The 286,894-nt window shown below is 39.0% G+C and overlaps 19 protein-coding genes, 3 non-coding genes and 1 pseudogene across 35 annotated transcripts in view; 10 read left to right on the top strand and 13 right to left on the bottom strand.

The window, feature by feature from the left end:
* The first annotated feature begins 393 nt into the window (after positions 1-393).
* LOC117429106 (methyltransferase-like protein 27) lies at positions 394-4,198 on the top strand. The gene is made up of 6 exons (XM_034048302.3): positions 394-496; positions 797-916; positions 1,507-1,635; positions 1,821-1,956; positions 2,565-2,657; positions 3,085-4,198. Exons 2-6 carry the CDS (start codon positions 797-799, stop codon positions 3,324-3,326), a joined length of 720 nt encoding a protein of 239 aa, XP_033904193.2. The 5' UTR covers positions 394-496; the 3' UTR covers positions 3,327-4,198.
* Positions 4,199-4,296: 98 nt separating this feature from the next.
* LOC117430467 (claudin-4-like) lies at positions 4,297-37,789 on the bottom strand. 3 transcript variants are annotated; one of them, XM_059001349.1, is made up of 2 exons: positions 37,631-37,789; positions 4,297-6,605 (listed from the first exon to the last, which is right to left on the bottom strand). In XM_059001349.1, the coding sequence occupies exons 1-2, from the start codon at positions 37,787-37,789 to the stop codon at positions 5,952-5,954; spliced, it is 813 nt and encodes a 270-aa protein (XP_058857332.1). In that variant the 3' UTR covers positions 4,297-5,951. The 3 variants fall into 3 exon arrangements, with proteins under 3 accessions (XP_058857332.1, XP_033906408.1, XP_058857333.1); XM_034050517.3 differs by having other exon boundaries at positions 4,297-6,609; positions 37,631-37,745; XM_059001350.1 differs by lacking the exon at positions 37,631-37,789 and adding an exon at positions 17,402-17,538 and having other exon boundaries at positions 4,297-6,609.
* Positions 9,741-16,882, bottom strand: LOC131701712 (claudin-4-like). Its single transcript, XM_059001351.1, has 2 exons — positions 14,584-16,882; positions 9,741-11,260 (listed from the first exon to the last, which is right to left on the bottom strand). The coding sequence occupies exons 1-2, from the start codon at positions 15,057-15,059 to the stop codon at positions 10,618-10,620; spliced, it is 1,119 nt and encodes a 372-aa protein (XP_058857334.1). The 5' UTR covers positions 15,060-16,882; the 3' UTR covers positions 9,741-10,617.
* Positions 17,641-24,063, bottom strand: LOC117429396 (claudin-4-like). Its single transcript, XM_034048822.3, has 2 exons — positions 23,515-24,063; positions 17,641-18,650 (listed from the first exon to the last, which is right to left on the bottom strand). The coding sequence occupies exons 1-2, from the start codon at positions 24,006-24,008 to the stop codon at positions 18,011-18,013; spliced, it is 1,134 nt and encodes a 377-aa protein (XP_033904713.3). The 5' UTR covers positions 24,009-24,063; the 3' UTR covers positions 17,641-18,010.
* On the bottom strand, positions 26,320-31,733 carry LOC117430470 (claudin-4-like). Its single transcript, XM_034050520.3, has 2 exons — positions 31,112-31,733; positions 26,320-27,536 (listed from the first exon to the last, which is right to left on the bottom strand). Exons 1-2 carry the CDS (start codon positions 31,600-31,602, stop codon positions 26,897-26,899), a joined length of 1,131 nt encoding a protein of 376 aa, XP_033906411.2. The 5' UTR covers positions 31,603-31,733; the 3' UTR covers positions 26,320-26,896.
* A 9-nt stretch (positions 37,790-37,798) lies between the features above and the next one.
* LOC117430362 (claudin-3-like) lies at positions 37,799-59,393 on the top strand (annotated as a pseudogene).
* Positions 59,394-63,066: 3,673 nt separating this feature from the next.
* Positions 63,067-75,734, top strand: LOC117430599 (claudin-4-like). The gene is made up of 2 exons (XM_034050826.3): positions 63,067-63,693; positions 73,340-75,734. The coding sequence occupies exons 1-2, from the start codon at positions 63,206-63,208 to the stop codon at positions 73,992-73,994; spliced, it is 1,143 nt and encodes a 380-aa protein (XP_033906717.2). The 5' UTR covers positions 63,067-63,205; the 3' UTR covers positions 73,995-75,734.
* Positions 75,735-93,416: 17,682 nt separating this feature from the next.
* Positions 93,417-97,514, top strand: LOC117430297 (protein ABHD11-like). 3 transcript variants are annotated; one of them, XR_009308945.1, is made up of 7 exons: positions 93,417-93,642; positions 94,500-94,635; positions 94,923-95,096; positions 95,271-95,441; positions 95,905-96,104; positions 96,185-96,281; positions 96,491-97,514. XR_009308945.1 is itself a non-coding variant. In XM_059001041.1 (5 exons), exons 1-5 carry the CDS (start codon positions 93,515-93,517, stop codon positions 96,088-96,090), a joined length of 795 nt encoding a protein of 264 aa, XP_058857024.1. In that variant the 5' UTR covers positions 93,417-93,514; the 3' UTR covers positions 96,091-97,514. The 3 variants fall into 3 exon arrangements, 1 of the variants encoding a protein (XP_058857024.1); XR_009308944.1 differs by having other exon boundaries at positions 95,905-96,281; XM_059001041.1 differs by having other exon boundaries at positions 95,905-97,514.
* A 357-nt stretch (positions 97,515-97,871) lies between these two features.
* On the bottom strand, positions 97,872-114,953 carry LOC117430296 (BICD family-like cargo adapter 1). Its single transcript, XM_059001040.1, has 11 exons — positions 114,722-114,953; positions 114,273-114,523; positions 111,615-111,830; positions 105,513-105,629; positions 104,767-104,913; positions 103,520-103,705; positions 101,947-102,111; positions 101,306-101,383; positions 100,828-100,937; positions 100,047-100,167; positions 97,872-99,038 (listed from the first exon to the last, which is right to left on the bottom strand). The coding sequence occupies exons 2-11, from the start codon at positions 114,519-114,521 to the stop codon at positions 98,877-98,879; spliced, it is 1,551 nt and encodes a 516-aa protein (XP_058857023.1). The 5' UTR covers positions 114,522-114,523; positions 114,722-114,953; the 3' UTR covers positions 97,872-98,876.
* Positions 114,954-116,517: 1,564 nt separating this feature from the next.
* Positions 116,518-119,068, top strand: LOC117963325 (coiled-coil-helix-coiled-coil-helix domain-containing protein 2-like). Its single transcript, XM_034902909.2, has 4 exons — positions 116,518-116,950; positions 117,696-117,951; positions 118,329-118,494; positions 118,918-119,068. Exons 1-4 carry the CDS (start codon positions 116,901-116,903, stop codon positions 118,923-118,925), a joined length of 480 nt encoding a protein of 159 aa, XP_034758800.1. The 5' UTR covers positions 116,518-116,900; the 3' UTR covers positions 118,926-119,068.
* An 800-nt stretch (positions 119,069-119,868) lies between these two features.
* On the top strand, positions 119,869-128,427 carry LOC117430719 (phosphorylase b kinase gamma catalytic chain, skeletal muscle/heart isoform-like). Its single transcript, XM_034051097.3, has 10 exons — positions 119,869-120,412; positions 122,077-122,210; positions 123,474-123,649; positions 124,406-124,460; positions 125,266-125,331; positions 125,743-125,906; positions 127,101-127,191; positions 127,510-127,663; positions 127,905-128,030; positions 128,135-128,427. Exons 2-10 carry the CDS (start codon positions 122,128-122,130, stop codon positions 128,387-128,389), a joined length of 1,170 nt encoding a protein of 389 aa, XP_033906988.3. The 5' UTR covers positions 119,869-120,412; positions 122,077-122,127; the 3' UTR covers positions 128,390-128,427.
* Positions 128,428-129,599: 1,172 nt separating this feature from the next.
* Positions 129,600-133,153, bottom strand: LOC117430720 (inactive C-alpha-formylglycine-generating enzyme 2-like). Its single transcript, XM_034051098.3, has 9 exons — positions 132,858-133,153; positions 132,499-132,646; positions 131,804-131,918; positions 131,617-131,661; positions 131,208-131,358; positions 130,879-130,934; positions 130,676-130,760; positions 130,321-130,489; positions 129,600-130,038 (listed from the first exon to the last, which is right to left on the bottom strand). The coding sequence occupies exons 1-9, from the start codon at positions 132,946-132,948 to the stop codon at positions 129,936-129,938; spliced, it is 963 nt and encodes a 320-aa protein (XP_033906989.1). The 5' UTR covers positions 132,949-133,153; the 3' UTR covers positions 129,600-129,935.
* Positions 133,154-134,504: 1,351 nt separating this feature from the next.
* On the bottom strand, positions 134,505-140,558 carry LOC117430718 (T-complex protein 1 subunit zeta). The gene is made up of 14 exons (XM_034051096.3): positions 140,301-140,558; positions 139,593-139,656; positions 138,762-138,896; positions 138,492-138,665; positions 138,088-138,191; positions 137,687-137,797; positions 136,780-136,936; positions 136,513-136,595; positions 136,291-136,387; positions 135,835-135,982; positions 135,616-135,749; positions 135,415-135,517; positions 135,108-135,180; positions 134,505-134,866 (listed from the first exon to the last, which is right to left on the bottom strand). The coding sequence occupies exons 1-14, from the start codon at positions 140,435-140,437 to the stop codon at positions 134,794-134,796; spliced, it is 1,593 nt and encodes a 530-aa protein (XP_033906987.1). The 5' UTR covers positions 140,438-140,558; the 3' UTR covers positions 134,505-134,793.
* On the bottom strand, positions 136,065-136,200 carry LOC117964358 (small nucleolar RNA SNORA15). Its single transcript, XR_009309016.1, has one exon. It is a non-coding gene; the product is annotated as a small nucleolar RNA SNORA15 (small nucleolar RNA).
* On the bottom strand, positions 137,389-137,524 carry LOC117964360 (small nucleolar RNA SNORA22). Its single transcript, XR_009309017.1, has one exon. It is a non-coding gene; the product is annotated as a small nucleolar RNA SNORA22 (small nucleolar RNA).
* LOC117964357 (small nucleolar RNA SNORA15) lies at positions 137,901-138,030 on the bottom strand. Its single transcript, XR_009309015.1, has one exon. It is a non-coding gene; the product is annotated as a small nucleolar RNA SNORA15 (small nucleolar RNA).
* An 88-nt stretch (positions 140,559-140,646) lies between the features above and the next one.
* On the top strand, positions 140,647-145,912 carry LOC117429096 (phosphoserine phosphatase-like). Of its 4 annotated transcripts, none has more exons than XM_034907226.2 (7): positions 140,647-140,773; positions 141,393-141,567; positions 142,991-143,146; positions 143,658-143,792; positions 144,282-144,427; positions 144,901-145,049; positions 145,137-145,912. In XM_034907226.2, exons 3-7 carry the CDS (start codon positions 143,007-143,009, stop codon positions 145,245-145,247), a joined length of 681 nt encoding a protein of 226 aa, XP_034763117.2. In that variant the 5' UTR covers positions 140,647-140,773; positions 141,393-141,567; positions 142,991-143,006; the 3' UTR covers positions 145,248-145,912. The 4 variants fall into 4 exon arrangements, with proteins under 4 accessions (XP_034763117.2, XP_058857027.1, XP_058857026.1 ...); XM_059001043.1 differs by having other exon boundaries at positions 140,670-140,773; positions 141,100-141,567; XM_059001044.1 differs by lacking the exon at positions 141,393-141,567 and having other exon boundaries at positions 140,667-140,773.
* A 965-nt stretch (positions 145,913-146,877) lies between these two features.
* LOC117430721 (protein NipSnap homolog 2-like) lies at positions 146,878-152,350 on the bottom strand. The gene is made up of 10 exons (XM_034051099.3): positions 152,196-152,350; positions 151,198-151,337; positions 151,045-151,090; positions 150,487-150,581; positions 149,914-149,984; positions 149,576-149,716; positions 149,375-149,406; positions 148,371-148,465; positions 148,112-148,195; positions 146,878-147,821 (listed from the first exon to the last, which is right to left on the bottom strand). The coding sequence occupies exons 1-10, from the start codon at positions 152,285-152,287 to the stop codon at positions 147,757-147,759; spliced, it is 861 nt and encodes a 286-aa protein (XP_033906990.2). The 5' UTR covers positions 152,288-152,350; the 3' UTR covers positions 146,878-147,756.
* A 1,069-nt stretch (positions 152,351-153,419) lies between these two features.
* LOC117430200 (small ribosomal subunit protein uS17m-like) lies at positions 153,420-154,823 on the bottom strand. Its single transcript, XM_034050013.3, has 3 exons — positions 154,483-154,823; positions 154,221-154,360; positions 153,420-153,807 (listed from the first exon to the last, which is right to left on the bottom strand). Exons 2-3 carry the CDS (start codon positions 154,341-154,343, stop codon positions 153,499-153,501), a joined length of 432 nt encoding a protein of 143 aa, XP_033905904.1. The 5' UTR covers positions 154,344-154,360; positions 154,483-154,823; the 3' UTR covers positions 153,420-153,498.
* A 1,052-nt stretch (positions 154,824-155,875) lies between these two features.
* LOC117430561 (merlin-like) lies at positions 155,876-171,713 on the top strand. 4 transcript variants are annotated; one of them, XM_034050711.3, is made up of 18 exons: positions 155,876-156,213; positions 157,416-157,528; positions 159,541-159,666; positions 159,768-159,890; positions 161,508-161,591; positions 161,897-161,965; positions 162,208-162,290; positions 162,673-162,748; positions 162,914-163,051; positions 163,265-163,339; positions 163,533-163,646; positions 164,899-165,021; positions 165,476-165,693; positions 166,129-166,231; positions 166,474-166,604; positions 167,068-167,212; positions 167,955-168,027; positions 169,474-171,713. In XM_034050711.3, the coding sequence occupies exons 2-17, from the start codon at positions 157,439-157,441 to the stop codon at positions 167,988-167,990; spliced, it is 1,734 nt and encodes a 577-aa protein (XP_033906602.1). In that variant the 5' UTR covers positions 155,876-156,213; positions 157,416-157,438; the 3' UTR covers positions 167,991-168,027; positions 169,474-171,713. The 4 variants fall into 4 exon arrangements, with proteins under 4 accessions (XP_033906602.1, XP_033906601.1, XP_033906600.1 ...); XM_034050710.3 differs by lacking the exon at positions 169,474-171,713 and having other exon boundaries at positions 167,955-168,393; XM_034050709.3 differs by lacking the exon at positions 167,955-168,027 and having other exon boundaries at positions 155,877-156,213.
* A 147-nt stretch (positions 171,714-171,860) lies between these two features.
* On the bottom strand, positions 171,861-175,289 carry LOC117430563 (ribosome maturation protein SBDS-like). The gene is made up of 5 exons (XM_034050712.3): positions 174,953-175,289; positions 174,473-174,602; positions 174,133-174,333; positions 173,527-173,691; positions 171,861-173,005 (listed from the first exon to the last, which is right to left on the bottom strand). Exons 1-5 carry the CDS (start codon positions 175,078-175,080, stop codon positions 172,877-172,879), a joined length of 753 nt encoding a protein of 250 aa, XP_033906603.1. The 5' UTR covers positions 175,081-175,289; the 3' UTR covers positions 171,861-172,876.
* Positions 175,290-175,401: 112 nt separating this feature from the next.
* LOC117963254 (S-adenosyl-L-methionine-dependent tRNA 4-demethylwyosine synthase TYW1-like) lies at positions 175,402-233,204 on the top strand. Of its 3 annotated transcripts, none has more exons than XM_059001437.1 (16): positions 175,402-175,641; positions 175,920-176,065; positions 176,286-176,426; positions 177,094-177,195; positions 178,231-178,425; positions 178,967-179,248; positions 180,481-180,597; positions 192,170-192,281; positions 202,381-202,433; positions 204,146-204,264; positions 205,488-205,597; positions 209,227-209,404; positions 211,753-211,888; positions 219,772-219,882; positions 226,023-226,190; positions 231,232-233,204. In XM_059001437.1, exons 1-16 carry the CDS (start codon positions 175,569-175,571, stop codon positions 231,451-231,453), a joined length of 2,265 nt encoding a protein of 754 aa, XP_058857420.1. In that variant the 5' UTR covers positions 175,402-175,568; the 3' UTR covers positions 231,454-233,204. The 3 variants fall into 3 exon arrangements, with proteins under 3 accessions (XP_058857420.1, XP_058857421.1, XP_058857422.1); XM_059001438.1 differs by having other exon boundaries at positions 176,289-176,426; XM_059001439.1 differs by lacking the exons at positions 175,402-175,641; positions 175,920-176,065; positions 176,286-176,426; ... (2 more) ...; positions 178,967-179,248; positions 180,481-180,597 and adding an exon at positions 180,643-180,651.
* Positions 233,205-249,796: 16,592 nt separating this feature from the next.
* LOC117430435 (calcium-binding protein 8) overlaps positions 249,797-286,894 on the top strand; it is a 44,467-nt gene continuing 7,369 nt past the window's right edge. Inside the window, exons 1-5 of one of the 2 annotated variants that reach the window (XM_034050453.3) lie at positions 249,797-250,472; positions 257,118-257,242; positions 261,952-262,095; positions 263,608-263,720; positions 286,183-286,339. In XM_034050453.3, coding sequence (XP_033906344.1) covers positions 257,125-257,242; positions 261,952-262,095; positions 263,608-263,720; positions 286,183-286,339 — 532 coding nt within the window. In that variant the 5' untranslated portion in view covers positions 249,797-250,472; positions 257,118-257,124. Of the gene's footprint in view, positions 250,473-251,608; positions 251,717-257,117; positions 257,243-261,951; positions 262,096-263,607; positions 263,721-286,182; positions 286,340-286,894 lie in introns of those variants that run through there. The other variant, XM_034050452.3, reaches the window with a different exon arrangement.

Here is a 286,894-nt window from a genome sequence, read left to right on the forward strand (position 1 = left end):
CATGTGGAATCAATCAGCCCCACCTGCTCAACATTTATAAGTCTCTGCCTAGAGACAGCACAGGAGACCACGACATTCACTAGTTTCGATAGAGCTCTTTGTGAGTGTCCCCACAAGTATATAAACAACAGGGAAGACCCTAGCTTAACTAGCTGATGTATTCATATCAATGAAGCAGACAGTCACAATTTGACAATCAATTTTATAAGACAGATATACGTTTGACATGAGAATCTTTATTTCTCTTCAGCCTTCCTCGCGCTTCTCTAAATTGATCCAAACGGAGCGCTCACCTTGCTTGTCGCATTATCCAATGAGGTCTTTCGTCTCTTTTTAGTTCTCTCTGATTGGAGGTTTTAGCAGTAGTGTACTGTGTTTAAAAAAAAGTGTTCATGCGCATTACGGTAGTTGTGACGTAGCTAGTGTAGTTCTTCTTTAGCTAGTTCTATTTATACGCTAGTTCTATTTATCGACATTCTTTATTCGTCTTCTACGTGTAAGTGTGCCAATTGTATTTGCATGTATCAATGCGTGACGCATACTACTTTACTTGCTCATGTCTATGGAAGCTTTAACTTGTAAATCTGCATCGTTGTTGTGTATAATTTACTAACCAGACGTCGTGGCTTAACGTAGTTAACTTTCTTATTTGGTGTTTAACTTTTCTGAATTCTACTAATGTGCCCCCGTGCACAATTTAAAAACACAAAGGTGTGCACCTGTGGTAGAACTATGCAAATTAAATGCATGCAGTCAGTACTATTAACGGCTGTGCTTTGTGCATTTTAAACCCTAGATGGCTGCCGCTGAAAGGACGTTTTCTGACGTTAAGGAAGTTATTCTTTCTGCGCATAAAGACACAGTTGCTGAAGATAAAGTCGGCTTCTATAACAAATGGGCAAATAATTATGAACAGGTAATATCTGTCATAGACTTGCAACGTTAAAAACAATACGAGGAAGTCCTACAGTATTTTGCAATGCTTAATACAGCCGCCAGATGGTGTCGTTGTGTTACTACGGTGTCATTTAGTATTACTGTAATTAGAAAAATCATGATTACTGTAATTGTTTAAGAACGGATCAGACTGGAAATGACGATTTTGAATGTGCCTAACCAAAAAAAAATTACTAAAAAGAAAATAAAAACGTTCAGTCGAAGTCTACTCTATGGAGTAGTGGTTATGGCTCTGGACTCTTGACCAGAGGGTTGTGGGTTCAATCCCAGGTGGGGGACACTGCTGTTGTACCCTTGAGCAAGGTACTTTACCTAGATTGTTCCAGTAAAAAAAAAAAAAATAACTATATAAATGGGTAATTGTATGTAAAAATAATGTAATATCTTGTAACAATTGTAAGCCGTCCTGGCTAAGGGTGTCTGCTAAGAAATAAATATTCTGAAATAGACTCCTTGAGCCATTTCCCACAGAAGCTTGTTCAATGCATCTAAAGTTATTTATCAAGCTCTTTAGCAAGGTGATTTTTTTTTTGTTTTTTTTTTTGGCAGGATGTAGATATACTGGATTACCGTGCCCCTTATCTGGCTGCAGAGTGCCTGTCTGCAGCTTTCCAAGGAGACAGGGCTCGAGCGGTGGTTCTTGACGTGGCATGCGGCACTGGACTGGTCGCCTCATTGGTAAATATGAAGAGCTGTGACACTGGGCTCAATGCACACAACTGTACTGCTTTAAAGATTACACTCCAGCGAAGAAGCCAAGGTGCAGCACGTAAATAGCAACACAAAAGAGGTCTTGTGCAGTTAGCTTTGAATCGTCAGCACCTGGTTTGCCCAGGCCAGCTTGTAACAGATCCTGTGTGCAGTTACAGAAAATGGGATTCCAGAATTTCCACGGTGTGGATGGCAGTGAGGGGATGCTGCGTCTGGCCCGTAGAAAAGGACTGTACCAGGACTTGAAGCAGTGTATTCTGGGAGCTCGGCCACTTCCAGCTCCAGCCGGTATGCTTTTGCTGGTTTAGATTGATTTATTTATGAGCTACAAACAGCTCTTTTACAAAGGCATCCCATTAGGAAAGGCAGGAGCTTGTTACTGTTGCACACAAGCCATCAGTAAGCACAGTCTTACAATCCATGTATTATTGCAATCACTTCACATTATTTGCAATTACGAGGCTGGTTTAAATAATCTCTTAAAATGAGAAAGTGCCACTGTGGATCTGAGTTCTGTGGGTAGTTTATTCCAGTCTCAAAAGCAAAAGCTGTATCTCCAATAGTCTCCCAGTTGGTATTTTGAATTATCACTGACATTTCTTAAGGAATTTCTAATCTAAATTTGCTTTCAGTGGCTCTAACAAGGCTGAATTAATCAATGCATTTCCCAACAAGATAAACCACAGATTATAATCTTTTGGATTATTTAATAGCACTGCAGAATCACCATGGATTGCATCAACCCACATATGCACAGTTATCAAGTATGGGCTTAAAATAAAACATGTGATGTTATTATTACTTCAGCCCTTTCTAATCTACATTCATTGTTAAATTGTTTTAGCCTACGTTTCTTTAGGCAGTAAAGATGACCTGTTATTTGCTGCCTGTTTCAGAGAGTTATGATGCTGTTCTTATAGTTGGGGCTCTCAGTGTTGGACAAGTTCCCTGCAGCGTCATTAGAGAGCTGTGGCAGGTCACAAAGCCAGGTGAGTTCTTGGGGATGAGATGCAGGGAGAAGAGCAGGCATGAAAGGATTGAGATCTAATAATTATTTAAGCAATGATTTACCGTGAGATAACAGCCTGCCGAGTGGATAAAATCCAAGATGAAGTCGGTGCTAGTTTTTATAAGGTTTTGGTCTTTCCTTTTTCTAAGGTCCTGGATTTTACTTGCAATAACAGTCATTCAGCTTGATGACAGGCTGGTGTCGATGTGCTGTCAATGGGGACTTTGTGATGTTTGTTAGCAGGCCAAAGTTTGGAATCCCAGTAAAAGGGAATGATAGAGAGGTTCCACTTGTCACGTACTAGAATGCACCGTGTTCTATTCTGTCAGTACATAACCAGATGCCCGAGCCTATTATGTACTGCAGGGGATTTGGTGCTAAGCTAATCGACCTACATGCTGTTCCAGGAGGATATGTGTGCATGACCACAAGGGCCAACGCCTCTAACAGGGAATATAAGGAGGAGCTGGAGTCTGTGCTGCGGCCGATGGAGCAGGCGGGCTTGTGGAGCAGAGTGACAGTGCTGGAAGAAGACCTGTGGGAGAAGGCTGTGTCAGACCAAGAATCAGGCTACATCCCCGGGGTAGTGTACCTGTACAGGAAGTCTGTGGGAGCGACACATGAACAGTTCAATGCAATGAATCAATAAGTATAACATTGTAAGAGGATAGCGCCCCCTATCGTTGTCACTCCAAATCATTGGAATTCATATCAATCTCAAGTTCTGTTATGGTTACGGTGAAAAAAAAATAGTTATTATCAAAGTGGACTCATTACTTAAATCATCTTCTCTTTCCCAAATGTGTCACTGCTGTAGAAGTATCCTGTTGCTGGCTTGTCATACAATAACAAACCAGAAATAAACAACTCAATTAAAAAAAAAAGTTTTATGTGTGGTCGTTAATGTACCTGTATTATTAATTGAAGCTCAGTGTTAATGTACCTGTATTATTAATTGAAGCTCAGTGTTAATGTACCTGTATCATTAATTGAAGCTCAGTGTTAATGTACCTGTAATTTGAAGTGTATCCAAGATTTTTATACAGGTTACAGATTACTAGCCACGTCTTTAAACAGATACGAAGGACTTTAATACATATCATGTATTTAAAACTGAAGAGATTTTGTTGTGTATTTTAGGAGGGTATGTGGGCATAACTGCGTTGGGCAGGTTACCAAGGCTTTCAGAAAGGGGACCGAGTCTTTGCTTCAGGGGATGGAGCAAAAAGGGGCTGTGGGAAACAGTGGTAACAAACGAGGGAGAGAAGTTTGAAAAGGCAGTTTTGGAAGATACTTCAGACTACATGCCTGGGTATGTGTACGTGTGCAAAAAGGCTTAAACATCCTCTTCTAAAGACAGGCAGCTGCAGCTGATAGTTGATTTTTTGTATTTCTTTTCGATGCTGTATATAATGTAACTCACGGCATGCTGCCAACAAAAATGAACCTGACAAGCTGTGTTTAAACCGTACTGTACAGCACTTTATTAAAAAATGCATTCATTCATTTTCTACAGTTCAATTTAGCCCTACATACTGTTGGTAGAAATCATTTGAGTGGGTGGGAAAGGCAAATTTCCACTTGCACATTCTCAGACAGATAGCACATTGAATTCAAGCACATTTGCATTTAGAACGCAATAATTTCAAACACAATAAAAAGGTATAAGGTATATTTTTCCCATCTCTGTTTATCCCATTCCAAGTGTTATATGTATAAGTCCAAAGGAACGCCATACACGTGCATCACATAAACTCTTAACGTAGAAATTGCAAAAGTGTATAACTATTGCAAAAGCAAAGCCACCACATACAATGGGTGAGACAGGCGTAGAAAGACAGACAGACAGACAGACATAGAAACACAAACAGACCTGAAATGCTATATCCGTTATAACTGATTATAAAAAAAAAAAAAAAACAATGGCAAAAGTGTATAATAATAGTCTTATTATTTCTAATTGTATTCTATAATTGTTAATAGCAAAATTAATAACATGTTTATAATCACATATAACTAAAGTGTTATGATCCCTAAAAATATTTTTCTACAAAACACAGTAAGAGTGGACTGTATTTTGATGACCCATTAGGTACCAGGAATCAACAGACATCTTCTTGTATCTCTTTAGCATTAAAACAATGTTGTTTATTATGTTCTCAGCCCATTTCTCCTGCTACAGCGCAATAATATATATATATATATATATATATATATATATATATATATATATATATTCCTTCTGAGTTTGAATAATACTAATATAATATAATAACATCCAATATAATAACTATAAAACACTGAATAGTGGTTCATTTAAAAATACTAAAAGAAACAAATTCAGTGAATTCAAAAACACTGAGAAAGACTTTTAGTCAAAATGTATGTCATTGACTTGATAAAGAATCTTTCAGTGACGTTAACAGATGTATGTTTATATGTACTGTACACAAAGCTGTCCTTTTGGATTCATCATAGTAAATAAACTATACTTTGTAATATATTCCCATATATTCTGTTTCTGACAGGGCTGTTTTACACGCTGCACAAACTGTCATATTACCTGTAACACAGAGTGAAGGGAAGGATTTCCATTAAACTTGTAGCACTGTAGCAGGAAAAGTAGGCTTCACCTGAGAGAAAAAGTCTGGAAAATAAAAATATTAAAATGCAAAAACTACAAGTACTTGTGAGAATGCGCCATTGTTATTAATATGTAAGAAAATGTTTCACTTAAGATGTGTGACAACAACCTGTCCAACTGCTCCAGTTTTGGCAATTCAGTTTTTCAAAGCAGATTTGAAATCCTCCAGGGACACTTTTAGAATACTTTTAGAAACTTGATTTTAGTATTTCTAAATGTGCCACTATTGAGTGCTTTCTAGTTATGGGTGATTTAATAAAATACTGTATAAAGCAGATCAGATGCGGGAAAAGTATTTAGGAAATAGATGAAATTGTAATTGTGAAGACATCAAATTAATGGGTAGTTTCACAGAACCCAATTAGCAATACAATTGAACCAATGTTACCTTAGGCAAGTAAGTCCAAGATTAGTGCTAATTAGAGTCTATGAAAGCTTCTATTGAGTTCCTTGGATCAAAATGCAAAGTGCTTCTCTTTTTGGTGAAGCTGACCTTTAACCCTCACTGATGTAGAAGATATTGTTACCCTAAAACAGGACCGGTATTAGTCATTACACCAACTGAAGACTAAACCTCCACTCTGATAAGGGAAATCCCAGCACCTCCTTACAATCAACATGCATGTGATTTCACACATAGTTCTTTATGGCATAGCTGCTGTGGGTGGTCGATTTGGCAGGGGTGTACCTCATGGGGTAGTTTTTCTCTCTGGGAGGGCAGGTGCAACAGAGGAACGCCCCACCGAATAAGAGGAAGCCGCCAGTTGCCCAGCCCACATAGAGTGCAGCCCCCAGCTCTCTCTTTAGAGCTTCTGGGACCAGAGGATTGTAGAAGTCATGGATGATAGTGTTGGCTGTCCAGCAGACGGGGACCAAGGTCAGGACGCCAGACAGGATGAAGGTGATCCCAGAAATGATCACGATTCTGGCTTTAACCCTTTTGTTTTCCAGGCAGTTGGTGCACTGAGCTCCCATTAGGAAGATCAGGAAACCAAGACAAGCCAACACTATGGTGATGACCAGCAAGCCTCGAGCAGCCTGGAGATCAGGGGACAGATCCAGCAGGGAGTCGTAGATCTTGCACTGCATTTTCCCCGTGCTCTCGTACACGCAGTTCATCCAAAGCCCTTCCCAGAAGACCTGGGCCACCACGATGTTGGTTCCAATGAAAGCCGTCACTCTCCACATAGGCAGTGCGCAGATCAAGATGGTGCCTGCCAATCCCGCCATGGACATGGAAAGGCCCACAATTTGGAACACCATAGCAGCTACTGTGACAGGATTCTAGCTAATAAGAGACAAAAACACAGGAAAGGGCTCAGTGTAAATGTCATTTCAATTTTAAATTAAAAAATGATGCTTTGCACAACAACTGACACCTGCATGACAGAGCTGAGGTACAGCTCAGGGTGGATACACTCTGTTTACGAACATAGCACCAGAAAAGTGTAAAAGATTCAGAACAAGATTAGGTTGTTCGGCCCATAATGGCTGATCTCGCATACCATTTGCCTTTACTAAGGGGGTCTAATTTAATAGGACAAAATTTGTGTTTAAGATGTTACTTCTTCACCTGGTAGGCTATTACAGTACATGCATCAATAAGTGTTCCCCTCTGCTGTTAGGTATGCCATGCTCTGTCATTCTGAACAGATTTGAGTTATTTAAATAACTCTTCAATAGCAATGTCTCCACATTGACTACATTGCAGTTCCTTGGAATCCCACTAGATGTCACTAGAACTCCATTTAATCATCTCCACTCAGTAAATAAGCTTGAATATGTTTAGTACTGGGATGTCCTTTAGTCTTCGTGGGTTTGCAGCACACAGTTCTGTCCACTAGCTGTATAACAAATCTGGTAAATACTTTGTGTGCTGTTCTCATTACAGTATGTATGTTGGATCACAACATATTGTCACAAACGTTGGAAAAAGACATACTTTCTATAATCTATGCAGGACTGATTTTAACGGTGGGACGTGTGGAGTAAGAATGACAATGTGTGTGGTAAGCACGAGAGATCACAAAAACACCAAAAAGCAAGCAACGCTCAGAAAACCAGCGCGTAAATAACACCTTTCAATGCCAAAGGAAAAACGGAGATGAAGAAAGTCACACATGCAGAGATGTTTACATGTTGTGGCTAGTTCAGCAAATCTGTATTGTGTCCAGATTCACACATTGCAAAATATTCTGCAGGAAAGTCTAAAAGTCACACAAATAGTGCATCAGCATTGCTTTAGAAATTCAGATTGACTGATAATGCGTTTACATACAGCAATAGTGTGCTCATTTAAAATAGAAGACAGCTGACAATGCAATGTTACTGACAGTGGTATTCTTGATCCGCCACATATGTGCAGTGGAATGAATAACATTGCAATACCACGCTGTTGTTTTTAACTTGTAAAGTAGGTGCCGTAGCTCCCCCTTTGATGACGAAGTCAATGTGCAGTACCAAACTCAGCCTATAGGTGTGCTGTGTGATGAAAGTAACAACGCCTACTGGACATGCTGCCAAATCAGCCACCTGCAACTACAGTACAATAAGAACCACGGGGGCCAGGAGAGAACTGGATTGTGAAGAATGTTATTTTTCTGTTTGATGTTTCCTTTTTAAAAGCAGTTAGAAGGAAGTAACGTGGATTAGTTGTATGCCTTTGTCTTATGTAGGTTTTCACTTCAATTCAGGCCACTAAGATTTCAGTTCACAAAAAAGCTCCCTTATTTTGAAAACTCAGTGTTGACAGATATGGTTAAATGACATTTAAAATAATATTTATATTTATTTCGATCACAAAGCAGTTTATTAATTCAGATGCAGTGACTTGGGTTAACTCTGGTGACTTGGGTAAACTCCGGGTTACAATTGTAACAGGGTTGCTCACGTCACGTTACAGTAGGCGTGTTTGATTAATTATTGTAGTAGATTCACTGTTTATTTAATGTTGTCTTTTTGATTGTATCGCCTTGTATAAATAAAGCACGTTTATTTTGGCACATTACTGTGTGTAGATTTGCACTGATTACACTAACACAGTAATGCTCCCGTGTTCGCAGCTTCCATAAGTGTAAACTGATTGATTTGGAGAAGCTGAGCACCTGATATAAATGTTCCTGATTTGATGCATTCGAGCGATTGATTTGTTCATTGTGAAGTGAACCCGGGTTTGTTTGGAGTGGAGGCTGAACGCGCAGGCAGCAGTGAGGGAATTGGAATTTGATTCGGCGGGTGGTAGGAAAGCAAAAATGAAAGAAAGAGCCACCGAATTTAAGGGCGTATTTCCCTGTCTGCGTTTTTGGTGTCCATTCTGTCGTGTATGTGTTTTTAAACTAGTATTTAAAAAAACAAACATTGGGGTTGTAGAAGAGTGCTGGAGATGGGGTGTATTGGTTTTATTGTGAGCCCCGTCTCCGTGCAGGTATTGAACCGCACTGCCCTTTAGTTTTAAATTCTGACTGTATTTTAGATCTGAGTATAGTTTACCACCTGTATTTAATAAAACGATGTTCATTGCCCGACATAACAGTGTGGTCTAGTTTAATTTCCTTCTGGCTGATCCCATCCCGATCAGAAAGAAGCGATGCCCTCCTTTTTTCATAATTAAACCTCAATCTCGTGCAATTTGAAAGACATCTTGTTTAATTGTTAGAAAACATAAATAAAACCCGACACTGTAAAGTACATAAGAATACTACTCTTGTGTATAAATACAGATGCATGAGATTCATGTTGATCTCTTGCACATAGGGTTTACAGTGCAAACATGCCCACAGACTGATCTTATCGGACCTGTCACCATGAAACAGTTTCTGTAGGTCATTCAGCACACGCCCCTGATTCTGCAGTACTATAGTAATGAAATGGGTTTCCATTTTGTAAAGGGCTGCCATTTAAAAAAAAATCCCAGTCTCCAAATTTTTTTTTATTTTATTTTTTTATTCCTGAACAGTTAGAAATTCTCGTTTTAATCTTGCTTTCCTGGTTTTAAGGCCACTGTCTATTGGAGTAAGTTACAGAAAATGTGTGGTTTTGTACTAGTTGTGATATGATCTGTTCAACTGATGACACAAAACAAAAATGATATGCTTTGCTTTAGAATAACTGCGTTCAAGTTTATAAATCATTTTTTCTTTTTTCTTTTTTGTATCTATTACAGTATAAAGGTATACAGGTGTATTTTGGCATATCATTCTAAATGATCACTGCCAGAATGTAAAATCTAATGACTTAATTCCTTTACTTTTTGTGTTTGTCAGGTTATTATACAGGTACTACATTAGGGGCTAAAGAACAGATTTTTTCTTTGTAAGAACTGTTACTATTTTTAATTTTGCAACATTTTAATACAGCCACACACACACACACACACAACGAAATACCGTTATTTAAATATACAAGGATTAATAGACAATATTAATCACTAGTTTATTTATTTATTTTTTTAAACAGATGTCATTCAAAAATAGGAGTATTCATATTCATATGTTCAGAAAAAAAAAAACATGTTGGAATTTACAGTTTAAACAATATAATGGACGGTTACAGCAAATCATAAAAGTTACTTTGGGCATTCACACAACAACTACTGTTTAAATTATAGCTTCATTTATTAGAATTGATTGATGTTTTTCAGTTTTCTTTACCTGTTGGATATGCTCACTGAATTTCTTTTACAAATACAAAAAAAAAATCTGTTATTTTGTTTAGCTGCTTAGCTTAGTCCAGATTGTTTTCTGTCATGAAAAGAGATATTTCCAAGTACAGTACTACACAGAAAAAAAACAAAACACAAAACAATAGACATGAAAAAGTGGGAGGTAGATAGATCACCGTCAGGAATTACCCGAAACTTGAATCCCACTACAATATTAGATGAGTTCAGCTGCCAGCCCACCTGGTTTTCCTTTATGTTGAGCAAAATAAGGTCTGTCTGTGACCTCGGTCAAGCTTTGAGCAATAAGAGGGCCTCATTAAATTAAAAGTAAGCATGGCTATAACCAGGTGCGTATATATCATGGGCTAAATTCTCTATCATGTTTTTTTTTCATATAGTAGAAAAGCACCCAATTAATTTACCAACCCAGAAATAAACAGCTGAGATATTTATTTTAGGCGCTTGCGATTAGTCTAAAGTGGTTTTATTATTCAGTTTAGAAATACAAATGATGTTTTTTTTTTCTTTCAGATAAAAAAAATGTGGTACTGATGATTTGGAGTAAACAGCTTTGAGAATTTAGCCTTGCGTGTTTCTCTGGCATCTAGATATACACAATCAACTATCTTCAGAGGTTTATACAAATGCCTTCTCTACAGCTCCAGATCTTGGTGCTGAATATTTGGCAGAGTAGGAATGGCCATATCGCGGCGGACAGGAGCAGCAGAGCAGACCTCCTCCCAGCAACAGAAGAGCAGCAGCACCCCATCCAATGTACAATGAAGCGCCAAGCTCCCTTCTTTGGGCATCATTAAGCAAAGGGTTGTAGAAGTCCCTGATGATGGTGTTGGCAGACCAGCAGACAGGGATCATGATGAGGACTCCAGCAATGATGAAGATGATGCCTGAGACAATGCAGATCTTGGCTTTGGTGGATTCGTCCTCCACGCAGTTGGTGCACTTTCCTCCAACGGCAGACAGCAGGAGAGCAAAAAGGGCCACCAAAATAGCAATCACAACCAAGGCTCGGGCTGCCTGGAGATCCTGTGGGAGAGCCAGCATGGAGTCGTAGACCTTGCACTGCATCTGCCCAGTGCTCTGCACCACACAGTTCATCCAGAGTCCCTCCCAGATGGTCTGAGATGTCACAATGTTGCTGCCGATGAAAGCCGTCACCTTCCACATGGGCAGTGTACAGATGATAATAGTTCCAATCCATCCGGTCATGGCTAGGGCAATGCCCAGAATCTCAATCCCAACAGATGCCATCGAGATGCTTCTTGGTTTTACTTTAATAAACCTGGTACAAAGACTTGTAAAGGTGTATTTCCCCCTGAGAAGTGACCTCAAAAGTGTTCTTGGAGGACATGCAAGCTGGTAGATATATGCCTTCCTGAAGGGTGGGGTTTTCTCTTTCCATGCCCATGACCCGCTGCTTGATAAATATACCAGCCCAACTGGTTTTCTTTTATGTTGAGCAAAATAAGGGGATAGGGGTAACCCTGGTCAGTCCTTGAGAAATCCGACTTATTTGCCAAAACATAAAGTCGCCTCATTAAACTGAAAGTTAGGATGGCTACAACCAGGTTAATATACATCACGCGTTTCTCTAAATATATGTGAATAACAGTGCCCCACAATCCTGTGTCATTTACACTCAAATATAATTTGCTGGTGTCTGGTTTTGGCTCCAGATCTTGTTTCAAGGGTGTTCCGGGCCCGATTCGAAAACTCAGATCCGCTAAGAAAAGGTTTCATTAACTGAAAACGTGAATTAATTCATCAAAATGCTCTTACCAAAAAAACAATCCTGAAGAAAACATTCCTTCAAACATCCCATCATTTTTTTAGAGCCTTCAGTGACACAACTCTAATACGTTCACGATAAGACACAGGATTACACCAGTGTGATAAATGCAATGAGTCTTATCTAATTAAAACATGCATGAACTATGACAAAAGAGGTCAGCTTTACTAAGTGCTTGAAGCCCCTGTCGGAGATAAAAAAAAAAAAGCAAACAATTTCAGATAAGCATTGAATGTTTGTTGTAGAAATGTTATCACAAGGGGTTCTTTTTGAAGATGCAGAATTGAGCTGATTGAGTTTGTGCATATTTGGAGTAATTTTCCATCAGTTTAAGGGGTGGTGTTTGTTTCTACCCAGTTTTAAGTTGTTTAATTGGTCCCATGAAACATCCCTCCAGAAACTAAAGTAGTTCTTGTTTTTTATACCTATTTACCCTGCAGTGGAACAGCCCCCCTTGGTTTACTGTTTTCAAAAGTAAGTAGTGGGTGCAGAATACTGTTATTATTATTATGTGTTTATTTAGCAGACGCCTTTATCCAAGGTGACTTACAGAGACTAGGGTGTGTGAACTATGCATCAGCTGCAGAGTCACTTACAACTACGTCTCACCCGAAAGACGGAGCACAAGGAGGTTAAGTGACTTGCTCAGGGTCACACAATGAGTCAGTGGCTGAGGCGGGATTTGAACCGGGGATCTCCTGGTTACAAGCCCTTTTCTTTAACTACTGTTCCTCGAAGTCCTGAATCCTCCTGCTCTTTGTTCCAACTGTTACCTATATTACTCAACTGAACTTTCTGCCAGGTCTCAATCAGTTCATGATTTAATGATATCTATAAAATCTGCGGATCCCTAAAGAAAGGCAGCACGTTGATTCTCTGTGCAAATGTCTGTTACTTTAGAAGTGGTTCATATGGTCTTTTTATTTTCAAGATATTTCCTCAGGTAAGTCATTTAAGTTTAAAAAATAAAAATAAAAAATTGACACCTCCTCATGCTGAAGTGTAAAATGGGCTATTATTATTATTTTTTTTTTTAAATTATTTTGTTCTTAGTAGAAATTAAATTATCTGCTACCACAGAATTCAAATTAGGTTCAGAAGAAAGTAGAGACATTTAGTAAGGCAGTTAACAAGATTTATACACATTTGCTATGCTAAACAAAAACATATACCTTGTTGTTTGATAATATTTTATTTGTAAATGCAACATTTGTTTTAACTGCACAACAACATAATGTGTGCTAAAAAATATTTTTTTTAAAAATACACACTTAAAATAAAATTTAAAAAACATGTTTACTGCAATGTTTTACTTGAAGAAAACAGACTTTTTTTTTTTTTTTCCCTGCTCTCATAATTAAGACCCTGTGAAAATCGCGGACATTTTCTTTAAAATTCACAGCTGTGTTACGGGTAAAGTATCATATTTCGCAGAATGTGCACAGAAATATGTTATAAATTACGTGTAGGGATTCTTATTTTTTTAAACAGCAAATATACAGATAAATGCACTGACATTAAAATTAACATCAAAGTTACTCAAGCACTTTGCAATAGCTTGTGAAACGGTGTTGTAATAATTAACAGCCTGTAGGTAAAATGTATCTGCAAGGACAGCTTTCAGTTCTAGTACGTCAGGTTCATGTTCACCATATAGGTCTTGCAAAACAAATCTTGTGCATCAGTCCACTCGTCAGTGTGACCACTGACAAGCAACCAGACTGTTTTACTAATTCCATAATCTCCTGCTTGTGATACTCGGCAACTTTAGGTAAGTATTGATGTCTCAGCTCGGCCGATGAAGGAACCGCTCCACCATTTGCTACACTCTGTATGAAGAATTTTCGTTACCTTTGCGTGTCCAATTTTTCAAAATGGATATTTGCTTAAACAAACGCCTCTGTCAGGTCAAAATTTAATAAGTGTACTTTTGGAATATGGAAGTCACCATTTTTTGTTTCTTTGGAAGTAAAGCAGTCGTAGTACTGCTCTGGATTTCCGCCTTTCTCTTTAGCTGAATACTTCCTGTCAACAGGCGAGTTTCGGTAGTGATCTACAGTAACGTTGCAGGATGTACAGAAGAGCTTACCTCCATCGCTGTGTAAAACACCTGCTGGATACTGCTTTACGTGGTCTGCTGCAGACACATTTTTAGCCCTTTTAGAGACATTCATTTTGTTGTTACAGTGTGTAGTATTTTAATTTCCCGCTTAGATTGCATATAGTCAAATGACATAAACATTGCACAGCACCGTGTGCATGGCGAATATTACACGCAGACACATAGCAGAGCTGTACAGTTTCGTTAATGTGATTTATTTTTTGTGTGAAATACAAATAATTATTAAATTATTTTTATTTCTTAAGAATATTGTAAAAGTCGCGGTATTGGGCTAATTTCACAATTTCCACTCAGCCCCTGAAATCGCAATTTTCACATAATAATATGATACATTTAACTGGATATTACAATTGGAATATTCACAAAAAAAAAACACAAATAAGTTTTGGCAAAGGACAAAACAAAATGGTACATGGTTAGATAGTTAAAACAAGGTGAAACTGATCACTCTCATCAATACCTGGAACTTCAGACTAACCATAACATGTCCTTTCCTTCCTCCACACATGGAGAGTTTTATATGTGTGTCTGGCTTCCATTTCCAGATCTTGCAGCAGAATATTTAGCAGAGTAGGGCTGGTTATCTCGAGGGGGGCAGCTGCAGCAGAGCAGACCTCCTCCAAGGATCAGAAGACCAGCAGCACCCCATCCAATGTACAATGAAGCGCCAAGCTCCCTTCTTTGGGCATCAGTGAGCAAAGGGTTGTAGAAGTCCCTGATGATGATGTTGGCAGACCAGCAGACAGGGATCATGGTGAGGACTCCAGCAATGATCAAGACAATGCCTGAGACAATGCAGATCTTGGCCTTGGTGGATTCGTCCTCCACACAGTTGGTGCACTTTCCTCCAACGATGGACATCATGAGGCCTATGACGGCCACCAAAATAGCAATCACAGCCAAGACTTGGCCTGCCTGGAGATCCTGAGGGAGAGCCAGCAAGGAGTCGTAGGTGTCGCACTGCATCTGCCCGGTGCTCTGCACCACACAGTTCATCCAGAGTCCCTCCCAGAAGATCTGAGATGTCACAATGTTGCTGCCGATGAAAGCTGTCACCTTCCACATGGGCAGAGCACACATTACAATTGTTCCAATACATCCAATGACAGCTAGGGCAATGCCCAGAACCTGAAGGCCAACAGATACCATTAGAAAATGTCTTGCTCTTTTTTATTTTTATAAATCCGGTGCGGACGTGCTTGTAGGAGTGAGTTCTCTGAGATGATCTGAGCAATGAGTTATGTGCTTTTGTTAAAGGCGATGATGTATGTTCTCACAAGATAATACCTGCTACAAATACCACCAGTCGAACAGGTTTCTGTGTTTTCAATAAGATCAACCCTTAACATCCCAAAATCATTTCCCAAGAGCACTGGGTGACAAATAAACCATGTATCCTCATTCCTTACTGCAAACATTCAGTTAAAAAATATAGAAGACTAATTAAAGTCAACAAACAATTTGTTCAATGCCTTATCAGTGTTATATGCACAAAAAGTGGTAACTTCGGGATTCGCCCAGAAGCTGCACAGACTAGCAAACCCAGAAGTAATTTAATCTTCTCTAATGCACGACACATCTAAAAGTATTAAGTACGGTGGCACGCTGAATATTGCATTATTTTGAGATGTGTTTTGATGTTTTAAAAGTACATCTCATTTATAATAACGAGAGTTGACATTTTAAAAATACATTAGTAATAGTGTAAGTACTCACATGGAAAAAATGCAATGAACCACTGGCATGTGCATATATCTCAAAATAATCCCAATAGTATATATATCCCAATAGTATATATATATATATATATATCAAATTATTTAAGACGATTTTGCTGTTTGTTATGTTTGTTTGTGTTAAGTTTGTTTTTAGGTGTGTATCCCTTTAAAAAAGACAAGTCTGTTATTTATTACCGGTAGTTGATGCGCGCAGCAGCACAAAGAAATATCCACTAGAAAGTGTCCTGAGGGCACCAGATGATTTTTGATGGTTAGGTTTAGGGTTAGGTATTGGGTTAGGGTTAGGTTTTAGGGCTGGGGTTGCTTAAGGTTAGGGTTGGGCTTGGGGTTGGGTTGATTTCGTAGAGTTGCCGAGCTCTGGAAGTGAAAGGTGAGAGTGCTTGGTAAATGCCCTAGATCAGTGGTTCCCAGTCCTGGTCCTGGGTCTGCTGGTTTCCAACTGAGCTCTCAATTACCCTTAATTGAACTGATCATTTGCTTAATTAGACCTTTTTAATTGATTTCAGCTCTTAAACAGTTGCAGAGTTCAAGTTACTTATAAAATAGTATAGCTAACTTGAAATACGCAGCTGTTAAGAGCTGAAAACAATTAAAGGAGACACAGCAGCTCCCCTAGATCATCTGATGCCCTCAGGACACTTTCTAGCGGACATTCCTTTACTCTACATGCATTTACTTTTTTAAAACAGGTTATAGTTTCCGTTAAGGGATTGGCTGATGAGAGGAAACAGGTGAAGAAACGGGAGTAGAGCACACGAGAGAGGGTACACAGGTTACAGATTTGTTGTTTTTCTTGATTTATAGCTACTGAATGTTTCAAATACATTTGTTAATTGGGTTCTTAGAAAAAGAAAAATGCCAATGAATGGAATAAAATGGTTAAATAATACTTCATGTGTGATGTTTGCCTACGAGGCTAACAATGATTGGTATGTATAGGGTTTGTTGTATCTTGATTATACTGCGTTTGTATTTTTTTTAGCAGTATTAGCAATAAAAAGTATGTCTCTGCGAGCGTACGTGAATTTTTTTTAATCCCGCGATACGGAAATTATTATCGATATCGAACAATACCGATATCATATCAAAATATCGATATTGGTGCCCACCCCTAAACATAGCCAATTTGCTGAGTAAGGCCACTCTTACAAGTACTCATTGCAAAATACCAAAAACCAAGAAGCATCTACCACATGCAATTCAGGTTCTTAATGTCATGATGTGTCAGATGTATACATTAAAGGTCATATATGGTACTGTGTGTTACAGTACCAGTAAAACAGTTGTTTTATTGTGGGGGGGGGGGGGGGGGGGGTTCTCCCTGCATGGTCTATATACTGTTGCAATCTGACTTTTGTTATGGTTTTTATAGGACATTTTTTCCCCCTGAAATGTCTGACTAGGTAGCAGAAGCACATTACACCCTGTGGCGGAGTGTCCCGCCCCTATTTATTACTATTTGTATTTTTGTTTGCGGCGCGGATAAAAGCGACGCGTCTTTTGTTATTGTTTTATATATTTATATATTTATTTAACTAGCTGACAGTCATGCATCCTTACCAAACGCGTGCAGACTGTGGCTGAGGGGTAATAAGATCATTAACAGCTAGTTAACCCCTCGGCCAGAGTATAAGAACCTGCAGCTGTCCGTGCTGCAGGGTTTGGTGTACAGAGAGGAGGTACGGGGAGATAGAGAGGAGACAGAAATTAACAATTGCTAAAACGTGCTGGATTAGCCAGCACGACACTTACTTGTTTGTCTGTCTGATTCGTTTGGCCCTCGTGACTTCTCAAACAAAAAGAGTCCATTCTCTTCAACACAACATGTACTGTATTGCAAAAATGTCCAGTCCAGACCCCTTCAGGTAAGATTCAGGCAGTGCCAACATTGTGTTATTAATTAGTCATGTATGCTTCCACTTTACTAGCTTCCAAAAATAAGTTAGGCTCTTGTAGAAACATTTCAAAAAATTCCAAACTTCTATTCCAAGTTGTTTCTCACAGTTTTTTATACATAAAATAAACATTTATTTTGAGCACAGGCAGTCAAAAATGTAATTATTTCTAAAGCTGTAAAATATTTCCCTGTTTTTTCTTATTTGCAGATATTTACCCATTAGCAGTTAAATGTACATGATATACATATTAGCCAGTAAATTCATGTGTTAGTGGCACTTTTTACCATAATGAAGTACCATATTTTAGCATTTTGTTTTGTCATTTACAAGAAATAGAGTACAAAGTAGCAAAGCAGATGAAAGCACACAATTACACACAAACAAAAAGGCAGGAGAAGGTAGAAAACTGACACATACGCACAGTCCAACTACAAAACGTCCCCTCTTTAACTCTTGTTAAGTTTCACACGTAAGCCTTGCTTGTAGCTGTAGATCTGGCAGCAGAATATTTAGCAGAGTAGGCCTGGTTATCCCGAGGGGGGCAGCTGCAACAGAGCAGACCTCCTCCAAGGATCAGAAGACCAGCAGCACCCCATCCAATGTACAATGAAGCGCCAAGCTCCCTTCTTTGGGCATCAATGAGCAAAGGGTTGTAGAAGTCCCTGATGATGGTGTTGGCAGACCAGCAGACAGGGATCATGGTGAGGACTCCAGCAATGATGAAGATGATGCCTGAGACAATGCAGATCTTGGCTTTGGTGGATTCGTCTTCCACGCAGTTGGTGCACTTTCCTCCAACAACAGACAACAGGAGAGCAAAAAGGGCCACCAAAAGAGCAATCACAACCAAGGCTCGGGCTGCCTGGAGATCCTGGGGGAGAGCCAGCATGGAGTCGTAGATCTTGCACTGCATCTGCCCGGTGCTCTGCACCACACAGTTCATCCAGAGTCCCTCCCAGATGGTCTGAGATGTCACAATGTTGCTGCCGATGAAAGCCGTCACCTTCCACATGGGCAGAGCACAGATGATAATAGTTCCAATCCATCCGATTATGGCTAGGGCAATGCCCAGAATCTGAATCCCAACAGATGCCATCAGAATGCTTTTCTGTTTTTTGTCTTTTTCAATAACTCTGCTACAGAGGCTCTGGTACAGTAGATGTGTTCTCAAAAATGTTCACTGCTGAGGTGTGAGCTGCTAGTTATATGCTCTCTGGGGGAGGGGGAAGTTTTCTTATCTTTCAATCAGAAACTTGTTGTGAGCAAAGAAAACCAAACCCACTGTAACAGAAATAAACTATATGCATACTTTCACTTTTAAAATGGCAGGTGAGGTCTTACTTCAAAGATTTTTGTGACAGAAGTATTTAACAAAATAGAACCCAATAAAACACTTAATAGTACACATACTTCCAAATAAACTTCCATTTCTAAAAACAAATCTTTTACTTTAATATAATAGCACTATTGTTTATCCTGTCCATCATTTCCTGTATGTGGAAAGATTTCAAAATGTGATGCAATGCTTTGACAAACTTATTTGGTAACTGGTTAGACTGGAAAACTGGAAACATAACAAAGCACTAAAACCACACGGAAACATGCTGTTCTACAAAAACATCACAATGCACAGGGTCCAGAAAAGCTTCCTGATTACACCACTATCTTGCAACACTCATTAAAAGATCCCCCAAAGCCTTATAAAGCCATGTTTTATTTATTTATGTTAACTCTTATCCTTTCTGTGACAGGTCACTGGTACATGTAAACTATAATGTATTTATTTTTGGAACTAATAAATTTATATACTTTATTATTTTTTCCTTCCTTGTTCACATTTATTTATATAATCACAGCACATTAATTATCACTATGATTTCCGTGTGTTTTATATATTGGAGTTTTTTTTCTTTTTCTTTCACTAATTTAAACACAATATTCACCTGTTAAGCTGCATTAGGTACTGCGGCCCACTACCACTCCTTGGGGAAAATGTCAAATTAAAAACATTGTATATGTTTAAACCTGTAACATTATAAATAAACCTAATCTAAACTGCCCTTTATTCATTTGAATAAATATTGTGAATTCACATAGACTATGCACTGAGTGAAAATACAATTTTTTCAAACACTTTAAATCAATTAAACTGCAAAAACTAAACATACGTTTTTATCAAACCTTTAAATTAGGTATTATTATTTATTTCTTAGCAGACGCCCTTATCCAGGGCGACTTACAATTGTTACAAGATATCACATTATTTTTTACATACAATTACCCATTTATACAGTTGGGTTTTTACTGGAGCAATTTAGGTAAAGTACCTTGTTCAAGGGTACAGCAGCAGTGTCCCCCCACCTGGGATTGAACCCACGACCCTCCGGTCAAGAGTCCAGAGCCCTAACCACTACTCCACACTGCTGCCCAGGTACCTTTGTATAATTGAACATTTTAGAAATGCAGTTATTTAAAGATGTGCATGTGTCTCATTATTCCCATTCATGCCTGAACAGGGATCACTTTTGAGAAAAACCAGTACAACTTGCACAACAAAAATAACTTAAACCCTAATTTATGAACACTGTGTAACTAAAACGTCCAGCCGGTTCCTCACACGCTGAACTGTCATGCACAAAAGCGACGAATGCGCACAACAGAGGAAAACGAGAGAAGTTAAGAGCCAGTAATTAATAAAAATAGCATTATATCCAAAAAATGTAATAAATCAATTAACGGTATGTAACAAGATTTATCAGTTTGATTAATAACTTGATTTAGTTAATATTTAAACATGTATCAAATAACTCAATATTTTAAATGTTAATAGCTAATTTGTCACAAAAACGTATTTCATAGGCATCAATTGGATTGTTTTAAATGAATGTTATCAAGCACAAAAGTTAGTATGAAAACATTTCAACACCTCAAAACTGAGCCCACGGTACAAATGCATTCAAACTCCTGTATCTGCCTTTTTTGTTCTTTATACTTTGCAAAATTGATTCTTTGGTAGCGGATTCGACATATTGTAATGTTAATAATACTGAACACACTTTTACATCTGCCAGCAGAGCGATCACATGACCTTAACACAGCCCTATTGTCAGAGCTCTCGCTCTACATCCCGCCTACAGGTAGGGCAAACTGTTAGCTCTGATTTGTGAATTTCTGCTTTGATTGACAGTCCGCCAATACTCCCTTGCTACACTATATTTCTATGGTTACAGCTATCTGACGAACTAAATTAACAAAACACCCCTACACACGGTAAGAATGCAGCAGCGGCTCTAACAGTAATTATGAATACGATAACACTATGTAACACAGTGTGTGTAGGGCTGTGTTATAACCATTGTGTTAAAGTTTAATTACACCGTGTAACAAGTTTTTTTTTTTTTGTTTTTTTTTTGTTCTCCTTACTCCGTACTCGGAGGAGCAAGGCGAGCGCTTCCACCAGGATATACTGGACTTTGAACGCCGCTACCAAGGACAGTATAACGAGAACATGATGGGAGACTACATTTGGGGGCTGATTCGTGAAAGTGATTTACAGTATAATCGTAAATCTTGAAAAACTACTCACTTCTGAATCTTTTGTAGTCATTTTTGTATTACTTTAGTATAAATACATGTTAATTTGGATTCATGTGTTGTTTTTTTCTGACTTTATGTGAACGAAAATTCGCCCGTTTCCTCATTGGAAATAGGTACATTTCAAAATATCACTGTCCTGGTCACAAAAGCAAAGTTTGTGGGGAATAATAGCCATTTTCTATACTTTTGAGGCATAAGCAATTAGGAAATAACACTTACTACCCAGGAACCAAAAAAAAAAAAAAAATTTAACTTTAACACAATGGTTATTAACACAGCCCTACACACACGTTAAAAGAAATGCAACAGCAGCTCTAGATTACTCTCGCGATGACAAGTCAGTTTGGAAAAGACTGAATAAACCATTTGAATTTGATTTTGATGATGATGAACTATCAGGTCACAAAACACATTCCTGTTTCTTTAGGTGGAGCATTTCCAATGGGAAACCACACGGCTGTTCCCTAAGCCGAAGTGTTCTCTTAGGAGGTGTTCCTAAACGCAGAAACTACTGTACAGTATTTACTAATATTGGTTCATCCATAACTTAAAACTCTCAATCACATGGATGGGAATATGACTCCCATTGCATAGCAGGTTGATCCAGTCCTGGTTTAACTGTGAGTTTAAAAAGACACACCTGAGCTTTTTTCCAATACACTGGGGCTGGATTTTTGTAAAGCTGGATTTTTGTAGAGCATTTGACAGCACTGGAGAATCGCCTGGATTGCATTAATCACCTATCTGTGGATATCCCGGAATTACTGATGAAATCCAAGCTGATTCCCTGGTGCTGTAAAAATCCAGCTGTGGCTGGATTTGATCACATGTACAGAATATGGGATGCATTCATTATGAATTTGTATCCTCTTACTCGCCCACCAGGGGACTGTGAGAAGTGTTATTCTGTGAATGAATGCATGCCTTAAACACGAGACAATCAACATCATTAAAAAAAAAAGTCTAAACCAAAAGCTGAAAGAAAAGACAAAATATGTTTTTGTTTGTTCAGCTGTTTTTTTTATTTGAAAATTCACCATTTCTGTAACATTGAAAACTTTCCATTAAGGGCTGTTTAAGAACCACGTTTTAAACACATTCCTGGGATAAATGCTTCATATACTTCCATTCCATGTATTCCATACATTTTTCAACCACAGTGATAGCAATAATTATCAATATCATGATATATACAGTATAATGCTCATTCCCTAGTACAGTACCACCTTGATATGATACTAAATTATATCAGTTTTGTTGTTAGTAAGGCAATACAACGAGATCCAGTGTTGAAGGTCCTTTTGGACTGTAACAGTTTGTCTTTTTTGTTCAGGATTTGTATTTGTATTAGGCAGTCAGAATCAGTTACAACTCAGCATTAATCAAACAATTAAAATTTCGTTCCAGTTTCAATTCACACTTATTAGTTTTGATGTGAGAATACTATGGTACAGCTATGGCCAAAAGTTTAACATCACCTAGAATTTTAGGATTCAGACATAATTTTAAAAACTACATGAACATAATCTAGATATTTCATTTAACATGCAATCAAAGAAACTACAAAATAACATTGCAAAAGTCTACCTGGAAGCCATAATCATAGTACAGTATTTCATGTTAGATTTAAAAATGTCAAATTTTTCAATTTTTTGTCAAGTTTTTGTTAAGTATACAGAGAACTACAAAGCGGTATGTAATTCAATATGTTAACGTAACGTTATTCAGCAGGTTTCATTCAAATTTATGAAGCAAAATTTGTTAATTCTACAGGGTGATGCAAACCTTTGGCCATAGCTGTATATTCTTTGGTATATATCTGTAATACACACTTGATTTCTTCTTTTCTTGAATTGCTATATACTGTATATAACATTTTAAAATACAATATTTCTTTATCAATTGTATTCCATCTTCTATGGAGCTACACAATCAAATGTCCAGAATTTTCAAAATATTGTTATAGAACAAGACAATCCCACAGACTGTAATGCAGTATTTTTGTTCAGCCTCCCTATGTTGGATTGATTGGGGTCAACTGAATAATTAGGCGCTTGCTGAAACAAAGCCCTATAATAGAAAGGAATGGAAGAGCCTAGGTTACCTACCCCAATGCCTTATCCAAGTAAAATATAGTTAGACATACAAAGTGAGAAGTAGACTGATAAAAATAACAGAAACTACAACTAAAAATAAAAGTCCCTTCCTTCTTCAGCTTAAGGTAAGTTGTATGCATATGCCTGACTTGCAGCTGTAGGTCTGGCAGCAGAATATTTAGCGGAGCAGGGCTGGTTATGCCGAGGGGGGCAGTTGCAGCAGAGCAGACCTCCTCCGATAATCAGAAGAGCAGCAGAACCCCATCCAATGTACAATGAAGCACCAAGCTCCATTCTTTGGGCATCATGAATCAAAGGGTTGTAGAAGTCCCTGATGACGGTGTTGGCAGTCCAGCAGATAGGGACCATGGTGAGGACTCCAGCAATGATGAAGATGATGCCTGAGACAATGCAGATCTTGGCTTTGGTGGATTCGTCCTCCATGCAGTTAGTAAACTTTCCTCCAGCAAAGGACATTGGGAGACCTATGATGGCCAAAAAAACAGCAATCACCACCAGGATCTGGCCTGCCTGGAGATCTTGAGGGATACCCAGTACGGTGTCGTAAGTATCGCACACCATCTGCCCGGTGCCCTGCACCAGACAGGTCATCCAGGGGCCCTCCCAGACGACCTCCGATGTTATAATGTTGCTGCCGATGAAAGCCGTCACCTTCCACATGGGCAGAGCACAGATGACAATGGTTCCAATCCATCCAATCACAGCTAGGACAATGCCCAAAACCTGAAGGCCAAGAGATGCCATCATAAAACGTCTTGCTCTTTTTTCTTTTTATAAATCCGGCTTGGACGTGCTTGTAAGAGTGAGTTCTCTGAGATGATGTGAGCGATAACTTCTGTGCTTATGTTTAAAGTGATGTATGTTTTCACAACAAGGTTATACCTAGCTACAAATACCACCAGCTGAACAGGTTTTTGTTATAATACAATATTATACAATCAGATCAACCCTTAACATCCAAAAATCTTTTACCAAATGTAATAGAAGCACTGGGTGACCAAAATACCATGTATCCTCATTCCTTACTGCAAACACTCAATTAAAAAATTGTAGAAGACTAATTAAAGTAAACAACTTGTTCAATGCCTTCTCGTCAGTGTTATGCACACTGATGAAGGAAGTAGCCAAAACATTTTTTTTTTTTTAACAATTATTTTTATTCATTTTCCAAATTTTCTCCCAATTTCGAATGTCCAATTATTATTCAACCTGGCTCACCACTGCAACCCCCAAACTCAAGTCAAGTCACTTAACCTCCTTATGCTTTGTCCATCGGATGAGACGTAAAACCAAGGTCCTATTGTAAGTGACTGTAGCAGTTGTGATGCATAGTTCACCCCCTAGTCTCTGTAAGTCGCTTTGGATAAAAGTCTCTGCTAAATGACTAATTAATAATCACAATGTTGGCACTGCCTGAATCTTACCTGAAGGGGTCTGTACTGGACATTTTGCAATACCGTACATGTAGTGTTGAAGAGAACGGATTCTTGTTTGATAAGTCATTGCATTTCCAATTACAATAGTATAGCTTTGGGGGTGTAATGTGCTTCTGCTACCAAGTCAGACATTTCAGGGGGAAAAAGTGTCCTGCAGCACCAAACTGGTGCTCATAAAATCACATTCTATCTTGCTCTGCCTGCCAGAAAAGTTATAATTTGCTAAACTTCCTTATAAAAACCATAACAAAAGCCATATTGCAACAGCTAAGTATAGATATAGACCATGCAGGGAGAAAAAAAAATCACAATAAAACAACTGTTATATGACCTTTAATGTTTGAGGTCATTCGAATTCACACAGGAGCATGGCAGCAGGGTGGACTCTTTGATAAACCCTACTGGAATGCATCATAGCAACATAGGTAGGTAAGGGCCTTATTTACAGTCAGCTCAGGGTGATTTTTATTATCAGGTTGTTAATTTGTACTTGAGATTAAGTTAAAGGTTTTGGGGTAAAATTGTGATCTAAGGTTAGGCAAGGTTTATGTGTAAAAGATCCTGGAAGTGTGAATGCTCTTGGAGCATCTTTGGTTCAAGACAAAATATGACTTGCAACTTATTTAGGCAGGTCACTGCCCCAGCTGTAGAATCCCAAACGTCTTCACTAACTGTGTTTATTTGAAGTTTTGAATCAGACCTAGTTAAACTCCTTTTAAAGTCTCGAATGCACTGTCCTAGATGTTGGTTTTCTTAACTTTCTATCCATAATTCTAAAACACTCAGCAGTGGTACGTTTAGAAATACTAAAAAAAAAACATAAGAAATTCAATAACAAACATCTAAAAGTACTTTTAAGTGTAGCTGCATTTATAGAATTTCTTTTAGTATTTTAAAAATGGTCTATATAATCGGTCTAAAACACTTTTTGAATTAAAGGCGGTATTCCTAGAAAATGTTATTAGAAATGAATACATTATACTAGTGTCATATATCAATGTTTGTTTCAGGCTAAAGTATTTTGATGCTTAACTTTGATATATAATTAGTGACTGACCAATAAAACAACTGATTGTTTACCGACTTTCCTATTCTTCACTAATTTATAAACCAATACAAAATGATTATTATTATTATTAATAATAATAATAATAATAATAATAATAATAATAATAATATAATCAATCCTGGTGTTATTTGCAAAACATTACTAATGCAACAAAAATGGAATTTATAATCCATAATGTAGTCTGATGCTTGATGAACAGTTTTAGCTATTATTTTTTATTAGTTTATAAACAGGTTACTGTTTTTAAAAACATATGATAGTAAGCAAGTTGTTAACAGTTAGTAAATTAACAAAAATGCCAGTTGATGTAAAAAAAAAACCAAAAAACAGAGGAGCGAAACCTGTCTTGGATGTGTTCTGCTAAAAGAGCAGTAAGAAGGGAATGGGAAGAAGCCTCTCGTGTTTTGATAGTTCTGTTTGTTTTGTGTTTTGTGAGAACATAATAAAAGAAGAACTGATACATCTGCTTTGTGTGTGTCCTGCTCCCCTGCTTGGTGAACTTCATCACAGATAGATAAAAATCCTTGTTTTCTGACAAACTCAGACACAAAAGTGCAAATATAATTTTTTTTTTTTTTATTGTCGATCCAATAATATGAATCTACTCAAAGACAAAAAGTTTCTTAATAAACTAAATATGCATGGTTATCTGAAAAATCACAAATTAAATGTTTGCATTGCTAAAATTCTGAAATGTATTTAAAAAATAATGCTTCCACTTTACTAGCTTCCAAAAATAAGTTAGGCTCTTGTAGAAAACTTTCTAAAAGTTCCAAACTTCTATTCCAAGTTGTTTCTCACAGTTTTTTATACATAAAATAAACACTTATTCTGAGCACGGCCATCAAAAATGTAATTATTTCTAAAGCTGTAAAATATTTCCCTGTTTTTTCTTACTTGCAAATGCTAGCAGTTAGATGTACCTGATATACAAATGAGCCAGCAAATTCATGTATTAGTGGCACTTTTTAACATAATGAAGTACCATATTTTAGCATTTTTATGTACAAAGTAGCAAAGCAGATGAAAGCACACAATTACACACAAACAAAAAGGCAGGAGAAGGTAGAAAACTGACACATACGCACAGTCCAACTACAACATGTCCTTTCTTTAACTCTTGTTAAGTTTCACACGTAAGCCTTGCTTGTAGCTGTAGATCTGGCAGCAGAATATTTAGTAGAGTAGGGCTGGTTTTCCCGAGGGGGACAGCTGCAGCAGAGCAGACCTCCTCCAAGGATCAGAAGAGCAGCAGCACCCCATCCAATGTACAATGAAGCGCCAAGCTCCCTTCTTTGGGCATCAGTGAGCAAAGGGTTGTAGAAGTCCCTGATGATGGTGTTGGCAGACCAGCAGACAGGGATCATGGTGAGGACTCCAGCAATGATGAAGATGATGCCTGAGACAATGCAGATCTTGGCTTTGGTGGATTCGTCTTCCACGCAGTTGGTGCACTTTCCTCCAACAACAGACAACAGGAGAGCAAAAAGGGCCACCAAAAGAGCAATCACAACCAAGGCTCGGGCTGCCTGGAGATCCTGAGGGAGAGCCAGCATGGAGTCGTAGATCTTGCACTGCATCTGCCCGGTGCTCTGCACCACACAGTTCATCCAGAGTCCCTCCCAGATGGTCTGAGATGTCACAATGTTGCTGCCGATGAAAGCCGTCACCTTCCACATGGGCAGAGCACAGATGATAATAGTTCCAATCCATCCGATTATGGCTAGGGCAATGCCCAGAATCTGAATCCCAACAGATGCCATCAGAATGCTTTTCTGTTTTTTTGTCTTCTTCAATAACTCTGCTACAGAGGCTCTGGTACAGTAGGTGTGTTCTCAAAAATGTTCACTGCTGAGGTGTGAGCTGCTAGTTATATGCCTCTCTCTGGGGGAGGGGGAAGTTTTCTTATCTTTCAATCAGAAACTTGCTGTGAGCAAAGAAAACCAAACCCAACTGGTTTTCTTTTATGTTACACACAATGGGAGGATGGTAAGGGGAGACCTGAGACACATTGTATGAATTTACATCAAAATGAGTCACAGCAGCAGGAACACAAGAAACTGAAACAACCAATGCTGAAGCTAGTATTTGAACTATCACAGAATGACTAATACAAAAACATTGACACTGAAATGTAGGGCTACTGTCGAAATACTTTCAGTGAAACTGTCTATCACTGTAACACAAATAAACTATATGCATACTTTTAATATAAAGATATTAAAATGCACTTCTGTCTGTATACCTAAAATGGCAGGTGAGGTCTATTTTAAAGAGCTTTGTGACAGAAGTATTTAACAAAACAGAACCCAATAAAACACTTAATAGTATACATACTTCCAAATAAACTTCCATTTCTAAAAACAAATCTTTTATTTTAATAACAGCACTATTGTTTATCCTGTTCAATATTCCCAGTATGTGAAAAGATTTCAAAATGTGATCCAATGCTTTGACAAACTTATTCGGTAACTGGTTAGACAGGAAAACATGGAAACATAACGAAGCACCGAAACCCCACGGTGTGTCTGCTGCGCAAACACGTCACAATTCACAGGGTCCAGAAAAGCTTCCTGATTACATCACTATCTTGCAACACTCATTAAAAGATCCCCCAAAGCCTTATAAACCCATGTTTTATTTATTTATGTTAACTCTTATCCTTTCTGTGACAGGTCATTGGTACAGGTGTAAACTATAATGTATTTATTTTTGGAATAATATATTTATACTTTAATATTTTTTCCTTCCTTGTTCACATTGATTTATATAATCACAGCACGCTAATTATCATTATGATTTACGTGTGTTTTATGTATTGGATTTGTTTGCGTTTTTTTTTTTTTTTTTTCTTTCACTAACTTAACCCCGATATTTACCTGAATTCCATTCCACCTAATTGATTCATGCAGGGGTTCCCAAACTGTGACACAGTCCCGGGTGGGCCGTGGGATCAATGACATCTATTTTTTTTTCTATTAATAAAAAATTGTAGGGCTTCGGTCGGCCATGTGGTCTGGCCGGGCAGCTGCGGGCTTGCTTGTAAGCTGCACAGAGCTGCGTTGTCCTCCGACGCTGCAGCTCTGAGGTGGCTGTATGGCGAGCCTGCAGTGTGTAAAGAAGCGGGCGGTTAACGGCACACGCTTCGGAGGACAGCGTGTGTTCATCTTCGCCACTGCCGAGTGTTGGCGGTGAGCTGAGCCTAAAAATAATTGGACATTCTACATTGGGAGAAAATAATAAAAATAATTGGCGGCGACTAAATGATTGAAAAAAAAAATAATCAATGGATGCCTATGGTGAATACGTTTTTGTGACTAATTAGCTATTAACAGTTAAAATATTGAGTACTTTGATGTACGTTTCAATATTAACTAAATCAGGTTATTAATCAAACGGATACATCTTGTTACATACCGGTAATTGATTTATTAAAATGTTTGGATATACTGCTGTTTTATTGATTACTGGCTCGTTCACAGTCGTCTTAAAATAACGTTAGAATATGTTTTGTTGGAAAATAATAACAACGTTTTTTGACTGATTTAATTTTGGTGCATGGATTTATTTTCATAAGTTTTCTTTTGGTTAAGTGGCGCAGCTGCAGAGCACGTCTGCCGATGAAAATAACAAAAACAAATAAGCTGCGGGGTTTGAATTTTTTTATTTTTTTTTTAATAATTTAGTCGTTGCCAATTCGTTTTTATTATTTTCTCCCCAATTTGAAATGCCCAATTATTTTTTAGGCTCAGCTCACCGCTACCACCCCTGCGCTGACTCGGGAGGGGCGAAGATGAACACACGCTGTCCTCCGAAGCGTGTGCCGTCAGCCGCCCGCTTCTTTACACACTGCGAACTCACCGTGCAGCCGCCTCAGAGCTACAGCGTCGGAGGACAACGCAGCTCTGGACAGCTTACAGGCAGCCCGCAGGCGCCCGGCCAGACTACAGGGGTCGCTGGTGCGCGGTGAGCCGAGGATACCCTGGCCGACCTAATCCTCCCCCACCCACCCCCAAAAACTTCCGCGAAGCATTCTGGTTGAAAGTGAAAACGTTTTTCCCCCAGAAAGCAGAAATGTGAATCTGTTAATGTTTCTCTAGCGAGACTGGGTTGCAACTCTGCATCAGCTGCAGAGTCACTTACAACAACATCTCCCCCGAAAGAGGGAGCACAGGGAGGTTAAGTGACTTGCTCAGGGTCACACAATGAGTCAGTGGCTGAGCTGGGATTTGAACCGGGAACCTTCTAGTTACAAGCCCTTTTCTTTAACCATTTTAACACATTTTTTTTGACCATCTGCCACCACTGATACATCCGCACCCGTTTTTGATCCTGTTGGAGTAGTGCTGTTTATTAATTGGTTAATCTAAGTCACTAAATATTAGAATTCTATTGACATTCGATTGTGACAAGTTATGCATAACTCAGTCTGACGTATGTGATAGAATGAAAGAAAAAGAGCTTTGACAAAAATAACAGTTTATTTACACTGTTAAAGACTTTTGACAAATAATCTTGCTAGAATCTTTTTACCACATAATTACATTCCAGAATATTAGCATGAATAACATGTCTACTACCACTTATAAAACATCTTTTAAGTCTTCTATTATGATTGGATAATGAATTTAATCTTGCCAACCAAACTGTTGTATTGTGTTGACTTTAAAGACCTTTTTGAATTTCTAAAGATAAGTAAAAAAAAATAAAAATAAACAAAAACAAATGCAGATGTGAAGTACAAATATAATTGTATTTATTGTAATTTTATTTGTAACATTTCTAAATGACTCAAAATACAAAATATTTCTTTAAAAAGCTAAATGTACATGGGTAGCCAAACAATACAATTAATTAATTAGTAAAATTTCAAAATACAAATATTACAAATGTCCACTTGTATGCTGGGCTGTTGTAGAAGTTTGTTTGGTGAATTTGCTTCTAGAAATGAATGCCCTTGATGTACAAATTAGCTGGCAAAAGCTGTTAGTGGCGGCTGTTTTCTACCCAGAACAAATATCATATATTAGCAGTTCCTTGTTGTTCGCAGTAAAACAGAGAACATGGTAAAGGTATGTGAAAGGACAAAGCTGTGTACATAAAAAAAACACACACACAATGGCACTGTCTGTCTCAGACATACCTGAAACTTTTAAGCATAAGTCCATTTACAAAATGTCAGTTCTTTAACTCTTGCTAAGTTTCACACGTAAGCCTTGCTTGTAGCTGTAGATCTGGCAGCAGAATATTTAGCAGCGTAGGCCTGGTTATCCCGAGGGGGACAGCTGCAGCAGAGCAGACCTCCTCCAAGGATCAGAAGACCAGCAGCACCCCATCCAATGTACAATGAAGCGCCAAGCTCCCTTCTTTGGGCATCAGTGAGCAAAGGGTTGTAGAAGTCCCTGATGATGGTGTTGGCAGACCAGCAGACAGGGATCATGGTGAGGACTCCAGCAATGATGAAGATGATGCCTGAGACAATGCAGATCTTGGCTTTGGTGGATTCGTCCTCCACGCAGTTGGTGCACTTTCCTCCAACGATGGACAGCAGGAGAGCAAAAATGGCCACCAAAAGAGAAATCACAACCAAGGCCCGGGCTGCCTGGAGATCCTGAGGGAGAGCCAGCAAGGAGTCGTAGATCTTGCACTGCATCTGCCCGGTGCTCTGCACCACACAGTTCATCCAGAGTCCCTCCCAGATGGTCTGAGATGTCACAATGTTACTGCCGATGAAAGCCGTCACCTTCCACATGGGCAGAGCACAGATGACAATAGTTCCAATCCATCCGATTATGGCTAGGGCAATGCCCAGAATCTGAATCCCAACAGCAGCCATGGCTTTGTTTTTTGGTTTTCTTCTTTTGCTTCAAAAGCTCCAAAAACTCAGTATCAATGCTCTACTAATGGTGTTTCCCCAGAGAAGTGGCCTCAAAAGTGTTTACTGAAAAGGAGTGAGCTGGTAATTATATGCTACTGCAAGGGGTGGAGTTTTCTCATCGAAACTTGCTGCCAGTGAACATACTAGCCCAACTGGTTTTCTTCTATGCCTGTACACTGGGAGTGTAAAAAACAATACAGACATTGGATCCATTTATATATTCATACTTTTATGAGTGAACAGGATGAAGCAACCTGAAAACCATGAAGGGGTGTGGCTTCATCTTCCTTGACCATATATAGCAGCTTCCTGTTCAAGCATACTTGGGATAGTTAGATTTTGTCATTTGAACAGTAACTTTCTAAATCAAACACTTTGGCTATTGTGGTAGAAAATTCACAAAACAAGGTAGACAATGTTAAGAACACATATTTTAATGTAATGACTTGTATTGTTCTACTCTGTAAATTGTTTGTATTTTTCAGAATAATGTCGGTCAGCATTATTGTCAGCATTATTGGGTAACCACAGACAGCACAAAGCATTCTGTCTTCTAAATGTGAACGTTGACATGTGGCAACTGATTGCAGAAGTAGAAATTATGAGTCATGAAGATTTTTGAACCACCCTTTTGACCGTCTGTTCTATTAAAAATATGTTCTCTGTTTTTCTCTGTATGTAAGAGTTTCTCTCAAATTGCTATATGTTCAGCTGTCACATAGACAGTTTGCGGAGATACCTATAAATATCCAAGTTAGGCAGAGCTATGTGGGCTTCTTCTCTAACTGACTTTACACTGAGTGTTGTGACTAAGCTCCAGGTTTGCAAATCTTAATAAAGCTTGCTGTTTGAGAATCTACAGTCTCTCTTACTTTCAATAGAATTTCCACGACACTTCATAGTTTCAATCTTCACATACAAAAACAAACACACATTTAATGACATTTTCTAGTTGCTGTTGACTGCAATATAAATACAGTCAACCTTGGTTAACTCGACTGGTGGATAACTCAAATGGTCCCGAATTTTCACCATATAGAATATATGCATCCTATCTCTTATATTTTTTTAATTCAACACCACGCTTTACTCGTAACTCGACACTTATTACCGGTACCAAAGGGATCAAAACTGTTAAAAAAACTAGTGGATAACTCGACACTTGACTGAACTGTGGACTGGAAATAGATAGTTCATTAATTCCTTCGCAACTGCCAAGTGCAGCTGGTTACAGTGTTATCAGTGCACTGCACAATGAGTCAGAAACGAAAAAATAATTCTCGTTCAACTGGATTTAAAGCTGAGGTTATTCAGCATAACAAGCCTGTCAACAGAACTTTGAAAGCGCGTGTTTTTGCATGCGAAACAATCGACCCCTTTAAATAATACAACGTAACCAGTAGTCACATTAAAAAAGTTAAATCAAGAACTGGACGGATTAGACAGAGTGTGTGTGGGCAGACACAGCGAGCACAACACCAGCAGAGTGCTAGATTAGTGCAGGAGAACAGTAATAAACATCATTAATATTAACTAATAAACCATGGAATAAAGTTCATGTGAATTGAGACCCACCTGTGCATCCGAGCCTTCATTACATGTTTACTAAAGAGTATTACACCAAGTTTGTACAGTACTGCACTTTAATTAATTCACTCACTGCAGCTCTTCCAACCCTTTTCTATAATATATATATATATATATATATATATATATATAACCACTTTTCAATGGGAAGATTCCACGCATTCTAAATACGGTTGAGCGAGGGATATAATCCCTTAGAATCTTTGTAACCGAATCACAAAAACAAAAACAAGATCACTCCGTCAGCTATTAACAAAATTAATTAAATTAATTTATTAACAAATTAAATCAATTAATTTTAATAAGATGTCAATTGAGGAATGGCTAAATCAAAACATCCCGGAAAATAATTTAAAATATGACAGTGACTCAGGCCTGCTTGTTATACCCAAGCAAAAGCGCCCCACACTGGGAGAGCTCTCTTTTAGCTTCATGGCCCCAACTCTCTGGAATTCTCTCCCAGCTTTAGTCGTGCAGCTCCCACAGTCGCTCGCTTCAAATCAACTCTCAAGACCCATTGTTCTCTTTTGCTCTCTAAGCCTGATATCTGTTATTAGCTGTTGTCTAACTGTTGTTTTTCACTCCATCTTGTTCGTATAATTCTGCTTGATACAAAAGTTCAGTCGGATCTCACATGTACAGAATACCTTCTAACTACTGTAAGTCTAAACTTGCAGAAAGAGATTCTGGGGGAGGAACACCAAAACAACATGGGACTGTGTGTCCTCTGTGTCATAAACATAAGAGGACACTCCTTGTCGTGATTCAAACAGGAGAAAGAAAACAAACAAGGCAAGTGTGTTTGTTCTTTCAGCTTCTTCAGTAACTAAACCTATTAAAAGGGAGGCAAAGGCTGCACAGCCTTTAAGACAAGCATTGCCAGAGAAGTGTCAACATGTGGTAATGCTTGAAAGACTAGAATAGCAAGTGTTTAACCTTCAAGCTGCCAGGTGTTTTTTTTTTGGTGTTTTTTATCCCTTAAAGCCTGATACAGCAGGGGAAGGAAAGTGAATGGTCCCATATTTGTAAATTACTTCAAAGCCCACACTGTCACATTTCCTTCCTTTTTCTCCCCAAACCTTTTTTTTTACATGCTCTCTCTCAAAAACAAAAAACAAAACAAAACAAGAAGTTAATAACAAATACGGTAGATAAAGACCTTTGCCAATCTAGCAAGCACAATACAGAACTAACTAACTTCCCCTGGTTGCCGAGCACCTGTGACTAGGAACTAAAATGGCAACAATAAGAAATAAAGATGCAAAGACATTGATAATCATCTAGGCACTTTAAAAAGCTGAAATCCTCGAACCAATTAGCCAATCCAAGCTTTCGATTTTACAATTAACCATATTTTGGTTTTGCTTAAAGGTGGGTTTACCATACTTGACTTCTCAATTCGTATCAGTCCTTTGCCTCGATCAACTAGGTGTTCCCCAACTTTCACTAAGCATTACAACACTTTGCTGCTGTGCTGTAACTGTAAGAGTACAGTACACCCAGCTTCATATAAGGGTGAAGAGCGTTTTGCTGTGATTCAAAGCAAGTCCAAGACCTGATCATTCAATCTGGACCTGGACTTGGAACCGGAAAATGCCATAATTTGAGATGAAAACAAATGTACCAAAGAGAAAATAAATGGCTGTAGGATGATATCTGCAGCTTTATTCACATCAACACTCTAAACATATTGCCCAATGAATACTAACTGAGAGGAAAATATCATTGTGGAGACTTAATAATAATAACCTTTAAAAGCACATCTGCATGAAACATTTTTCCATTTGCCTGTATGAAAGCAGGGTTTTTTATGTGCCTGACATAATTCGTTCTCGGATAATTCTACAGTTTCCGTACTTAATAACCTGTTCATCAATACTCTGTTCATCAACATGTCTTCTTGGAAGCCAAGTGTAAACTTATAGTGAACAAGCCCCTTTTGTATGTCTTAGACGCCTGCCTGCTATAAAGGTATAGGATATTATTAGATCAATACCAGGGAGGAATGCATGGAAGCAAATCCTATTAAGTGTTGGCTTAATTACTATAGAGTCATTTTAATATGAGTTTTTTTTTTTTCTTTTACGTGCCAAGTTATGATTCAAAATACAAAAACAAGTGGATTATCCTCTATCTTGAAACTAACAAACTCGATGATACTTAAAATGAGCACCAGGTGAAAGGATACAGTTAATGATTCATTTGAAGTGAAACCACTCATCCAAGACTGATCTCCGTAAAAAAAAAAAAAGTCAACAATATAAAATTCTGTTGGCTGGGTGTTTTGGTAACCAAGTACAGACTAGCATACTGCTGCACCTGCACCGACCAGTACAATGTGATCTAGAGAGCCCTGGTCCTTTACACTGAGCTGCACAATGCTGGCACAGGATGGTCAACAAATAACTAACATTATTCATCTGAAAATAAAGATATGGTGCAAGTTTAAAACATTGGCTTTCCACAAACCATACTTCTCCACACTAAAAGACAATTGCAAGCTAACCCTTATAAAGGTTTACCATAGCAAAAGCATAGCAAAGTGTAAGAGAGCATGGTAAAGCATAGGCAAGCATTGTAAAGAATAGCGAGGTATGTCAAAGCATATAAAAAAATGGCAAACTATGGTATAACCATGGGAAAACTGGAAAAAATACCTTGCAAAATACCATGGTAAACTTTCATAAGGGAAATGATACTTTAGTAAATGCAATGACATTTTCAATCGTTTTCAATGTTGAAATGTGTTTACTTGTATAACTGAGTAAACGTGTGAAGGATCTGTTATTGGTCTCATGAAGTGGAGAGTGCTGTGCTGAGTTTCCCTATTTACACATTCATTTTGCATACAGTAGGTGTGAATGGCACTAGTTACAAGGTCCTGGGGTCATCCTGCTACCTGACCAATGAAAGCCTAACATTCCATAAAATTCTTGATTTTATTTTAAAACTAGAGGTATGATAAATGGTATGTTTTTACAGTGTTGATTACATGTGATTTCACACAGCAACGCCCAAAAAATATAACAATGTACTCATTTTCTCTGCAGCAAACAGCAGTGCAGTGTAATGTACAGGGCTACACATGATCAGTGATACAAAAATAAATCAAAAATACACTGAATTCCAAGTCTGTCAAGGCAAAATTTAGACCAGAGGCAATGCTTAAGATTCAAGTTTCTGGGTTCATATTCCGAAATCCAGCACATTCTAAAGAGACTGAGACAGTAAAGTAGACTTTTGAAATGCGCAGGACCAGAGGACCTCCATACTCCACAATGCCTCAATTGTTTTGTGACTTTTTAAGAACACACAGATCTGTAATTTGAGGATCAGAAAGAACACAAGTTACTTGATCTGGAGTCTGAACTTCGTGTCAGTACCTGGGGACCGTACTATTTTTCAGTGTTTTCGTGGCTGCGAAGGAAGCATTCGCTTTCATTGATTTATTTTTTTAGTTTTATACAAACATAATCCACAAACAATTTAATACCACGGCAGGCATCCAAAGAACCATAAATCCTAACCACCTGTCATACTACAGAAATCAGAAATCATTAGAAAGAATTTTTTTTAATGATTTAATGCAACTGAATGTGTGAATTAGTTTTTGAAGATAAATATATGATAGTTATAGCATTTCCCTTCATGCACCTAGAGCATTATAACATACATTTATATCTATATCCAAAATTCACAATTCATGAAAATGTGAAGATTTTTATATCCAGGCTGGTGATTTGGTGAAGTGCAAGTGTATACTGCACAGTACTGCATGGACCATGAAACTTTATTCATTGTGAAAGTAAGCTGGTCCTGGTACAGTTTTTTCATGCACAATTATTTGAACAACAAGTTAGACAACTTGGAGACATTACTACTGCTTATTTGAGGTTGCTGCCGACCATTTAGAAGAACATACTGCTGGCCCATTGCCTTGTCCTTTTGAAGCAACTAGTGCTAACTTTTAACATCGGTAGGAGATGACTGTGAGACACAGTTAAAGGGGCTTTTTTTATTACAGGGTAAGTATATGCAGCCATGTAAATCAGAACAGTACAGCGGAGTTTTTAAAGTGCATGGAAGCTGATGATGCCAGAAGGCAGATGGTTCACCCAGTGTGCAATAACCCACAGTAGGTGCCAACAGACTGCACAGTAGTGTATGGGTAATCATACCTTTCTTTGGCTCCCTGTATGATACCATTCAAAGACCAGTTCATCTAATATCTATCTACTGGTGTATCTACTTTGAGCTCCTCCCATAAGCAGTGCACACAATTATCAGTCTGAATAACTACATACATTCAGCATTGAATATAACTCGAGGTAAAAAAACAAAACTTCCCTAAAGGGTTTATTTAAGTTATTTTTTAAAAAAAGGACATTTTAATGCTCACCTTGCAAGTGGGGATGTTGTGAAGACTGGTCCTGTCCTGAAACAAAGTGTATTGATGTTGCTTTCTAGTTTTCCCCCAGACCCTTCCTTCTTTTTTGCAATAACCTGCGCAGGAGGGACATACAAAAAATAAAATGACGGCATACGGTAAATAAGCCATGCAAGCTTTGTTCCCAAATGAAAGAGAACACTGATGAAACCTAAATCTCCAGCGAGAACAATCAGTGGTCTATTTTTCAGGGACTGCTCTTTTCAAGATCTATCCCAATGGTCCGGAGACACAGTCCTACACACAGGTATGTGCAAAGGAATTTTCACAATTACTTTTCCCATGAAGGAATTTTTTAATAATGACGCTTTCCTTTGAGAATTATGGGATCAATCCAGAACTTTTTCCCCTAATTGAAAAGTTCCCAAACATTAGGTTTTAAGAATCAGAAACAGTGTTGTTAGAGACTTACAAAGCAGATGTTAATTTGTGTCTACTAATAGCAACTGAAATGTTGTCTATATGTTTCAAGAAGGGATTGCATGATGGTCAAGGTGCAGGTTAGTGTAAAAAATGTTAATTCATATTTTTATTAAATATGGGCTGCTTTATAAATGGTATGGTGTAAATGTATGTAAATTACCTTCAAATGGATTGGAAATACTTTTTTTTTTAATTAATATTGAGCAAAATAGGGCTGCTTTTATCAAATGGTGATTTAATTATACTGAACATTTTTAGAAAGCAGTAAACGGTCAACTTAATTCATAATGAAGAAACTTCCCTCTTGTTTAGTTTTAAGAAACGGGGCTCCACTAGTGTGTGGCGAATGTAAACAAGCACTTGGGTTCATTGCTGTTCCTTTGAGAATAGTATTAAATACTGTTAGCCCATTGACTCGTGCTTAGCAGCGCCAACTTTCAATACCGGTAGAAGATGACTGACAGACACAGTTGTAAAGAAGCTTTTTATTAGAGTAGGCATATGCAGCTGTGTGGATGAGAGCAGTACAGCAGAGTTTTTAAAATACATAGAAGTTAATGAGGCAGCCGACTGTGAAATAACCCAACGGAGTGCACAGTAGTGTATGGTTAATCGTACCTTTCTTTGCCTCCCTGTATGATAAAATTCACAATCCAGTTCATATAATGTCTCACCAAAAGAAGATAAAGAATGCATTTCCTGTAATGAGTCACCGAATCGTGAATGTCTTCAGACTATTTTAGTGCATCAGGTTATTAATGAATACAAACACAGAACGTGCACTGGCTCCACTATTTACACCTGTGATGGAGCGCAGTTATTCTTGGAGCCTCTGTATGTGACCTGTGCTGCAAAGCAGGAAGTGTAGCCAGCATTATGGGATGAGAGAACCAAAACAAAGTCAAGGTAACGGAGGCGGTGGGGCTGCCAGTGATACAACCACCATGTACAGGATGATAATTAGCTGGGTTTTATGGTCGGGAAATACACTCCTTTGAGAAAAAAAACAGCTGCAAACAACACAGCTGTTAAGCCTATGATGTTTTATTAGGTGATTAATGCTGCACAGCCCCACGGTCTTGTTTAATATCATACAAACTTAATCCCTTAGTGTCTACTAAATTCTTTCTTGCTGGGAAAGTTTGTTTGGCCCCTTTTGAAATCCATACAGGCACAGCCCGCCTTGTGCTTTCTGATACTTGTGGTAAGCTCTGTTGCAGCTCGGGAGACCAAACAGAAATGAAAAATATTTCAGCAGTTTGCTTACCGACGCATTTCCTCCTGCAGAAACAGTTGATGCATTTAAAACCAATATCCTTCCCCCCCCCCCCCCCCCCCAAAAAAAAAGGAAACAGACCGCTTTTGAAACTAGTGATTTGAAGCACATGTTTTCAGGGATTATGAAGTAGGTCTTTCATAAAGATTGGAGAGCAACAGACAGGCAATACAAATATTTCCTCAACAGCAGTATTGCTATTATTATAATAATCCATTGTTTTAAATGGGGCAGTACATATTGAAAAATGTTTTGAGAAGGTTTTGAGTCCTGAAACTTTGCTAAAGCACATGCTTATTTTCTTGGTTCATGAATACAGCGTTATTGTTTGTATTGAAAGAAAGTTATTATTTTGTTACTTTCGTGTTTACCTCTTTTAACAGTTTTGTATTAGGAATGATAACTCAAAAACGGTATACTGCTATTGTAGCATAGAAAAGATAACTCCACTCAAAACATCACACCAGTAAAATAATGCTGCATATACCCCTTGTCTTTTTTCTGAATAAAACACTGAACCTGATTAGCACTAATCAATAGACAGCCTTAGCTAAGGGACAGTAACCAAGGTTAGTGCTAATCAGGGTCTGTGAAATCAGTCGTTCATTCAATTATTTAACGTCTCTTGGAAGATGCTCTGTAAAATGCTATTTTGATGTTTATAAGACTGCTTTTAATGTTTGCAATACTGAAATAAGTGTACTTGTTATTCTCTTCTAGTGTTTTAAAGCATGCATGATCAGGAACATTGAATCATTTTCATAACATCTATAGTTATCCATTGAGCAGTTCCAGGTACTAACAATACTATCTTTAATATAGTCAATCTATTCAACTCTGCCACTCTGGGTTTCATGGTAATGGGAAGAAAAGGCAATGGCATGTTATATGCTAGGTGCTGTATATAATAGCCTATAATCTATATAAAAGGGTGGCAAACAAGGTTCTGGCTGTAACTGGTTGCATCCAATCCTGTCAGCCCCACCTGTAATCCTTTCTTTAGAAGTGTCATGCAATCTATTAAAGTGTGGGGGTTGGGGTGTGAGAAAGTGGATTGAAAGAAAGCCAAGGCTTGATCGAGCACAATGGTAAGAACAACAGATAATCAGACACCTGTGAACTGCATACATGTGGACAAATGTTAATAACAAAAGTTGAATATGCTGTCAGACACATATACACACAGCCTAGGAAACAAATAGCTTGCAATCGTAAGCAGAAAGTGGTTTATTTATTTGCCGTTTTGACCATCTTTTGGAAGCTTTACACAATGTCTCAGGTGCACACGCACCAAGCTATTCTTTCCCTGTACTTGTCTGTGCATTGGCGTTAGACAGCATTCCACTCCACACGCAATAGCTTTGTTGCCTTGGGCTAGAATTGTTGGCCACACCTGTCTCCTTTCCAACAGGTGCGACTAAGTGGCTAGGTTTGCTTCCAATGGGAATACCTGTTCTATAGGAATACAATTAATCTAAACATAGTACAGGTGAGGAGTTTTTTTCTACTTGTCCAGTTTCAAGCAAGTAGGAATCGTTTTTTGTGTGTGTGTGTGCTTAATTACTTAATAGATCCTTGTTTGTTTTCCCAGAGGCCTTGACACAAAATAAGTTAAAATATCCTGATGATGAAAGTATCTGCTTCGGTTTCTGTGACTCACTTCAGCTGACAGAGTTTCTGTGGTTGATTCATGCAGATTAGAGTGATCTGATCACACCCACATGGACCAGGCTGATATTTACCGTGACACAGCGTTATTACACATCATACAGTCAGGGCCAGATTAAGTTTAATAGAGGCCCGGGGCTGTTATTGTTTTGGGGGCCCCTCTTTGCATATTCATTTGCTTCCCGTTACTGTTTTACGTAAACGTGTTGTTCTGATCCATGCAGTCACACGCTACTTATTCATTTTTTAGGTTTTGTATTATAAATTATATATATTTTTGAGGCCCCGGGATGCAGCCCCTAAAGCCCCTGCATCAATCCAGCCCTGCTTATAGTAATCAGATCTCAAAACAAGCTTCTGCTGACAGAACAATCACCACCAAGGATAAATCAAGCTGAAGCAGTGGCATCAGTAGCGGTGACGTCTATAATTGTAACATTTAGGTGTTATTCGAAGAGGAGGTGCAGGGGCTCCTCCCTAGTTAATCGAGCCAATCTATCACTTAACCTCCCTATTTAAGCCCTGGGTTGAACACTTGTTCTCTGTCTGTTTTTTGTGTTTTCCACCTTCCTCCCCTCCTCCAAATGCAGCGCCACCTCTGCAACGGTCTCCCTCTGGGGGCAAGCGACGTAAATTCCCAAACTTAGGCCCAGCCGAGCTGGCCTCGACCTCTGAGAGGAAGGTTCTTTGAGAGCCAGAGGGGACCCCCGGCCAAATCTTAACAATCTCTCTACCTGTATTCTTTACTAACAAACTTGCTTTCCTCTCTGGCCCCTTTGCGTGTTCATTTTCTTCTGTCTTTCAGAATTCCTGTCGCCCCGCGTGGCTCTGTCTCGGCGGTCTGGCCATGCTGATTTCCTGAAACGTAGGCGTTGCTTGTTAGTCGGGGCGACTTCTTCTAGTCTTCTCAAATGTGTCCTCTAGCCCTCTCGCTTCATTTTCCCCTTGGAGGAAGTAACGCTTGCTTCCCAGCCTTGGAGTCTGATCGGTTCGGTCTGACCTCCGCGAGGGCGGCTCTCCACGAGCCAAGGGGAAAGCATATCATCTTCCAAAGCATGTCATGTTCCTAAAGTCACAAGCACATCATTTCTATTTCAAGCACCACAGCTTATATCTTACAGCCCTTGCTCCTGTTCCGTGAATTACACAGTAACACTGTAATCGTGATGGCTAGTGTTCCATTGCTGTTGTCTGTTCTATATAATATAGCCAATAAGGCAGTTATAGGAAAAGGTCCACTGGGAATGCTTCTGTATGTAGTGGATTCATGTATATGAGAAATATATATTTATTATGTTATGTGAAAGGGACGCTTACACACAAGTTCATATAAGTCATATATTATTATTTGTTTATTTAGCAGACACCTTTATCCAAGGTGACTTACAGAGACTAGGGTGTATGAACTATGCATCAGCTGCAGAGTCACTTACAATTACGTCTCACCCGAAAGATGGAGCACAAGGAGGTTAAGTGACTTGCTCAGGGTCACACAATGAGTCAGTGGCTGAGGTGGGATTTGAACCCACGCATGCATTTTACACAGGTTTATAGGGCAAGTTTTATCAAGACAACGCTTGTACACTTCAAAATAAACGCAAGCTCGTGATTAATTAATACTAACAGGGTTCAATACGAATAAGTGTAGAAAGGATCATTGGTTGCTTGACGATTTAATTGGAACTCAAAAGGCCACGATGTCTGATTCGTACATAATTCCATTTAAAATTTCTGAACCCTGAACATTTCTTCTTTTTGGCATCTCCCACACAAAATTTTTGTTAACGAGTTGGACATTGCAATACACCTCCGTCAAGAATAAATCCCTCTTATTTTCTTACTCTGGCTTGTCTCCATGGTAACTGATCCTATCTAGCATGTTCAGGCTTCAGCTAGTAAGAATGTGTTCATGTAACTAAGGAGGTTACCAGGGAGCTGGGCAGTGAAGGCACCTGCAGCTATGTGAACTCGTTCAACTGGTTCCTGGCCCCACAGCAGGCGAATCCTTTCTCTTAGTTTCTCAGTTTACAAAGATCAAGTGAAACAAATAACTAATCCTGCCCTTAGGGAAATTCACAAGTTTCTGCTCCTTAACAGTACAAACTGTTTTTACAGCATTGATTAAGATTAAGAAATTTCTCTGAGATGATTAAAATAATCTTTGACAGATTGTGAATGCAGTAGCAAAGGTATTTAAATATATCTGCAGATCCCCATCTTGGATTTCAGGCACAGACACAAAAGGAACAAAATAATCATAACAGGGAAGTGAAATAGATCTTCATATCTGCAGATTTAAAAGGGACTGACATGAGGGACTTGTAAGAATGCTGTTTAAATAGCCAATTCACATTTACACTAAAATACTGTCTGCTTGATTTCCCCGTAGCCCTCTGCACAGTCTTCTTTAAAAGAAAGCAGACCTCGCACGGCAGATTGGCTATTACTTGACAGTGCTTAAGTGTGCCAAACAGGCATGCTTGTGCAACTAGCATTAAGATGGAACAAATTGTGTCTTCAAGCTCTGTTAAAGCTTAGGAAGCGAACAGAAATTAATCCTGATAATATTTTACAGAAAACACCAATTTACAGTGTACCGCCTATGCTAAAATAAATCATATGAGACATTTTAACATGGGTGTATGTAACATTCTACTTAAATATGAGAAAAGAAAACGACCTAGGGGTACTGCACTTTAAAATTGTAATATATCACAATTTTCAGATTCTATATAGATTTTCTTTATTCAGTTAGCACCATGTGAATGCCATATCCTGTAAATTTAGTGGGCACAGAAACCCTTTTAGGCAAATACGAAATGATGCCCCTCGCAATACCCACAGTATTGTGGCTTTAAAACGAATTTGTGCTACTGAAAAACAGATTGCTTTTACTGCTGCTGCTTTCATTTCTTGATAAGCTGCTTGTTTGTCTCTGTGCCTCTGACCTCGGTAGCTAGATCAGTTAATATGCAAAACGAGGCAGAATCGGAATTCAAACTGACCGATGAAAGAGCTCTGTTTTTGTTTAAAATGGCCCAATCACATTCTCAAAAAGTCTTGCTAGCTTGGGAGCTTGAATCTCTATCTGTTGTGGTGTAACTTTCAGAAATACATCTTAGCCAATCAGAAACATTAGAGTCTTCAAAGCAAGTAAAAAAAAAGCATAATGCTGTTCCTCTGGAATGTGACACAACAAAGCACCTGAAAACGAATAGGTTTAACACAGTGCCTGCCATTGTTTCCTGTTCTTTTGGATCATATGTCAGTTTCTTTTGTGTGTAAAACTACGATGGAAGTATACGCATGGGAGCATTGTTAAGTTACTGTACAATTTACAAAGGCACATTTACATGACTGATAATAATAATGGGTCCAGCTGTATTAAATAAATCACCTGTTTAGGAACTGCATAACAATATTTGAACAACAGATCGCTGGTCTTTTCACTGTTTCAAAAAAGATTTGAACAGTGCTAAATGAACTTTTTTTTGTGTGAAGTCACTCCGGGTGTATTTAATCACATTAATTTTAATTGGTCGGTAATTGGGCAATACTATTTAATAAAAAGATGTGTACACAAGACAATTTTGTGGTTTCGTCATGCTCGTTCTTTGTGAAATGAATCAACAACGTTGATGTCACTCATGGGAATGAGTCAAACATACTTTCTACGATACTCAGCACTAGTGTTTTACCTGCAATACTGAGTCTCAGCTGACAACAGGTTGAACAGACCTGTTGCTAAAGGTCCACAACAAGTTTAGATCCGTTTTGTGAATATCAGGCTGTATTTATAGGCAGCCTAGAAATGCTAAATACACACAGCTACTCAAAGTCAGATTCAAATAAAAACTGTGATAATGAATAGCCCCTCTGAAGGGGCTGACCCCTATCCACCCTGTTTATTCTTTCCATTTCGAATTGGTGCAGAACAGCAGGAAAGATCAGTAGAAATCAATGTGCGTAGGTGTGCCCAGTGCAATAATCATGGGGTATACTGTATATCCCTGCCACACCCCGCTCTTGAGACTGATGTACTCATTCAGTCCTTGTTAAAAAGTACAGTCAAACCCTTTTAATGTCACTTCAAAAGACACAGAGTAAAAACGGTGACAATCAGGGGAGTGGACTTCATCAGGAGTTCAATAAGCTGGCAAAATAGGCGTGTGATGCAGCAAATCTACCTGTGTTGCTGTGGAACTGCAGAACTGCAGTTTTTAGTGCTTTAAATGTACCTGCTTCCATTATGTGCTGGACCTACTAACAGCACACACTTTAAGTATGTTGAGAAACACTTTTTAAGAAACAGAATATCTAAAAGAAAAATCTTTCAGCAAGCAGGGGTCTGCTTTAACTATCAAAACAGTGGCCGATCTAAATACCACCGATCTGTATTTTACTCCAATGGAGCCAGAGTTTAATTATTGACCCACTTTATTAACATTACTACATATATTAAAAACACAGCAAAATGAGGTCTGCAAAAATCAGGCTTTTTTTTTTTTTTTTTTTTTTTTTTTATACAGCATGGGTTTTGTCAAATGTTTCTTTTTTGGGTTATTATGTCACTTTCTTCATGTAAATCCCCATATACATGATGGCTGTGTTATTTTCACAATGCATTCCGGAAGACATACTGGGGCATACCTTTAACACACTTTGAAAATCAAGGAAGTTTGAATATTTATCACGGAGGCTACGTGTCGGAAGTGCTTTCACGCAGTATAAAACTGAAAGGATTTTCCCCAGTGTCCATATGTAATGACATGCTTGTCTTCCACACTCACAGCATAGTAAGAGAGAGCTGAATGCCCACCTGCAGCTTCTGAAAGAGTTGGGTCTCAAGATGTAGAAAAATGTAATTTGTATGGAAAACCATTGCTTAAGTTAAATATATTTTCAAGTGGCAGCAAATAGTGTATACAATGGTACAGGAAACAAAAGCAACCAGAAAATGTTACTCTTCAAAAGGGGAGTTTGCTGGCACCCCCACATACATATATTTTTTTGCATAGGCAGGTCAATAACAACACATTTCGGCTTAAGTAATGAAACTTCTATCACTGTTTTATGAGAATATGGTTGCTTTTCTATTATTATTATCTTTGAAACTTTCACCTCTTCCTTTCGGTATCTGTCTTCCTGTATGTAAGCAGTAACCACAAATGTATTTTCCATTGAACCGAGTCATAATTTGTAATATAGGATGAGCAACTGAATCACACACTGATTCATTTGATTTAAACTGAAAAATCAGTTTTAATCATTTGATTAAAACTGAAAAAAGGTAAACTGAAACTGACGAAGAAAACGACTGCTGGATTTTGAGTAACAAGTTGAGGTTTAGCGAGGTGTTTTTTTTTTTTTGTTTGTTTGTTTTTTTCGAATATACTTGGCAAATGTCGAAATACGCTTTAATTGAGTTCCCAGAAGGAGAAGATAGAGGACGCTTCTCAACTGTTAGCACAAGTCCACTAAAAAAATCTGACCCACAAGATTTGAAAGAGACATAACTCCTGGAGTGGCCAGAACTGGGGAAGAAAAAACCTGCCAGAAGCTGTAGAATCCTACATAAAACACATGCGGTTGAATTTAAGGTTTAGTAAAGTATCAGCGTCTGTCTAAAACCTTAAACTATTAAATGTGTTTAAAAAGTTACAGGGAATCCAGATGTACCTCTTTAAGCTCATTCAAATGGTACAGTAAAATAATCAAATATAAAGATGAAGACTTTGATATCCAACGGTGAATATATATTGCATATCAAACCCAGCCTTTCCAAAACATCTCTTCTTCCTATTCTTTCCTCCCTCTCATCTGATATCTCTGTTTTACTTGGCTCCACCAACCTCCTCTGCCAAGACCCTTGACAACCTTGATCCTTACCTCTCTCACTCCCTGCATATCCCTTCCCTGGAATGCTTTTACCACTTCTTTCTGAGCAACATATACAGAATACGCCCTTTCTTCACAATCTACTGCACTTCACTCTTCTCCGTCCTGGTCCACTTGTGGTGCAACCATCTTCTGACAGACCTCACTGTTTCTGACCAACTGTTCACACTACTTACAAACTTCTACTGTACTCTACTCTATCGAACTGCATCACTGTAATTATCACTCGGAAACATTTTAAATCACCTTGGATTAGGGCATCTGCCAAATGAATAAGATTTATTAGATTTTTTTTATTGTGTAGGTGCAACCCAGACAATGTTCCCTGGAGCGAAAAAGTCCGATATTGGAAGAGAAATTAATGAAAAAATAAATGAGCTGTGATACACCAAGTAACCCAACCATAACCTGCGGAGAGGACTTTTTTAAATTCTGGTTTTCTTAGTAGATACCATTGTACATGTTTGGTACTCATACTTGAAAACCAAACCCCTCAAATGTAACCTGCTAAGGAGGCAGTTTTTTTTTGTTTTAGAAATTGGTGTTCATTTTTGATAACTGAACTTCAAAATAATAAAAGTAATATGCTTTGTACATTGTTTTTTTTTTATCAGTTTTATGTTAACCAGTTACATTAAAAATATATTGGTAATTTATTACTTCATATTTCTTATTTAAATCATCTGTGAACAACTTTAAGCTGAAGCCTGTTTTTAAAACAGTTCATTGACCAAGGTGCGCCATGAATTTGGATTTGAGTTTTCTACAAAAACAAATGGTTTAAAATGTACACCCAACTGATTGCTACAGAAAGAGCATTGAATAGATTCCAGAATAGGTTAAATATTGTTCTTTATACATACATTATTTTGCTACAATTATCTGTAAATTAATATACACTACTATGCTACAAATGCACAGAATGACTGGGGTTTTCATTGAAATTCACCTCTTTAAGTGTATTCGTAAGTGTGCTTTCTCAATGTCAAAAAAACATTTTACTTAGCACTCAAGTGCGGTTTTTCTGAATGTGACAGACTGATGTTATGATTTTCTGTAACTAATTGGGCTGCACAGTGATCTGAAGCATAAATTCAGTGTGGATAATCAAAATCTTCAGCTCAATCTGAGTAATACCCAATACAGACAAGAAACTGGGGTGCGCCCCACCTTTTCAGATCAACTCTGTTCATTGGAAACATATCGATAAAAGAGAAGCTGAGTTCAGTAATGGAGTTTCAGTATCTCTTATTTACTGAAGGGTATTGGTAAAAACAAAACAAAAAAAAAACATGTTGCAACTGTGTCATTATGTCACCGGAACATGCATTCACTTGAATTTCAGGACAGGTGTAACTAATTGTGACTGAGACAGAGCACCCTCTATTGGCGAAAGCTAGGAATTTATTTTGTAGTGATCAATTCAGTACTATTATTTGTTTATTTAGCAGACGCCTTTATCCAAGGCGACTTACAGAGACCAGGGTGTGTGAACTAAGCATCAGCTACAACAACATCTCACCCGAAAGACAGAGCACAAGGAGGTTAAGTGATTTGGTCAGGGTCACACAGTGAGTGAGCCAGGATTTGAACCAGAGACCGCCTGGTTACAAGCCCTTTTCTTTGACCACTGAACCACACAGCCTCCTACTCGCATGTTTTTCAATGTCTTATACCAGGGTAATCAGAACTGAAAAAAAAGATAGACCTTTATAAAACACATATAAAGTATCTCCAATCTTTTTAGTTTGGAATCTAAGATGGCCAGTACTCAAAGAGTGAAACAAGTAGGTTACATCACCTGCAGGGGTTTGTCCTAATTGAAGGAAAGGTTAAAGGTCTCAGTTGCATGAAATCCAGAGCCATATCCTGTAGGCACCACCCCATCCCTGAACTCATGCAAAATACTCCCACATTCTGGTGTAAATAAAGAGAACGCGTTTCAATTACTGGCACAAAAGGAGTGTTAGTGTGCCATGCCTTTTTTTTTATTTTTAACTGGAATCATATGGGCTTGTTTTAAATTTTAAATAAAAAAAAACCTCTGGATATACTGTATCAGGCCCATACTGTAAACAGTCTGTATTTTACAAATGTTATTTTACTTTGTAATTGGTTCTTGATTTGCAATTTTTGGTAGCTATCTGCTAACCTCAAAGTATCCTGATACAGTACAAAAGATCAGGGTAATTATATAAAGAAAATATAGCAAACTGCTACATCTCCTTTCTGGCTGAAACTGGTTTGCCTAGTTTGGTAATGAGATAGCCAACAGAAACTTGATTTGCATAGTTTCACTGCTGTGTCAACCCAAGCAGACAGGTGTGTCATCCTGCTCTCAGACTCCCATCTTAGGAAACTAGAACTAGTTTAAACTACTAGAACTAGCAGCCAGAAAGCCATTTTAAATAGCCGAAACTGAAAGATCATTTCTTTTTGGTCGGAATGAAAACTTGTTTTGTTTTAAGCTACTTTATATTGGTTGTCTTATTCGTTTATTCTATGGCGACATTTATTTAAACCTTTTTGGAAAGGCAGTTAAACAAACTTATTTTGCAATGCTGTTGTTTTAGGCTCTTTTGTTATGATGCAGTTGTGTGTTTGGTGGACTTGAAGTTTGACTGTATTGCATCATAACACAGGGAAATAACCCTAAAGCCCTGCTTTATTTTTTAATTGAATATAAACATTTAGACTGTGGCAATCGTGTACAAAAGCGTTTCTGCCTCAATTCCTGCTCTCCCAAGGTAAACCACAACCTATCAGGGGTGATATTGGGGCCAAAGACATAGAAACAATATGCAAAAATATCTATACTGCAAATCGAAAGACTGACTTTCTGACTAAAACATGCCTATCATTTTAATGGTGATGTGGGGTGGTTTCCCAGAAGAATTTGCAACAAGGAGAAACATGATTCATTTCAGAAAGGGTGCTATATGTTATCTTTTTATAGTACAGCCAGGAGAAGCAGTTCCAGTAAATCAACACACACCCAACTTGTCTGGAAAAGCTACAAAAAGAATGTTGGACCACGTTCAGAATTTGTTATTTACTGTATTGTACCTCCTTCTGACTGAATAAAATGGGCCCCTCCTGTTGTTGTTGTTTGTGAACAGTATTTTTTTATCCCCCCAGGTGGTGATGTACACACTTTAAAACTTCACACAAACTCAGTCCATGCTACCAGTGTAATTTCACTACCCCCGCACCTCTCGGTAAAGCACTCCTGTCAAAACCAATGTCTTTCTCAACCACCTCTTTTATGTTTCAGTTCATTTTTCTGTGGCAGTTTAGATAAAATATGACGTGCGTAAGCTTGTGCTGCACCTTCTGTTTTATTATGCTTTCTTGTGTGGAAGTTTGTTTCAATTAAAGCTTGTGGCTTCTGGGATTGATGTGAAAATCTGTACATGCCTTCATAGTGGTGGGAGAAACTAGCAGGCACAATAGCAGAGAGACAACGCCTACCCTCTATTAATAGATCTATGAGCGAGCGCAAACGGGAATGATTTGCTGTGTTAGCCAAACAGCCTTCTAGTTTCAATCTCACCTCAGGTACAGCAGTATTCACATGGGCATGTGTGTTTTTGTGACCTTGTTCTAGTAGGTAACTCCTCTTGCAGAACATTAGGGGCGGGGCCAGGTGTAGAGTGACAGGGCTTTACCAGCCAATCAATTTGAACTCTGCAGTACGATGCCCCCGGCAGCCCTCCTTCTTTTCAAACCAGCAGGAGGTTGAGTGAGTTGACCAGTAAACTGACCCCAATCGTTCTCACTGCTGTTATTACTACATGCAGTCCATGGCAGTTTTTTTAGTTTATACATAGTATGTTCTGCGTAAATGCATAGTGCTTGCTTGAATGCTGAATTTATAATTCAGTCCACCATTGCCATAATCATACTCGTTTTTACTGTTGTTTTAAAGTAAACATCTGATATCTCACCATATCACGTATTCTCAAGTGCACAAACCACACCGTAGGAGCTTAATTTAAGTGTATATATATATATGTATTTGCACCTACATAATCCCTGCCTTATCAGCTTCATAAATGTTTGCTTTATGTAAAGTACATAATTAACACATTTAACTGATAAGAGAACCAGTTGAATGCCTGGTTCCGATACAATATGGCATTTATTCAGTTGTATCCTTTATCTTAAGTACACCTGGCGATTAACATATACAGTATATGAAAGTGTGTATTTTGTAAGGGGCTGGAAGTTGTCACAATTGGATTGATATCTGGGGACTTTGGTGACCATGAAAGAGGGACTTGATCCACAATGATGCTTAAGGAGACTACAGCATTCGTTCAGCCTTTCAGATTAATCAAGGGACCCAGGGTATAACAGGAGAATATGCCCCACACCTGGCCAAATAGTTTGTATATATATAAATAGTTCCACTATTTTAGTAGATCCAGATAAGCATCAATATTGCCTTCTAACATAGGTGTCTTTTATAGATATCCTTACATACAGTATATTTTTGATATAGCACTATTTAAACAATACACTGATAATTTCTTTAAAATGGATATATACCACCTAATAAAGTCTAACTAAAAGTCTGGTTAACAGGTATGTTATCTAATGTAAAGCCATTAGACAAGAACTAAAAGTTATAACACCAATAAAAAGTTATTGGGTTAACTCAAATTTAGCACACTGCGGTTATTTCTGCTTCCCTCTAAACAATAGGAGCACGTAGCTGCAAGTGCCCTCATGTTACTGATTGGTTTATCCTTTTCCTTACATTATTATGATGTTAGCAATGATTCATAAAAGAAAGGTTTTGAGTCTTGCTGCTGGAATATTGGAGATCTTTATAAATGTATCTTTGAGGCTTTGAGCATGCATGGAGATTCATAGCTGGTTGATCATTGGCTGAGCTTTGAACCACACTGGTCCTATATGCTTTAACCCCTTCAGTCCCACCTTAACTTAACGTAGTATGTGTCGGAAATCATGTTGGAACCTCATGGGACTCCTAAGTCCCAGTCTGAGGTCGTGTATAAATATATGTAAAAAAAATATTTTCGGTCCTGTTCTCATGTACTCAGTAAAGGAGTTCCTTTTTTAATTATACAACTTAATTTCAACAAAACAATTCAGGACTGAAAGGATTAAAGTACAGTAGAGAAGAAGCAGGTGGAGCCAACTGAATCGAAATCCCTTTAATTGAATCTGTGTTCTGTATTGCACTGCGCTACACGCAACCTGTGGATTATCCCATACCATCTGAATCAATTGACCAGTTCTAAATACGATGGTATCATTAGCACCCATCTTCTGGATAGTAATGACAATAACGGGTTAACTGTCACAGCAAAGATTTCTCAAACCCATTCCTTGCCACTTTCACAAACAAAGACCATGGTTGTTGAGATGCACAGTGAAGCCTCTTCAGAGAGCTGTCATGTAAAAGAGTGACTCAGCAAATTCACAAAGGTAATGCTGAGCTTGCTGCTGCCCTGCCTGAAACGGTGGTGTCATTTTTATAACAATGAAAGTGTTTTATTAATTAAAAACATTACGGAGCTGATAGAAACCTGCTGTTGAGAAGAAAAATGGAAGACCTAGCCAGCATTTCCTAATCTTCCCAACAACACGCCAGCCTCTGTTTTTTAACTACATGCATTTCAGAAACTTTGTTTAGCCCCAACTCTACTGTCCGAAGTAAGAAGAACAGTACGTTATGAGCACGTTGGCTTTATAATAAATCTAGTGAAATAGAAATCTCATCCAAGAGCAAAAGCCCATCGATCAAGGAGGTTTAAATACAGAAGTAATACATTCTAATCACAAGTGGCGAGAAAAAAATATAATGCACAAAAGAAGAAAAACGTTTTTATATGACAGCTGGTATATTTTGATATACAAGGTAAAACACACAAGTTACTATAGTGCCTTGCATTATGAGTTTTTAGATATGAAGGAAATTATATTGGAACATTCTTTTTTACGGTCTCTTGTACTAAAAACAAAAAAAGTGTAACAAAATACATTTGCAGGGAAAATTGCAGTATGTTTCCAAACTGAGGAAATGTTTTAAGGATGTCTTTTAAACTGAGAAGTAACATAATTCCTTCAGTGGTTAAATTAAACGAAGGCGAAATAAGCCCATTCCTTAGTTTTATCTTATTTCAATGCAAACATGATGCCATCTTAAAATGACTCCACCTTCCAACTTCTTGGACGTATTTAGAAGGTAGAATCATCTCTCTCTCTCTCTCTCTCCCCCCATCACAGGTTGAGCACAGACTGAGAAGGAGAGATCCGATATCTGCTTCATCCCAAAAGAAACTCTGTCTGAAGTTTTCTGCCTGAATTTTTAACAGAAAAAGTTAAGCAGTGAAGAAAGTGAAGAATGTATTCTGCCGGGCTAGAGATCCTTGGGATTGCTTTGTCTGTCATTGGGTGGCTGGGTTCCATGGTAGCCTGCATCCTGCCCATGTGGAAGGTGGCAGCTTTCATTGGGCAGAACATTGTGGTGGCACAGGTCATCTGGGAAGGTCTCTGGATGAATTGTGTGGTGCAGAGCACTGGGCAGATGCAGTGCAAGGTCTATGATTCCCTGCTAGGACTTCCAGAAGATCTCCAAGCTGCCCGAGCCATGACAATCGTCTCCATCCTCCTGGCAATCGTGGGCATTATGGTCTTTGTGGCTGGGGCCAAATGCACCAACTGCATGGAGGACGAGGCTCGCAAACCGAAAATCACCATCAGTTCCGGGGTCATCTTCATCATTTCTGGGATGCTGCAACTCATCCCTGTTTCCTGGTCGGCCAATGTTATCACCATGGACTTCTATGAACCCCTGCTGGGCGACTCACAGAAGAGGGAGTTTGGGAATTCGCTGTACTTTGGTTGGGGTGCAGCTTGTCTTCTGATCCTTGGGGGTGCCCTACTCTGTTGCTCCTGTCCACCAATGGAGCAGACATATAGTCCCTCTAGAGTGGCTTACTCAGCTTCAAACAATGTCACTACCAGTGGATATGACAAGAAGGACTATGTGTGAGGGTCTTTCAGGAACTGAACCTTGGTTAGTTGTAATGGAGTCCTATCCTGCAATGAAATTAATGATGTAACACACACACTGAAAAATCCCTAGTATAATTTTTAAACTGGTTGCTACTGGTTGAGTATGGAGTTGGTATATATCTCCTCTGGGTATTGGTGTTTGTCTGGAGCCTGTCAGAGTTGAATGCATGGCAGGTCCTATATAAAAATAAAGTAGGTAGTGTTTCCCAATTTGACATGTCAGCTCTTGGCTGTTATTTTTCTGTTATCCGTTTCAATAGCAGAGTTAGGCATTGGTGCAATGTTAAATTATCCATGCTTATCTATTATGCCAGATAAGCTGGGCCACACCAAATAAATGCCAGGTTGGGTCAAGGTTTTCTCATTGCTAATCTTGGTATCTATGTTACATAGCACAAACATTCTAAAAAGTCAAACTAACAGTTTGATTTTTTTTTCGTTATCAACGACACCTGAAATTTCACATTAGCTCCTAGGTGTATGGGTAAAAATAAAAACATCTTATGAACAGATTCATTTTAATGGGAAAATTAGCATTAACTTTTGAAAAGCTTTTGAAAAAATGGTTACCAAAAGCAAGTATCATACATAACTAAAAGCAATTTATAGAATGTTAGATTATGATTACTAAAATCTGTTACTGGAGAAATTTGATTTATAATCTGAATGATAATTTTTGCATGTTAAAAACAGTTTAAAAAAATGCTATTATGTTGTTACGTTTGCTTGATAAAACCAATTGTATTGTCTATTCATGCATTTGATTTACTTGGGAATTGAGAATTTTATTTAGAGATTTTAATGTCTGATTGCTAAGAGGGTCCTATTCTTAACAGATCTAACCTCATAATTTAAATTTATATAATTTACAATTGAGTATACATCTTGTATTACACTTTCATTTATTGTAATTAAATCTGCTCTGTAATTCAATAAACTGTACTAACTTTTAATCTAGCCATTTCATAAGAATTACTTTCCAAATAAATAATTTGTTCCCGTCACAATTGCAGTTAATCACTGTGATGCATATACAGCGTAATGGTGTCTAATTACCACATTTTTAATGAGGTACATAGCAAGGGTTCTACTATTTAAAGCCCAAGTAAACATATTAGCAATCAATCTGTTACGAAAGTTAGTGTGTGTCTTGCCTTAAATGATGTCTTACAACAAGCCTTTCATAATGACATGTTCTTGTTTAAAATTAATATAAATTACTACATGATCATAATCACTGCAATACAATTAAGTATCTGATACAGTGGGTCTATTTTAATGATCTACAGTGACGGATATTCATCTAGGTAACTTATTGACCACTCATTAACCCTGCTGCATACTGTACGATACAAAAGTGAAATGGGATCTGCAAAAAAAGAAAAAAAAGGTTTATAATTTTTTAAGGTCTAACATTAAAATAGACCCAAGCAACTTTTAAAAGTAGTACATCTCTTAACAATTAGGGGTATTTTGCGTTCACTGTGTCAACAGGAGTATTAGTACAGCACCTATCTAAGCGAAGCCATGAATGTTATGATATAATAAAGTGTAGCTGCGAGGCGAGTTCTGTTTCATATATAGCACGCCAATTGCTCTGAATCAGTACTATCTGTGTCGTGGCATTAGCACAGGTGGACTGGACTTCTTTAGATGCCTGGTTAATAATCAGTTCATGAGGTATGTGTGAAACTATTGATTAATCAATAGTTTCCACATAGCAGTTTTTTGCATTGCAGTGCTGAGATCACTAGGATGTGGTTCCTGTCCCACACTGACAAGCCTTTAACACAGGGCTCGGGTTGATTATAACCAGGCTGCTTCCAGGTACAGGACAGCAAACAATACACTATTTGTTTAGGGTTTCCTTACTGATTTGAATGCACTCTTTGTTTCTATTGCATCAGTGAAACTCACCACCTGCCAGTCTAGCTATGGGTAATGATTGGGTTCGTACGCGCACCTTTAGCAAACAATACCTTTTCCAGCTATAGAATGAGGGAAAATGGCAAGCACGTTTTATGGATCGAGTTTTACCCACCCTTGCCCGTTACCTGGGTTTTATGCAGATTCATTTGTTATATGTTCGGCTTTGAAAGATTTCATTGTCACATGTGCTGAGCACTCACTTATTGAGGTGACTGGCAAGGGGAATGTCTTGCAATACAAGAATGCCAGCAAGCCCTTGAAGAGTCTGACTGTCCTTCAGTGTAATAACAAGACTCGGTAAATATTTAAACCAAGGTCTTGGTTTTTAAGCTTTTGGTGCTAGAAATGCCATTTCAGTTTTTTATACATACCGTACAACATACATCAAAAACTGAAAACATATACACACATCCTTATTATTATTTATTTCTTAGCAGACGCTCTTATCCAGGGCGACTTACAATTGTTACAAGATATCACATTATACATTACACAGATATCACATTATTTTTTTTACATACAATTACCCATTTATACAGTTGTGTTTTTACTGGAGCAATCTAGGTAAAGTACCTTGCTCAAGAGTACAGCAGCAGTGTCCCCCACCTGGGATTGAACCCACAACCCTCTAGTCCAGAGCCCTAACCACTACTCCACACTGCTGCCACAATCCTTACAGACATGGACACATACAATATCAGAAAATAAGATTTTAAAATGACCCTTTTAGGTTTGGTATGAACAAAGCTAAATTCCCTAATTCTCTCCCTAACCCAGACCCCAGTAGTGACCTATAATCTGTATCACGCTACAGTAACGGTAACAAGCCATTCAACGCATGCTGATAGCAGCGGTAGAAACTTCCATCAATTCTATCATTAATTCCACCATAACTATGTATAATATTCACAGCGGCGTCTTCCTCCCCCCAAAGGTTTGTTACTGATATCTAATGTTTATTAAAAACACAGACTACACTATTTTCAGTACGGTACAGACTACAGTCATACAATCCGTATAAATAAAAGGGTCTCCCAAATGTTTTAGATTAGTGAGTCTACTGTATAATTTTGAAGTCTGAAGCTCCCCTAATAAGTATTACTGAAACCATTTCTTGCATTATTTTTGTAGCTTCTGCGTTATTATTGAAATAATCTGGTGTTATTGGTGGCGTCATGCAAGAGAATAAAGCCAGGTATGCAGATGTCTGAAATGTACAAGGTTGTAGCTTTAATTATTTAGCAGTGAATTGGGATGAGAGATACATGTTAAAAGAACCCTCCAACATTTAATTGTCAGGTCATTTTTGAGAGCTTACCACACACTGATACACACTTTGGCAGCATTCCAGAACTGCTTTGAAAGCCCATTCCTATTCTCCACATTTTCAGACAGATGCTCAGAGCTTTACAGATGAACCAAAAAAAAAAAGCTTTAATTATTTTTTTCCCTCACAGCTCGCAAATCAATTGAAAAAAGATGGGGGAAAAAAATGGTAATGCTAAGCATGCTAATGCTAAATCCTAAATCCATTACACCATGGAACCCTGGAAAATGTTAGCATTGAATAAAGCAATTCATTTTAAGTTAGCCCGGATATGTATTCAATAATTACCAGCCTAACTGAAAGAGTCAGTGGTGGTTAATCTTTAACTATGTAACAACCGTGCCTTGGTAAATTATTTATTCTATTTTATTTCCCCCAAAGGCGGAAAGATTAACTTTTAAAACTGCACCTTTGCAAACTGGAGAAATAGATACTCAAAACATATTTATTCCCAGCCCTTCCTCATGTGATGTCAGCTTTAGAATGACTCCGCCTTCTAACTGTTCAGAAGACTGTTCAGAGGTATAAAGAAAGCAGGACTGCTAGTCTCAAACATAGATTCTGTACCCTCACTGAAAGCTAGTCTTCATCACTTAATATTCCTTTGCCCTTACAAGCAGGAGCACCCTTGGAAAGGACGCATTGTGGGTTTCCATTACCCTGGAAGAAGAAACCGTGAAGAATGGCTTCCGTTGGCATAGAAATCCTTGGAGTGGTTTTGGCCGTTGTTGGGTGGATAGGCAGTATTGTGGCTTGCACTCTGCCCATGTGGAGGGTGACGGCTTTCATTGGGGTGAGCATCGTGACTTCTCAGATTATGTGGGAAGGCATATGGATGACCTGTGTGGTGCAGAGCACCGGGCAGATGCAGTGCAAGATCTACGACTCCATGCTGGCTCTCCCCCAGGATCTCCAGGCAGCCCGAGCCTTGGAGGTCATCTCCATAATCTTGGGCCTCTTGGCCATCCTTAGCTCCATTATGGGAGCCAAGTGCACCAACTGCATTGAAGATCAGGGGGCCAAAGCTAAGGTCATGATTGTGTCAGGGGTTATGTTCATCCTTGCATCTCTCATGCAGCTCATCCCAGTATCATGGTCAGCTAACACCATCATCAGGGATTTCTACAACCCTCTTGTGCCTGAATCAAGCAAGAGAGAGATGGGATCTTCCTTGTTTATCGGATGGGCTGCAGCCTCTCTTCTGCTCTTTGGAGGAGCAATTCTCTGCTGTTCCTGCCCACCAAAGGAAACCAAATATGCGCCATCCAGGATAGCTTACTCAACAGCCAAGTCTGCCGCTCCGAGTGGCTAAGACAGGAAGGACTACGTCTGAACTTCTTGAAAGGTCTTGAGGTTTTTCCTTCTTCATCCTGCTTTAGCTATGTACTTTGTTTTGCAAACAGAAAAGAAAATTCACTGATGGACACCAAAAAGAAAGCGATGGCACGGAAACCTAATGTAGTAACACAAGTGAACTGGTTTCCATTTGCCGAACTGTGGAAGATTCGGAATTGAATGGTATGAACTGAAACTTAATGGCTTGATCTCATGTGATACCTAGATATAACCATCGAACCTAGAACAACACTTGGAGGATATCTGCATGTGTTGCCATAGCATTTCAAAGAAACCTGTATTAAAAAAAAAATAATTAAAAGATGCAGCTACGTAAACTATATAAAATATAAAACAGATTTTGATTCTACTAGAACCTGTTCAGCAGTTTGTGAGAAAAGTGTGAATGTGTTTCTGTTTATTGATAATGAAGCATTTTATATAAAGTAAATAGTATATATATAGTATATATAGTTTATATTTTACTTACAGCAGTTCATGAATCTGTCTTTACCTAAATAAGATATTTTGTTTTTAATGTTGGTGATATATTTTTATCAATGATTAAAACAAACCTCACTAATGTAGAGAATGTACTGTTCCTGTGTATAGTAAAGAGTGTGCTTTTTTAACATCATTTAATCCATTGTTAACTGGATTATTGTATTATGTGTCTGTTTCTTGGATCTAGTCTGAAAGTGATTATTTTATTCTGTATGTTTAATAATTCTGTATTTGAATGGAACGGCTTGCTGTTGTTTAAAATATTTTGTTTGTACCAATACTGTAAATAAACAACCCGATATGTTCCCGTTTTAATTTTCTAGTTATTATTCCCAGTACTAAAAATTGCTGGATATTTACTCAAAATGAAAAAGAAAAAGAAAAAACATAAAAATAAACTATAATGTATGTTCCTCTGATATTTTGTTCAAGCATTAAGCAATACAACTCCGATGCAGGTAACAGATAAAAAGACAGAATCTTGTTATGCATCAAAAGGTTCTGTGCTTGTACACTTGTATCATACACAACACTACTTTTTATTAGATGTTAAAATGATTAATATTTAATTTTAAAAGACGTAGACATGATATCACCTTGATAACCGAACAGACACGAGGGATGCACACAGCACAGTTTTTGTCTTAGTAACACACAAAATGTTAAAAGTGTGTTTTTCTTTTTAGAAACAAATACAGTAAAAAATAAATACATGGCACTTACATGGCCCTTTAACCTATCAAATTTCTGATTGGACCAAGACGTCAAAAAACTGAATATCTGATGAAGAAGCACTATGCTTAAACAATTATGCATTTGAAACATTTGCCAAATAGACACAGCAACCAGCTAGAAGCACTAGGCAACAGCAATATTTTAAACCCGTGGTTACCAATGGATTCAGAGGAGGTTTGTACCAGTGTTGTCAACACAAGCATGGCTACACTTCTTCAGTTTCTAGGAATTTAAAACATTCATGTTCTGACTTTTCTTCTTCTAATTTTAAATATAGATCTAGCATGTTTGGGTTAAGGTTCATGGAAACAGTAAAGTAAGGAACATTTGTTGTTATTTTGGATCAAACGTTGTCTGCACATTCAGTTGAATGTGAGTGCATGAGGCTCGTTTAATTTTGCAGGCTGACAGTTAAAAACTAAATAACTCCCACAAAAACTCCTCTTCCTGTTATGTGTTTTCCTTGACCTAACACATTCAGCCTGGTTTTATTTGAATCATTTAGCTTCACGGTACTATATATATAAATATTATATATGCTGTAAACACATAAGCAGACAGCAAATAATATTATTGATCTCTTTGAAACTTCCAGAATGACACAGAGTGCTGCTTGTGGGAGTTGGATCTGTAGGGTTCTCAGCAGGCTATTGTACAGTTCGTGATAAGAACACAGTGGGAGGTCATCCAAAAACTGAGTGATCAAAGGACTCATTAAAAAAAGATCAAAGAAAGACAGACATAGTGACGTTCTTTGTTGAGAAAACAAGGACACTGCTCCTCTGAGAGGCTATGACTCTCACACACACACTGGAGAACATGAGAGCTTTAAAGAACGTCAAACATCCATTGGTCCTCAGGTACCTGTGAGAGGCTGGACCCCAAATTGTGCACGCAAAGACATTGGGGTCACTGTAGTGGATTTCTGTCTGTAAATAAGACTCTCTTGGGAGAGTCCTTTATAGTGGAGTCGCCCTGGATAAGGGCGTCTGCTAAGAAATAAATAATAATAATAATAATAATAATAATAGTGACTCAAGGATGGTGAAATATCTAAATAATAAAACAAATATATGCTTAGAATGTGACCTTAACCCTAATCAGGGCACATTGAAAACTGTGCAGAACTAGGCAGAATATCTTGGACCCAATACAAATTAATTCATAAAAAGTCTGAATTTTGATCCACAATTTCTGTAAGAACATTGCAGACATCGTTTCTGACAAAGTCCTAGGAGTAAATTATTAGAAATGAAAAAAGAAAAAAAAATGGCAGCAAGAAATGCGCTGATGAGGGATAAATATAATGATCAGTTTGAAATGGATTTGTTTACGACTGTAAGTCGCCCTGGATAAGAGCGTCTGCTAAGAAATAAATAATAATAATAATAATAATAATAATAATAATCAGTTAAAATGTCAAACAATAATCTTCAAAACAACATTATGACAGTGTGCAGTTTATTACTTGGTTTCCATATTGATTTTATAACTACTGGAGTCCACCGTCATTGGATGAGATTAGAACTACAACCAGGGGTGAAATTCTGCCGGTACTCACTGGTACTCTGTACCGGGACTTATTTTGATGCCGGTACTGGGTACCGGGACTTATTTAATCTGCTTTTCATCCAACGCGGATGCATTCCATCCACTCACACAGTCCACTAGCGCAGCGTTTCTCAAATGCGTTTTCATTCAGCACAGTTTGTGCTGCTTGCATTCTGTTTCCTCACACTGCTTCTGTATCTGTTTGCTGCTATTGGCCACCATTAACGTCAGTTTAATCACTGCATGTTGATTGGCCGAGCTTTCATTCTGATCAGATTTCATTTTGGCATGAGTCACAAATCTCTGCCCATTTTGTGTCAGTGCTCATTCATTGATTAGCGAGAGAAGACCTTAGCAGTGCAACGTGAAAACAGTGGCGTGGAGTAATTATCATGATTATGACGTAATAATTATTTTCTTTAGTGTGGCGGAGAAACTATCTGAAATAATCGAAATGAACATTGCTGCACATGAATTTGAATACAAAAAGCCACATCAGTGTTCTCCATAAATTACATAGTTGATAAAATATTGGAAATAATTATCATATCAAGTGATGGCAAATGATGTGTGGGACAGTAGGGATTAACAATAACATAAAAAAACAGGATCAAAGTGCAGCTTCAGATTTGGTAAGCGAGTCAGAATCGGGATACAGATGTAGGTGTGCTTCATGCTTGCCTGTATGTCTTTAAACATACAGATTAACTGACATGCTGCTCCACAGCTAAAGGGTTAATAAAAACAAAATGTTAAAAAGTAAATGCTGAAAATACTTAAACTACCTGCGCCATTGTTACCAACTATTATAAAATGTTGTTTTTTTTCACGCCAGTGCACAGGTTATTACTGTGGGTAAATCTTGTGATCTCCTATGCAAATTGTGCAACGTCTACTCCCCCCACAAAAAGAAAATATATTGCAAAAGACTATTGCAAAATCGAAAGCAAATGTCACCACCTTCCACTTGAATTAAACACTGCCAATGTTCTGTGTTATTTATACTATATCATATGCTCAAGCATTACATTTCAGTTAGATAAAATTCTTAATTCCGTCTTAAATCTGTCTTCAGTCTGTTAAATGAATGTGCGGACTTCTGTGTTTAACACTACTTGTATAGCTTTGAGATATACAAGAACACTTAACAGAACACTGCAGAAAGGTTGTTATTAGTGTGAATAGATATAAAGGGATGGATCATTTACAGCACATTTGTCAGGAAGAAGTTAATCTTCATTGAACTGTATTTCTTATCTTCTTCAATATGCCAGCTATACTCTTCAGCATCTCCTTGCATGCACTGTACTTTACCATGTAAGAAACCTTCACTATTTATTAACAAATACGTGTACAGATCAGAAACAACAAAAGCGCACTCTATATAAAGTTTTGCATCTAATATCTCTGTACTGTGTAAATAATTAAACATGTGTTATCAATGCTGTGTCTAAAAATATGAAGGCGGATTATACAAATCATGTAGTCAGTAATAAATAAATAATTGGTGTAACTGATAACTAGTTCTGTATACAGCATGTCTATTTCCACATGTAGTAGCATTCTGAGAACCCAGCTAGCACTGAGTCTAGCCACACCTTTCAGGCATCGCTGTGTAAAAGGAGAGCAAAGCTTCACAACTGTAGAGCTTCAGCCCTCCCAGCACATGATGTAACCTCCCTAATGACTCCACCCTCTACCTGCACAATAAAGAAACACATTTTGCTCCACAGTGCCTGCATACGAGATTTAAACTGGCAATTCAAGGTGCTTTGTTCCAGGCATCACCAATCCTTACACCCACAGCGCAGAACAAAAAAAAAGGATAAGCATGTCCGCAGGGTTAGAGATTCTTGGGTTGGCCCTGTGTGTGTTCGGGTGGATAGCTGCCATCATCACCTGTGCACTGCCCATGTGGAGAGTGACCGCTTTCATCGGCAGCAACATTGTGACATCTCAGACCATCTGGGAGGGACTCTGGATGAACTGTGTGGTGCAGAGCACCGGGCAGATGCAGTGCAAGATCTACGACTCCATGCTGGCTCTCCCCCAGGATCTCCAGGCAGCCCGAGCCTTGACCGTCATCTCTATCATTCTGGCACTCTTGGCCATCTTGATCTCCATCGTCGGGGCCAGGTGCACCACCTGCATTGAGGACGAGGGGAGCAAAGCTAAGGTCATGATCATATCGGGAGTCTTGTTCATTATTGCTGGGGTCATGCAGCTTATCCCAGTCTCCTGGTCTGCCAACACCATCGTCAGGGACTTCTACAACCCTTTGCTCACTGATGCCCAAAGAAGGGAGCTTGGCTCCTCTTTGTATATTGGATGGGCTGCAGCAGTTCTCCTGATCCTAGGCGGGGCCCTTCTCTGCTGCTCCTGTCCACCTCGGGAAAAGAAATATGCCCCATCGAGAATGGCTTATTCTGCTGCCAGATCCAACCCACCCAGTGGTTATGACAAGAAAGACTATGTCTAAACCTCAAAACCGGCTTTGCTTTGAAGCTCCTCTATCATACCTGCTGTTATAAAACAAAACAAAAAATGTGTTTAAATGGACAAATGGAAGAGACTCTGCAATGAAGGTACTGTTTTCTGTTGCTGGTGTTTTTGTGTGTTTTCTTTTCAGTCTGTAGCCCCCTGTAGATTTCATAGAGCTTGTGGTTTGGGGTGCTCTGAAGATCTACTGGTGTCAAAGGTGGTTTTTTCCACTGGACCTTAATGATCCCTATTGGAGGTACTGGTTATTGATTTCCCATTTCAATTGGCCAGTATTTGACCATTTTGTGTCGCTTGTTTTTATATTCTAGCAAGTTAGTTACAAGTGTAAATTGTAAAGCTTAGCTACCAGAACCATACCAGTTCTCTGATAATGGCTGTCAAGGAGCGAGTAGGTTCATTTGTCTTTTGTTTTGTTTATTTGTCGCATGTATTTAACAAACAAACAAACAAAAAAAAATTACCTGGGTAAAATATTTGAAGAATGTTCTCTTTCAATGTTATTGTTTAGTGATTTCTGTGTGCAAATGAACCACAGCTACATATGAAAAAAAGTGTATTTTACAAAATTAAATAATAATTTACAGTTTTCTTTTGTTATTGATAAACTGATATAATTTCATAGGGGTTAATGTTTCATTGCTGCAAGAATGTGCATGAAATGAAAGGGAAGCCTTAAGGTACAAATCATTAAAATAACACCTGAAAATATCCAAAAAGAACGTTTGCTCTGAGGAAAGATATGGTAGCTGAAATCCTTTTTAAGTGGACAGCATGGACAGCATGAACTGCATTGAATCACTTTGTAATTCAGTTTGAATATAGAAATACATTCTAAACGGTTTCTTTGTTAGTGACAATATAAGAACAGAGACCCAAACAACACTTCAAATCTGAGGAGGTGTCATTTTACTCTTTGCAGATATTGTGAAGATGCAGAAACTGCCCCAACATTTTAGCATTAAGATTTGAGATTTAAACAGAGGACAACGAGACACATCTGTAATTTCACCTGAATCTAGGAACCATTGCTCTGTAAAGGAAAGTCACTGCATTATAGATTGATGTTGTTCTTCATTGTTCCATACATTTGTTTGATATTTTCATGAACATGCTATATAGTTTGTGCATTCCTTTTAACTCTAAGTGTACATTTCTTTGTTTACAATGAACAGCGTCTCTATTAAAGGGTACATAAGGACCTTTTTAGTTACATGTTCCCATGTGTTGCAACAACTGTTTACGTAAGGTGTGTGAATTGTTTTAATTATTTTTTTTTTTGCATTTTTACCACTTTTTTAAACTATTAAATTGCATTCTGTGCCTCAAGATTGCTTCCCATATATCCGCATGGATCTCTCAGAACTACATTTCCCATCATCCTCATGCTCACTGGTAAATCCATCTCAAGTCCTTATGCACTCTTTAAGAGCACATTTTTCTCCAGAGATTGGAGAGGATCCTCGTGTGGGAGTTGCCAAGGGACTTGTGTGCCTTTGTGTACAGATGGGACTATGTAATGTATCCAATATTTGCCTCGCTTTTCACAAGGAGCGCTCCTGCAGCACTGTTTGTTTTAAATAATAATAAAAATATATAATTGACTTGATGTTTTTACTTTCAAATAACTATCATAACAGTGCACATCACACAGCAGCAACACAGTGTCCCACAAGTGTGTTCAGTGTAAAAATAAAACATGAAACATTTAGAAATATGAATTAGACGAATTTGAAATATTGCGCCCGTGTTTATGTGCAAATAGGATACGGGGCTCTATTCATCTCAACAGATCATTAAAACTACAAACCATCCTAGGAATGTTACTGTTTTTAAAGTTCTTTGTTTCAAACTGAAACAAAGAACATTCAGGAATTAGACCAATTCAAAATCAACAGAAATTTAAGAAGGAACCTCATTTGTCACCCCTCCAGCATGTGAGGATATGAAACCAATTGTTATTCATTTAAACATATGTCTCTTTGAATTGACTTGTTTGGGAACTGAAATCAATTCCCAGAAGTATTCTGGATTATTCCACCTTTGCGGGCACAAAGGCAGACAGACAGGCTTTGAAGGTAATCATTTCTGTGAACCACAGGTGTTATATATACATTTACAAACACACACACACGCTCACACACACACGCACACGCACACACACACACGCACGCGCGCACACACACATGCACAGGCACACACACACACTGCCTGTGTATTTTATTCGGTCCAGTCTATTGTTTTCCTGCTAATTACTGGTCCCTTAATTACTTTGGAAGGCCAAGCAAATGCTGTAGTTCACTGAAGCATCTTTGTGGCTCAAGTCCACTGAAAAATGCTGCACTTGTACCCTGATGTCGAGGACTATTTACAATAATGCACCCATCCACCACACCTCTCACTCCCTTGTGGAGTCTGTGCCACGTCATGGTTGTGTCCCAATCTAGTATTAGATACAGGGCCTGATAAAGTTGCCAGGCATTTTATATACTGTATATAAAATGCCTGAAAGTCTTTACATTCTGTTCTCATGTGGTCATTTCTATTTTCATGAAATGTAGGAAGTCAGAAAGTGTATAGATAAGCACATATGAAAGGCTTTTTTAGAAACTGTATCTTGGCTGAGACAAGCCAGAAGCCCCTGCTGAAATATCCAGGGAGCTGCCCATGAATTGTACAGTAATGCTAATTTAAGCATTCAGCTTCTTAACCAAAGGTCAGATTAACAGAATAAACCAAGCGCTTTTCATTTCTCCGGTTTTCATTACCCAGCAATCAGCAAGCAGGCAAGTGCAGCACTTAAAACTCATGCATCTTTGTGACAGGGTATCGCGTCACGTGCGTGGGTAACCACTGACATGCAAGGCAGAGAGACATGGGAGTTGGAGTTGAATCGCAGCTCAGGTGCGCAGGACTTATTCACACACAAAAAGTAAACAAACAGGTCATGTGACACTACCAGCAATGGTAACGCACAGAGGACACATACAGAAGACTGTACTAAAGGCAAAATAAAACACAGTACAAAAACTACAAATCAAAGGTGCCACACTGAGCCTTACTTACAGGAACCTGCTACACTGCATAACCCTCGCTATCCATTACTTGGGATCAATATCCCCTAAACTAACCTACTTATGAGCCGGTATTCATACGACGACTCCTGCTGCTCCATACGGCCTTCGCTGGGCATTGCCTTCACAAGTACCGTGTTGCAGTTTAAGGGTTGAGTAGCTGTAGTTCCTGCAGAGCGGACAGTCTCCTCCTGAGTGTACGGAATGCCCCTGTGTGTAGCATGGCGTTGCAGTCGCCCAGAACGATCCCCACCGGATGTTTTTATGCTGACGGACACTCAGTCGAGACCCGCCCACCTGCTGATTGAGGACCGGCACAGCCAATCACTCGCTGCCCTTCCTCCCAACCAAACCAAGTCTCAACAAGTTTAAAATATTTTGTTTGTACCAATACTGTAAATAAACAACCCGATATGTTCCTGTTTTAATGTTCTAGTTATTATTCCCAGTACTAAAAATTGCTGGATATTTACTCAAAATGAAAAAGAAAAAGAAAAAACATAAAAATAAACTATAATGTATGTTCCTCTGATATTTTGTTCAAGCATTAAGCAATACAACTCCGATGCAGGTAACAAATAAAAAGACAGAATCTTGTTAGGTTCTGTGCTTGTACACTTGTATCATACACAACACTACTTTTTATTAGATGTTAAAATGATAAATATTTAATTTTAAAAGACGTAGACATGATATCACCTTGATAACCGAACAGACACGAGGGATGCACACAGCACTGTTTTTGTCTTAGTAATACACAAAATGTTAAAAGTGTGTTTTTCTTTTTAGAAACAAATACAGTAAAAAATAAATACATGGCACTTACATGGCCCTTTAACCTATCAAATTTCTGATTGGACCAAGACGTCAAAAAACGGAATATCTGATGAAGAAGCACTTGCTTAAACAATTATGCATTTGAAACATTTGCCAAATAGACACAGCAACCAGCTAGAAGCACTAGGCAACAGCAATATTTTAAACCCGTGGTTACCAATGGATTCAGAGGAGGTTTGTACCAGTGTTGTCAACACAAGCATGGCTACGCTTCTTCAGTTTCTAGGAATTTAAAACATTCATGTTCTGACTTTTTTTCTTCTAATTTCAAATACAGATGTAGCACATTTGGGTTAAGGTTCATGGAAACAGTAAAGTAAGGAACATTTGTTGCCATTTTGGATCAAACGTTGTCCGCACATTCAGTTGAATGTGAGCGCATTAGGCTCGTTTAATTTTGCAGGCTGGCAGTTAAAAACTAAATAACTCCTTGACCTAACACATTCAGTCTGGTTTTATTTGAATAATTTAGCTTCAAGGTACTATATATATATACAGTACTGTGAAAAGTTTTAGGCAGGTGTGAAAAAATACTGTAAAGTAAGAATGCTTTCAAAAATAGACATGTTAATAGATTATATTTATCAATTAACTAAATGCAAAGTGAGTGAACAGAAGAAAAATCTAAATCAAATCCATATTTGGTGTGACCACCTGTCACAAAGACGGCCGGAGTGGGTGGTGTCAGACCAGAGCCAGGAAATAAAACGACAGAGAGGTGTGGTTTGGTGGAGCTGAGCGAATGGTTTCACTCAGCATTTAATAAACAGAACAGAAAATAAAAAGGTTGAACAAACAAACACAAACACAAAACAGGACACGGCACTTACGCCAAAATAAATATATAAACAAAACGGACTAAACAATGAACAGACAAACGAACAAACAAGGTGAGTGAAAACAACTATCAATTTAATTTACTCTATTTTACTTTCTCCTTCTCTCTCTCCAGTTCTCCACTCACCGAACACCCAACCCCGAGTGAGTCAAACGTGCATCTATATATACTGTTGTGCTGGGATTCAATTACTAATTAATTATTCACTTGAATCCCATCACGTGAATTAATTCTGTGCAACCCCGTGCTCACATACTATACTTTAAATGCACGTGAAGTGCAATCCCGTGCCTAAATATAATTATACAATTTAAATACTCGTGCTGCACACACCCATTTATATCCCGTGTACCAATGACTATACACCAACATTAACACACGCACGCAACATACAACACATAACACACAAAATACACACAGGGGCGGGCACTTTGTCACACCACCCTTTACCTTCAAAACAGCATCAATTCTTCTAGGTACACTTGCACAAAGTCAGGGATTTTGTAGGCATATAGTCAGGTGTATGATTAAACAGTTATACCAAACAGGTGCTAATGATCATCAATTCAATATGTAGGTTGAAACACAATCATTAACTGAAACAGAAACAGCTGTGTGGGAGGAATAAAACTGAGTGAGGAACAGCCAAACTCCGCTAACAAGGTGAGGTTGCTGAAGACAGTTTACTGTCAAAAGTCATACACCATGGCAAGACTGAGCACAGCAAAAAGACACAAGGTAGTTATACTGCATCAGCAAGGTCTCTCCCAGGCAGAAATATCAAGGCAGACAGGGGTTTGCAGATGTGCTGTCCAAGCTCTTTTGAAGAAGCACAAAGAAACGGGCAACGTTGAGGACCGTAGACGCAGTGGTCGGCCAAGGAAACTTACTGCAGCAGATGAAAGACACATCATGCTTACTTCCCTTCGCAATCGGAAGATGTCCAGCAGTGCCATCAGCTCAGAATTGGCAGAAAACAGTGGGACCCTGGTACACCCATCTACTGTCCGGAGACTCAACTATGCACGAAAACACAGGAACTGGGGTGCAGAAAAATGGCAGCAGGTGCTCTGGACTGATGAGTCAAAATCTGAAATATTTGGCTGTAGCTGAAGGCAGTTTGTTCGACGAAGGGCTGGAGAGCGGTACACGAATGAGTGTCTGCAGGCAACAGTGAAGCATGGTGGAGGTTCCTTGCAAGTTTGGGGCTGCATTTCTGCAAATGGAGTTGGGGATTTGGTCAGAATTAATGGTCTCCTCAATGCTGAGAAGTACAGGCAGATACTTATCCATCATGCAATACCATCAGGGAGGCATCTGATTGGCCCCAAATTTATTCTGCAGCATGACAACGACCCCAAACATACATCGAAAGTCATCAAGAACTATCTTCAACGTAAAGAAGAACAAGGAGTCCTGGAAGTGATGGTATGGCCCCCACAGAGCCCTGATCTCAACATCATCGAGTCTGTCTGGGATTACATGAAGAGAGAGAAGCAACTGAGGCTGCCTAAATCCACAGAAGAACTGTGGTTAGTTCTCCAAGATGTTTGGGCCAACCTACCTGCCGAGTTCCTTCAAAAACTGTGTGCAAGTGTACCTAGAAGAATTGATGCTGTTTTGAAGGCAAAGGGTGGTCACACCAAATATTGATTTGATGTAGATTTTTTTTCTGTTCACTCACTTTGCATTTTGTTAATTGATAAATATAAACTATTAACATGTCTATTTTTGAAAGCATTCTTACTTTACAGCATTTTTTCACACCTGCCTAAAACTTTTTCACAGTACTGTGTGTGTGTATATATATATATATATATATATATATATATATATATATATATATGCTGTAAACACATAAGCAGACAGCAAATAATATTATTGATCTCTTTGAAACTTCCAGAATGACACAGAGTGCTGCTTGTGGGAGTTGGATCTGTAGGGTTCTCAGCAGGCTATTGTACAGTTTGTGATAAGAACACAGTGGGAGGCCATCCAAAAACTGAGTGATCGAAGGACTATTAAAAAAAGATCAAAGAGAGACAGACATAGTGAAGTTCTTTGTTGAGAAAACAAGGACACTGCTCCACTGAGAGTCTATGACTCTCACACACACACTGGAGAACATGAGAGCTTTAAAGAACGTCAAACATCCATTGGTCCTCAAGTACCTGTGAGAGGCTGGATCCCAAATTGTGCACGCAGAGACATTGGGGTCTCTGTAGTGGATTTCTGTCTGTAAATAAGACTCTCTTGGGAGAGTCCTTTATAGTGACTCAAGGATGGTGAAATATCTAAATAATAAAACAAATATATGCTTAGAATGTGACCTTAACCCTAATCAGGGCACATTGAAAACTGTGCAGAACTAGGCAGAATATCTTGGACCCAATACAAATTAATTCATAAAAAGTTTGAATTTTGATCCACAATTTCTGTAAGAACATTGCAGACATAGTTTCTGACAAAGGCCTAGGAGTAAATTATTAGAAATGAAAAAAGAAAAAAAAAATGGCAGCAAGAACTATACCCCAAGTGCGCTGATGAGGGATACATATAATGATCAGTTTGAAATGTATCTGTTTACGACTGTAAGTCGCCCTGGATAAGGGCATCTGCTAAGAAATAAGTAAATAAATAAATTAATAATAATAATAATAATAATAATAATAATAATAATAATAATAATAATAATAATAATAATAATCAGTTAAAATGTCAAACAATAATCTTCAAAACAACATTATGAGAGTGTGCAGTTTATTACCTGGTTTCCATATTGATTTTATAACTACTGGAGTCCATTGTCATTGGATGAGATTAGAATTGCCATCACCAGCCCTTCAAATAGGAAATAAGCAGATTGAAGGTACTCAACGTTATGTATGTTGAAGATGTTTTTAAATTAACATTGTGGTATTTGAGAGAGACATATATTTTATTAATATAACTACAACGAGGGGTGAAATTCTGCCGGTACTCACTGGTACTTTGTACCGGGACTCATTTTGATGCCAGTACTGGGTACCGGGACTTATTTAATCTGCTTTTCATCCAACGCGGATGCATTCCATCCACTCACACAGTCCACTAGCGCAGCGTTTCTCAAATGCGCTTTCATTCAGCACAGTTTGTGCTGCTTGCATTCTGTTTCCTCACACTGTTTCTGTTTCTTTTTGCTGCTATTGGCCACCATTAACGTCAGTTTAATCACTGCATGTTGATTGGCCGAGCTTTCATTCTGATCAGATTTCATTTTGGCATGAGTCACAAATCTCCGCCCATTTTGTGTCAGTGCTCATTCATTGATCAGCGAGAGAAGACCTTAGCAGTGCAACATGAAAACAGCGGTATGGAGTAATTATCATTATTATGAAGTAATAATTATTTACTTTAGTGTGGCGGAGAAACTATCTGAAATTATTGAAATGAACATTGCTGCACATGAATTTGAAGGCAAAAAGCCACATCAGTGTTCTCCATAAATTACATAGTTGATAAAATATTAGAAATAATTATCATATCAAGTGATGGCAAATGATGTGTGGGACAGTAGGGATTAACAATAACATAAAAAAACAGGATCAAAGTGCAGCTTCAGATTTGGTAAGCGAGTCAGAATCGGGATACAGATGTAGGTGTGCTTCATGCTTGCCTGCATGTCTTTAAACATACAGATTAACTGACATGCTGCTCCACAGCTAAAGGGTTAATAAAAACAAAATGTTAAAAAGTAAATGCTGAAAATACTTAAACTACCTGCACTATTGTTACCAACTATTACAAAATGTTTTTTTTGCATGCAGGTGCACAGGTTATTACTGTGGGTAAATCTTGTGATCTCCTATGCAAATTGTGCAACGTCTACTCCCCCCCCCCCCCCCCCCAATGTTCTCAGTTATTTATACTATATCATATGCTCAAGCATTACATTTCAGTTCTTAAATCCGTCTTAAATCTGTCTTCAGTCTGTTAAATTAATGTGTGGACTTCTGTGTTTAACACTACTTGTATAGCTTTGAGATATACAAGAACACTTAACAGAACACTACAGAAAGGTTGTTATTAGTGTGAATAGATATAAAGGGATTGATCATTTACAGCACATTTGTCAGGAAGAAGTTAATCTTCATTGAACTGTATTTCTTATCTTCTTCAATATGCCAGCTATACTCTTCAGCATCTTCTTGCATGCACTGTACTTTACCATGTAAGAAACCTTCACTATTTATTACCAAATACGTGTACAGATCAGAAACAACAAAAGCGCACTCTATATAAAGTTTTGCATCTACTATCTTTATACTGTGTTAATAAATAAACATGTGTTATCAATGCTGTGTCTAAAAATATGAAGGCGGATTATACAAATCATGTAGTCAGTAATAAATAAATAATTGGTGTAACTGATAACTAGTTCTGTATACAGCATGTCTATTTCCACATGTAGTAGCATTCTGAGAACCCAGCTAGCACTGAGTCTAGCCACACCTTTCAGGCATCGCTGTGTAAAAGGAGAGCAAAGCTTCACAACTGTAGAGCTTCAGCCCTCCCAACACATGATGTAACCTCCTTAATGACTCCACCCTCTACCTGCACAATAAAGAAACACATTTTGCTCCACAGTGCCTGCATACGAGATTTAAACTGGCAATTCAAGGTGCTTTGTTCCAGGCATCACCAATCCTTACACCCACAGCGTAGAACAAAAAAAAAGGATAAGCATGTCCGCAGGGTTAGAGTTTCTGGGGTTGGCCCTGTGTGTGTTCGGGTGGATAGCTGCCATCATCACCTGTGCACTGCCCATGTGGAGAGTGACCTCTTTCATCGGCAACAACATTGTGACATCTCAGACCATCTGGGAGGGACTCTGGATGAACTGTGTGGTGCAGAGCACCGGGCAGATGCAGTGCAAGATCTACGACGCCATGCTGGCTCTCCCCCAGGATCTCCAGGCAGCCCGAGCCTTGACCGTCATCTCTATCATTCTGGCACTCTTGGCCATCTTGATCTCCATCGTCGGGGCCAGGTGCACCACCTGCATTGAGGACGAGGGGAGCAAAGCTAAGGTCATGATCATATCGGGGGTCTTGTTCATTATTGCTGGGGTCATGCAGCTTATCCCAGTCTCCTGGTCTGCCAACACCATCGTCAGGGACTTCTACAACCCTTTGCTCACTGATGCCCAAAGAAGGGATTTTGGCTCCTCTTTGTATAGTGGATGGACTGCAGCAGTTCTCCTGATCCTAGGCGGGGCCCTTCTCTGCTGCTCCTGTCCACCTCGGGAAAATAAATATGCCCCATCGAGAATGGTTTATTCTGCTGCCAGATCCAACCCACCCAGTGGCTATGACAAGAAAGACTATGTCTAAACCTCAAAACCGGCTTTGCTTTGAAGCTCCTCTATCATACCTGCTGTTATAAAAAAAAAAAAAGTGTTTAAATGGACAAATGGAAGAGACTCCGCAATGAAGGTACTGTTTTCTGTTGCTGGTGTTTTTGTGTGTTTTCTTTTCAGTCTGTAGCCCCCTGTAGATTTCATAGAGCTTGTGGTTTGGGGTGCTCTGAAGATCTACTGGTGTCAAAGGTGGTTTTTTCCACTGGACCTTAATGATCCCTATTGGAGGTACTGGTTATTGATTTCCCATTTCAATTGGCCAGTATTTGACCATTTTGTGTCGCTTGTTTTTATATTCTAGCAAGTTAGTTGCAAGTGTAAATTGTAAAGCTTAGCTACCAGAACCATACCAGTTCTCTGATAATGGCTGTCAAGGAGCGAGTAGGTTCATTTGTCTTTTGTTTTGTTTATTTGTCGCATGTATTTAACAAACAAACAAACAAACAAAAATTACCTGAAGAATGTTCTCTTTCAATGTTATTGTTTAGTGATTTCTGTGTGCAAATGAACCGCAGCTACATATGAAAAAAAGTGTATTTTACAAAATTAAATAATAATTTACAGTTTTCTTTTGTTATTGATAAACTGATATAATTTCATAGGGGTTAATGTTTCATTGCTGCAAGAATGTGCATGAAATGAAAGGGAAGCCTTAAGGTACAAATCATTAAAATAACACCTGAAAATATCCAAAAAGAACGTTTGCTCTGAGGAAAGACATGGTAGCTGAAATCCTTTTTAAGTGGACAGCATGGACAGCATGAACTGCATTGAATCATTTTGTAATTCAGTTTGAATATAGAAATACATTCTAAACGGTTTCTTTGTTAGTGACAATGTGAGTAACAGAGACCCAAACAACACTTCAAATCTGAGGAGGTGTCATTTTACTCTTTGCAGATATTGTGAAGATGCAGAAACTGCCCCAACATTTTAGCATTAAGATTTGAGATTTAAACAGAGGACAACGAGACACATCTGTATTTTCACCTGAATCTAAGAACCATTGTTTATTGCTCTGTAAAGGAAAGGCACTGCATTATAGATTGATGTTGTTCTTCATTGTTCCATACATTTGTTTGATATTTTCAAGAACATGCTATATGGTTTGTGCATTTCTTTGTTTACAATGAACAGCGTCTCTATTAAAGGGTACATAAGGACCTTTTTATTTGATTGAGTTACATGTTCCCACGTGTTGCTACAACTGTTTATGTAAGGTGTGTGTATTGTTTAAATTATTTTTTTTTTTTTACATTTTTACCACTTTTTTAAACTTTTAAATTGCATTCCCTGCCTCATGATGGCTTCCCATATATCCGCATGGACCTCTCAGAACTACATTTCCCATCATCCTCCTGCTCACTGGTAAATCCATCTCAGGTCCTCATGCACCCTTTAAGAGCACATCTTTCTTAGAGTACGGATATATCGCTGGTGAATGAGGATTATGAACCCGCTGTATGCTGTGTGTATTATAATGTCCTGTTGTGTGTATGTACAAAGCCCCATTGTATCTATGTCTTCTCACAAGTTGCAGCATTCAGAGATTGGAGAGGATCCTCGTGTGGAAGTTGTCACTGGATGCCAAGGGACTTGTGTGCCTTTGTGTACAGATGGGACTATGTAATGTATCCAATATTTGCCTCGCTTTTCACAAGGAGCTCTCCTGCAGCACTGTTTGTTTTAAATAATAATAAAAATATATAACTGACTTGATGTTTTTACTTTCAAATAACTATCATAACAGTGCACATCACACAGCAGCAACACAGTGCCCCACAAGTGTGTTCAGTGTAAAAATAAAACATGAAACATTTAGAAATATGAATTAGACGAATTTGAAATATTGCGCCCATGTTTATGTGCAAATAGGATACGGGACTCTATTCATCACAACAGATCATTAAAACTACAAACCGTCCTGGGAATTTTACTGTTTTTAAAGTTCTTTGTTTCAAACTGAAACAAAGAACATTCAGGAATTGGACCAATTCAAAATCAACAGAAATTTAAGAAGGAACCTCATTTGTCACCCCCCCAAGCATGTGAGGATATGAAACCAGGCACACACACACTGCCTGTGTACTTTATTCGGTCCAGTCTATTGTTCTCCTGCTAATTACTGGTCCCTTTATTACTTTGGAAGGCCAAGCAAATGCTGTAGTTCACTGAAGCATCTTTGTGGCTCAAGTCCACTGAAAAATGCTGCACTTGTACCCTGATGTCGAGGACTATTTACAATAATGCACCCATCCACCACACCTCTCACTCCCTTGTGGAGTCTGTGCCACGTCATGGATGTGTCCCAATCTAGTATTAGATACAGGACCTGATAAAGTTGCCAGGCATTTTATATACTGTATATATAATGCCTGAAAGTCTTTACATTCTGTTCTCATGTGGTCATTTCTATTTTCATGAAATGTATGAAGTCAGAAAGTGTATAGATAGGTGTATAGATAGGCTTTTTTAGAAACTGTATCTTGGCTGAGACAAGCCAGAAGCCCCTGCTGAAATATCCAGGGAGCTGCCCATGAATTGTACAGTAATGCTAATTTAAGCATTCAGCTTCTTAACCAAAGGTCAGATTAACAGAATAAACCAAGCGCTTTTCATTTCTCCGGTTTTCATTATCCAGCAATCAGCAAGCAGGCAAGTGCAGCACTTAAAACTCATGCATCTTTGTGACAGGGTATCGTGTCACGTGCGTGGGTAACCACTGATATGCAAGGCAGAGAGACATGGGAGTTGGAGTTGAATCGCAGCTCAGGTGCGCAGGACTTATTCACACACAAAAAGTAAACAAACAGGTCATGTGACACTACCAGCAATGGTAACGCACAGAGGACACATACAGAAGACTGTACTAAAGGCAAAATAAAACACAGTACAAAAACTACAAATCAAAGGTGCCACACAGGGTGAGCGCTAGCCTTACTGAAGGAGGCGTCCCGCTCCAGGAACCTGCTACACTGCATAACCCTCGCTATCCATTACTTGGGATCAATATCCCCTAAACTAACCTACTTATGAGCCGGTATTCATACGATGACTCCTGCTGCTCCATACGGCCTTCGCTGGGCATTGCCTTCACAAGTACCGTGTTGCAGTTTAAGAGTTGAGTAGCTGTAGTTCCTGCAGAGCGGACAGTCTCCTCCTGAGTGTACGGAACGCCCCTGTGTGTAGCATGGCGTTGCAGTCGCCCAGAACGATCCCCACCGGATGTTTTTATGCTGACGGACACTCAGTCAAGACCCGCCCACCTGCTGATTGAGGACCGGCACAGCCAATCACTCGCTGCCCTTCCTCTCAACCAAACCAAGTCTCAACCAGCAAGTCTCAGTCGAGTGCCCATCTGTAAACAATCATTTAATCAAACACAACAACTCCAAAAAGCACACAAAACAAACCCGTTTCCACATATAATTTACACCAACACTAATTTCCCCATCATCTTTCAAACCAATATAATCTTGTCACGCTATAATGGAAACGGTATTGGATCACTTTAGCTTACATTCTCTCTCTGCATCCAATAGTCTTAAATTGTCAAATGAAAGGTTTATTTAATGAATCACATAAGCAGTAAGAGACAAAGTTGGAATTAAGCTTTTAATTTAATTAAATGGCAAAGCTGTGCATTGCGAATAGATTGCAAGGTGGCTCAGTGCTCTAGCCTTACTCTATTGAGTTTGGAGGTCTCAGCTTGGTCCTCATTGGATAGCCGTATACTATCCTATACCACTAATGACTGGCTTCAGTTATTAGCATGAATATTGGGCTACCTTACCTGTGAAACCAGGTAGTCCAAGATTAGTTTTAATCGGTATCTATGAAACCAGCCTTAAATATCACAAATCCACCAGGCAATTCAGCTCAATTAGGTCTAGTTTTCAGTCTGCTGGAACCTGTCGGTTCTGGTGGGTGCACCTGCCCTGCAAGGTGTGCTGTGAAATGAGATCAGGAGATTCAGCAAGCAGCTCTAAACAGAGCTTTCAGAAACTGAACTAGTGCAGTCCATCACTGAATCATTGAACAATTTTTGTCACACCTTAGGCGTTGGCCCTGGTGTGAAATATTTATTAGCTTCTTGTGACAAATTCCAAACTTCAACCATATCAATGGTTTACAGTAAACTCACTGCTCTCCTACGCAGTTTTGTTTTACTTAACAACATGACATGTTGTGTATACCATTGCCAGCATTGTATTATTTAGTGGCATATTATTATTATTTATTTCTTAGCAGACGCCCTTATCCAGGGCGACTTACAATCGTAAGCAAATACATTTCAAGTGTTACAATACAAGTAATACAATAAGAGCAAGAAATACAATAACTTTTGTTCAAGCAAAGTACAAGTGTGACAAACCACAATTCAATAATACAGCAGATAATAGTGATAGTTACATCAGGATATGATTAAATAGTGATAGTTACATCAGGATGTGATTAAATACAAAGTACTACAGGTTAAACACTTGGCAGATTACAGTATTCTGAAGTACAGGATTAAATGCAGTAAAATAGGGGGCAGATAAGAGCAAAATAAAGCACATTTACATGAAGGGTGATAGTGTCCCAGGATACAAACAGAGGAGTTCTACAGGTGCTCTTTGAAGAGGTGAGTCTTGAGGAGGCGCCGGAATGTGGTCAGGGACTGGGCAGTCTTGACATCTGTAGGAAGGTCATTCCACCACTGCGGAGCAAGGGTGGAGAAGGAGCGGGCTCTGGAGGCAGGGGAGCGTAGCGGAGGTAGAGCTAGTCTTCTAGTGCAGGCGGAGCAGAGAGGTCGAGTGGGGGTGTAGGGAGAGATGAGGGTCTGGAGGTAGCTGGGTGCAGTCTGGTCAAGGCATTTGTAGGCTAGTACAAGAGTCTTGAACTGGATGCGAGCGGTGATCGGGAGCCAGTGGAGCGAGCGGAGTAGTGGAGTAGCGTGGGCGAAGCGAGGCAGAGAGAACACCAGGCGGGCAGCAGAGTTCTGGATGAGCTGGAGCGGACGGGTGGCGGACGCAGGGAGGCCAGCCAGGAGGGAGTTGCAGTAGTCTAGGCGGGAGAGTACCAGGGCCTGGACCAGGAGCTGGGTAGCATAGTTGGTGAGGAAGGGTCGGATTCTTCGGATGTTGCTCAGGAAGAATCGGCAAGTGCGTGCCACAGTGGAGATGTGCTGGGAATAAGAGAGGCAGGGGTCCAGGGTGACTCCAAGGTTCTTAGCTGAGGAAGAGGGAGAGAGTTTGGTAGATTCCAGAGGAACAGAGATAGAGAGATCAGAGGAGGGGGAGGAGGAGGGAAAGAAAAGGAGGTCAGATTTAGAGAGGTTGAGTTTGAGGTGATGCAAGTGCATCCAGGAGGAAATAGCAGACAGACAGGTAGAGATACGGGAGGAGATGGTGGAGTCAGAGGTGGGGAAGGAGAGGAAAATCTGAGCATCATCAGCATAGAAATGGTATGAGAAACCATAGGATGCGATGAGGTGGCCCAGGGAGCGGGTGTAGAGAGAGAACAGGAGAGGACCCAAGACTGACCCTTGGGGGACTCCAGTTAAGAGAGGGTGAGGTGTGGATGTTGCTCCACGCCAGGTTACCTGGTAAGTGCGGTTGGAGAGGTAGGAGGAGAACCAGGCCAGAGCAGTGCCAGAGATCCCCAGGTCAGCAAGAGATGATAGTAGAATAGAGTGATCAACAGTGTCAAAGGCAGCAGAGAGGTCGAGGAGAATTAGGACAGAGGAGAGAGAGGCAGCTCGGGCACACTTAAGCGAGTTGGTGACAGACAGGAGGGCGGTTTCAGTGGAGTGAGCAGAGCGGAAGCCAGATTGGAGAGGGTCAAGCAGAGAGTGGTTGGACAGGAAAGCAGAGAGCTGGCGGTGTACAGTCCGCTCGAGGGTTTTGGAGAGGAAGGGTAGGAGGGAGACAGGACGGTAGCTCTGGAGGGAGGTGGGGTCGAGGGTAGGTTTTTTGAGGATATCTATGCCACTTCTATTATACTGTACACCATTAGCTCTGGGTCTTCTCCATCTCCAGGACAAACATGTCACGGGTTAAATAAGGTTGTTTCACAGCCTTTTAAAATGGAATGCATCTTCAGAAGTGTATCTTGTTTTGTTAAGACTTCCCATTGGAATCCATTTACAGGAGTGTTTGCAACAGAAATTGCCCCAGTGATCATTTTAAAAAGCTTTTTTATGTTTTCTGTGTTTGAAGGATCACTCACTTGGTGTACTTAGGTGCTGAAACGCAAACACATGGACACTCAGTCAGTAACCCATAAAAAGTCCCTGGCTTTTAATTTCCTGTGGCAGTTGAAACGAGACTCCTTTTAAAGCAGATGATCCATTTCACTTGGTCATACTGTTATGAGTTTTTAAATAATGAGGTAGAGAAACAAATCTTCGTTTTCTTGTAGTAATAGCACAGTCAAAACTTCAAAAAAGGGCAATCAATAACATTGAAAAAGGTTTTCTGTACCTGTGAGATATTAAACATACAGGTACTATACTGTATTGCTATGGCAGAAATTATTAAATCCTGCAGATCCCCAAATAAGAAACAATATTTTGCAAAAACAAACTTCCCGGTATTAATATAATTTTAATGAGAATGTTTTACAGGCAGGAGCTGTGGCTACTTATTACCGATTTATCCATTCAGTGACTCATGTATGATACACTATCTCCTTACAGTTACTGGCTGATCCCCCATGATGCATACTGTACTGTAAATACTGTTTGGAAATGACTGGAGGCACCTTCCTTCACACAGATACTACTGTACTGTGGGCAATGTGTTTTATATACATTATGTCCCAGTGATCATGATCCCTCTGTATTGAGGGAGTTCATTGAGGTCTCAGTAAAAATTGTTAATGAAGAGTTTTCAAAGCAGGCTAAACAGTACACAGAGCTTAAAGAGGTAAAGACATCACGGACCATTAGTGCTCTCAAACTGTTGCAGATTGTGCAGTTGCTCAGGTTTATACGTATCTTATCAGATTCAAGCTACCTGTTCGAGCATCCCAAATCCTCCATGTATTCTGTATGTAAATGGGGTTGGTTTTAATCGAAGTATGTAGGTTCAGAAGAATTGATTCCTCTGGACCTGATTGAGTTTGGTATGAAAATTCTGCACATTTGTTTTTCGGATTCAAAACAATCAATTACAAAATGATCAATCGTTTGCCTAGAATAGTACTGGCTTCTACTTCAAAACATCCACTCTGTGATCCACTATCAACAATAAACTAGAATTGTGGGTTCACATAGAATTCATCAGAAATATTGACGCTAAATAAATAAAAGGTATTGAGAGTATATGACTCTAATTCCATTTGCTTTTTAAATAACATTTCTAATGCATTTTTTTAGCAAATGAACCCCTTTGAGTAAGAATGCTCTTAGATTTTCTCAGCTGTGGTGGATGATTAACCTCTCGGGTGGTGCAGCTATTTTGGAACACAATCTAAGACAATAGGTCACAACTGTTTCCATAGCAACACAATCCCAAAAGGGGAGTTGCTTGTTTGCTTGGTGTTTAGGGTTAAGCGGTTTGTTCTTTAAGTGTGTGCAGAGAAGCGCAGAGCAGCTTCATAATGTGAAACAGGAAATCCAAGACCCTCAGTCGGGGTTGCAAGATAAAACTACAAGACACTTAGTCAAGCAGACAAATGTTTTGGCTAGTGCCTTCTTCATTGTAATGCAGAGTGTAATGTACACTAAAGAAGAAGGCAGCACTGGTCAAAAAAAGACTTTGCTACAAATAAGATTAATGAATGGTCTCCTGTTCCACCAGAACCGTTTAAACACCTTGCGAAACACCTCAAATCAGCGCAACACCTGATTGACAGTACTATGGCAGGTGTTTCTAATAATGTTGTTGATTATAATTCAGCCCCATTTAGCTTCCTCTGGCTTAGTGGGTCACACAACACAAATAGATAGATAAAAGATTTGGATAAAAGCTGGGAAAGAATGCAAATGATCCAGGATACCGATAGAGAAATACTGACAGACAGGCTCAAATACACACTATTCGTATAGGGACTATTTTACTGTTTGCACCTCGGTTATCCCATTGTAAACCGAATACAATCAAGTGGAATATTATCTAAGTTTCAAATAACCTTTCTTTTCCCACAAAAATACATTTAACCCTTTCATGTATGACATATTGAAAACAGCTGAAAAAAGTATTTTTTGTCACATAATAAATATATATATATATATTTTCATTGAAAATGTTTTTTTTTTAATTCATTGTTTTATAAGGGGAGGAATGGCACCCTCATATGAGTCCGTCATGCATCTGCGTCTTCCATATTTCCCCATACAAAGACTAAAAGAGAGTTTTTTGGTATCCGTCCCCATTTGAGGTCGCCATGCATGAAAGGATCATTACAGTTTCCTGTTTTGCTTACAGCACAAATAATTTTAGGGGAATTTCATGACATAACCTGACTGGTATGCCAGTCAACAGACACTAAAATAAAAGCTGTATACTTTAAATGGTACCGCTGTGATGATAACTGGGATCCAAACAGGGCGAAAAAATGACTTGCAGGGATGAATATTGTTCTGCTTAATAGCAGGCATACTTCAGATTCCTGGGATATTCACAGTAAAGTGCTCTAGCTGATTACATTTCCTAACTTACACAACAAGCATGAAATATTGAAAACAGGGACCTGCTTAAAGGCTTCTAGCACTGGCACAACATGGCCTACCCGTGAATTAGCCAAAATGGTGAATTATCAAACAATGAAATATCGAGGGAGCTCTGTCTTTTATACCAAAGAATGAAGTCTCTATGGCAGAGTTGCAGAGATGAAGAAATGATTCGTGGAATGTAAGCTTATCGAACCTGGGTCCTGAGACTGGGTTTGTTAAGAGAAAGGTGTTATTGGCAGAGTGGTATCTTGCTTATTCCTTTTCTAATGAATAGGGGAAAACCTTGAACATGTCGACATGAAGAAAACGAGATATCCTCCACAGAATTAGTGTGGTGCAGTATCTAATACATTTACACAAAAACAAGGTCTTTATACACCTTTTTAATTTACTACCATATACAAATAAACCTGGTAAACTGGGATTATTAAAGCCAATGCTGATGTCATACGTGGCTCAGTTTGAATCACTTTTTTTCCGGTCAGTTGTGCCGACTTCAAAAGAAAGGACTGCAGTGAAAGAGGTCCAGTGAGGGTAAGTTAAAGAGTGATTCTGCATGAGTGCCCTGCCCAGTGACTGCACCTGGAATCAGCTAAAGAAACTCCTCTTCTCTGTGAGTACTGAACCATGGAAAGCAAGGTCCATGAAGTCAGTTCTCTGAGTGCAGATGGGAGGTTCTAAAGAACAAAAAGAATCCTGGAACTAAGTGTAAGCATTCCGTTGATCTAAATACTGCTGTCTAAATGATTAGAATAGGGCTCTTCCCGGCGTATTACATGTTTTTATAGATAGAAATGCAATAAAGATGCCTAGACTCACTTACACTGTTGCTGTAGTGTAGATATTGGATTTTTATAACCCAGGTGCACAAAGAGCCCTGCTATATTTGTATAGACAGTGGCGGTATTTAGATCTTCTGATGTTAAGATCCATTAAATACACATTGGTGCGTCTCATAAAGTTAAAAAAAACAGTTTTCATATATGTCAGAAGATAACAGTAGCGCTATAGGTAAATCGTATTCAGTATAACAAAAAGACTATTTTGAAAAAACCTTTTTTCACTTTTCAGTTTTGCCATCCTTACCTAAGATGGGTTACCGTGTTTGGCTATTCTTCACCGTTGTTCTCTCTTTGTTTTGCTTTACTTTCCTATATGTTTTTTATGAAGTAAATGTAAACATGGCCATCCATTTAAAAAGGTAAGTAGCCAGAATACATTTGATGGAAAATACAGAAGGAGCGATTCAAACAGCATGGCAAGTACAGTCCAGATTAAGTACACAGATTTCAGGAATTTGAGGACAAATAAAACGCTAAAGGAGAACCAAATCAATGCGTAAGAAAAACAGAACTGATACTGAAGCAAAAAGAAATTATAAAAGGAGAGAAACTATGGAAAATAAAACATATCTAAAAACAGAGAAGTAGCCTATTCATCCTGGAATAAAACTATTTTACCTGACACTGTAAGCTTCAAATTGTATAAACACACAGGACATAAAGTGTGCCTTGATCTCTGTAGTTAGCAAACACACTATAGTTGTTTTTTCATTGACAGGTAACCTTTGCATCTTTTTCATAGGCAATTTAAGGAAAATAGGGCCTTTCACAACATTGTGTTATAATATAATATATACTGAAGAAGATAAGAAGCTACCTGAAAAAGCTTCTCAAAGGCTAAGTTGAGTAAGCAACAGCAGTTACTTGCATGACATAGTGTGTTATTGCTTCAACAAAAGTACAAAAAGCAGCATTAAAAGAGAAATTGATGACATTGGATTTTATTGCTTCCATGGTGAGGTTTACTCTCATCCAGCAGTCCATGATCTTCCATGGTGAGGTTTATTCTCATCCAGCAGTCCATGATCTTCCATGGTGAGGTTTATTCTCATCCAGCAGTCCATGATCTTCCATGGTGAGGTTTATTCTCATCCAGCAGTCCATGATCTTCCATGGTGAGGTTTATTCTCATCCAGCAGTCCATGATCTTCCATGGTGAGGTTTATTCTCATCCAGCAGTCCATGATCTTCCATGGTAAGGTTTATTCTCATCCAGCAGTCCATGATCTTCCATGGTGAGGTTTATTCTCATCCAGCAGTCCATGATCTTCCATGGTGAGGTTTATTCTCATCCAGCAGTCCATGATCTTCCATGGTGAGGTTTATTCTCATCCAGCAGTCCATGATCTTCCATGGTGAGGTTTATTCTCATCCAGCAGTCCATGATCTTCCATGGTGAGGTTTATTCTCATCCAGCAGTCCATGATCTTCCATGGTAAGGTTTATTCTCATCCAGTATTTTTCCATGCTGTGCTCAATGATGTCAAAATGTTCAATTATTAAGTGCTGTGCCCTGTTCACAAAGATTTCAATCGTTAGGTATTAAGTGGATGTTTTTTTGTTTTTTTTTATGAATGAAATATGGTTTGATATTCATGAATGTTTGTCTATTTTACTTTTTTTTAAATAGTTTAAACAACCCCTCTGTGCTTTCAAAAGGGTTCTCAAGCACATCTCCTCTTAGCTGGTTGAACAGGGTTTTAAACCTCTTAAAAAATACTCAGAGTAGAAAAAAACAACAGCCTATTACTCAACATTTTAGAAACTGCACAGCATTGCAAAAGTCACGAAAACTCATATTTGAAAACATGTGCTGTTGCTAGAAACAGTCAGTTTTGAAAAACCTGTGATTTGGACAGCTGCCCCATGCACTAAAACATACTCTACTGTTTCCCAGTTGGACACTATGAACTAACTGCCATAATGTTCTTAGTGATGATAAATGATCAAAACCTAATCTCTTTTCACAAGAAAGCCAAACTGGAACTGGTTCCCTTGATAGCCCAGCAGCTGTAAGCAAGCTCACAATCAACTCATACAGATACAAATGCAGATTTTAAAACAACCATGAGAAATATGAACAATTTCCATCTGGGCAGTTATTTGTGGGTTTTGACAGCTACACACTAGCATCGAGCACCTCAAAAAAAGTTTATGGGCCACTCTCTGAAACATTCAAACATAATCTAAAAATAATTTCTTGTAAATTATTTCAGAGACAAATAGGTTTGGAGAATCTGGTATGCTTTAAAATGTGAAAATCTGCCTACAGCAGATAATGATCCACACTTTTGAGGTCACTGCTTCTGGTAACATAAGAAATAAACGCTGAAAAAACAAAGTACTATTTTACTGAATTTTTTTATGATGCTCAAATATAGGTGAAAGTTTTTCCGTTGCTGATCAGACAGCTTTTTTACATCTGCGTTTACAAAAGGATACTCCTCAGACAAAAGAAGAATTCTCCTGGGAAGACTCCTCTGTGCTCTAAACTGCTTGGTGAAACTGGCAGGTCATGTGACCGATACTGGAGCAGGGGAAAGGAGAGGAAGTTGCTAGGCACCTGACCTTATCCGATCACAGGCCATTCCTTGTTTACACAGAGAACTGTGCTAATTCTGCCACTGTTGTCATCGTGTCTGATGGATTAAACTTCTTTTTGAAGTTTAATCCCAGGTACTGTATATGCCAGACCTGTTCAAGCCAAACACAACGTCTATTTTTTATACAAAAGTACACTAGCGTTAGGAACTGAAGGTAAAGAAAGTTAATCTTACAGGTAATTACAGTTCAGACTCAAAACCCGCTCAAAACACAACTGCGTATTGAATTCCATCCATTGTTATCATTTATTGCTTAATTACTGAAGACATGGAAATATGGAACGTTGACAATTACGGCAAATACAGTATAACTACTGAGAGTACTGGCATGTGTTATATAGGGTATGAAACTGATACCTCTCTACTATATCAACAGAGTGGTATAGGTTGTTATGAAATGGATTTATTTTTATACAATGTAAACTCGTGGTTTCAATTATACTTAGATTGTCTTGTGAGGAGAAAATAAATGATGAGAAATGTAACATCTGTCTATTATGTGCTTTTGAGAATGCAGAATCCTTAGCCAACAAAACAGCAAGTTTGGTAACAAACTGTTTACTTGTGATAAGCTTCATGCTATGGTGTGTGTGATGTGACCTATATATATATATATATATATATACAACTCCAATGTTTTGATTCAAACACATGCTCCCTTCAGAAAGATATAACATTGGCTAGCTGGCTCTTTGAGCTAATTATATATATACATATAGCTTAGAATATTTTTTTTATATTATTTTATTTATTCTTTGCTCTATCTTGCATTCATTCACTCATGCACTATTCTAAATTATTCCCGCGTTGCTGAGCAGATGCGGATCTTGAGTCATGGAATTAACACCTAGTTTATGCAGCTCTGTAACCTTCGTTTTCTTGTTTGCCAAGATTTTTACGAGTTGTTCAAATGTTGACTGGATTGCTTATTAGACAGCTCCCAAAGTCCACAGTAAACGCAGAACTTGTAAATCTTCCAGCATTCCAGCAAGCCTTAAACACACAACAAAGTTGAGTCACTCACATTGTACTACGACACATTTAAGGATTATGCAATCCAGGGGTTAGAACTGTGACTTTCACCTTATCAATCGTTAACACCCAAACCAGAATATACAATCCACGCAAAGCCAGCAAGCCAACGAGATGCTTGGTAGATGAAACTAGCATGCAGTGTTAAAACAGATGCTAAACTAAATCCATTGTGTGTAACATACAGATCAGGTCAGCGTGGTTCTCGGTACCCACAGATTAGGGAGTGTTCCACGAGGTCCCAATGACAAGTCCATTGCTGACAAGTCCATTGCTGAGTTATCAAAACTAGCAAGATAAAAGAGAAAAACCTCCCTCTGCACACATATTCGGAAACCAAAGAATCTTGAAAACTTGCAAAGCTCCACGATAGTTAGGGCACTACTGATAACAGATTTAAAGCAAATTAAAGGAAATGGCCCTTGAAACGCTGGTATTTTTTAGTAGCGGGGTTCCGAAAAATAGCGTTACACGTCCCCAGCTGTTTAAATAACATACCTGTAATTTTTCTTTTCATTGTTAACATCCTGACAACTTTTTACACTTATACGTTTAAAGTCTGTTTCAAAGCTCTTTTCAAAATGTCCACTCTAGTGCACTGATAGTGTAAGGACTATTGCCCACATTGTCAAACAGGTAACACAGCAATAACGATCCCTGTGGTACGGAACAGGAAAGCCAGAGCACTTGCTTTTTTTTCTGTTTTTTTTTTATCATTCTTCCTGCATTGATTTAGAGGACAGGTCTCAAACCCAATGCACTACAGCGGTCATTCTGAAAGAGCTTCATTCTTTGTTCTTTAGCCTCCCTCAGATTCCTGAACTCGGAATTAGACTAAACACTACAAGCCAATATAAACTAACCAGGCTTATTTCTGCAGTTAGCCCCCTGATTTATGGTCCGTTTGTTGGTCTACTGATAAGTCTGGAAATAGTTGTAGATTAGTCAGTGAGTCGACACTCAAACACAATGTTCCAGTGCTGACAGAATCAGGGCAGATCCAACCAAGCATTTAACTGAGGTGCTGGAAGAAACACAAAGAGAGGAATTAGAGAACGGCATCGACCCAAATCCGGCCCCCAATCCCGCATGCGCAGAGGCAGGGTCATTCTTATTACCCAAAGGTTAACAAGCTAATAACAACAAAGACGTAGCAGGGATGGAAATAAGACTCCCATGGCATAGCAATTTGATCCATCCCTGTTTTTTATGGGGAGTTTAATAAGATGGCCTGTCTCCTCTCTGGCCAGTCTCAACTTGATTTACCATATAAAAAAATACTTCAGTTCACTAATAAACATATAAATACAAAACATTGTGTACAGTTCATGGCAATAACCCTGCGTGTCCGCCTGCAGTTTTACAGCTTTGCCTGTGTTGCCAGCAGCTACAGCACAATATCATATCAAACAGAATCGTATTATTATTATTATTATTTGTTTATTTAGCAGACGCCTTTATCCAAGGCGACTTACAGAGACTAGGGTGTGTGAACTATGCATCAGCTGCAGAGTCACTTACAATTACATCTCACCTGAAAGACGGAGCACAAGGAGGTTAAGTGACTTGCTCAGGGTCACACAATGAGTCAGTGGCTGAGGTGGGATTTGAACCGCGGACCTCCTGGTTACAAGCCCTTATTGATATAGTATGCGTCCTACCATTGCCTTTACAAGTCGTAAAGTGGCCAAGAATGAAGAGGTTTGTACAACACTGTGATCACAAAAGCAAGACATTTTGACCTGAGTTCATCATTGGCAATCACAAGTCTCTATTGGAGTTGGGAGAGTTAAGTGCAGGGCTCTTGACCTTTATAAAATTAGCCTTTGGCAATTTCCAGTTCTTCTTTATGCACAACAGCAGCCGTTGAAGCAACAACAGCAGCTCCCAGCGTTAGACTAAACTGCGAATTGTGTAGAACATGGGATTTCCTAATAAAGCTAATGTATCTAACATAATGAAGCATTTAGGTTGCCAATCTGTATGTTGTCTACTGTCTAGCTATGTGGGACCTGTTTTAGTTTAGGTTGTGATTGAAATAACTGTATCACACATTTCAGGGAGGAAACCTACTGTGATAAGTGCCGTTCTGAATCAAAAACAAAATCCAACCTGCAGTGTTTAAACTACTTCACCTGATCTGTGTGGCAATTATTATCTGAAATGAATAAGACAAGTGAACTCTATGCTGGCCGTTCTCCAAGCGTGGCCAGCAAAATCTATCCTGGCTATTACTACAGGTATGCAGGTGCTTTGTATAAATATCCTTGTTGAAAATTCTTTTTTTTTTTTTTTTTTTTTTTAAATAAGACAGTGAATCTGAAAAGCCCAGGTTTTCACACAGGATCACAAACAGGTTTGAACAGGGAGTGATTTAATCTCAGTGTTTGTGTCTTGTACGGACTTTAAAAGGTGGGACTATTTACGCTGAGCGGTTTATGAAAACAGGGAGCTCATATTTGGTCGTTTGCTGTGCCTGTTTATAGTTGTTTGCCATATGAGAAGTCTTAACTGCCACTGACAAAAGCATTATAAAAACTACCCCCCCCCCCCCCCCCTCCTGTCCTGCCTTCACAGTGCCCGGCCCGGTTTCTATGCTGTTCACATGATAAAAGCCACCATCACGGTTGGCACTGATTGGTACTTTGTGCTAACAATCCCAATCCGTAATATGCCCCCATACCTTCGTTTGCCAGCTGTATTTTGAGGTTTGTTTTTAACAGCCATTGTTTTCAGTCACAGTCTGGTGCTATGACTACAGAAGCCAGCGGAGCAGAGAGTTCTGTTTATATATATGCATGGGCACTCAGCCACTCACTGAACCTCAAACAAACTATATTAAGGTCAAATCGTAAAGTTAGGAAAATGTATGGCCCTTTATTCAGTTGAAGGCCAGTCCAAATACTGTATATATATAGCAGTATGTCATTTAATATGTTAAGGTAACATTATGCAGCAGGTTTAATTCAGCTTTATGAAGATAAATTAGATCATTCTATAGGGTGATGCAAAACTTTTGGCCAGAGCTGTACCATTTCAGTTCTATTAAAGCAGGGGACTGGGGGCCAGGGACCCCTGGGGGGGGGGGGGGGGGGGGGGGATACGATAGTTTCAGGGGGGCCGCAGCACATACAAACATTTTCTTACCCAAATGACCCTGACAAAGTAATGTTCCCCAGACAGGGGGATCAATTCATGTACACAAACACTGCTGTTAAGCGCTAAGGATTATACTGAATTTCATTGAGGTCAGCTCATGCCCCACGCTAACAGCATGAACCATTAAACAATAAAAGGGGGGGTTATAAGGAGAACAAAATAGGCAATTATATTAATACAAGTTCTTCATGTATTTTCTTCTCCTTACAAAAATAAAACAAAGCACACTGCTCCCGCTTTCCATTCCAGGCAGGTTTATGATGCATTTGCAATCAGACGGTGTACAACAGAGTACAGTAACTATGGAACAGTTTCTCAAACATTCAGGGAAATGACACTGAACATAACGAAAGCAGTAGCACTTCTACCGGAAGAAACTAACAACCTCGCTCACTAAACTGATCTGAATTTCGAGTGGGGGGGTCCAGTCATAAGAGGAAGGGGCTTTGAACCAAGAAAGCTTGCACTAACATACACACAGAACATCTACATTCTGCCAAGTTTGAAGTTTCCTTGGACTGATTATGTAGCAGATATAATCAAATACTGAACAGACAAGCATACCTTATGTGATTACAGAGAAGTAGTTTGAGACTGTTATTAATATTCTGGATTCTCAAGATTTGAGTTAAGATATTAATAAAAGTATGATTTAAAAATACCAGATCAGATATAACTTGTATAAACAAATCTTGGCAAAGATTAGTATTTGGCAAACAAGTGAAACAAACTGGTACACAGTAAACTAGAAGTCTGCACTGTATCAGTGATTATAATTATGACCACTCTGCAAACTATATAATCATGCTGATCTCCAGTTCTGTAAAATGCAGAACAATGTTTTCCTAGCTCAAACACTCTAATCTGCTATGAAAATACCACAGACCATTAGTTTGCAATTAGTGTCTGTGCTGTACTGGGATTTATTGAGCTATATTGGGATATAGTAAAATGCTTTGTCTACTTGATTAATTCAAATCTATTATTAAATACAAGCACCAAATAAAAAAACAAACAGTGCCATTTCTTCTGGGGAAAAAAGGTCTAAACATGTGGATTTAAAGATGGGTTTTTGTCCACTTTGTAGTTTATAGGCTAGGGCAGTTTGTTAAGATTTACGTGTGTAAAATAGAATATGGAAAGCAGACAGACACACTTCTAAACAGTGCAGCATGATGCCTGGGCACTTGCATAGCTACTAGGCTGCTGAAGTCTACAGTGGATCATGTGCATGATTTAAGGAGGTTTTTGTAAATTGTTTTACAAAAGAGATTTTACGATTACTTAGTCACTGAGATGGCCGGACATCCCAGTCCCAATTTCACCTTATCCCCACATGAACAGATGGCTTGTCTCATTAAAGATAAGGCACGATAATACACCTGTGTCCTCAAAAACGCTGATGTTGAGTTTATATGTGCTAAGCGTGCAATGTAGCCTCAATATTGACGGAAATATTTTTGTTTTATTATCCTATTCAACCATAAGAAATTAAAAATGAGAACCATATTTTTGTCATGTTTATGTATATAATGGCATTATATTAGATTCGTGTCTGTTCTTTACATATATAACATTATTTAATATAGTTCATAACAGGATAATAAAAGGTAGGCAGGCTTATACAGATCCTTTTTGAATAATCGTTTGGGTTATTGTAAAGGTGTGTACATTATAAGTTAACAATTGTTTGGCCTGATCATTTTCGCCCTTGTTGAATTAGCAGGGTAATTCACCTGAGCATAGATGTGATTGTTTGCTAGCCTGAAATAGACATACTAGCCTTTACTTGTTCACTGGAACTCAGATTTCCTTCTGCAAGACCCCTGGGTGATACCGGCGAATGGGATATATAAGGTTGGTGGTGTCGCTGACATGTCAAATGCCTTTGGATCCTGCAGCAGATTATAACTTAAAGTGTATTAACCTCAGAAGTTGAGGTTTCTAAGCAAGACAAGAGGCTGAATGAAAAGGGCTGGACATAGTTTAATCAAAATACCAGCATACAGAACTAATGCATACTACATGTATTCTGTGAAATACAAAAGCTGCATCTCCCTGGTGAAAATAGGTTTCAGTCATGATGGGCAAGACAGCAAAAGTCTGATACATGTTTTACAGGGAACAGTTTAAACAAAACTCATGTAACTGTCGATCCACATGGAAAACCGACTCCCCTACAGACATCTACTCAAAACTTCCCTAGAGGAAATTAGTCATATCGTTCCAGAACAAAGTAAACTCGAATTCTCTAATTATTAGCGGTAGTCATCTTTACCACCCTGCTGCTCTGCAGTCCCTCAGCGTGTTTGTAAAATCGCTTATGTTATCCATGTTTTGTTTTCACTTCCATATCTTAAGTGCTTATTTTGAATTTCACTCCAAGATGTAAGGTTACATCGACCACCTCGTGATGTTTTGCACAAAAGGTGATTCACGGTTACCGTAAACGCAAAACATGATAAGACCACCTTTCAAAACACAGATATTTTGAAATAAAAATAAGAGATAAAAATGAAATGTTTTCAAAATATCTGTAGATTCTGTTCTTTGAAACAAAAACATGTTTGTACGTTTATAATATGTTAATTTGGACCCTTTTCCCAAGTCCACTCAAAGCTTGGAAAATACAACACGGAAAATTTTACATTTTCATGTGGGGCTTGCGCCGTCTGCTGGTGGCGTTGTGTAATTTATATTATTTTTTTTAAAAAAATCTTAATAGACTTCATATTACAATAAGAAGTCAACAGTTATGAACTCTTAATATTATAAATAAATGCAGTAGTTAAAATACATTGTGCAAAGAACGCCCGAGTGCTCGATGGTAGTTTTAAACCTCACTGGACTATGGCACCCAACTGTATCAGTACTTGCATCATCTTGTACTTGCACTGAGCGGCTCCACACTTTGCTGTATTCTGCTGCTGCTCTCAGTTATAATTATACTTTCTGTATCTTGTACTTGATTAAAGGTAACCGTATTCATGCACTTATAGATTTTGTAGTGTTCTCTATTTTGTATTTACCGCCTACCTTGAAAGGTCTTGAATTGTTGTCTACGTCTACACCTACGTCATCACGTTGTGCCACTAGCAAACGTGCCACCCCTGCGTGGTGCTGTTGATATTCAGTCACCAAGTTGTTTCTTTGATTTTCTGTTACTGCTAGATTTGACAGCATACGTCTTTTCACCATGAGGTTCCTGTGTCGGTGTTACAACAGTGTGATGTCTTTCAGGCGGACTCAAGGCATTGCTTATTGTTCTGTAGCCGGGACTCGGAGCAATAGCTCCGGCAGCGCTGACAGCGACGGATCGGCGAGGTTCGCCTTTTTTTAGAACTAACATTAATAGTGACAGTGGCTGCTACTGTAATGTGTTTTACTGTATATTCTGTAATGCATGACAGTTGTTCACACATGCAATGCATTGTACAGTAAAGTATTATTTCTAAATGTATACTCAGTAAGAAGAACAATTGTTTAATTTTTACAGGAGACGCGTCTGTACTTCAATTATTTACAACGTGTGTGCAACAGTGAACATGATGAAGTTTTTGCAATCTAACAGAGTAGCTCTAGTAAAATAAATCATTTACTTAAACCTGTAATATATACACATTGCAACTGTGACATCTAACGAGTCCTCTAAATTTCCTTTTTTAGAAAACCGAAGTACAGCCATCAGTGTAGGGCAGCAGTGTGGAGTAGTGGTTAGGGTTCTGGACTTTTGACCGGAGGGTTGTGGGTTCAGTCCCAGTTGGGGGACACTGCTGTTGTACCCTTGAGTAAGGTACTTTACCTAGATTGCTCCAGTAAAAACCCAACTGTATAAATGGGTAATTGCATGTAAAAAAAATGTGATATCTTGTAACAATTGTAAGTCGCCCTGGATAAGAGCGTCTGCTAAGAAATAAATTATAATTATAGTGTAATCACACTGTGTTTGTGTTGATTGGAAATCAAGGCAGGTCCGTGCAAAAACACACTTTGATCATTCATCAATCACTGATTATGGAGTACAGCAGATACACATTACTTTAGAGACTGGACAGAGTACTGTATAAAATAATAATGTGTAAGTGCATTGCAGGAGGGGAAGGGGTTTGGGTTTCTGTTTATCACAGCAACTAAAACCTTAATGGCAGCGTGTGGTGTTCCTCTCTCTTCTTCTTTGTCAGAGCGGTGCCCCTGTCATATGATGTGTTTGATGGCACAGGGACTGAGACTCCCCTGGTGTTCCTACATGGCTTGTTTGGCAGTAAATCCAATTTCCAGTCCATAGCGAAGGCGCTGGTGCAGCGGACAGGCAGAAAGGTATGACTGATCAATCAGGGTTGGGAATGTGCAAGCTAGTGTAGCAATACAAAACTTCTGCCACAAACGTTGCAACTAGAAGTCTTCCTCAACAAAGAAGACATTACCGTTTGTTAGAAAAGTTATTATTATTATTATTATTATTATTATTATTATTATTATTATTATTATTATTATTATTATTTAGTGTTATAAATATACCCCAGTTTTGTGTTTTATAGAGATGGATGTTAGTTGCATTCCAGGTGCCTGTATGTTTGTACACTAATTTTCCTTTGTCTAGTCAGGTGCTTACTGTGGATGCTCGAAACCATGGCAACAGCACACACACCCCCTTCATGAGCTATGAAGCAATGACCAATGACCTCATGAATCTAATGAGCCAGCTGCATGTAGGAAAATGTGTTTTGATTGGCCACAGTATGGGAGGCAAGTTGGCTATGACGTCCGCCCTTCTACAGGTAAGGTTCGGTGCCTACGTTATATAAAAACTGTCTTGCAAATTCTTATCTTCTGTAGATTGTTAATTGCCTTTTATTTCCACTTTGGTGAAGCCCATTGATCCTCCCACCATACTGTGGGGTCCTTACAAGGCATTCTGTCTGACCCCCTGTGTTTTGTCCTGTTTCTCACAGCCAGGCCTTGTGGAGCGACTGGTGGTGGTCGATATCAGCCCCAGCCAGACCACCATGCACACCGGCTTCCCTTCCTACATCACAGCCATGAAAGCTGTCAAAGTAGACAGCGACATCCCCAGATCCACAGCAAGGAAACAAGCTGAGGACCAGCTGCGGCCATTTGTGAAGGTGTGAGTGGTCTGGTACAAATTCATCTGGAACCCATCTGCTTAGTGCTCACCGAGCTGTAGTGAACACCAGGGCTGGAGTCAATTCCTGTTCCTTTTTAAAAATCAATTCCCAATCCTAAATTCTTTGAAGAAATTGGAATTGGAATTGCATTTGAGAAACAGAGACTGACCCGACCCTGGTGTACACCAAGCCATTTTCAGTGGACGTTTTAGAGTTAAACTCTTTGGGTTTGGTTAATTTTTTATATTATATTCTTTCATTTATATAGCTAGGATAACCCAGTAGGGACTATGGCTAAACTCATGCTCTCTAAGTTATACACCCTATTGTATTTTTACCTAGCGCATCACCTGGTGGATGCACTATATAGTTTTTTCAAAAATAGTGTAGCCCATCATTGATAACATGGATTATTAAAACTGATATTCTAAAAAGCTTTTCGTTCTGTTTGTTGATGCAGGAGCTGACAGTGAGACAGTTTCTCCTGACAAACCTAATTGAACAAGATGGACACTACACTTGGAGAGTGAATCTTGACGCTATCATCAAGCACTTGGATAACATCATGAGCTTCCCAGATTTCGACACGTCCTACCTTGGCCCAACACTGTTTCTGGGTGGAGGAAATTCACCATACATCAGATAATACACTACACTCGAGTATGAGCTTCAATAACCCAGTGCTTTGTAAGTTTGGTATTATTTTGTTTGGACTGATCCATTGTGTTTTGATCACACAGCTCCGAAGACTATCCTAAAATCCAACGCCTGTTTCCTAACTCCGATATCCAGTACATACCTGACGCCAGCCACTGGATCCATCGGGACAGACCTATGGTATTTATCAACTCCATCTGTACATTTCTGCAGTCCTAGTACAATAGGAAACAAAACACCATGCTGTCTTGGGACTGCTGCAGTGAGATATAGACTACAGTGCTCCCTCGCTATAAGGCTGTCTACAGTAAGTACAGTACCGGTGTTGTTCAAACTGTAAATAACTTCTCAAGTCTAACTTCCGTTTCTGTCTCTCCCTTTTGATACAGGATCTGAACTGAAGAAAATCTGCGCTGGCACTTTATAACACAGACATCAGTCAGCAAATAAATATTAGGCCTATTACATGGTTATCTTTCCTAATGTATTTACTTTTTTGCTGCGAGAGGAGCTCCGGCTTTCTCTGGGAGACGAAACGCTTCAGCCCCGAATGTTGCCTTTTTTTATAGCGTTTTTTATTTTTATATAGCGTTGATTACATCGTGCTTTACGCATGGTTAATTTACAAAAAGATACATTTTTGCTTCACTATATGCATTATAGAAAGGAGGTGTTTTATTTTGAGTTTTAGTCAGATGTGTGTTCTGTGTCCAGCGGCGCCCCCCCACCCTCTCCCCCGTTAATAACGCTCTTTGGTTATACTGCTTATATTGTGTGCCCCTCGAAACCCGCTTTCTAGCGAAGGAGCACTGTATGTACACTTGTAATACTGTACAATAGATACTGCTGTCTGCAACAATATCAACCCATTCCAGGTACTGTTAGAGGAGGGAACAAACAGACTGCCTATGTATTTATTTTAAAAAAGGCATTATAAACTATATACGCACATCGTAATATGGGTCCATGTATTCCGTTAATGTCCATGTGGTATTTTATGATCGTTAATGTTATCTTGTTAATGACACTGCTGAACATATACATTACAGCAGGATGGTTGTTAAGGTTGCAATGTTCTTTCCATTATGATATGTATATACATCTATGTCCTTGCTCAGATGGTGACGTTTTTATCTTACATTTTCTAATTTGCAATGTGTTGTAGTTATTGTTTTTACGTAACAGTTGTTTAAAACAGAGGACTTGCTGTACAGGAATAGCGCGCATTGTAACCTTTGAAACACTGTGTTGGTTGTTTGGGTGCTGTGATGTATTACGATGGATGTGATATTAATATTATGGAAATGAGTCTAAAATGATTTTACTCTTCATGTTAACGCACAAGTACAACATGCTGCTGTGCTTGCGAGGTTCGTCTTAACCCTTGAGCTCATATTAAACTGGTGAGTTAGATCTCTCTGCTGTGTTATTTTGGGCGGCCCAATTTCTTTAAAACCTGCATCAGAATGAAATGGGAGAAATGTCTGTCTCATAGCGTTCCTCATGCAAACTTTGGATATAGAATGTACTTTTGTCACACTTACCCTAACTGCATCTTCACACCTGCTCAGGCAACTATGAGTTATCCAAGCAATTGAGATTCTCCCCGTTTACCATGCACAGCCAAGCTTTCAAGACCTCAGATACCTACGGACGGTGGAGCAGGGTATTTATACCTACAGTGCTGTTGGTACCCCAAGTTTCAATTCACCACATGTGATCTGTGTAAATCACGCTGTTTTGTGCAATAAATTACATCCAATACAAATATTAAATATAAAAAAGGTATTTATTTTACATTATAAAACAATCTAATATTACTTGTTCATTTCAGACATCAGGATTGTTGGGAGTGATTTTGGAAAGGAGTCAGCTAAGATCTGTGACTTACGCATGGTCAGCAAAATATTTCAGCTGATACAAACCCTACGAACTGCATGCCTTTGGTCAAGACACTAAAAATAAAATGAGCACCAGAATTTACAATTGTTACAATTTATGACTTTAAGCTCCCAGTACGATGTGTCAAACTGAAAAAAAAAGCATTGACACAAAGTTCAATATACTGTTATACACCAAAATATTTGGCATGTTATACATCGGTACTTCACATTGAAGCTGATTGTAACAGTTACAGTAAGTCTTCTGTATGTCACATTGGTCCTCGTTTCTTGCACATGAACTTCTGAAGCTGATTGCTTTGCAGATGGCATTAATAGTTACAGTAAGTCTTCTGTACTGATCTTTATTATAGCTACAGACCGAATATAATTGAAATAAAAAAGCCCCATTCCTACAGTGCACATTTACACAGCGTTATGTTTCTTTTACCTTTCTATGTACATATTAAACAACATGTAATCACCTATTCATTACAAAAAAACATATACACTTTAAAACAGAATCTGTCCTGTTTTTAACTTAATTATATGGTATATCGCCGTAGTTTTCCATTGTCGTTAGCAACTTGCATGAACAGAAGTCAAACACTGACTGTACCTGCACATAAATCTGCTGTAAAAAAAAAACACACATTTTAAAAAGCTTTTCTAGCTTAATGAAAGCTTTATAAATGAGGTTTTAGGCAGATCATTAACCCTTCATATTAAAAATGTTCAAGGAGATGACTCCTTGGCGTAGTGCTTCCCAGAATGCATCCTTGCAGTTGTGTCTCGTCTGGGCCTGAGATGTGGGCTGACCCCTCCCATGTTGTCCAGGAGGCTAACACCGGTCTCTGTGGGTTCGACCCTCGTTCCGCGGGTCGGGTTTGGGGGCTCAGGTCCTGAAGAGAGAGAAGAAACTCTTCTTCTCAGTGTTGAGTCTGCTGGGCCGACGCAGGAAGGCCAGCGAGTTGGTGCTGTTGGCTGGCTGGTGTTTCCTCTCGTCACGCTGCTGCTGGCTCTTCAGTTGCTGGTTGATCACGATCTGAATGTCGTCCTGAAAAAAAAAAAAAAAGAAAAGAAAAAGAGGGTTCTGAAATTGAGCTCTGAATTCAATTGCAGTTACGTACTGAAATAATGTTTGCAGTATCAATGAGAGTAAATTACAACACAACATTTCTTCCTTTTGAAATGTACACAATTTAAAATGCAGCTTGAACTACAACAAAAAAAAAGATTTTTGTCATGCAGGGATAGTACATTGTTATTTAAATTGATTTTCAGGATTCTATTATGATTCTTTCATTATACAGTGTAATGTATAATTTACGCTGGGTAAAAACACATGCACTTAAGTCTTGTTAGTTGTGCAGCTGTATTGTGGCCACCAGAGGGCGCACATTTCACACACAACAGGAGTGCAACTTTGATCCAAACACAGGCCTGACTGCACAAACAAATTACTTTTCACTGGAATCCAGAAACTTGTATTGGACCAGTACAGGGCATGAGAAACCCCTCGGGTCCAGAGTGTTTCTAGATTTCTCATCTGAATAAAAGCAATCTGTGCGCACATGAGGAGCACGACAGAAACTTCATCTTCCATGGTCAGCACAATCCCTAGATCTCAATCCAATTGAGCATGTCTCGGGACGAACTAGGACAACGCATTCATCACCGTCTGCCTGCACCTCTGCACGAAATATTAATGACTGGATCTCTCGAGACACCAGTACTTTCCAGGCTGTGATCAGGGCAAACGATGGCCCACGCGATATTAGCTACAGTTTTCACAATAGCGGCCAGCCAGAGTGTCTTTAACATGGCAAAGCTTTGTGTGTATTAGTAATCAGATAATAATTATAAATCACAGAAATCTACCAATCACAGTATTTAACAAAATTCCTGTACATCTAAGCAGAGCCACAGCCAATCACAGAGGCACTTGCCCATGCACCGCCTATACAATAAACACACATGCTGTATAAACCTCTAGTACAAGTACAACAAAACGGGTAGCGAGCTGCTTTCAGAAGCAGAACACACTGTCTGTGCAGCACAGTACCTGCCACGCCTCCAGCTCCTGAGATAGCTCTAGCTTGCGATGGATCGCTTCCAGCAGCTGGTTGTTCAGCAACATCATGTCATTCCTGCTCTTAAGCAGTTCTGACTCCATGGCATTCTTCCTAAAGCGGGAGCACAAAACAACAGGAACATGACATCACAATATCCCCACCGCGGATTAGCAGAGCATCAGAAAACACAATACAAAGGCATTAACAGAGGCTGCGGTTTTGTAGCTCTTTCATGTTGCTGCATTACCGGTACACACACATGGAGGGAGTCTGCAAGCTTTTGATGTCTATATGTGGTTCATAACATAGTTTGAATAAACTTTGCAAGTAGTAGTAATGGAATGGAATGGAACAATGACAAATGGTTACATTGCAATCTGCAGCAAAGAGAAACACGGTCAGTTTGACAATAAAACCTGTATGTGTAATTCTGTCTTCTGTCGAAATCAAAGACACCTAAATAAAATGATGTTAACAGTCCTACTTTGCTAAAGATTAACATGGAAAAAGTACCATTTTATTGAACTAGAATTGTTATTACATTTATGGTAATTGTTTTATGTGGCAGTGGAGTAAGGGTCAGTTAAATGGGGTCTCTATACCTGGCCAGCATTGATAGTGTGTCAAGCAGGAGCATGTTTTGAGTAATATGACACATATCCAGTTAGTGGTATAGGCATTAGCAATGTAGTAATTCAGCCAGTAGGGGGCAATAGATGTTAATGCACCTGGCTGAGATCACTCAGGTCTCATTCTGAGAGTTTCACTTACTTTACAATGGCTTCATCCCGGTCTCGAATGGCTTGTTGTAATTGCCGCTCGGCTTGGTTTGTCTCCAGACGTTCTTTCAGCTCCGAATTCTCTTTGCTGAGCTGGTCATTCTGCGATGAGAGAAGGGGATGTTGAGATTACTCTTTACTGTGCTCTGCTTAAAGCAGTATTCCTCAAGTGAGATGAGTGCCTCTGGACATAGGTCAAAAATGATCTGAAAAATTCCTAGAATTCTTGAACTATGAGCTTTAGGCCATGTTAAATTTGGATTTTTTTTATGTCTGCCCCTAAATAATAATGAATATATAATTTATTATTTTTTTTTTTAACAATAGACTTGGCAAGAGGATTGAGTGTTTGAAAAGGCATGGATGATGAAACTATTAAAGAATTTCAGCTGAAATGATTGTCTTCTTGACTCGGTTCTTCTTGTTCTACCTCCACACACTGGCATTACAAAGCCAAGCCTCTTGGTTACCTGAGAGCGCAGCTCCTCTATTAAACCCTGGTTCTCACGAGGATTCTGCTGTTGAGAGACACTGTTCTGCTTCACTTCCTGAAAGAGGACACAGTGCAGACTGTAGGTCAGGGGGATCAATGTTACACAACGGACGTTATCTCTTCAGACCTCTCTTTGTGTTTCATTTAATAACCAGGGGGCTTCATGAATGAAACAGGCTCTGATACCGATGACTAACCAAGCAAGAATGTACCCATTCACTGAACACAAACCTGCGTCTGTAATTGTGGTCACTTAGGCAATAACAGTGAACAGGTACTGTACACTAGCATGACATTTCCAATGGGTTTCTAAAGATGATACTGTCTGACACAGCTAACCACTGGCTCTGTATATTGTCGGATACTGTCCGGTGATTGGTTTTGTCCCGGATCTAACTCCTCAAAGTGCTGCTGGAAATTTTAACTTAATAACTTTGAGAATCTAGCCCTTTGTCTCCTAGTGACAAAAAACGAAAAAGATTTGGGTGTGCCTCGTTCCAAACATAATGAGGAAAGGTGTGAATGCTGGCATGAATAGAATTAAACCACGTCACCTATTGTTTGAGGTGGCTAGTTTCGTATTGGTAGGTCAATTCTCTGTAACAAAACCAAGCCTACCTGTGATGAGTGGGTCCGTGCCAGTGTCTGAGCTAGCTGGCTGAGCTGAGACAGCGCTATGTGCAGGCTGGCAGACTGGAAGACACTGTCTGCTGGGCTCTCTGACGTTTCCAAATCAACCACTGTTTGGAGCTGCTCCCGAATGGAATGGATTTCTCTGGTAATCTGCAAGGCAACCAGAAAGTGAGACTCTGATCAATTAAAACTAGAGTAAAATAGCACACCAAACAATGCAAGACCACTATGCAATACCAATGTGCAACACCCTCTGAAAACCTACTTAAGGTGGTCACCACAGGCCACTACAGATGTCTTAACTGAGGGAACATAAAGCTCCTTTGTGGCTTGGAACTTGGTTTCAGGAGACTAAGTTTCAGACCACTGCATGTCACACCAGGGGAGACTTGAGGTTTGATACAGAAAAGCTGCCTCAAACTAAGTCTCCCGGTCTCTTGGAACCAGATTTCAAGTCACTGTTCCTGAAAAACAGGAACGCAGTAGTATCCTGGAAACAAAAACAAACACTACAATAATAAAACAGCAGACTACAGCATTACCAGCACTGGCAAAATAAGCATAGATTAATTCTCAATAATGCCAACGCCATAGATATTAAAGTTTGATTTAATTAATGGTTTGGATTTGTTAGCGCACTATTAATTACTGGTCTGTATTGGTTCATACTATTGGTCAGTCAAAATCTGAAAATGATCCATCGTAGCATTGTAGCTTCCCTTGAGCTAGAATAGTAGAGAATCAATTCAGTACAACAGCACTGCCATTAAAGAATGAGTGGTAAGGGTTGACAGTGGGGTTGGTAAATGTCATATGTGGTTTTGTGCTACACTGTCAACATTCATAGTTTCCACTTGTCTCTAATTCAGAGCCAAGGATACACTGGACAAGTCAAACTGAAACCGATATGCTCACAAACAGAACAATTGTAATGGAAATGTTCAAAAACAAGCAGTTTAGGGAGAAACAGAACCCGTTCCGTGGGCGTTCTTCGCAAAAACACCTTGCGTCAGAAAAATGCGTTTTTTGTAAAACAAAACAGTTTGAGGATGAAACAACATACTGGAAAGAGAATCGTAGTGTGGATGGATGACTAAAGCACCATCACTCAAATGAACTGTCATGAAGGTGTGATTTTAAAACTGGAGCACCATGGAGGATTACAACAGAACAAAAACCCCACAGTGTTCCAGTAACACGGCCCGTGTTTGATGCTAGTTTTGGAATGCCTGTGTGCTCCGCGTCAAGGGCCCTTTGAAAACGGGCCAGCCCCAAGTGATTTGGAACTAAATGTATTACAGTGACACAGTTAATGGGGACATCTCGTGGTGCAAACAAAACCCCATGAAGACAAATTATTCCTAAAAGATAGCAGCCACATTAGGGGCATCAACAGTGCTTGTACTGCGATTGTAGACAGATTAATGATTACCAGTGGACAGAAAGCTATGGGTTTAGGGCCCAGGTGTGGCACTCACGAGAGGTATGTGCTATAGATAGGAACCTGACGTCAAACTGGGTGAATGGCAGGGATTGGGATGGATAGAGGCTGCCTCACCTGCTCCTTCTCGTGGCCCCAGCTCTCGTTCTCCAGGCTCTGCTCGATCTCAGACTGCAGGGAGAGGTTGTGCAGGGACTGGCTGTGATCCTGCAGACACACCTCCTCCTGGAGCTCCTCCACTTGCAGCTGCAGCTGCCTGCTCCCCTCCCGCGCTGCCTCCAGCTCCCGCGCAGACTCTCGCAGCTGCAACGCAAAGCACCACGCGCATTAACACCTCAATGCATGACAGGCAACCATGGCCAGTGGTGTAGTCCAGCCGGAAAGCAGACAATAGACAAGCAAAGTCACATGACTCACATCTCCGACACAACTGTCTGATTCAGTCAGCAGTCCTCTTGATGCAATGAAAAGGGCATTAGGAACTTCTATTACAAACTACTTCTTTAAGAAATGCTGACGAAGACGACAGCAACAGTACATCCACTAAGATTGTGGACACAAACGAGGCTGGAGAAAGGCACTTAGATAAATGCATTGCCGATTATAAGTGTTCAGTACACAAATAAAATGTGAATTCGTATAATTCTTGTTTAAGAAAATCTATATTTTAGTGGCGTTCCGCTAGCTTCAGATTTAGGACTAACACCACTGACCAAACCTGCTGCTATAAATTAATACATTGATGTTCTTCCAACAGTTTTGATACAGACCTGAGATTAATGGATAATGTGTCCTGCTATTGTCAGATGGGTCACAGCTACATTCCAATGACTTAGCCCTTTTAGCCAAATAACTACTGCAAAGGCAACCCACATTTTGAACTCTAGCAAGCTATTCACGTTAAGAACGTCAACTTTGACTCTGCAACTTCAAAACATCATTTTAAATTGCAGGCTTTTATAAGTGGAATTTTGTTCATATAATTCAGCATGCAGGTGGATTTTCTTAACACTGGGATTCTATCAGCTTTGAAGTAATTTCCTTCTCCGCTCTGTAGTATCTTCAGACGCAAGACTTTTAACCTGGAACTGACAGAACTTTCCAGGATAAAAAAAAAACCAAAAAACATATATACCGTTCAACAAGCAGTTTTCTGTAAGGATGCAGAAAATGGAAAAATCACCAGATTGTAGCATTTAATTATCCCTGTGTGGGGTTCAAAAGCCCCCTCTACAATTCCTTTGTATCTTGAGATTGACAGAAGTGTGTCATGCCCTTAAGAGTACAAAATCAACAAGCTAACAGTGTGAGCTTGCAGGGTTTGTCAATGACACTTTTATTGAGCAAATTACACACTGTGTTACCTGCAGGGCCTGCTCCAGGCTTTGGCTCTCCAGTCGTGTGATCTGTGCCCTTAGGGAACTCAGACTACCCTGCAGAGCTTCATCCTCCAAACACACAGTATTAATCCTCTGCTCCAGGGCTAGCTTCTGCTCGGACAGCAAAACCACCTGCACATGAAAAGCACACACTGGACCATCAGCTCCACGAAATCCAAGACAGTAAGGGTGGGGGGACCGGCAATCCGTAATCTATTAATAATTCTGTAAATGTGTACTTCCAATATCTACAGTAGTCTCAGATGTGCAAGAATCTATCATGAGCAAGGCACATGGAAAATGGAAACGGGAGTTTTTGTGAACAAAACCAAAGCATACCCGGTGGCACGATCAAAGTGGAATATCGGATCAGATCGAAAGGGTTGCATAAATGAAGTCAAATAGATATGCGGAAATGATCTTAACCAATGTATTCTTCTAGGTGTTTATAATCACTCTGTGCATCACTTTGTGTTTCATTTTAAAGCACCACTGCGACCTGAAAAGGGCTCTCAAGTGATCTCAAAGTACAGCTGGCACATCAGAGTGTAACCAATAACCTGCCCCCTTGCAACACTCTGCCCCTAGGGGGTGTCAGAAATGCATCAGTAAGAAATACCGCCTAGAACAAATGTGATTCTAAACAATAGCAATAATACATTAGTTAAGGTAACTGATATTTCTGACCCCTGGCTAGTTGCTCCTGCCTGTCTGCAAGACCAGCCCCTCACCTCCTCCTTCAGTATGTGGAGCACAGCCTCCTCCTGGTCCAGGGAGCGGTTCTTCTCCTGAAACTCATTCTTCAGGGTTTGCAGCTCAGCTGTGAGGCTCCTCTCGGCCTGCACCGCCTGCAGGAGGGACAATCGCACTGTCACTATGGAACCATCGCACTACGAAACCACGAGAGCTGTAACAGACTAACCCATTTGAAAAACAGCCAAACTAAAGTGTTGCCGTGTGTGGTGTGTGGTGTGTGCTACACCTGGCAGGTGTTTTTTTTTATTATTATTATTTTATTTCTTAGCAGATGCCCTTATCCAGGGCAACTTACAATTGTTACAAGATATCACATTATACAGACATCACATTATTTATTTATTTTTACATACATATTTTTTACATACAATTACCCATTTATACAGTTGGGTTTTTTCTGGAGCAATCTAGGTAAAGTACCTTGGTCAAGGGTACAGCAGAAGTGTCCCCCACCCGGGATTGAACCCACGACCCTCTGGTCAAGAGTCCAGAGCCCTAACCACTACTCCACACTGCGGCCCAGTGTGGAGTTTTATGTTTCTGTCTGTCCCTTTCAGCCAAATATCCTGTCAGAGCCCTGAATCAGCTGTTCTAAAGAGCGTTGTCATGGCAAATCACAGCCACACAACAGCGGATGAAAGCAGGTGCAGCGTGGCATCTTGGTCCTGGCAGTGACATCACAATGCCAAAGCAGAGAGAGAGAGAGAGAGAGAGAGAGAGAGAGAGAGAGAGAGAGAGAGAGAGAGAGAGAGAGAGAGAGAGAGAGAGAGAGAGAGAGAGAGAGAGAGAGAGAGAGAGAGAGAGAGAGAGAGAGAGAGAGAGAGAGAGAGAGAGAGAGAGAGAGAGAGAGAGAGAGAGAGAGAGAGGATGGCTCCGAAGCCCAGTTCAAACAGACCAGTCCTCTAACAAACGGGCCCTGACCTAACATCAGCCCCAGCACAATAGAAGGAGTCGCCTGTACTCAATGCACCAGAGGGGGGCCCATTTGTTTCCGGCAGCAGAACAAAACAAGTACAACATTAGCCCCGGCCCTGTGGTGTGTCCAGCTTTACAATCCCTCTAATAATCCCACAGCCCCTCACCACACACTGGGCCAGATTAAACAGCTGACACCACAAGCAGCAGCAAACCCCAGGGGCTCCTCAAGGGTCTGGAATGGACAAATGTATCTCAAGGGGGTCATTGAGAATGAGCACGTGGCTTCAGGCGTGTGAAGCTTGTGGGGGAGCTGTGTAATATTTAGCAGTTTGACATCATGTAGCGTGAGCTACTGGAATTAGGGTTCCAAAGCCCAGAATGACTGGCTGATCTCAGGCATGGAGCTTGAAAGTATACTTTTCTCAAGCTTCCTTCTGGGGAAAGAAAACAGAAACAGGAAAAGAGGGTGTAACCACAAACCTTCTGATTACATCACGAGAACGTGAGCTACAGACAGCGTTCAGGGATATCTGAACTACAAATCCCAGATACAATCTACAGGATGTGTATTAAATCATTTAGAAAATAATACGAATGCTGTTAGCCTTACAGTGAACCATACAGTGCATCAAATCATTTTATAATATAAAAGTGTAAAATGAGTGTCTTGTTGAGTCTCAAAAGTCAGTTGGTCACATTAAAGCTGCTATTACATTCTTTCCACATATCAGACCCTTATCATACATGTATATGCTGAACTAATTCATATCCCAAATATGTTAACGTTTGGATAGGTAAAGATTAGTTTTTTCTTAATGTTTAGCCTTTTAAGAAATTCAACACCCCTATTTAATAACAATCTGCCAAATAAATCTACCAATTCCCCCAACTGTTTTGGGCCATTAGTATGAAGATCTCGTGCTGACCTCTGGCAGTTGAGTTTTCAGTCAAAGAAAGGCACCCAGCTTAAAGGCTTATCCTGGGAAATAAAAGGATCTGCCTCAATGCTGTATTTATTCTACAGGCTATTCAATCTTCTTAAAAACCCACGGACAACAAAACTCCATTTCCGATTGTTACAGATCTGTATCCTCTGTGACTGTTCTTGACAAAACAACGTATGTAAATAACATACTAATCCCTGGCAGGCCTAGAAAAAGCTTTCATTTACAGTAAATGTTCAGGACCCCTTCTATCGTATTAGAGAGCAGTGGCATGGCTGGAGTTTAAAGAGACAAACAAGAAAGAAAGAAATGTGCGTGAGAGGGGAAAGAACTGCAACAAATGGATGTTAACATCTGATTTAAGACAGTCAGGCTTCTCATGGTAACTGATCACTGAGAATCCAATTATTATCCAAACTTAACCTCCACTGTATATCCGTTGCTGCATACAGCATTAATATAGGGTTAACACCAGGAATAATCAACAAGTCAAAAGAGAAACACCACGGAGAAACGAATCAGTGGAAAAACACAGCGTATCGCAGGCTGTTCCAGCTTAGATACAGTCTATTTAGGGAGCTTTATGTTTGCACGATGAAAAGCGTATCCAAACGTCCTCCAAGAGCCCATTGAAATGATTAATTAGGCAATCTGATCTAGTACACTGCACATGGTAATCATTAACAGTGGGTAGGGACACATTAAGCAACAGAAAAAAACTTCCATTTAGAAGGAGATATTTTCAATGCGTGTACTCCTGTCAAACTTACAGACATAATAATACACCCATCCCCCCAATACTAACATTCGATAACCTCCTAATATCATAAAGCATGATACGTTTGCAGAAAATTCCCCAAAACACAAAATACATGTAGATTTTCTCTCTAACAATAACCTACTCATAAAACATGCAACTTTTTCATTTTTCATAAATAATGGATTTTTTTAAATCAATACCGCAATCAATCAATCAATCAATCAATCAATATTTGATATAGCGCCTTTCATAGTGAACCACCATCACAAAGCGCAATGGCTACCCAAGAAAGTATTACAGTAGATGGTGCATTGATATTTACAACGAAGTTGATCACACCAAAGTGTTTTAAAGCTAAACCTATGTGATACTTCCAACTAAACATGCCACAAGAGGCGTAGTCACTGAACTTGAAAAACAACTCATATTCACCCATCCTAAATCCTATTTAATCTGTGGACGGATAACTTCCATTTAGCCTCAGCCTCTAAGTACTGGTCACAGATTCCTGAAATGTCTTGTAACAATTGTAAGTCGCCCTGGATAAGGGCATCTGCTAAGAAATAAATAATAATACTAATACTACTAATAATAATGTACTTGTCTTTCCGGTTTGATCAATGGCGTAAGCAGCACACATAGTTCTCAGTGAACTTCAGAACATACTCACCATGACAACCACCGGAGACTCACTTTAAGAATAGGGTGTTCTAAGCCAGGGCAGGTAACCCATCAAACAGCAGGGCAAAACAACCAAAAGTAACTCAGATCAGTCTTGAGAAAAGTAAGGAGTTCCTTTTGTAAATCTTTTACAGCAGTTTAAAGTACAACAGCATGCATGATCTCACACGCAGACGAATAGCTCAGAACAACTTCCTGCTCCTTAAGTGCCGAGACTGATACCAGTGGCAAGCACGTTTTTCCTGTACAGATGACTGCTACCCTTTGAAGCTCCAGAACTATTCTTGAAGGCATGCTAAGTATGTCAAACATGCACAGATGTCACCATATTTTGAGAGGGTTACTGCTTTTTCATTAAATGTAGGTATCAAAACCAGAAATCAAACGACCAGACAAGGCCTTTTCAGTATTACTACAGATTATGTTCAGTATTCGGAAACAAATCACTAACATAAACAGGGTCTGGCCAACAAAATTCTGAATTTTAAGACAGTTGGACTTTTGTGAAGTGTCACATAAGTGCTTGTGGCCAATTCCTAAGAATATGGGCTGAACGTTTAGATGACTGCGCCCTAACTTCTTGCTAGATATGCACGCTGGCAGCATGGGCAACATTTCTGAAGAATGAAACAGCGGCGTTTGTGTTCCGTGTCGTCTCAAACTTTCTTTTCTTTTTTTTCGAGCAAGTGACACAAATCAGGGAAATAAGCGCTCTGCATTTGGCGAGCTGTGTGATGAATTCAGAAGAGACTTTTCTTGGGTTTTCTAAATAGACCTGTCAACACAGATCAGGATTATACGTGGAGACAAGCTCTCCGACCGTGACCCAGCTCGGGTGGTGCACTCAGCAGGCTCAGACTCCTGGAGCTCGGTGCACACAGTCTCCGCTAGCTTCATTCTTACACATGTTTGACAAGTCTCGCTGTGCGCAGGTGCTGGCTTCAACTACGCCAAGGACTTTCCCTGCTGGCTGAGCAAGAGGGCAGCAATGCCAGCGATGAATACAAAATAACTCCATTGGTCATTTTATGGGGTTTGAATGTGGTAACATAATGGAAAGGCAATGGCAGTAGATGGGGGCTCTGATGAGACACAATAAAATGCACATATGAATGCAGGAATGGAAATAAGACTCCTATTAAATAGCAGTTTCAGCCATTCCTGGTTTTAGTACAAGTTTGATTAGCCCCAGTGTAGCGGTAGCAAGCTCAGGTGTGTCACATTAAACTCAAGGGGAATGGATCCACCTTGTGTGAAGTCTTTAACATATTATAATACATGCTGTACCATACCTCTCTGGGCTTTACAGTGCTTGCCTAGGCTTTACCATGTGTTCCTTGTGCTTTACTACACTGTTTTGATACTTCTGCTATGATAAGGTTTTGTTAGGGAAAATTTCAGATTATTTTGTCAAATAACAAGGTCATGAAGCTGGGATAGTTACGGAATATGATCAGAACCTGAGATGATTAAGAGATGACATTGCTGGTTAACAAAACCTTTTTTTTCCTACTTCCTGCTCACTGACTTTGTTTTGCATATATGTTATCAAGTCCTTTACAGAAACTTGAGCTGATCTGCTTTCAAAATGAAAACTTGAACTGTTTTAAGTGTCCTCCCCCCAACTATTTCCCATGTTGCGTAGGTGTGTGTTATGGTGGTGAAATATTGGCTTTAAAATAGCTCTCACACGTAAATTGCGATAGGAGATAGCGATAGTATAATTATGAAAAACAGTTTGATCAACGCGCTCCCCTCCGGTACAAATAGTTTCAGCATTGAAGTCAAACACAGCCCCACCTGTGAAAATTTTACATTGCAAACTTGTGGGAGAGGTATGGCAAGTCTTTTTACATTCCCTGCAAGGGGAACGTGGCATGCACTGAGATAAGCAGGCTGCGTTACTGTTCTGGTTACAGGAAGTTTGTTTGCGAAACTAAGTTGTATGCTTTAATGACATCATGTTCAGTTTACTGTTTATGATAAAGGCTATAAAAAGCTGTGAAGGAGACAGGTAACAAATAATAAACTTCTCGCACTTGAGTTATGACATGAGGTTTCCTATAGCCTTAATAAAAAAAACAAACAACACATTCACTAAATGTAGTCACTTGTCTCCAGTCAAACAAATGTACCTTATTGGTTTAAATGACTCAGATCCAGAACCTGCCACCCACAATACTACCATTGATACGGTATATTTGTAAATATTCAGAACTGTACTTTTAATTAGAATGCTTTACAAACTAGTTTTATTAGACAGGAGTAAGATAATTGACAGTGGAGGTATTTATTTCGGTGTCCCAAACTGACCTTCTTCTACCAGGAAGCAAACTCCACAACGAGTTCATGAACTCTGGGATATTCTGATTAACTCTTTTACACTTTTCAGTTACATTTATGAATATTAAATGGATTTATACTACATGTGTGGGTTTTCCCATGAGGTCTCTATTTTTTATTTTCAACGGCCAGCTTGCCGCAGTAGCATCACAATCAGGACAATCAGGACTTTGAATTGGGAGCTCCCCACAGCAACGTTTCATGCATCAAACGAAAATAAACTACTTAGTGGATTCTATCATCATAAGCAAATAACATGTGGTATAAACAGAAAACACAATGGGTTGTGGGTAATTCGCAAATCTGTAAGCAATTGGTCAGTCAAGACGGGACTTCGGCCCTCAGTGTTTGTGCCTGGATTATTTTTGCGTATCCTCTCTCTGTAAATTGCATCAGTACCACATCATATGGCTCAGGACTGCTCCCGGTACCTTGTTGAGTTGTTCTATCAGTCTCTGGTTCTGCTCGCTGCAGTCCTGTATGCTCTGGCTCTTGTCCTTCTCTGCTTGGTCCAGGCTCTCGCTCAGCCTCTCCACCTGTCTGTTCAGCTCCTTCACATCCTTCTCCAGCTCACACACCTGGCTCTCCCACTCTGCCTGCCGTGCCTTAAACTTGACCTGCAGCGTGTGCTTCTCCTGTTCCAGCTCCTGCAGGGTTAAATCACATGTCAGGGCACTGTCAGCTTGTGCTGAAGCTTTTAAATAACAACCACAGAATTCTTATCCACAGCTCCAAACACTTCAACTCAAGCAGACAAATATTTCAACTAATGCCACCTCGGTTTTTAGTTTGTGTTTTTGCTTTAGGTTTTCTTGTACTGTACAGTAACAGAGTTGTAATGTGGGGTTCACTGTTTTGAAAGGCGCTTTACAAATGTAACTCCTTACTTCTAACACTGATCACAACATTCAATTCTTATTTTGTATATTCACTTATGGGATAAGACCTTGAGAACTAGGCAGGGATAGAAATAAGACTCCTATTGCACAGCAGTTGCACCCATTCCAGGTTTTACTATGAGCTTCATTAGCCAGTGTACAAGTAATATGTGTGCCTTACTAAACTCCTAGTAAAACCAGGAACAGATCAAACTGCTATGGAATGGGAGTCTTATTTCCAAGGGTGTCAAAAGCAGCAGCAGCACTATTTTGATTTCTACATACCAGAGTTCTTCCAAGCAAAGGAATTAGGTACCCAGACTGATGGGTTAGACATTCGGGTGTACCTGGATTTATCTGGAACAACTCAGCCTTTTGTTGAGGTAGCTGTTCAAGTTCAGCAGGGTGTAGTTAAGGTGTGTAATGTTAATGTGTCTGCAAGGGTGTGGGTAATCACATCGGATCTGGTTTCACAGTTGTTGCAAACCTCTTACTAGGAAAGCACTCATACAAGGCACAAGGGAGCAGCTTTACTAAGCATTTGTCTGAAGTTTACTGCTTTCCTTTCAAAACAGAATTTAAAAAAATGTTCAAAGCATTAGAAAACGCTTGAAAAAAATATTTGGGGAAGTCTTATAGTCTGTCAGCATTAACAATCACTTGAAAAAAAAACTTGTCTGTGGATGAGCAAAGTGTTTCCCTTTAACAATTTATAGGTACCAGTACTCTCTGTAACATTATTGTATAGATGCCTTATCTCAAATCAATAGAACGATGTGGGAATGACCTGAGATCCTTGTCATATAATTAGATTAATAGGGGGCTTTGTGCTGAACAGAAGCTGCACAGTTCCTCCAACTCGCTGTGCTTTAGGGCTGCAAGTGGTTTCTAAGCACTGGGTTTACTGGAGCTCATCAGATTACCTATAATAATGACATGCTCCTGTGATCTGAGGAGGACAGATGTGTAGGTTCTTATCTGCTTGTCATTCTCTTTGCTTATGGAAAGCCTTGGGACAAAGAGTTATTTACATAGAAATGACTGCATCAACAATACAACAGCTGGGTCAGAAAAGCCACACGATACCAGGCTGTTGTTTACGTATATCTGAATGTGACAGAGCCTGGGACACACTTATCTGATTTAAATTTATAGCTGAAGCCCTTTGTATTTTTTGTATCTATATAAATCTTTGCATTGGGCATCCTTTTTTGTGAAAGGCCAATAAAACCATTTATGTTGCAACCCCTTGAATGAGGAGAGTGGGGTGTAAAGCTATGCTTTACCAATAATCTATGCATGCATTTATTTAAAACATTTGAAGAGACCCTTATAAAAGATTACCATAGTGAAAGCATAGCAAAGTGAAAGCATGGTAAAGAATGGTACGCAAAAGCATAGCAAGGTATGGTAAAGCACATTAATGAACATGGCAAAGCATGGCAAACTATGGTACACAACCATGGGAAAAGCATGATACAACTGGGAAAATACCACAGAGAAATAAACTTTTATAAAGGGGGAAAAACCCTTTGAGATGAATCGTTTAAAAGGGTGTTTAGGATAATAATAATATCCACAAGACAATGATCTAACATCCACAAGACAATGATCTAACACAACCTGTAGAAAACAGTAGCTGAAACTATTCCATGCAGCTTTCAAATGTGTTTTTCAAAATGAAAATAGGGAGTTAGTTAAAAACTGGAGTAAACCCTTTTAACAGATAACCCAATTATTATTTCATTCTTCTGTTGGGTAAACAAAACCAGTTTCTAAATCTGACTTCATGTACCAGGAATGTTTTCATGTTTGATAAGGTGCAGTGGAAGTTAGACCAAACACCAAAACACGTTAGGGTTTGAATTACGATTGTCTATACGTCATCACATTTTATATTACATGTGCATACATCTCAACTATCTATTTTCACATTCGTATCTGTTTGTGTATATATTGTAAGGAGAGCATACGAGTTGTTGTTTTTATTATTATATATATTTACTCTGAATAAAGTTGGTTCTTGTGGTTAGGCACAGTGCTGTGGTGTACCCTCACAGTGGAAAACATGTCATAGAAACTATGTGTCTCTAGGTCCTGTAAACAGTAGCTCGTACTAGAAACGTTACATACATCATCACCCACACAAGACTGATCGAGACCTTAGATTATTTCAGTACTTGAAAAAAAAAACCTAAAACGACCTCTTACCTCAAGCCTGTCGCTATATTCCTCGTGCAGGGTGTTGTTCTGCTCTTTTAACTGTCGGTTTTCTGACAGAAGCGCAGTCCCCAGCTCCGCAGCCAGAATCAACTCTTGCTCTTTCTGTTTCAGGGCAGCGAGAAGCTCGCTGGGATGGAGCTCCCCAGACAGATCTTCAGCGTCCAAGTCAAACGAATAAAACTCTTCTTCCATCATGCCTAGCTGGGACTTTAACCCACAAACCTCTCCTCGGTCCATGCCTTTAAAAAAAAATGAAATGCAACTATATCCGAAAACTGCAGTGTGGTACTATAAAATAATAATAATAATGTAAGAATAATAATAATATTAATAATAATAATAAAAAGATTATTTCCCTGAAACTACAGCTAAATGGTACTTGATTTCTTTTTTAAGTAGTATGAAAAAAGATCTTTGAAATAATACAACTCTTGTACGAGTATTGTAGTTGACTGTGTCTACGCGTCTGTATGTGTCTGAATTTGAAAAGGGGCAGGTCTTGTGCCGCTTTCAGGTGACTCGCGATCTCACTCTCTCGCTCTCTTTACGGAAATTAGTTTTGTTATAAGAAAAAAAAACGCGTCAGCAACAGATGATTAAATGAAATGAGAACCAATCGCCTCACCCATAAAGGTATGCGATTGTTAAAAAAAAAAAAAAAAAACAAGAGGATTGTTTTAGATTTTAATGTTCACCCTAAAAAATACGTTTGGTGCATGAGATCTTAATAGGATAAATATTTTTTTTTCTGAGTCGTGAGTGGATCGTGTAGACGGACTTAAAATAGATAATTTCAAGTAAACATTAAAAGTAATTAAAACAGTCAAGAGATGTCAAATACCCTGGCGTCTCCTAATTGATTTAACTATGATCAGTTGGAGTTGCAATGAAGATCGACATGTGCCTTTACTATCACATATATTATATTAGGTCCTATATGATTTTTAAACCCCTAAGAATCAGATTTAATTGAAGAAAAATGATGATCCAATTCTTGTAAGTTTAGAAATATTACAGAGCTGCATTTGGGTTAGAAACTACTGGGCTGTTATGCTCATATGTGCTTTGTGGTCCAGATCATAAAATAGTGATCAATGGTGGAATATCATTCCATATAGATTTAAAAAGAAACAGTTTAATTTCCAGCTAATATAACACGAGCTGCAATTGTGACGCAATGTCAGTTGATTGTAAGTGTGAGTGTGTTTTAAAACATGACTTGACACGGGTCTTGGTGACAACAGGTATCTTTTGATATTGATGTGTATGTGCATATAGATACTTGTTCATTTGTTGCAAACACAGCTTTGGCAAATACATTTTTCTAGTATTTATAGGGGAGAGGGAGTCAAATAAAGTGTATCATATTGAACCAAACGTTATCCTTAGCTTTGAAAGGGCAAGCCCAGAAAGATTGTACAAATAAAAAAGTGAATACAATTATTCTAATAACCCTTTATAACACAAATTAAGAGGGGTTAAGTATTTTGACTAATCCATTACAGCTAATGACGCTTTGTTTAGCCCAAACAAACATATTTGTCAAGCCCCCAGCCCCGCACCACACCGCTGTCTCTCACTTGTTCTATTTTATTTTGTACATTTTGAGCAAATGGCCCACAGCTGGGGGGTCTGCATCTGAAAGCAGCATGCGTCTGCATGGGGGGCGGGTCTTGGTTCTTTGTGTAGGCAATGCACCCAGGTCAAAGGGCAGCCTGTCGGAGAAGATGCAGTCAAGGGCATGGAAAGGAGGAAGCATCGTGACGCATGGCACAGTCATTGTATCCAGACAGCCTCCAGCGTCTGTGCACATGACCGCACAGATAACACTGTCACTGTACATATATTACGAGATGTCATTATAGAATACTTGTGCCTTTGTTTATGCAAAAGTCATTATAAAGACAGACACCTCGCTTTTGTTTCAACACCATTCATCTGACAATGGGGACAAGAATGCATAAAGTATACAGAGAAAACATATAATGTAACTATATATATATATATATATATATACAGGATCAAAACAGTTGCGCCCTCACACCACCTAATTTAGTACTGGGGAAATTGCTATAAATGCCGAATAGCGACACATAGTGGCTGATATTGTAGCGGTATTGTACTCACTAGCTTTTTCTGCACTTTTACAGTGGGACGGACAATCTAATACAACAGCGACTTAGAGCTACGACAGTGGGGTATTCTGGGATAGAAGCACACGGACTCTACGTATTGTGATGTTGTGCATGTGATTTAATTTTGTAGTGCTATTATTAAACCGAGGTCACGTCGAATTAAAACACAAGAACTTTACTACAACAAAAAGTGCAGAACACGTTTACCCCAAAACTGCCGGTCTTCCTTTACGTTCAAATCAAACTCATGCGCGTGCACTGGACTCAAGACCATTTTTCTAGAAAATTATTTTTGACCTTGTCTTTTGTACCGGAAGTAGGAAGGCGTCATCATCTGATGTAATATTCTGGAAATTGCCGGCAGGGTGCTGTAATAGACCAGAGGAGGTCAGTGAGAATTATTACCTGCAGTAAAGTAGCGTACTGTCGGGGTTTCAACAGTTACTTGTAAATTTGTCTTTTAACTGAGAAAAAAAAGAAGATGCCGAGAGGAAGCAGAAGCAGGACATCGAGAATGCCCGCTCCGGCCAGGTAAGGAATCTCTCAGAGTTCAAGATTCGTGTTTTCGTACTCATGCGAGGCCTAAGTGAACAGAATTGACTGAGTAGTGTAGTGAGTGTACCTTACAATTAGTGACATTCCGCACATTGTTAAACGATACTAGTACTGTAGCACGGGAAGATTTTATAATCTGTTTCCTTGTTGTTAGATAACACGACTACGATTTAGTGATGTTTTCTAATGCGTGTAAGCCTTGTGTAACTCTTGCTTAATTCTCATTATTCCAAATCATTCTGTCCTCCTGATTTTTGCATTTGCATGTTTATTTGATAAGCGACGAGTGCATCTTTGCAGATTAGTTATTTAATATTTTGTTCTTGTGTAAATGCGTGTCATGTAATGTTTTGGCCACGTGATGCTAAACGGGATAAGGCTAAACCTCTCTGCAGTTGTGCCAACATGACGTCAGCAAAGACAGCTTATCGTCAGTTATGTGTTTTAAGAAAAAAATAAAGGAATTTCACTCTTGTGTCCAACCCAAAAAAAGCATCTTTTATTTTATATCTGGCTGACATTAACTGGGGCAGCAGTGTGGAGTAGTGGTTAGGGCTCTGGACTCTTGACCGGAGTTTCATAATGGCTCAACAGTTAGAACCTCGTCTGTGAAAGGGAGAGTACACGCTCACATGTTACACATGCTGCAGCCCCATACAGTTAGTCGTTGATTAGTACCTTGAACTTGAAATGTTTACTCACTGAATCCTCTTCTTGACAGTCGGGCACCATCCCGGCCTATGGCACGGGCCGCCCCACCCCCAGCAGCCTCTTCAGTACCTGCTCACCCTCCTCCGTCAGCGATGGCCGCTCCCTCAGCAGCCCCCAGACAGCCTGGTATGTTTGCCCAGATGGCGACGACAGCAGCTGGAGTAGCCGTGGGCTCAGCCGTTGGACATACAATAGGCCATGCCATGACCGGGGGCTTTGGCGGTGGAGGAAGAGCTGAGCCAGCAAGTCCTGATGTCACTTACCAGGTAGCGCGGGGGCCGTCGGGTGTCGCTTTTGTTTTTGTTGTAAAACTCCAGGGCGATACAAGGTGTTGCTGTGGCAAGTGGTACTTGCGTAGTGCACTTATCTTCCTGTTGGACAGAAAGGGCTAGATTTTCAAATCTTTTGCTCCAGTCTGCATTTTACTATGCAGACTGAACTACTTCAGGGTCTAGATGGGGGGGGGGGTTAATTAGTTCAGTTAAACAAGGTTGGAACAAAGACCAGGAGTGAAAGGGTGAACTTTGGCCACCCCTGGCATAGTAGCTCACATTGCCAATATCTCTGCTGTAACTACGGCTTGAATGATGTAATTCCAGAAATTCAGAAGAGTAACCCAGGGTGTGTGTTCTGTGTCCCTTAGGAGCCCCTTCCTCCTGCCCAGCCCATGTACCAGCAGCAGCAGCAGAGCCAGCGCAGCCCCTGTGAGTACGAGCTGAGGCAGTTCATCGAGTGCGCACAGAACCAGAGCGACTTCAAGCTGTGCGAGGGCTTCAGCGAGGTGCTGAAACAGTGCAAGTTTTCTCATGGTAAGTGCTTGGAATTCATTCAAAGCAATATCCCCCCTAGAAGCAGAATGAATTTGAAAAACTGTAACACTGTCATCCGCTATCAGACACACTCTCCACTGCCTGAGACACAGTGACAAATGAAATGTGCACACCAACATTTGTATTGTAAAGCGAACATGAAAACGTGGATATTTACCATATATTTGAGGTTCTTTGTATCTATAGCCAGCAATAATGATCATGGATTAACAGGGGAACTGTTTCAGGCTGGTCATTTAGGTTTGAATATACATTCATGACATCAGTACTTGCATGCTTTTTAATACTGATCTGGAGACTGAAGGAATGCTCCAGAATTAAAAGGAATCCTACTGAAAACGAATGAATATACTCGCTGCTTCAATGTGAATCAATTTTACATGATTCTTTTTCTTCCTACAGGAATTTAATGTCCAGTGGAAGTGGAAGATGTGAGGATCAGTTGGTTATCGATCATGAAACGGATTGTACACCATGAAACCATGTGATTTTAATATAGATGCAATGACTGTCCTAGTAAAATAAATGTTTGAATTTGTCAGCATTTAAATTATTTTGAAGTTGATGCAAACCTGACTGCTTTAATTAAGTTTAAATCTCTGAAAGCAATATATATTCTGTCTTATTTGCTTAATCAGTATACACTGTATTGATTCAAGTATGGGGTAATCTTTTGAGAATGTATATCTGAAGGACCAAGGATGTCAGCTGTTCAGTTTGCCACATGAAGAGACAACCAGTTCTGTGTTTGTCTTGAGGAGTAGGATTGTAAGCTGTTTTAATTTGCCATAAATTAAGGCTTTACATACTTGCACAGTACATCCATAGTCATTTATCAGCCAACAACAAACATATAAAATCCTTTACCAAAGATCCATGTTCAAAATACCGAAGGTGAAACATAAATACAGCGAGAAACCTGCTAATGGGATCCTGAGTTTGTAGGCAGTTGAACCTATAAAACAGCAGGTATTGTATTGGGTAATAGTGACGGGGATACATTACAATCGGTGCTTGATTCTTTAAACAGTTTCATGTACAATTCATGTTAGCTTTTATTTGTTTTGTGACTGAAAGGGAATTTAAGAGTGCAGTCATTTTTAGTTGCAGTTTTAAACAGATGGGTAGTATAGGAACACAGAATTCTGTCACTTGGTGTGTTGGGTTAGTTATACTGTTCTGTCAGGTTTTAACACTTTAATAAAGTATAGTTTGAATGCAAAAGACCAACTTTTACTGTCTAATAAAAATAATAATAATAATGTAATTTTGGGGTATGTGAAAGGTTGCAAAACCTAAACAATATCCCATGTATGGTATTTGGACTTCCACACTACAACAACATGTATCAAGTATCAAATAGTATAACTGAATCCAGTTCAATACATTTATAAATCCAAACCAATAAACTTTTATTGCAAAATGTATTTACATTACACCATATTCATTAACATAATATCCATGGTGCATTTATGAGCTATAGGATCTTTTTTTAAGAGACTGTAAAGCTAACGGACCCACACATGCAATATATTTGCCATGTCTAATACGGAATGCCCCTGCGCGGTTTAATTAAGCGACAGCGGGTCATTCATAGGTTACACTGTACTGAATGCAGTCTATTAACTATGAAGAGTCAATGAATATATGTGTCAGTAAGCTCGTGCTAAACGCTGCCTCTCCTTCCCGTTGCATAACGATGTATTTTTGGCTCTCGACGTGATTTGACATATCGCTCAAGCGCACAGCTAATTCACTCTCAACTTCAGCCTTTTGATAGCCTGCTAAACGTAGCAGGTGGAGATTGTATGCGTTATGTATTACTTCAGTTATGATTTGAACATTTTTATTTTCTAAAATATACAGGGCAGTTGTTTTAGAAGCTTAAGTGGGCATGGTAAGTTACTGCGTGCGTGTGTGAAGTTAACGAAATCTTAGCCCGTAATAATAGATTGGAAAAGGTCAAGCAATGAAGTTTACAGTAACGGTGCTTTTAAAAGATGAACAAAAGGTGCCTGCATGATCTTATGCATCTTTAAAAAAAAAAAAAAAAAAGCCGGTAAGCGCGGTTATCAAATTAATAAATAAAAATACCTATGTTTAATGTTTAATGTTGATAAAATATCCCTTTTATTTAATCTACATATTTAAGTTAGTGTTGAAAGTAAGGTGTTGGATTATATTGGTCACTTTTTATGATAAAATGAGTGAAAAGTATTTTCATTTTCGTCTTGGTTTCATAATTCATTCTTAATGATCTTGAGTTTCACTGATTTTGTTTTACGTTTTATAACTAACAGAAAGATGAATGATGTAATTTAAAAGTCGATTAAACTATAATAATACCGATATCATAATAATATAAATATTAGCATAATAATAATATTAATAATAATAATAATAATAATAATACTTTTTTTTTGTATATAACACGTATGCTTATATCTAACATCTCATTTAATATCGATATTTTATGTCTTATTTTTAAACGTCTAAAACTGAAATAAGTAAATAAAAGTGCCAGACTATAAGATATTTCAATATAAATGCCGTCTGTATTATCCATTTGCTTTTCAAATGAGAAAAGCTTATCTTAAGTGGACCCCAATGACATTTAAACGGCGTTCCGTGAATTTGCTGTGTCATTAGCTTTCTTATACTCCCACTTAGTAATAGAGGAACCAATGTCATCCAATAAAGTGCCTTATTCTCTGCATATATAAATAATGTTGGTCGTGCAAACAGACAGTCTGAAGGGTCTGTACACAGGCTTTTCAGTAAATGGGCTGCCTGTCCTCCACAAGTCTGATGGATTAGTTATGCTTATTGCACCGTGCATGTATTCTGTAATACCAAAACGTTGAATCTGCCTGTTGCAAATCAGTAACTTATTATTATATAGCCTAATTTTATAGCCTAAATGATATCATTATAAACTGTTTACAGTTGAGTATGTCACCTTGTATTTGCATAACTGACTCATGGTTTCCACCTCCGTTTTTATCCATTATTTCATTATTATTATTTTGTTTTTACTACTAGAAAAGTATACGATGTTATAGTATTTAAGGGGATGTGGTACCATTATAAGTAATACTCGGGTATTCTCATATTTACAGCTTGTAGAATTAAATTTCCTAACAAATAAGCCCATACATAGTGTTAAAGATAAAACAATGATGAAGGTATTAAACAAAACGTTTCCCTCCTGTGACTGATTGAGTGTTTCAAGTCATGAATGATACTATCATCAAAACAAGACAAGGATTTCCAAGGCATAGCCTTCGGCAGTCAGACCTGGCAGGTGTTAGTACAGTGACTCTGGTATAACCTTGCAGGTCAAACGGTGTGACGTCACAAGTGTCATCACAATTGGATGAACCATTCTGCAGCTCAAAGACAAGTGACATCTCTACATGTCTAGATGTCTCCACACCATCCCTGTCGCTGGGGATAATCAGTACACAATGGCTTGAAAGAAACCTTTAAAAAAAATGCTAAACAAAAAGAATTTCATTCTGGTTTTGTTTTATGTTTTTTTTTTTTTTTTTTGCATTCCAGTTTGTTGATGCCAGGACAAAAAAGCTGAACTTGTAAAACGTGTAACCGAGAATGACTCGAGAGGAGGAGTTACAAGGCTGGGTGGGAGCTGATGAGTTCTATAACAAATATGAACCAAAGGAGATCCTCGGGAGGTAACCTGTTCTCTTCCAGTACTTCACTGTGTTGTTGCACTAGCAACATAGCACTAGGGATAGTGAGTAGCAATGTGGACTTTCTCTGGCCAGTATAAAATGTAATCAAACAGTGAGATTCTAACAAACGGTTAGGACGGAAATCGTTCTCTTCTTATTACAATGAAGCAAAAATATAGCAAGGTTGTGTGTTGCAGTTCACTGTGGAATCTAGCTAAAGCCCAAATCAAATGAAAGCTCAGCCCAGATGGATTTCTGATGCTCTGTCGTTGAAAACACTTCCCAGTAAAGCAGGCGTGACCCGTCATTAAAGAGTCGTTGCAGAACCTTTTTGTTTTGTGATTTCGAAGGCTGGCTGTTACATAAGGTATGCGCTGATTACATGCGCTGTACAGGACAAACATGTTTGTGTCAGCGCGCTTTTGACCTAAGTGAAGTAACGAGTGATGTGAAAGAGGCTCTGGGTTTAGATATTAATGTATTAGGTAACATACTTGCGCTGTAGTGACGTAATATCCTGAATCTTTGTGCCTGAAAATCAGATGGGACAGTTCAGGATACATTAAACCCTGATTCCCCCAAATGGTCTATTTAAAGATTTATTATTATTATTATTATTATTATTATTATTATTATTATTATTATTATTATTATTATATGACACCTGACAAATAGTAAGAAACTCGTTTTTATTGAATGCTTTTGGCATACAAAACTGTGAAACCTGAAATACGAAGTTGAGCACAAATTAGTATGTAATTCCAGAGCAGTTTGAACTGAACTTTTCCTGGAAGATTTCCGCTCCTTGACCAGTCAGTGTGGAGTCCTATTCCTATGGATTCTTTACCTACTGCTGTTTGACCAATCATATTGTGAGCTGCAATTCCTGTTGGCATGCGGGTTAGTAAACTATTAACAGCGACCCCATGTGCTTCTGAACACTGTGTACTGTGTCAGAAAGTTACCTAACCAGGTGACAACAACAATGCAATGAACAGCCTGGCAGGGGAGTATAAAGAGAGGCAGATCTTGTTGTTTGCAACTCCAAGATCCTGATCAGCAGAGCGGTGAGGTAAGGGTAAGCTGTTGCTTGCAATTGACACAAGATAATAAGTACACTACTAGGTTAAGCTTTTTCTTGTTCTTTTGTTTTTTGTTAAACAGTGTATGAAAATTTTTTTTTGGGTTGGTGCTATTGCTGGGCTCTGCTGAGGTTTCTCGGAGTGTGGCATTTTAAACAGCCAGCTTCGTTCTCTATTTCAGAGGGGTGAGCAGTGTTGTGCGCCGCTGCATTAATAAGAAAACAAACCAGGACTACGCTGTGAAAATCATCGACGTTTCCTCAGAGAAGCTGACCTCCCAGGAGATAGAGGAGATCTGCGATTCCACTGCCAAGGAAATCGACATCCTGAAGAAAGTCTACGGACAGTTGAACATTAGTAAGCTAACTTATTTATTTATTTTTTTGGATATGGAACGCAGGTAATCTAATTGTGTTGAATCTTGGGATGGACATTCGTTAACACAAGTTCTGGCTTGATTGGGCTAATCAAGACTGTAACTTCATTGTTGTAAGAAGTTATTCAACATACTGTGCATGTAGGTGGTGGGGTTGGTATTTAGAGGTGTCTGTAACCTGGTACTCAAGTCCTTTTGTTCATGGTAGAGCTGGACACCCAGACCTCCAGATCTCCACTCAGCAGCATCCTGCAATCCATTTGTTTCTAATAGAGCCATACCGTCCCGTCAGTTGATGTCTTCATTTCTCACTACCTGAGTTAACTCATAGACGTCTCAATCAGAGGCTACTGACAAACAGGGCCTTCATTAATCAAAAATGCTGCATGCAAACAAAACTTGTACTTCAATGCTGTTTAAAGCAGGGTGTTTGTTTGATGCATTTCTTGACTAAGTTTCATCCTGAATCTAAACAAATTGCTGAATCCTATAGATACAACAGGATATGCGTTGTATTATGAACTTAAAATTAATAATTTGTATAGTAATACTGTATTAGTATATCATACGATGTATTATTTGTATATTGTGTGACTGCAGTAAACATGCTTTTTATTTACTAAATGATGTTTGACAGGTCGCTGACAACCAAGCAGCAGTCACTGTGCATGCTTGATGATCTCTGAACAATGCTTCATGTCAGGTTCTTATTTGTTCTTTGCTCTTTGTCTTTTCAGTTCAGTTGAACGATTGCTATGAGTCGAAAGTCTTCTTTTTCCTGGTGTTTGACTTGTGAGTACTTCCTAGTAAATTATGTAAAATTATTTTTAGCTTTGAATCGCCAGCCTATTAGAAATCCAATAGCATTATAAGATCTGGTTGCGTGGGACCAGGATCAAAATGGGCACTCAAAGTGAGAACTTCGTTTTCTTGGCATCACTGTCCAGCGCAGTCTCACTGCAGCCCCTGTGCCCATAATCGGAGCATTATGAGCATATTGGCACAATATCTGCTCTGAGAAGCTGCCTGTCTGTGTTTGCATTGCCTGGGTACCGTGTTGTGTCAAGCACCGCTGAGCACTCCCTGTGTTGTGCAGGAAGAGCTCACAGCACTGGCTGGGGGTTTTTCCAAAAAGACTTTCAGCTTGGACAGATCAGGTTTCCTTGTTTCTTAGGAAAGCCTGCTTGGGTTGTGTGAATTCTATATTTACACAACCCCCCCCCCCCCCCCACCCCCTCTGAGTGACCCCATATGCATAATATCAGGTTTTACTGATTACTGGAAGTTACCAAGGTTTCATAAATGTTATTTTGACCCCAAATGATCCATGAATAGTGCTATTAATATATCCCACAATGCATGTACGTTGTGCTGCCATCTTACAGAAGTACTCATTTTAGGCACGAGAAAATATAATTCCTTGTTGTCTGTGTCTTCCATAACTTTGTATTAGGTGTACTTCATTCCAGCCTTGTTGACAGTCCAGTTTGTTTACATTCCCCAGATTTAGTACAGTGTTAGGCGGTTGCAGCGCCACCTATATTCCACATGTTGAGTTCCTTTTAGTACATCGATATCATTTTCAATTTCTCGACAGAATGAAGAGAGGAGAACTCTTTGACTACCTCACTGAAAAAGTAACCTTAAGCGAGAAGGAAACCAGGTTAGTAGACAATCCACGACTTTATTTCTAGTCAAAATGTCTCTTGTTACGGTGATAATGAACAAGCATGTTTTGTAGCTAATGCTGCTCCATGTTAGCAGACTGCCAGGTCTTTGAACCTCATATGGGGACGAATAAAAAAAAAAAAACTCTTCTAGTCTTTATATGGGGACATATGGAAGATGCAAAATGCATGATGACCTTAGACCTGAAAGGGTTAAACAAACTATCCTCAAGAACACAAGATGCTTATTGGAACGCTTTCTGAATCTTTCCTGACCACTAGAGCGCACTCTAGTGGTCAGGAAATATAAAATATATACAATGCCAAATGTCTTCATGTAAATGCAAGTGCTGTGCAATGTAATTAAAAAGCAGCGGTCCTTTTTTTTTTTTTTCTTGGCACATCAGAAAGATAATGCGTGCCCTGCTAGAAGTGGTTCAATTCCTGCATTCCCAGGACATCGTTCACCGGGACCTGAAGCCAGAAAACATCCTATTGGACGACGACATGAACATCAAACTGACTGACTTCGGCTTCTCCTGCCAGCTAGAACAAGGACAGAAGCTGAAAGGTGGGGCCATGCCCTCGATCCGCAGTTACAGGAAGAAGCTTCAAATGTCATTTCAATGGTTGTTTTCAACCCATTGCTATTTTAAAGAGTTTGCCATCATGCTGAGTTGTAAACATTTTTCTCTAAAACTGACCTTACCTGGTTTTGAGCTTGTCTGGAAAAGTGGCGGGACTAACAGCCTTCCTCATTTTATACAAATCATGTGCCAATATAACCTTTAAACTTAACTGTCTTCCTCGTTCCATTCAAACCATGTGACAATGTGAGCTTTCAGCTCTGCCAGCCACGCCTACTCTCTGTGCCTAGATATACAGTAGATGGGGCTGGCAGAGCTGAAAGGTCTCACTGTCACATGACTTCAATGGATCTGGGAAGACAGGTCAGTACCAGCCCTTATGATTCTCCAGACAAGCTTCTTTAGAGAAGAATGATCACTCAATAAGGAAGCGACAGACCCCAGAACCACTTTGAATGATTTCAGACACCAAAGGACATTTAAAGCTCCATTTAAGATAAATACATTTCTGTACTTCTTCCTGTATAGAAACAAATTAAAAAACCTCTCCAACTGCATCAAAGTCTGAGGCGCTGTGACTGGGATCAAATATCATTGGGAATGTCTCCTCCTTTAGGAGAGAACAGCTGATGCCAGTGTAGCCAAATACATGACCCGTCCCTAATGACTTCAATTAGGTTGAACCCAGTTATGCAGTTTCAATGCATGCAAATCTTAATGCTTAGCAAGCTTTGGTTACCCAGCTGAACTGACAAAGGTCAAGGTGTAACAGGATACCAGGTAGACAGCAGCAAGTCACCATGCTGACCTCCTGCACCAGGTCACTGAGCGCGCCTCAGCTAAATGAATCTCTGCTGTTAAATGCTGGATGCGAACTAAACTAGAATCGCAGAGACTGTCCAAGTGCATTAATTATTCTGGAATTACCATCTGTTGTTGTCTGGTTAATAGTGTAAGGTCATTTTAGTAAACTCCCCCCACATTCCTGTTACCTGATCTAGAGCAAACCCAGTCCTGGACAATCTTCTTTCTGCCAACCCCCACTGTAGACAGCAGGTGTCACTGTTAACCATGCATTACAAGTTTTCTAGCCCCTTGATATTAAGTGTAATGTTTTGAACAGACGGTAGACGGGTTAGTAAAAGCTCATTTTAAATTCTGTGGTTTTGATTTTACAGAGATATGTGGAACCCCAGGGTACCTGGCACCGGAAATCATTCAGTGCTCCATGGATGAGAACCACCCAGGATATGGAAAGGAAGTAGATCTGTGAGTAGATGTTATATGAGACTGAATGGACTTAAAAGTGTCATAGGTCTGCACCGTGATTACATCCATCATTCAAAAATGCATTAACTAACTGCAAAACAACAGTGCTCGATTTAGAAATACTAAAAGACATTGAAAAAAAAGACTTGTCATTTGGATTGCTTTCATTTTTGTATTTCTAAGTTTAAGTAAAATGCACTGGCGATTAGAAAAACATTTTGGCATTTTGCCTAAGACGTATACTCAGATCCAGTACTGGGAGAGATAGCACACAGAGAATGTCTGCGTTTGTAAATGCATGCTTGTCCCTCTGTGCAGCTGGAGTTCTGGGGTGATCATGTACACCCTGCTGGCTGGGTCCCCCCCGTTCTGGCACAGGAAACAGATGCTGATGCTGAGGATGATTCTGAGCGGCAGCTATGACTACAGCTCGCCAGAGTGGGATGACCGATCGGACACCGTCAAAGATCTGGTAAGTGACAGGGTAGGGCTGGCATTCCGCTCACCTTTACCTGTTCTGCAGGTGTTTAAATTTAACACCAATAAAACACCACATACTGGGTGTCATCAAAGCTGCTTTTGAAAAACATCTGCTCTGTTAGGCACAAAGGGTACCCTTGTATTCAAATGTTTGAAAAGCTTGGCTCAGGTTTTGGCCGGATGCCCGCTTTTAAGCTGTCCCAAAATAAAGGTTACTTTCCATTTTGGAACAGATCTCTCGGTTGCTGGAGGTGAACCCCGAGAAACGATTCACAGCGACCGAAGCTTTGGCCCATCCCTTTTTCCAGCAGTACATCGTACAGGAAGTGCGGCACTTCAGTCCCTACAGGAGGTTCAAGGTAATACAGTCTAACGTCGTTGCAGTTCAATTGGACAGGTTCACAGAGAACAGGACACTATAAACCATCAAACCTTCTTTTAACATTTTCGCACTTTCTTCCAGGTCATCTGCACCACTGTACTTGCTACGGTTCGTATTTACTCCTCCTATCGGCGTGTGAGGCCCGCCACCAAGGAGGTCATAATGAGAGACCCGTACGCGATCAAGCCCATACGCAAGATGATTGACGGCTGTGCCTTCAAGATTTACGGACACTGGGTCAAGAAAGGCCAGGCTCAGAACAGGGCTGCCTTATTCGAGAACACTGCCAAGGCAATACTGCTGTCTTTGGCAGCACAGCCAGACTATTTGTATTAGTAAATTAAAGCCAACTAATAAACCTTTTGTTAAATGGATGTACTTTTTAAAACTATGGGCTCAATTCATGAAAATATACAAATAAGTATGACTAAGTTTCTTTGGAAGACAATTTCTTAGTTCCAGATACATGGTTCAGGAAACAAAGACAAATTCATAAATAGAAAACTGAAACTTAGACATACACACTTATAGAATTTACTGAATACGACCCAATAAAAATAACAATTGCATCTGCCTTAATATCTGCATGTTCTAAGTACAAACAAGTGCAATGCATTTTTAAGTGTGCAAAGTTTCATCCATAGATGTGAGAACAGACAGATCTTAAGGCAAAGCATGTGGTTGGATTAGGAATGTTAAATTAATGTATTTATTGCACTGCCATGTACATTGGAAAGAAAAGCTGTATGTGAACAGCCTTGTATGCATTATAGCTGGGTGTCAAGTCATGTAAGTTTGCCAGTGTCATCACACAGCTAAAGGTAGGGCTTGACTCTCCCCGCGTACAGATATGTATCATAGCATGTGTACTTCAAAGTACTGGCCTTGCTTGTATTTCTGTTAGAACCAGAATGTATCATCAATCAGCTATGATTGCGCTGGGTCTATGGGACTTAGTTGAGCAATGGCACAGCTGAGCATTCAGCTAGTTCATGTTTTTGGTGTCTCAATATAAGTTATTATATTGTAATTGTATTATATTGTCTTATTTATTCATTTATATCCTGAATGCACATAGTTTGCTTTTTTGAATGGTGCTTGTGTTTGGAGATGCCTACCAGTACAGGAGGCTGTGTGGTCAAGTGGTTAAAGAAAAGGGCTTGTAACCAGGAGGTCCCCAGTTCAAATCCCCCCTCACCCACTGACTCATTGTGTGCCCTGAGCAAGTCACTTAACCTCCTTGTGCTCTGTCTTTCGGGTGAGACGTAGTTGAAAGTAACTCTGCAGCTGATGCATAGTTCACACACCCTAGTCTCTGTAAGTCGCCTTGGATAAAGGCGTCTGCTAAATAAACTAATAATAATAGTAACCTTATGTAAAGTTAAATTCAAATTCTTAACTTGGCCAATACATTATTAGCATTATGACACTGTTGTGTGATCTGATTACTGATACAAATCCTGGAGTGACAAATCCTAAATGCCCTCAGCAGTTATACCTACTTGGTAAGCAATTACATTTCATTATTATCAGTTCTGTAGCTCTGTTCAGAATATGACATTGTGGCTTTTAATTTTGAATCCAACTCAGCCTGTCTCGTATATGAAATTTAAAAAAAAAAGTTTACAAACCTCTGTACATTGTATTTGAATGTAAATAAACAGTAACTTAATTATGCAAGTCTCAAACAAACCCAGCATCTAACCAAGTACTGCTACTAAAATACAACAAAATCTATTTTAATCATCTTACTTCTTGTACTAGGAAAAAGTGTTCAAAGTTAAGAAACAATCTCTGTCTCCAATCTCCATAGGAGAAATGTAACAATAACCCTACAGTCAGCTTCTCAAAGTCCACTTCTTCTCAAACTGCCATTGGCTTCTTACAGCTCGGCTTTACGTTGAGTCTTCTGATCTTTGGGTTCAACGCTGGCCACGCAGCGAAAGCCCAGGTTATCAGAAGCAGAGTCTGGAGTGTTTCCCATTCTACAAAAAAACATGAGAGAAAAAACAATTCAGTTAGCTAAAAAAAAAAAAAAAAAAAAAAAAAACAGCTCTCTATATATTTTACAAAATAGAAAGATGAAAATGTATAATTGAATTAGCTGGATGACATTTGATAGTCATTTTAATTTCAAAGTAAATCATTTTGACTTCTAAATAATTCAATACATTTAAATGAAAAAAAATCTAATCACATTCTGTATGTTGTGCAAAGATTTTTCAAAGTAAAAAAAAACAAAAAAAAAACACATTAAACATTCTGACCTGGTAGTGACTCGAGCCCTGTGATTGGCTGATCCATCAACACTGTCAATCCAGGACGCCCCTCGAAGGACAAACATCTTGTGAGGGGTGTGGCGGCCGGGGGGCGGAGCCTCAGACAGGTACTCGGAGTCTGTCCACTCCCACGTGTTCCCTAGCATGTCACACAGCCCTGGAGGTGAGAGAGAGAGAGAGAGAGAGCACCATGGAGTATCCCTAGCCCTCACAAACCCGGCACAACTGCATACTGCGTAAAAGGCATTGATAACAGCCTTGCATACCAGGTCACACTCTGCACAAAACAAACGGCTTTGACACACTTGTATAACCCTGGAGAACCCAGCAAAATCCCACCTACCATAGTTATTCTGAGGAGGGAACGCCTTGACAGGAGAAACGCCGTGATACCCATCTTCTGCAGAGTCCTCGTCTGGGAATTTACCCTGCCGGACGGCAAAAATTGAATCAAAATGTGACATAAATAACATTTCAAGTGTACAGCATGCATGTTAAACATTCTAATAAAAATCAAATACGGTATCAACTTCAAGCAATGCAGACCTGCCACAGGTTGCTCCGGTTTGTTTGAAACTTGTTCCCCCATGGGAATGTCCTGCCTGGCAAAGAGAACACAGATACTACTTACTCACACACAAGGACATTTATAAAAAATAAAAAATGCTATTCAACAAAAAACTATAAACTCAACTTACAGTGACCTACTTTTTTAACAATAGTGACTTAATGACTGAATGCTGTATCTTGGAAACCACCTGATTTTGAAGATGCTGCGGGTGTAGGTTTAATGGTAACTGACACGTCTAGGGTGTTATTTACAGTCTTGAGAGGTACAGATATTTTGTATGTAGCTGAACAAAGATCAACTGTACCTTCCAGCCCACCTCTGGCAGCAAATTCCCACTCTTCCTCGCTAGGAAGCCTCTTCCCTTTCCACTTACAGAAGGCCTGGGCATCGTTCCAGCTCACCTGCACCACTGGGTAATCCAGCCTGTCCTTTATACCTGAACTGGGACCTGTAGGCTGCAAATTGTGAAGGACATCAACCTGTTATATTGATATAAGTACACTACATTTTGTGTGCAATAGTCTATTTAAAGTTTAGCAACTATAATGAAGGCCTACATAGTACACGCATTGTGAAATACTGAAAGCATGGTAAAGCACAGAGAACAGGATTAACATGGGGGAAATTACAGCGGTAAACATGTCTAAAGATTTGCAAATGCGCCAGCAGTTTATTTACATGTATCTGATTTACATTTTAAAGAAAAAACATACCTGTCTCCAAAACACCTTTTCGATAGGCAGCCACCAGGGAGCTGACTAAAACATATGGAAAAAAAAAAATTCAATGACGTATATAAACAGCACAACTTTGAAGAAGGATACATATTAAACTGTAAATTAAAACAACCTTGTACAAAGCTAGGACTGCATTTTAAACACGAACCCGTAACATACGAACCTCAATGCGCTGGGTCACTTTGCTTTTCAATTCGTCGGAAACAAAATCCTGGAAAACAAAACTCCATCCGAATGCTTCTGCTTCAGTCTTGTACTTCTGTGCCCTAACAAACTCCCTGGAAAGTGAAATCGTGGATCAGTTTACTACGAATCTAAAATACTCGTGTCAACCCTGCATGAGCATGGAATTACAAACAGGATACCGATTTAATCGTAATCGTCCCAATTTCTGCGTCAACATCACGTTGTGAATGGAATTGTCGTGCTTCGTGTTACTAAAATAATGTTGTTTTTTTTGGTGTTTAAAATCTGGTTTATGGGGGGGGGGGGGGGGGGGGGGGGGGGGGGGGATAAGTTTGATGTTCATGAACCTTTTATAGACTGCTGTTAAAAACAAAAAACATTCTTGGAAGATGAATTATGAATATAGCTCAGCTAATACCTGGCTTATAATGCTTGTTAACAATATTAAAAAGGCAGTTATAAGATACTACTATGAATTACTACTGTTGCCATGGCTGCATCACTAAAGCATAGACAACATCTATTCAATGCTACAATGTAACAACTTCCATTGTATATGTAACACTTTAAATATGAAATGGTTTGTGTTTCAGCGAAAGGAAAGTACAAATTAACATGAGAAGCATGGGAATCGTGCAGGCGCAGTCCCGTGTGCACGGGCAGTGTACCGACCTGAAATCTGAATTAGTAACTGGATACTTGTCAATAGAAAACGATCTGACTGTAACCATCCTGACAGGAGATTCTCCGTCCCTCGAATCGGCTGCATTAGTGCCCATTTGAAACTCTCCTCCAGGTACATGCACCATCCTGCCACCATCTGTATAAACATAGTTATTTACAAGACAGAACATCGATTCGGGCTAGAAATTGTTTTCATACAACATGCAACTTAAAATACAGCGCTCTCATATAATAAAACTGCTATTGTTATATATATATATATATATATATATATATATATATATATATATATATATATATATAAAGAATATGGCAGAAAATATTTAATTAAATATAAAACGACAAACCTGTGGAACCTGAAGTCCTGCAGACTTGCATGACAATGAATGACAATAGTACGATCGCTCGTAGTAATAAAAACGAAGAGTGGGGTTTCATTGTGGAAGAAAAGCATACACGTTTCTGAAAGTTTCTATTTGTATCTTCTATCTCACGCAAAACAACACTTTCTTCAAAATGATCATGCTAAAAATGAAAATCGGATAACGTGTCGATTTTTTTAAACCCACTTTTTAAATTCTGTTTCAAAGGAAGCTGTATTTTGTTCATGAAAACAAGTTCCGGGTGCACAGCAGTGTTAGCGTCATGTCTTGACTTGTATCACGTGATGGGGTTTGCAGCGCTGGAGTAAAAACTCACTAGTGTAATTATATTATATATAGTTACTGTATGAGTTTATCTGGTATAAGATCAATAAAATAATGTAATTTCTTAATATAAACAATTTATTTTAAACTATGCATACACTTCACAATTTAACTTCTTTATGACCGCTGCCAATTTCAACTATTAATTCCATTTAATTGGTAAGACTTATAATCAAATAAAGAAAAACTGTAATACCTCTACAATTACTGGTAATGTTAGAGACCCAATTACCGAGATGCTAAATTAATCCCTTTATTCATTTTTTATATTTATATATATATATATATTTAAATACAGGAGGCTGTGTGGTCGAGTGGTTAAAGAAAAGGGCTTGTAACCAGGAGGTCCCCGGTTCAAATCCCCCCTCAGCCACTGACTCATTGTGTGACCCTGAGCAAGTCACTTAACCTCCTTGTGCTCCATCTTTCGGGTGAGACGTAATTGTAAGTGACTCTGCAGCTGGATGCATAGTTCACACACCCTAGTCTCTGTAAGTCGCCTTGGATAAAAGCGTCTGCTAAATAAACTAATAATAATAATAATATACTTGACCAGGGTTGTTTTTAAATATAATTGCATTTAAAGTTATAATTTGATCACACCAAGATTTACTTCATAAAGTGTCAAAATAAGTTTGTTTTTTCACAGAGGAACAAAGGATCTTAAATCTCAATTTGAAAGTAATCATGCAAGGATACTGCAAAGTGATATAGCAGATCATATATAATAAACACTTCAGTGGAGCTCTGTGTATTTCAATTGATCAATAATTGATTACATTTTAATTAAATCCCTTAGCCCATTTGGGTTATTGGCATCAATATCCCCACTGCACTGTCTACCTTATTGAAAAGGTAACATCTACTCCAGTAAACCTATCATTGATAAACTTTTGCAGAATACTACAAATCTGGAAACTATTGCCATGCTATGTAGCTTTGTCCCCATTATTCACCTTTGATATTTACATCCATGAACTGTTCACTGTGTCAAGAAAGCAGTTTTTATGAGGTCATGACAAATAGAACGTTCACGTGCAGAATCTTTACAGCCAGTTCACTGAGTGGCACACAGTATGTTCCACTAAAACAGCACGTCAATTCTCATAGGCACAGATTATAAAAGCATAGTTTGGCTTTCTAGAGCAGGAATAACACACATACTTGCATTTATAATCTAACATTAATGTATAATAAACATGTTTACACTCATGTAAACTTAGAATAAAATGATAATTCTTTGTCAAATAGAAAAATACAAACACAACAAAATATTCTAGAAATCAATTTTCAGAGCCGAACAAAAACTTTATTGGGCACAGTTAGTGGGACTCTGCCCTGTACAGTTCAGTGCCATTAACAAATTCAAATAAATAACTTGTTTAATTCTGGAGCAAAGAATCAATGTATTAAAACAGGGACAAATGGCTTCTTAAACATTTAATGATGTATGCCTTGCATGTCACTACAGCATTGTAAATCTCTGCAAACATTAGCTTTGTGTTGAAGATGTCAAAGTGCTTGCTGGAAGTGGCATTTCTGACCACCAATGACTGTCCTTTGCTTTTCTTCGATTTTAGCCTTTAAGGGAAGACATTCCAGCTCTCATGATCTCATCCACCAAAAGAATGTTGCTAGCAATAACCGTGCTGTAGAAAGAACATTAAAACAGAATTAGCTGTGAGATTTTTTTAAAGTTACAAACATGACATTCTACTGTGCAGACAGGGACTCGAATTTCAATGTCAGCATTCAAATTATCAATACAATGACCAAGTAAGGATAAAATGCACTACAGCCTGCTACAAAACATATCTTGCATGTCAAGTTTGCCAAAACAAAGCGTTAAATCAAGTATCATAAATTGCACTGCACAGAGAAGTCACTTACCATGAATGTAGAAGCTGCTTCTTAACACCGTAGTTGTCCCAAACACCGACTTCTCCTGCAACCATTGGCTCACCTATGAAAAGTCAAATTGCATGTCAAATACAAATACAAAATGAGACCATTAAATCTACATATTTAAGCTAGAAGTCTTAACACATGCCTTTCTAATGAGTTCCAAATGTAGGAATATGTAAACATATGTATATGTAAATATGTTACAGAAATTGATTTGTTCAGATTTAAAAATGGCCAAGTATTTACAATAGGTATAAAAATGGATTCAACAATAAAAAGTACTGCAACTCACCAGTGCTCAAGTTCACACCAACAAGTTGTCCAGACTCTTTATATTCTGTCTGAAGTTTCACCAAGGTTTCTTGAGGATCATAACCAGAGTTCTGGGCAAGGACCTGGGATGGGAGGAGAATTAAAAGGCAATAAACCCTATAATATCACAAAGACAGTATAACCATTTAAAAATATTACACAGCAAGAACCAGACACTTACCTTTGGAATAATAAGCAGAGCATCTGCAAATGCCTGTACTCCAAGTTGGGCCCTTCCTTTGACATTAGGTTTGTGCTTAATTAATGCATCAGCTACTGCAACTTCAAAAGCACCTCCTCCAGACACTACACTGCCTAAAAGAAAAGAACAAATTGTTACGCGTCACACCTGAACTAGCCCAATATAAACTCATTCATGCAAACATAACACTGTACACACCATCTTCAATTGCATTTTTCACTGCCCGAAGACCATCTCTCACAGCATCTTTGATCTGCGTCAAAGTGTGCTTGTTTGGACCCTTAACCAAAAGTGTCACAGAGCGTGGGTTGCTGCATTGTTCAATGAACGTAAACTTCTCCTCCCCCTGTGGAAAGCAAACAGATCGAAAAATTAACGGTTTACATGTAACTAGCATTACAGCTATACAGTTAATTTGTAGCTGTTAGTACTGTATTCACTCTATGTATGCAGATATCAAGAGTATTATGACACTACATGTTCAGAAGCAAGAGTGAAGCTCACTGTCGCATGGTGTCTGACTGCTTTGGCTACGTCAAAAGCCAATGCAGAATTCTTCCATGCACATCTATTTAAAATTATGTTTATGTACAGCAAAATACAAGATCTACAGTTTCTAAACCTATGTTAACACACACAAATACAATTACTCACAAGTGTGTGTTCAAACACAAGACCAGCATGTCCCAAGCATTCTGGTGTGAGGTCATCCACAGAATTCATAGCAATACCCCCACAAGCAAGTGAAAGTCTGAAAGGAGGAGAGAGAAAGAAAGATTAAAGGCTAAAATGAAGCAGATTGTAATGTTTTAAGCTGTCGCCAGGGTTTAGAATTAATAAAGCACAATTTTCATAAGGAAATATCTAGTGATGTACCTTTCCATATTTCTTCTCTTTGCTCTGCGAAGTGCCACAATTCCTTCTTTTGCAAGTGAATCCAGTGAAAAGGGATCAATGCCCTGCAAAATTAAATGAGAAAAAAAATAAGTTCAAGCCACATGCTAGAAGAATCTGTTCTCAAAACAAAATCTATGCAAAAAAAAATGGGCAGTGTTCTCTGCATCTTTAAACATACAAACTCTAAAACTCAGGTATATGGAATGCTTGGATTCTATAAAATATTTCACAAAAACGAAATGTCACCTTCTGATTAATCACAACAAATCCTTTTGAGTCTCCACAGACTGCCTTCTTCAATTCAATAATTTTTTTGACTCGCTCTTCAATGAACTTTCTTTCTGCTTTAACCAACTTCTCCCTCTCATCAGCACTCTTGTAGAAAAAACCTGAGGTTACTTCCCTGGAGAAAAGAAATAAAACACACACATTAAGACACAAATAGGTCCTCTAATTGACAGATCAAGATATGCAATAACACTTGTATAGTGTATGGCACCGCATACTGCATTATTCCACAGCACCAATAGCCCATATATATATATGCACATATTTCACATTTACAAATTGTTTGTCAGAATGTCATATTGCAACTGACCTATTTTTTTTTCATCTGTTGCAAGAAGTTAACCATTGGAGCAGTTTTAGTAATACGATCAGGATCAAGATGCCTGCGATTGTTAACATTGCAACAAACTGTTGCAGTTATACACCAATATATATATGGCCGTAAGTGGACGCAGAAACAGAAGGGTTTAACTACTCTGAATCAATGCATTGTTTTTAGAAAATAAAAAAAAAATAAAAAATGAGGAGTTGTGTATTGCAGGATATATGAACAAAAGCATTAGCACTACATGTACTGGGCCGTTGAATACATTTCGAAGAAAAGAAAGTTCTTTCAATGCAGAGGTACAGACCAGATTTTACTTTGGCACAGATTCAAATGACCAGGAGTGCTACATAGCACGCTGGGGTGTTCACTGTGCAAATAAATCAAATGCATACAAACAAACGCAAGGTTTTAAAATAAATGTAATTCCACATTAGACAGCACTTTTTAGAAATATCTGTGGTGTTTAACTGAACATAACCAGAAGCACAAATATTCCATACTGGAAATCAGAAAAGTTGAAAATTCAGATCCACTTACGTCTTTTCGTATTCCAAGGAAACATTGCAGGTAAGAATATAAGCATCCTCAACTCTCTTTTTCATGTCAGGATGTCGAGCACCATGGTCCAAAACCAACCCTCTGATCAGACTACAAAAATTAAAACCAGTCAGGAGTCAGTAAATTCTTTCACTCAATGCAGGAACATATCAATTGAAAATCCTAATCAAACTGTGAAGGTGGTGATCTAAGATCTTGTATTCAGTCTTTCTTTGTAGACAGCAAACGAACTGCTGATCACACTGTTTAAGAGTGAAATATACTGTAGCATGGTGTCTGACTGCATATACTACTGATAAAGGTAATACAGAATTCTTCCATGCATAAAACTTGATCTTTGATACGAATGATACTTGGGAAAGCTTTCCAGGAACACTTACACTGTGTCACTATCTGTTTTGTGTTTCATCTCCATAATCTCAACCATAAAGAGATCAATGGGCTCATTTGGTTGCCGGATAGAAAGAACAGCATCTACAACAGCCTGAAAAAAAAAAAAAGTTGACATGTGGACAAAACACTGAAGATTTCTTTTTGTACTTTTACATGGAACGCATTTCAAATTACCAGCTGAAAAGGTTACAATACACACAGCTTTTATAAAAATGACCCAATTTAAATTCCTCACTATTCAACTGTACTGGGTCACAATACATGAAGGAAAAAAACCTGTCTGCCAATGCAGTGGTACAGCCCACGTTTTTACTGTAGAACTGTTTAATGATCAAGAGAACTGCAAATCTCACACACACAAATTTAAAATGAGAAAAACCAAGAGGCTCACCTCTGTCAAGAGATCTGCAAGCTCAACATGAACTTTGGTGCGAAGAGAAGTCCTGGCAACATTGATCAGGGTCTCTCTGTCCATCTCTTTAGTCACCTTCACTTGTTCCAGAACCTGAAGTGCTTTCTCTTTTGCAGCTTCAAACCCCTCAGCAATTATTCGTGGATGAAGTCCCTGAAGAAATAGAACACATTAGTATACTAATATATGCAGCTCAATTACATTTGAAAAAAATATTACTGTGAAAACAACAGTGTCTCTGCTGCTTACCTCAGATACATAGAGATCGGCTTGCTTCAGCAACTCTCCAATAATGAGAACATTGGAAGTGGTGCCATCTCCTGTGATGTCATCCTGTGCTGTAGCAACCTTGGCTATCAATGAGGCTGTAGGGTGTTGAATTTGCTGTGTAAAAACATAAGATGCATTAAATCCTAAGGAAATTAGGATGCATTAATTTCATAAAATAATCCAGCAATGGATCATAAAACGATGGGACTATCAGAATATCTACTCAAATTACACTATTCATGCTTCTACAGAATAAGTAGAAAACTGACACACAGTTGATCCAAATTATTTGCATTTGTTGCATTTAACAATGAAACTAGATTGCATGCATAATTAATTTGTATTGCCATATACTGAACTGTACAGGGCCGCTGAATACATGTACAAGTAATAAAAGTTCTTCCAATGCAGAGGTACAGCCCAGATTTCACTTTGGCACAGTTTAATGACCAAGAGTGCTACACAGCACGTTGGGGTGTTTACTGTGCATTTGTCAATAATTATATATATATATATATATATATATATAGATAGTTTGTTTTCTTATCTAGATACATTTATTAACCACTTCGTTCATAAAACCACAACTAAACCCTGATCAGTTTTTTTTTAAAACCAGTTTAACGAATCAGTGTTTCCCTGTGTAATATAAACATGACACAAAGACATCTTTCAAATCCTTAACTCCGTATAGCATCATAACAGACAGAATATGCGACGCAACGGTATGTCCTAATCATGATCACAGCGTTTTAGAACGAGAAAGCAACAACAAAAAAGCATTTGGCAATCGTGTAGATTATTACTTACCATTTCGTGCAGCAGCACATTACCATCTTTGGTGAGCTTTATGTCTCCCGCACCAGAAACAAGCCTGTTGACACATCATACAAACATCTATTAAACGTTAAGCAGCAGACTACCGTCTGCTTTAGTACCCAGCTATCAAATGATCAACGAATACCACCGCAATCATATTAGTATTTATTGCATATCTAAATATTCTAGTTCAAAACGGTAAATGGGGAAATCTGTTAAACCCCACGTGTTCTGCTATTTCCCCACCCCCACTCGGCCGCGCCTCGACTCCCGCTACACATCCTGCATTCTCTTCACACTTACGCTGTTTTCGCAACACAGCTCCAACGAAAACGCACAAAACAGTTCACTGGCTAGTATACACGAGTCTTGTGTTCATTTATAACAATGTTCACATGAAGAAGTTTGCATTTTGGGATTTTAAATCGTGGCAAAAAAAACTGTCGTTACCTTCTCCCTTACGCCAAATTCGTAAACACAGCAGTTACGTTTTCTGCTTGGTGTAGGCCTCTAAGCTACCGTTTATGCTTTTTATTTACAAACATGCTCACAGAACACAAAGATGCGAGAAAAAAATACGGATTAATCAGCAGTTACACCACTGACATGTCGTGCTTTTTAAAAAAAAGTGCTTTCATTCACATCTTAGTGTTCAAGAAATCCGTTATTTTAACAAAGCACTTAACACACGCCACTCACATTTTCATGGTTCCTTTGGGTCCGAGGTTGCTTTTTAGCACGTCCTGGAGCCCCCGGGCTGCGCTGATATTAACAGCGAGGGCTGCCTGGGCCCGGGCCACCTCTGCTTTCGGGTTGAGGGCTTTTATAGCGGACATGTCGACAGGAGTTCAGCCGGCCGAGAAAACAAATCGGAGCAAAGAAGGCGGAATGAATCAGCGGCCCGCGGAATATCGCTCGCGTTGCCGGCTTCTAGAACACTCTGACGTGCTTACCCAGCAGCCCACACTCACTCTGCAACGATTGGTGGCCACCCCCACTGGAGCCTTCTAGTGCTGCGTGTGATTGGTTACGCAGAAGTCACTTACCGTCAGCGTGTTACACAGCGTCAGTCGTCAGAGCTGGGCTTCAGTCGCCATGGAGGCGGCTCTAGTTGGAGTCTGACAACAGAAACGAATTTGCAGCGGTATTGAATTTAAGCAAAACCAGTCGTGGTAAGACCGTGGAAACTTCAGTTCAAATCTTAAAACAGTAGTTAAGTAAAAAAAATATCCAGTTACATGCAACGTATACAGTTAATTTTCCAAGAATGAAAAAGCATCAGTGCTCTTCATACACCTGTTGTTTTTCAAAGCCAATTGTATAATGTTGTTGATTATTACTGCCCCACTAACAACCCACACAGATGTGTGTGGCACGGGTGCAACCAATATATTTAGCAATTACAGACAGTAAGTTAACAGACCATTTGGTGATCAACTCTGTAATAAGATTAGTAGAAATCAAGGCTATGGTCTTTTGATCGATTTTTCTATTGCAGTTTATCATGATGTACAGAATCCATGAATGTGGCGATTTATACTCGGGGACAGAATATATCGACTATCACGAAACTTTAAAAAAGGATAACCCCAATGTGTCCAGACTGTAACTACACAGCAGAGAAATGAGAGCGCAGAACGGTTAACACAAGGATTGAAAAGGGGGCGGTCCTAAAAACAGTTTCACGTCATGATTTGCTCAGCTGACTTTGTCGTCAAATGTCAGGCAGCAAAGGTGCGTACTGACATTACAGTATTGAACATGTCCTTCCCCTTTATCGTTATTCTGCAGACCGGCACACGGAGAGATCTGTTTTGCATTTGAATGAACAATATAACTTGCAAGAAACGGACAAAAGGCCTTATTATACTTAATGACAGTATATAATATTTTTGAAAAATCCGTTCAGAGGAAACGTAAAGAAGTTTGCGGACCTAACAACGAATACATTTTGCAATCAAACAAGGTAAGTCAGCTGCAAGAAACTTTATTTACTAGCTGCCAAACACTGGTGTTCGTGAATATGTTGTTAGGCACCGTGTTTTTTAAATAAAAGTTCCAAACAAATGGTAAATTATTTAGAGAGAATAATATATATATTATAAATATATATGTTGTTGCTTGGTGTTGGTAGGTGTGGCTTTGGGGATTGTCAATAAAAAAATGCTTCAATAGAAGCAGTTCTGAAGGATGATGCAATCTTCTTGTATGTATAACCAGCCTCACGGTTCATCACATGCCTTGTGCTTGAGAGATCTGAGAACCCAAGGAGACTTTGCCTAGTCCTGCATGCTGAATTTGCCGATGAGAGAACTCTAATTTGGTACCGTGGTAAAGTTGGTTTGAACTTTAATATCCATTTGATATTCACAACCATATCACCTAGACTTTTCAAACCAACTTTATTGTGAAGCTGACCAGTTAAAAAAAAAAGTCATAACCTTTCCTTTGACTGTGAATCATATACATACTTGATCTGACCAGAACAGTACCCGTGATTTAACTAGTACTGCAGATTAGTTGGATAAGGAAAAAGAAAATTCAGATTACAAAGTGTATGCTCATTTATTATAGCAAGTACAGATAAAGCAGGTCTGCAGGTTTTTTAGGTCAACGAGATTTAATTTTGTCTTACACAAAATGGTATGTTGCATTATATATATATATATATATATATATATATATATATATATATATATATATATATATATATATATATATACTTCAGTTATGAGTGAGAGGGGGGCCGGTGTTTTGTAACATTCCTGTGTCGCAGGTTTTTTTTTTAATCTTTCTTTTCTTTTTTTTTTTTTGGAAACAATGGATGCCTGTTGATCGTACGATTCGGATTCGTTAAAGCAGCAAATTGGAAACGAATGACTTTTAATGAGGTAGTCCCACCAGTCACGATGAGGAGCCTGTGTACAGCGGGCTCTGTGAATCGGCGATCAAATAAAAAACGAAACCGTAAATGCAAAACCTCTTCATTGACAAAGATACTGTAACTAAAACCCTCTCGTTCTGAGAAATGTCTCAAATCTAGAAATAAAAGCCGTGCACAGTTACATGACCATGAAGACTGTTTGTGCTGACTCGATTTGTACAGCAGTAAGGATGTGTACGGTGGTTGATGGTTGTTGGTGCATGCTACCACGTTGCATCTATGTGCTATTGTGCCCATCAACTTACTTCAGCTCTTTTTTGTTATCCCGATGCTCAAGCATCAACCTCTGCAAACAAGCTTCTGAAAGAAAACTTCCCAACAGCTGTCAACAGTTCAGTAGCAGTAAAGAGCTTTTTGCAGATTCAATGAGTGATTCGTAGCTGTGATGATTAAAGCTGGTTTCATGCAAATGTTGTTGTGACCCTTTTTGCTCTTGTGATTGCAGAATTACCTGTAACGCCATGACGACACTCCTAGAGACAAAGGCAACATTCCGTGCCGCTGATGCAGTGTGTTTCGATGTGGATAGCACGGTCATCAAAGAGGAAGGGATTGATGAACTGGCAAAGTTCTGTGGAGTTGGGGACGCAGTGACAGATATGTAAGCACACCAACTTCTTTTCTGATACAACCTGGGCATTGTGTAAATTCTGTAAGTGCGCTTTTTGTTTTTACAGAATCCGACTGTCTGGAGAAGATTAGCTGAACTTTAATGCTGAGCAGTCTAATGGCATCAAGCACTGAATAAATTAGCGAGGCTACCCAAGGCTCTGAGAGACCACTTCAACTGCATCTTGATTTCTTAGTTTGAGGGGTTGATTGTACAGGTTATGAATTAACAGAAATAAGTAGACACTTATATCATGGTTTATTACCTATAACTCCTGACACAATGTTCAAATCTGCAAGACATTAAACTTGGCATCTTCCTAAAACTCTTACGGTAGCAATAGTTTATTGGTGACTAAAACTTGTAGATGGTGCTTTTTATTTCCTCATTCTTCGACAGGCTGTACCAGCATCATAGTGTTACTGCAAGGTTCAGAAGAGACAGCGTTGAATGAAGCTTATTGTTAATGAGAGTGAGTTGTCTGTAATTATTTGCATTTCAGGACTCGCAAAGCTATGGGTGGCACTATGACTTTTAAAACAGCTTTAACGAAGCGCCTTGCAATAATAAGACCGTCTCGAGAACAAGTGAACAAGTTAATCACGGACCACCCTCCTCAGTTAACAGAAGGCATACAGTAAGTAACCAGGTCTTTTTCTGCCATAAAAGTTGGAGCAAAATGTTGTAGCACTTTTCTCACTTCTTAGAAACTGCAGGGGACTTTATAGCAGCTTGTTCTTTAAAAAAAAATATATAAGAAAATATAAAATGCTGTTGAGCACATTGCTAACTTTTATGAAAAAAGGGTTCTAGTTTGGTAGCAGTACAAGGGAATGGGGTAATACTAAGATCCTTATTGGAGGCCCTGGTTTGTCTAAACACTTAATAGATGTGGAATTCATGTGCCATGTGTGAAACCAAGGTAGTCTGAGAAACTGTTTGTACAGGAGTGAACTGTTGCAGTAAGAACTTATATACCTGATATCTTCAAGCTCTGTTATAGCCCAGAAAGCAACAGAGAAGGGGATTTCTTTAAAGGATGGTTCAGTTTTATATGCCTTATGTTAATATATAAAACACCTCATCAATAAAGCAGATCTGAGCTCCCTGTATTTTCCTCCTATAGGGAGCTTGTGGAGCGTCTCCAGCAGCACAATGTGCAGATATTTCTGATCTCCGGGGGGTTTCGCAGTATTGTGGAGCACGTTGCCACACAGCTCAATATCCCCCTGAGCCATGTCTTTGCAAACAGATTGAAGTTTTACTTCAATGGTAAGTTCGTTAGTGCAGTTTAGCAGGCAAGGGAATTGAATCAGGTGCATGCTACTAAATCTTCACCCAATCTAGAGTTCCTTTTGATCACAGATGTAGTATATTTAACTATGCTGAAGTTTTAAAATTATCATGCGGTTTATTAATATGCATAGCATAACCCCTCCTAACTTTGTAAATTCAATGAGTAAGCAGTTCCAGTCCTTCTCAATGAATCCATTGTTTTTATATACAAAAGATAAATACTCTGTGTTGCTGATCGAGATCCCAATGTCCTAAAGTGATCCCCAGCACCAGAGATGGCAATATGACTTTACAAGGAGTTTAATGAGACACACCTGTGCTTGTTACCTATACACTGGGATTAATCAAGCGTGCATTAAAACCTGAAATGGATGAAACTGCTATGCAATAGGAGTCTTATTTCCATCCCTGAGCACTTTGAGAAATGACTCTTCCCTTCCGTCTCCCAGGAGAGTATGCTGGGTTTGACGAGACGCAGCTTACAGCAGAATCTGGTGGGAAAGGGAAGGTGATCAGCCTGCTAAAGGAGAAGTATGGCTTAAAAAAGGTGGTGATGATTGGAGACGGTGCTACAGACATGGAAGCCTGCCCTCCTGCTGTATGTATACTAAGAGAGAATTCCATTTTTGCAAATGTTTGCAAGTCCTATAATTCTATTTAACGTTGTATTTCAATCTTGTTCCAGAATGCTTTCATTGGATTTGGTGGGAATGTTACGAGGCCGCAAGTAAAAGAAAACTGCACGTGGTACGTCTCAAGCTTTCACGAGCTCCTACAAGAACTGGAAAAGATTTAAGGACTGAAGAACAGAGAAACCTTTTTATAATGTTGTAGATCAACCCAGAACTAAAAAAATAACTACTGTTTTAAATAACTTTTAGAACCGGCATCATTTAACAATGTACGCATTTAGAGGTTGAGAATGACTTTGCAGTTGTAGTGTCCATTTCAGGGACCGCCCTTTTGGCAATGGCATTGAAGAAAAAGGCTGCTTATTCAACAAAATGACTTGGTCACTTGCATAAATTGCTGCATTGTCATGAAGTATCGTATTCTATGTTTTTGAGTGCTTGTGATTTGTGAAGATCTAAAAGCACTGGCTATGAAAAGCTGCCCCATACAGATGTGGTTTTTGTATCATCAACCACAACTAGAGTAAACACCTCCCTAGAATTGCTTCCGCATGAGCTGGAATGACCCAAGCGCCAACTCCTTTGTCCTCAGTATCATATAGAAAAAACAGAAATATAAGCTTGTGTTTTTAAATACATCCTGGGGATGTGGATTTAGAACCCCTGATCTAATATTACTGTGTGATCTTGGGTACCACACTCTTACTGTATAAACTGACAATAACGTACTTGTATGAAAAAAGTTAACGACTGTAAACACTAAAGTATTTTGGTACAGAAACAAACAGCACTATTGCAATTAAAGTTACTATTAATTGTTTTTACTAAATTGTGTCACTTTTTTTTGTTTGCAACGGTAGTCCCTATAGAATTTTCAGGTTCAGGTTCAGATTTATATTTTTTACCTTAGAATTAGCAATGTTGTAAATGACGGTTCTGGTTTATTTAATCTTGCATTTTACTTTAGAAGTATGAACAAGCAAAAGTTTGCTTGTTCCAATTTGACACACCCTTAGTTAACTTAATCCCCTGGATATTACTTGTCTGTAACTGCTCAGCTTCAAACATCTTCAGCCCTAACCCTAAATCAATTTAAACTTGTTGCAACAAACAACAGGAACGCAGAAAAAAAAAAAAAAAAAAAAACTGAAGCCATGCCAACGAATTACATTTTTTGCCATCAGTCACACATTCTGTTGGGGTGTAATCAAATTAAATTGCAGTATTAAGAAGGAACTTTACATACAATGTGTCTGAGAAGACCAGACTTCCAAAAAAAAAAACCTTTAATATTCAGAGCAAACTTTTTCACACTACTTTTATCAACAAAGGACAACAACATGTTGCATTGAAAAGCAAGAGAAAGCTTTGGCCCAAAACCAACTACATCTAACACTGACGCATTTCCAAAGCTCTCATCACATATTTCCAGGTTTACATTAGGCCAAAGCGATTTTGTAACCATCAGAAAACACAGTCAGGACTCTAATCAGAGAAAGGCAGAGATAGCTGGAAGTCCAGCTACTGTATTTGCCATTGCAATCAGTACCCTGCATCTAATGAATGTCAAACAGAGCACAATGGGGCTGGAAGATGTTTGTCACCTGAAGCTGAGCAGTTGAAAGAAATGTTGTTGCCTTTACTGTCTCCCATGCATTACAGAAACAGAGAGTACACAATGAACACTTTGTTTTTCACTTATTGCAAAAAAGATGACGCATCGTATTCAGGGTGTTTCTCGCTGTGGACCACTGTACAGAACCCAAGACACTTTGCACAAAAGGCCTACCCAACCACTGCAAATAAACTTTATGTTCTGTAAATTATACAGTATTGTGCCTTGATCATAGACATATTACAGAGAAACATAAATGAACAGTTTCAATTAAAAACTTGATTTCAACACAGGGAGTTAAACTATAAACTCTTAAAAACTGTACACCTTCATTACGAAAAACGATAATCTGATAAAATCATACAATGTCATTAGCCTGTCTTATACAAGAACTGGACATGCATTAAATCTTCAGAGAATGCAGTAAAATGTCACACGTTTTCCAATAAATACCACTACCAATAGCTCTCAGTGCTAAATCTCAGCTAAGGCATGAATGATTAACTTAACATTAATATATTTATTTTCAACTGAAGTAGTTTGTGGTAGAGATACCTGAAACATTATATATGTTAACCATCTGACCAAATAACGATGAGTTATTTGTCATGGTTGATAGCTCCTGACCCACTTAAAAGTATTATTAACCGTTGGAAGATACAGTATGCCAGCCTTTCACAAGGGAGCTTATCTTAACTACCCTGTAGACATGTATGGGTTCATGGGAAAAGGAAGGGCAGATTAAAAAGGTTGGATGATTAATAGAAACCAAAGTATTCTTCTAAACTGGAATGTTGTGTTTTATATTCTTTTGCCACAAATTCAGTCTGAAGATATGCTCTGTGTATGTCTAATATGGAGTGTGGAGGAGTTCCATTCTAATGTGTTTTAAAGTTACAGATGTGCTGTGTTTTTGTTCATGTTTTTTTTTTTAAATGGGGGGGGTTCTGACAGTTAGTTTGTTAAAATATCTCCCGATGATCATGGCCGTTTGAATTCAGATGCCATCGAAAGCACACATCACTTCATCGGTTTCTTGCAGGGATTTCTTGAGCCATCTACTGGAGTGGAGAACTCTTCATAGGAATCATTATCCTGGATTCCATATGTTGGATAAGAGGAACTAAATAAAAATACATAAATATATTAATAAACATGTTATCCATTTTATAACAAACGCAATTCTATATTTGCAATTCTAAACCCTGTATGGAGTAATCAATCAACCAATGATCATTAGGGGGCTTGTCAAAATTCAATTGCACCTTACCCTGATGTCATCCCCACGCATAGAACGTACAACACTTTTTATGTGCAATAGAAGATCCTGAGTATAATCTTGGTTGTTGTTGCTTATAACTGGTTATGAAAGGAGGCTGGGGTGTAGTAAGTAACTAATATCATTGCCCTTACCTGTGTAATACACACACTCATCCCAGCCCTCCTGTTGCCAGGCTGCATTCCTGGTATCCTCCCGTGACTGCAGGTCTTTGTACGCTTCAATAAGAAAACCACGAAAACAAGACGATGAAATACTGTACAGAAATCCTCCACAAATACAAGCAAACAAACTGCTTTAAAAGACTGCATGGCATTAAATAAAAAATAGCCAATAGTAGAATGTGTTTCCACAAGTATGCCATTCACAAGTACAGTGAGTTTCTGTATATACCCCATAGGTGATGCACCATGTAGAGTTGTCCGATTTGTGAAAAGAAGCCCCCTACTGCTTCGCTGTTTCCTTGACGATATCCGATAGCCCGAGCCCTACAGAGAGACACATTCTTAGATCAGACACGAGACCAAAATAAATACAGTTTAGCCAATGACGATTTATTGATTTGGATTAGTAACTAACATCCATTTCCATCTATATCTTAAGTACTATATTTAGAAGACTTTGAGGAATTATTCTCGGTAAATCTGGCCCGGTGTGTAATTTTGATCGTGTTATTCTTTGTGCATCTGCTCATTTTACAACACTTGCATGGCACAGGTTGAAGATTCATGCTGCTTTAATGTGCTTAAAATTAAGGAAATCGTCGATTTAAAAATTCATTAATTTGTGTCAGGCAAATCTGTATATGATACAAGCTGATCACAAAAACTAAATGATCTGTTCATGCTAACATTTTTAAATTGTGCCAGAAAACATTATTATTCGATGTAAAAGATCCCCAAAATTGTTAGCTTGGCATTCTACTAACATTACATATTTACCATCCATATGTTGTTATTGGGGAACGAGAAAACAAATTAACAAAAATTAAAGATATATATTGAAAGAATGATATTTATTTCCCAATAATACTTCTCAGTAAAACATGAATCCTTTGGAACAGCCCGTTAGCCTTCTCGTTCTTAAAATAATCTGTTAAGAGGTAATTATGTTTAAATGTTAAAGATATTAAAACATGTACATATTTAAGAAATGTTTTACTAAACCCACATCCAGCACCTTACTAGGTTTAAAAGGGCAGACTTTCCCTATATTTAAACACTGTGCGCTCCGGGAATCAGGTGTTCGGGTGTATAAAACTTTTCTTTAACTTGAAATACCAGCAGCAACATTTTAATCGCGAACATTGTAATATGTTACTGTTCCCATAAACGCCAATATTAACACACGGCTAAGCAAAGTAACCATTATATTACGAATTATATTTAAAAACTCACCAGTAATTACCCCACTCAATCATTGTCCCAGGCTGAAATAAAAGTAAAACACAAAAGTTACAATTGTTAAAATCAACTCCTGCCATGTTTGCCACTGCTGTTTGGCAAGCTTGTTAGCAACACACAGCAAATACACGGCAGCAACACTTTGAGTTACACTGCATGATGTGCAGTGGAGCGCGCTGAAGGGACTTTACTTACTCTGAGCTGGTAGCTTCTCAGTTCATATATATTGGGGCCCTTCCGGGGTACAGGCTCATTCCAGAAACTAAACTCCAGCAGGAGCTGGTTCTTACGGGACAAGAGCATCTTTCCTCTCTCGTTCCGATATTCCATGAATTCCTGAAAAAAAAATCCATCTATAGGATACGGATATTTTATGCAACACATAGTATAAACATGTTGTATATGGATAAGTGGGTCGATGGAGGGTATGTGTTAAACTGTTCCTTGACTAAACAGTTGTATATTTGTACTATATATATATATATATAAAAAATGATAGATAGATAGATAGATAGGAGAGAGAGAGAGTTTACCTTATTTTGCCTAAGTTTACTCATGACCTCAGTAAGGGCAGGATAACCTCCATCATACCTCCACAGATGAACTAAAAGAAAAGAAAAAGTAATTAAAATAACCCAAAGATCAAACAGCATGGTTCTTGTTTACAGGCATACGATACAATGCTAAGTCACCCTTCTCTATTAATTTTTAAAATCCAGTCCCACAAGCCAGACAGGAAAAAAAGAAACAGAATCTAGTTACATAAATAAAAGCAGCTTTTCTCATTTCAAAAATGCTTGGGTAACACAGGCTTAAAAGATACTGAACACGATCGAACACAATCCGTTTTATACAGACTTTTAAAGATTAAAAATAAATGCAATAAATAAATAAAACACTTCAATGCATTAGAGTATGCGGCTAGTGAAAAAAAAACAAAAAAACTTGCCAACACCAATCCATTATGCCTGGCCTGACAGGTCTGCACTAGCAATTAAAACTCTTTACAGGTCAATTTTCCAGTAAATGCAAACTATTAGAGGGTTATAGAAGGGGAGTGATATTAGTCATTGGTTTATTTATCCTGGGGCTGGGTTTGTGCTTACCAGCCTGGTCCTGCTCTCCGTACCACGTGTTCCAGGTTCCCACCAGCTCACAGGGGTAATGCTTATCAGCATGGATTGATGGCAAGACATCCTCACTGCAGCAACAAGGAAAGGAATAAATACAACTGCAGCAACAGGGCTTGAAACTTGCACTGGCCCTGTAGCCAGCCCTGGGTTTCAGAACTCGTTTGGTTTAGAGTGCTGACTTATTTAACATCAAACTCCTGGATCCTGATCCACAAATATTTCAGCAGTGATTTAAGTACACCTAAGCACTTGCAAGACACTGCAGACAGTTCTGTACACACTACCAGGTTGCAGCAGCCCAAGGTTTTGTATGGTGTGGAAACTGACCCCACATTTCCAGCCATTCTAGCACAACTAGTACCAATTATTGGTTAGCTGTGACTTTCTCAATGGAGAAGTAAGTAAGTAAATAAATAAATAAAGTAGCAGAGAGAAAGTGAGATGCACTCTCCAAATTCAGTGGCAGTTCTTTACTGTATGGGGAAATAAAACATGCATGCATACTTACTTCAGATATAAGCAATAACTTACCAAATCTTATTGTAGGCACCCAGGCACTCAGGTTTTACATTGTGAACTACAAAGACAAAACATGTTTTGTTTTGTTTTTTTGTTACAAATCATAGCTGTACAGTATTAGCTCCAATCAATGCCCATTAAGTTGTCTGGTTTTCCTGAACTTACACTGAATTTTGTAGAGGTTGCTCGTTTCCTTCTTGGCTATAAGATTAGAATGAGCGTCCTTTCTTGGATCGACCTTCCTCACAAACAGGGACTTGAACCAGCTGTCCTCACCATGTCTGTGGTTGGATGCTGCCAGCCCCCTGAATAGATAGTCAACACATTTGTCAAGGATTGTCATACAAATCACTGCGACGGGTCACAGCAATAAGAACTTCTGAGGCCCTATAATGCAGTTACTATTTTTTTGTGTGCAGCAATATTTTGTATGCAACTTTGAAGTAATACTGAAAATAAGTAGAATACGACTGCATAAAGGTAAATTATGGCAATTAGCACGGATTAAACTGTTACTGTATATGAACACTTTAGTTTTAAATAAACCTCAGTCAAACATTTAATCAAAAGGGTCCTTCATTATTTGATATAAAAATATTATAAGACAAATAAAGTAGTTTTTATTGTAAACAACAATACAGCCTAGTCAGACACATTGTATAACTAAGCCAAGCAACTCTTATCATATGGTATCCGTTGTTGCATAAGAAATAAAACAGAAAAAAACAACGAAACTAGATACAATAAAATATAGGAGTATTGTTTTATGACATTGGCTTTGTAAACAAACCGGGGAGGTACTGACCTTGAGCTGCAATTGGCTGCAGACTAGCACACCATGCAGAAATTAGGGGTACCAAAAAACTTCCAAATATAAACTGGAAATATACCGTCAAGCGAAGCGAAAAAATTGTAAAAATGCATTGTATCAAATGCATGAGTTGAAAGGTTGTTTTTCTATAAATACATATATATATATAAATACAAATGCAATAGCGTAACCCCCTACTCTGTACGTAAACAATAAAACAATACGGTTTGAGCACGTTATGCTTGCTCAAATCGGCCTGTACTAAACATAATCCGGGTTTACAAATAAACCGCAACATTTAAAAACAAGCACAACAGCAGATTTGCAATGCTTTATAGGAACACAATCTCACCTGCTTGAGAAAACAGCCAGTCCTTGTGTTCGGACCCTGGTTCTGGCCTGATTTAGGCCACTGCCGAGGCTGTGAAGGACTCGGTTCGCCATCTTCCTTTGGCGGCGGAGCTGTGCTGTTCGTGATTCGAAAAACGAAAGAGATGTGGAATTCAAGTTATTAACCGCCAGGGGCAGTACTGTCATCTTCAGATTTGCAGTTATTAATAATACTGACTTTTTCCATGTTAACTGCGCCCTCTTGCGATGGATAAAAAAATATATACAGTACAGTGTATATTAAAACAAATTCACACAACGCAGCAATATGGGCAGGGCAGCAGTGTGGAGTAGTGGTTAGGGCTCTGGACTCTTGACTGGAGGGTTGTGGGTTCAATCCCCAGTGGGGGATACTGCTGTTGTACCCTTGAGCAAGGTACTTTACCTAGATTGCTCCAGTAAAAACCCAGCTGTATAAATGGGTAATTGTATGTGAAATAATGTGATATCTTGTAACAATTGTGAGTCGCCCTGGATAATTGTAACAATTGTGAGTCGTCTGCTAAGAAATAAAATAATAATAATATAAATGCAGTTTTTTGGACACGGTAAATTCTAATGCAGTAAGATTTATTCTGCATAAGCTGTGCACATTTCTCGTCAATTTAAATGGCTCACTACCTTAAAGTGTTATGTGTGCACTTTCCAATGTTACAATTAGCCTCTACCATACAAATGTCCTACAAACATCATACTGCTCCAGGACTTACACACGGCACAACTGATCATGTGACATATTAGTTCATTTGCTTACCTTGCCGACTTCATTCTTACTAATTCCCAATAAAGCCAATTTACAACAAGTTTTTGGTATTTTAATCTAAAATGCATATAAGGCTAGATGCAACTAATACACAATGCCAAAATGATGCACAATTACTGCATGACTGTGAATGAAGTGAAAACACATGGTTTTAATGACTGCATTTAGGTTGCATGCACAGGGTAATAGAGTCTGCTGTACAGTATCAGCAACACAGAAAGGTATGGTTAGTTGTCATTGCAATAGAAGTAGGTGCATGAATTAGTATTTTTGCTTTCATAATAAAATGTATTCCTTATGCAAATGCTATCTGTATTAACCATCATTCTGTTTGAGAGCCCTTGAACATTGAAAATATAGAAATAAAAAGTTGCAGTGGTTCATGTTTTATTTAATAGTATGTATACAAAAAAGACTCAGCAATATGACACTTACTTTTATTAAACAGAATATACAGAAAATATTGAGTTTACACAGAGTACAAAAAAGTTTCAGAGGCAATTCAGACTTCAGAGGGTTTCTGTAGGATTTCACTTGTAGCAGCTGAGATGTTTAATTCCTGTAGCTTCTCTGTTAAAGATCCAGCAGGATTCTCCATCGAGTCTGTGAGAGTTTCTCGGAACAAGCTTCCAGCAACCTGCTTCCCAGTCAGAGGATCTATGACGTTTCCCACTTTATACACAATTTCAGCCAGTTCGTGGGTTACGAGCTTTGACCTCCTTTCTGCTAGAGCTTTTAAAAGAACAACATCTCCCACAGTGCACTGCTCAAGTGGGTCGTGTGCAAAGTAGGTCTTCCTCTTATTGTAATACTGCAAGGAAAAAACATGGTCATAGAATGTGAGGCTGCAGGGAGTCCAATGAGTTGCATAGCAGTTTCACCCATTCCAGCTTTTAATACGAGCTTGATTAGCCCCAGTGCATAAGTAATAAGCGCAGACATGTGTTATTAAACTCATTGTAAAACCTGGGATGGATCAAACTGTACAATATAGGTTACATTTCCATCCCTGTGCTGCCCAATGAGAATCACTACCAGACAATATTAAAAATGAAATCTATTTTTCAATCTCTATACTGTTGTTTTAGGTCATATCAAGAGGTCTTACATGTTTTATTTAAATAGATTTCTCTATAGTACAGTGCCATTTACTATCATTGAAACTAAACTGGAGCATATACATAACATGCTGTTTACACCAGATATATATATCCTTTCAATTACCTTGAGAAGATATTGATCCAGAACCAGCCTGGTGACTCTGACTTTGGCAGTTTTCTGCATTTTGGTACCAATAACCTTTCCTACGATCCATTTGGCATGGACTGACACACTCTTCACAGACATGATGAAGGTTTCAGAACCTTTAAGAAAAAAAAAAACAGTCACTTCTATTGGATCACAATAAACACAGCTACACTTAGTCTATTTACAATAATATATGTATCAAGCATGCCGCGTTAACAACGTTAACAACATTTCTTACCTGCCTAGTAAGTGTCGTTATAGGTAATGCAGAAAATACAGTTAGAATTATAATGAATATAATGGAACACAGTTAGAATTATCATGAATATAATGGAATACAGTTAGAATTATAATGAATATAATGGAACACAGTTAGAATTATCATGAATATAATGGAATACAGTTAGAATTATAATGAATATAATGGAATGAAGGTCAGTTCTTTCCTTCCATGCCGCTTTGGTTGCTGTCTCGCTCTGATGACGTAAAACAGCGTTCTACGGAAAGGCTAAAGCATATCTATGGGCAAAAGGCTGTTGATGAATCCTGCATTGTGTATACGGCATTAACGAGTCCGTATTGCGTGCTGTACAAACTCAACGCGTACTGGTGTCAAATAACGTAAATTGCATGTTATAATCGCAACTCAAAATCCAAATATTTAAAACTAATTTCAATCTAGATGAAAAATGAAAATCTCAAAATGTAAAATAAATACAGGCATATTGTTTCATTTAATATCTTTCTGAGGTGTAACTGGTATATTTAAGAAACAAGGTTAAATGCATTTTTATGTGCGATTTATTTTTTTATTCTAATACAGCCCTGAGTTTAAGATTGAAATAAAACCTACTCTAAACCGTTCTGTTCATTAAAGTTCAGATTAGGGGAATGGAGTTGTTCTGTTTACTGATTCTTTGAGTTCTCCGAATGCTATTGACACATGGAGTCAGGAAAGATGTCATATATGGTGCTTGAATATCTTAAACGATGAATAAGAGACAGAGACATCATATTAGCACAGGCACCACCATTCTGGGATGCTAGGTCATGGACTTATGGCAAAATCAACGGGAACACAATCCCAAGGAAAAGGTTTTATTATGATATACAGCCAAAGGTTAGCTTAGGAAGGGAAACATTTAGAGGGGAATTGAACAGGGCGGAAGAAACTATAACGAACAGATTGAGAATTGGACATAAGGGATTGAGTCAGCATCTTTTTAGAATAGGGGAACATGCAGATGGATTATATGGGGATTGTCAAAGGCTGGAAACTGTACAACAAAGAGAGGTGTTAATAAATCAGCTGAATGCATTAGAGGCTGATACTAAATTAATACATAGCGTATTGAAGGAGGAGAAAGGAAAACATAATACAATATATTCAGACTACTGGAAACTGGGGATGTATCTAGATGCTATTAGAAGGGCGTTCATATTAGATGGCATCGCCAAATTCCTTTAAAAAGAATGTAGTACAGTTTTACATTGGCCAGTCTTTCTGCACCAGGTAGAGCTTGTCCTGTTTTTCTGAATCAATGCCATTCTTTTTATTACAATTTACAAGTTAAATACAGTCAGTTATAACCGTAACAGTAACAAGGCTTACAACAACCCAATAGGCTCCGGGTCTGTGTTACCCTGCTATTCATGGCCTCACCTGTAGAGTCAAACAAACAAAGTAACTCCGGTTGACTCGCAGTCAAATGCTGCGACTGTTCTTTTAGGAGTCTTTGAAAATACCATTTTGAAAGCTTGACAGTTTATTTTCGTGATTTCAGCAATGGAGCCTTAGGAAAGGTTTGGTTAGTGGCTGGATTTATTTATTTTAAGTCAGACCGACTTCCTTGTGTGATCTGGATACTACTAGTCCGTGTTCTTTCAACACACCCTCCTCGCACAGCCGGCTTTGATACAACTTGACATCGGGGATTCGGCCTTTGTTTTTATCTCGTACCGTTTAAAGGTAAGAAAAGTAATTTATCTCCGTAAAATGCTACTTTTGCTATGCCTTAGAAAACATTAACTTTGTTGAAAATGTCATTTGTGTGTCTGTGTCTGTATAACAACATTACACCTGGAAAGTAATGGTAACCGCATTAAAATATAATACTGCAAACAGACTTCTATCAATCGAAGAAGGACAATAACAAACACATTTAGAAATGTTGTAAACAAAATAGATTTGCTTCTGTTTTGGCAACAATGTACAGCTACCAGAACAGAATAACTTTAATGTACTGTAATGTAATAGAACACTGAACAGAGGACAATAATTTAACAGTAGATGTGTAATTGTCCTGATTTATTTTTAAGAGATTCCTGGACCCTCGTAAAAAAGCCCATCTAATTTATGAAAGACGTTGAATACTCCCCCACTCCTACGCCAGCTGGTGAAGTTAATATATTGTATTGTAAACACTTTTAATGCCTTTTCTATTTTAACATTGGCATTAATCATTTGCTTTAATTGTTAAGCATTATTTTGTAGACATGTTACTGACTTAAGCGTTAAGCTAAATGTTACAATAAGACTACATCACAAATTTGGTGTTTTGTTATTTTGTGGTACGCTTTAAAAAGTGATTTTAGCTCAGAAAACAAGGAAACGCCCACCTGAACGTGGTACGATGTACTGGGTTTGGCCCTCAAATTTATTTTTAATATATATGTTTTCACAATTCAACAAATGTATCTGACTAACTCATGAGCAACACATTGGGTGCTAAAATTGTAAACTTGTACGATTTTATGGGTGAACTACACTCCGTTTTGTTTGTAGTGATTTGTGCAGTAGTCAGTCACAGCATTGACAGCGTACCATTTTCTGTCATTAAACGGGTATGCGTACCACATTCTGACGATGTACCACTTTCTAGCCGTACACCGTTACTAGTGAAAGCAGTATCGCGAATAGGCCTTTAAATGTCAGGCTGCCTTATACATTTCTTAGTTCAAATGTGTTTGTCTTTACTGATCTGTTATATAAAAAAAAATACTCCAAGAAAGTGCCTAAACCAATTGAAAAGCTCTATAACATTTTGTAACCTGTCATAGTTTGCCAGGGAGTAAATATCTTGAATTTCAAGTAGCCTTCCACACTAAACTCAAAAGCTAACAAAAAATATGAATAGCTATTTTCTTTTTTTTTTTTTTTTTATTCTACAGGGCTTCGGTTTCTCACAGCCAAGATGTCGATTATGGGTTTAAAGAAGAAACAACCAAAGACTTTTAAAGTGAAAGTTGTCACCATGGACGCAGAGATGGAATTTAGCTGCGAGGTACATTTTTATTTATTTGTTTATTTATTCACTTTTTTTTCATTTTGTTTCTTTCTGAAGAGCACATTTATCCATGCATTCTCCAATGAAAAAAAAGGTATTTGAAAGTACCGATAGCAGTAAGTAAACCGGTAAGTCGTCTTAAGAATTTGAAGACCAGAAGCTTGTATTTTTTGGGACACCTGTTTTCATTTAGAGGGCTGTATAAACAAACCCTTTAAGGAAACATGTGTCCAAGACGGTGTTCTTTAAAAATCCTCCTAATAATAAACACATGCACGGTATCCCTGTTTACAAAGAATGGCCTCAGAACACAGAAGAGAAACCTTTACTGTCCTTTTTTAACAAAGTCACAGTGAGGCACATGTCTGTACCCAGGTTTGTTTCAAGCAAGCCACGATTAATTTTATTCTGTGATGAGATAGACTTCAGCAAGAATCCTCAAGATAAAAGTGAAAAGGTTTTATTTGTGGACAGCTGACTCTATTTACATCACTGTGGGGTTTATTTGATCAACAAGTGCCTGTCCATCTCCTGCACATTGGTATTTTTTTAAAAATTTTATTATTGAGACCATGCAAACTACTAGTAGACTTCTTGAGATTATGATTTTAGATTAACCAATGTACCACTTGGTTAGCTGTCAGTGAGTCAACGAACCAGGCCATTGAACGGATTTTAAATCATGGGCTTTGACTTTTAAGTGTTATTCTTGTTATATTCTTTTAAGTGTTATTCTTGTTATATTCTTTTAAGTGTTATTCTTGTTATATTCTTCTAAGTGTTATCTTTGCTGTATTCTTGTGTTATCCTTGCTATATTCTTTTGACTCTAGTTTGTTAGACTTGATTGATTCATCTTTGGAGAGAAGTATTGACAGGTCTGGCTTGGGTCACACAATTCACAGTAATTCTTCTGTTGTCCACATAGCTCTGTTTATTTGCAATATCTTAACAGAACCGCACATCTGTTCCTCGTTTTTCACTGAAGATGCTTGGCCAGAGTTGTATTGCTCCTGGCAGGGCCCTGCTGTCTAATAAAGAGTTTAGTGTTAAAAGGAAGTCGGCCTCTGATTGATTAATGCTGGGAAACCTCTGCTGCACAGCACTATAGAAAACGTCTCTGGCTGAAGTCCAGAGAGTCCGACATCAAGTGACCCAAAATAAAAAGTATTTATTCCAGTGATGCGTTACTTGATGCATTCAGAGAACCATTCAGAATAAAAGCACTGCAAATCAACATTGTTTATAAAAGCATTTTTTCAACAAATACATGTATTTTAACTTTAATGTACGGTGTAAATAAAGTCTCACATCTCCTGAACAGGATTGCAAATGTAACTAAAATCACAAAACTCTAAACCTAATGGCAACAAATAAATCAAATCCACCTTTATGTACAGACTAGATTTTCTTCTAACAACAGACTTTACATACATGTATCTTTCTACTATAGCAAAGTGAATATTTTAGCATTGGTATTTTTTTCTATAAAGAATAAATATTAATGGGATACTCTGTGAATGTCTTTGGTCTATTATATCAGAATTTGTTTCTCCATTTACACAATTTTTTTTTTCTGTGGAGTGATATAGTAATGAATTGCACCCCAAGTTTTTCTTTAGATCCATCTTGGCTCAGTGTCAAAGAGTATTTTCCGCAGCTATCTAGTAACATCACAGCTGTTCTGGCAAGAGGTTTACAAGCTTGCGTTCTTCAAATAAAAAATATCAAAAGCAATGATGAAATAGTTCAGCCTAACTTTGCATTCCAAATAGAACGAATGCTATTAGGTTACATTATGATCCCAGTAACGCCCCTTACAAAAACCAAAAGCTCTCCCCTCCCTAGGCATACATGCAATGTAGACAGGCATGTGTATATAGCAAAATAGTCCACAATGCAGAGGAGATTGCACATTTGTACATACAGATCACACAAAATGCCCCCTACCTTTTTATTTTAATGATCCTCAGTATTGTTGCTGTATTGCTGATATGTTTCTCTTTGCAGGTGAAATGGAAAGGGAAAGATCTGTTTGATCTGGTGTGCCGGACTGTAGGATTAAGGGAGACCTGGTTCTTCGGGCTGCGATACATAGTAAAGGATACTTATGCGTGGCTCAAAATGGAGAAAAGGGTGCGTGCACAATTTTATTAAGCATTCCGCCATTTCACTGCCACAGAAAGGCTAAGCAACCACAAAGGGGGTCGTTATTTATTTGTTTTTCTCCCCCTTAGGTATTGGACCAAGAGGTTCCGAAAGAAGATCCAATCACATTTCACTTCCTGGCTAAGTTTTACCCAGAGAAAGTGGAGGAGGAGCTAGTGCAGGAAATCACACAGCACCTCTTTTTCCTGCAGGTAGGAATTATTTCCAGGAGACCGTTCCCTCTTCCTTAAAATCGTCCCCATTCCCAGCTCAAACCTGGTGCAAGTGGGTCTTACAATTATGGCCTAAATGTCTGTATTTTCTAAGATGTTTGCGCTGTCTTGTATGTCCCCTCAATACTTCTCCAGACCTTGAATACCACACCCTTGTGTGAGATGGCAGGGAGGGGGTTAAAACCTCTCTGCAGAAAAAACATGTGCGGAATGCACATTTGTCTTGTTTAATTGTTTTGTTAATTGTTTTGTTTAATTGTTTTATTGATTAATCATTACCTGCACCTGGCTACTATTGAAAATTGGAGCCAGGTGCAGGGTATTTAAGGAGAGCAGTCAGTCTGCTCCGGGCGGCTGCTGAAGAGGGCATAAGCCCGACTGTGCTGGTGTGTGGGTACAGCCGTAATTTGAAAAAGAAAAAGGTAGAGAGAAGTTTTAACCCCCTCCCTGCCATCTCACACTTGTTAGGAACATGAAAAGCATGAACATGAAAGTACTGCTCCAGGGAACATTTCAGTCTTGATTAACATTTTGATGGTAATTGCAATGGACTCAGACTCTACCCTACTCTATTGATGACTTCAGGCTTGTTGGGTAACCACAAATCAACCTGCATCTATAGCATTTAATGTCTGCACAGATAAATCTGCAAAATGAATGCTCGATATGGTACTCCTTAGGGTAATCCTTAATAACATTAATAGTATCAAAGAAGCAGTACGTATTTCACAGGTAAAATAAGTTGTTCGATAGCTTTAATGTCTAGAAATGTATTTGTTAGTTATTGCATGCTTCCGTGGTTTAAAAAAATGAGTAAGAGCCCATTATTATCCTTAGACAGGCTTTAAATCTCCCCAGCGACTTTGACGTAATGGAGGTGCATGTACTTTGGCAACCTTTAGAGGTTATCGTGACTGTTTTGTCAATTTATTGAGAAAGAAAACAATGTTTCTGCTGCAAAGCCTTCATCAGGGGGAGGGAGATGTATGTTGCTTATCTATTTTGTTCCACAAAATCACTTCTTGGAAGCCAGTGGCACGTGCCTTAAGGATACTAACCAGTTATGATAGAAAAGTCTAAATGAGGTCACTGCTCCTACTTTTAAACAAATATTCATGGGTGCGTGTTCTTTACTCCAATCACATGTCTAACACAAAACGAGTAATTATTGTTGTGTGAGTCTTAGGACTTTCAAGTTGTTGATTCAATCTTTAATGAATGTGTCATAGTTTGGAAATGCACAAGTATACTAAACCGTTGTTGTTTTATAATCTGCGTGGTTTATAGCAGCAGATGTGGAATTCATGCATAGACTTGCTATCTGGATAACACAAGTCTAAACAAAGGATACAAATAAAAAAGGATACAAATAAAAATGATTAATTGCAGGCTTGAAGCCTGGTTAGCTCGCCTGGGCTCTGGTAGTGTCGGCTAATGAGAAGTTCAAACAAAGATCCACTGTGTTGTTGGTGTGGGATTCATTCTCAGGAAACTGTCTGTGTCTTATCTGTTGTAGCTTAGTGATGTATCTCATTGTAGAAAACAGTTGATACGTTGAAAATGAACTTATCTACTGTATACGGTTTTGTTTTGCAGGTGAAGAAGCAGATACTGGATGAAGAAATCTACTGCTCCCCTGAAGCCTGTGTGCTTTTGGCATCCTACGCTGTTCAAGCAAAGGTTTGTCTCTTCACAAATCATTTATGCAGACTTTGAGTGTACAGACTATTAGAATATTCAGGCTCACAGAAAAATGACAGTATTGTTTGCAGAAATTGGTAATGTTCTAATAATAATGTATACAATTCTTTATGATGGCACTGTTCTATAACCAGAGGTGATTATCTGAAGTTGCAAAACGATTTGAATTGAATTTTTCTAAATCAGTTTCTATCTTCCTTACTCATCACAGTGTTGTTCCAATATTTAAAAGGCAAATTATACTTTGGTAACTTATTTTTTTTTTTTTATTGATTCTGTTTCAGTATGGAGATTATGACCCAAATTTTCATAAACTAGGATTTCTGGCACAAGATGAGCTTTTGCCCAAAAGAGTAAGTAAGCAAAACACAGGATTTACTGAATATCCTGTTGTGTAATGTAACTCTGTGTGTCAAACGTATTTTGCCAAGTGTTGGTTGTGAATATTCTAGTATTTTATTCTGGTGTTATCTAAGAATCACTGGACTTTATATAGAAGTACATTTAAGTTTTATATACGGGGTTGGGCTGTTTTTCTTGATAAATTGGCCCCACCTTGCTTATTGGAAGGCACTGTCTTGTGCATTTTGTGTAGGTTCTAATGCAGTATCAGATGACAGCGGACATGTGGGAAGAAAAAATAACTGCTTGGTATGCTGAACACAGAGGCATTGCAAGGTAACCCTAAATGTCATTGTACTTTGATTAGTCTGCTTTTGTCGGCCCAGATACACCATGCTATTAAAGAGTTTTATTAGAATGTAGTTCTACCACCAATAAGAAATATCTTTCAAGCTCCTAAATCAAATGTTTATTTGTCATTAGGTATCTTGCTAATAACATTTTGAGTAATTGAGAAAATGCCATTGTAACCTTGGATTTAGCTCAAACGGCACAAGTTAAATTGAAGTTTGACTAAATGTCTTTCGGTTTGATGGATTTCATACTGTGCAAGGGTAGTTTGTTTGTTGGAGTCAAGGGAAAATTGTTGGCATAGGTTCAATTGGGTCAGACTTAACTTGGAAAAGGAGTAATGGCATTCTTTATTTTTTTGTTTAAGGGATGAAGCTGAAATGGACTATTTAAAGATTGCACAAGATCTTGAAATGTATGGAGTCAGCTACTTTTCCATTACAGTGAGTCTCCTTCTTCAGCTTGTATAAACATACAGATGAATGCCAGTGACTTTCCAGAATGTTCTGGGTGCCGCAAAATTAAATCATAAAATGACTTGCTCTGGGAGACTAATGTTTCATCCTTGTGTTTTGTTTTTTGTGTGTTTCGTTTTTCGACCACCACAGCAAAATAAAAAGGACACCGAGCTGCTGCTTGGAGTTGATGCCCAAGGGCTCCACATTTACAGTCCCAATAACAAACTGAGCCCCAACAAATCATTTCCATGGAGTGGAATTAGAAACATTTCCTACAGCGAGAAAGAGGTAGGAGGCGTGCGCGTTTGAGCGCCATGTAATGGAATTATTATTAATATAGAGTTTATTATACCTGGGGCCATATTCAGTATACTCCATCTTGTACCAATACAATAGCAATGTGATTAATGCAGTGACTGCCACGTTTACACATGCACATTTTACCTGATTTGTTCAGTAAGTAGTAGCCCACAGCTGACTTTCTTTTTTTTGTAATTGCAGTTCACGATAAAACCATTAGACAAGAAGAAGGAGGTTTTCAAGTTCTACTCATCGCAGCTCAGAGTAAATAAATTGGTAGGTATGGCAGTGCATCCTAAACAGAAGCACTGACATTCTCCAGTAAAATATTATTTGGATCAAAAGTAAACCATAACAACTTAAAGGGGAGTAATGATGGAAAGATCCTGCGTGGCTCATGAAGAGGATAACTTATTATTGAAAGCGGGTAGTAATTCTTAACAAACGTCTGCATGATTCTTGCTTGTAGATTCTGCAGCTGTGTATTGGTAACCATGACCTCTTCATGAGGAGGAGAAAGGTGGACTGCATTGAGGTTCAGCAGATGAAGGCTCAGGCTAGAGAGGAGAAGGCGAGAAAGAAGGTGGGTTTGTTGTCCATTTACCTGCAAATGAGCAAAGAGAAACAGTAAGGGGTTAGGGGTTGGGAATGAGTTGTGAGTCTGCAGCCATTGTGCACATCAATCTCTGAACAGTACTCCCAGAAATATCTGGGTCAAAACTTTGAAAATAGCTGGAAAAACTAAATGGAAAATGTACTGTGTGTTGTTTTTTTTTGCTCATGAAATCTAAAGGAAAGGAAATTGATGATATCAGCATTTCATGTAATAGCTTGTCACTGGAATTGAATGGAGTATGTCATTGTGTATTTGACATACAACCCAATTTCATTCAGGTGACAGTTATGTAAGAAAGCCATCAAAAGTTGACCCAACTAGTAAAGCTAGAAGAAAGCAAGGGTGGAGGGTAGGGTTGGCACCTTTTCCACAGACCAAACCTGGACATATTTCTCAGTCAGCCTAGGTCTATCAGAACTGCAGTATACTGTAATTCAGTTTTTTGAAATGTCCAATTTGTGTTTAGGCTCAGCTCACTGCTACCACCCCTGTGCTGACTTAGGAGCGGCGAAGACGAACACACGCTGTCCTCCGAAGCGTGTGCCCTCAGCCGACCGCTTCTTTTCACTGTGCAGGCCCGCCATGAAGCCAGCCCAGAGCTACAGCGTCGGAGGACAACGCAGCTCTGGGCAGCTTACAGGCAAGCCCGCAGGTGTTGCTGGTATGCGGTGAGCCTAGGACACCCTGCCCATTGTCATGTTACTCACTTACAACTACAGTGGGGGGCAAAAGTTGCCATGACACCGCCATAGTCTCAGAGCGAAGGATCCTCAGACCTAAAATTCCCTGAGTCCTGAATCACACATCAGCTCAGTACTGTATTGGATTGTTTACATCACGTGGATGTGTTCGCTGTCCCCAGCATTTGAACAAAGTAGAATGTACAGATCAGTACTAAACAGTACATTTCTAATAACGTGGAAATCATTTAAGCACCTAATGTATGTAAAAGAATATTTTAATGGAAGGTTGGTGTTTCTTATACGTTTCACTTAAACCCAGACTTTAGGGCATTTGGGCTTGTTAATTCCTGCCACCTGGACACAGATGCCAATTCCCGGACTGTTCGGGTCAAACCCGGACAGGTGGCAACACTAGTGGAGAGTAATAATTAGCTCTGCCGAATCTGTTCATGTTTGAATGGAAATAATGCATTGTCCAATAGCAAATATGAATGTGTGTAAATGCAGCTGGTGTGTTTCCACTTTTCTTCAACAAGATGGAGCGTCAGATCCTGGCACGGGAGAAACAGTTGAGAGAAGAGGCTGAGAGAGCGAACGAAGAGATGGAGAGACGGCTCTTTCAGCTGCAGGACGAGTCTCGTATAGCCAACGAGGCGCGGGTAGGTTTCCTGCTTCACGTTGTTTCATGGTAAGACTTTACAGAGTGTAACAGGTCTGTTGAAGTCTCTGATCTGCAGTAGGGTTGTGATTTATTATTAATTTTAGACGTGATTATTTATTGTATTATTATTAGTAATCGGATTATCTGTGATAATCATGTTTCTGACGGTCCTCTATTCTAAAGCTAAAAAGGATCCGCACCACTGAGATGTTGTTTTCCCCCCTGTAGACAACTGATTTGTCCATAAACTGATAATGGAGGCGGGGCATCTCAGAATTACTTTAATTCAGCCCCCCCCTTTATTGGGAGGGAACAGTGGTGTGGTTTCATTTTAAAAAGCCAACAAGCAAAAACAAACCAATGAAATTTAGCGATGCGTGCCCATGACTTGCCCGTTACAAGGTTGACCATGCCAGGGTGGGAGGCACTGTCAGTAACGGCTGTTTCTGTAGCTCCGCTCCGAGGAGACGGCAGACCTGCTGGCAGAGAAGGCGCAGATCGCAGAGGAGGAGGCCAAGCTGCTGGCTCACAAAGCGGCCGAGGCGGAGCAGGAGATGCAGCGGCTGGAGGTGACGGCCCTGAAGACCAAGGAGGAGAGGCGACTCATGGAGCAGAAGATGAGAGAGGCAGAGCTGCTTGCAGTGAAGCTTGTGGAGGAGTCCGAGAGAAGGTACATTACACTGACTACAGCTGCTTTCAGAAATGCAGTACCAGGAATTGTTTTTGTGGCTCATGTTGCTCTTTTGTGATTCAACCATTGTGATGCAACAGTCAACATTTATTTATTAACAGTCAACATTTATTTATCGGCATGACTTTTATTTTGCGGGCCTCAATTTAGCATTCTTTAAGCTATTAATCGTGCCGATGCCTTATTTGGAGACTTCTATATAATATGACTAGCATGTTTTCAGTTAAGTTCATACAATTTATTTATTTTTTTGCTTTTGAATAGTAAGTAATAGTAATGTGTTCTCAATGCATTGATTATTGTTGATCATTGATATTCAGTTAGGAAATTGGTTGCTGATCTAATGTTTTTTTAAAAAATGTATTAATAAATTAACTTAAACAACCCTACGCTCTGTTTCCACATTCTTTTCAGGTCAAAAGAATCGGATAATTTAAAGCAAGACCTGAGTGAGGCTAAAGATGCAGAACGCAGAGCCAAACAGAAGCTGCTGGAGATAACTAAATCCACCTATCCTGTATGTATCCCCTGTCCTGTTTGCATTACAGTTAAACTGCTGTAACCAGTCCTCTCATGTTTGCAATTCCAGAATGAAAAGTTATTTCTCCTTTAAAAATTGCATGGGCACAGTTGATTTAGTTTTATTTTCAATCAGATATTTTTAAGCAAATGCTTGTTAGAGGCAAGTGGAAACTTCAGTACTTGCATTTGAATAGTCTGTGCAGCATAGTCTAAGTGTTCGCCTTGTTCTCACTGCAGCTAATTGCAGCCTACAATTGCCACCCTCTGCCCCTTGATGGTGAAGACCTGAACCTGGAAAGTGGAACCGTCAAGATAGACTTCAAGGACACAGACATGAAGAGGCTGTCGATGGAAATTGAGCGAGAAAGGTACTTGGACAATCACCAGGGAGGCTGCTTTTATTAGGCTGAGAGAATTAAAGAAAACAAACTAAGCATGTAAAGTGAAGAGTACAGGCATCAAAGGTGTACTTGTAAATATTGGCTGTCTCTCTATTTCTTTTCAGGTGTGAAATGCCTTTAAGCAAATGGAAATAAATTAATTTATTGGAAACAAGTTTATTTTGATGTGGGGGGCAGATGTTTAACAGAGAACATGCTAATTGACAAAATACATGATATTGCCTATAATGCCTGACTTCTGGGACACCCTATATATTAAGACTTGAATACATTTTCTGTTAGCTGGTGGCAAAATGGGTGGAAGCAATCTGTGTAACAGACTGAAACAGGGGAATTGACTACTGTGCTGAGCAAACATCCCATCTGAACAGAACGTGTGTTTAATAAAGGTGATTTTTAAAATAACTACATGATGTTTTCTCTGCTGCAGACTGGAGTACGTGGAGAAGAGTAAAAACCTCCAGGATCAGTTGAAGGAGCTGAAGACGGAAATCGAATCCCTGAAACTTGAGGAGCAGCAGGCAGGGATGTTCCCTCACCGCGGAGAGGCCAGGGCTTACCCCCCACTCAGTAACGTAAGTGCTGGGGCTGAGCCGGAGCGCTGACCCACCCCCTCTGTCAATGAGATTCATTCTGATTGCTTCTGAAGCTTGTTTGCTGGGACATTGCAGACCCAAGAACACACTCAGTGAAGTAATAATTTGGTTGCTGCTTGGATTTTACACTGGCATAAAAAATGGATTTAGCTCTTTTACGATGCTGTTTATTCTAGTGCTGGACAAAGATCAGAGAAAGTAGAAAAACATTTGTCTGTACAGTAGAATGTGTGCTATTTATACCAGTCCTCATTTATGCATTGGTTTGCTTTGCATGATGTCTTGTTGATACAGTTATGTATACATTCTCTTACCTGAATGAATATGAACATGGTCATTTTTGCCACTGATTACATTTCAAGCAGTGTTTGTTCGAATTTACGAAGTTATACCATTACTAATCTTTTCAATACAATCATATTTCTTTAAATATATATTTCTACATTGTTTAGTATTTGCCTACAAAGTTCTCAATTTTACCTGTATGTAGATCTTTATACAGGATGCTAAATATGTTCTGAAAATGACGGCAACAAAATTAATCACTGCAGCTTTTTATGCTAAAATCTAGTTTTGCTCTGACTCCCCCGCCCACCCCCCCCCCCCCCCCTCCTCGTTTTGTTGATGCTGATTTAAACACATACAAATGTTAATGATTTGATTCCTTTTGTTGTGTAAGGTATGTAATCATTGTGTACCGATTGTGTTGCTTTGACTGTAGGTCGGGCACTATGATTCAGAAGTTATCTACATTTGAAAACCCCAGGGGAGATTATGGAAAAAATCATACCGAGGTGAAAAGCCATGCTCTGTTCAGCGCTGCAACAACCATTGTCTGCTGCAAGAATGAGCTCCCATGCAACCTGTTCCAAATATGAGCTGCTGGTTTAAGCAGCACGGTGGTGAATGCACTGCAGCCTGCTCCAGTCAGTCACTGATTTCTTTAAGAAGTTTTTTTGATTACTTTACATTTAACATTTAACAATACTTTAACCTATCCATGTTGTGGATCCCGACCCCACATGATAAAGTTTGAGATCAACCAGCTACTAGGAACTGGGTGAGCACTGATGGTGCAATGGCCTTCTGTCATTTGTACATTTTCTTATGTTCTAGTACCGTGGTATGGTAATAAAAAAAAAAAGTTGGAATTTGATAAATGTGGGTTTTTTTTTCTTTTTAGAAAATATATTATATTAATCAGGTTCTCTTAATAGTAATCATTTTTTTAGTGACCTTTTATATAGTATGCACACTTTTTATTAAGAACTTTCTGAGGGTATTATTTATTTTGGCTGCTTTTAAAATTGAACTGATAAAAGCTAGGACGGCTATACTATTGCAAGATTGAAAAGGTACTTCGTGCCCACTTTATTTTGTTAATGCGTTTTAGCAGTTACTTTAGGTTGGTTTATTTCAAAGGAACAACCCTTGAAGCCAGGTCCTGTCAATATACATCAGGATGGAAAATGTGTCTTGGTGCCCATTCGCAGGCTGTGGCGTATTAACTGCTTTCAAGCAATCTGAAGTGACTGCTGCAGCAGTAAATCCATGCTATCCTTGGAATAAAGCCTAGTTTTGCTTGCATCTGTGGTGTTAGCAATAGTCAAGGGATGTGCTGGCAGCAAAGCTCTAACCTTTGTTTCCCTTCCTTCCTGCTGGTTTCTGTGCAATGCTCCCGCTTGTATTGACAGATTTAGCTGCTGCATTTTCCAGAGCACGTCTATAAAAGATAACCTGCTGCTGGGGGCGGGCTGCTTATAGGCTTTCTGTTCAGTTTCTTTCCCTTGTATCATACTTTCCAAATCCAAGTTTTTAAACTGGGCTGTCATGCCAAATGACATCAAAGTACCATAATAAGACAGATGGAATAAAAAGATACAGAGAAACAGTCTCACGATTTTGGTTGACCAGTACGATTGGCTGTAAGAACATCTGTTGCCTTAATATACAGGGTTGGAGATGTTATGTCGGTATGTTAAAATTACACTTCCTCTACCACAATGCATAGAAAAATAACAACAAACTGCTACTCCCAACTGGATCAGAACTACATTGTAAATCATTCATTTGCTACCTGCCTGTAAGGAGAAGCATAATACCTACTGTATATTTCTGGATTGCTTGAATCATTTTATTTTAGAAGTCACATTAGGTATACCATGTGTGTGTGGAAAGAAGCAGTCAGTAGTGTTTTTGTTTACATGGTGGTAGTTAATATTTTCTCTTCTCTCTTTCAGCGCAATTCTTCTCTTATGACTCAGATGGCCTTCCTGGAGGAGGTCTAATGATAACGACTTACTGCAGATTAGTAAGACTAAAGGAACACGCTGTATCATGATATTATCTCGAGAATGTCAAATGCAGTAAAGTATACCGTAAGGATCCATTTGTACACATGAAAGGTCTGATAATGCATGTATTTTAATAGCCTTTGCAGGCCCAGTGACCCCAGCTAGACTTGGGTTCGGACACAGCTGGAGTTTGCCCCTCTTTGTGAAGTTCTTTTCTAGTAAGGGTGCAGACTATAGACAACAACGGGAACACTGCGCTGGCAAATGGGCTGGTGTTAATAACCGTTCAAACCCACCGTTAAAAAACTGACATGGTTCAGATTGTTTTGGTGTGAACTATAACAGAAAATGTAAACCGTTAAAAAAAAAATGAATTTGATATTCTGTTCATGCAAACCGTTTCAAAATGCCATTCATCTGCTAACTGCACATATCCGTTTGAAGACACGTTGCAGAATACACTCCTGCCTTGTAATTTGTCTAGTGCCATTATGATTTGAACTTCTGTGACCTCCTAAACTAACCAGGGAAGTGCATTACTTAGGTAAATAGGTAGTCAGATCAAATTATCCGTTTAACATCTACAGCAATAGTTTATTGAATTTATAATGCTGGTTTCATGAGTATTGCATACAATACTCCCATATTTCTCTATTGTTCTAATAGTGCCTGTTCATTTATATGCATAATTGTTCAAACACAAAATATGTTTCCAAGTTTGTAATTAATTCTAGTAGCAAATATTTTCCATTTTATCATTTACTTTGACATTATTTGAGTTAAAACACTACAATACTATTTTCAATACACTATTTTTTAAACACATTTCATTACATTTAGGATTGATACAATATGAAATACCATTTTTTATATGTAGTTATTATTAAATTATTTGCAATACTTCATGATTTGAAGTAAGTTTTTAAAAACATAATTTTTTACTATTTTAAAGGATTATCGATTTGCCTTTGTGTGACCAAATTAAGTGCTGTTTCTGGCCTTTGTGTATGTATGTTATACATCAGTACCATAGTCTATTTAAACTTTGCTATTAAATAGGCGCTTACATCTTTCCAATCAGCATTTCCCAAAGTAGTTCTTTAATGGCTGCTATAATCTACTAAATAAAAACAAATCCCAAAAATACCTCTTCATAATTCAGTCTATCCTGTAGCCTAAGGAAGCTTATTCTTACAGTATGTACATCTGTACTGAAAATTAATTATTACCACATTAAACACTCAGTTTGTGTACTATGCTGCTTGATCCAGCTCATTCATTGTTGATGGAGGGAAATTCGTTTTTTCATTAACACTCAAGCTTACAAGTCTTAACAGTAGGCTGAGGGCCAACGGATATTTCCATTTGTGAATAGGACCAATTGCTGTCTCCAAAAATCTTGCAAAATAAAGTAATGGTAAAGAAATCACACGTTTTGCTAGTTCAATTAGTGTGAAATGTGATGCTGTCCAATAACAAGACATTGTTACTGTTACATGACTGTAAAGATTAGATGCTATTTGCGGGCTGAATCTTTGCTCGTCCTACAGTAAGTATCTTTGGGGCGGGTTGTCCAAGATCAGGGCTATATCGGCATATGTGAAAAGGGCTTTCACAGCTTTTAATGCTTCAAAAAGATTGGATTTGTGTGTCACTGTGTTATAATACTGTTTTTACAAATGCGTGTGGAAACACATTGTATTTCTTCATACATACTGTACCTTTTTATGCGATTAAGATAAATATTCATGTTGTAATGAATGATCATCACACTACACCCATATCGGCATCTCAATATCCCTGCAGATTAATCAGCACAACATGCAGCACCTAAAATACTGCATGCATATTTTTCTTATTCTGTACAGCTTGATTGAGATAAATGCATATTTTCATGTTTATTTAGAAGCCTTTACAAAGTAGTTTGCTCATTTAAATCCACAGCAAATGAAACATTGCCTTAAAGATGATACAACTTATTCAGTAGTAAGATAACGACCACAGCGACTATGCTTGTGCTAGCTAGTTGTTGGAGTATAAGTAAATATTTATTTAAAGGTGTTATTTCTTATTGTTTGAGGGTTGATGCGTATTATCTATGCTGTTTTGACTGGTTAATGCCATCTTGTATTATACCATGATCTTGTGTTTTATTATTAAATAAAAAATGAGCCTCAAGGGAAAAGCCCTGCCTTTGTGATTTTGTCAGATGCTGCAAAAACATTTTTTGGCACAAGTGAAACAGCAGTGTTTTCCCAACACTTCACTTCACAAATCTGGATCTTCACCAGCTAGCTTGTGAGCAACCACAGATGAAATCGCCCGATAAAGGGTTCTATGTTATCTTGTTTTATTTAAGAGCAGTGAGGTTTACAAAAGAAACACATTTTGGCATTTTTTAAATAAGTAATATAAATGGTATTAGTTGAAATACAAACTTATAAACTGCAGGTTTCCATCTGCATTAAACTCTACACGTTTCTGCACTGCATAATAATGTACAGCATCCTCTTAATAGACCTGCATTACCATTCAATTCAAATGTACTTTGGGGATTCATATAATACATCCATTTCAGTCAGTAGTACTAACCAGCACCAGGAAAGCAGAATTAAGAATCTCTTTATATTACTTAGTCTGGCTAATCATGCAAGAAGATTTATACTGAAAACACAAAAGTGGAAGGCATGACATGGTTTACTTGTACTGCTTTAAAACAACCAAAGGTTATTTAACATGGGGAATGTACCATTTGAGTGCTCCTTTCATAAAGGGTTGACTAATTGTAAAATTAAATTAATTCTTACACCCCAATGTAAAGCAGCATAACCAAGTTCCACGTTGCGCCATTTCTTAATAGTATTTGTATTATTAACTCCACTAATAATAATACATCAGAAGGAAGCATAAAGCAAATGAGAAAAAGTGGCAACAAGTTTATCCTATATCCTCAGTGTAGTTTCCCACAGTCTAAGAGCATCTGCTCACCCATACTTACTGCACCTTGATTTATAACAAACCAGTACATTACAAATAAGAGGATCATGTGAACTGTCCAAAACCTTACTGAAATGTATGGGAGAATGGCGATTGCCACTGATCAACAAGTATAAGACTGATGGGTAAGCGCTATTAAAAATACACATCGTACTTCTACAAAAAATACTTCCAATACGTTTTATGTAGCAACACTGGGAAACCAACTTTGTTAATAATGGAATGAGGATTTTTTTTTTGCATTCAACACAGCAATAAAACATTTCCATCCATATATAAGGTTTCCATTTTAATGGGAGCACAAGCTGTGTATAGCGGCTGTAGTGTGGGGAAGCATGCAGGCTGGTGGTTTTCACTCAAACTTCTCCTCCCCTTCCTCCACATCCTTCAGACTGAGCACCTCCAACGTGCCTTTCCCCTTCGTTTCACAGCGGATCAGCTCGTCAACCTCCCTGAAGCAGCCGGGGTCAATCAGACACACCTACAGGAGCAAATCACGACTGAAGGTTAAACCCTTCTTTACAGGACAAAAACAACACGATGGTATGCAACACAAGTGATACAGTCACTGATGTCTTAGAACGAAATTTATTACTAAAAATATTTCATCGAATGGAACAAAATCTGACCTGAATGACTTTAAAATCACATCAGAATCACTCTTCCTCCTAAAAATGGTACTTACTACAATTTAAAAAAAAAAAGTTTTTACAAGATTACAATTGGCTAATAGCTAGCTTTTCATTTATTTTCATCTCGGGAAAGCTGGGTTAGAATCTGTTTTAGGTCACAAATTAAACTGGTTTAGTGACAAATGGCTGTATCTCCTGAGGCCCAGAACTGAATGGCAAAAATTGTTCAGGTCAGATTTTAGGCGCTATTGGTGAAGACGAGCAACATGCCGTTGCCCCTCACCTTTTTTTTGTGGGCACTAAATTCACATGAAAATTCATGAAAGGTGATCCTAATAAAAAAATTAAAAAAGTATTTGTAGTCTCTAACCATTTCCAGCTGCTCATCGAAGTCTTCGCTCTCAATCACTTTGATGAGTGGTTTGAGTTTCTCCTTCAGTTTCTTCCCCTCCTTCGCTGGCAGCATGAACCGCAGCCTCATGTGTGCACGCTGAATCTGCATAGACTCCTTCAGCTGCCGGATCACTTCCAGAGCCTGAAACAGTAGGAGTCACACGCTGCTGTTCACTGCTTACATGTTAGTAGGAATGGACTGAGAGGACATGTAACCCAGAACAATTCAGACACCTTGCAGAATCTTCACATCCTGTGGCACAGTCCAAATTTGATCAGGATCTTCGCGTCAGACGTTATAATTTATTTGTATCGCTAAAAAAACTCCAGGGATGGGAATAAGACTCCTGTTACATAGCAGTTTGCGCCATTCCTATTTTTACTATGAGTTTAATACCGATACCCTGAGACTAATCGAGCTTGTATTAAAACTTGGAGTGCGTGAATCTGTTATGAAATAGGAGTCTTGTTTTCATCCCTGAACTATCAATGACACTAAACTATACATGCCATAGAACACAGTTACAGCTGTGGCTACATAAGGTTCTGCCGTGGATTTTCTCACTGAAACCCCTCACCTCACCTGTTGCTTGGTGCTCTGGTTGGCTTTGACAGAGTAGTGGATGTCCTTCATTGCTCGCTCAATCAGATTGACTGTGTAGGGTCTCTTGGTCTCTGGGTTCACACATTTTTCTGCCACTATGGTTGCAATATCTCTGAACATCAGCTCCAGTTGTGTGTGCCGTTCCTTGTCTGAAACTTGAAGTTCACCTTTTGCCAGGATCTTCAAAGATAAACAATTATATATATTATATATATATATACATATTATATATATATATATATATATATATATATATATATATATATATATATAATGCCAGGCAAAACTTCTTCCCAAATGATTAGTAGACCTTACTCACTTGTTTACATATTTCTGTCAGGTCATCTGTACCAAATGCTTTGACAAAGTCTTCCTTTTTTGCCACTTGTCCTTTTGAGACGTTTACAAAAACGGAATGGGTTTGCAGGACTTCATCGAGGTCCTTCTCACTGAAAATAATAGTAATACCATGTAGTACTATTGGAATAGTAACGTCCAGTCACTAGCCAACTGCCCCCTAACGATGACGCGTCACAAGTTAAAGATCTTTGTCTTGAATTTATTACCAACGTAACAACACAATAGTGACATTATAAAACTATTTTACTCAGCCCCTGAAACTGTACTGTAAGTCAAGTTAAAATACTAAATGGATAATATCTTTAACATATAACATCTGTTAAAAAAGACAGCAGATAACCGGTGATTATAAATGGTGAAATACCAATTTTCTCCTGTTTATATTCGAATGCGCGGGTCTAAATATGATATTTGAATAATAATACATTTAAGAACTTACACCCCAGCCCTCCAGTTCATCACTTTATTTTTATAGCAGGCGATCTCGAATCTCTTTCCTCCTTTTTTCATTCTCACGACAGCCACATTTGTGAGCCGAATCTGGTTAGTTGGTGTGAAAATCGACATGTTTTAGTTAGTTGAGGGAAGAAAAAAAGATTAGCAACTGCGTTGTTCCGCTCACAACTGTTTACATCTGCGTGTCACAGAGATTGCACGGCGTTGCATTGCTTGGTCTCGCTTCAAAAGGGTTCCGGAGTAAACAAGCGTGAGGAAATAACAGTTCCCAATTTAACATTTTATTAGATAAAGTTAATTTTTTTCTTCATTGCTAAAAGGAAAGCCCGCTGTCAAAAAAAACGAGGCAAATGCTAAATAATTCTACGAAAACAGCCGCATGAAACACCGCACCACATTTTTATAAAGCCCTTTCCTTTTGTTTAAATAAAGTTTTTTTCCACCCACAATGCACAGTTCCTAACAATATGGCCGCCTGTTGTTAAGGGTTGCTGGAATTATTATTATTTTAACTTTTAATCATTATTGTTCAATCATAGTTGCAAGGGCTGGCAAGTATTGGAAAAATACAAAACGATTCGACAATACTACATCACATAATGATATTATATTGGGCTGCTTTGATAGTGTTGCAACTATCATTAGAGGCGTTTGCACTAGTGCAGGAAGAGGGTACGTATTGGCCGCTCAAACTGCACCACAAAACACTCCTGGCTTTGTAGACATTACAAATATATGTTATTTATAATAATTAACAATCGAAAAGGGCTTCCCGTGACACTGCATGCGTGTTGCTCCATCCACAACCTTTATAGAAGTTCAACAGTTTGTGTGCAAAGCTACATTGATATATTAGGGTTGTTTTGTACAGTATGTTTCATTCACAGCATGGTTGTGTTGTTCATTGTTTATACATCACAAAGCAGAACACGTTGCCATTTGCGTTGCAGATGCAGCAGCAGCAGAAGAAGATTTTTGGAGTTCTCTTTATTACACGTGTTTCATATCGCTATGGCAAAACAGAGTCTACATTTACTCTGTGGGAGGTGTATGCGTTGGTGTTTGGATGCTTCTTCGGATGATTCTGACTAAGAAGGTAATCAGTTACAAATATGTATACAAATATCTTAATAGTTCGTAATCAATTCACTAATATTAACAAAATGATTAAAAGTTTTAACATGTTTCTGTCTAGGCTTTTTAGTCCTCCCTGGTCCTTGATATGGCTCTTTCATTAAAGGGCTGGAGAGCTGTTTTATTGTGCTCTACTTATTGTATAAAACCATTTCAAGCACGTTTCTGTTTGTGTTCCTTAGAAGAAAGAGATCAGTAAAATTGGCTCTGCAACTTCATCCGTCAGTCATGTGAAGGAAAATGGCCATACGCTCCAGAAAGAGCAGGAGATTCATGTCTCAGGGGTGAAGATTTTCTTTGGGTCTCAGACTGGAACAGCAAAGGTACAAGGCATTTTATTACTGCAGTAATACCGTAATCCCAGGAGCCAGAATTCTGTGTGAAGCAGCAGTCCGGTGAGATGTCAGGTTAATCTCTTACATCGAACCAATAAAACATCATGCTTAGAGGTTGGCATATATGTTAGCGATCATAATCATAACCTAGTAATTCATCATACAATTTTTAGTTTTTACAAAAACTTTACAGCAAGAATTGCAGTGCATTTACTGAGATGAGTCATTGTGGTTTACAAGTAGTACTGCAGAAGATTAATCCTGCCTTTAAAAGCAATAAAATCTAGCCCTTAGGCTCTGCAAATGGAGATAACTCCCGTTGCATACAGTTTGATCCATTCCTGGTTTTACTATGAGTTTAATAACATTCATCTGAGCTTGTTACCTATACAGTGTGGCTAAAGCATGTATTAAAACCTGGAATGGATGAAACTGCTATGCATTAGGAGTCTTATTTTCATCCCTGGGCTCAAAGATATTCAAAGCTGCTATATAGAGCTTGTGATGAAAACATTTCACCTGGAAGATTCTTGAAAAGCAGCAGTTCATTGTTTGGGAGTGCAGTGGTTTAAAGCCCAGCGATGTTTGAAAGTCAGTGAGATCACTGAAGCTCAGAATCTGCTCACTGTAACAGTATACTTTACATGTGCACCAGGGATTTGCAAACGATCTTGCCAAGGATGTGGAGACTTTGGGTCTGCCTGCTGAAGTCAATGACCTGAAGGGTTATGATCCGGATGACAGTCTGCCAGATGAGGTGGGTGCTTTTCAGTTCTTTTACATTAGTACTTTGAATGCTGTTGGCATGGATGTTGATTGCTGAGAATTCGTTCGCTGTAGCCCTTGCTGTTAAAGATTCCTTTTGTTTTGCTGGCAATAACAAGCAGCACTATACATAGTGCTGGTTTTACTGTGAGTTTAATCAGACACACCTGCGCTTGTTACCTATACACTGTGAAACTGCTTTGCAGTAGGAGTTTCCATCCCTGTTAAACTGGGCATCTCAGAACCTCTTGGGATGAGCGTTCTGTTGTAATTATATATATATATATATATATATATATATATACACACACACACACACACAAACATCATATGTGTATAGCATACTGCGTGGGTCTGTGAAGTGTGACAAATTGATTACTTTTCATCAATATCCAATCCTAGGGAAGCATGCTGAGAGTGAAATGAATAGCTGATACGCCGAGGGAACACTTCTCACAATGTTGCAAGATTTGTTGCACTGAATGTTAAGGACTTGAGATTTGCTAAGCAGGGTGGATCTGAGGTTCCTGACTGACCCAGATTCAGGTTGAGGGACATTAACTTCATCGATCTGTGCTGGCTTTCCGATCAGCCCCAGCGCGGTTCTCAAAATGACATCAAATGTGTTGAGCGTTGTCTTTTCAGAAATAATAGGGTTGTATGCAAGCTGACAGCGTGCCGGTGTGGAGCTCCGTAATTAGTTTGCAAGACGCTGGAGCTGTGCATTTATTTTACACACATCATTATCATTACCACTATTTTTAGTTATGCTGTTTCTTTCCGCTTCAGAGACTATTTTTAATTCATCACACTAATGACCCAGACTGCCCCCCCTTTTTCCTGTCCTTGGCCAACAGTCATTAACCATGTGTTTGCAAAGCTGGGTCTGCAACTGGTACCTCTGCACTCTGAACTAGGGCTTTTACACTGTGATGATGTAATGAATGCTTTATGTGTACAAGCAAAACTCTCCATATAGTATCTAAACAATTGGACTATACCAGGCTTGTTTTTTTTTCCCCTCTAGACTACAAGCAGAGCTGTTTGTGTGTTCATCCTGGCCACTTATACAGACGGGCAGCCCACAGAGAATGCAGAGTGGTTCTGTAAGTGGCTGCAGGAAGCATCAAATGATTTCAGATATGGCAAATCATACCTAAAAGGTCTGAGATACGCAGTGTTTGGATTGGGAAACTCTGTTTACATCGGCCACTACAACACTGTAAGTACTGCGGTATCGCATAGTCTGTATTTCACTATTGCAAACGTGGGGTTACTGGCCCTCTGAACTTCTTAAGTGGGTAAAAATATACAATAATATAAAGTTACAATGAAATTTGACACCAATCCATCTGTCATTTTTACATATTTACATTGTGATTCTGTCGATGTAAGGTATTGCGATTTTGAATGATCCTGGTGTCTCTAAGTTTGTATTACAGCTGTGGGATATGGGTATACTTGTTATAAAGAATCATAGTGATCCCTGTAAAATTAGCATTTCTAATTTCTGAGTTAAATTAAAAAGTTCTGTATGATTGATTTTTTCCCCCTCCAAAGAACCTCACTGAGATATATGCAACGCCCAATTATTGTTATCCAAAACAGCCAATGCTAAATTCCTCTTCTTCCAGTTTTTATCTTTACACTTGTCATGCTGGATTTGTGATAGCGATGATGTGCATAGCCAGTTCAGCCACCCTTTTACTGGGGAGCTTGTCAGGATTTGCAAGACTAACAGTGTTTCCGATTGTGTTTGGAAGGTGAGTAAGAACGTGGACAAGTGGCTGTGGATGCTGAGTGGCAGCCGGATCATGACCCGTGGACAGGGAGACTGCAACGTGGTGAAGAGCAAGAGCGGCAGCGTGGAGGGAGACTTCAAGGCCTGGAAATCCACGTTCCTGAGCCGCCTGCAGGCTCTCGTGAGGGGAGAGAAGCAAGCTTGCAGTGGGGACTGTAAGAAGGGAAAGTGCAAGAATAAGAAGCACCAGCACAGTGAGGAGAACAAGCAGAACGCCGGGACACAGGAGGAGCACAGTTCAGAGGTGAGGCTGACTGATAAGATCACAGCTGCTTTTCATTTTTTAAATGTAGCGCTCATGAAAGCTGTGGGATAGAAACTGCCAACAGCCACCTGTTCAACAGAGACCTGGGATTGTTCATTGTGCTGACTTGTGTGGTAGGTTTGTGATGGAGAAAGCCAAACTGTATCTTTCTGCTCAGTATTTTTTGATAAATCGTCTAAATCGTCCTCCTGGAATGAAGAATCTGTTTTGTGATTAATTGGCAGACGTTGGAATTTTGCTAATTGTTTCATATTGCCGATGTAAGAAACTGCTCCACTAATTAAGGTGTCTTTTGTTCTTTTCTAGTTTAATTGCTTGACAAGCTGCAAGTACTGAATAGAACTACATATCCACCCACTGGGATATCTCTGCTGTATTTTTAATATGTGTTCAGATGGGGAATATTCCTCAACAGAACATGCTTTTAACAGGAATTCAAATAACTTACACACTGAAATCCAACAGTTTAAAGAATATAATCAAACTTTATTTTATTCATAAACACATTCTTAACTCAGGAGTTAAAAGGGACCATAATTTCTTGCTGAATTTTAAAGAATAGCTGTTATGTATTCAAATTCCAGCACGTACTGTACTCATTCTGGTTGGTAGGATTCCTAGAAGAATCAACCCACACAGAATCAGTACTTGCATTTAATTCATACTTCAATCTCCTGCTGCTTTTATTTACCATTCTAGCACTAACCTTGTTTCAAACAGATTTTGTATTTATCAGCCAGCGTTGTGTCCCGGTTAGCGGTACTCCTTTTCATTCTGTTTGGTAACGGGCAGCTTACATTTTCACACTGTGATATTATGAGCATGTGTGTATTTGTGGATTTGTACTGTGGGGGCTGCCAATGCAATACAGTGTCTGTTTGCATAACATTCGCTGCACAGATATCCTGCAGTACAGTGAAAGGCTTGGCAGGGACACACGTTGTGGTGTCTAATGAATTGATCCGGACAGCGGTGGATCTAAATACTGCTGCTGTTTAGAGCATTGAGATGTGGCCTTTGTGTGAAAAACAAACAGAGACAGCAAGCCTCTTTTAGTGCACTTCTGTCTGTACAAACATGGAACGTGCCAGGATGGCTCCCCATATTTAAACATACAGCACAATTTTGTATCTGTGTGTATCGGTAAGTATGCTGTATGTCTTGCGCTGTGATAATAGAGGCAGTGTGATTGCATTGTGATTTGTCTGCAGGAGATTTTTGAGACCAGTAGCGAGGAAGACTCCAGTCACGAGGAAGAAGCCTCTCGGGGATCTGTGATTGATGTTGAAGATCTGGGCAATGTCATGAACCATATGAAGAAAGCCAAGGTAATTACTGTGCTGGTGGGGTGGGTCATCATGAACCACATGAAGAAAGCCAAGGTAATTACTGTGCTGGTGGGGTGGGTCATGTAGGACTGCACTTTCCAATGGATGGCTCAAGAGACATACATGGCTGATTGAGCTCCATAGTACTTTTGATTTAGAAGTGAAGTGGCCAGTTTAAGGTTTGAAAAAACCAACTGAGTCTTTAGTAAGTGCAGTAGAGCCTGCCATATCAGATCCTGTAAGACACGATCCTCTCTATTATCCAGTGGACCTCTGGCATGTATTTGCACATGCTGTTCCCAACTGAACAGTGCTGATGGAAACTGATCAATGCACATTTTAATATGGGTCTAAAAGGTAAACTCCGCTCTTAGCAGGACAGAATAGTTTCACTGATTTTCTTTCTATAGTATACATGCAGTATCGTACGTTGGTGTTTTAGACACACTGATGTGCCTGACATTGAACATTTTATAATTCCCCAGCATAAATACAGCATTAACTACAATGTAATATTCCCTTTGAGATCCGATATATTTACATAGCCGATGGACCCCTGGAACCAATTAAATCGGATATGACAGGTTCTGCTGTATAGTCAAAATGATATAGAATGGGCTGAATGCCAAACGTTTAATGAACGAAAAGCCATCTTTCTCTTAATGTAGCATAATGATCCAATTCTGCATTATTGATTGGAATTTATTAGATTTCTGTACAGGGGCAGTGTTTTTTTTTTCTCAAATATATGTGTAAAGGAAGCAAGTAATGAATCGAAAGTAGAGCTCTTTCCAGTCTGTATGTAACCCATTGCAATCCCTAAAGCGCACCTCTCAGTACTCCAGTTTGAGTTAAGTGTTTCATCTTTTACTGCACGCTGAAGTGCTGCTCCCTGACATTCTCCATACATATTGCAGTGCCTATCTACCTGGGAAGTGTGGCATGAATATAAAAAGGGTCATAGGTCACAGAGACTTATTCTGCTGGGATGTTGATAAATATGCTGTTTTATTGAAACTGACAACTACGGATTGAAATGATAGGCAGTGGACTCAACTAGTCATATCATATTAATTAATTATTAGTGCTGGCTTGGTTTGGAGGAATCTAACTTTGACAGAACACCTGTGAAATGTTGCTTTTTTTGATCTGTGTATTTTTAGTATCTCCCTCTGCGCATTGGAGTTCAGATTCATAAACGCACCCTGACAGAGAGAGAGTGGCTGCACATTTAGAAGGCATGAAGGCCAGTGGAGCGGCAAGCTGTCTACATCCTTTATTAAATCGTGGGTGGCTTTGTGGCATGTTATTTCCGTTATGGGGACATTTTTCACAGATGGCGAATTATCAGTGGCTAGTCTGTGTCTCATTTGCATCATTTCATTGGGAAGATCTTCCTGCTCTCAGTTATGGTACGAAGGCAGTCCAGGTAAATCGATTTGACTTCCAACCTTCATGAGCTTCTCGGAGCCCGAAATCAAAGAGCGTAAAGCACGGTGTTGGGCAACTAAATGATCCTGACAACTTCATCAAGCATCAAAGCTATTTGTTTTCAGTCTGCTACTGTTACACGGTTATTGGTGCATGTCCAAATATAAAGACAGCATCGGGGGAGAATGTAATCATGCATTTAAATGGTGTCAAACTGTTTCTCTGGTCTCCACCTCCTCTTATTCTGGTTCTAATAAATTCAGCAGTAACTGTAATCAGAGAAGTACATTATTATCCTGCTGTGAAGACTGGAAGCCCCATCGGAAAACCTAATTAATTCCAGTAATTAAACAATTTGTTGTGGTTTAGAAAACACATGAGAATTTGTATTGATTTCCCTCTGCAGGTAATTGCTAATAATAAAAGGTTCTGAAAAATGAATCGGTAACTGTTGTAGACACATTTCCGTGCATGGTACAGTATATTCGATGCACTATACCTGTACCTAGCAGTGACACTATATACCTCGTTCATTTCCATACGTTTCCAGAAGTAATTCTTCCACTCTAGCTGTAATGGAAAAGCTTTTTAGACGTAAATGAAAAAGTACCAAAGCAATGCTTGTTTCAGTTATAAAGATGCTATTGTGAAAGCATGATTCCTCTAACATCGGACTGTGCTCTTGCTTTATATTCAATTGAAATGGGGAAACGATGGCAAGCTGATGGAGGTCGTCTCCCCTTCCGTCTTGCTTGTAGTCTGATAAACTCGCTTTACAGTTTCCTGTAATCTGATGCAAATACTCATAGCTGCCAAAAACAGCTGTTGAATCAATATTCCCATCTGGGAAGTGCGCTGAGAAATGGATAGGTTTAGGCTGACAGAAAACAATACAAAGTGTAAACAGAAATTGTGCTTGATCCCGTTTGCCTTTTGAAAAGCTGCTGTATCAGAAAGATGCTCTGCAGCTGCGTAGCATTAAGTCCATATTCAATATAGCCCCTGGGGATCGCTTTGTGACTCTGGATGTAGTCATTTCAAGTTGATTCAATGGCGTGCCAAGTCTTTAATGAAGATGGCTACATACATTTAAAGGAGTGCTAAGCAAGGTTTTTGAAATCCATTTTCTTACCTCTCGTGAGCACTAGCAATGTGTTACCACTGCCCTGCCCCTTTAATTCTTGCGAGAGTCTCTTGTTTTTTGCTTGTATTTTTTATTACAATTTGTTTTATGCAGATATTTCAAAGACAACACTTTAGGTGAAAAGTTGTTTCCTGTAACCGTACTGCTCCATGTGTTCTTTAAGAATTAAAAGTTTCTCAGCACAGTGAAAGCAGGGCTAATATCAGTTTAACAAGGTAAGAAACAATGATCCTTTTGAAGGGAGAATTAAACAAGCTGGTTTTGGAGTGTTTTAAAGCTACAATTTGATAGAATTGGTTTGAGTTTGCTGCTTTATTTCAGGGGAGAGGTTAGCCTTGTGTGCAGTGTCCTATTGAATTTATAAGGAAGCTGGCTTTGGGCTTGATTTCAATGAGATGTTTGCTCAAAAGCACGCATCTGCTTGACAAATGAAACCCTTCATGGATAGCAGGTTTGTCCAACTTGAATACAAGATTGTTTTAGGGTTATGAGGACACAGCCGTATGGGGCACCACCTTTACTAAAGCTATGCCTTCACACTTTGCTCAGTAGTAAAAAAAAAAAAAAAAAAGCAAACTAGCCCCCTACATGTGCCATACGCTTTGGTGTATATAAAGTGATACTGCAGGGAAAAACAAAAAATACCTTAGACAACTTACTTTAGTTACCTGATTTGAATGCATTCATTTCTGGGTGAGATACTGCATAGGAACCATACCGATCATATGCAGTTGGTATTTAATTTTAAGACCTAGCATTATTATAGGATATGAGCATTTTTCAGTACTGCCACAAGGGGGCAGGAGAGGAAGCAGCATTTTGTAACTATACACACCGTTGATTTATACAAACTATATTTACATGGTGGCACTGGCTGTCGACACACAGATGTTTTTAAGGTAGTATTGCTTGAATAGTAGTTGGGTATACAGTAAGCTAGTCTGTGTTTTCTATGGCTGCAGAGGAACCAACAGATACAAAGAACTGTGACATTCTGTACATGCAATAACCCAAACACTAATTGCTAATAGGCGTTTTGTATAGCATACATTATGTCAAGTCTTTGTCCATGTGCCTTGCCCTCATGAGGACTGTGCCTTGTTCTTATGAGGAATGTGCCTTGCCCTCATGAGGACTGTGCCTTGTTCTTATGAGGAATGTGCCTTGCCCTTATGAGGAATGTGCCTTGCCCTCATGAGGAATGTGCCTTGCCCTTATGAGGAATGTGCCTTGTTCTTATGAGGAATGTGCCTTGCCCTCATGAGGACTGTGCCTTGTTCTTATGAGGACTGTGCCTTGCCCTCATGAGGACTGTGCCTTGTTCTTATGAGGAATGTGCCTTGCCCTTATGAGGAATGTGCCTTGCCCTTATGAGGAATGTGCCTTGCCCTTATGAGGAATGTGCCTTGCCCTTATGAGGAATGTGCCTTGTTCTTATGAGGAATGTGCCTTGCCCTCATGAGGAATGTGCCTTGTTCTTATGAGGAATGTGCCTTGCCCTCATGAGGACTGTGCCTTGCCCTTATGAGGAATGTGCCTTGCCCTTATGAGGAATGTGCCTTGCCCTTATGAGGAATGTGCCTTGCCCTCATGAGGACTGTGCCTTGCCCTTATGAGGAATGTGCCTTACCCTCATGAGGACTGTGCCTTGCCCTTATGAGGAATGTGCCTTGTTCTTAAGAGGAATGTGCCTTGCCCTCATGAGGACTGTGCCTTGCCCTCATGAGGAATGTGCCTTGTTCTTATGAGGAATGTGCTTTGCCCTCATGAGGACTGTGCCTTGTTCTTATGAGGAATGTGCCTTGTAAACTCCATAAAATAATAAAGGAAATAAAAATAAACAATAACAGATTCAATTAAAGCGCTTTGTGATGGTGGTCCACTATGAAAGGCGCTATATAACATAACGATTGATTGATTGATAATATTATTATGTTATTATTTTTGGGTAGATACAGATTGGTGTTTTTGCAACTAATTTAAAGCTACTGTACAAAACGGTGACAACAAATGTGATTGGACTGGATTAGACTGCAGAGTGTGATACTGAAACGCTGTTCGCTGCAGATTAATGAACAAGAGAACTGAGGGGATATCTGCTGGTAAGGGTCTCGGAAACTGAAGAGCAAGCAAGCTCATTTCCTATGGCTGCCGTTTAGTATGATAACGTTTAATGAGTTCTTCAAGGTTGGCATGCTGTCCAAGGTTGTGAGCTAGAGAAGAAACAGAGGCCAATCTAGGACTCTAGGGTGGAAAGCAATTAATCTTGCATTGAAACATACGCACGGACTTATCTGACAACTGTTGACATGCGCTCTGAATTGAATTGATTACTGTAACACCGTAAAATGGTGTTTTGAGGGTTCTGTTGCGTCAGAAGTAGATGGAAAGAACACAAATGCTAAAGATGTGTCCCGGGAAATAATGATTTTAAATTCCTGAAAATTAAGCTATTACATGTTAAAAGGCTGTCTTGTTTTCTTCAAAGGTTTCCTTGTGTTGATGCTTAAAATATTATAGAATGACACCTTTGTATGTATTCTGAGATACTGAAATACATGCAGTATTTTGCAGTCTCCTATACTGTCAGGGCCATGGGTTCAGATTTACATTTTCACTAGTGCCCAATTACTTTTCTGCCTCGTGGGCTCCTATCTCCCTGGCACAGTGTGCTATCACAGGGTGTGGGGAAAACGTTTGAATCTGATAAAAGCAAACCTATTGCTCATTTCAAAGTACCAGTCGTTAATCACAGGTAGAAAGATCCAGGAAAGAGGGGCTACATCTGGGAGATGGTGATAAAACTTGAATTACCATTCGTACCCAGCCAGTCACTGCTCGGTCTGTGTTACTGTTTTTATGTATTTAAAGATGCACACAATATATATATATATATATATATATATATATATATATATATATATATATATATATATATATATATATATATATAATGAGCCGACACATTTCAGTTTAAAGTTGGTTAAACTTTTAAATTGCACAATTAGGTTGTGCTGTGTGTATAATCTCAAAACAAATTGTCGCCTTTTAATCTGTAGACAGGTGAGTTTCGCATGGCCGATGCAGATCCACATTATAAACACATAAGCATAACAATAGTGTGTAACGTCGTCATGTAGAGTTTTAAAAAAAAAAATGGAACAGACATTTATTTTGAACGTGGTGACGCGAAGGGAATTGTCGGCTTTTAACTGGCCATTTACCATCATGTATGTTTTGCCTCATCTCAATTAAAATTTTTAAACCTCAACATCAATAGATCGAAGAATTGTAACAAGAGGATTTTTTTTTAAATTTAACCAGCTTTCAATTGAAATGTGTTGGTTCAGTGAGACCTTAAAGGAAAATTATTTGGAAACGCTGTATGAGTCCCATCCCTACTATATATATATATATATATATATATATATACACACACACACACTACCGGTCAAAAGTTTTAGAACACCCCCATTTTTCCAGTTTTTATTGAAATTTAAGCAGTTCAAGTCCAGTGAATAACCTGAAATGGTACAAAGGTAAGCGGTAAACTGCCAGAGGTTAAAAAAAAAAAGTTTAGGTTACCAAAAACTGAAAAATAATGTACATTTCAGAGTTATACAAAAAGGCCTTTTTCAGGGAACAAGTAATGGGTTAACAACTTACAGCTGTTCTGCAGCAATGGAAGTAAATCAAGCCTTGAAAGTTGATGCTAACAATTCCTACAGGTGTCCCAACTTTTGTTGATTACTTACAAACCCTCTGTCTGTATAAAAGCAGTGTTGGAACAGATTGTGTTACTACACCCTCTTAAGCATTATTTGGACAGTTTTGTACTGCAGGAAGTAGTATATTGCTCTCATAATGGCGAGAAAAAGGCAATTAACAAAGGAAGACAGACAGACCATTATAACCCTTAAAAGTGTAGGTCTTTCCTTTAGAGAAATTGCAAAGAAAGCCAAGGTGTCAGTGAGTACAGTTTCTTACACCATCAAAAGGCACTTGGAAACTGGAGGAAACTCTGACAGGAAGAGGTCTGGCAGACCCAAAGCCACAACAAAATCAGAAGACAAGTTTCTGAGAGTCAACAGCTTGTGTGATAGGCGGCTCACAGGACAACAGCTTCAAGCACTGGTCGAACTAAGCAAGTCTCAGTTTCAACTGTGAAGAGAAGACTTCGAGCTGCAGGTTTGACAGGTTGAGTGGCAGTAAGAAAGCCATTGCTAAGATGGCAAAATAAGGAAAAGAGGCTTGCCTGGGCCATGAAGCACCGCCAGTGGACTACTGAAGACTGGAAGAAGGTCTTATGGACCGATGAATCAAAATTTGAAATTTTTGGTTCATCACGCATGGTTTTTGTACGCCGTCGAGTAGGCGAAAAGATGGTTCCTCGGTGTGTGACACCATCTGTCAAACATGGAGGAGGAAGCATGATGGTCTGGGGCTCTTTTGCTGGATCCAGAGTCGGCGACTTGCACAGAGCGAGTGGCACCCTGAACCAAAACTGCTACCATAGCATTTTGCAGCGCCATGCAATACCCTCTGGTATACGCCTAGTTGGTCAGGGGTTCATCCTACAGCGAGATAATGACCCAAAACATACCTCCAGGCTGTGTCAGAACTACCTTCGAAGAAAAGAACAAGACGGTAGGCTTCAAATCATGGAATGGCCAGCACAGTCTCCAGACTTAAACCCCATCGAGCTGGTTTGGGATGAACTGGACAGAAGGGTGAAAGCAAAGCAACCTACAAGTGCAACACATTTGTGGGAACTTCTGCAACAGTGTTGGGAAGAACTTTCCGAACAATATTTGATTTCCATTGTAGAAAGAATGCCACAAGTGTGTTCGGCTGTTATATCTGCAAAAGGTGGCTACTTTGATGAGTCAAAAATTTAGATTCAATTTTGTTAAACAAAACGATTCCATGATTTATTTTTTTATCTCCAATTGTTTATTTGTTCTATACTTTAATTTCAGAGTACATTGAGACATTAAACTGCGTACATTTCAATAAAAACTGGAAAAATGGAGGTGTTCTAAAACTTTTGACCGGTAGTGTGTGTATATATATATATATATATATATATATATATATATATATATATATATATATATATATATATATCTTCAAAATCAATAGTTCTGCAATTCTACACAGTCAGCACAAGAAAACAATTCCATTTTTATTTGTTCTAGTACAATAATACAAACACTGTTTGTTCTGTGTTATATAACATTCGGAGACGGTTCTGCTATTGATTTTTTTTATTGCTGTATGTTAATACTCAGTAATGGAACGGCAAATAGAGCATAGCTCAGATGAAACTAATTAATGGCCCCTGCTTTAAAACCAGTGCTTCACACGGACACTCCAGCCCTACACTCAAAAAGGGAACTTCTTCAATGGAGTACAGAGGAGAGGTAAATTATTTAATTCAGGGAACACTTTATCAAACTTTCAACTCAATATTTGTTTTTGTGTCTCCTTACATAATAGCAGTGTGGACAGTGTGCTATTAGACGCTAATCTGATTTTTAAATCTTAAATGCAATCCATTGTTAGTTAGCCTACCATTCTAGATATTAGTATCAATAATGCCTCGCTAGCTACAGTGTGCTACATTTCACCCAACATGTCTAAGCAGAAGCCAAAAACAAGAAAAACTCATCCATATGTCGCGTGACTTCTGAATCCGTAGGTGATTTGCGGTGGATGGTTATTCCCATTGTTCTAGCTTAACTCGAGTGGATTGTGATGTCATTTATGATAATATGTCATGAGTAGAGTGTCCAATAAGAGACAACCAACACACAACATATTCACTTTAATGTAAGCCATGTAAACGAAGATTGTATTCAGCAGCTGCTATTAAACGTAAAGGTGGTGGTGTTTTTTAAACTGGAATATGGGGTGTGTTTTAATGCACAGGAGGATCTGAAACCCAGATAAGATGTACTGGAAGTTTTCAATGCCCTGCTGAGGAAGGCTGAGTCCCTGAAAATCTTTCCTAATGAGGCTTCATGTCCCTTTTGATTTAGAGAAATGAAATCTTGCACCAATGAACCAGGGTGCACTGCTTCTCCAATTAATGGCTTTATTGATGTTTGTAATAGTGCTGGTGCATTTCTGGAATTCATTTGACCGGAGTCTTCATTACATTAAATGTCAGTTTTAAATGAATTTGCGTAAGGCACAGCTGTCTGAGTTAGATGGTAACGTTCAAAGCATTGTCTCTGATTTAATAAGCATTTCAAGCCAGGAAAATGTCTTAATTGAGTGAAGGCAGTCCAAACACCACCATTGTTAAATCATAACCCAGTGCAGAATGATCTCATAATCACATCGTACAGGACCTGAAAGCTCCAAAATATTTGTATAAAAGTTTGGTGAAGGTGCAAAATCATGGCAGGTATCCTGCTTGCTATGTAGAGGGGGAGGAGAAGCTGGCCATTCCAGTCCTGGTCTTTGTTCCAAACCTGTTCTAAATTGTTTAACCAATTAAACCTCCATCCAGCCCCTGAAGTAGTTCATTATATCATTTTACCTGGTCGGACACGAGCAGTGCTTAAGGCCCCCTTTTTTTTTTTACTGAAGACCTGGAGTTGATGTAAGTTTGGAGAAGTTGGTAAAATGCAAGGCTTGGTTTTAATTTTAAACAGCGGTGGTGTTTAGATCCGCCGTGCTTTAGACCACTTAATAACCCCGGTTTTCTGTCTTTTATCCAGCTTTATTATTCCGTGTCATGTGCTGTGACAATAATGTTTGTTGCAGTATTTTTACATTCATTCTGTTCATTACCGCAATGCCTCTTCCCCGAGCTCTTCTGGGCTTCTGGCTGTTTGATCCATCATGTCTGGCCAGATTCACTCTGTACAGTGTTGATATTAAGCTCACTGCTGTTGGTAGGGAGTGCTTTGGGCATCTGATTGATAGAGGAGAATTCTGAAATACAAAACAAACACCACAACCTTTGCAAAATCACTGCTATCTATTTAATGGATATCGAATGGTTTTAGTCCAAAAATGTAACTATAAGGTGCAGAAATCCTACTTACACACAAACTATTCATTTCCAATCCACATAAAATATGAATTGCAAAGGAAAACCCCAGAAACTGAATCATAAACCAAAGTGTAATGCATGCAATCAATTGTCTTCAGATACCTTTTGCTATAAATCTCTCAGCAACCAGCATTTAATCCATTTATGCTGTTGTGTAATACATATATCGTTGTCCATTAGTAGAATACAGTAATGATTTTACAAAAGCCACAACAAAAACTTTTATTGATTTATTCTGGCGAGCTTTCAGTTTATGCAGTTGTGGTTACTGAATTTCATCTTGCTATTTGGTAGCTTTGCTATTCAACTATTCGTTCTTGCTATTAGGAAGGTCCCTTTAGAAACAAAATAGTTGACACATTTGGATTTTGATGAGGCTGTAATTAAGACAGCTTTCTCTTCTGGTTTCTTAATTAGTTTGTAAATGTTGCTTCGTTCAATCAATTACAGTACATTGTACTCTGTGATTTTTGGCTAGAGGACAATATCTGAGCTATCTGCAAGTCTATGGTTCACCTTGCCAATGGAAAGAGGTCTATACTGTTAAAGGTTCAGCTTTCAGAAAAGCCAGATGAAACTCATTACAAAATGCCTCCAGAAATCAAAACTGTGTAGACTAAGCTTACGTCTCATACAATATTCAAAGAATCAACCCATTCGATGTGCTGGTGGCATCCATTACGCAATGATGATCATCTTCTTGACAGTTGCTTGAAATAAACATTTAAACCCTCAGATAAAAGCATTTGAGAATAGTTAGATTCCTGTCAAAGTGGTACAGCTCTAGAATGTGCATCAGAGATAGAGGCGCTGCACTGACACTGAGTGAACCTATTGAATACATGGAACCTCTTTGGAAGAGCTGAGCAATTAATTACAAGGGGCATGGTCAAAGAGCGATATCATTGGACGCACAGGAAAAAGTTGAGCAATAAAAAGGAAAATTCAGTCTGACGCCACAATACAGTGTATACACTGTAGCTTGAATTAAAATAGATTTAGTTTTTTTAGTGTGTAATCTGAGGCGTGCTTTGGTGCAGAATTGGTACCGGAATGAGCCACAAACCACTGAAGTTTGGCTGCTTTTAGAATCAGACTGCATAGCTAAACGTTGCTAATCGGCCAGCTGCATCGTTCCCTTCTCAAATGTGCTCGTACTTCTTCATAAATGCCATACCCTTTCTCTGGCAGGAGTTTATCAATCATACGTCAGTGTCCTAGCGTCAGGTAATTTAATTCACTGAGCAGATGGGCATCAAGGGAACCATGCATCTGTAAAACAGCCAGAAGCATCAAGTCAGTGGTGTAAGAAAATGTTACATGTGACTTCCAGGAGGCAGCTTCTCTGTCCTAGGGTCTGCGATATTGCAGCTGTGGTCAATTATACTAGTTATAGAGATATAACACTGGTACAATATTTTACATTTCTAATATAGTAGAGTGACTTATAGAAAATTAATTGATTTATTGATCACAATGGCATTTTGTTTGCCTCAATTAAACAATCATTGATCAATTAACCTGACACCCTCCCGCTCACACCTCACTGGCTGGCTACCCAGAAGCACTTGCTGTCCTTTTCTAGACCACAGCTCTTCTGTTTTTTGGGGTTTTTTTATTACCCTTCTTCTATTGGTTTCTGAAACCAGTGATATACAGTGTTTTTAATAGAAATGTCAGTACATGTTTTATTGCATTTTTGTTTTTTACCCAGTTCCCAAACACCTTATTCTTGTATTAGGAACAGCAAGATAAAAACAAATCATTTTTAGATTTGGAAAAGTAACCATCCGGTTTTGAATGTCTCTTAAGAAATGCGTTAATGCAATTAATCCCTAAAGGTAGAACACTAATTACAACCTACTACTGCTCTGTGAGATTTTAGACCTGTGTAAATTTCTTTCCTTCATTTTATTGTATTCTTTCTACAGAAAAAAAATGAAACCGAGGTCAAGCTGTCCAAACAGGGTCCTGTGAAAAGTGAGGACGCAGAGGCACGGGAAATGATCACACCGGCTCTCCGGGACGCTCTCACAAAGCAAGGTACAGCCGGCTGCCCTAATGAAGCCCTGCTGGATGCCTGGTAATGCCTGACCTTTTTGGTGTGTATTCTGCTGAATCTCAGTGCTGTCCTCATTCCCTTCATTGAACGGAGCCCATGTCTCTGGAGGATGAAAGAGCAAGAAGCTCCGAGATCACGCTGCCATGTCTTTTTTTTTTTTTTATCAGTGCCCTTTTCTGTTGGTCATGTTTACAGCTGTTTTGTTTTTGCTCTAGTTTTTCCAATATTTTTGTATTCCCCTTTGTCTAGATCGGCTTGCCCTTTTTCAGTTTCAAGTGTATTGTCTAAATTCACTAGACTTCTAAAATCCACCCTTCCTGTTCTTGTTCTAAATCAAAATTGCGTTTTGTGAATAAGCCCCTTAGTTATTTAATTTTTGATAAAAGTTGTTTATCAGTTTAACAGTTTCTGATCGTCACATTTTGTTTTGGGGATAGAGTGTGATTCTAGTGTTTGTGCAAACATGTGCCACAAGGCAACTGTTTTTGTACAACTTTGAAATGTCACTTGTTCAAGGTGACATTTCAAGCCATTTACCCCATGACAATGAAGCATTCTCCGGACAATGAAGCATTCTCCGGACAATGAAGCATTCTCCGGACAATGAAGCATTCTCCGGACAATGAAGCATTCTCCTAACAGTGAAGGAACTTAGTTTGGTGAAGCTACTGTGCCTGAGTGCCTCTAAAGTTAGCATGGTTCCTTAAACTGAGGAGGCTGTGTGGTCCAGTGGTTAAAGAAAAGGGCTTGTAACCAGGAGGTCCCCGGTTCAAATCCCACCTCAGCCACTGACTCATTGTGTGACCCTGAGTAAGTCACTTAACCTCCTTGTGCTCTGTCTTTCGGGTGAGACGTAGTTGTAAGTGACTCTGCAGCTGATGCATAGTTCACACACCCTAGTCTCTGTAAGTCGCCTTGGGTAAAGGCGTCTGCTAAGTAAAACAAACAAACAAAAAAAAAAATACCCACCGACAACCTTTGGGATCTATCTAAAGTCAAGCCAACCTTTTCACGTAAGCTGTTTGGCTTGAGTTATCTCAAAGTATGTTTTATCTCTTTCTGCGTTTTCCCATACATGATGCTCAATTAACTTGAGGGTAAATCCAAGGCGCATCTGCAATGTATTAGGCAAGCGTCTTTGGTAAGATGCACGCCATTTATCAGAATAAGCTGCGGTGGGAAAGTAAGTTAGATCACTTAGTGTGTTAATATATGTCTAACCCATACAGTGTAGAGCGTGATTTTATAAATGCAGTAATCTAAGTGATCTTAATTTCATTGATTTTTTTTTTTTTTTTTTTAAGTTTAAATTGCAACGATCAATTCATTTAGTTTGAATACCCGTGTTCATCCTGCAGGAGAGGATAGGACAATGTAAGCACTGCTTATAATCTGGTTGGCCCTGTGTCTCTGCCCTGGAGTGCCTGAGAATTCCTGGGCTGGGATTCTGTATCTGTCTCCCATGGGCCTGTCTTTCTTCCAGGCTTACAAACACACCTTGCTGTAGATGTGGTTGACTTCTATGGAAGGTTGATGACTGGCCAAGCTCTTGATTTTCAAACCCTTGCTCTGCTACCTCACTGTTGTATGATCCCATACCAGTCACATGACAATTTGAAACCAGTAGTGGCAGCACAGCTGGCCTTCTCTGAATCAGTGCTGTAGTTTGACTTACTTGGGCTCAGCTGCTTCTATCTCTGGATTTCACAGACATGTTTTCTTCTGTTTTATTATTACTAATTGATGCTTCACTTGGACTGGTTGCTGTGCTTTTCTGGCCTTTGCTTTCAAAGTGTCAGTCTTCATGCTTTCATCAGCAACCAAGTCTCGACTATGTATGTAAATTGTGTGTCTGTTTTGGGTTCTGTACCCTTCTTCTGGTTTGATTGGGTTTGATGTTCTGGAAGTCTACAGGAACTGAAAGGGGATCTCCTGGGATTCCAGCTGTGATCCAGTCCCTCACGCGAGACACTAATTGGAGACAAAGGGCTTTACCAAAGTTGAACGGAGGCATATTTCATATGACAGACTTATTTTGGTTGTGTTTAGATTTGATTTTGATTTCATAGTTTTCTCCTGCCTAAAGCACACACATCAGTGATACATGCCTCCTCAGAATAATCACCCCAGTCATAGTGCAATGTATGCATGATCAGAATATTCTGGCAAAACTTTCTTGTTGCTTTAGTTAGGCACCGTATCTTTCGTAAATGTTTATGAATGCGCAAGTATACTTCCATTGTATTATCCGTGTCTTTCTCCAGTCTCATTTTAAAGTGCAGTTTTATTAAACTGAAATAGCCGCTGAGCAAAGCCGCTTTCTTTTAGTTGTCAAATAAATCCTGTCTCAGTTTCCAGTATTTTTTCAAAGGTTGTTCTTCCAAGCAGGGCTGCATAATGATGCACTGGTTTCCAATTATAACATGCTGCTGTTTTTTGAAAATGGCACCATGTAAACTTTCAATTTTAATGGCTTTCAAAGCCACATTGCAATTGCTATTGCTATTACTACCTACCCCCACAAACCTACTGTACCTGAGACCTCTTTCAATACTCAGGGAGCGCTTTATGTAACTCAGTCAAGCTTACGATATGTTAGAGACTCTGCATTGCCAACGTACTGTAGTTCTGTTTCAGAAGATCATTGGATTCACTGTTGACTGGATTCAGCTTCGGACCTGCAGGGTTTGTGGGGAATTATTAAATAGGTGCTTTTAAAGGGCAGTTCCTACCGATAAATCTGTTTTCACATGTGGCATTGTGGCAAGTTAGTTAAATGATCCTGTAAAACCAGTCTGGGTTGTAAGGAGACTGCGTTCTTGATGCAATGTGTTCAATATACATACAGATCCCATGCACATTTCAATTGTAGTATCTATTGCCATCTTGCCTGTTCCTCTTTGAATTTTGTATAAGTTGTAATTAAGTAAATACTTTGGGGTCTGCCATGATAAGCTACAATGAAGTGGTAAGCATTCCAATCTAAATATAACAACATTGTCATTCATTTTAAACTAAAATTTAAAAAGAATTGGGGCCCGTATATATATTATACAGTTGTACCAGTGTACAACTAGCAAAAAAAATAAAAAATATTAAGTTGCAGTTACATTTTGGTTTCTTACATTATTTTATGTCTGTCACAACATTTGTCTTTTAAACTGGCTTTGGTGAAATAGCAACCTTCTGAAATATGCAAAGCAAGATTTGTTTTCCTTTTCATGGACAGAGATGCAATGGCTCAGTGCAAATAACAGACAGTGATTTGCATTCCTAGCTAGGAACCTCTATAGTGCTGTAGTCTGGTTGCAAGCTTGGTTAGATTTCACTCATGCCACATTGAATTCATATCCTATAACTAAGCTTGTTGCTGGGGCTGTCAATGTACCATCCATCTTATTCTAGGTGTTGACCTTGAAGGGGCTGCAAGGTCAGAGGCACTGTCTTCAATCCGCGCACTCAACCTTCAAGATCAATATTGAGAATTACATTTCTGGACAGATGCTGCAGCTCTGGGCGCTTTAAGAGTTGAAGCACTGCACCTGTTTTTTTTTATTTATTTTTTGTATAATTTGTATTATTTATTTTCCTTGGGAGGAGTCTCATTCCTCGGGACTTAGTGTGGCGTCACATTTGGTTTCATCTTCTGCCACTTTGACATTTAGGTGCCTTGGCTAGCATTCATTTCAGCAATAAGTTAGCGTGATTGAACATTTGTAAACATGGTAGCGCTTCCTGTCAATGGGTGTAGCTGCTACCCAGCCCAAGGACTGATACAGTCATTGTTGCTTTCTTGTGTGTGATGTGGGATTGTTTTTTGTGTTGCTTTTTGTGATACCTTCCTCCTCCTCCTCTCCACTTTTACCTTTCAAAAATATATAATATAAAATATATATATAATCTTTGTTGCTTTATATCTCTTGGGGTCCAGTCTAGTATCTCCTTGGTCCAGCGATGGTCTGTTCTTCTTGCTACATGTCCGACCCACACTGCCATTTCAGTTTTTCTCGCTCTTATAATAACATTGCATAATTTTGTTTGCGCTCTTATCCATTCCTTCCTTTTCCTGTCTCTTCTTGTTATTCGTAGCATGCATCTTTCCATACTCCGTTGAGTCGTTTGTAATTTTGGATTGATTTTTGCATTGAGGGTCCAGGTTTCGCATCCGTAAGTTAGCACTGGCAGTATGCATTGGTCGAAGAGATATTAGGGTAGTTTCCCTTTCAGAACCATGCTTAATGAAATTAGGAAACACAACAGAGCAACATAGATTGAAAAAGGCTGATGATGATGATGATGATATATGTGTGTATCATTACAATCCATCTTTCAAGGAAATTGTATTATTTTTGCTGCTATCTACATAGCTCCTTACTAGTGTCATTTTTGGAAAAGTTATATAATGAAAAGGGGAAATACACTCCAAACCTCTAATAAAGCAATGCCTTAACCCACGCTTGACTCTACGAAAGGAGTGCTTTTAACTTGCACATTAACGCAGGAAGAAATATTTCTAACGAGAAGGCTCGCTGAGACTTTGTTTTGCATTGCTTTGGTATTGTGTCTCAAGGGCTGCAGCTGCAAATAGCAAATGACTTCAACACGCAGGGTGATGCATTGTAAAGCAGACAGGCTGAGGACAACTGTTCTATGCAGCTGCATTGTTCCGTTAGCCCTGCAGTGATTATGGGCTCAGTTTTAGGCTTGTCTAGCTCGATGTGATGAAGTACGTGTCAGCAGCTCAGTGTGTAGGCAGAGGTGTTGTTAGTGGCTTGCGCCCCTGGGTGTGTGTTCTTCTCAGACCGGTTCACAGCAGTAATGTACAGCAGATGAGTGAGGATGTAGCAGAAAAAAGAACTGATTTTTTTTTTGGCATTGCGAGTCTGAGTTCTCATAATAAAATCTCAAGTACTTTGATCAATAATAGTTGCTCAAAAGGCCTCATCAGGTGTCCGTACTCACTGGGTAGAGTTGATTTATTTTGTTTGTTGCATGCCCTTGGTATGCAGAGGTAATCGGTAACCAATTTCCTAATTCAGTATTGGACAATAATTGACAATTGAGAACGCTATTGTTGAAAAGCAACAAGAAAAACTGTGTAGCCTCTTCACAAAATGCTACGAGTACAGTTACAAAACAAGCATGTGCATATTATTATACACAGTACTATGATTTATGCATTTAGAAAACTGGATTATTAAAAAGCAGCAGCAGCTGTCTGCAAGTTTTATTTGCTTGTCATCGTACCAGCATTCTTTCCTTGTAATTGCCTCATCTGTTCTGTCAGCATTCTAATCTGTTTCTATTGGTCACCTTGTACTCTTGGTTGCCTCAGTATCATAAGCAGCAGCAGCAGCAGCAGCAGCAGGAGCACCAATGTGTTTCTGATAGTCAGATGTACCTGCCTATTGGACAGGCCGATCTGTATAGAACAGTTATCAGATTACTGTCCATGCTGGCCAAAGACTGAAGGAAGGATCAATGCTAATTACTTTCTCTTGGTTCATCTAATTAAAATGATATAGCCTACTGATTTATGTACTGTTCTCCTTTGATAAGGCTACACAAAGAGAGGATCCAGTGTATACTGTCATTTCTCCCTTCACATTTCACCTCGTGCTCCTCCATGTTTGTTGAAATATACAGCTATGGCCAAATTTCGGCATCACCTAGAAATTTCACAATAAAAAAAAACAACTATATGAACATAATTTAGATATTTTATTTAACATCAAATCAATCAAATAAACTACAAAATGATATCACAAGTGTCAGCCGGGAGCCATAATAGTAGTACAGTATTTCATGTTAGATTTTGAAAGTTCACATTTTTCAATTTGTCAGTTTTTCATTAAGTATATGGATAACAAAATATTTTTTATGTAATTCAATATGTTAACGTAATATTATTCGGCAGGTTTCATTCGAATTATTAGTTAATTCTTAGGGTGATGCGTTTTTTTTTTATTATTTTTTTTTTTTTTTATAATGTCACTGAAAATCAGGTCTCGCAAAAAGCATGTAGATATTAGCCTGTCTTCATAAATGTTTGTGGTAATTTGGTAATGTTTCACTTTGGTCCATTCCTGTTGTAAGCTGTAATGACAGTGATTGCATGATTCAGTATTGATCTGGCTGTCGACAGCTCATCTAACAATGGGATTCACACTACATAAATAATGATCAAGTACTATTGAACTGTTTTTACATCCTGGTCCTTTTAACCCTCAAACCCTGGAGTATTTACTTTAGCCCCAACTCCCATTATTGTGTCAATCCATGCCTGTCTGGAGTTTGGAAGAGTATAGGTCTCCGCACTACGGACACGATGTGATTTGTCCTGCGATAAAATGGTACTTTTGCTGCGACACGATTCTCATCTGATTGTATCCAGTTCCCTGGAAATGGACTGGCAGATGTTCTCCTTCATTGCCGTCTTTATAATTTTGGTGTCCTTTATTGTGTAGCTCTGGTATTTTGATACTGCAAGAATGATCTTTTCTTCCGCCATTGTTTACTGAAGGCACGCAAGGGAAGCGGTTCCTCATTGGTCAGTTCCCTAGCTGCCACGCGACAAAATCACAAAAATAAACACCGATCCTATTTTTTTCATGTCGCTTCAGCGTCACCTGTCACATCGCAGGCATTGTGAACGGCTCGTATCAAAAAATACATATATATATATATTTTTTTTTGTCATGGTGTGGTGTGTCATATGAAACATTTGCTTGTCTCATCGCTTCCTGTGTGTAGAGGCCTTAAATCTACACTGTATAGGAGTCAATGCAAAGTCATCATAAACACCGTGTAGGAGTCAATGGAAAGTCATCATAAACACTGTAAACAGGCATGTGTATCTTTTTTTGGATGAGCAAAAACATCAGAAATCCATATTGCTTGATTAAAAAGACCCTCCCTCCCTCTCCTCTCCCTCCCGTGAGTAAATGTTTCTACTGTATTTGCATTTTCGTTCCATAGAGACAGTCATTCTTTCCAAAAGGACAGTCGTTCTTCTGTGCGTTCCCTGCACTTTTGCAGACAGAAGAGACAACCTTTTATGTCACTGAAGAATGAATGCTGTTAGATCTGAGATTAAATTCACTCAAATGCACACTCTCGGACTGGTTCCGGTGATGAAGGACTCGGCAGATGCAGTCCATGGTAAAGAAATTTCTCTGCTTATGCTTTCTGAGTGAAGAACAAAAGCCATTTTATAAAGCTGAAATAAAACAATGTTTTTTTTTGTTTGTTTTGTCTTTTCATTTGCACCGATCCACACAGCAGTCTTAAGCTGTTAGTTCAAAGAGGACCTGTCCTTGTTACCGTTTCAGGCAGAAGGATTTAATTAAGCTTTACTAACGCACATCTATATATCCTGATTTTTTTTTTTTTTTTTTTTATAAATTTAGTCGTCGCCAATTTTTTACCCCGGTTTTTCTCCCCAATTTAGTATGCCCAATTATTATCTGTATCCCCGGCTCACCGCTCGCAACCCCCCCGCCGACTCAGGAAACAGCGGCTAGAACACGCGTCCTCCAAAACGTGCTCCTGCCAAGCCGTCATTTTTCGCACTGCAGATCCACAGCAATGCCACCAGACCTATAGTGTCGGAGGACAACACAGATCTGCCGGCTCCGCTGCAGAGCCACAGGCGCCCTATCGGCCACAGGGGTCGCTGATGCGCGGTGAGCCGTGGATTCCCCTGCCGACCTAAGCCCTCCCTACCCGGGCAGCGCTCCGCTAATTGTGCGCCGCCCCCTAGGAACTCCCGGTCACGGTCGGCTGTGACATAGCCTGGATTCGAACCTGCGATCTCCAGGCTATAGGGCACATTCTGCACTCCGCGCGGAGCGCCTCTACTGGGTGCACCACTCGGGAGCCCCTATATATCCTGATTTACGTCGATGGCATGGTATTGAGCCTTGACCAAAACATGTATATAAAGCTGGGTGGACTTGGCTGTACATAAATGATATTGGGTGGCTGACCATCCTCTCTAGGTTATAGGCAAGTCTTTCTTACTTGCACTGTATACTTTATAAGCTGTGCACTGACCATTGTTCTAAAGCTCTCGTTGAACTGACAATGCATGTTTACTGCCATTAACTGCAGGGATGGAAATAAGGCTCCTATTGCATAGCAGTTTGATCCATTCCTGGTTTGACTATGAGTTTAATAAGACACACCTGAGCTTATTACCTATTCGACATAGCTGTACATTTCTAGGACTTTGAAGTGCTCGCTGATGCTGAAGACTTGGAACCTTGTATTTTTCAAACAAAGGAAAAGTACTGTTTCAAATGTATTCCCGTCTTAATGTGCACAGCTCTTGGTTGTCTTCTCTGCAGTCTGACAAGGTGCTTTTTAGTTTCAGACTCATGGTTAATTAATTCCAGAGATGGTAAATCTACATAGATTGAAAGCGTTGTTTTTACAGGAGGGAAATGTGAAATGAATTATTGATTGCAGCTTTCAAAGGAATCTGGAATGGCAGCTAGTGTTCTTTCCTGCACATTACTCATGCGATTTAAAGAAAGAGTACCATCAATTAAACTCCATCTCCATTTTAGACCTAAATATTCACTTCAGTTAAAACATGTAAAGAAAAATACTGTTTTGGTATACAGGAAGTTAATATGTTATGTGTTGGGTGTCTCTTGCTGTTTTAAGAGATTCTGGCTGCTGAAACTGCAAAATTATTTCTGTTTAAATAGAAAACACCCTACACACAATGTATAGATTTGTTAAAATGATGCTTGTACTTATTTGATTACTTCTATGATGTACTGTAATACTGATAAATCCTGAATTTTTTTTATAAATTTGGAATCGCCAATTATTTTACTCCCAATTTGGAAAGCCCTATTGTTTTTTTGTTTTTTTTTTGTTTGTTTTTTTTTAAAATTTAGTCGTTGCCAATCAGTTTTTATTATTTTCTCCCCTATTTGAAATGCCCAATTATTTTTAGGCTCAGCTCACCGCTACCACCCCTGCGCTGACTCGGGAGGGGCGAAGATGAACACACGCTGTCTTCCGAAGCGTGTGCCGTCAGCCGCCCGCTTCTTTACACTCTGCAGACTCACCGTGCAGCCGCCTCAGAGCTACAGCGTCTGAGGACAACGCTGCTCTGGGCAGCTTACAGGCAAGCCCGCAGGCACCCGGCCAGACTACAGGGGTCGCTGGTGCGCGGTGAGCCGAGGACACCCTGGCCGACCTAACCCTCCCTCCCCCCGGACGACGCTCGGCCAATTGAGCGCCGCCCCCTTGGAGCTCCCGTCCACGGTCGGCTGTGGAATAGCCTGGACTCGAACCGGCGACGTCCAGGCTATAGAGCGCATCCTGCACTCTATGCGCTTTTACTGGATGCGCCACTCGGGAGCCCGGAAAGCCCTATTGTTTAACCCGGCTCAACACTGCAACCAGTGGCCAGGCAGTTCTGAATTGCACACAGGTAGTCCTGCAGGCGCCCAGCCACCTACAGTGATCACTGGTGCTCCAAGGACTCCCCAGCCAACCTAAACCCTCCCCGCCCAGGCAGCGCTTGGCCAATTGTGCGCCGCCCCCTGGGAACCCCCAGCCACGGTCGGCAGTGGCATAGCCTGGATTTGAACTAATAGGGCCCATCCTGCATCCGGATGGAGTGCCTTTACTGAATGCGCTACTCAGGAGCCCCACTATTTAGTTGATTTCTCATTCAGTTTGTGATATTTGCAGTACCTGAAAAAGAAAGTGGATGTGTCAAGTAAGCAGAATGTTGACTCACACAGTCTCTCTCCTGGGTCCATATGCCAGCTGACATCTCCAAACCAGTACAAAGCCACAGCTAGATTTACAGGCGCTGTCAAAAATGAGTGATGTATGAGTGAACTTCTGGATTCATTTAAACTTTTTTATGCCTCCATGCCGAGGGATGTGTACTGTAGTCACATTGGCCTCCCATTACAGTTTTATAGTGTGTTTTATCACTTGGTGAATTTCATTCAAAGGAAGGCAGATAAAAATGCCATGATAATATACTGGCACAGTGATGGAGCGGTCGTTGCTGCTGGTTAAATTCACTGTACATTTTCTTTTCCACAGGTTATAGGCTGATAGGAAGTCATTCTGGTGTGAAGCTCTGTCGGTGGACCAAGGTAACTGACCCTTTTGTCTTTCACAAACAAGCACAAAATGAGCTAGACATGGCTCCCGAGTGGCGCATCCAGTAAAAGCACTTGCATAGAGTGCCGGATGCGTCCTATAGTCTGGACGTCGCGAGTTCGAGTCCAGGCTATTTCTTTGCCGACCGAGAGCGGGAGCTCACAGGGGGCGGCGCTCAATTGGCCGAGCGTCGCCCGGGGGGAGGGAGGGTTAGGTCGGCCAGGGTGTTCTCGGCTCACCGCGCACCAGTGACCCCTGTAGTCTGGCCGGGCGCCTGCGGGCTTGCCTGTAAGCTGCCCGAGAGCTGCGTTGCCCTCCGACGCTGTAGCTCTTGGGTGGCTGCATGGTGAGTCCGCAGTGTGAAAAAAAGCGGTCGGCTGACGGCACACGCTTCGGAGAACAGCGTGTGTTCGTCTTCGCCCTCCCGAGTCAGCGCAGGGGTGGTAGTGGTGAGCTGAGCATAATAAAATAATTGGCCATTCCAAATTGGGAGAAAATAATAAAAATAATTGGCAACGACTAAATTTAAAAAAAAAAAAAAAATGAGCTAGACATTTCGAACAGTCATTTTGTAAAACACAAGCTTAAAGGTGTTCATGTAGGTAGGAAAATGAGCGGATTTCTGTCATGTTGCCATCTTAGTACTGTTTGGAGTCACAGTGGTGCTTTACATAATTCTCTTGCAGAGGAAAGTATATTTATTCTTCATGAATTTTCATTAAATGATATACAACAAAATGTTGAGCAGCCTTTGATAGAAAACGAACAATTGCAGTATATCCCCTGGGACTTTCTGGGTTTTGGATTAATAAATAATTAACTATAATCATCCTCTCAGTGATACTGAAGAGAAGCCGCTTTTAAACATGATTTTTAATTTTGTTATCTTAATATTTTATATTCATGTTTTTTTAGTTTTTTTTTTAATATGTGTTGAAGAGTAAATAGGCCTAGGTCCTTTGTATGCTTCTGTAACCCATTCTAGGGATGGAAATAAGACTCCCATTGCATGGCAGTTTGATCCATTCCTGGTTTTAAAGACCCACCTGAGCTTGTTACCTATACACTGTGGCTAATCAAGCTTGTAGTAAAAACCTGGAGTCTTATTTCCATCCCTGCTGTGTTATTTCTGTTAATGACTTAGAATATTGATACATGTGGGAACTAGTTACTTGCAAATGGTGCTTGACCCTTGTGGCTGTACATCTGTATTGCTGTATATTTGTATGCACAGTTTATCTAATTGAAAGCCACACGCACTTTGTCATGTGAATTGGTCCTCAGATAAATACTCCAACTTCTCGGTGGAGTTTGTAATTGGCCTCCAGCAAATGGCTGGTTATCAGGTGCTGCATTAGGCTAAGAAATGTGCCCCTGTATCAAAACCATTACCAACCAACGTGGTCCCCAGGGAGGTAAGAACATTATAGGACGCTAGCGAGAAGTGCAACTTGGGGAGAGTTAAGAGAATCATTCTAGTAAAATAACTATATTTCTTTGTCTACCAGAGCTCGCTAATAACCTTTTTGTGTAAAGATGTATTTTAGCAGCTACTAGAAATCTTTCTCACTTGGGTCTAGAAATGAAAATCCCTGATGTGGTGGGGCAGTTGGTAGTGGAGCAGAACGTGTAATGGTGTTTTTATTTCTCCATGCTACAGCACTTGCAGTCCTCATAACATTTTTTTTTTTTCTGCCCACTTTAGTCTATGCTGAGAGGTAGGGGCGGCTGCTACAAGCACACGTTTTATGGGATCGAGTCTCACCGCTGCATGGAAACAACTCCTAGTCTCGCTTGTGCCAACAAATGTGTATTCTGTTGGAGGTACATACTGCTCCTGTTGCCTTTTTAACATGTGTTTTTATATAGCTAACATTTTCGTTGATACAGGAGATTTTCAGAACCCTCAGAAACACTTGTCCACATCTGTAAACTCGCTGCTCCCTATTCAGTGAGCATGGTTCTGTAAGCTGTGCCAACTTGTCCTGTTAACACACTGAGAAATCTTAACAATATGTTCTGATTAATTGCTCCGCTGGTTGGTCTTGCACTGCAAGGCAGGGGGCGTTGCAAGGGCAGGGTGCCCCTGTGAATGGGAGGGAAAGCTCACTGGATGATCAGTGTTCATGCTGACAGATGTCGGAGATGATCTGAAAAACCTTGGCCAGGTGATGTCTTTCAGCATTTCTTCATCAGCTCCGACAAAGCGTCCATAAATAGACCACCACTAAATGCAACTGTAATGAAAGCTTGTTCTGCACATTTTAATCATTTTTGATTGATTTGAATGTTGATGGCTACTTCTCCTCCTGAAACTTTCAGACAAGGAAGCACTGTTTTTGGTGACACGTGTGTTTACATACCTTGTCTATTTACTGTAAGTGTTGTGTTTTGAGTTTTATTGCTCAGAATAGGTTAGCCCTGTTTCATACTAATGCATTCTAAACATCCAGGTTGGCGTTTTTGGACATTGGCTCAGTTTCTTGCAAATTAGGTCACAATCTTCAGTTATACTGTTTCTGTTTAGGAGTACACTGTAGTTGTAAAACAGGCTCCTTGAGGAAATTGGATTTTGGAGAATAATGTGCTGCATCTTTAAGCAGCACTTATTTTGGAGCAGGGTATATGGACCTTTTTATTTATTACTTTCTTTTAAAATGACAGTATCTTGGAGGAGCTGGTAATGTAATAAAAAAATATTTAATTATATTATATATAATAGTTTTTTTTATATAATATAATTTCAATTGAATCCACGATTGTTGTTCAGAGTGGGAATGCCATATAGAATAACAGATATCCTATAATTTATATCGATTTACTAAGAACAAAAAGCTGTCTTTTTGTTGATGAGCGTGACTTTTTAATGTACCTGCAAAAACATGTTTTAGCTGGGGTGACGTTAAAAAAAAAAAACACAATGTGGATGGCAAGCTAAAACTAACCTTTTCTTACAGTAGATTCTTACAAACACTGTGTTTTTGTAATTACTGTAGGCGTTTTTTGAATTTAGATGGGCAAGCTAACACTGTATTCTGTTTTGTTAGACATCACACTAATCCAGTGGGTACAGAGTGGCGCTGGAAGATGGACCAGCCTGAGAAGATCCTGCAGGAGGCCATTGAAAACCACCAGAACATGATCAAGCAGTTCAGAGGTAACCAGACCCTGTACGACCACCTGGTGCTCCTTCGTTACTTCACAAATCCACTTCGTTAACGACTTGGCTGTATTGACAGTAAATGATACAAAATACTATTTAAATGTGAGTGATGCTATACCGTATAAGAGCCTTTTACTAATTCACTACTATCATTTTTGGATGTGTAAGTCAGATAATCAGATAATCGGATCCCTGTATTGGGTTAAAAAAAAAAAAATCGGTAGAATCCAGAAGAGGGACTCTGTTTCAGTGCCTGAACTGAAATCCTAGGAGAGCAGATCAAAAACACAGAGCTACACGCTCCAGGTTGGTTTTAATTAATATAGCTTAGCAGAATTAATTAATTTGTTTTCCTCTGGCAAGACCTATTGCTTCAATAAACTAAGCTGTTTTTTTCAGCCCCAATGCAAAAGATAGAAAATTCTCCTCCCTGCTTCTGACAGGTACACCCAGGATAGGGTTTACAGCCATACATTTCTCAAGGCATTGTGTAGTTCACTGCCCCAGTAACCTGCTCCCATTCCATACATTAAACATGTCCCTAGACGGCAGTTTGTTTTCATGAAAAAAATTCACATGAATGTGATTTCCTATTATGAGTGGTACAGTCTCTGGGTACCAGAAGGGATAATGGAACAATTTCAGAAGTTAATAATAAGGGAATAATACTGTGACTCCTAACTTTTATATAGCACGAGCCTAGTTATTGTCAGGAAAGTTTTATCACTGCTTGTAATAATATCTACAGCGGCTCAGAGATGAAGTATTGACAGCAGTCCCTGCTCTGATTCAAAACCTGGACTCTTTAATAAAAAATAAAAAAAAGCTGCCTTTTAGCACCGTGAGTTCAGGAACCATTTCAAAGCAATGCAATTATGTTTTTAAAGAAATTGCAGCAGTACATGGGTAATGCAGCAACAGCAAGGGAGTCAGGGTTTACTTAGAGGAGATGGAGCTTTGCCACTGACCACTTTAAATGCTGCACCCATTGTTTCCCTATGAGGAGTGGTTTTCATACAGTAAGTGGAATTTCTTTTTAGCCACTATGTTATTGTCACTTCTGGCTGCTAAGAGCCTTGAGGACCAAATGAAAATTTAAAGGTCATCACTGTTTGCAGCACTGAGTCTTTTTTTTTTTTTTTATCTTCGTCACAAAGCCAGACTGAATAATTATGGTTTGCTGAGATTTCAAGGGTCATAGAGGATCGTCAGTTAACTGTTGTATTGTGCTTTTTTTTATTTTTGTATTTATTTGTGACGCACAACCACAATGCTGATTTTAGGGGGTTTTAATCGATTTGATGATTAATCACACCTGTGGACGTTGATTGATTTAAAAAAAAAAAAACCAATTGATCGATTTAATCTTGTCTCCCTGAGTGCAGTAACAAACGGTGCATGAAAAAAAAACTGGAAAAATGGCGGAGGGTATTTCTAAAGACCATGGCAAACTTTAGAAAAAACTAAGACAAGTAGACACAGGTTTCAACTTGTGATGCCTTTGGTAGTGTGTAGTTCTGCAGGTGAACCTAGTGGTTCTGTACACTGAACAAGGCACCAGACAATGGTTTGTCAACCTAAGGGGTCATAAGGTAGTCTCGGATTAGTGCTGATTGGGGTCTGTAAAACCAGCCCATTGTTTCTTTGTAAGTTTTACTGCAGTGTCAAGTAGTGCTGAAATAATGATTTGATTATTGGGGTTGCGCTCTCCCCTGAAATCCAGGTGCTGACAACCAGGTGAGGGTCATTGTTGTTGACTGGGCTGATTTACCATTCAAAGTCAATAAACATCTGCTTGGATTTCTGATAATTGCTGTTTTTCTTGGACTGGAGAACAACAATCCACACAAACCCAAACAGCTGTTTATATACATGTATCACTTGGAATGGTAAATTAGTCCAACAGCAGTGACCCTCACCTGTGGTGAGCCTATCAGAATAATCGGTTTGTGCCGCTCTAGTATCAAGATCTCTCCATTGGACAGGCAAAAAGTACAGCAGTGGTGTGTCTGTTCTAGCTGTGGAAATTTGCCCCCAAGCAATGGGGACGATACAAATTGTTTAATAGTAAATGCAATTTGAGCAGCTTTTGTGTTTGACCTGCTTGTGGGGCCAGTATAACTTATTGAAATCCGTATGTTCTCCAGTTCAAAGAAAATATAGGTTACTATGCATATGAGACTTCATTTCATTAAAGGCACACCTGGGGTTGGAAAGAAATCACCCTCCCTGCTCCTGGTGAAGGATAGTGAGATTTAAAGATTGTTTTTGGTAATTTAGTTTGATCGCAAGGTCTTGCATCTGTTACATCAATGACAACCTAATTGTATTTCCAGCGGCCATAATTCAATATTTATTTCATTACGGTTTAGAAGAGTGAAATCCAGAATTGAGTTTTGTAGACGATTTGCAGCAGGCTCATAATCATCCCTTTTGAAGCTAGCTTTTTATTTGAGTTTGTATTATTTGTGGCTGTGGAAACTCAATTTCAATGTTGTATTTCAATCCCAGAAAAGCATGGGTTTTATTGGTTTCACTGTGGAACATTAGCGACCCTGCTCATAATGATGGTAGAGATATCCAGTGATGAGATCAGGCCCTCTATACTTTCCATTTCAATCAACACCTTTGTCTATAATTCCAACCACAACAATATGTCATCAAACCAGAGAACACCCTGCGTTTATCACACCCCGGTTTTGTTCAAGTTAATTTCTATTTGAATAAAACGCTTTTAAATGGATTGACGTGCATGTTCTGGAATAGACTGATGCTGGGGGAGGTACTGAATGTGTAAAATAGAGGCATGCAGGGGTAAAGGGCTGATGATTCAGTCACACAAACAGATAGCACTCTTCAATGGTAAAGAGCCCATTGGCAATGCAGATATTAATTATTTTTGTGCTCCACCTCTTGCAAATTTTCCAGCAATTAATTACAGACCTGGATTGCGCAGTGACTGGAGTTCAGACTTAATTTAGACTGACATTATCCCATTCCACTTTTGTAAACATGATTAAACTAGACGATTTTAAAGGGCATTATTTGCTGCGCTCAACAAAAGAAAACTCCAACATTTATTTGTGGACAAGACTGCACTGCAGTTATTTATATGTGAAAAAGACTACGAAGAAATATTGGTTATGGAATAAAAAGGCTTACGCTATACAGCTATGGCCAAACGTTTTGCAACACCTAGAATTTTAGGAGGAAAAGAAATACCTATGAACATAATTTAGATCTTTCATTTAACATCATGTAATCAAAGAAACTACAAAATGATATTGCAAAAGGCCACCGGAATCCATAATAGTAGTACAGTATTTCATGTGAGATTTTGAAATTTCAAATTTTTCAGTTTTTGCCAGTTTTTCGTTATGTGGGAAAACTACAAAGCACACAGCGGTATGCACAGTAATTAAGTACTTTATGGAGCAAAATTAGTTAATTCTATAGGGTGATGCAAAACATTTGGCCACAGCTCTACACTTTTATTATTGTGTAGTCACTAAGGCTAATGCCTGATTTGACCTGCATGTTGTTGACAACGGTTAAACGTTTTGGCAAAGCTTTAAACATGTCGGCGATGAAGCTGACAAGCTTGCTTCTCTTTATTTTGGAAGGGGTTCCTGGTGTAAAGGCAGACCGATACGAGGAAGGAATGGCTGTGAAACACTGTGCGCTGTCCCTGGTAGGAGAGCCCATCATGTACCCAGAGATCAATCGATTCCTCAGGCTTCTACACCACCACAAAATCTCCAGCTTCCTGGTGACCAACGCGCAGTTCCCCGAGGAAATCGGGTAGGGGAAGAGTTTCACAAGCAGCCAGTGCTGCAGTATTGCTTTGTGAGGTGTGCAGAGTAATAGCAAGACAATATACTGTACAGAGAGCCTGATAATGATGTACCTGCAGTGCATATCATCCATTTAGATTGAATTCTGTTAATATTTAATAAACCTACATTCATTTCTACGTGCGTTATTAAACTGCAGTGTTGTCAGAAAGATAATTTCTTTGTGTCTGAAACATGTACAGCCAAATACTTGGAGATATTGTGAATGACTTCCCTTAGAGTTTACAGTGATAACTTTGCATGATCAAGTTTCCAGTGGTTTCCCCATGCTTATGCTATTAACAATACTTTCCCATGCTTTCCTATGTTTTTACTATGTGTTACTAGACTTTTACCGGGTTGGAAAATAAGACTCCCATTTCATAGTGGTTTGATCCATTCCTGGTTATAATAAGACGCACATGAGCTTGTTACCTATACACTGTGGCTAATCAAGCTCGTAGCAAAACCTGGAATGGATGAAACTGCTATGGAATAGGAGTCTTCTTTCTATCCCTGCTTTTAAAGCTTGAACTGTAAGCAATTGGGCGGCACATATTTAAACTGCGCTCAAACAAATGCATTTCAGGATGTTAAAACAAACTTTGAACTTGTTGCCCTTTAAAGGAAAATAAAGAAAGGGGGAGGTGCAGTGGATTTTCCTGGGAGTGGCTTGTAACACATTAAGAACATTGATCTTGATGTTAATCTCAATTCTCTGACACCAATTTAGCTGTAAGCAGCTGATCAAAAAGCTGTAGTAAAAAATCATTTGATCTGTCGCTTTGTCTTTTCATAAAGCCCATCGTGTTGTAACAGCTCCCTTTACCAGAGACAGGTATCGGCTGCGGAATGATTATGAGCTGGCCCTTTGCCAGCGTGTAGCCAGAGATAGTCTTGTGTCCTGTTAATACTAGGGCACAGAAATCTCAACAGCGAGGGCAGCAAAAACAAATAAGGAAGTTGTTTATGAACAGCAAGTTTCTGTGTTTCAAAAGTTATTAGCGAGCTTTTTAACTGCTGTTAATGTGTCTAGTTATCTTACAGTGTTAATAATCCTAAACAGTCAAATTTGTATTGCAGATTCTCTACACACTGTTAATTTCACCTGAGGAAAGTCAGTGGCTGTGTGGCAGTGTTTCTTCTGTTGGATTTCCAATTAGTTTAACGCATTTCCAGCATATGCATGCTTTTTGCTTAATGCTGTACATTTGTCTTCAGTGTTGAACTTTAACAATAGACCAACAATAATATATATTTTCTTATCCCATCTGGATCATAGTCAGCAATTTCAATACAGTATGCTTGGTTCCTTTTTCCCACTAATGGATTAATCTGCACCCCCCTATTAAAGCATAATATGTTTGCGGCATTGCCTGTCCTCTACGCTAAACTGCTTTAATGAGTTCAAAACGATTGGATATCACAGTTGTAACAATTAATATTGTAACCTCCCTGCATTTTTATGTCACTGCCTTGTCTTTTTTTTTTTAACGTTTTTTTGGGAAGTTGTCCGACACCTTGACAAATATCTCTTGAATTTTGGTTTGTTGGTTTAATCTCAAACTCTTAAGTGGCTGTTAGTTTAACAAAAGACAGCGAGTGATGGCAATGTTAGGAGCAACTGTCAAGAGATGAACAAAAATTATTGTATTTCTTGCTCTTATTGTATTACTTGTATTGTAACGCTTGAAATGTTTTTGCTTACGATTGTAAGTCGCCCTGGATAAGGGCGTCTGCTAAGAAATAAATAATAATAATAATAATAAAGAGATGAGCGCCCTAATAAGATTGTATTGTGTCTGGAGTTGGAAAAATATTTGATGACCGGTATTTATTTATTTATTTATTGTACTTAAATTTGATCAGAGATCATTGCGTTTCTAAGATAGATAAGCAGATACACAGAGAGCTGACTTGGTCCATACAGAGTATCTGTGATAAACAAGTAATTAGAAAAAGGAAAGGGATGTGGTAATATCTTAATGTATCTTTTTAAAATAAGATGTGTTGGAGAGAATGGATAGTAATTAGGTAGAAATGTTCAGTGAATGTGTGTTGGACATGATTTATAATGAGATGTAAATAGATAACTGGGGATGGAAGGGGCCAGAGATTTGGATTGAAATGCTGTCTCTGAAGTGCACTGGTGTTTGCTGGATTAAGGTGGGTTGATAGCAATCCCCTTTAGTTTACTGATTTTTACATGTTAAAATGCCTGGTGCTTTGGAAGGAGGCAGATTCCAAGGTGCAAATGAATGTGGCTGGAATTACAGCAAGCCCAGTAATAAATCTCCCCCTCTGTCCTCCCCGCAGGACCCTTGAGCCTGTAACACAGCTGTATGTCAGCGTGGATGCCAGCACCAAAGACAGCCTGAAGAAAATTGACCGGCCGCTCTTCAAGGATTTTTGGCAGCGCTTTCTGGACAGTTTGAAAGCCTTGGGGGACAAGGTATGGTAGCTTACTGTTTCAGAAGCTAGATACAGATATGTATTTCCACGGCATACACAGTAATGTGGATTACCTGTGCCTGTTCTTGATTTCTACATCTGCTATAATCATTAACACCTTTCACATTATATTTTCTTGTAATGGGCTTTAAGCTTAGCTAGCAATGCAGTCCAGTGACTGAAAGATGTATATGCAAGCATTGATTTTAAAAGTAAGGAGAAACCGAATTTTTGGACTGATCTGCGGCAGTCACCCCAGCTTCGCATGGGTCAGTATCAGTAAAGCAGCCATCGCCATTGGCACTTTGTAGTGAAATGTTTCTGGATGCCTAATGGCAGCCAGCATTGTCTTATCTTGAAAAACGTTCCCCTGTTCCATTAGGTGCCTGTGGTTTCTACAACGGGCCAGTCTCCGTGGACTGCTCAGTCACCCATGTTAAAGGCCAGGAGTTCCTTTTTATAATATGCTTTTTGCCTTCAGTATGTCTTAACCAATGCGTCTGTAAATAAAGGGTATGTCCTCAGAATATGGTGCTGCCCCAGTTTATGATTCAATGCACTTTAATACCAGGTATTCAGGTGACCATGGCCTCTCTTCTTCACTTGATCTTATTTCCCAGCTGCCCGCGTCCTGATTTATTTCTGGAGTTTAGCTGTTTATTGAGTTACCTACTGTGATTAGAAAATGTGATTTCAAAGGGGCATTCCTCACTGTCATGAATTCAGAGGAAAGGGGCCAGGGTCACCCTTGAAGACTGCACCTTCAGAGTCACAAAAAAGGCAATGTAGATTAAATACTACCTTTCATAGGAACGAGAGGAGGCCATTCGGCCCATCGCTGTATGGCTGATTCTTAAGAGCAAGTTCATCCCAGAACCGGCCAATAAATCATCAATCAGTGCATCATTTAATCTGGCCTTCAGGGATGCTTTGCAGTTTTCCTAACTGGCATCAGTAAATAACTTTAACCCAATTGTCATTGATATAAAAATCAGCGTTAGCAGTCTCGATGGATGCTATTTATGAAATCGGGAAACAAGCATCAGGGTCTATTTTAATGATTTAAACAGTGGTGAATCTCAATACCACCACTCGTAGTCCTGTATTAATCCAGCTACTATTTACTGACTTATTTAAATCACTTCCCAAAATAAAAAATACAGTGAATTCTATATTTTAAGGCCACTTAGCTGAAGCTTTTTACCATACAGTAATACTTGTTCGGGGAGACAGGATTAAATACATTTGTAATGTTCTCCCTCTTCCTGAGAAGAAGACAAACGTCTAGAAGTGTATAAGTGTGCATAGTAATATGTATAGTAATATGTATCTGTGACATTAGGTGCTGGTCTCACCTTGTTTAAACAGACATCTATCGATTTAATTATTCACTGAAATACTGCCACCTTTGAAAGAATTTCACTAACAGGCTTGAAGCCCCATAATCAACTGGATATTCAACAGTGAGGTTCTGCTTTGGATTAGTTTTTATTATGCTTTTCATGCGCTGGTGCAAATAGCATCATCTGACACCGCAGGGTTCATCCAGGTCTGCATTGCCATTCGCCATTAGAAATATTATTTGTGGCTTTTTGGGTACGATTTCCACCTGTTTCTGCAAAGAGGTTATTTTCTCATGAATCTCTGGAGTTTACGCTCTGCTAATCAAAGCAGATGGCGAAAGAAATTGTGATTTACAAGATGTTGAAGAATGATTGTGGAGAGGAATGAAGCAGAGCAGTAACTATTGGTAATTGTGTTTCATTAGATCATCTGTCTCAGCGTCACAATGGGCACTGCTGTGCAAACGCTGATCATTCATAAGTTTCATTTTATTTTTATTTAGAACTTAAAAGCAAATAGCCATAGTTGGGGAAAGCCAAGATATCCAAACAGTCTTTACAATGATTAGAAAGGATCAAACCACCACCAAAAGCCATCTTTCCTAATTTGCGCTGATGCAGTGTGGTGTCACAACCTGAAAAGGGGCTACTGTTAGTATTAGTGCCTGTTTCAAATTAATTTCAGGGAATAACAGCCCTAGTAAATTGGTGGTTAGAATGCATCATCAAGGGGATCCACTCTCTTCAAGGCTCAGCCTGTAAAGGTATGCCTAGTTTAACCCTTTGTCGCAGTGTTTGCTGAATTAACCTTCCCTATAGTTAAACTGACATGTTAACGGTTTGCGTTTTTTGTTTTTATCATGCTGTTGATCAATTGACTTATTAAATGTGTTGCAGTTGAGGGACTGTTTTAAACCTGCTACAATTGGGTGGCAGTCTATTTATTATTATTTTATTTCTTAACAGACACCCTTATCCAGGGCGACTTACAATTGTTACAAGATATCACATTATTTTTACATACAATTACATTATTTTTTACACATTATTTTTACATACAATTACCCATTTATACAGTTGGGTTTTTATTGGAGCAATCTAGGTAAAGTACCTTGCTCAAGGGTACAGCAGCAACGTCCCCCACCAGGGGGATTGAACCCACGACCCTCCGGTCAAGAGTCCAAAGCCCTAACCACTACTGCACACTGCTGCCCTACCTCTGCAGTGTACCAAGTCTAATGAAGCTCACAGTAATGTCTGCTATGCACTGCATCTTAGTTAGCCCTGTTCTAAGTCATTTTTGCATCCACAGTGCATGCCTCCATTACAACAAAACAAATTGAAGGAACAGCCACTGTATTGCTTGCTGTCTAGACCAAATGGGCACCGTGTTTTATTATTGCATTTCTTGGCTCACAATAACTGATTTTCACGCTCGCAAATCAACCTGTGTTCATCAATCTCTGCACAGCCCGAGGTCTGTCAGATGCTTAATAAAAAAATAAAACTGAGGTCATTCAAATGGCCTGACAGCCCGAAGACCTTCTGATAACTGCTTCACACGACAATGAAAAAAAAATGGATGAATTCTGAAGCTGTGAGAGGACCCAACAGAGGATACTGCCGAAGGCGATTTGCATTCCTCTCGCTCCACAGAGAGCACTGTCTATTCATAATTTAGATATTCTTCTAGCTGTTCAATAAAATCAGACAAAATCCAAAGTCTGAAACGTATATTGGTCCCTTCTTGAGCATGCATATACAGAGAAATATTTTTTTTAAATCCTAATACCATTGTCAGTGCCTAGCAAAACGCAAAAGAATCTGTCTGCCGCTATGAAGCAATATACAGCTATGGCCAAAAGTTTTGCATCACCTAGAATTTTAGAACTGACCTCATAAAAAAATAAACTATATGAACAGAATTTAGATCTTTTATTTAACATCATGTAATCAAAGAAACTACAAAAAGAGATTGCAAAAGTTTACCGAAAGCCATAATAGTAGTGCAGTGTTTAACTTTAGATTTAGAAATGTCACATTTTTCAATTTGTCAGTTTTTCGGTAAGTGTATGGGAAAACTACAAAGCGGTGTGTAATTCAATGTGTTAACGTAACATTATTCAGCAGGTTTCATTCGACTTTATGAATCAAAATTAGCTAATTCTATAGTGTGAATGGCCTAAGATCGTCTTTCAAGGTAAAGTAAGAAAGTGTTTTGTTTGAATGAAATGTTTTGGTTTCCCATCCAAACTGGTTTGCTCTTCAGTTTTATCTTGCCCTGAAATATCAAGCGGCAGAATCTGAACTGTACATTCCTGTTGACGGAAATTCTCAGATTTTACAGACTTTTTTTTTTGTAATTCAGTGTCTTACACAATTTATTTTACATAAAAAAATACACAGATATAGGAAGAAAATATATATACAGAAAATATCAATTGTTAATGCACTCATTATTAGAAGTAACCAACACCAAGCAAGCTGAAGTGATGGCATTCTGGTTAAATATGCTTAAAAGACAGCTACCTGAAGCAGCTTTGATGTGTTTGTCCACTCATTCTAAAACTTTCAGCCATGCGGAGAAAGCGTGTGGAACGTTTGATTGATGGCACAGTTATATAGAGATAAGATGCTGCTTGCCAGGGCAGACTGTGCTGTCAGCACCTTGTGATGTGTAATCAGTGGGTATGGAAGGCCGGGTGATTTTCTTTACAGTCTCCTCGAGAAAATCAGTGAATGACAGCTGACTAGAACAAACTGCTAGAGCTTGTCTGATTAGGGGAAAAGTTATTTCAAGGAGAATAGTAATCCATTTAGGCACCTTGTGTTCACAGAAGAGTGATGCATCCCACTTCTTCCTTGACTCAAAATCTTTCATATTAAGGTCAGAGGTAAGTGTATTTTTGTCTTGACTGCAGCTGGATTCTGCAGTGATTAAACTCAAGTGAACCAAGATATAAGATACCATCTCAAACCACACTATGCAATATGCTGTTGTGTATGGTCTTTAGACGCTTGGGGGTCTTGCTGTATTTAAAGCTGTCTGTTTTTATTTTTTTTATTACAAGTGCAATTGCGTTTTAGGTTAAATCGGAATCGCTTATATCAGTCAGGGGGACGTTTTTCATATTAAGTGCGCTCTGGATGCATCCGCTAATTGTGCCTGCTTTCCTAGATCCTGCAGAGGAGAGCTGGACCCTGCTGGGTTGACAGCGCCGGGCCTCCTTATCCGATCGCTCTCCTGCTGTCCCTTCTCATCCCAGCTCATTCTCTCGGTCCCGCCCTCCTTCCTGTACTCGCTGACGGGTTCCTCGTTCTGTTTTTGTGTTCCATACCTTTCCACATTTCTGCTCACCTGCACTTCACTTTCCCTGCCTAATGGTACATAAAATAATCATTGCAGGCTGTTTTTACGGATAGACACGTCTAGGGGTGAATTTCATTAGTTACTAAAACAAAAGCTGTGTATTTCATAGTTAGTATTTTTACCTAGATTCCTTTGGGGGGGGGGGGGGGGGGGGGACTTGATGTAGACAATTCTAGATTGCAGCTCATATTTACGTACTTGTACCTGTGATTTAAGGCTTTATCTTGGCTTACCTGTATTTGATCAAACTTTGAATGGACATTTTGTTACTTTTTTAAACATCTATAGATCACGCCACAGTAAACGGAGTTCAGGGTCACTCGTGTGTCTGTTAAGTTTATTTTTTTTTTCCCCTGACCTCTCTCTAGAATCTCTCTTGTAAGAATCTATCCCGGCAACCGGAAAACGCTGGTCCTGATCCCTGCTGGCCGTCCAGTTAACGTGTTTCTGTTTCAGAAGCACACTTTTGAAAGGTCAAAGCTGGAAATCGTACCAGTCTAGTACCAAATGACAGCATGCTGCATAGTGATGCGTACATTTGAGGAAGCTTTTGACCAGGCCATTTTTATAACAAAAACTTTTTTTAATAAGTTGGTTAGTAAAGTAGGTTGTATTTATGGCCCCATAAACAAACAAAAAGCAATACAATAATTAGTTTACCATGATTCCTGTAGTCTCTATGACCATGGCATTAGTTGGACATTGCATATAGAAGCTGTTCTACACCAATGCAAGTGTTCAGTGTTGTTTAGAACTCATGTGGATCTGTGATGTGCCCTAGGAACCAGATCTACAAGAAAACAAATTGCATGCTTAATGCTTTATTAAACAAATAACAAAAACAAGAAGCCAGGAATAGGCAATTAACAAATGGCTCGGTTTAACTGTGATCTTTGCTCTAGCGCTGTCTGTACCCCCCACAGTAATATCTAGAAGAACTCCACCTTAACCAACTGCCTGCAGAAAATATCCTTCACGCTGGCATTTACCCTGTTTCTCCTCACACCGCATACTGCACAGCTGTAGCCTGTAGTGAAATGAGAGCCTCTACAACAGTAGCAGTCCTAAAAATCAGCGAACATATTCCCTTCTCCATTCAGTAATCCTCTCTCCCCACCGCTCCCTGAACTAATCGCTGTGCACGGGCTCAGCTCTCCTGCAGACTAGCGGGAGGCTGCTCCAATAGCCTTGTGACACAGCAGGACCCGGTTCCAAGAATTCATCTTCCTTTCTCCGCTTCTTCACCTGCAAGGACTTTTTTTTTTTTTTTTTTAAGCCTGCAGTTGTTTTTCATTTGCATTCTGGCAATGAATCATTCAGCTACGGGGAGGGGGAGATAACTGTATATTTGTTCCACCGGTTTCATTCTGAAAAAGCGCTCAGGAGGTCAGCCTGATGGGGCGCCACTTTTAGATTAAAATCAGTCTCTATGGATTTGTGCTTCCCGCTACGTCGGTCTTGTCATTTGTCTTACGCATTCTAAGGCTGTGTTTTGCAGTGTATAACACGGAACGGATGAGGGTTTATTTTCCTGTTTTCACTTGGCATATCTGTGCCATACATGGCAGGTGTGTATAAATGATGCACACGGTCTAGTCTTTGTGTATACCTAGTTCAATTGTAACTTCAGTAAAACATTGTAACAAAGTGATTGTTTTTGGGATGCAACAATAGATACCTGTAGAAATGGATCGGTCTCTGGTTTTGTGAGAAGTCATCACACTACTGCATCAGTCTTGTGTCCTGAGAAGGTACTCAGACATGATCAGACAGTACTTTGTTCTCAGTGGGCTGTATCCAGTGGACGGAGCGTGTAGAAATACTGACCCTTCGTTGCCTCATTTCTGTTGCACAAGCTCATTAGCTGCTGCTGAACAGTTTCCTCCAGGGATTGCTTCATCACCACTGACGGCCAGAATCTCAGCAGAAATGTTCACCTTCCATCTCCTGCTAAATGCCAAAATGCACTTGCCGTAATAGCATAGATGCACTGCACAGCTGCTGTGTGTTCATGTTTTAATGTGTTTGTTTTGGAAGGAATTTGATTATGTCTGTGCTTTCATTAACTGCACACAGCGTCTGCTGATTGATGCGACTAGGGGTTCATCTTCGTTTAGCTACCTGGGCCTCAGGACCTCTCCTAAAAATGAGATGCTCCATCTGAGAGGTTTGATTTATTTATTTTTTTTCTGGTGCTTGGAACATGCTCGTTATACAAATAAATGCCTGGTGGAAACCGAGTATTCCATCGAGGGAGGAAGCGCGTCCGTTATCAGTGTATCTGGGGAGAAGCTGTCCATTCCACTGCACGGCCCCTTCTTGAGTTGTGTACCCCGAATGCAGCAAAGCATTACAGACGTGTAGCGAGCAAGGTTTTACTGACTGCTGTCCCTGACTCAAGATGATGGGAGCAGCAAATGGATGGGAATTCCTTTAATGGTGCAGAGTTTTGACCACTGTGTTGTCCCTTTTCATCATTTTAGACAGTAGAGAGATTTAAAAATGTAACTTTAAAGAATTCCTTTTTAAAGTGGTGTGTTGTTCGTTTTTGCTATATTTATTAGTAGCTCGAAGTAAGTCCAGTCAGTGCGGTTTAGTTTATTAAAGAAAATTTCATTTTTTTCCCCCCCTTTTAGTTTACTGAGATATGAATCACAGTAGAAAGGCTGTATGCCCTGTGGGTGTCTGAGGGATCTGCTGTTTGACAGACTGCAGGGAATAGCAGTCAGTGACTGAACGCAGAGACTGGTTGGATGTTGATAGGAAACGACTAGAGCTGTGAGAATTGTGCGTTTTAAATACAGAAAGTCTGTATCACAGGCTTAATGAGAAGGGACAGCTTCAGATATGGGTGTTCTGCCTCCTAAGTGTAAGGTACAACAGTTATTTATTGGAAAGCACTGAGTAATGATGAGATTTCTCATGTGAGCAGCAGTCGAGATTACCCACAGACAAAACCTTAGATCACACAGGTGATACATTTGGTTATCACTGTTATTTCTTTATTGGTCTCCTGAAATCTACTGTTTAAAACGTTTATTTTTGTTTTTATTCTGAGCCATTCTTCAACCTGGGAAATTACTCTGTAAATGTAAGACCACTGCAAAACGTACACAAATAAATTAAATGTTTGAGTTGTATTGTTGTAATCAGATGTTTTATTTATTTCAGCAACAGCGCACCGTGTACAGACTGACTCTGGTTAAGGCCTGGAATGTTGATGAGCTGAGAGCCTACTCAGAACTAGTAACTCTTGGCAGACCGGACTTCATAGAGGTTAAGGTAGGTCTTTTACATTTTATAGTGCATAGTTGATCATGTGATATGTCACAGTGAGTCGTCTACTTTGAATCACATGATACGTATTCCACAAAGGTTCCAATTATTATGAAATGTTTACCTAGATGTCTCTGTCTCTCTCTCTTTCTATGTCACACTTTTTGGGAGAGAAGCTGGGCTTTTCATGATGTAATCTGCCACCACTGCAGAACATCGACTTTGCTATTATTTACCGTTTACTATTCCAATATTGTTTCTCTCCAGCGGGCGGCTGTGGTTTTGGCTTGTATTCCTCGCATAGTTCCTGCAATGTGCTCACGCAGGCTGGCACCCCGTCACAGGTTGCCTGTGAACCTCCACTTCATATTAAAAACCGGTCAATGTTGCTCGCACTTCAAATCACTTTCCAGTGGTTTTCAGTCATACACACCTAAACTTCAGTATTGCTCTTGATATTGAAAAATAAAAATGAAATATTTACAGACTTCAGTAAAATAAAAACAGACAATGCACCTGATCAACACAGGTATTGGTAATGCTCAAGATTGTGGTGGTCATTTTAAACCGATCAAATGAATAGCTCAGTAGTTCAAATAATTTCAGATGCCACGAAGGGGTACACGGTTTACAAAAACCCAAAATAGCACGCTCTTGTTTTTCTTTGCAGATCTTATTGATTGGCAGTTTTATGCTAGTGGGGAAAGCATTAAAAAAAAAAAAAAACAGACTTGAAAATATTATAGTCTTTTCAAATCATTTATGCGAACTTAACAAAATTCACAGTAAGTTTCTTCTTATGATAGACTCGCATGGGGTTATTATTTAATTTTAGTAGCATTTTTAAAAAGCCTGATTGTAGCAAAGTGGTTTGTAGTGCGCAGGTGCAGTGGTGATATGGTGCTCAGGATAAACAGACATAAGACAGTTCACGGTAAAACAGCTCTTTATTTGGCTGGGTTGCGTGCCGAGATCCCTTAAATAATAAGCATGGGCTCTACACAGCAATGTGTATCGCTCCGTGCAAAACAATGGGTTCGGTCCCGAAATAATACAACACGGTATATAATACACACACACACACACACACACAAAACACGGTCACACGTCCACAGTAAGTGCTCTTAGTGTAGATGGTGAGATACAGGGAATGTGCACAGGAGGGATGTGAAGCCCAGGTTTGGAAACTGGCCCCTTAGCAACAGCTCCTGGATAGTTTAGCCGTCTAACAATGACACATGCAACAGGACAAAGCAAACAACTCGCACACTCACGGTTAGTACACAAGTTTTTCCTCGTATGTCTTTGCATAACCATAACACAAGGAACAGATCGCTCGACTACATCCCCTGATATACCTTCAGTCACACCCCCTTTGGTAGTGAGTGCAATCATGTCTCCTCCAATCTGTGACAGACACACCGCAGTAAGGCGCTGACTTCTAGTATTGTGGCTTCGCCCCCTTTTTGGATGGCTGACTTCCGACTGACCCTGGAATGAACTGTCAAACCATCCAGTCCGGGGCACACTGTTCTGTTATACCGTGCCCTCACAGGTCGGGAGGGAGACTGTTGACTCGGATTCATTCGCTCTCTGTCACACTGATTCAATCGAAGATTCCACTGTTTCGCCAGAAACTTTTTAATATATAGACCCTTTTGGATGTCATACAAATGTTTATCTGTCTTTGATTTCTAATAGAGAGATTAGATGTGTGTGTGCTGTGGTTGGTTATGAATTTATTGCAGGCGTAAATGCCTTTGCAGTCGATGAGATAAAAACGAGATCAGCTATCGGATCAGAGAGATGTAATAAACGTCTGAAGATGCAGTGGGGATGTTCAGCCTTTGTTTGAATTTCTTCCAACATTTTTGAGTTAATTTAGCAAGTAAATATTATTCCCTAGTTTAGGGTATTATGTTGTAAGGCCTGTTTATACAATATAGATCTAATATTAAGCCTGTGACGCACAGATCTCTCACTGCTGTTAATTCTCATTGTGAAGCAGTTTAAATAGTAGTACCCATGTCACTGAAGCTGTCAGCAAGGGTTTTTTATTTATTTTTTTAACACAAGGTAGGCGTAAAGTTCCAGTTCAGAACTGTTGAATAGACTGCTTTTCTTGTTGTTGCAATTACATTCATCAGTTGTTACAGAGGTTGTGACATGTCACTATTGACATGCATGGCAGTACTGAATCGTGAGTATTGGAATGAGAAGGCTATCCTTTTATTTGAATGTCATTCAAGAATGACACACAAGATTCCTGACTCTCTACTAGGTGTAATAAGGGTTTACACGTAGATGCTTAAAACACATCTTTACTGTACTGACGCATTGGGGGCTGTGTTCAGGTGTTGGTGTGCAGCCAAATAGATTGGACGTAGTTTTCCCTCATTCCAGATTTGCAGATTGAGTTGTGACTTAATACAGTTTGCTATTAAGCATTTTGGGTTACCTTAAATGTGTTGCATCTTAACTTGAAGAGTTTATTTTACTGTTCAACACAAGCAATAGCTTTCCTTAAAAGTCTGTTCTTCAGGAAACCAAAAAACTATTTCCACTTACACCCAAAGAGATCCTGACTGCTAGTGTTTGTATAGTTTAATCTAATAAATGGTGTCCGACGACGAGGGGACTTGATTTTGGTTTTAAAAAATGAATTCACTTAGGAAGACTCAACAAATGTTTCGCAATTACCGTAATGCATGTTGGCTGCAAAGTGGATCCTTTCTGCTCGTTTTTCTAACGCCATGTGTATGTCAGACATGGAGAAAGTCTGCCAACAATGCAGCTATTCACAGTCTTAGTGTTTGCAGAAACCTCCTAGATCAACTTGTCTGTCTGTCTCGTGTCCTCTGCAAAGGATAAAAACAACATATTATCATTTATTCCTGTGGTGCTTTTGATAGGCGCTGAGTGAGCACTCTTTCTCCTATTCATTTTTTCTTCGATGTCATACGTCTATATTAGAAATGAGAGAGAAGGGGTTACCAGTATATATCCATCAATAACACAGTCAATATTACCTACAAAGGCAAGCTGTGTAATCAGGTATGTTGAAAACGTAGGTTACTATGAAACATTATCTGTAGGGCATAGTGTCTCAGCTGAAAAAGGACAAGGAAAAAGGACAACAGATTGCATAGTCCACATCGCATCACCGCAGTGCCGATGAATGCAGTTCTACGATGTTTATGGCTAAAATCCATTGCGTTATAAAATGGGACTTGATTCATAACTGCAAATATGAATTCGGTGCCAAGTAATTTTAGTGTTAATTTAATGACCCATCCCGACTGGACCTCTGGTTCTTCATAGGTCTCAACCCAGTCTTAGCTGGATGGTAATAAACTGATCAATAAACAGAAAAGTGTAACCTCAAACTAACCTTTAATCTATCAAACATAAGGAGTAGTCTATCAAGCTTGGGAGAATTACTGTTGGGGAATAACCTGTATGTAACTCTTTTTATACTTAAAAACTGTAAATTCATTCTTCATCCCCAGTTTGTAATGGCGATCTCAAGCCTTAGAGAAAGCAGTGCAGTTGTAATGGAGATTGTGGATTGAAAGAATGTTCGACAGGAGAGTTCCTCTGATGCAGTCTCTAATCTTTACAGGCGATTGGTTACCTTTTAATTCCTTCACCAAATTAAAAGGTGGGGGGGACACAAATGTTCTACATCCATCAAACTATAGAATCAGAAGCCAGTGGGTATTGATTAGAAGCCAGCACACCTTGTTGTATACCAAAATGCTTTATTTGTGCCTGGCCTTGTTTCCCCAGTGCGCCACGCTTAAGTGTTCATCCTGAGAACTCCAATAAGAAAGGGCAAGCATATGGCTTTCAGTCTATCTAGGTCACCCCTGCTTGTGAAATGCTAACCTTTTTGCTGGCAGCAGTTGGCAATATTGAGAAACCCTGTCCTGTAACCGGCAGTACTCCTCTTTTTATTTTCTTAACATTTTGAAAACCGTGCTTCACTGAAGGCATCTCTTCACGCACAATCGGTTTGTCTTTTAGAAGTTCTTTATAATTAAATATTTTTGCAGGAATTTTTTGTTGGATGGGTGAGAAAGATCAGCAACGTGATCCCCATACTAATGAGTAACTTGCAATTGAAAACCTATTTATTTAGCCTTGTCTTTCCCCTTTCCCAATTGTTTTTTTTTTAAATGTACCGTGTATTGATGTTTTTTTGCATTGACAAGACGTCATGAAATGCTGTTGTGTTGAGATCACTATGCAGGGCATCTGAGCTTGAGTGCACATTTTGGACAATTCCATCACAGTGCCTCAACTGGTTATTGCCTCCCAAGGGAAAAACTGCATTTCCCATTGCCCCATAGCCTGCAGCATTTGAATGCTAAAACCACTGTGCCTGCTTTAGATTCACCGGGTTAATGCACTGGCACACCAGTTTATCCAGCCACCGTGGCGGTTATTGACGAGGTCATTATTTCTGGCTAATTAGTAAGTATGTTGCTGTTGCAACGGCTGACGTGAAGATGGAGCGCTTGAACGGTGAACAAGCCACAAATAAGTCCTAGCTGTGTGATGCATTTTCTAAAGCTTTAACTAAAGGTCTGTTGAAATTGGAACGCAACATCATAATTAACTTTTATATTTGATGTTGGAAATTGAATGCAGCCGTTCTGCTGGCCTCATTGATTTGTAAAGAGACTGCTGTTTGGGTGCTGCTAATTCACCTGGGCTGGGGTGAGGGAACCCTGTGCCCCTACTCCTCAATTCTGGAGCACTGTTCGGCACTGTAATAAAAAGATGCTAGCTGTTTTCTTTCCATGCTCGTGACTGTCTACATCTACACACTGAGAATAGTTTGTGTACCAAGGCTGTGTAACCCGATCCTGTAACCATGCATTCCTGTTTATTACAGGATGTAATCCTCTTTGAAATCACCGATCCAGTGATTTATTAGTTGGTATTTAGATCCATCACTGCTTAGATCAATTGAATACACCTATTTTATCTTTCGAAAGAGTATTTATACATGCATGTTACATGTCCCTGGGTCTTTACCGAACTATACAGCAATTCATTTCAAATTCGAATGCTTGGACTGGTGAATATTTTATTTAGTGGCCATAGACAATCCCAAGGCTTACGAGAAGTGCTCCAGGATAATGTTCTTGCAAGAGGGTTTGTTACACATTCAGAATATGGCTATGCTTAAAATAACATTTCATTATTTAAACTACCGTGAAAATCTCTGATGTGATGCACAAACGTTACCACATTAAATATTTACAGTGCTGTGCCAAAATGTAAATTTTCATAAAATATTGGGAAAGGATTAAACTGTACGTGTAGGAATCCATTCAAATGCATCACTGATGCATTTTACTAAAGCTGTTAATAATTATTGACATTACTGTAAGCAGTTTGCCATATTAATATCACATACGGTTTTGGAGGGTTTGTGTTTTTGCATTCGTTATGTGTTGCATTACCACTTTTTTTTTCACCTAATTCATTATGAATTATAAAAGGATCTTTTAATTGAGTTGTTAGCAAAACATTTTCAACTAATTGCTCATCGTTTGTTAGACCATGGATTAAAGGACACACTTCCACAAACACATACTTTATCATTCATACAGCATTATTTCAAATGGAATAGTATTTAGTATTTTTACAGTGTTGCATTGTACATGTGCTTCTGCTGTGCCTTACAGCTGTCCTGCTCCAGTGAGGGGGGTGTGATTCGCCAGATATTTTGGTTGCAAATATTTATGGCTTTACAGTACAATATTTTTGAAGTTCATACCGCAGGGTTTTTTTTCTTTTTTTTTGTAGGGTGTTTTGTAAATAATTTTCCGTTAGGTCACAGAATCGACGTTCAGCAGTTTTTTCATTCAGCCATTTTATCTTGTTGTTTAGGAGAGGAGGTGGAAGGCATTCCTTTGAAAAGGGGCAGTGATGTAAACCAATCACATGACAGACTGAGACTATTGCCCGGTGGTGTGAGGATGTTTTAACCAATCACCATAATTTCTAAGCACTGATGTATATAGTTGACCCCAGCAGTAGAATATACTGCATAAGTTAGTTGGTAACAGTACAAAGTAACATAATAAGCATTTAAAGTGAGTTCTAATGCCATTTCATTTCCCTTTCACTAGGGTGTAACTTACTGTGGTGAAAGTTCAGCCAGTAGCTTGACCATGGCTAATGTCCCGTGGCACGAGGAGGTCATCCACTTTGTACAACAGCTTGCTGACCAGCTACCCGACTACGAGATCGCCTCCGAGCACGAGCACTCAAACTGCCTCCTGATTGCGCACAAGAAGGTAAGAGCTCTCTCTAAAACCCCTCATACTGTTACGTATTCAAATACATACAAATAAACCACTTCAATACGTGGCTCAATACAATACTCACAGAACACCCTCCCATCTAAAACCATCCAGGGGGATGAAGCAGCATTTCTAGAGCTCTTGTAATAATATAATCCGTTTCCTTCTCGAAGGACTGTTGTTGAGTTTGTATATTGAACACTTACTGATGTTCGATTTAATGCGTGGGAACCAAAACTACTTAAATTATTAATGAATTATGCTTAATTGAGCCATCGGTTCTAGACGGCAGATAAATTAATCATTTTAAATAATTACACAGTTCTGTGGCATAGAACAGGATTTGTAACTCTGGTCTCATTTATAATGCAAATCTCTAAGGGGGGCAGTTCTGGGGGTATTTTCAATTGATTTTAATCAATTTTCTGTTGCACTGTATTTAAATACATGAAAATAAAACATTGGTTTGTATTGCCACAAAAACAAGTGAAGATCCAAACTACTATAAGTGCAATAAAAGCGGTGACCAGTCTTGTTGAAGTAATGGATTTTAAAGCTTTGGCAGGGCCAGCTTGCGTTTTTGCACACTTTGAAAGTCAGCAATGCATTAAACAGACATGGCATGCAATGTTCAAGATATAGGCGTTCTTCAAACCCCTAGTTTAAATGATCTTAATAGTGGCAGTCTTAATTGTCCTGTACTGATGTGGCTTGGGACTGAACATATTGAAGTACCCTCTAACTGGGAATAGTGTATCTGGACTATTGATGCAAGAATCTACCAAGCAACTGGTGCCCACCCAGTCACAATAATCTGCCCTGAATTTGCTTATTTTGTTACTGTTGCCCAATTCATTTTTCATGTAGAATAGCAATTACTGACTGGCAGGGAATAACCAGCTCTCAGCAGATGAAGGTGCCTAGACTGCTAATGATGTCTCCAGTGAATTACAGATTGTCCGTAGACCCCCGCCTCACTCAGGTGTGACTGCTTTAACAGTAGCTGTAGGTGGAGATGGAATTGGTACATTGTCTCTGGCTTTGTCTGACTGCCCTCAAGAACAGGATGTCAGGTTACTGGCCACTGAGGATTTTCATTCTGAGAGAAATTCCCATCAAAGCGGCTTAGCCTCAGAGTGCACACCCACCCTGTACAGTTTTAAAGTATTTGCTCAACAGAATTGTTGCACTCGCGCAATGTGCTGTGTTATAATAACTTACTGCTAGGAGTTGTTTTTAAAAAGGTGTGTTCCTATGGGACTAAAAGTGCTGCAAAGCATGCACAACTTTACAAAATGTGAAAAGATCAAAGGAGAAGTATGCTGCTTTTAAAATAAGTCAGGGGTAGAAATATTTTATAATATGTACCATATGATCCCATTATAGGTGATTGCAGAGGAAATTGAAAAATAACTGTTAATAAATGTTGGCCAGTAGACCAGCAGGAACTCAATTTATTGGACAAAGAAAAATGAGTTAACTTTATCTTGCTGTATTTAATTTAAGTATTGCAGCTACTGTATTACCTGAAAAGTCATAATTCTGCCACCTGAGAGCCCTACAGAACAGGTCACAAGGACACACTTCCATCTCCAGTGAATGTATTTGATGCAGCTGAAATTTCTTTTATTTTATTACACGGCAGCCAAGGGTTCCATTCTTTTTCTATAGGAACGTGTTTGTGACTCTGATTAATGCTGTTCTCTCAAACACATTTTGCAGTAGCTTTTGTCCTGAAAGAAATGATAAAAAAAAAATGCCTTCAGCTGGAGTTCTGTGTTTCCTGTCAAAAGTATTACAAAGCTATTGTCCATTTTAGTACACTGTGATCTGTCATAGACGGGCTCAACTCTGGTACACTGTCAATATTTCATCTTATTGGTTTGTCTTCCTTCCTTCCTTCGGGAGTCCTGGCTTTCTTCCCCTGTCTGGTCATTGCTCCCCTGGTTTAATTTACACAGGGTATGGAAGCGCTGTGCTGTGCGTACCTGGTAATCTTTTTAAGCTTGTTTTTTTTTTTTTTTTTTTACACCCACCACAGCAACATCCAAGTAACTTATGGGTTCTCCTGTGCTTTGATCTTCATGATCCCTCCTTTTATACACATTGTATTATATCACAACCAGATATTGGGCTTTCAAAAGCTCCAAGGAGCTTAAATCTTTCTGGTGTGGTTTTACAAGGACACCAGTGGGGTTTAAAGGCCAGCGTGTTTAAAGCTACAAAAGGTTGACTATTGCAGAACACTGTAGCTTTTGCATACTTGTCATTCATTAACACATTCAGGTCCATTTTAAAGGGGTGCAGCTCATGAAATAATTCCACCAACTTTCCCTGTCGTGGTCTTCCATTCTCTATGTAGTTGTGACAAGTTTTGAAAGAAGCACATGTTACAGCAAAAGCATACTGTTTTACTTTCAGGTAGTCTGTTGCACATCCTGGGTTATTTAACTGTATTATTAAATTAATCTTTCAGGGAACACTGATTTTACCCATACCCAAAAGTTTCTACAGCAACATAGACCCCAGGTGCCTTTACCAGTCATTGGCCAATGGGGATGTTTTTGTATATCTTGGACACTAAAATGGAATACATATGACATAAATGTCAACTTCTTCAAGGCCACATGAACATATTTTGCAGCCTGCAAGCTGACAATTATAGCGAGAGGGTTACATGACATCAAGGTGTAAACAATTCTGTTTACAAAGAAAATTTCCGCTAGACCTAATGCTAAAGTAATCCCAAACAGCTTTTTCTTTTTTTTTTTTTTTTTTAATTAAAAGTTTTATGGTTTGTGAGGATCTTGCATTGGTTTGAATCAAATGATACTGAATATTGGAGCAATGTAACCCGGATACACTCGGAACGATTGCAAACACCACTAAAGATGATGTGAAAAAAGCAGTTAAGTGACATTTGATGCTTCTTGCTCCTTAATATCGGCTCGCTATATATACTGTGAGCTTGTCCAATTCCAAGTGAAGTCATGTTAGCCCTGGTTTGCAGCAGATTGCAGGTAGCATAAGGACGCTGAAATGACTCCCTCCTAATTGCAGCTATGATTTCAGATGTTGGATAGAGCATTTGCTCTCACCTTTTTGTGCACAGTTTGGAACTGATTAAACTTGCTTGAGGCTCATAACTCAATGACCTGCAGTTGTAGTCCCTGTGGAAGTGCATTGATTTTTGTCAGTCCTCAGAGGCAGGCAGTGGCTGCACTGTACAGACAAAGGGGTACTGTCTGCACTAAAGCTGCTTTCATTAGTTAATGCTGTTGTTCTTTTAAAAAAGGAAAACGTTTTGCTTTATTTATTGAAACCTGAAACTGTAGTGAATTAAAGTGGAAGGGGTTGTGGCCAGGAAGTGACATTATAAAAGGCACTAATTTATTGGGCCAATCATATTAGTGGTGTGAAGGCTGTCATAAAATGAAATACAATAGGGAGGAATTGAGATTAGGCTTGGAAAAAAAAAATGGATGCCGGAATCTTTTCTTCCAGTGCAGAGATGAAGCCTGCTCTGCTTATGCTGTGTCATTGTTGATAGATCACGCCTCTGTTGCATGCAAATTGTGAGCGAAATATAATCAATGCAACTAATGTGTTTATCTCCATGTCTTTTCACAAGTGTATTAAGAGGGCAATACGTCTTTGCTTTGAGGAGCTCAGTCTTGTCTAAAACAGATCTTTATCAATGCAAGGCAGGTTGAAAAGTGGTACCAACGAGTTGCATTTATTGTTAATGTTGTATGGATTACAGACTGCACTAGCTTAACTTTGTCAGGACTTCAGCATACTGAAGCAGAGAGAGTGCCATAGCAGGTTTCTGCTCTGCTGCAGTGTGAAGTGAGCATTCCATAATGTTTACACAGGTAATTCTCTCACACTTCTGGAGTTGTGGCAGCTTTAGTTTTCACACCAGCATTGATAAATTGCTTAAGAAATGGGAGCAGAGCCCAGAGCAGTGTTTTAGAGAACTAGCTGGAGCGTGGACTGTCTGATTCGAAGGGTTGCCAGTACCGCTCTCCGCCTTCCTAGTCCATCAGACTTCCAGGCTGCCTTGGTTGTGGGTACTGTACCTCGAAGTAGCGGTAGACATGGTCTTTTTTTTTTATGGTTGGTTTAGCTTACATTGAAGGTATTGCATAATCCAGACTACAGGGATATAGTGAATTGCTTGAAACTACTGCATGTAGAATGGATACAAGTTACTCCACATACTTTGAATACAAGTCATGATGGCAAACTTTTCCATGATCCAGCCACCTGTTATTTATAATGCATGTTCGGATAAATTAAAAGCCAGCATTGAGATATCAGTGGATGCAGACCTTGCTATAGAGCACTTTAAAGGGATGGAAGTAAGACTCCCGTTGCACAGCAGTTTAATCCATTCCTGTGAGTTTAGTAAAACACACCTGAGCTTGTTACTTCTCCATCCCTGCTTTAATGGCTGTTTTCATTAGAAGTAAAATTATGTTTAAAAGCCTAAAGGATTGGCAATAAATGGAGAGTCTGGCTAATCAATTTACTTCATCTAAATTGCGATTTTAAACATCAACAGCGTTTAGCGGTCTATTTCATCTAGACGGAGCCTAGTGAAGTCTGTGCCTCCTTGTCATTCTCTGGTAGTTGCTGGAAATCAAAGAATGGAGACTTGGAGAGGTATAGGTTTTGTGCTGAAGCATTATTTTCTTTTAATTGCAGATTGTTTCTTTTAGGAGCCCCTGACACCAGGGACCAGTAATCTGTTCATAGAGCTTGTACTGTTCATAGTTCTTACTCTGTAGCTGTATTGGCACTTACATCCAGGAAAAAATGTACAATCATAAAAATCATTACAGTAAATGATTCAGTGTTTTTTTTTTTTTTTTTACAGCACACTGAAAGTATTGTTTTTTAAAAGTTTTATTGTTTGGATGTTTGTTTTATATAAAAGCTTTTGAGGCTCAACTTCAGTTCTTGCCATTTGAATGTCGTTTAATTCACCAAACATTAAAATGCGTGTGTTACTTGTTCTGTTTTCTTGTAGTTTAAAGTGGATGGCGAGTGGAGAACATGGATAGACTACGAGAGGTTCCAGGAGCTGATGAAGGAGTATGAGGAGAGCGAGGGTGCCAGGGTCTTCTCTGCAGCAGACTACATGGCCAGGACTCCGCAGTGGGCATTGTTCGGTGCCAAGGGGAGGGGCTTCGATCCAGCAGATACCCGCTTCCATCGGAAAAACAAATCAAAGGACATCTCCGGCTGCTGATGTCCACTTTGTTGATCTGCCTCTCTGCTGCAAACAGAATTTAAGCTGTCCACAAAAACACACATTTTTTTATGTCTCTGGTTTTATTGCATGATATTGAACAGTTGTTATACCAACACTAAATTAGCTTTAGGATGTGGTTATGAATGGATAACGATATTCACATTTTGCTCAAGGCATTTTTCTGATGCAGTTTGGAAATGTTGCAAGCAGGTGTGGATATTGCAGCAGCTATTTGCAAACAAGGGAGCTGCTATTCCAGGTTCTCTTTTGTTTTGAACTGCTCAACAGTCCGGTGGGTTTTAGCAACAGTTCACGGCACCGCAATGATGATTTGAGAACAATTATTTTGCTTTGGAACCTGATTCTTTGCTTCAGAAATTCAGTCCTCAGTGACCTTGCAATGGAGACCAAATCCACTAAAGGCAAGATGTTCCCTCAAAATGTAATCTGTATTTTTAACTTTTTATAGGGAAACTTGTTAGAGATATAGTCACCTTTTATTGTCTTAGCTAGACAGTACTATGCAGTTTCCAACCTGGACTTATGGCCAGTGCATCTCTTTGGTTGTACAGTGCTGTTTCTGTTCATTTAATGTTTTGGATAGTGAAATTCAATCTGAGTGTATTTTTTGGAGCCCACAAGCTTTCATTCCCCCGTTTAGTTTTGTTGCATTTGTTGCTTTTTTTTTTAAAAAACATTAGAATTGCTTCATTTCACCGTCCAGATATGCTCGATCTAAATAATTTGTTTCTGCTGTTTTTATTTTCGGAGGAGACAGGAACGTCATTTAGTGCCACATCAGTGTGGAAAGGACTACGAATATACAGTTCCACTTCAGGTAATTTCTGACACATTTCCAACTGCATTACGTAACCATTCTCTGAAACTCACTCTCATCTATTCTACCACCACCAGAGCTCAATTCAAACTCGGGTTGCTAGAGTGTAAACTAGTTTCAACATTGCAACCCGGTTTGATCATCTGCTGTTGACAACCTTGCTGCAATGAACGCTTCTAAAGAGATCTTTAATGAGCTGATTAACCCAGCGTGAGGTTCAGGTGCAGTTATCGTATTAAATTGTACGGAAGCTGCTAGCACTTGAATACTTAAGAAAGGGATGCTCATGGATGGTACCATTGCACATCAGCCTCTTGAAATGGCCATTTAGTCAGTCTGCTTAATTACAGCATCCCTGCTGAATCCCACCCTATTAAGAGATGTAAGACCCCTTGATTTTGAAACGGGAGTAATTGATCCATCTTTGTTGGGTGTTCTTTGGTTAATGTCAGGTGAAGAGAGAGTACAGGGCTGCATTTATTTGAACGGCTTTTATTAGTACAGAAGTGGATGCGAGCTAGAAAACTAAAACGGTATCAATGCTGCAGATCACATCCATTAGGATCACCTGTTTAAAAAATACAATAAAATAAAAAGAAAGTCTCCATTGTGTGAGCTGCAATACCTGCCTTAATCTGCGAGGTTCCATTAGTATATGGAGCAGAATTTGAGATCTGTTTACTGCAGACCTGTATTAAAACTGCATGGAGACAGGAGGGGAGGTCATTTTAAATAAACACACACTGTTTAGCTTTAGGGGAAAAGTGAGCTCACTGATACTGCTGAAGAAACTCCCATATGTGTTTTTTTATAAATACTTTTTTTGTCTTTTTCTTGTGTTTTTTGATAATGTTACAATGTGTCAACTAGGAACAGGTTTTAACAGTGAATAAAGGAGCTTGTGCATGTGTATCTGTTTCTGTTTGTTCATTCTGTTCTGATTAATTCAAAGGATTTGAATGGTAACGCTGGGCAAGGCAAAGAGCATGTGGAGGATGCAGATATGAAGGCCCGGGGGGGGGGGGGGGGGAGGGTGAGCAGCCTTCCACATTGATGCTCATTTCCCAGGCGGTTGTGTCACAGTTGAAAGGCGCACTGTTCATTTATTCTGAAGGTAATTGTGTTTTAATAATCCCTTTGACTGATAAAAGCAGTGTTTTACAAGCAAGTGTTGCCTAGTTACTAATACAGTAATCCGTTGCCTATCCGACTGCGGTGGGACCAGAGTAAGGGCGGAGATGTAAAAAGGCGGATGAGTGAATCCTGTTTTAAATACCATTATACACAGCTGTAACAATTACTAAATTCACACAATTACTGTTTTGAGATTCAGCTTTTATTAAGGAGCTCCCCAACATTCCTTGTTTAGAAAGATACAGGTCAATAATAAACTAACGTTGCTGAAGAGATTGATCATGGCGGACATGTGACCGTACTGCTTTTTATCGGCTCACAATTCCCAGAGGGCCTCGTAGTGTTGTGGCCTAATGTGCTACTTTTCAATTTGAACTACAATTGTTTTTATTTTTTAACCCTTTGACACTGATAGCTCAGCAGTTCATCACGGCTAACATTTGGAATTCTCTGACTCCTAAGTGGATACATGTAGTTCTAGTTTAATGTGCTGTCCTGCCTAAATTGAGGGAAACTCATGAGATCAGCTACACTGGACTGAATGTCCCAACACTGATACTTCAGTCCTTCTCTGAAAAGACAGCAAGTGACTTGATTTGCCTTGAGCTGCTCCTAAGACTTTCTCCTATTTAATGGGTTTGTGTGGTTTACCATGCCTGCCATTAGTTTTACTACAATCATCTTGGGTGATGTCTTAAACACAACTTAGAAAATACTGGCAGACAAGAAAAGCAATTACTCGTTCCCTCGCAGAAGTCATCCTATTAGTGGTTCAAAGACTAAATAATAGCCTTTTATTGATCCATGCTGTGCTACTGATAGGCTTTCACGCCCCACAAAATGTGCCTTCAGTTACAGATCGAGAGCCACCGCTGAGTTGCAACAGCGTACCTGGAGAAACTAAAACAAAACAGCAAGTGATTTACAAGATTGCTTTCCTGAATTTGCGAATGGCTCTGGGTAAACACTGCAGGACCATGGCTTTGGTTTAAAAGAAGGTAACAAAGAAAACGCATTTGATTTCAGATTCAGGCTCAGACTCAACAATAAAGGAGGCCCATTCACCCACACTGCTATGATGTTCACAGTACAAATCTAGGTTAATGTACCCTCCCTCTTGCAATTTAAATCAATAGGCACCTCAGGGGTTTCTTTACTAAAGCCAGATATCTTGGCATTTCTCTCTCTGGCACATCAATACGGTTTTAATTAGTCTGTTGTGTGTGTTTTTGTTTAACAGGGATAGAAAAGCAGACCAGTGTCAAAGATAATTTAGTCCATCAACGTTCTAAGGTTGAGTGTACAAAATGACTGTCATTGTCATAATATACTGTTGTTCCAAAACTGGGCAAAGGACTTTTGAAAACCCTGTTAACCAACAGAGAGAGCTGCTGCAACCATCTCTCCACCCACAGCAATGTGCTCACTGAATGTGGCTGGAATAAAAAGTCATACTTTTGAAAACAATCTGTGTCCTGCTACAAGGAAATGCAGACTGTTTTAGGACAGATTTTTGAACTTTGTAAAACCAGCATTTCCAAACTGCTTAAGTAGCCATGGGCCCTAATTAATGAAACCGTGTAGATAAAAATCCCAATATACGTACTTTGTACAGTGGCAGACAAATAGTAATTACTGACCTCAAGAGACCTGCTGCACGACATCAGTTAATCATAAGTACAAGAAGATGGGAGAAGAAAGATTACCCAGACGTGGCTGGGAATCAGGTTTGCTTTGAGAGCAGGGGTGGGTTTTCACTGTTACTTCTTTAAAGAGCTTCACATAGAATTTCAAAGATTAAGATGGGACTTGTAATAAGAGGTACATATTTGAGGTCTGAAGTGTTGCATATATATCAGTCATACTAGATCATCTTTGGAGCTACAGTGCCTTGCGAAAGTATTCGGCCCCCTTGAACTTTGCGACCTTTTGCCACATTTCAGGCTTCAAACATAAAGATATGAAACTGTAATTTTTTGTGAAGAATCAACAACAAGTGGGACACAATCATGAAGTGGAACGAAATTTATTGGATATTTCAAACTTTTTTAACAAATAAAAAACTGAAAAATTGGGCGTGCAAAATTATTCAGCCCCTTTACTTTCAGTGCAGCAAACTCTCTCCAGAAGTTCAGTGAGGATCTCTGAATGATCCAATGTTGACCTAAATGACTAATGATGATAAATAGAATCCACCTGTGTGTAATCAAGTCTCCGTATAAATGCACCTGCACTGTGATAGTCTCAGAGGTCCGTTTAAAGCGCAGAGAGCATCATGAAGAACAAGGAACACACCAGGCAGGTCCGAGATACTGTTGTGGAGAAGTTTAAAGCCGGATTTGGATACAAAAAGATTTCCCAAGCTTTAAACATCCCAAGGAGCACTGTGCAAGCGATAATATTGAAATGGAAGGAGTATCAGACCACTGCAAATCTACCAAGACCTGGCCGTCCCTCTAAACTTTCAGCTCATACAAGGAGAAGACTGATCAGAGATGCAGCCAAGAGGCCCATGATCACTCTGGATGAACTGCAGAGATCTACAGCTGAGGTGGGAGACTCTGTCCATAGGACAACAATCAGTCGTATACTGCACAAATCTGGCCTTTATGGAAGAGTGGCAAGAAGAAAGCCATTTCTTAAAGATATCCATAAAAAGTGTCGTTTACAGTTTGCCACAAGCCACCTGGGAGACACACCAAACATGTGGAAGAAGGTGCTCTGGTCAGATGAAACCAAAATTGAACTTTTTGGCAACAATGCAAAACGTTATGTTTGGCGTAAAAGCAACACAGCTCATCACCCTGAACACACCATCCCCACTGTCAAACATGGTGGTGGCAGCATCATGGTTTGGGCCTGCTTTTCTTCAGCAGGGACAGGGAAGATGGTTAAAATTGATGGGAAGATGGATGGAGCCAAATACAGGACCATTCTGGAAGAAAACCTGATGGAGTCTGCAAAAGACCTGAGACTGGGACGGAGATTTGTCTTCCAACAAGACAATGATCCAAAACATAAAGCAAAATCTACAATGGAATGGTTCACAAATAAACATATCCAGGTGTTAGAATGGCCAAGTCAAAGTCCAGGCCTGAATCCAATCGAGAATCTGTGGAAAGAACTGAAAACTGCTGTTCACAAATGCTCTCCATCCAACCTCACTGAGCTCGAGCTGTTTTGCAAGGAGGAATGGGCAAAAATTTCAGTCTCTCGATGTGCAAAACTGATAGAGACATACCCCAAGCGACTTACAGCTGTAATCGCAGCAAAAGGTGGCGCTACAAAGTATTAACTTAAGGGGGCTGAATAATTTTGCACGCCCAATTTTTCAGTTTTTTATTTGTTAAAAAAGTTTGAAATATCCAATAAATTTCGTTCCACTTCATGATTGTGTCCCACTTGTTGTTGATTCTTCACAAAAAATTACAGTTTCATATCTTTATGTTTGAAGCCTGAAATGTGGCAAAAGGTTGCAAAGTTCAAGGGGGCCGAATACTTTCGCAAGGCACTGTATATATATATATATATATATATATATATATATATATATATATATTTCACTACATTTCGGCTACAGAAAAAACATGTTCTAGTGTTTACTCTTGAATTAACAAGGCTTGTGATTTTTTAAGAGGCAATGCTCTATAAAGTGGCGCAATTCCCAATTATGTTGGCTGCCAATGTTCTTATAAAGCCACCTGGTGCATCTGATTTGCCCAGGAATTGTGATCTGTTATGTAAATACAGCAAGCTGGTTGCATGTGATTCCATAAAGGAACAGGTTGCCGTAACAGTATGTTCCTTTTGATCATCCCATGATGCTTCCATATATCTGTTTTTGAGCAGGCTCTGTCTGTACAGTATAGGTTTCTGCGAAGAAGTAAATCTGTTTTTTTAATTCGCAGTAAAATGAACGTTCCCGTTTATTATTTTGGTGTGTTAAAATAGTTTACAATTCCCTCAAGTTACCGTGCGGCAATTGAAAAGTCATTTATGGTACCTACCAACAAAAGATATTCACCTCCTCCAGAGTTAATCTTCCCATTGATGTTCAACTGCTTAATAGCTTTTTTTTATATTCCCCTTACTATTTTATGGTGTTTGCCAGGGGTTCATTTGTAAACAAAAAGGTACCGGATCTGGGATCCGGTGCGGTCCGGCACAAGTTAACCCCTGGTGTTCTGTTGCTCCAATATTGAGTAACTGCCATGTTTCTCTATATCTGGTTTTAAGCTTGCCTAAAGAAAGTGCCGCTGCTTCCTGTGTTTCATGGGCACATTTACAGTTCTGGTAAGGCGCCATACTTCAAGACCCCTTCGCTCGTCAGGTTCAAACTGAAACTCACTGCAGCTCGACAGGGGTTTGAGGATAATTGGAGTGTACAGTGTGGAGAGTCAATTATCTGAACTGTCTGAATACCAACACTGATCAGCATGAAGATGGGGTTTGGTTGGAGATGCTCCCACTGTATATTTTGGTGACATAATGAACTGAACAGTTGACACACCGCAGTAACTTCGGCATTCGTACAGCAGTAACATTTTGCAATCAGACACCTTTGACTCAAGTTGTAGCCGAACAACCTGGAAATACTGTGTTACAACCCTGCCTGCCTTTCAATGTCAGTAGGGGTTTGAAAACCATACTGCTGAAATATTTTCCAAAAGCCCAAATGTTAACAGCATATCTTGGCAGTGGACAGTGCTGAAACACATAACTGAACATGTTTTTCAAATCTATTTGAGGAAGACTTGATTTTAATAAATAACAGTAACCAAATCCCCTCGATTTCATTTATGTTTCCCACACTAATGTAGCAACCAATACTCAGTCCCACTGTAGTGCATAACCCTTATAAAATATAAATTGCTAATGTCACCTCTTAATATTAATAATTACAGTGATATTAATATCATGCACAGTACAGCAACAGTTCTGTGTGTGGTTAGAATATTAAACCATCTGCATAGATATATGGCTGACTCCCTATAAATATGCAAATAATTGGCTCTGCAGTATAACTGCTTGAAAGCACATTCAGTGCACAGCAGATACAGAAGGGAGAAAACACTTGGCTGTTTTCCTGAACTACTATTTCAATGGATGTTAATACACCGGACACTGATTAAATACTTTTTACCTATAACCTTCCATAGCAAAAAATGAATAAGACATTGACGGCAAGGTTCACAGACCCCAGTTAACACTAATCTTGGACTACTCCATGTTAATTTAGGCTCTAAGATTAGAGCTAATCCAGGTCTGTGAAACTATCTTCAAATTAATTTGCACACCTCCCTGGTACATGGATTACTCTAGATTTAAAAAAGAAAAGAAAAGGTATCCATTAAATCCCTGCAATAAAGGAAACATAACCGCAGTACTTAAGGCACAGCTTTTAGTAAGGAGTTCCACCAGATATACTGCTTTGAGGCAGGTTCAACCATATACAGTCCTCTAAGAACAGCCACTTGACATTTCTAAGCAAAGTGCTTTTCATGTTCAAATTCATGAAATTCCATCAGACCCACTTTACACTGCCCTTGAATTCTCTCAGTGAAGAGACAACATTACCATGTATTACAGCTAAAGATATCAGTTCACTAAAACTGTATGGAAAAGGCATGCAATTCCATCTTGGGTGACGTTGATACACCCCTTGATGGAATAGCAACCTTATTACCTAGAGTCTAGTGTACAGCTCTGGCCAAAAGTTTTGCATCACCCTATAGAATTAATTAATTTTGCTTCATGAAGTTGAATGAAACCGTATGAATAATGTTACATTAACTAATTGAATTACATACCACGTTTGTAACCGTTTTCCATATACTTAATGAAAAACTGACATTTTGAAAGCTAACATGAAATACTGTACTACCATTATGGCTTCCGGTAGACTTTTGCAATATCATTTTGTAGTTTATTTGATTACATAGTGTTTTAATAAAATATATAAATTATGTTCATATAGTTGTTTTTCTATCCTCAAATTATAGGCCATAGCTTTACATAAATGACAAAAGGTACAAAAAACAGTACTGAAATCCACCAACCTTTTGGTCATTAGAATTATGATTATAAAACACTGCATTTGTTGGAAAAATAATACATTATATTATGTATTCTCAATACTAAATGTTTTTTTGTGTGTTTTTGGGCTTCTCTCTTAGTTTGCTTATAGCCCACATCATGATCCTCTGCTCACTCTTGTGTTATCTGAATGGGTTTTCATATTGTCTGGCTAGCTCTGAACCAAAATAGCTGAAGGACAAACATGAATTCTGTCAGAGACCACAGCCTCATTTGCTTTGCACTTCAAATATATATCTCTGTGTGTGTGTGTGTAGCAGACTATTTCTGTACGTTGCCTGCCATGTCTCTAAATGCAACCCAGATGCATCTCTTTTGTAACCAGTGTGTTGTCGTCAAGCAGTCAAAAGCAACTGTCTCCGCGGTTGGATTCGGATAAGAAAGCTTGGCAGTCCTGACGCATCCTGAAAATAGGCTTTCTCCCTGGAGCTCCTACTGTTGAAATGTGCATTTCACTGGAACAAACACTGAGTGCCAAACGTCCAAGCCGGAACCATGAGTGCTCGCTTGAAGACGTTTTCCTCCCAGCTTCACCTAGGCAGCTGCCTGGCTGTGCTCTAACCCTGTCCCCCGGATTCAGGTTTAGTATGCTATGGTGGATCTTTCCCAAACATTCTGTCCCTGACTTGAATTGATGATTCTAAATAATAATCTCAGTGGGGGGTTATCACTGAACAGCTGGTTACTGTATAAGAGGGCATTACTTAAAGAAGTCTACGTGTAGTAATGAAATGCAGTGTTCGTTGTTACTGCTGTACCTTGCTCCACATAAACATGTGATATATTATTATTATTATTATTATTAGTTAATGTTGTATATAATAAAAGCGTTACCCATATTATTTTAATATATGTTGATGTCTTTTAATGTATGCACACGATAATTCTTTACACATCTTCTGGGTGCATCATGTTTAGGACATGCAGTGATTCTAAACATCCGCAATGCATTGTCATGTTATTAGCAATGGAAGTATTACAGTAAGCATATAGGAATTTGTTGTAACATTGTGACAGAACATAAACAAATTTGCGATAATCACGGGTATAATGTGCAACATTGATAATTAAATCTACAACTCCAATGACTTCAGGCAAACAGATTATGGCGTTTTTGTAAATTGCAATTTAATTTAAGCTGATTTTATGATGTAAATATGGAATCCATCCAGAAAGTGACTTTAAATGCACTATTAAATATGTAATAAACTCATAATTGAACAGTATTAAGCATCTTCATTAATTTGTGAGGATTTTTTTTTAATTGTGTTTTGTTCTTACGAGATTTCTGTACCAATACAAAAAAGAGGTATGCATCACTTTATAAAATCTAAAACATATTACACAGATCATAACAAACTGACATGTCCTATACTTTCCTCTGTAGCCAAGCCCTTACCTTTCCATTCAATTCAATGGGCAAAGGTGCCAATTCATTACATCTGTTGAATCCAGGCACCTTTACCCTTCCCACTTTCAGAATGAATCAAAGTATTATTATTATTTCTTAACAGACGCCCTTATCCAGGGCGACTTACAGTTGTTACAAGATATCACATTATTTTTACATACAATTACGTTATTTTTTACATACAATTACCCATTTATACAGCTGGGTTTTTACTGGAGTGTCACAAAGACGGCCGGAGTGGGTGGCGTCAGACCAGATGCAGGAAATAAACAGACAGAGATTTGGGGTTTGGTGAAGCTGAGCGAATGCTTTCGCTCAGCATTTAATAAACAGAACCGAAAATAAAAGGTTTGAACACAAAAACACGGGACACGGCACTTCACGCCAAAATAAAGAGACAAACAAAACGTACTAAACACTTAACAAACGGTGCACGGAGAGACAATCAAACACGGGGAGTACAAACACTTATAGATTTCACTTTACTTTCCTACTTTCCTCCTTCTCCTCACCCGTTCTCCACTCTCGAACACCCAACCCCGACTGCAAGAAATGTGCATCTATATATACTATTGTGCTGGGATTCAATTACTAATTAATTATTCACTTGAATCCCAGCACGTGAATTAATTCTGTGCAACCCCGTGCTCACATATTACATTTAACCAGCACGTGAAGTGATTTGTGCTCTCCTCGTGCCTAAATACAAATCTACACTTTTTAAATCACACGTGAAACACAGACCCGTTTATATCCCGTGTACCAATGACTATACACCGACATTTACACACGCACGCAACACACAAATGCACACAGGGACGGGGCACATTGCCACATGGAGCAATCTAGGTAAAGTACCTTGCTCAAGGGTACAGCAGCAGTGTCTCCCACCAGGGATTGAACCCACAACCCTCTGGTCAAGAGTCCAGAGCCCTAACCACTACTCCACACTGCTGCCCAGTATTGGAACTAAACCCTCACAAACTGAGACATCATGATCATAATTTAAAAAGCATATCTGAACAGGGCACTAAGCCACAGGATTGATTTCTGCTTGTAACCGTTTTACAGGCTGATCCAGCGGGTTGACAAAAATCAATTTTCAACAGCGATGGCCTGGCTAACCTCGCTTAACTGAGACACACTTCCTCCTAGACACCCCAGACGTGCTAAACAGAACAAATATATCCTGCCCTTTATAAATACAAAGTCGAGGTTATAAACGTCCTTTATACTCACAGCACCTTGACAGCTTTCATTAGGTGCAAGGGCCAGAGTAATGAGAATTTACTTGGACCACAAAAGTGTGCCTGGCATGCTCTCACAATAGATAATCCCGTTTTATTAACTTGATTAGCTTTCCTGATCCACCAATCACACACTCCCAGTTAGGGTGACCAGAGAGCTCCAAGTTCACCTGCATTCAGGTAACTTTTATATTAAGATTACAAGGACCACAGTGCTTTGTGGTGTGAGTCTGAGAACCTGAACTGTCCTATGGTGACCTCGAGCACAGCGGTGCACAACTCTGTCTCAGGAGATCCATTCCAGGTCTTTATTCCAAGCAGGTCCTACATTCGTTAACTGTAGTTGAAACAAAAAACAGTACAGATGTACAGCTATTTGCCATAAGTTTTGCATCATCCTATAGTATTAACAAATTTTGCTTCATAAAGTTGAATAAAATCTGCTGAATAATGTTACGTTAACATACCGCGTTGTAGTTTTCCAGATACTTGACAAAAATTGAATAATGTGACATTTCAAAATCTAACATGAAATAGGCTACTGTACTACTATTAAGGCATTTTTTCGGTGATATTATATTGCAGTTTCTTTGATTACATGATGTTAAATAAAGTATCTTAATTATGATCATATCTGTTTTTTTTTTTTTAACATTCTCAATCATAAAATTCTAAGTGATGCTAAACATTTGGCCATAGCTGTATGTAGTACAAAGCAGAGAAGTTCTGCTTATATAGATAACAAGCCTTGTACTTCAAAATATGTATGAATCACAGTGTGTTAAAAAAGAATGAGGGGCATTAAAATAACCCCTGTGGTTAATCCAATACTCTGATGTCAGCTCCAGCTGTGATTGGGGTGGTTTTTGTAGTGACTCAACAGGTGGCTGATGAGGTTCTGCAGCGGCTCATAAAACAGTGATTTGCCACGGGGCATGTAAATACTAAATTTCACTTTGCTTGATCAATGTGCAGAACCGATCCAGTGCGTCCGACGTGCGTCTCATGTATCCGGTATATGTGCCTGTTTGTGTGATTCATAATTACATTATGCATGCATGTTTTATTGAGTACATTCAAGTTATGTCAAGATGCATTCAGGTAAAGGCGGATGGTTTCACTAAATTCAAACAGCAATACCTTCTGGTAAATGACTATTGTTAAAGCAGTCTGCTGGACTGTGGTAGTTCTAGCTTGGATGTTGTGATCAGATTCCCACTTTATTGTGTAAATGTTTCACAGGAACGTAGTCAAGCATGTTCACAGCTATCTGCATTGAATCTAAATTCCCAAATTAAAATGCTCTTCCTGCAGTAAGCAAGAGCTGTGTTTCCTAAGAGCCGCGTTTCCTAAGAGCCGCGTTTCCTAAGAGCTGTGTTTCCTAAGAGCTGTGTTTCCTAAGAGCTGCGTTTCCTAAGAGCCGCGTTTCCTAAGAGCCGCGTTTCCTAAGAGCCGCGTTTCCTAAGAGCTGTGTTTCCTAAGAGCCGCGTTTCCTAAGAGCCGTGTTTCCTAAGAGCTGTGTTTCCTAAGAGCTGTGTTTCCTAAGAGCTGCGTTTCCTAAGAGCCGCGTTTCCTAAGAGCCGCGTTTCCTAAGAGCTGCGTTTCCTAAGAGCCGCGTTTCCTAAGAGCTGCGTTTCCTAAGAGCTGTGTTTCCAAAGAGCTGCGTTTCCTAAGAGCTGTGTTTCCTAAGAGCCGCGTTTCCTAAGAGCCGCGTTTCCTAAGAGCCGCGTTTCCTAAGAGCTGCGTTTCCTAAGAGCCGCGTTTCCTAAAAGTGGTGTTTCCTAAGAGCTGCATTTCCTAAGGAATTGGGAAGCTGTGTAATAAATCTTCTGAATGAACCCGATGGCAGTGAGCTATGTGCAGATTCTTTATTTAAACAAAGCTGTGAAAATTTGAAATCTGATTCCTTTTGTATAAGCAGCTGTCGTGTGCTGCAAGAGAAGTCCACTACTAAAATAAAAAGCATTTTCTTACTAATAATATTTGAAACCTAAGCCTTGTGATCTACTATGATTTCCTTAATACATGTATACACCTGTAAACCAATGTTTTTCAGTTTAATCACTAAAAATCAATGACAAGAAATAGATTGGGCTCATAGTACAATAATTTATTTTTTTTCTTACAGCAGAAAGCTAATTATATTGGCAATGGCTTTTCACAACCATTGTATCACATGTGCAGTGCTAAATTGGAATGCGTTCCTGGGTGGAATGATATAAGAATTTATTTTAATGGCTGTGTAAACATTGCAAAGAATCTCGATCTTTCACGGCACTGCTAATGCTGTTCTCTGAAACTGAAGGCTACACTGTGACAGTCAATAAGCTGATTTTTGCTGTGTCTTGCGAATGTTTCAGTAATATCATGTAATTGGACACACTGAGCCGACTTCTCTCCCTGGATGTTAGTGCAGGCTGTGTGAGTCATCAGTTAGTTATGAGATGAGAACAGCAGGTGCCTTGGCTTTAGGGCAAAGAGAACTCGCCATTTTCTAAGTGAACTGCTCCAATATTGAAACACAAAAGCTGAGAGATAAACTTAACTGATTTTCTTTATGGAAAAGTAATATAAATACAGTAACACTTTCAGTTAATACAGGGCAGAACATCAGCTATAACTGATCTAAAAACAATGCCAATGATCTATTCGGTAATCAAATTCGGACAAAACTGTTCATGAAACATTTTAACGAGACGTCAATGACAGGGCCCATACCCATAAACGATCATTTCACTTTGGCAACTGCACTGCACTTTACCACATTGGCTTGCAGTTTAGTAGTCATTTCACAGGAATAATTTGAATATATAAACCCAAATGGGTGAATTATGTATGCCCTGTACAATTCATAACATATCAATGGTCTTAATTCTAAAATAATTACCTAATGATTACCGTATAATGACCCTATACTTACGGTCTTGTTTCTATATAATTACTTACAGTATGTGTGGTCTGTTATTAATCATCAATTTGCCTTACTATTATTATTGCTATGGTTGGTTTTTAGTGTAATTAATGGTAAAAGTGCACACAAACTCAAACATCAACAGAGTCAGACTAGTGGTGTTTCATCTGCCTACTTCCAGACTGAAGTCCTCAATTAGTCTGTCCATGTCCCATTCTTCATGTTTGAAAGCTGTTCATGTTTTATGGCATCCAAGGACACACTGTATAGATTTGTGAAATGCTGAAGCATTCCATTATGAGTCCAGCAACAGGAAATGACAGTGCTTTAGAAAAAAAATCCAGCTGGATAGCAAGAAAAATGTAGCACTGGGTGATGTTTAATACATATGCAATTTACATAAGTAAAATGGTTTCTTAGTGTAATTTCTGCTTCTGTTTAGTATAGAATGTCTATTCTGTGGGCTTCAGTAAGTCAAGCTTTGTTTGCACAGGGCAGTCATTTGGCCTTTTTGTTTCTTATCTCAATAATATGTTGATAAATGCGTTCTTGGCTCTCCATAGTCAGATTTACTGTAACCTAGGGAGTAATTCGCAGAGTGGAGCCAAGCGGTTTCCATAAGCTTTTTAGATAATATTCTGTTGAGAAAGTTTTTCAGTTTTTCTTGATTTTGTTATCCAGCTGATTACTACAATGCTAAAGACTATTAGTTTAATTATTGATTAATGATTTTAAAAACAATAGGTACTAAGATGATTACACATGCTACCAAACCTCTTGCAGCAACCTTTGAAAACACGACTAAATATGAAAGATTTGTATTTCTTCTATCAATTTTTATGTTTTTTAAATTTGTTTTTTTAAAGATATTTGATTTAGTTGCAAATGCCCTTTTTCATATAGTGAACCCTTTATCCGAATTTCCCTCTTATCCAAACTTCAGGCTACATTGACCGGCCTCCAAGTGGCACTGTTTGCTATGCAAAAATCATGGTAAAAATTAAGAGAAAATAAAATGACAATTTCACTTACTATTGTCTTTATATAGTATATAGCAGAAGGTTTGTTTGAGACTGCATGCCTGATTTTAGTCACAGTGTTTTTACAATGCAGAGAGAATACAGTAGTAGCAAATACTAGTGTTTAAAAAGTGTTCAGTACCAATTCCCTCAGAGGAGTTCTTTATTTTGGGGGAACAAAATGTTTTTACACATACTTACCTATCCCGTTGTGCATTCCTGTAGCAGAGCTGTCTTACATTACTTGCAGAGCACAGGAAACCTTTAGCCCTCCCACTGTTCCTTGTGGCTGAGCATCCCTTGAGATAGCCTCCAGAAATGCTCTTAATTCAAAAGACTATTAGAATTTGCATTGCTCAGTTGCAAGTTATGTTTTATTTATATTGCCACTGAGTGATTATCCTTCCAATGGTATTCACTATTAATGAAGGTTAAGGTCCTGACATCTTTGTGTTGAAAGCTCCACACAATAAACCAACTGTCCCATTACAGCATTACAATGAGATGGACTTATCTGCCAAAAAATGACTGTGAAATTCTGAAAACTTTCACGGAAGGCATACAGATGCAATTGCTTTGTGCGTGTTGTAGCTCAGTTGCATTTTCTGCTGTTCCAATCTTCAGTGCTTTGGCAATGACAGTCCATTCCAGCTTGTATTTGAGATTATGGAGGGTCTTATTGCTGTAGTTCAATAATGATTTAAGTATGATTTTATAAATCATTTTTTTGTTTGATTGCCCTAGACGTGACACTAACAACATTAACATTTCAGTATTACCTGTCGTAGACTTTATGGAAATGGGGAATTGTCTGAATGACTTTTCTTAACATTATCTCAAGTTTTAATGTAGGTAGAGATCTTGCAAGAGATCTTGCATTATATTATTAATTTGTTTAGTTCAGCCTTTGTAAACTTAACAGGTGTTTTTTTCCTTTTTTCCTTTAAGCAAACGCTTTGGCAATATTATGAGACACGATGGAACATGGACAGCTTTGAAGCCCTACTCTCCTCACATGGCTTTCGTGCTTTTACTCTTTAAACATCTTCCTCTGTCCTAAGGGACACAACGTGCTTTCAATTCTGTTAACACATTAGGCTAAAAACAGCCGTCAATGACATCCATCCCCTCTGGCAAATCAATGATCTAAACAGTAAATGATGCTGCCGTTCCATTATCTCAGCTCCATTTCCTTTTGTTCCATCCAGTGAGACCTGACCAGTGACCCCAGATGGGTGTGCTGGGGATGAGGCTGTCTGTCAGCGGGGAAAATCCATGTGCTGGCTGGTTAGTGTCAGCAACCAAAAACTCTGAAACACAACCATTTGGAACATTACCAGTCACATGCAGACCAGATACGCAGAATGCAATTACTGCACCTGCAAATTTAGAAACCAAAGCATGTACCGGATAATATACAGCTATCACCAAAGGTCTTGCATTACCTAGAATTTTACGATTGAGACATTAATTTATATATATATATATATATATATATATATATATATATATATATATATATATATATATATATATATATATATATATATATATATATATATATTTCACAAATATCAAAACTCAACTGACATGTTAATCTCAGCGGCAATTTCTTCAATTGCCTTGCTCCTTTCATTTTTATAATGCTACTCTCTTTTTCGAATTATACAAACATGGATATTTCTCAATGCACCCACGTTTCCACGTAACTACAGATTCCATTTCTCCAAGTTGTTAGAATGACTTTTATCTCGTGACATCAACAGCAGCGCTTATTGGTTGATTCGGAGCGACTTGTCGCCCAGAATAGAGGGGAGCTATATTCTCACAGTCACAGATGTCCTCCACTTTGGAATAGACTTTCATTTCTTAATTATAATAACGACTTGTTAAAAACAGTTCATCCAGAAACCGCACTATAAATCCTAAAACCGTGCATCAAGTCAGCCAAAAACTCCCTCTAGACTTGAGGTCTCGGTTCGCAGACGCTGTCGTCGGTCATGAAATGTAATTGCACATTAAATTGGTCTACTGAATTAAACACTATCACGCACTCTTAAAAAGACAGACCTGTAGAGAATTACACACATATTGTTCCAAACATAATTTCAAAACGTGGTCGTGGTTGATACACGTTAAAACTTTGCAAGTGATTCTTAGAATTGTTAGCGTTATTGTTTGCAAGACACACGAACGCTAAAACAAGGTGAACTTCCAAGAGTGTTTCTCACATGTCCTGAATTTACTACAGTATACTGTGGTAAAGTGTAGCAAAGTGTAGTATTGCATTATGAACGTAGTAAAAGCATTGCACAGCAAGTAGTACTGCAGTACAGCGGTGGCTAACCATACAGGTGAATGCATGTTACAGGCAAAGGGGGAAACGTCAACATACTATATGGTCGGGACAGCCTAGCATATGTCCCGCGTCCAGATGCATAGGAAGAAAGTCCTGATATTCAACCATAGGAAAAAAAAAAATCATTTATTCGGCACAGTAGAGTTAGTGAAAACCACACGCTGTGCTCTTCGTGAGGCTGACACATCTGCTGATCACTATCTTATACAAAGGTAAGAACGCTTCATTATGTCTATTTTTACTGTCATGTTGAGTTGGGTGGGGGGATACGTATATTATATGATAATGAGTGTTTTTTGCGACTCCTCCAATGTGTATGATGCGTATGACCCCCCTCCCCGGGGAGACGACCGTCCCGCTGAACAGTTTCCAAATGTTGGCTAGCATGGAACTGTTATAACACTCCCATGCAGCACTGCGCCGTCTGTTTCGTTTTTGTGCACCTGGTGTCTCACCTCTCTGGGGCAGGACGGGTTGTTATTGTTTGGTTTTAGGCTTGCCTGGCCTTGACCTTACACTGTAAGCATTGAGACTCCAGTTACTATAGGTACCTGTGCAGCATACGATTCTGGGGCTAGTAGCTGAAATGTTTGGGTTCTAAATAAGGTATTTGTTACCAGCTGTTAGCAGCCCTTTGGTGGGTGGACAGGACCTTAACGACACAAACGGGCCACGTTGTTCCATCGTCCTTGTTTCTTTTATTCACATTGCTGCTCGCAGATACTGTTGTTTTTTTTCTTTCTTAATTGATTTGCTAGAGCAAAATGTGTTATACATAGCCCAGGTCCTCTCTGATATTAAAGCTGCAGTTCACCTCAAACGTTAGACTTTAACACGGATATATAATTCCTATAGACATTCCAAAATACTTTATGTGCACCTGTTAAAACATTATTGCTATTACATCACGCTGTGAGTCAAATTACCCGGATACTGCTTGCTTGAAGTTATAAATGGCATCCACTAGCCCTCTTTGTTCAGGGATAGAAGTAAAACAGAAATAAATACTTGGATCTGGCAATATAAACATAGGTGTCCCAAGAACAAATACATTTTAAATGAATTTTGCAAATAGATGGTGGTGCTATATAATGTTTGTTCTATATATCGCTAGTCTAGCCAGTTGAAGTAATTACGCATACGTTGTATACAAGCTTTAAGGGATATGCAGTATCGAGGTATGTAAATAAAATATGTTATCTTTGTGGCTAGCACACATAATGCCCTAAAATGAATACAGTAGCTTACAGCTGTCGTACAAGTAATATTGTTAAGTGTATTATATTAGTCCACCTGCCTATGACGACTAGAATAAAACGTAATAGAATGTACGCGGCACCAGCTGCCTCGTGCGTTGCACTACAGTCAATGCGCTCGGTCTGTTTTAACGCCGGTGTTCTACAGTTGGCAATCTACGGGTTAAATGTAGTGTGGGGACTGTGGAAACAGTTTGTACAGTACTGGATAGAATGGCATGCGCATTTTTTTTTCCTGGATAGAAAACAGAGAATCTGAGAGAAAGATAATACTCTCACTATCTTTATTTAGACCCCAGTGTATCTTTCCTTCAGAGCTCCAGTCCGAGGCTACAAGTAGACTCACCAGGAGTTCTTGTGAAAGGGAGACAGTGACGCGCGGAGGAATTAATTAAATAAATCAGTAATAATAATAATAATACAATATATATCTGTGTAACTTTGAATATTGGGATGCTGGAGAATAAAAAAGGCCATTAAATTAATTAAAAAGGAGAGCGTCTTCTGTTCCTTTGCTGAGATTGGAAATGGGGCATTAAAACATGTACTACAATCCACATGGACTGAGCGCTTGTCATCGAATAAGGCACCAGTGCTACCTTTTGTGTTGATGCAACAATAGTCCGGATCGTGAAGACGGGAAATAGATCGATTCAACTGGACTACACACTCGCGTTCGCTATCCTCGTAGTTTTTCCTGGCAAAGGATTTAGAGAACCGCTCAGGGACAAACCCACCTTTAAAGGTAAGCCGTTAATATAAATGATCGGTTGTGTTTAATTGCATCGTGTTACTGTGTGATGATGAATATTGGTGTTTATGCTCTGCGTTTAAAGTGCCTGACAACCGTAAAGCGCTCACAGCTCAGCTCATTTTTACACCTGTTGTAATGCTAATGGTCCATTTAGTTGAAATTGGCTCATTCAATTATGAGCCCTCAATAAATTGCCTAACTGGAGTAACATTATGTTTTCCGTATTGCCTTGTACGACCCCAAAGTCAGTAATTTTACTGCTGTAGTGTTTTCCAACAGTCTCCCCTTTCAAGCAGGCTTATATACGAGAAGCATGGCGAAAGCATTGCCATTGTTCATATTAAAATGCTTTTAGGTAAATCGTTGCTTATTGCTTACTGTTGAGTGCGTGTTTCTTACCGGTGTGAAAAAAAATAAAATTAATTAATTCCGGGGAGGCTGTAGCATCCATCACCTGCAAAAATCCACTGCCAGTGTCACTGGTAACATCACATTACGCGACAATAACATATTTATACTTAAACATTATAGTAATACTTCCATAACTGTGTGTAATATAGTAATAAAAAATTAAACATAATATAAGCTTGTATTGGGGGATGTATAATCAGCATTCAGGGGCAGCATTGTGGAGTAGTGGTTAGGGCTCTGGACTCTTGACCGGAGGGTCGTGGGTTCAATCCCCGGTGGAGGACACTGCTGCTGTACCCTTGAGCAAGGTACTTTACCCAGATTGCTCCAGTAAAAACCCAGCTGTATAAATGGGTAATTGTATGTAAAAAATAATGTGTAAAAAATAATGTAATTGAATGTAAGTCGCCCTGGATAAGGGTGTCTGCTAAGAAATAAATAATAATAATAATTCAGTTGCTAATCTTAAGTACGTCTATCGGAATGACCTAATACCCAGCCCGGTCTTTGCACATACCATGTGTTGTAATGTGGGAGCACTTGACCACCTGCTTTACAGTCTTCAATTATTAACAAAGGATTTCCGGTAGCTATGCTGTCTTGGGGGGGTGGGGGGAACAAAACTAATCTGAGAGGTAGTTAGTGCGGACCTGCCTGGGGGACAGCCTGTTATTCTTTGGGCTGCCGTTCGGACAGATGGAGGTTACAGAGACAACTGAAAGGGATTCAGAGGAAAAGAGACCATGCACCCTTTGTGACATGACGGGGACCAGAACAGCTGAATCAGTCATGGTCCAATACCCAGCAGTGTATGACCCATACAGGTAAGCAGTGCTCAAGGGCTGTAGCTAAAGGCTTTTGTAGCAGTACACTGGGTAACAGATTGTATAGCAGTGTTAACCATTGCAAGTTTTTACTTTGAGTCTAATTACACCTGAGTCCAATTTGACATACTGTAGAGGACTAGACAATTCAGGAGTAGTTGTAGTAACCCAGTAGGTTTATAGTAAAGCTCACTATGCCATGCAGGTATTAACTCTTACTCTGCAGTATAGACCCTCAGTCCAGGTGCCTGTGGGATTGTATTGATTGTATTTCTGCAGTACTAGCCGGACTTCTATTTGATCTAAATGAGTGAGGGTCTACATTTTAAAATCCAGACAGGCAGCCTATTGGCCCAGGCTGTTCAATTTAGACTGCAGTCTAATGGGGTGGGGGTGATTGAATCTGCAGTTATTCTACCCAGATGACTGATAAGTCATTTACCAGCCGATGCTCAATAAATTGCAACAGTGTAACTTGCCTTTTTGCGTTGACGTCAGTTCAAGCTGCAGTGTGTTGTTCAGGTTTTGCATTATATATATATATATATATATATATATATATATATATATATATATATATATATATATATATATACTTGAGGATTTCACTGCATTGTAAGGTTACGTTTTAAGTATGACATCTGGATTGACTAGTAACAATGATGATCCAGGGGGAAGGAAACTTCCTGCAGCTAAAACAATGTAAACAAACTGGGTGGTCAATACAGTGTGCTTTTCCGGTGGAATGGCGTGCAGAGAATATGAAACCCTAGAAGAATATTGTAAACATTCAGCAAGGAATAATGTTTTGGAATAGAATTGTACATGGAGGTCAGTAGTGTTTCTCGGGCTCATTTTTAAAGAATAATATTGTAGCACACTCCTGGATTAGTGTGTGTTGAAAAGGTGTAATGCAGGGGACAGTTGGGTTCCTTTTCCACCACAGGGTCTAAAATGAAAATCCTTAGTGGTTCATTGCTCAGCGGTTTTGAAGTAAGAAATTGCCATCTGTTGTTTTCCGTGGCATGTCATGCAGAAGACTAATGCATAACAGAATTTGCCTTGGTGAGAAGGACGGTAAATTAGCTTGGCCTGTACTCCAATTTCTCAGCAGTACTCTGCATTCGGAAATGTTGTTTTGCTGGGTATCAGGGGGCATTCCTGTCATTGGTGAGAATTGGGATTTAAATAAAATTAGGAAGTCCAGCCCACAACTTCAATATGGCTGTAACAAGCTATGAGGACAAGCCAGGTCGTGTCCTCGGTGGTTGTTTTATTTTTCTTTTTGTACAAATTCTGGTAAAGTACAAAAGACTCCTTAATTTTCTCCGTTGGTTTGCCGTGTGATGTAGATTTGGAGGTTGAATAGTAAATACCAAGCAGTCATATAAATACTGCAGCTAGAGCTTTTAACCTCAGTTTGACCTCAGTAGAATGTCAACTGGTTGTGGCCCTGCTTATCAACTACAAATCAATGTTCATTAGCTAGCCAGATCTGTCAAAACTCTCAGTTAATACCCATTGGGACCACTTAAATAGTTAGTATTTTACAAGGATGGTTTAATTGGGGCTGTCCCAGCATCAATTCAAGAGAGGGTCAGAGCTGGACAGCCAATTATTAGCTTGCTGTTTCTGATCCTGAATACTTAATGTGAAGATTGCTCAAGTCTGGCTTGCAAATGTGATGTCAGTGATTGTGACACATTGCACTGAGAAGAGGCCGTGGACCTTCAGAATCCTACATCATTCCTGTTAGGAATGCTGACAAGAGCTCAACCAAGAGCTGTCGTGTCAGCAGTGAACTGGAGAAGAAGAATCACTGATGGGATCATCCTTGTGAAAGGACAACGGTCTATTAGATAGGAATTTTGCCCACAAGTGGCACCCAATAAAGACATATTTACTATGGGGTATATTTTCAAAAATGAACTTGTCTGTTGCCACATTCTTTCCATGTGTATCAGATCCTATGAGGGCCCACTATATCTAGCATGCTTGTTTGTTTGCCATGTATAATTTTCTTAACCTGCCTCCCATGTAACTGTTAATTGTTTATGGTACCAGCTTGAACAGGTGGAGGAAAAACAATTGACCCCGTCCAGTCCAGAACAGATTTAGCCTGGCATTGCTGCCTGGCCTTCCAAGGGGAGATATGCACCTCGGAACGAATGGATCAATCTGCCCACACGTCCAGACAGTGCTGGGTCTTAACTGAAAGCCTGAGACATAATGGCAAACCAGCGGTGACTCATTGCTTCGGCACCAAGACTGTTTGGAAGAGATTTTTCTCTGGTAAACTTGTCAGAATGAATCTTTGTCAAGTTGGCTTCAATTCCCAGGACCAGATGTGTGGATCTTTCTGTCGGCATCTGCTGGGCACAAAAGACTGAATGCAAATCGTTTACTCCTTAGTTTTTGCGCTGTGATTGGTTTGTTCCGTGGTCACCCTAGATGTGCCCTCTGCAATATATACAAGCTGCACCTCCCTGTCTCAAGTTTCAGTCATGATGGGCAAGACATATATGTATGCTGTATTAGGTGCTCAGTTGGTAGGAGCTTACGTAGCCACAGCTTACTGAAGTTTCACAAGAAGCTGTCTTAAAAGTTATGACTTTGCTGCAGATTTCCATCCTCAACGTCCCTGAAGCAGGGATGGCGATAAGACTCCTTGCATAGCAGTTTGATTCATTCCTGGTTTTTGCTATATTTAATAAGACACACCTGAGCAGGTTACCTCTACACAGACTTTTCAGAAAGCTTTAACCCCTTAACACAAGGAATTGAGCGGTTGTTCAAACGGTTTCTTCTTAAAACACATTTGAGAGTGACTCAGGTATCATGAGGAAACTGACAATTTGGAAGACCAGATCCAACCTGTCAGTAAATGTTTTGTGCACCTCATTGCAAAAAATGAGAAAGTTAGCATCATTTTTATTTGTGGTGGGACTCATGTGTCCCTTGTACCTTAAGGTTATTATTTTTTAATCTTTTTTCCAAGCTTTTGTTTTATGAGTTATACACAATAAAGATGTTAGTCCTGCTGCTACCGCTGAATATGCCAATGAAGTGTTGAAGTTTCATGTCAACGCTTAGTTCAGGAGTCTTTCATTGTGGTAGATCTGGAATCCGTCCAAAGCACACTGAATGACCTTCCTGCTGTATGTGATTACAGGATACTAGTGAACGAACCCTGGATAGATGACCCTGAAGATGCAATATGATTTGTCTAAGCACAGTACATACAGACATGCTCAAATTTGTTGGTACCCTTACAGCTCATTGAAATAATGCTTCATTCCTCCTGAAAAGTGATGAAATTAAAAGCTATTTTATCATGTATACTTGGATGCCTTTGGTATGTCATAGAATAAAGCAAAGAAGCTGTGAAAAGAGATTAATTATTGCTTATTCTACAAAGATATTCTAAAATGGCCTGGACACATTTGTTGGTACCCCTTAGAAAAGATAATAAATAATTGGATTATAGTGATATTTTAAACTAATTCGTTTCTTTAATTAGTATCACACATGTCTCCAATCTTGTAATCAGTCATTCAGCCTATTTAAATGGAGAAAAGTAGTCACTGTGCTGTTTGGTATCATTGTGTGCACCACACTGAACATGGACCAGAGAAAGCAAAGGAGAGAGTTGTCTGAGGAGATCAGAAAGAAAATAATAGACAAGCATGGTAAAGGTAAAGGCTACAAGACCATCTCCAAGCAGCTTGATGTTCCTGTGACAACAGTTGCAAATATTATTAAGAAGTTTAAGGTCCATGGAACTGTAGCCAACCTCCCTGGGCGCGGCCGCAAGAGGAAAATCGACCAGAAGGATAGTGCAAATGGTAGAAAAAGAACCAAGGATAACTGCCAAAGAGATACAAGCTGAACTCCAAGGTGAAGGTACGTCAGTTTCTGATTGCACCATCCGTCGCTTTTTGAGCGAAAGTGGGCTCCATGGAAGAAGACCCAGGAGGACTCCACTTTTGAAAGAAAAACATAAAAAAGCCAGACTGGAATTTGCTAAAATGCATATTGACAAGCCACAATCCTTCTGGGAGAATGTCCTTTGGACAGATGAGTCAAAACTGGAGCTTTTTGGCAAGTCACATCAGCTCTATGTTCACAGACGAAAAAATGAAGCTTTCAAAGAAAAGAACACCATACCTACAGTGAAACATGGAGGAGGCTCGGTTATGTTTTGGGGCTGCTTTGCTGCGCCTGGCACAGGGTGCCTTGAATCTGTGCAGGGCACAATGAAATCTCAAGACTATCAAGGCATTCTGGAGCGAAACGTACTGCCCAGTGTCAGAAAGCTCTGTCTCAGTCGCAGGTCATGGGTCCTCCAACAGGATAATGACCCAAAACACACAGCTAAAAGCACCCAAGAATGGATAAGAACAAAACATTGGACTATTCTGAAGTGGCCTTCTATGAGTCCTGATCTGAATCCTATCGAACATCTATGGAAAGAGCTGAAACTTGCAGTCTGGAGAAGGCACCCATCAAACCTGAGACAGCTGGAGCAGTTTGCTCAGGAAGAGTGGGCCAAACTACCTGTTAACAGGTGCAGATGTCTCATTGAGAGCTACAGAAAACGTTTGATTGCAGTGATTGCCTCTAAAGGTTGTGCAACAAAATATTAGGTTAGCGGTCCCATCATTTTTGTCCATGCCATTTTCATTTGTTTTCTTATTTACAATATTATGTTGAATAAAAAATCAAAAGCAAAGTCTGATTTCTATTAAATATGGAATAAACAATGGTGGATGCCAATTGCTTTTGTCAGTTTCAAGTTATTTCAGAGAAAATTGTGCATTCTTCGTTTTTTGTGGAGGGGTACCAACAAATTTGAGTACGTCTGTATATCACAGCTTGTCTTTGAGGAGCTTACAATGTTATGTAGCTTCTATATGGACTTTATATCTCTTCTGGCAACATGCCTACAAACCAACCATAAAACATTCCAATACCAATATTTTGTATGTAATTAATGTTTTTAGTTTTTAATGTAATATGGTATGAATTATACTTTTGTTTTTCAGCTATTTCAAAATAAAAGAATATCTGAATATTCATTTAAATTTCGAAAGCGTATTCAAACATCCAGCCCCTGAAACCTGCGTACCACTTTGTCAACCTACTAACCGCTGTGTCACGACTATACCATTCTTGGCTGTTTCAGCACATTGCTAGCCAAAACGTTATGATATCTTCTGACTCCTTCTCCTGCTATTAATAAGCTTCAAGTCTTACTTCCACTAGTACGGCTGTATCTTTGTTGAGCTTTAAGTAAATATAGTGAGATTCTTGTGGTGAGGCAAGAGGTGAAGCTTTGTTCTTTAAGCAGGCATAAAGGAAGATGAATTAACTGCTGTGTTTCTTTCCTTTGGGAGCCCAGGGGGAAGATGCCATTCCACCATGTAACCGCAGGCCTGCTGTACAAGGGGAATTACCTGAGCCGCTCGCTCTCCGATGAGAGCGACAGTGAGCAATTAGCCAGCATCTCAGTGGAGGAGCTGGCCGGTAAGGGCAGAGCTTTCCTGTACTACAGTTTGCAAAGTTCACAATGCACCTTTTCGACTGGATTTTTATTTTTAAAAATGTGCTTAACTTGTGAGTCAGTTTGATTGTATTATACCTCACTTTACTAGCGTCTTTTAGCCTTTTGACCTATTCCAAGTAGAATATCTCATTCTGTATATATCCTACATGGTACATTTGTTCTCTATCAAAAGTTCTTAAGGCTATACTAATAAAGGCTATGAGAATAAAAATCATGGACACCTAATATTGTATTAGCTGCCTGAATTTGATCAAAGTTTTGCATTGACATTTTTTGCAATAAGCTCTTCCACAAACAGGGAATGTAGCTCTGACACCAATTGATTAAGCTATTGTATCTATTGGTTGTGATTAAGTTATACATGTTTTTTGCTATGATATACTATTCTTCATCCTGTACAACCTTTTCCAATCCATGTGTTACCTGTAATACCCCTGGCTGGCGATTTTTGGTTTTCTTTTTCTGTTTTTGATAATACTCACTTCAGTAAAGAAAATGGGCAAACTTTGCATTGGGCATAGTCGGTGGTTATTCAGATTTTTTTGCACATTTCCCTCTCGCTCTTTATCACTGTTTCCATTGTGGTTGATCAATCCCATCAGGCCTCTACTGTGACCCGTGTGTGACAAGCCAAGCCTAATCATGCCATTTTTTTTCTTCGTTTGACCAGCTTTTCCTCCTTGTTGCTGTGAGGGGCTTGGTGTCTCCACACTCATTTCAGTGCACATCTTGCTCACAAATACCCATGAGGAATTTGTCCTAACATCTGACCAAGCTTCAGGAGTTACACATATCATTCATCACCTGCCACCCTCCATCACTATCACTTGCGCTTTTGTTAAGCTATTACTAATAGGGTCTACTGTGTATTGCTTTCTCCCGTTGAGCTTTACAAACCCATTAACAATAGATTTACGAAGGCCAGTATTAATTAAGCAAACACGAAAACTCTAATGATATGAAACTGCAACATAAAAATAGTCAGTTCCCAAGACATATTTGTTATCACGCAGCAGCTAAAATGTCTGCATATTTATATATTTATTTTCAATAACAAAAGTGAAACAGTATTATATATTCTGTATGATTAGACCGTGGTGTTGCTAATCTGGAGTGTGGGCTGTGCGTTAATTACAAAGCACACCAGTCTGTCTTATTTTGAAGGAAGCTTTTGCTTAAGATCAAAATGCAAGGTCAGATTCATTTGTAGCTTCCCTAATATTCATCTTCTACAAATCAGTTTCAAAGGTCAGAAGGAGGGGATCCAAAAGCTTCAGTTTAAGTAATGTTGGTAAACAAGGTCAATAATATTGTGCTTTATAGCTTTTTCTATATGACATGCACGAAATTTCACAAGCAAATATAACAAATGCCAATTTAAAGCTTTGTAATGATTTATTGATAATTAATAAAAAATGGATCAGGGTCTGAAAGCTATGAAAATAAAATGATGGTCACATTTTAAAGAAATTGCCAGGTCATGATGGATGGTTGATTAAGGGTTTCATTCGTAAGCTGTGGAGTGTGATGAATAGACCTTTATGTATTGCAGCAAGTCAATAAGAATTAAAATTGAAAATCATATTCATACAAAATAGCATCTGAATTACTGACTCATAGGGCCATATTCACAAAGCTTTAACCAATGAGATATTTACAGAAGGATTTATTTTTTGATAGATTTAATACCATTTGATGATATTCATTAAACTGTTCATGAAAATCAAACTGTATATTCATTAAAAAAACAGACATTAAAGAAAGTAGTTAAAGCCTTGTAAATATAGATCATGAAGTGCTCCTGAAATGCATTTATCAGGTATGCCACAGAACAGACTGAGTCAGGGTAGTGAAAATACAGTGTCCTCCTCCGACTGGCCATTCCGTATCAAATCAACTCACCTTTTTACTTAGCTTGTGCTGGGACTGTGTTTCCATAGCTCAGCTGTGTTCATCAGTGCGGCAGTCATGTAAAAACGTGTATTGATTTTACATAGCACACTTTTTTAAGAACCTTACTATCAGGTGGCAATAGTAGTATATATTTTTCTTTGACTAATAGTGTTAGATTTTCTTAGGTATCATGCTTTGTCTTTCTGTTCCAGTTCTTCCCTGTTCTGTACATGTCTTGAAAGTATCAAGCACTGACCTTTGAGTAAGTAAATCATTTTATTTATTTTTTATCAATCCTGCATACAAAAGACCACTCTTTTAATATTTTTTTTCAAGGGAAGACCTTGTCATTAAAATTAAAAGATGTAATGGGTTTGTATTTCTACAGTTTTGAACGCTCTGAACTGAGCAGAACATCCTGGCTTGTTCCACACTCCTGTCTATATTTGAAAGGTCAAGTGCTACTCTAAATTATAGCTGTTTCTGAAAATAAATCTTACTGATAAATTCTTTGACAAAATTACTTCAGGCCTAAATGACCTAGAGATCAGCTGTGACTATCAATGTTAACTATAATCTGGACTAATAGTAATTACGGTATATCTAGTATTTTACTAGGTTTGCTAGGGTGCTGTTGCAATAGTTTTAAAGTACAGTGCCCAGGGCTTGAATGTTGCCCAACATACTTGCTTTAAACCATGTACAGTACAGTACAGTACCGAGAACGTTGGTGCACCTAGGATCTCAAAAACAACTCAGAGATGTCACAGAAAAAAATGAATGAAACTTTTGAGCACGGTAGACTGGATAGAATAGGCATAGTAGGTTTGGGGATGGAGGCCTAACTGGGGCACCATTTTTTAGGTTTGGGCCCCAAGTTGTCTGTGGGCCTAGGTCCAGAGCCTACAGGTCCGTCCAACCGTAATATTAAAAATATATTTTTATCCTGTTAATGGAGTGTGTGCCAATGATGTTCTCCCTGAACCGTCAGGCTTGACTGGCTCAATTAAACATTAATATATATATATATATATAAAAACACCAGGAATGATTGACACACCATTAGGCCAATGACAACACATTGTTTGAGTGTGCAGGCTGGGGTTTCAGTCATTTTAGATCCACAACATACTGTAACTTATTCCGCTGTTAATAACCGAAAGACAGGTGTTTATGTTGAATCAAGTGGTGAGTTCCACATATTTTCTGAGATGTTTTTTCTTCGGGGGGCGGGGGGCGGGGGGCACTGTACTTTAAAGTTATGTGCTGCTAGCAACAGTTTTATTTTAATTTCTTTTTACAAATGTGATGGCTGCTTTGAAGTTATAAGTAAAGATAAAGCAAGATACATTTGTATACATGTTCAGTAATGACATCATTTTTTTTTAAATCAACTGCAATATGCATAGTTTATGTACTGAGGAAGAATTTGCAAATGGCCTGTGCAATATAACTGCAGTCAAAACACAAATACATTATTTATTGATCATGAACAAACCTTTATTTAAAGTGTGACCAAATGAGAATTAGAGAAAAAAAGTATATCTGATTTACAGTTTCTGCATTCTTCTGGCAAGTAGACCCCATCACTGTCACTTAGTAATAATCTGATTTTAATTACCTTCCAGGCTTATTGTCAGCTGCTGCATTCGGATGTGCATATTAGCATTTTTTTTTTTTTTTTAACTACCTGATTTACAAATTAATTAAAGATTTGCGGCTGGTCAATAAGAACATCAATTAGGCAGGAATATTCACTCTTAATTAATTTAAAGATTGAAACATTTAAATTAATTTGCTGCTCTCGTCCTATTGTAACTCAGCCAACTCAATAGACCTTACTGCCAGAACTTTCAACCAATGGGATCAAACCGCAACCTTAATGACAGTATTGCATCGAATGAGATGTGGATACTGGCCGACACAAGATATGCAGCAGTTCCAGCTTACAGCATGCATATTAATCATGCTGCTCTGTGCAATTTGTCTTAAAGTCTACAGTATTCCTGCCGTTACACTGAAAAAGGCATTATCCAAAACATTTTAGATTTAGTTTCATGTGTTTTGACCTCCCAACATGTGATTCAGTGTTTATGGATGAGCAGTGCTTTTGGATAAAAAAAAAACAAACAAACAAACAAAAAAAAACATATTGTCAATAGCCTTAGAAGTAAAGACAATATAGTTATAACTTAGCTTGTTAGCAAAATTGTTCCATATCACTTTAAACTACCAGCCATACACAGTCGTGTAATAATGTGTTGCTAACGTTTTAACTGCTTGTTGTTAATGCTCTTACATGGTAACTACTAGTGTAATAAAAGTTTAATTACAAGGAACAGGCCTGTGCCGTAGTGTTATCATGCAATTACACCAGTTCACAAGATGTTGTTCACAAGGCCAGTTAGGGTCTGGAATCTGGGTGATTACCCAGTTATTGCAATGCAATTATATTTTGGGGTGCTGTCAGCTTTTTGTTACTGCAAGGTCTACTGTAATGGCTATCAATACAAAGAGGTTACAAAGATTCAGACAGCTGTTTCACTGCCCTCAGTTTGCATGATTGATAGCATTTATCTTATCATCCCACAGTTGTGTGCTTGTGCTAAGTTGTTCAATATACAGTACTGCTGCTTGAAAGTTTATTGAGAGCAAAATAAATAGCTTTGTTGAGCTTGTGTTCAGTCAAATAAAGACCATCCCAAATAGAATGGACAAAGGACGAACTCGCTGTGGGAAGGATAATGCTAGCCATTCTCTTCCTTTCTCCTGGCAGAAATGCGGGAAGCATTCCGGGTGCTGGATCGGGATGGCAATGGGTTCATATCGAAGCAGGAACTGGGCATGGCCATGCGCTCGCTGGGGCACATGCCCAGTGAGGTGGAGCTGGCCATTATTATGCAGAGATTGGATATGGACGGTGAGTACACATATAACCCATTGAACCCACTATGAGTGCAGTCACCTATATAATATAATTAAGGGCTAATGGCAATGCTGTGGCAAGCTACAAGGTAATAATGGAAGTCCCTTGAGACAGGAGGTGGAGGGCATTATTTTAACGAGGGAGTTTCAAAATTATAGAGGAACACGTTACAGCAATGTCATTATTATACAACATTTTTAAGTTAGTTATCTATTTAAGTTTGTCTGGGATCTTTTGGTGACGAGAATATCTTATCATTCATCTGCTTCCTCTCTGTGATAAGATATAGCCTCAAGGAACAGCGGTGCTAATGACATTTGTCCAGGCTTTGATGTACAGTTGATTAAGTTTGAAGTGTGATGACACATAGTAAATGTAACATTTTTTTATCATGGACGTCATTTTGCATTCTTGAGCAGCCACTGACTGGCTCAGCAGATAAAAACATTAATAAATAACAACCAGTTTGAATCATCCCCCCCCACCCCCACCTTGGCACACTTCATTGCTGTATCCAATATCAAACTTTTTAGTTTTTGAATTTGAATTTACAGAACAGTTCATTTAGGAATCCACTTGGAGAAACTTCAACAACAGTATCCATCCAACACTCTGAGTTGCTTTATCCCTGATTCCAAGTGTGCCTCTTCTATCGATCCACAATGCAAAGGGCATGCCTCCATTTTAATTGTCATTGCATTGAGAATGAGCACTCCATTACAGACGCACTGTCAAATCAAAGTCATTTAGCTTTGCAGACGTCCCTGATTTAAAGGGTCACTTTCAGAGTAGAGTGAATTCTAATTAGTAAGATATAGTCATCTTGCATGGGCAGCAGTTTCGTAACAGCGTTGCAGGAGATGGCTGTGACTGCAAACACATACGTTTGCATTGATAAAATCCTGGCGCAAATGGCTTCCTGCTTTCTGTTTTGATGTAGTCTCTAGCCTCTGGCTGTCTTGTTCACTTTGGTGCCTAGTGTGCCTGGGTATAGTTGGTCATGGCAATGTTGAGTTTAGAACTCATTCTAGTCAGTGCTGTCTGACTGGAAGCTTTCTTGTGGTCACCAACGGATGTAACAGTAATTTTCATTTTCTACAGTATTGTTTTCCCTATTTTGCTTGCATTGACCATGCCACTAGATACACAAGACCATGCTCAAACTCGACATGCCATTAGGCCGATTCTGTACTACTCATTAAGTACAAACTTGACTTGACTTTTAAATCTGAGTGTTTTAAGGATATGAGTGAACCACTCATGAGACAAGATCTTTAGCAATACTTCCATCACATTCTGATGCAGAACCAGTTGTAATGTATATCATGGATGGATAGGTAAGCATACATTGTGGTCACCACTGCATGACCAGATTACCTAATAGTAGTAGTGCAGTATTTCAGGCAGTATATTCTTGTCTCCAATCCTTGTAAGGTCTTGACTGCACTGATAAAGTGAATTAAACAGTTGTTTGAAGAACATTAAACTTGCTCTTCTCATTTCTAGGAGATGGCCATGTGGACTTTGATGAATTTATGACAATACTGGGCCCAAAACTTTTGTCTTCCGAAACGAGGGAAGGGTTCCTCGGGAAAACGATAGACAGCATATTCTGGCAGGTAAAAAGCTTAAACTCATTATTGCCATTTGTTTGATTGAAAGCTTAAAAAACTTACTAAACTGAGACAGAGTGTCTAAAAGTCTCCAGCTCAGCGTTTGAACTAGATTCAAAGATTTTGAAAAATGATGCTTTCTCTTTCTGATCTCTGATATGAAGTCTCAAGGCATCTGATCTTAAACAACATTGTTTAAAAATGTGCAGTGGGATCCTATCTTTAGAATTAGGGAAGCTCTTCAGCAACTCCAGTTGGGAGAGACAGACCAGTGTGGCCCCTGGCTATCCTACAGATGGTTTCTGTCAAAGCTGTTCGTGGTCCACAGTGGAGATGAGGGATGCAAAGTTTCTTATTATTTCTGCAGAGCATCTACTGTCTTTTTCACTTACAAATAAAAGCCCAAATTATCTAGCTGTAAAAAGAGACGCAGAAGCCTATGAGTGTTCTGTGATGCAGGAAAAAGTTAAGCTGGACAAATGTTTCAGCAAAGCATCTTCATTGTTTTGGTCTTTCATCAAATGTTGATCCATCATTGTTTCCCGGATGTGTGTCTTACATTTACTCTTGTATACATTCCTTATAAAATAGCACATCTTTACTGGAAAGGTAACACTGTTTTGTGGCTTTACTGAGGCAGCAAGCAAAGGAAAGGGCAACGCATTTTTAATCAGGCTTTTTCAGAAATGCACCTTAGGTCCCCTCTTTTTCATTAGTGTGGAATAATGAATGAATGACTGACAGATATCCCTGTGGTTAATAATTTATTTAAAGTGGCAGGTTTATAGATCACAGTTTGTATGTATGTATATGCAATATCAAATTCCTGCTGGCCATCTGTCAGGTAATTTCTATGAATTCTTGCTCCATTACAAGGGGAAACAAAATCTTGAATTACTGTTTTTCTGGCAGAGAGCGTATTCCACGTCATAATTATATTTTTAAGTAAGCGGGCATTGATCTATTTATACTCCCTTTCCTGCATTAGATTAGAGGAAGCATACCTAAAGAAAGCAACATTTTTCTCAATAACAACTAGCAATATAGCTATATATCCTCTCCCTCGTCCGCATGTACAGACTGCCTGCCTGGGCATGCAATGTGGAAGAAGGGGATATCCTTGAATGCAATAGGTCCTGTCTGGGACAGAGCTAAATGGAGATGTATCTCCTGTTCAGTGGAGCAGTCGAGCAGGAACACTGTTCCGGTACTATTTTCTGTAGGCATCAGTGGTGTAGACGCCTTTATCCAGGCGACTTAAAGGTTTTACAGGGCAGTACAGGGTTACAATGCAAGATTAATATTTAAATACAGTATAGTTTATAGTAAGTGCAAATGATACTACTAAATATAGTATGAACTAGGATGAGGATTACAACAAGTTATATCTAAAATGACATATTAGTAGTGCAATAGTGCAAGGGTGGTGCATTAGCTGAGGATCCAGTAATGTGGAGCTAAGGTCAGGCAAGTCTAGTGCATAGTAGGAGGGGCGGATCAAGAGATCTACAAGTGTGGCCTAAACATGTGGGTCTTGAGGAGGCGGAGGAAGGCAGTGAAAGACGGAGCAGTCCTGAAGTTCTCCAGTACCTGGTTCCACCACTGAGGGGCTAGGGAAGAGAAGGAGCGGACACGGGAGGATGGAGAGTGGAGGTAAGGCATGACCAGTCAGCCAGTAGAGGAGGAGTTGAGAGGGTGAGAAGGGGTGTAGGGAGAAACGAGGGATTGGAGGTAGGAGAAGGGCGGTGTGGTGAAGAGAGTAGTAGGCAAGGGTCTTGAATTGAATGCGAGCAGAGATAGGGAGCCCGTGGGGTAGCATGAGAGTAGCGAGGTTTGGAGAATACAAGATGACTGAATAGAAAATGGTATACAAAGTGATTCTCAACACCAAGAATACATTCGTTAAGATAATTGTGCTGTTGCAGATCTGTACCAGGTTGCTGTTTAAGCTTTAGGTTAGAGGGAAAGTGAGGGGAAATAATACAGTTATGTGCTATGGTCTCTGAAGGGATTGAATTGGTATTGAATTACGTCGTTGTTTCCATTTTTGTGCGTTCATCTGTCACAGTGTTTGAGCATATGGCTTGCTGTAGTGTACCCAGCAGAGGTCTTGCAGTTCATTACGTTTATAATGACAAACTAAAGTATTTACTTAAAAATGCGGTGAGAAAATGAGATTTCAGAATTTGATTATTTTTGCTTGTCGGCTACATCAATCATTACAGTCACCGCATGTCTTTTTCTTTCCTTGAAAGTTAACTGCAGCTCGGCATATGGTTATTACCTAAATGTATTCTCACATTAACTTTCAAAAAGTTACTTTTGAATGGATTATTCAATTCAAACATAACAACAACAAAAAAAAAACACATTTGATTTAATAAAGTAGTGGCCAAAGTTAGCTTTACATATGCTTGCTGTTTAAAATATTCTATTAGAAACAGCAAACCATATTGTTTTCAAGGGAAAGGTAAGTTAGGAACACTTACCATACCAACTACAGCAAGTCTGTTCTTCAGATTGGCACATTGCTTTTGAGACCTCCTCGTAAAACATCATAAGTTTATGCAGTATTGGAAACTGAAACTACTATATTAACTATTATTAGCCCTCTATGAGCGTCAGTCAGATAAGCTGTCTTGCCCATTTTGACTGAAATCTTGCAACAGGGAGATGCAACACTTTGCAGAGATTGTTTCAGTTCACAGTACTATCCATAACATTGTTACCACCCTGCAGTATGGTATTGCAGGACCTTGCCAGCATTATTGCTAACTGCAGCCAGTACTGTTATTTCCTTCAATATATGCAGATTAATAAGAGTGCATGACAGCTTAGTGAAAACAAAACCTGTTGTTTTCAGGGCTGGCATTTCATGCTTGACTTTGAATTTAGGATGCCGCTTTTAATTCTGTAATTGCAATTAGCGCATGAATGTTGCAGCTGTTTTTAATAAATGGCTATCTTTGAAAATGCAACATTTTATGACAAAGGTTTCTACCTGATGATAAAGGTGAAGTAAATCAGTGCATTGAAATTCAAGTCATTATTATGAAACAGTGTGATTCTAAAATAAATATGGATTCCAAACGTCTTTAAACTACAACATTTGTCTGAGGTAATTGAATAAGCAGATGAAAAGTGACTTCTTTAATAGGATAAACAAACCTTCAGAACAGAAGCAGACACATTGAGATGCAAAATGAAGAATACTAATGGAAAGCTGGAGGGCCCAATGCGAGAAGAAGCTTGTGGAGAATGCACAGAATACATCCAGCCCCTGACATGTATAGAATGATTTGAGTTTTTGAAAATCCCTAGGTGCTGAAGCAAGCAAAAGAAAAGCATCTGCTTCTCCTACAGCGAAACTTCAACTACTCAAGCTGAGGTTTAGAGGGACAATTTTCTACATAACATGCTTGAATAATACTTAAATAAAACAGCCCTCCATGATCTCATTTGGGCCCCAATTAGGATTGCGGGCTGGTTGAAGTTTCCTAATGACAGTCCAGTGCGATAGAAGTGAGAGATGTGTCTTAATTTTCAAAATGTAGAAAAACAAATGTGTACAAAATCAAGTTTCTCTTAAACGATTGATTTTTGAGCATTACAAAACAATTTGAACTGTTAATATCAACTTTAATTTCTTGGTCCATCAATTTGGAACCGTGCATAGATTTGTTATTGCAGGCTGTGAAAATCTGCTTCTTAGTAGTCAATGCTGAGCACTGGATCAACTGGTCCATGGTCACCAGTTCTCAAGATACTGTGCCATTTATAAATTTAATTCCACCTGTCATGTCTTAGTAAGGAACTGAAGTCATACTTAATGTATTACTAGTTACTGGGTGATGGGCATTGAATAACGGAAGGTTTTGGGTTAAGCTTTCTGGTTATGCAAAATAACAAGGCAATCTTGCTTGGGCATTCATTCATTCCTTCGATGATGAATATGGTAAGTCACGACCCATTCTTTATTCATGAAACCTTCAGGGGCCTATTATGCAGTCTAAAATATTAAAACAAAAATAATTAAATAAAAAAAATGATATTTAAGTATTGACCAGAACCGTGTGTGCATAGTAAATTACGCAGATTGAAATGGTAGCAAGCACAAAGGATTTGGCAATTGAAGATGACTGTCTAGACTCAAGAGCACTGATGTACTGGAGCATCTCATTTGAAGTATTTTGCAGTAATTTCAGTAAAATGAAGAGGCAAATTAGCATCAGTCCTATTGGTATATTTAGTAGCTTTTGTTTTAATTCTACATGCACAGTAAAATATTAAATATAACCATGCAGGGGAAATTCCCATGTGTGGAAAACATGTCAAGAAATTCAGTTTTTATTCTTCACAAAACATGTGATTTTACAGCTGCTGCTTTAGTTCACAAAATTCAGATTTTACACATGTACAGTTTGGGACTATTGGCAACATTTGTTCCCCTTTAAGTCAAAGACAGGCCACAAAAATAATAGCTGCATGTTTCTCTGACATTTGACAATAGCCAGGGAAACGGAGGAGGCTGTCCAGTTTATTAATATCTGCAGAAAAGTATACCAATCTAAACACAAACTTTGTTTTGTTGCTTCTTTTATGTTCACAATTCTTCAATTTCCACTGCCCTTTACTAGAGATGAAGTCAAAAGTGTCCTTCAGTCTCAAAGTCATTTATACAACTGATGCTGCTGCAGAGCATGCAGTGTATTGGCTGCTCCTGTGTTCTTCATCAAGCTGTTTGTTTTATACTTTAGGAGTTGTCATTCCCTGGGGGCTATGCCGTAGCAGAGGTGGACTTGTCACGCTTTAGAGAAACTTGCTAAGGACCTTCTTCAAGTTATACTGTAATGTATCATAATCTCATTCATATGGAGTCTGTATGTCTGTTCATCCAACAGTCTTTTAGTCATTTTAGACTTTTGCATATATCTAATTGTATTAAACATTGAAAAGGATATTCTTTAGCACAAATTAGGATATATCGAGGCACCCTGTTTGTCTGTCTGTCTGTCTGTCTGTATGTCTTACATTTTGACATGTATACTCTCTAGTCTAGGTCATAGTGATCATTGTTACTGTTACAGCTTTGGCTTTGTGCAGACCCTTCATGCATTTCAGTGCTGTTTCTCGGTGACATGACAAGATCAATGTTTATTGAATGATGAGCACAAGTTTAAACTGGATGCCATCCAAAGAGCTTGGGATTACAGCAACGCTTGGTTTCCAGATGTGTCTCTTTTTTTTGTTTTGCTAAGCCAGTGTGAATATGTAAATATTTTGTGTACTGTGTTGTACATTGTGCTGAATGGATCTTTCAGTGCTGTACAGTAGTTCATGCATCCATCCTTTATTTGGGAGATCTGACTGTGGATTGGTAGGATTCATTTGGCATTAATCTAGCTATTAGTCCAGTAGTTTATCTTGGGTATTTGTTAAGCCACAGCCATTAATCGCAATGAAACAAAGGTTGCATTATTCACCCAGTGAAAAAAGTACATATTTGGCTCATCTGGCTTGATGTGATTTTCTTAATGTACATCTTGGATTAAGACTGACTGCATGAGTGAAAATGTGCTGTTTGGCTGAAATACATGTTTAATTTTATATTGCACTACAAAATCCATTCACAAGGAAGCCTGGGGGCTCCAGGCAAGAAGACTTTTGAATTGGTTTGTGAGGGAGGACTGTCTTTAATAGGGCTCAGCCATAGTGTATTCTGTTTACAAGAATGAAGAGTTCTAGAGTTCTGTGTCCCTTTTGATACAGTCTAATCCTGTTGAGGTGATACCAGGTTAATGCAATCATATCATAGTTAAAACGTCCTGGGCTGGATCATTTGCTGTCATCACAGCGGAAATTAATCCTTTTATCTTTCCATAATTGTTCTGGGTGATGATTTTGGTTGTCTGGTGACGTGAAAGATCAAGGTGTTTCACATTTTTAGATCTGTTATATTCTACAGTGCAACTAGAGCAATATTAGACTGTAATTGCAATTTATTTTGTCTGTTCTTTAAATAAATAATTAGCATTATCACTAAGAACATTTCACACAGCAACTTCTCAACTTGCTCTCAACTTCAAAATAATTTGAAAACGTCAATAAAATATTTGATGAAATATTAAATGAAATATTTAGCAAGCCCTGGTAAAGTTTTATAAAACTGGGACTGTGTGGCTGACATGACGATACTGCATTAATAATGCGTTAACTAAATCATGTTTGTGAATTAGGTTCCTAACAGCAATTCCATGTGATATTACTGAACCCCTCTTTTATTTGTGTGCCATTAGTTCTTAAGTCCATTTCACTGCTAACCTAGAGTAATTATCTCACATTTAAGTTCCTGTTTTCAGGTCTGTATTAAGGTGCTTTCAGGAGCTGCTCTTCAGTTTCTTGAAAAGAGGATATAAAAGGTTTGCAGTATGTTTCCTTTCTGTGTAAATAGCCTCCTGTTTCCTTTCCTTCTTGGTTAGCATTCTTTCGGCTGTGTTTTAGCAGAGCTCAGTTTAGTCAGACAGAGCAGGCTGAGAGGAAATGTAAATATTGTATGAAAGAGCGCATCCCAACGAAGCAGAAGATTCAATTACACCGTGGCTGCCGGATTTGACTGACAAGTCTACCCAAGAGCTCAGAAAAGTAAAATAAATACATAAAAACCAACAAAAATGCGATCATTCCTGAAATCTGCTCTAGCTATCCATTTAAAATGAGCTGCCAGGAAAGGAAAAGCCCCCAGAGTGTGGAGGTTAACTCACAAAACCAGATATCACGCTGGGAAAAAGAAAAAGGCTTGGCATGAGACAAATGTTCAGTTTATTTCTGTGTTGGTAGCCCAGTAGCTAACCAATTAGCGCTTGTTTTAAACTGGAGGTCAGAATGGTTGAACCTGCAGATGAGAACATATTATTCATGCAAACTGTAAGAAATGCAATATATTGGGTCAGGTTAATAAAGGGGTTTACTGCAGATGCAAAAAGCTGTGTTAATGGGTGAGCTTGTCTCTATTGTGGAACGATCTGGTTGTATTAGTTAGGCTATGAATACAAGCTTGTGGGCAATTAAAAATGAAAGCGTAACTCCATTGAATCAAAATAAATACAATTAAATGAAAAGAATAACGTGTAAATGTTAAGGGGCGTTGTAAATGACACCTGTAGTTCCATGGTAACCAGCTGTACTAGGACGTGTGTACCCTGTATTTAAACATGTGAGCTATGAGCAACTTCTGATATTGGAGTGAATGCTTTGTACCTTAATGACTATGCAAAATCCAAGGACCCTTTCCCCCCACTGTGCTCTATTATAGATACCGTGCATTTACTTTCAGTCAGAGGAAAATCAAAGATTATTTGCCCAATGATCTCTCATGAGAATGCTAAATAAAGAACAGAACAGGTGCATTATGACGTTATTATGAGTGAGCAATGTCCCTGTAGATAAAACTTTTGTAAACAAACCGGAATGTAAACAGCGTCTGTCTTCTGAGTACACAGAAGCTTTAGAAGATTGTGGTATACGTGCACTACATTGGTGATTATGTGGCACTGTTACTTTTAAACTATGAATCCTTGCATCTTTGCAATGGCTGTTTTGAAGTGCAAATCAAGCACGGCCTTGAAAGACTTCACCTAGAATTTTAAGATTGAGACATAATTAAAAAAATGTAAAATGACATGAACATAGTTTAGATCTTTTATTTAACATCATGTAATCAAAGATACTACAAAAGGTTATCGCAAAAGTTTACCGCAAGCCATAATAGTACAGTACTATTTCATGTTAGATTTCGAAATGTTTCAGTTTTCAGTTTTTCGTTAAGTATATGAAAAACTACAAACTGGTGTGTAAATCAATATGTTAACGTAACATTATTCAGCAGGTTTCATTTGACTTTATGAAGCAAAATCACCATAGGGTGATACAAAACTTTTGGCCATAGCTGTAGCTTACATAATATACAAGACATCTTGACTATCTCATAGTATTACATTAAATTACGTAGAAATGCCATTTGACACTGAAAGCAGGTGCATGTGAAACTCACATGGCTCTGCCTTCTACCAGCCTCCTCATTATGCATCTACCTCTGAAACAGAATGCTAATACTGGACACCCACAGAGCTGGGTTTAACTCTGTCATTCAAACCATTAGGAATGGAATGACTAATTATTATATGGAATGCATATTTATGAAAAATCTATGTGATGGGGAGTGACTTATTCATCAGTTGGGTTCATGAAGGATATTTCTTGGGAACTGGTTGTCTCTGTTACTTTAAAATGTGCTTGTATGTTTGTGTTCATGTTCACTCATCTCGGTGGGGGATGCACAGGTATGTCATATTCTTGCTTCGGTGATAATATCTGCTATACATAGCCATACCATATAGAGTATGCACCTGTAAATGTTCATTTCCAACGCATCGTTATTGATCATGTAATCAGCAGAGGGAACGTGGAGCTGGATCCATGAGGATTCAACTAGCACACTATCAGCACACAGTGGGCACAATTTTCGTTCAGTTTGCTTTTGCAGCAGATTCTGTTCTTTACCTCCAGTAAGCCTAAGAGATGAAACCAGACAAAAATACGTTAGTAAGTCCATGTATCTGCAAGGCATTATAACAGTTGTAGGTCAAGATACTTGCACAGTGTCTTAAACATGACAATGACTACGAGCTGCTGAAATGTGCCCGGAGACAATGTGACGTCAGCTGTGAGCTGATTCTAATTTCAGATATGTAAATATAGGAGAATGAGTATTGACAATGCATCCTCCTATTGGATTATTCCTGGTAGGGGTAGTGATTATGATTTCCAATATCAACTGGGAAGAAGCTCCAGTGAGACCGGCTCAGCCCCAGACTGTAATGAAAGAAATCTATTTATGCATGACATTTTATTTTATTTTTTTAATTTTGGATGTAGTCCAACATCTGCTGGAATGGAGATTAGACATTATTGAATTCCAATTTTCACTCCATAGTAAAGGGGGCTTGGCCTGCATAATGCTTGTGATAGTCAAAGCTTACAGGTTAATGGAGTTGATACTGCTTTGCTTTGTGTTATGAGAATTACATCAAGATGTATTCATGTCTCTATGGATTAACATACTGTATGCTCTGGTCTAATGAATAAAGAGCAGAAACGTGGTCAATGCCAGTTGTAAAATGTGCCTGATGTTTATTAGTACAAAGGGGTAGTGGCATTTCAGACACTGACACTGTCCTTTTAATATGCGCATTCTCTTCAACCCAATGGTGAGCTTGTCTGGAGATGCTTCGTGCACGCAAGCCAGTGTGGACTTCCCTACACAAGCACAGTCATCTTCTAGAGCTCATTAGAATGCTATAACAGCTTTTCTTAAAGGGGTTATACCTTTATATATATATATATATTATGTGTTGTTTTTTTTGTATAACATTTCCTAATCGCTGTACATAGTAGAAATGATTTAATTTGCCATATTTATGTTAGGCAGTCTGGGATCTGTTTACACCTGTATAAAACACTGTAACATATAGGATGACTGCTCATGTTATACAAATGACTGGTCAAGGATCTTTAGATCTTTATAATGAATGGTACTGTTTATTTATTTAGTTAGTTATTTATTTACTACTTGTATTTTGTATAGAAGAGCCAAGGCTCTTATTTAGGGTTATGTGGTAAAATGTAATTTAAAAAAAAAAAAGTTTTATCCATAACAGCTATCCAATTCCTGCCACTCGGAGGTGAATCACTCATTATATTACACCGTCTGTATAGTTCATTTTAAATTGCATATCATTTCTTCAGAATGCAGCCACAGATTGTTGCTTTGACTTCTGTATGTGTTGCAGTTGAATCAGAACGCTAATCATAATGTGTCTGCTGGCTGACTTTTGATTTATGAGGCTGAGATGACAACTAGAGAAAATTGTACTAAAACAGTTAAATAGGAAAAGCTAAATGGCCGTACTCCTGTTGTGTGCAAACTGCATACACAGGGGAGTATTCATTCAAGTTAATGCACAGTATACTATACCCGTGTGTCCTTGGTTTGAATATGACTGCGGAGACTTGAATATGACTATACATTTAATTAACGTGTAATTAAGTCTTCAGTTGTGAAACGGAATTAACAGTGTAAGCTGTGCATCTAAAATATATTTGTGTCACTTATGCTGATTGTCATACTGCTACAACACATTGGTACAGTATAGTTCAGGACTCTTTAGTTCTGAAGATTTTATAGGTTTGTGGGTTAAACCATAAGCTGGCACTGTGTTTATTCCTATGAGCAGTCTGGCCTAACAGCAGTTGTGTGAATGTAACGTTTCCTGTATTGAGCCAGCAGAGGCTAGTCTATCAATGGTAATGTTGAGGCGTATTAACAGAACTCAAAATGCATCTCTCTTTGTCTTGAAAGGTCAAGAAAGTCATTTTCTTTTCATAATGACAATCTCAACAGGGCTTAAGCTGTCACTGATCTCAAAAGGAAATGTTGAAGACGGCTGCATTCCCTGTTGGTTTAGATATTTATTTTGAATCGCTACGTTTTGAAGATTGCAAACAGGTTTTATGTCGGTAGTTGCAAGAATTGCAACCTGGTTAGTGTATCACTCCGAATTGGGTAAAGCTTTAGACAAATGTACTGGTTCACGCCTTCAGTTAAATGGCTCATTTCTATTGGGTGGGGGCTATTTAAATGATCTGCATGTCTTAATTACTGCTGCCCTAATATGTATAAACCTAGTCTTTCACAGACCTCATTCCTCAAAGTAGACGATGACTGTAGTACAGAAGGGTGCCTGCTGTTTCCAGGCTGCTCACGGTAGATGCTGTAAACAGATGTACTGTTTCTAATGAATGAAGTGGACCGTAAGAAATGAGAAAAATGCGAACAGAAACAAACTCAACTGGGGTAAAAACAGAAATGGCTCGGAACACGAAAGACCTTGGGATTAGTTCAAGGTCAACCACAGGAACGAGAGAGATTCATCCTTTGGTTGTTTTCTTTCTTTTTTTTCTCTCTTTCCTTTTTTTCCTGTACTTTGTGTCAGCAGCAGGGCTCGTTTCAGTGTTGCATGCACTAAAGTCGCCCCAAACGAGTACAAGGCATTCATATTTAAAAGCCATGCGAAGATGAAATGCACATCCATCCGTATTTTAAAAATCGCATCCTTTTAGACAAGTGCCTATCATAGGATTATGCTGTCTGTTGACACAACGGCACTAGTGGGCTATTCAATAGTTTCAAGGTGTATTTGGCTTGTTTACCATCAAGCACATAGGCACATTCATAAAGACATCCTGAAAGTGAGAACTTTGCAAGGTTACATGCTGTGTAGTGTATTTTCTTTTGAATCTGTTCCAGAAGTAAAATCCCATCAAAGTAAATATCAAAGGGTATCGTGTGAAAGGTTCTATTCATACGCTTTTAATGACAACAACAGTTAAAACTGTTCTGTAAGTTTTCGGGGAGAGTATGTCCTGTTGAATTCTTGTTCTGGTTGGTTAGCCAGTAGAATCATAAAATAATGTTGGAAAATGAGAATCAGTAGCTCCCTCTAGACTCTAAATCTCTAGCATACTGACTTTTTTTTTCATTACAGTAATTATATCTCATTGGCTGTGCTAATGAACTGGGAACGGTTTGTCTAAATTTGATGGCACTTTTGAATTCACATTTGGTACAATAAGTTAGTTGACGTACTGCGAATGTAAGTCATGGTGGTTGGGACATTTGAAATCAGTTATTTATATCCTGGGAGATGGTATGTAAGTTATACCTTCGGTCCCTTCATACCAGACTCGTACTGTATTTCAGATAACTTTGCTCCAGCACAAGATGAAAGCATCCCAATTAACCCATAAATTGTTCTATTCCTAACACTCGGGTGACTCTGCCATCACAACCATTGCAACTAGCAACTAGCTCTTGGTCGAACTGTAACTCTCCGACCTAAGCCCTCCCCCCTCCCCGGGCGACGCTCGACCAATTGTGCACCACCCCCTGGGAGCTCCTGTCTACGGTCGGCAATAGAATAGCCTGGACTCGAACCGGCGACCTCCAGGTCTATAGGGCGCACCCTGCACGCCACTCGGAGTGCCTTTACCAGAAATATTTTCTGTTTAACCAAGCCCTTTACATCACACAAAGTTTCACACAAAGTTTCTTTCACAGAAAAAAAAGTTGCAGTTTTTATTTTGGTGTAAAGACCTTGATATATCTAAGTGGATATCAATAATCTAAACTGTTAAACAGCATTGGAATGTGTTTTTTTATCACATCAGTTACAGGACAGTCAACAGTCTACAATAAAACAAGAATGCAAACTGTTTGGTTTCCACTGGAACAAATTTGTCAATTGCAACAAACTAAAAGCCACGTACTAACAGATCCTCTGGTTTGTACGGAGGACTGTACTAATGATAGACTGCAGGTAGTTTCAATTGCAACGAATCCAGTGCCTCCAAATTGTCTGCAGTGAACACAGTGCATAAGTCTCCTGCCCCCTAGAGGATTGTGAAGCACAGAGAGGTCGCCTTCAAAATGTAAGGGAAATGTGAAGTCAGATTTCAATATTGTTATATCTAGATAGCATAGACTGAAAGATGATGGGTATAGCTGATGCAAAGAATAATTTCCTTGTTTAGAAAGACATCTCTGGAATAAAAATTTTCTGCAGGAAGCAAACGAAGTAACATTCTGGAAATAAAATGCCACTGTGGCTTTCCAATACATTTATAGGAAATAAAAGCATTTGAAAGTGTTATTTCATATTTTCAGCATGTTGTTCAATAATGCTGTTGATGCTGTAGCAGCTTCCTTGGCAATATGGGTGTAATTTAAGTACTGTATCTGCTGCTTGTTTCTCAAAGCATGTCCTCTTTTATTGACATTAGTAGGTTTGCTGCAAAGAAGTGTAGTTCATTCTGCATGCTAACCTAATCTCGCTTTATGAACAGAGGCCCTGGTAGTCCCAATGCTGTTTTGCTTGCAATGTTCGTGTATCATCATTGCAAATGTAGCCATGCAGGTCTTTACCACTGCAGGTCAAAATTTAATAATAATAGTTGTCTCTACAGTATCAACAGGAAAGTGATGCTCAAATTGGATTCAGATGGAAGCTGGCACTGTATGTGTTGCTATTGCTCGCCTGTATTCTTCTGTCATTTGCAACGAAGTGTCCGAGAGTCAAGGACCCCATTTTCCACTTTGCTGTAGTAATAAAGCTTGACTTAATGATGCTTCTGCATAGACAGTGCAAGTTCTCTTCCAGAAACAGTCCCAGCATCCACACTCCTGTGATTAGTGACCTGGAGGATGACTGAGCAAGCTGGCTTTGGGTAATTCTTCCTTCAACACTTTCATTAAACACCACTGCTCTGACCTCCCTCAGCTCACAGAGAGTGCAGTTTTACCTTGTCTGGTCGGTGATATAATGGTGGGTGGCGAATGCTATCTGCTCCATGATATAGAAGGCTTGCGCAGTAAACACACTGAATGCTAGCTGGTTTGCTATTGATGACAGGGAAGGTTGTTCATCCTCTAGGCAGTAGCTAATGTATAATGGGTAATTAGGCTGCAAAGCATGATGGAATGGGCTCTGTGCAAGTGTAAATCCAATTCCACTTTTACTCACTGTTTAGCGGAGAACCAGTCTATGCAATATTCATTGTTTCATATTTATTTAATGGTCTAGTACTCCCAAATGATTTAAGGGATTTTTTTGTTTTTAACATAGTTTAGAAGGTCGTTCTCTGTCCATAACACTCAAATCAACTGCAAGACAGTACCTGTGAAGGCGTCGCCCAACCAGGAGGGACTTCGGGACCAATAGCAGGTTAGTTTAGGGGATGTTGATCCCAACCAGTATAGAGAGGGGTTCGTAGTGTAGTAGGTTCCTGGAGCGGGACGTCTCTTTTAATGAGGCTAGCGCTCGCCTTGTGTGGCAAGCTTTTATTTTTAGTTTTGTTTTCTTTATTAAATCTGACAGTAGGACTACCATTGCTGGCACCCTAGTGGCAGCACTTGTGTTGTATTAAATCTGCGCACCCCTGTGTGGCGTGTCAACACCCAATGCTGTGTCTGACTCATTATCATTCAGTGACGACCCACGCAGGTAACATCCCCCTGTTACAGGCGGGAATCAGTTTTATTGTGATTCAAAACTTTATTCCTTTCAGAAAAACTCGTAGCTGCTTCCAAATCGTCGCGAGGAAACGTTGCTCTTAAAAATGACATTCAAAATGATTTGCATATTCTTTTTGTTTTTCCATGTCCATCGTTCAGCGTCTGCTGCTTTGGCTTTGCACGCTGTCCTATTTTTTGCCACCCAGACAGTAATAAAAACCCCCGGGGGGGATCGTTAAGAGAAGAAGTAAATTAAAAGAGTTTACTTTGTATTAAACTTAATGAGCTATTACAAAGACCATGCCTAGAGCAGGAAATAAATAACACGCTCACAGCTCACTGCGTATTGTGATTAAATAAAACAAGAGAAGCACTGCTTGGGTGGAATGGGAGTCCTGGGGAGGGGGAGCACACATAGATTAGCTAGGAAGTGGGAATGAATGTATGCCCACCCATTCCTACAGGAACCAGGCGTTTCATTTGTTCCTGAGATGTAATGCCGACAGCGGTAGATTAGTATGCTGCCAGCAAGATGTGTTTTTTTTTTCCATGGGGAATTTGGAAATACAGTTACTTATAATCTGTCTAAAAATACCTGATTCCACCGCAAGTACTGGGAGCTGCTTTCAGCAGCAGTCTGACTAGAAGCAGTTTTTATTCACATTATGTGCAGGAAGTTAATCAGGAAAATGGTCTTTGATATTAAACAAATACTCTTCTAGATACTAAGAGTAGTTGAGATTCACAGAAAAAAAAAAAACTGCTTGAATTATTTTTACATTGAAATCACAGTAAAGAGTCAAAATAACCTTGAACGATCTCATAAGGTTAGTAGGATGAACTAACCTTGAATGAATGCCCAAATACAGAATGAAAAACGAGCTAAAAAAATAAATACAAATAAAATCATTAGAATTGTAATTTCGCAAATGTAAAACTTCCATTAAGAAACACAATACTCAACTTTACCATACCTAATGTATGTATATTTTATTTGTATTTTATTATTATAATTTAAATTACTTTTATGCAGTTCAGTCTGTGCCTCATTAGCTAAAGTTAATATGAATTTTAATATGAGAACATAGTTACTAAAGTGATGAATAATATTACAGAACTTTAACGTTTGAATGTATTTCTTGTACAGTGAAGTTATTGGTAAAACCCTTACTAAAACATATTTGCAATGGTCATTGAGTAGCAAAACATAAACTTTCTGTTTGACTTTGCAGGAACTTTCTCTATATGTCTTCCAAACTGTATCCATCGGTTACTATAGCTGTAAGCTCATGATCATCTGTAATCATGTATTTATTAATAGTGATGGAAAAAATACAAACTTTTATCAATGACTAATAAGTCACTAAAGGTAGGCTTGATTTTGGTGCCCTTCCTTTGAAGGCACTGTTTCACTGCTCTCCTAATCATTGTGTAATTGAATGTTGTACTCCTTCTAAGTTTGTATAACTGTACAGCCCCACTCCTCCATTAGTGAGGATGTCAGCACTCTCTATGCTGGACAGGGTCAATTACAGAGAGAATGGTACAGATGAGTATGTACATGGGCATTAAAACCTTAACATATAAACGAAGTTAGAAAATAAACGTGATGGGTGTTCTTGTGCATTAAATAGACATACCAAAGAAACGGAATAAGTTAAATGACAAACGTTTAGACTCAAAGTCTTTTTCAATGTCTTTAAATGTTGCAACGGTTACGGCTGAATTAAAAAAGCCAGCTTTAGCTGTGTAAATGAATACATGTTTGAGTCGCACACTATGGTACACCTGCTTGCAGATTCTCTTCTGAAAACCTTTAGATTTCAAAGAAACATCATCCAGGACAGTAAGCCTGTAACCCCAGTGAATTTAAGGGCTGTCAACACAGCTTGTTCAAATCTGCACTCCAAGGTCACCTTTACTGTGATAAAGAAATGTTATTCCATTATCAGGTGCTCCCCCTAGGTCAGGGATGGTGAACCTTTTTTAGCTGGAGTGCCCAAAGTTGGATTTTTTAAAAAAAATATACATCACTAAGTGCCAAGGGTGCCAATGATTAATTAGGGGTGTAAAAGGTTATCCGGCGGCTAAACTGTAACTTTTTAAAATAATATTTACTTTCCTTTTTTTGTAATTAAGTTTTTATTAGGCAAACATACCAAAAAAACAGCAATCCACAATACAAAATAATTAAGAACATTACATGAACTAGGACAGAACCCTTCCATCAGCCCTCATCCCCTCGCAACCTCCCCAAACCCTGAACCCCCCTCCCCCTCTGTTGTCTGGACAGCAGGTGTGGGAGAACAATATTTACATTCCTATGACTAATGGGACTTCTGCTGCTGAATATCCGCTGACATTTTTTCAACCCGTGGTTCACAGAAGCACACTGAAACAGGTTGTCTTACTAACTCCCCAGAAGAGGTCTCTATACAACAGAAGCTTTCAGCATGAACAGCTATCCCACTATTGCAGATATTTGCTGGGTGCCATACCTAACAAAAAATGGCCACAGTTAATATTGCCCACCACATCCCCTCCCCCATCCCATCCATATCCCCATCCCCATCATAACTGCCAGACCAAACATACACTCTCTCTCTCTTCAACCCCATCCCACTCCTGTTCCCCTTTATACTTCACTGGGCACTTAATGCTGGTCTCCCCTCGCCTCCCATTATTTCCGCTTGTCCCTGAGAACTCGCAATCTGTCCTAAGCAATTCCCTTACATTCCCCATTCCCTGTCCCTAAGTACACTGCACATTCTTTTTTTTTTTTTGTAAATTTACAGACATAAAAAGCAATAGTGATAGTGCACCTCACAGGGACCCATCAACCTTTGCATATGCCCCTCTATATATTTTGGACAATCCTTATTCAAGTAAGATCAATCAATCTTAATTTTATATAGCGCCTTTCATAGTGGAACATCATCTCAAAGCACTTCACAGCATGTAAAAGAATAACAGTGCATCATACAATAAATACATAATTTGAATATTATATTGCTAAACTACAGTAAAATACATAAATCACATTTCATGACGCATTAAGTTTAGAATTATAATGCTAAACATCAGTAAAAGCAACAATCACAGTGCATCATACAATAAATATAAGACGTTTGCTCAATTGGCGCGCTGCACCAGTAACCCTGGCCAAAATTGTATTGTTTTTTTGTTTGCAGTTGCACACAGTGGCAGCCATTACCGCTGTACCGTCATTTTTTTCCAACTGTATATTTACTTACATAAAACATATCTACTGATTTTACATTTTGTAAAATAACTATTTAAAAGGCAAGTAGCAGATAACATACTTATTAGAAAAAGATTTCTGTGGTGTCAAACTACCTTGAAAAAAAAGGAGTATCCACAAATGTACTCTACATATCAGAGGCATAATTTATTTTGAGACGATTGTTTTTTGAGAATTTACAACCTGCTTTTCCCCACTGTATGAAGAGGGGTAACATACCACAGTATGACCCGTAATTAAGATTAAAATAGTATTTAAAAAAACAAACAAAAAAAAACAGTGCATCAAACAAAGATTACATAATTTGAGATACGAGTATGTGACAGTGAAATATATTTTCGGTATTTATGACAAGGGAAAGGTTTGACAATCAAAACAGCGTGGGACATTTGCTTTAAAGTTCAATGCACGTGTTGCCGCCAGTGACACCTGCAAAAGACCTTGCACTGCACATTAACACGTGTGCGAAAAGCTGTACATCTTTTTAAAAAAGACGTAAGCCTAAAGTGCTTGGTTATGTAATTTCAACCTATTTTAGGCTCGCAGACCCCCGACCCCGAGTGTAAAGTATGAAAGATTGTGGCCATTTCTCCATTTAGTACAGCAGATGACGGTCAGTAAAATGCTACGAGCATCAGACTAACGATCCCTTCCTCCCCGCGTGTCCCGCTGACACATCCATAGCTGACCACAATTACATTTGATCCTCCATGGTACAGACTTACTGTTTTTGATCAGCTTTCAGTTCCCAGGGTACTTGAATAAAGCAGCTCAGCAGCATAAACAGCCAACCATGAACGTGTAGATAATAACGGCTACAGTTAGCGCTGCTTAATTACTGGGGGCGGGGCCGTACTTGCAAATCAAACTGACTGGCTTTCCAAAGTGTCACTCAGAGGGCGTGCGCAAAAAAAAAAAAAAAAAAAAAAAAGCAGATAACTGCTCACTCGCCGTGCCAACAAATACGACTCTGCGTGCCACTCTGGGCACGCGTGCCATAGGTTCGCCGTCGCTGCCCTAGGTGATGTAAATGAAGCCTACTTGTTCTTTTTTTTATTTAAAGGCGAACCGACTGACAGCTCTCAATTGAGCTCCAAGGCATTTTCATGCAGGTTGCCTGAAGGACATTGGGATATACAATGGGGTCTCTATGTGATCTCCGTGTGAACAAAAGGCTGCCATATACAGTATAATTGCTAATTCCAAAGCAAATAAAAGTCAATTTGCTTAGCAGATGTGCGTACCCCTGTGCATTTGTACCAGCTAGCTTTAGGAATGTCATTTCCCAGCTCATCGGTGATGACTGCTGTCTTCTGTAAGGAAGTTGGAAGAAAACATTTATCTCTTCCTTGCAAGTCCCTTATCAGTCTTCTGTAGATTTTCCGGACTTTATTTTGGGTAAAGCCTGTTTATCTTGCCACCACACTACAGATTCACTCCACTTGCAGCAGCTATTAGGGTACCAAGTGACGCCACCTAAATGCAGCATTAAGGGGTCCTCATACCTGCTGCATCTGTAACCCGCGGTGCGGTGGCAGGTTAAATAGACTGTCTTCACCAGGCGTACTCAGACCAAAGAATTCCCAACAGAGTGGCCTAGTTTCTGTTTGGAGGCCAACGTGTTAAACATGTTCCTTGAGTGATCACAGAGACCCCAGACCTTGATTGTGCTCAAGGCTTGGACACGTCTTCTGTGGTGTTAATGTTGAGACTTTGTGATTCAGAGTTTTGAAGTAATGGGCATAGAGAAGAGTGGATTTGAATTTAAAATGAAAACGCAACTGGCTGATTTCCATACGTTCTATAAATTATTCAAAACATACTAATGACATCTAGCTTCTACTTATACAGGCTTTTTTATTATTATCAACAATAGCTAACACTGGCTGATTTAGACTGTAAGTGATTCCTGTATATTCATTAATTAATTAAATGTGGAAGTATGTTTTGCAGTGCACGTTGTGATATTGTTTTATGGAATAACGTCCTCATCATATGTCTGCAATAGCTTTAAAAATAAGAATAGCTCTTCATTGGGAGGTTAATAGTAAGACAGTTGAAATCTGATTCATAGCTAAAGTTGAAATTCGGATGGTATTCTTACATCACACACACTGTAATTGTTTAACTGTAATACTTACACATTTAGAACAAATTCTGTGTTTGATACAAGGCCATGCAGAATACTCCAGTCATAAATTCTGTATTGTATACAATGGATTCAGGGTAGTGTAGAAGTGGTGCTGAGCTGTATAGTCTAAATGTTACAGTACAGTATCAGCACCTTAATCTGAATATGGATTCTCAATTACACCCTACTTATGTTTTCATGCATGTCTTTGATTAACAACAGTTTTACTTGTACCACTTCCTGTTGTACTGTATTGCATACTGTAATAGAACAGGGCATGGCAGGCTTTAGACTTGATACAATAGAAAATAATTGGTTCCTAGATAATATAATCAATGCATGATGTATGCTGGTGTATGTAAAATTGGCAAGTGTATTGTTTAAATTCTCCAGCACATTGGGGATTTAAATCGTTATTCCTGTAAAGGGGACTTAAGTACAGCTTTTATATGATAGTCTTATTGTGATTTTCAGTAACATTTTTATGTGCATAGAAATATACATTCCAGAAGGCGAGATCCAGCAGCACAAGGTATTAATCTCTGAGGGAGATGACAAGCAGTATGAGCACTTTGTGATTTTATTGTACTGCCATGAAAGAGAGCTGCAATAACTCCTTGGCCAGAGCTTCGCGGGAGTGTACTTTTAAAAAGAAAGTTTTTATTTAGAAAATTGTTCTTTGGGACTTTGTCTTATTCATATCTTTTTTAATATATTTTGTTAAGACTGATGATTAGTCATTTAGAAATCTCTAAAATCATTAGTGTACACACATATTGAGATTTCTGCTGTTCTAATTAGAATAGACAGTCACTTGTGTAAAACAATGTGAGATTATGATGTTGTCTACAGGGTGGGGGTCAATTCCTGTTTTTCAATTCCAATCCTTTTTAAAATCAATTCCAAATAGGAAAAATGAACTGACCCCAACCCCAATTGTCTACATTGTAATGTAAGTTATACAGTGCACTCCGTTTATAAGACTCACATCCGTCCCAGAAAGGCAGAAAGACTTTCTTTTTCCTGCCATGTCGACTCACATGTAAACTGCACGACTTGCTTTTTTTTTCTACTGGGAGTCGCTGCGGACCAGGGATTGTGTACTGTATACATGCTGCGTACGTGCCTAATCACGCGAGATGTGATCAAATTCAAAAACAGCTTTATTGGCTGTACACGTCATTGCACTTGATACAGTATCGTATTACATGCAGTCAGTTTGCCCTGAAATTATTCTTATAAGCGGATTGCTTGATTTTTACAAGCTTGATTATTTTAGCATGGTTAGGATAGGAATGATTTGGTCCCAGTGGTTTTGATCACTATATGCGGTTGATTTCTTTTATCAGTAATTCTTATAAACGGAGTGTACTGTATATGAATCTAAGGGGTCGATTTAATCAAGTTCGGGCAAAGGTTATTCAAGCACCCCGTTGTTGCACTGATGTTTTAGTGCTTGAAGATCAAGGCATGAGGTTTCTAAAAGCATTTCAAGCCAAGAGAGATGTCTGTATTCAATATATAACTAAAATCATCTGTTTCAGAGGAATCCACTACAAGATTCGTAGCTTCAATTGACGATAGCAAATTTAGCATTTTTATAACAGCAGAGTTTAGCTGTAAGGAGGCTTTAACGTTATTACCGGCCCTCCTGGTGTTTTGCTTGACAGTCCTCCTCGAATTCTGAATGAAAAGAATAATTCACTTTGTTTCTTTTTTTTTTTTTAACAATAATAAAAAAAAAAGATTGCGCACACAGTCTAAAGTCAGATAATTTATTCTGAATTTTTTTTTTCTTTGACAGAAAAATTATTGTGTGGGAAGATTAATCATTCAGCACTTTGGAAGAAAGCGTAGCACAGAACCAAGAAAACAATAGGCTGAATAGAAGTCAATTTGGCACAGAGTACTTACAATGAGCAAAACTGGAACATGTTAATTTGAAAAAAAAAATGCAGTGAAAGCATACGAACATTTGAGAAAATGCAGAGATATACTGTAAACTGATGACGTCTTGAATGCACTGGTTTTGGAATAACAATATGTATAACAATTAATGTCAAGGATGTTATTAGCCTGGGTGATGGAGTAGGGACACAATGTACAATGATGGCAATAAGACGGCATTGAATTTTAATTGGAATTAGAAATTGATTGTTGACCTAGCCGAGGACATTTCATGCACAGCGTTTTTAAAAATCCGGCAAATTGCTTTGACATTCTGTTAATATGAAACAGATTAAGATTAGAATGGATTTTTGTTTTACTATTAATAGTTTAGTACTAATACATATTGAACATGTAATTATGGAAACATCCATGCAGTAACACTTGAATTCAAGCTTTGTAACATAAACATATTATTGTTCCTATGATAATTTTTGTTTTGCTTTGCACTGGAGTAAATGCTTAGTAAATCGTATTCTCTTAAAAATGATCAGAGCTGCTCCTTAAGCTAGAGTTTATTGACTGTGGCATGATCCCTGCTACCTGCTCATTCCACACCCATAAATAAATAGAAAGCAAGACAATAGTACATTTATTTTAATAGATGCAAATTAGGAACCAGAATTATGGCAGATCTGAGACAGCTGAAAGAAGCTGGAATCTGTTACATGTAAACGCTTTCAGCAGTTTAATGAAAGCTTGGGCCATCCACAAACAGTTGCTGGGGATGGAAGGTGGGGTGGAGGCTGAGGGTAAAGTGAGCATGCGTAGGAAAGCAGATAACAAATTGGGGGTTGGTAAACCCAAGTCACTTCAGTGGTTCTGAAACTTTATCTAAATGGGCCCCGCTTTGAATTAGAGAAGTGAACAATAAGGAGGACTTTAAAACCATAGCCATATATGAATGGCACCCCAGTCATTTTGTGTGGGGTATTTTTCATCGTCACAACTATGGAAGAGATACTTTAGGTAGACTAATCTTCTGCCAATCTCTCCCCAGTTTGACATGCAGCGAATAACGCTGGAAGAACTGAAGCACATCCTGTTCCATGCCTTCCGGGACCACCTCACGATGAAGGACATAGAAAACATCATCATTAACGAGGAGGAAAGCCTAAACGAGAACTCCGGCAACTGCCAAACAGAGTTTGAAGGAGGTAAGATACAACATACAATCAGCCGTCTGAAAAGTGAAAGAACTGTGAAAGGGATAACCCAAAAGAGGTACGTCTAAGATAATACTGCTATACTTGTACTGTAATACGAAAGTCAGTAGTCGCGACCAAAGACAGAATACAAAATACTAGTACATTTACAATTTGGTGCTGTCTAACTGTCTGAAACAAAGTCATTTTTAATAAAGTTATTTATTAGAAGTACACTGATTTGTCGAAACATTGGATCATTTAAGTAACATGAGGGAATCCCCTCGTCTGCAATGCATTCAGCCACAGGGCGGTATTGCTGTACTCTCGTCTAAACTTCAGAAGTGCATCAGTGCAGCACAACAAATTCTTTGATGAATCCTGAAATGTGTAACTAATATCTGAGACTTCAATGAACCCTAAGCAGCAAAGATTCTCATTAACTTCAGTAACTGTTGGCCCGCAGGTGAATAAAGATATGAAGATATCTTTATTCAAGATATTAATCCTCAATAATAATCTTATTAAAAGATATCAATCCTCAATAATAATCTTGGTTTCTGATGA

Source organism: Acipenser ruthenus, chromosome 26, assembly GCF_902713425.1.
Source record: "Acipenser ruthenus chromosome 26, fAciRut3.2 maternal haplotype, whole genome shotgun sequence".
Lineage (NCBI taxonomy): Eukaryota > Metazoa > Chordata > Actinopteri > Acipenseriformes > Acipenseridae > Acipenser > Acipenser ruthenus.

Excerpts from the sequence above, each read along its gene's own strand:
- LOC117430563 (XM_034050712.3), bottom strand. The coding sequence starts at position 175,080 with ATGTCGATTTTCACACCAACTAACCAGATTCGGCTCACAAATGTGGCT. Across the intron at positions 174,334-174,472 it reads TGACAGAAATATGTAAACAA|ATCCTGGCAAAAGGTGAACT; the intron begins GTGAGTAAGGTC and ends TTATCTTTGAAG. Across the intron at positions 173,692-174,132 it reads ACCAGAGCACCAAGCAACAG|GCTCTGGAAGTGATCCGGCA; the intron begins GTGAGGTGAGGG and ends CTACTGTTTCAG.
- LOC117430467 (XM_059001349.1), bottom strand. The coding sequence starts at position 37,789 with ATGGCTTATTTACCGTATGCCGTCATTTTATTTTTTGTATGTCCCTCC. Across the intron at positions 6,606-37,630 it reads ACAACATCCCCACTTGCAAG|AATCCTGTCACAGTAGCTGC; the intron begins GTGAGCATTAAA and ends CTTATTAGCTAG.
- LOC117429106 (XM_034048302.3), top strand. The coding sequence starts at position 797 with ATGGCTGCCGCTGAAAGGACGTTTTCTGACGTTAAGGAAGTTATTCTT. Across the intron at positions 1,636-1,820 it reads CTGGACTGGTCGCCTCATTG|TTACAGAAAATGGGATTCCA; the intron begins GTAAATATGAAG and ends TCCTGTGTGCAG. Across the intron at positions 2,658-3,084 it reads GTGGCAGGTCACAAAGCCAG|GAGGATATGTGTGCATGACC; the intron begins GTGAGTTCTTGG and ends ATGCTGTTCCAG.
- LOC117429096 (XM_059001042.1), top strand. Across the intron at positions 143,147-143,657 it reads GGGGACGCAGTGACAGATAT|GACTCGCAAAGCTATGGGTG; the intron begins GTAAGCACACCA and ends TTTGCATTTCAG. Across the intron at positions 145,050-145,136 it reads TGGAAGCCTGCCCTCCTGCT|AATGCTTTCATTGGATTTGG; the intron begins GTATGTATACTA and ends ATCTTGTTCCAG.
- LOC117430561 (XM_034050709.3), top strand. The coding sequence starts at position 157,439 with ATGTCGATTATGGGTTTAAAGAAGAAACAACCAAAGACTTTTAAAGTG. Across the intron at positions 159,667-159,767 it reads GGCTCAAAATGGAGAAAAGG|GTATTGGACCAAGAGGTTCC; the intron begins GTGCGTGCACAA and ends TCTCCCCCTTAG. Across the intron at positions 163,340-163,532 it reads AGCTCAGAGTAAATAAATTG|ATTCTGCAGCTGTGTATTGG; the intron begins GTAGGTATGGCA and ends TCTTGCTTGTAG.
- LOC117963254 (XM_059001437.1), top strand. The coding sequence starts at position 175,569 with ATGATATTATATTGGGCTGCTTTGATAGTGTTGCAACTATCATTAGAG. Across the intron at positions 179,249-180,480 it reads AGGAGGAGCACAGTTCAGAG|GAGATTTTTGAGACCAGTAG; the intron begins GTGAGGCTGACT and ends ATTTGTCTGCAG. Across the intron at positions 202,434-204,145 it reads AGCTCTGTCGGTGGACCAAG|TCTATGCTGAGAGGTAGGGG; the intron begins GTAACTGACCCT and ends TGCCCACTTTAG.
- LOC117430719 (XM_034051097.3), top strand. The coding sequence starts at position 122,128 with ATGACTCGAGAGGAGGAGTTACAAGGCTGGGTGGGAGCTGATGAGTTC. Across the intron at positions 122,211-123,473 it reads CCAAAGGAGATCCTCGGGAG|AGGGGTGAGCAGTGTTGTGC; the intron begins GTAACCTGTTCT and ends TCTCTATTTCAG. Across the intron at positions 128,031-128,134 it reads GTCCCTACAGGAGGTTCAAG|GTCATCTGCACCACTGTACT; the intron begins GTAATACAGTCT and ends ACTTTCTTCCAG.
- LOC117429396 (XM_034048822.3), bottom strand. The coding sequence starts at position 24,008 with ATGATGGCATCTCTTGGCCTTCAGGTTTTGGGCATTGTCCTAGCTGTG. Across the intron at positions 18,651-23,514 it reads ATGGAGCTTGGTGCTTCATT|CATTCTGATGGCATCTGTTG; the intron begins GTACATTGGATG and ends AAAACAGAAAAG.
- LOC117430718 (XM_034051096.3), bottom strand. The coding sequence starts at position 140,437 with ATGTCCGCTATAAAAGCCCTCAACCCGAAAGCAGAGGTGGCCCGGGCC. Across the intron at positions 139,657-140,300 it reads CCCAAAGGAACCATGAAAAT|GCTTGTTTCTGGTGCGGGAG; the intron begins GTGAGTGGCGTG and ends ATGTGTCAACAG. Across the intron at positions 138,666-138,761 it reads CCGATCTCTATGTATCTGAG|GGACTTCATCCACGAATAAT; the intron begins GTAAGCAGCAGA and ends CTATTTCTTCAG.
- LOC131701712 (XM_059001351.1), bottom strand. The coding sequence starts at position 15,059 with ATGGTATCTGTTGGCCTTCAGGTTCTGGGCATTGCCCTAGCTGTCATT. Across the intron at positions 11,261-14,583 it reads ACTGATGCCCAAAGAAGGGA|AAGCATCTCGATGGCATCTG; the intron begins GCTTGGCGCTTC and ends AGTAAAACCAAG.
- LOC117430470 (XM_034050520.3), bottom strand. The coding sequence starts at position 31,602 with ATGGCTGCTGTTGGGATTCAGATTCTGGGCATTGCCCTAGCCATAATC. Across the intron at positions 27,537-31,111 it reads AGGGAGCTTGGCGCTTCATT|CATTCTGATGGCATCTGTTG; the intron begins GTACATTGGATG and ends AAAACAGAAAAG.
- LOC117430200 (XM_034050013.3), bottom strand. The coding sequence starts at position 154,343 with ATGTCTGTGAAGAGTGTGTCAGTCCATGCCAAATGGATCGTAGGAAAG. Across the intron at positions 153,808-154,220 it reads TGGATCAATATCTTCTCAAG|TATTACAATAAGAGGAAGAC; the intron begins GTAATTGAAAGG and ends TTTTCCTTGCAG.
- LOC117430297 (XM_059001041.1), top strand. The coding sequence starts at position 93,515 with ATGAGGTTCCTGTGTCGGTGTTACAACAGTGTGATGTCTTTCAGGCGG. Across the intron at positions 94,636-94,922 it reads TGCAGCGGACAGGCAGAAAG|GTGCTTACTGTGGATGCTCG; the intron begins GTATGACTGATC and ends TTGTCTAGTCAG. Across the intron at positions 95,097-95,270 it reads TGACGTCCGCCCTTCTACAG|CCAGGCCTTGTGGAGCGACT; the intron begins GTAAGGTTCGGT and ends TGTTTCTCACAG.
- LOC117430599 (XM_034050826.3), top strand. The coding sequence starts at position 63,206 with ATGTCCGCAGGGTTAGAGATTCTTGGGTTGGCCCTGTGTGTGTTCGGG. Across the intron at positions 63,694-73,339 it reads AGGGAGCTTGGCTCCTCTTT|GATAAGCATGTCCGCAGGGT; the intron begins GTATATTGGATG and ends ACAAAAAAAAAG.
- LOC117430721 (XM_034051099.3), bottom strand. The coding sequence starts at position 152,287 with ATGGCGAACCGAGTCCTTCACAGCCTCGGCAGTGGCCTAAATCAGGCC. Across the intron at positions 150,582-151,044 it reads GGTGCCTACAATAAGATTTG|TGAGGATGTCTTGCCATCAA; the intron begins GTAAGTTATTGC and ends TTGTTGCTGCAG. Across the intron at positions 149,407-149,575 it reads TGAGAAGCTACCAGCTCAGA|CCTGGGACAATGATTGAGTG; the intron begins GTAAGTAAAGTC and ends CTTTTATTTCAG.
- LOC117430720 (XM_034051098.3), bottom strand. The coding sequence starts at position 132,948 with ATGAAACCCCACTCTTCGTTTTTATTACTACGAGCGATCGTACTATTG. Across the intron at positions 131,359-131,616 it reads AAAAGGTGTTTTGGAGACAG|CCTACAGGTCCCAGTTCAGG; the intron begins GTATGTTTTTTC and ends CACAATTTGCAG. Across the intron at positions 130,490-130,675 it reads CCCTCCTCAGAATAACTATG|GGCTGTGTGACATGCTAGGG; the intron begins GTAGGTGGGATT and ends TCTCACCTCCAG.
- LOC117963325 (XM_034902909.2), top strand. The coding sequence starts at position 116,901 with ATGCCGAGAGGAAGCAGAAGCAGGACATCGAGAATGCCCGCTCCGGCC. Across the intron at positions 116,951-117,695 it reads AGAATGCCCGCTCCGGCCAG|TCGGGCACCATCCCGGCCTA; the intron begins GTAAGGAATCTC and ends TCTTCTTGACAG. Across the intron at positions 117,952-118,328 it reads GTCCTGATGTCACTTACCAG|GAGCCCCTTCCTCCTGCCCA; the intron begins GTAGCGCGGGGG and ends TGTGTCCCTTAG.
- LOC117430296 (XM_059001040.1), bottom strand. The coding sequence starts at position 114,521 with ATGGACCGAGGAGAGGTTTGTGGGTTAAAGTCCCAGCTAGGCATGATG. Across the intron at positions 111,831-114,272 it reads AATATAGCGACAGGCTTGAG|GAGCTGGAACAGGAGAAGCA; the intron begins GTAAGAGGTCGT and ends TTAACCCTGCAG. Across the intron at positions 103,706-104,766 it reads GCCTGGAGCAGGCCCTGCAG|CTGCGAGAGTCTGCGCGGGA; the intron begins GTAACACAGTGT and ends TTTGCGTTGCAG.